The sequence below is a fragment of the Pholis gunnellus genome, assembly GCF_910591455.1.
Source record: "Pholis gunnellus genome assembly, chromosome: 2".
Classification (NCBI taxonomy): Eukaryota; Metazoa; Chordata; class Actinopteri; order Perciformes; family Pholidae; genus Pholis; species Pholis gunnellus.
The window spans coordinates 13,108,264-13,344,821 of record NC_136536.1 but is presented as its reverse complement, the minus strand read 5'-3'; the positions used below and the strand labels follow the sequence as shown (position 1 = coordinate 13,344,821).

The window sequence follows — 236,558 nt, the reverse complement described above, 5'->3', positions numbered from 1 at the left end:
TTGGCCGTTTAGCCTTTAAAAACTGTTTGCATTTTCATAAGATGAAAGACGTCTGCTGTGAAACAATTCAATGTACCCAAGATTGAGCATTTGTATCATTAGAAACGCACGTATGTGCAGCTTTTCCAATTCTGAGAAAATAGTCTGCTCGCAATCCCAGTGTGAGTTTTAGTTGTGAATTTATCGTTACAAAGAATTGCCTCCCTGACTTCAACAGGACACTTTCAGAAGGCACGGTAGTCTGACAGATACTTTCATTTGTTTGCTTTTATATGTTTTACCCAACTTACAACTCACTACTCACTAATTCACAATATCTGTTCTACAAGCATAAAGTTATTTGTTTTCAAAGCATTTATTCAGTTTTTAATGCAGCATCATCTGTTCATTTATGTCTGCTTGTTTGAGCATGTCAGTGTTGCTCTTCTATATCATTGTAAATACAATATATACTGTATATATATTGGGTTTTGGGTCGCTTGTCGAACAAAACAAGCATTTTGAAGTTGCACCATCGGCTCTAGGAAAGTATGGGCATGTTTCACAAATCAATTAATTGTTTAATAAAATAAATTATTTCTGGATGATACATTATGGAAATAATTGTTGATTGTAGCCCTAAAGGTGATGTCTCAGAATACTGTAATTTGAAACAAGTGGCTGCTCAAAAGGTACTTATTAAAGAAATATAAACCTATAATATGTTTTAGAAAAAAGGTTGGTAATAGTGTAAAAACTGTGTTTTGTAATTGTAGGTATACAGTATAGCCCTTTTATCTCTTAACCTCAGACAGGTAAGAATTTTAGTTTTTTTTAATCTTCATTTCTGATCCTCATTAATACACCATGAATAATAAGAGCCAACAGCAACATGTTTCTGTGTCATCTTGTTTGATGCACTGTCACTGTGTGACATCAAGTGGCCTTTCTGCGGTGATGTTCCACAACCAACACAAAGCAGAATGAATTAGACTCTACACACAGGTGGTCTGTCATCTACCTTCCACTGAGGTCTGCTGTAGAGTGACACGCAGCCTCAGTGATGTCACACGCGGTGGCAGCATCCGCCATGTCCCTCGTGACGAGCTGTTGATGATGGGTTTACGGGCACTAAACTCAGCTGAACATGACGCCCACCGCCCACCTCGTCCCATGGCTGTTCTCTCGGTTTTGTTGTTGTCGTGTAAGCTCGTTTTGGATCCATGAACTTACACTAAACACAGCTGCACATTGTCGGACCGTGAAACAAACTCATTACAGTTTTACATTGTGTAAAAAGGACTTAACGTTACTTATTCTCCGTCTCATCCGTCTTTCAACAAATCTTCTTGGTTAGGTTTCGGAAAAGATTGTGGTTTGGTTAAAATAGACCCTTACTGGCAGACAACCCTGTGGGCAAACTTCTCCCACGTCTCCAGGTTTGTTTTATTCGTCTGTTCTCTAATGGTTGACAAACAAAAACAAATATGACACCGCAGCCTCAACTAAGTGAGGCATCATATCCACCCCATCGAGTTTATTATGAAATATAGTACGATTTGTTTGGCAATGAGTGACTGTAATGAGCTTGAATCCGAAGACTTTATAAACAGTTTGTGTTATTCACCTGCTCAAATTCAGGATTGATCTATCCAGGATTTAACGTTATTAATGCTGTCTTTGTTTTAAAGTTGCCTCAAAGTGCTAACATTACCCGTTACCTTTAGCACAACTGCTGTATTCTGTATATCTACCAGTAGGACACGATTCGAGGCTTCAATTAACCGTTACTTTACCGTTATCAACTGCTCATTTAACAGCAGTTAACGTTAATGGATGCCAATAGCTAAGATCTTAGCAAACAGCTAGCTTACATGACGCCAGGACACTCAGGCAGCTAGCGTCAACAAACTCAAAACCCATTATTCCTGCCTTAAATGTAACATTAGTTATCTGTTAGCTAACTAACGTTATATCCATTAATTTGTTTACTTTGAATAAGCCTATTTAAGGTTTGTAATTCGTCGTTTATTCCACTAGATGGCGGCCGTTGACCGTATACAAGTCAGCACTTCTCCTCCACGCTGACTTGATCTGATGGCAGGCAGCACTGTGATGATGACAAGTAACTGCACGGTGGTACAACACACAACGACTCTCTCAAACGTGTTTAGCTTATACTTAGCGCAGGTTCTTGCTGCATGTTTCCTCACACTCCACATGAAGGTCAGTTGGGAGACTACTGTGGTTTGGGAAACTGAAATTCAGGCCGATATGTAGAATGTGTTGTAAATGTACTCATTTTGAAACAATGGACAACAACTCTCTTTGGTGTAAGGAAAAGGTATTAGTTAGCATTGTTGTCTCAAAGTTGTGGGTTACTGAGGTGTGTTTGTGAGGAGCGTCCTTTCCTCAGATATAACTCATTAACACAAATATCTCCTATCCTTATCGTTCCTCCTCCAGGGTCTCAGGGGAGCATTTCAGATGCTACCGTGAAGATGAAAACGAAGAAGACAGAAGTCCACCATGAACAAGGATGGAGACCTTAAAAAAATCCCCGGACCCCTGGAGTTATACCTGGACTAATGTGTGGACAAAACAGTGTGTAATTCACTTGACTTGCATCTGCTCCACTCCCCACAGTTCTCCATAAGCCACCTCATTCATCTATTTTCCAAAAAGCGAATCCAGGGATTTTCAGAGGAAATCTTCTGGCTGCTAGATAAATGTGTAGCTGGTAGCTTATCGAAATCACAACAATTATTCTATCAAGCTAATACGTCCATTTGTCTTTTAGATGATCCAGATGCCAGAAAAGTTGATGACTAGCAGCCGAGGAAAACAAATATGTCTCCCAACTTGTTTCCGTTTCAAAGAAGCTGCTCACTGCAGCTGTACCCCGAATGTGCTACAACATACATGTGATATTAATCAATCCATTTATTGTGCCATTTCAATTATAGAAAGAATGTGTTTATTTTTCAGCAGCTGAGTGTCAACCAAGGACACATTTAGGTAAACTCAGGGTGCAATTCATCTCGCAGTAATCTCCTCTGCAAGGCAACGTGGGTTAAGTGTCTTTTCAGTATTTGTTGACTGTAGTAGCATCCCAAATGACGACAGAGCAACTTTCACAATTTAACTCGCACTTTGGACATTGCACATGTCAACAAAATGCAACATTTAATGTCACAAAATGTACTACATTTGAACATCAAATCAGAACACTTCTGCAGCGTAGCTCACCCAGCTAATGTATTACACTCACATAATATTCATTTAGGGGCCAGAAGGAACTTTTTAGGGTGCAAAAATGTACTGAAAGCCTGCTGGCACAGTTTGTAGGACAGCTCTGGCTCTGGAAGCGATTAGCCCTCAAAGCTTGGGTGAGTATATTGCAGAGAGACATGGGCGGGTGGGAGTAGTATCGTGTGTGTGAGTGTGTGTGCGACATGGAGAAAGAACTTGTGTGTGTTTTGAGAGAGAGAGAGAGGGAAATTGGGGTGGTTCTGTTATGCAAGCAGTTCTCAGTATGCATGTAGATTGGAAGATGTGTGGCTCCTGTGGTTAGCTGTCCCCTGTGTCACTGCCTTTAAAAAAACTGTTGCCAAGAGAAACGTCTTCTTTACAGGCTTTGGCTGCCAGATGCTGGGGATAATGGATTGGACTGCAGAAGGAAAGATGGAGAGGTGTGTGCAGCAGACATGCAAGTGAGCACATACACAAATATCAGCACACATGCACGCTGGCACACTCTGGCCAGGCATCACCATAATGCTGAAGCAAGGTGTAAATAATTCATCCTCAAGTCACTGTTGTACAACTGCCGCACACGTTCACTGTGACACACAGGGGGAAGTATTAGGCCCAGTAAGTCATGTCAAATGAAGCATGCCCAAACCATGAATGAGCATATGGTTTGGGCATGCTTACAGATTCCAAAGATGCCACATTTTGTGGATGTGTGCAGGACGCGGAATAGTTGTGTGCAGCCATGAACCTACACACGGGGCGCCAGTGTGAATGCTGTAGTGTGTCTGCAGGATAGGCAGTGACACAGGAATGTGTCATAGTTCCTGCAAGCCACTCAGCTCCTAAACTGCAGCAAATAAACATTCCTCTACTGCTGTGTCAGTGCTGAGTCCTCGCCCACTGTCGCTGTAAAACACAGCTTGTAATTAAAACCAAAAACTGAGCATTTCTCCCTTTGTTTCCAGCAGTATTACTAGTTGAGAGATAATGGCCACATGCCTTCAGACATTTCTCAGCACTGTTTATTGACTCAAAGACGGCATGTTGTGGTCCAGATGATATCAAGGTGGGCCAACCGATAAAACAGTCCTCTTTATTGGTTAAGTGCAGAAACAGTAATTCTGACTTGCTGTGGTTAGTCATATTTCATTATCTCACATCGAGGCATGTAAAATAGTAAGATACCACTGTCGAAAAACATCGCACATTTTGACAGATTGAGATCCATTTGGATGAGTGTTGACATTCAATATAGCCGGACCCATATCGCTGTCATTTATCACTGACTGGTCTGCTTGATTTGAATATATGCAGGCTTCATCCGTGCTGACAGGTGAAATGATGTGCAGACTTATGTTGTGTCACATAGATTCCACCACAGTTTGTGCTTATATTTCATGTGGATCTCAGAGCTGGAACGTTGCCGTGCTGTACCCATACATTGTCAGATGTCTGTAAACATATTCTACAGTAGGTTGTCCTTTGCCCGACGTCTTTCCCTGTCATTACAGCTCTGTTTACAGGAGGAATAACAGTGTTTGCTAGCACATGATCTCCCCCAGAATATACAGCGGTCTGAAGTCGCACTCTGACGCACAGTTTTCCACCTAAATCACTTAATTCCTGTGGAACCGATTTTGACATGTCACTTTATCTGTTTGTTGTCTCTTGTCTGCTCTTGCCAGGTTAACCATGCACAGATGCGTGATTGGGGATTTTAACCTTTTTCACGTTGGATAACTACTGCCTTTTCATTCCAATGTTTTGGTCAAACGGTACTTAAAGCTGACAATTTAGTGTTTGCAATAGACTGAAGACCACTTTTAGGTATTTAGAGGTGATGTTTCATGGTGAAGAGGTGTTTATCTCAGCAGTCTTGAGGTTTAGAAAGTATTTAATATGAACAAAAAAGGCCATCAAGCCAAGACAACCAAAAGGTCATGCTTTGTATGTAACTCAACATATATTATCACCCAATGCCAATTCACTCACAGGAGGCTCCTATTCACGACATCTTAATACACGTGAAGAGTGCTGGCATATCACAAACGCACACACGCACAACCACCGCAAAGTCATATCCCTCCCACCTTAGCTGCAGGCCTCGCTCTCCATCTCGCTCCACAGGGGCACAGAGCCTGACCACAGACATCGTACTGATTGCTCACCATGGTCGAGCGGTCTGTCCACATTCCCACCCTGATTCACTGTGTGCAGAAAACCCAACAACGGAAAACAGTGGTTTGAGAGTGTCTGGAGGTCTGCGGACAGCAGTGAGTGTTCGCTGTGTCCCTCCTAAATCCATCCTCCTCTCATCCCCTTCCACTGGCCAGCTGCATACCCCGGGAACATGGGAACAGTTAAGGGCAGACCCAAACTGATGTGTGTGGAATGTTTTGGACTTGTAGGGAGAGGATAACAAAAAAAAAGAGAGGACACTTGAGTCAGTGTACGCATGCTGGGATGAATTTAAACTTCCCTCTCTCCCGTACGTGACAGGTTGTGGCAGGCCGGTAGATGATGAAGTGATGGAGATGTTAGGAGGCCACGGCCATTGTGATGCTGGGTGGCTGTTACTCTGGAACTGCCATCTGCCGAAAAGGTCAGTTGCTAGGGGACGATTCTCCTGGACCGTGTCTGCCTCCCAGCTGCCATCCACACACCCACACACACACTGGCTTGAGTACGCACACAAACTCACACAAACACTTGCACATTCGCACAATCACACTCTTTTTATTCTTTACTAGAAACCTGAATTGAATTTGAGTACATTTGACCCACTGTATTGACCGTTGTTAATCCACTCTGTAGCTTTCTGTAACTCTAGTTGAGGTTTAGTTGATTATAATCCTTTATGTGATATGTGTGTGATGAGGCTGTAAATGCATATCTTGGGGCATAATAGCCCTGTGGTCACTTAATGGCACCAAACAAATGAGGGTGTTCCCGTCATAACAATGCCTTAATTAATTGGAATTTGGCCACATTTGAATGCTGGGATTACAATGAAATGTTGAGGCAGCACGGAAATCAAATCAGGATTGAGTGCCAAATACAAGCCATGCCACATTGTCTATTACAACCACAGTGAGCAGCCTATCATTCAGTGCGGTGATCCAAACCCAAATCTGAATTCCTTATCATACGCCCTTCATATTAAAGGCAACTCCACCCAACGGGCAAACATTTTTCCACAATTTAGCAGGAATTTTAATAAGAAGCTGCTGTGTCGCCATTATGCCATATCATCTTCTCCGCATGTTCTGTGGTGACTGACCTGATTATTGTTAGGAGCACAATGAAGTGAAAACTTTTTTTCCTTTCTCAAGCTTAAATCATGAACGTTGTATTTTAAAGTGACACACTCAGGTCAAATCGAAGGAGGGTTGGCTGCATTTCTTAGCATCGAGTAACTTAACCCTGTACCCCTGTTATGTTGCTCCTGACGTTAAGGGTCCCATAAAGACAGCATCGGAAAGCTTTTTGCTAAAATTGACCGAGTAACAATTAGAAAGCCCCAGGAGCAAGCGACTGGATGTCAGTGCGTTGTTATCTAAAGATATTGGCGATACAGTAACTGACTGGATTTTGTGGCGTTGTTATCCTTCCTATCACACTTTACTGCTCTCCTTCCCTTTTTCCCCCCTCCTCACACCCTCACCTCCACCCTGCGCCTCTCCACCAGCCTTCCAGAGACAGTGACTTTTGTGTTGTTGAGCTGTTGTTTTTGTTTGTGCCCTTCTCACCATGGCTGCCTGCTCGCCGCCTGGCAGCCCCTTGTGTCAAAGGTGGCTGCAGCAGAACAGACTGTGGGAACAGCCGGTTAGCCTCCTCTGGTCCCCTGCTCCCTAACCAGAGGGGCAGCCATCAATCCAGCACTCCCCCTGCCCCTGAACACACAAAATGCCCAACCAAACACACACTCACACAAAAAGCCTACAACGCTCACACCCTCTCCCAATAATCCTCGGAAGCAATTTCATCTCGACTCGGGTGGCGGCCCATTGTCGCCAGCCCCTTCAATCTTTCCTTATTAACTCTCGCTTTGTCCCGCATCCGAGCTTCTGGACTCATCTCTCCTACATTCCGATCGGTGCTGCTCCCAGCACTCCCAGGCAACCTCCATTCGCTAATCCCACTGCCTCCCCCAACAGCTGCCCCACCCCAAGGAACTCTTACTGCTTTTTTTTCTCCCCAACCTGCCGATCACCTACTTACAGAGTAAGGTAGGGGCATTAACTCCATGGGTTTTCTGAAGGCAGAGCGTGAAGGCGGGGTGGGTGAAGGAGGAGGCGGCCACAAAGTGACTCCAGCCCAGACAATTAGAACAATGAGCTGGGCCTGTAGGGGGCTAACTCGCTGCGTCACGCCTGGACGGTGGGGTATTTTGTCAGTTTAATGAATTGTCCGTCAGGCCAGGGCCACATTGCAGGCTGCGCAGGGAGAGGCCAGCAGGGACCCAGACACTAAGTCGGTATTTATTACACTGCCTTTGTCACTAATTGAGCTAATTATCACTGACTCCTCAGCACTCCCACAGGCAGAACCCCCTCCACTCACTCTCTCCACCAACTCTCCCACCTCACTCTCACGCCTGGGATTTGAACTCTGCCTTCCCTCCTCTTTTCTTAAATCTGTCTGCCACTTTCTCTTTCTTTTGTTTCTCTCTGTGTGTCCATGATCGCCTATCAATTCTCTCTCAAGCCACGATTTTATCGTTTTCACATTTGTGAGCTTTTGCTTTCTCCTGACTTTTCCTCCATTTGTCACATACTTTAATCCAAATCATGTGTTCACCTGTTATCCAGTCATACAAGACGGAATATTTTGTTTTGGAGATGTGTTACCCTGTGATCAATATACATTTTAAGTTCTCATCTTTTTGTTTTGGTAGGCCTTATGTGACCCCATCATTTGCAGTATTTTGATTCAGTTTGCTCTGTTTTTGTTGTTGTTTTCTACACATTTAAACTTTCTACTTTCTTTGAGATGTGGACCAATCTCAATTTATTATTTATTACTTAACTTCTTCGCAGCGGGCAAAGGAGCCCTTTATGATGTCTAATTTTTACCCTCTAACATCAAGACTGTAATTCGGAAAGTTTCTCGTCCCTGTCGTACTATGTCACCCTGTCTGCTCTTACATCTACAACTTTGCTGCTCTGTTATTAGGACCTTTGGATCTTTGGGTGCGTGTTGGTGTCCTCACTGTGCTCTATCTGGATGACCGTGGCTGCTCCTGTGCTGTGGTGAGCTAAGTAGAAAGTGTTAAGCTTTCCAAACTCCCGTTAGTCAGTGGTTTGGGTCGTGGTTATTCAGGTTGCCAGGGGCTTGGGGAGACTCTAGGTTTTCATTATTTTTCAGTCTATTTCTCTATTTCTTTCCAACATTAAGCAAATAAAGCTAAACATGAAATGCAGTAAAATCCTATACTGTATAGAAGAAGGTATGTGGCTGGATAAGCAGGGGCCATCTCTTGTGGTTGGGAGCACAGATGCAGGGATGTTTTGTGAGCCAGAGAAAGAGGCTGCTTTGGTGGTGGTAATAGGATTAACCAAAGGACACCCAGGGACAGGCTTATATGTTCACTTGGTTGGTTGTCAAAACTATCTCAAACACAGACTACAACAGACATAATAGCATCTTTTGACACATTCAGGAGGGCAACTTAATTGAAAATATAGACTTTATTGTTCTATCATACAATACAAAACCAACTGGAGCCTAAATCTTTTGATTAAAATCTAAAAAAACAAAAGTCTTCTCTTACATCTCACTATAACAGTATAAAAATCCTTAGAAATAAATATTTTGTATTTACACGAATAAAAAAGGTAAATATTCAGTGCATGAACACAAGTGTTTTACAGGAAACAAGCAAAGACTTGATAATGTTTTCTTTCTCGTAAGAGTCGGTTTTGTGTGAGCTACATTACACCAAAATAGAAAAAGGCATACGATCTAAAACAACTCCTGACTTGACACTAATGATAGCATATTCTCCAGCCACTGACAGGTGCATAAATCATTCAGAAAACATACAAATTACGTCATTATAAATATATTCATATATTTTAATATTTACAGTATTTTGGTTCTCATAGCTGATATTCAGAATGATCTCTGACAGCAGAGGCTGTTTTCTTCAAAGAAAAATGTTATCTGCTTTTTACATCCTATCCTGAAGTAAAACACATGTATACGCCTACTTTAAACCTGGACCAGTTTAATGCAACACTCATGTATTAACAGGCATTTTGTGTTGTTTTTTTTTTAACTTCAATGCCATCTCAGAATGGCATTCGTTTTCATTTTGAGAGCATGGTGAGATTCTGCAGGTCACATTTCATTTATATTTTCAATATTGATCCCTCTGATCAAGTCATGTCATTATATTCAGTGTATTTATAATACATTCAAATTACATTGCCTCAGTAAGATTTGTTCAGTCCGTTTCTATTTTCCTTGTAACATCAGGACCATCCTGTGGCAAATCATAGTGGCAAATCAGGGCTGAGGTTTATTCAGCTCCCTTGAAATTTAAATAAAACGGGCAAATGTGATGAAGAAATTATAAGTGGTTGGGCTGCATCCAGGGCTTAAGTACACAAGTTGGGAAAAGACAGCCCATCCCTGGAGATAAACCTCACACAGTTTCATGTGAGAGAATCCAACATTCAGCAAAGAAAAAAAAAAAACAATGATTTAAAAAAACACAAAAAACTTCCCTCTTGTTAGAGGTCTTCACCAGTTTATGAGAGCCCATGTTTGTGGCTCTCTGGCCACAGAAACATCTGTGAAACATTGTGCCCAGTCTCTGCCCTCAGTGGAGGAGAAGAAGGCTCTAGTAGTACCTGGTTACAGCAATCGATTCATCACCACATCATTTCGACCCTTTACTTCTAATTTTATGTTTCCACAGTGTAAACACTTGAGGGATGTGGATGATTTCCATTCTACATTGATGGCTGGAGTGTTTAAATTCCCTCTTAATGCTGTTACGCATCAAAGGAAAGTTGCAAGCACATCTACTCCCTCCATACCCTGTTCATATATTTGTGCTTTTCTCCATCTCCCTCTTTCAAAAACTGATTTCTTTTTGGAGAGAATTCCCTGTATTAGTTTACCCGCCTTGAAGCTTTTCTAGCTTCTAACATCTCAAACCACCTGTGTTCTAGTGGCTTTCTCAGCCAATTGCTAATCAAATATGCATTAATATTCCATTGATGTCCACCTGTGATCACAAACACTGGTGTAACGTCCGTGTACTGGTGCAGTTCAAGCAGCTGACATGACAGCACCAGTGGAAGGTGCAGTTGCAACGTTCAGTCACAGTCTCAGTCCGGGTCTTAAACCCACGTCCACAGCAGAGCAGCTCACATCCGTCCAGGCCTGGAGAAGAGCTGTTGCATGTTCTCCCAGAAGTTCCCAAAGTGCCAGTTTTGCCGTTGTAGGAGCAGAAGTTTGGTGATTTCTCAAAATAGACCAGGTCCATGGCAGAGGGGGGTTTGTGAGCCGGGTTTTCAGGCTCCAAGTGTCGGGGGTCGGCTCGGTGAGAGGCACGGTTGCTTCCTTTGTTGGCATAAACAACTCTGGATGCACCATCAAACCGGTCCTTAAGAAAGTCTCCCACTGTGCGGAAGCTGGGCAGGCGCATCCAACAGGTGCGCACGGTGCAGGAGCCTGACATGCCATGGCACTTACACTCCTGACGCATCTCTGATGACACAGTCTGCAAATAGGAAGACCAATGAAATCATACAAAGGGGAAATCACAAATGCGTTTGAAGCTTTTGGGAATTCGGACAAAAACAGCCAATTGTGGCATGTTTGAATATCAAATCCTTACCATTCTGCCAGCCTCATTATTGTGTATGTTGGTGAGGTAGCGCAGATCTCTGCCCCTCTCGCTGGAGTCCACAAACTCACGGCTGAACATCCGGCCAAAGTCTACGTTGTCACTGCAGCCCCCCCAGTGCCAGTCTGGTCCTCCAGGACCTCTGCGGCGGTAATCGCATGTGCACGACTCGATGGACCCTTCTGAGCAGGAGCGAGCCACAGCGTGGGTCACCCCTGCACTGGTTATGGCAAATACAAATGCAGTCTCTCTGCAACCTGAAGAAACAACATCAAAACTCCCCATCAGAGCCAATTCCAGGCTTTTAGACTATGGCGTTGCACATTTTTTGCCTTACATCCTGGCCAAAATTGTCCAAATAATGCCTGGTATGAAAGACAAGAGAGACTCACCACGATTGACAATTTTCCCAAAAACTGCTGGGCTGTGGGTGGTCGGGCAGTTCCAGCGGCGGTTGCGGAACTGCCACTTGCACTCCTTTATGGCAGTGTGCAGACCAGCGGCGATGGCGTGCAAGATGCCAGGATTCTGCCGAATCAGCCGGCGCTGGCGACGACTCAGTAGGGCCAGGCTCGGGTCCAGGACCAACTGCACGTTCTTGGAATTGGTGAGGAGGTTGGATGAGGAGGCCACATTGACAATACCCCTGGCACAACAAAAGGACGAAGCCAATCAGAGTCAAGGAGCTGGCAGTTATTGCTCGTAGCTACTTCAGTGACCCTCTCAACTCTTAAACTGATGTGTCTTGGCATCTCATGTGTGTCAAAAAAAAATGTAATCACTGTTTTCATTATTTAAAACTGTGGAACACAGTGTTTCAAGACGATGAGGAGACAGTGAGTCTCTGAGTCTGAATGCAAGTTTGTTTGGCAAATAACATTAAATTATATGTTTACCTCTTCATAAATCATTTGGATCTGAACCAGATATGACGTATCAGTTTCAGTATTAGAACTTGTAATCATATTTTTCTGCTAAATATTCAGCATCTGTTATATTGTCAGTGGAAATCCTCCCTCACAGGTTTGCATCTATGTTGTCCTGTGAAAATGATTCTCTTGTGATAAACCAAAAGCTGAAGAGAAGTAGTTTACACTTTTAGATTAAAATGTCCAATCTCACCTGCAAATATGATCATCCTGTCAAAATGTCCCAAGTCACTAAACATTAGGCCTTTAGGTTTGTATGCTGTAAATGTAAAATGCTCTCCGCCAAAAAGCTAATTCATATTCTGTAGACTTTATGCCACTTAGTTTTTATAATATTAATTACTCAAAGTATGTTGTCTTTTTGCTACATGAAATCAGAAAATATTCTGGTGTTTGGTTTTATAACCATTTGTGTCCATATATAAGGCACCTGTGCTTCTCCAGTAATATACCAATTTCAGATTTTGGTGGTCAGGTTTCAGAATAATAGTGTTGGGAGTACACTGGTTGCTATATAATTTTTCACTTTGTCTGTTGGTAATATCTGTGAGATTTCTGTGTCAACTTTTTTTTTTATTCTCATGTAGCCTAATGGCTGTGTCTCCTGTTGAGCATTATCATTCGGAAAAAACGGGCGAGTCTTGGCCTGTTAGAGGGCTGACCCAGACAGTTGTGTGGGGAGGCCTGGGAACATTAACAATAATGTGGTCTTTTTGGATGTATTCTTCATTCCAGCTACTCCGCGGTGTCAGCTGACATTTTAAATATTTGAAATCGTCTGACGTTGTGCGCAAATCCATCTAATGGCACCGCACAAACGACAAAAAAAGAGCTTTCGTAAAATCATTACCAAAACAAACCCAGCCCACAGTTTATAGAGTTTTAAACAAAAGCGAGACAATATGCTGCACTGATGCAACACTATACCGATCTGTAACAAAATACAGTGGAATTGGCAGCTGTAGTTGATGTAGAATGTGTAAAGTAGAACGATGGAGAAGTTCTCGTATGGGATACATTTCAGCCAATAAAAAAATCCGTATTCAATTTATTGGACTGAGAAAGAGAGAGTAAATGTAATCTATACCGCAAATAAGGTAAACCTGTTGTTATAGGCCAATTACAAATATAATCATTTGATTGTTAAATAGATAGTCTACTGGCTAATTCCACTGAACCGACAACAAATTTGAAGAATAAAAAATCCCACAAGCTTTAATCCATGCGGTTTCTCTTTTTTTCAAAGGTTGAACAGAAGTTGTTAACGGTGCCAAAACTAACACATTTCGAGCATGCAGCATGGAATGTGCCCGCCCAATAAAACACCGCTCAAACCGGCGTGCAATATAACGTGTTCAATGGTAGGATGCTGATAACTGAATAAATGTACAGCATCTAGATATTTGTGAACTCACCACCACCGGCCGCTGTTGTTGACGGCCCCTGTGCCCGAGAGCGAAGACACCAGCAGGATGCAGGCGGCTTTCACCCCCAACAGCAGCGCCAGACTCCTCATCGTTTCTTCAGGTCAAATATGAGGAGGGAAATGTCAAATGGAGGTTGCTCGGGCAAAGTTATAGCCTAGTTCTACATATATTTGACAGTTATTCATCTGAACACCGGAACACAAATAACCACATTTTATAACAAATTAAAATACAATAAACCGTCAGCCTGAAAGCGAGAAAAATAAGACAGAAGTCTGGCAGTGATAATGTATTTTATCATTATGTTCTACTGAATTATGATAAACTTGCTGTAAGGTGTAAATACTCACCACGCCACAGTCCGGTGAGAGGACTTGAAAGGTGAGAGAAGCAGGCAGCCCTAATTGACTTAAATGGATCTTGAGTGGAGACAGGTTGCTAAATGATGTGAAGTGTCCAGACAGGATGCTACTGCTGCTGCAGTCCTCTTCACTCTGTCTCTCTCAGTGATGCTCTGCACGGCGCATTGAACGCGTGGGACAGTCCCGAAGACTTGATCCCCTCGGTGACTGATAGGCAACACATTCTTCTGTTATTGAGCGCTACGAGGGGAATAAAAAAGGGATTTGCTGCTCTCATCTCCCTCTGTTTTTTTCGGAGCCTTTTCAATAGGATTGGAGGGAGGGATAGTTAATGCTCTTCATAGGGCGCACAATGAATAAGGAAACACAACTGGGCAGAAAGGAGAAAGGAAGAGAAAAAAAAAATAGGACAATCCACAGAGTTGCGCACATTACTTGTGGAATCTCACGGTCATCACAGAATCGATTCCCTGTAAATGTGTGCGGCTGAGAGTATTTTCCCACTGGCCGTGCGCTTGCTTCCACATCCAGTCTTGCAGAAAGGAGAAGAGCCTCTGAAGCAGTGATGTGTTGGTACAGATGCTGTGGGTGCGCCCGATTTGGTGCTCCGTCGCTGCTCAAAGCTGGTGTCACGGTGAAATACAGTTACAGCGGAATATGAGCCATCTAAAACTGCCCTTTTTACCCGGTGGTTGGATTAGCCTACTCCCTAACCGCATCTCCTCCTCCTCTCTCCAAATGCGCTCTCAAAATGTGTAGTGACTGGACATTTCTGTTCAGTTCGTTTCCTTTTCACATCAGTCCAATACACATTAATGTTTTACGAGGGTATCTTAATATATTTAGATACTATTTGATATTACTCCCAATAAACATAACTATTATCCTCAGCCCAAGCGCGCACATTCAGAAACGAAACTTGCAATAATACGCTCTTGTCATATAACTCGCACTGCCTGGTTACTTCATTATTATTTTTTCGATCATGGGAGAGATGAAGTACAGTCTCCAATCAGAAGTTTGGTGTATGATGAACCAGGAAAAGAGGGGGACAAGTAAGAATAAAAGCCACTCCAAACATCTGGCCTGCAGACCTCCCTCGACGCACATGTAGCCCAGTGTGATCAGAGCTTGAGCCACTTTGTGGCATCTCCATCTAACCCCATAGGAGCAGGCTTCAATGTCTTCCATCTTCTCTATGTTGGTTCATGGGGGAATGTTTCATTATGTGACATTTATCTGCTAATTTGCATGTTCCACATTAGTCACTGCAGCGGTAGTTTGAATAATCTCTCTCTCTCTCTCTCTCTCTCTCTCTCTCTCTCTCTCTCTCTCTCTCTCTCTCTCTCTCTCGCACAGATGACAGTAAAAGGAAGTGGGCTTTTGTAAAAAGGATTTAATGACAGCCATCCTACGTTTATACTCCAGCCTTATATGAAGGTGCTCAAACGAGTTTCCTGGAGCAGTCATGCGACACCGAGCAGATTAGAGCTTCAATCCGGATAAAGGGGGCCTTTTATATACAAATCAACTTCAAATCACTTTTTAAGCCACTTAGATATACACGCCAAGGCAGAATGCTAATGCACTTTTCATTGCTGCAGCTTAGGGAATGGAAGGAGATTAGATGAATTGGTGTCACTATGCGAACCGTGTTCGAGGGGGGTTTTAACTTAATTTTATGAAAGTAGCCAATGCATTTTCTTGAGTCCAACAGCAGTGTTTATCATTCTTTATGGTTGGGTCTAGAAAACATATTTTATGAGACATAATGGCAGTCTCACTCTAAGAGTGATTGACCTGTTGATTCAGTATTATGCTAATCATCGATTCGATGCCGAGCTGCCACATCACTAACCAAGTCCCAACAGAAGGCCTGAGTATCTGGTTTCATTGGGCTGTCATTACTGAGCATGAAAAACGAATTTAAATAGATAATTGAGATGCTGTTTGGTAGTCTTAAATATGCATAAGATGTATTTAAAAGCCATTAATGCGCTACTTTCTATAAGCGTTACAAACCCATTTTAATGAATCAATGAAGTGTTATTTGCCACGTGAAATTTGCCGGAGCATGTGACGCCATAATGTGAATAATCACAAAAGCACACAAAATCTGACCTGTCACTATCGTAATTTATGTATATCATTTTATACTCTGAAATAAAGACTTTGGGGTGACAAAGTGAAGTTGTTTCAAACACAACAATGAGAAACAGGCGCTCTGATGGAGTGGAGGAAGGGGGACCACATGACTAAAAACAGTATTGTTGGAAGGTCTGTTAGCGGAGCCGCCTGCCTGCTGCTGCCTCCCTGTCGTACAGTGGAACCAGCAGCTCTCCCCTCCCCCCATTCATCATTTAACTCACCCCCTTATGAACAAAATCCATTTTGACTTTCCATATTTCATTTTAACGAGCGTTTCTTTGTTCTTTCTCTCCAAACGTGGAATTCAATACTACACAATGTACCGGCCCACCAATAAAAAGCTTAGTCTAAATACATTCATATCTTTATATCCTATCAATTATTTTTTAGAGGATCCAGGAGGATGTTTTAGATTATACCAAAACTTGAGACCATTGTGCGCACAGCTTGCAGCTGTGTTTGTGCGTAAATGTTTGGAGACGTAATTTTACGCTTGGACGAGTGATCACACTCTTAAATGATAAAACGATCAACTGGTGATCCAACTTTAATGTTGGCCAATATTTTGCAAACAGCCGCCTGTGGAGGCATCTCCTCCCCTCCCCTCTTTCTCTCCCCCTCCCGTTTACTCTCGCCCCCGAGCTCCTCTGTTCTCCGTCTTCACTCTTCGGTCGTTTGGCGGTGCATCGATAATACTCCACTCCTCTTCTTTTTGATATTCTTATCCAATACAGGACTTTATTACTAGTGTTTTAATGTCACGTCGCGTAAGACGCTTAACAAAATGGAGCTATCAAACAAACTCCGTTGGGACCAATTCCTGATTTTGGCAGCAGCACTTATGTCACCTGCAATAACGTGAGTGCACTTGAGAGCCCCAGGAGAGTTGATGTTACACGCGGGTTCTTGCTACATGGAATTCGACAAGAGTTGAGGGAAGTTACTGTGTATGACTGAATGATTGAAACGAATATTTTATATATTTAGTTAAAAAGTAGAGACATCTGCCTCTGATTTCACAGGCTGATTCTGTGTAATATTGAAACATTGGATTCAATGTTTACTAATTGTGTAGCCTTCTAAAAGTCTGAGCTATGCCATTAAGAATTTAATATAAATCCCAATATTGTTTCTCCATAAGATGTCGTAACTGCAATAACTCTCCACTTTTGGGACTTCGTTGGATGATCTGTTCAGAATTATGTTTTTCCCTGCTTAAAAAACATCTGTAGAAACTCTGTAGTAAATGCTTGTGCAATTGATTAACACATTTTATTGCTAAGTGTATTCAGCAAATGAGCAAAGAGATGTGATTCATTTTGTAGTATATCCATCTTAAATCTGGTTTTGTATTTTTCTGATTTTCTTAAGTATCGAAAGCATCTTTCCATTGTCACATACTTCTCTGGATTTGACAAATGAACCCCTGACCAGCCCTGATGACCCCCCCAACACCCACCAACTCTCTCTCTCTCTCTCTCTCTCTCCCTCTCTTTCTCTCTCTCTCGGCAGGGTGCTGTGTAATGATATACTCAGCCTGAGGGTGGCAGGAGATCCAGTGCTAACCCCTAACTCAGTGTGCCTGAGGCTGGCAGGCCTCAGCAAACGTCAGATGCGGATGTGTGTGCGAAGCCCCGATGTGACGGCCTCCGCTCTGCAGGGCATCCAGGTGGCCATCCACGAATGCCAGCACCAGCTCCGGGATCAGCGCTGGAACTGCTCGTCACTGGAGGGCCTCGGCAAGCTTCCCCACCACAACACCATCCTCAACAGGGGTGAGAGCCTGAGGCAAGCTAATGGTGTTCAAAATGTGACCTGGGTTTGTGGGGTGGGTAGGGTTAGGTATATGAGAGTTCTGTACACAAACGCAGGACTGTTTTACAGCTACACTGTTTGCCATTTTCATCTCTTTGAGTGTGTATCTCCTGCTCCCAGGTTTTCGCGAGAGTGCCTTCTCTCTGGCCTTGTTGGCAGCGGGTGTGGCTCACTCTGTGGCCTCGGCTTGCAGCATGGGCAAGCTGCGGGGGTGTGGCTGTGAGGCCAAGCGTCGCCAGGACGATGACAAGATCCGGCTGAAACTCACACAGCTGCAGCTGCAGACCCTGCAGAAGGGTGGAGTAGGCCTCGGCATGACACGATCATCACCCGCCGAGCTAAACGGTCATCACGGCGAGCTGCCCGCTAACCTGCGCTCCACCCACCCCTCCGCCCTTCTCAAGCCATTACCAGATGAGCTGAGCTCCATGCAGGAGACGTGGGAGTGGGGGGGCTGCAATCATGACGTCCGTTTTGGGGACCGTTTTTCCAGGGACTGGCTCGACTCCCGCGGGTCTCCAAGAGACATCCACGCTCGCATGAGGATACATAACAACCGAGTGGGACGACAGGTGAGTAATGTGCCTATCCACTGTGTTCTTCCTGTTGCTTGGAGAGCAGAGTTAAACCTCACTGGCACACATGACTATCAGGGTCATTGTTGCATTTCTGATTTGTTACATCATTTCCCTTTCTCTACACAGATAGTGACTGACAACATGAAGAGGAAGTGCAAATGTCATGGCACATCAGGGAGCTGTCAGTTTAAGACCTGCTGGCATGTGTCTCCAGAGTTCCGGCTTGTGGGTTCTCTACTCAAGGAAAAATTCCTGTCAGCCATCTTTGTCAACTCCCAGAACAAGAACAATGGGGTTTTCAACCCTCGGACAGGAAACGGCGCCAGCAGGAGCGCAGGGGGATTTAACGGAGGCCGCCGTCGAACCATGTCCAGGGAGCTGGTGTTCTTTGAGAAGTCTCCTGATTTCTGTGAGCGTGATGCGTCCGCAGACTCTCCAGGTACACAAGGACGCATCTGCAACAAAACCAGCTACAGCACAGACAGCTGCGGCTCGCTGTGCTGTGGCCGCGGGCACAACATCCTAAAGCAGACACGCAGCGAGCGCTGCAATTGCAGATTCCACTGGTGTTGCTACGTGCTGTGTGAGGAGTGTCGTCTCACAGAGTGGGTCAATGTGTGCAAGTAAATCCCAGTTCTTCCAGTCCCAGCTGCCTTTACCCATCCAGGACTCAAGATGGCGAGCCTGTCCCTTGGCCCACTCCTTTGTTTGAGCATTTGTTTTGCTCCTTGTGTAACTCTCCCAGAGAATCTGTTTATCCCCCCCGCTCCTTCTTTTTGGTCCATCATCTGGGATCTATTTTCTCTTTGTAGCCGCTGTTATTCTCAAAATGCCAAGTCAGAGATTGAAGAGGTGACTCATGTCATTTGTCTTGCCACGGTCTGTTTAGACGCTGCCCTCTCAACCATGAAAACAGCTTATAACCTATTCTATTCTGTCCCACAAAACAAAGACGAGCCGAGAACCCTTTCTATATCTACATGCTGACTCATCTCATTGTACAGTAGCTGTGTATTTTAATGTGTACATGTATATTTGTAAATGTATTATTATTAATATTATTATTGTGTTGGAGACTTTTTTGTTCTAGTTACTGACAGACTAGTGCTGGCCGAGTGGCTCCGGATGGTGAACCAGTGCTGTTAGACAACAAAGTCTCATTACAATGTATTACATTTAACTGGGCTCCTCTAATGATCTCCAAGATACTTACTCCATTTGTATATTTTGAACCTGAGACTCAGACAGAGCAACAATACTTATTTGGGGATCCGTCATAAAAATCTTTCTAGACAAGGGTTTTTACTAATAGAAGAATACAAGATAAAGGACAGTGTTTTTTGTGTTTTCTTTCAGGACTGATCTGGACAGAGAGCTCATGAGCTTATCAAAGCGGGTATAATTGTTTAACTCAAGATGGGAACATTTTGGAGACAAGTGTTGTCCTTTCAGCTGAAATACTTATCATTCTGATTTGTTTACACCATTGTAACAATAGTAAGTACTTTGTGAGAGTGGTCGCTAGTGGTCTTGTTTTTCATGAATATAACTGTGATGTGTCACTTTTCCTATGAAACCATGATTGAGCTCTTGTTATTCTGTGCTTGCCTTTGTCCATTTCATCAGTCCGAGCACTCCTTAGATTCTTCCCACATGTAGAACATGTCAAAGTGAGAGATGGACTTGCTTTAGTCTTGAACGGATGCTGAAAGGTCCGTGTATGTGTGCGTGCCTGTTGCTGTGTAAATGGAGGACAAGTCCTACACACTACAGATTTGGGAGGTGAGAGCCTTTTTTATGGCCACTTCATGCTGAGAGAAGGACTTTTTATGGCTGCAGGATATTGTTTCTTTAAAGTATGACTTTTATTACTGGAGAGAAGCATCAAGAGAGCAGAGAGTGGGGGTGATTATACCAGTCTTTGCTGTGTGAGCATCTGAGGGGATCATCTGTCCAGAGTTCATAACCAGGGAAGGGACTTGCTAAACCATGTGGGACATTGTGTCCCTGTTACCTAGGAGACATACTTCACAAATATAAACACATGCACCTAAACACGTGCATGCATTTTTGTAAAAAGACACTTACTTGTAGGAATACTGGCACCGACGCACAATCAAAATTATGAACTGTCAGACAGAACTCTGGGCGACCCGAATGATTTACACTCCCATTCTAGTAACGCTGCAGATTTAGCAAAACTCTCACGTCAACACCGACTGAATTTATGATTGCAGCATTCTTAGATATCTTAAATGATCCAAACTCCATGCTCTGTCTGCCATATAGGATTTAATGCCAATTAAGTGTTGTTTGTATGGTCTTGAGTAAATACCCCTTGACTCCTGAGGAATGGCAGTGCCAGTGGCTGAATCGACTGTTCTGTCTGTTTGGTATTTAGTGAGGGAATAAAAAGGAGACAGTGACTTGTATGGAATGATAAGGTAATGGATTTCTGGTTTGTATTTCTTCATTCCTTTATCATTTCACCCTGGAGCTGCTGCGAAGGGGAATTTCCTGTCACTGTTTCTCCCATGTGTGAGACAGAGGTTGTAGGACAGTCTGGGATTGGTTTCTCTCCCTCTCTGCTCTCTTTTTCTCTCTTCCCCGTTCTCCCCCTCATCGCTGCAGACATAGACACATGCATAGCAACACATTGACTGCCCCCCAGAGTAATGACAACCAGACTGGGCTGAAATTAAAGAGAGGGCGGCAGAGAGAGGAAGTTGGGAGATAAAAGTTACCCGTTTTGATTGACAGGATGATTATATGTATAAAGTAAGGCGATTTAGTGTGTTTAGTTGGATATAAAGATAGGGAGATATACTGTATGCTTGCTGTACGTATAGCGGAGATGCAGGAGCAAAGGACAAATGGGATATGGAGAAGGGGGTGAATAAAGTGTACTCTGTATAAATACAGGCCTCAAAACATCTGCTTCTCAACTCCCCTTTCGTTTTTGATGTGAGACAGGCAGAGAAGGAGAGCGGGAGAGAAAACACAAGGAGCCAGCTACCCAGAACATCAAAGCCCCTGCCCTCAACGCGCAGGCCCTCATTAGTTCAGCTAGCAGAACCAACGAGACTTGTGATTGTGTTTGCTGGGGTGCACGCTGGCAGACACTTCAGAGGAAAGGCTCCTTTAAGTCATAGTTCCCCACCCCACCTCTCCTGCCACCACCCGAGCCCGCTGTAACCCCCCTGTAACCCTCTCCTAACTCCCCGCGCACACAAACTCGGCAGTCTCCCCCATCATCCACTCCGCCCCATAATCTGGTCTGCAGCTGCAAACATCTGCTCCCCTCTTATTCCTATGCCTTCACCACTGAGTTGATAAACACATCTATCACTGGACCACTGACTGATACACAGCAGAGAGGAAGAGGGAGACAAATGTTGGATTCACCTGTGAGGCTGGTCTCATGCATGTCATTTAATCACACCGGGATGTTTTTATGGTGAATGGGTTAAACCCACACCAGGGAGGTTTGTTCTATTCCTACATGTAATGCCACTTGTAAAACCACATAAATGTACAATATCACCTTTGGAAATGCATGAAAAAATAACAAAATCAGTACTCAAGGTCGGTAACCTGCTATGATATTGATTCAGTCAATGTTGCCTTCTGTCATCTCATTGTCTGTGACACAAAGAGGGCTGCTGTCAGGAAGTATCACGTGGCATCCTATTACAGTCAGCCATTTACTTATTCATTGAGATGATTCCTGTTTTAATTATTCAAGCGTGTCTTCCTGCTCTGTTACATTTCATATAGGCTTAGTTGTTGGTCTCCTGCTGTAACGCCACACAAATAGCATTTAAACACATCGCAATGTCTTGTCAGAAAGGATATTGTGTGTGAATAAAAACACAATTTGACCTGTAAGAAAAAATAAATTAAAAAAGTTAAGTCTCAAAGCAGGTAGATGCTGATGCTAAAAACAATTATTAACATTTTATAAAAAGACAATTAAATTAAAGTTCTTCTCCAGCAGTGCTCCTGGCTTTTAACAAGTCATCCGGGATGGCAAACGTGAGAGGTGCTCTTCACCATCCAACTATCGCGAGAATACACATTGTCACAGCCGTTGCTCATCGCGAGACTATCATCCAGTCTCTCTGCCTGATTCCAGCTGGTAGCCTGCCCGCCGTTGACGGGTAAGTGAATGAGATGCAAACGGTGAAAAATGCTCGAAGATGTATCCAAGTAACACAAGTGACCGCAGCGTGCGGGTCGCTGTGTTCACGCCTTGCAGCTCTTCTCGGTGAATTAACCGTCGTTAATCGACGACATCAGGCCGACATGGTGCGCTTGTCGTGACTGTACGAGGGGGCATTGCTGCACACAATATGACCCGGAGAATGTTCTTTTTCAGTACTGAAGACGTTCGCTAATATTGTCACTTTCTTAACGCACGAGTAACTGTCCCTTTTTACGCCATAAATACGTTAGTCGGCTCATTCTCATCCATCGCCTGCTGGGGACTGCAGCAGCAGCCGTCTCCCCCTCGCGTTGTGACAAATGTGCATGGATGTGCGGCCACTGCAGCTGTTAACAGGCTATGCTAGCAGCTATAGCGTGTGCAGTTAATATAAATGAATGGATACGTAAGTTAGCTAATCAGTGATAGCATCAGTTACAAAAAAATGCATCATAAAAAATAAAGGCTTTCTGTCGTAAAAGGGGGATCCTCCTGCATGCCGTACAGTACAGGCTGTGGATGCATTTTTTTTTTAAATGTAATTTTGGATTATGAATAAGAAGAATGCCCCTCAGGTATAGATATGTTAGCATGAGTTGAGAGCAGTGTTGGCCTGTTTAAAGGGGACATAAGACAGGGAAGTACTCAAAGCCTTTCACCTTAAAGCTATAGGCTGTGTGCACACCATGCATTCTCACAACCTGAGGTTGGGTGTCATTTAATGTAATACAAATTGATTGTTACACTGGCATCCATTCGATTGCAGCAAACAGTTTAAGAGGTGGTTACTGTGCACCACATGAAAGCCGATACGCATAACAGAGATCCAGTATGGTTCAGGTCAGCCGCCTGGTTTGAAGTATACTTTTATTGGCTTTCCTCTGAGGTGGCTTCTATCCTTAACGACGTGGTACTGTTCAGAGCTGCTTTTGAAGAGCGTGTTTTTTTTGTTGTGTGTGTGTGGTTTTTGACTTGCTATATATGTGGTTCACAGGCTTGTTTTGTTGCTATTTATGGAAAGCGCTCTCTTCACTTCCCTCCCTGTGTAACAGTTCTGTTGCAGTTGAGGTGAGAGCCGCCAGTCATCATGGGGAACATCTTTGGCAACCTGTTGAAGAGCCTGATAGGCAAGAAGGAGATGAGGATTCTCATGGTGGGGCTGGACGCTGCCGGGAAAACCACCATCCTCTACAAGCTGAAGCTGGGGGAGATTGTTACCACCATCCCCACAATCGGTGTGTGAGAAAATACAGAATTACTGATGGCGTTAGGCAACACACTTGTCACCAACTTCCTCCAGCTTGTGTAACTGATTTAGATTTTTCATTCAGGTTTTAACGTAGAGACGGTGGAGTACAAGAACATCAGCTTCACCGTGTGGGATGTGGGTGGCCAGGACAAGATCCGTCCCCTGTGGAGGCACTACTTCCAGAACACCCAGGGTGAGCCAGACCAGCAGCCCCGTCGATGATTCACCTGTCAGCCATGTTGGACTCTACAGTACTGTGGCAGATCCTGCAGCAAATGCTCGCCCCCGGCACCTGAGAGCAGATCTGACTAATGTTTTAGATGAGGTCATTTGCAAACAGCCTCCGACTGATTATTATCCTCTTAGTCATGTTGTTGAAAGCCTCTGCAATGAATAAACTTGGTTTAGCAACCAAACCATATTTAACAATATGATATCAGCACATTGTTTAACAGTCGGGTGAAGTTGACTCTGGGATAAGAGAAGTTTTGTGTGGCTTAACCCTTAAAAAGACATCTATCTCTCCTGGCAGGTTTGATCTTTGTGGTGGACAGCAACGATCGTGAGCGGGTGAACGAAGCTCGGGAGGAACTGATGAGGATGCTGGCTGAGGACGAGCTGCGGGACGCCGTTCTTCTCGTCTTTGCCAACAAACAGGTATATCCCATCTTGTGTCTCCTCCTTTTGTATTTCATTCTTTCTGCACTTTCCCACCATCCGACGCCTCCTGACTGACTGCCCGATGTGATTGTGTTCAGGACCTGCCCAATGCCATGAATGCTGCAGAGCTCACAGACAAGCTGGGCCTGCACTCCCTACGCCACCGCAACTGGTACATTCAGGCCACCTGCGCCACCAGTGGAGACGGCCTCTACGAGGGACTGGACTGGCTGGCCAATCAGCTGAAGAACAAAAAGTGAAGAGTCCGGTCAGTGGAGTGGGGAAGAGCCTGGGTACCAGCTCCAGGTAGTGGTTATAGTGGATCCATTGTGTTTACATGGAGAGGCAGTGCTGAAAAGCTCCCAGGGGGAGACTCTCAATCGCTTTCTCCCCGCCCTCCCCCCCCAAAATACTTCTTTCAATTTTTTCCTTTGTTTTGAATAATTTAATTTGTTTGGATCTGCGGTGAGCGTTTTTAAATATTTACAAACCAATGGTGTCGAAGTTAACCTAAATGACTTACATTCTCCATGCTGAATACATACATATTGGGGTGTAATAGTATAATGTTACTGTAAAGGCACATGTATTTCCCCGACTTTGCAGTCTCTTTAACCTTTGACCTACATCACCTTAAATTTTTTCAGAAATGTGATGACGTAGACTCACGATGGCTACTTTAAACTTAATGTAAATGTTAAAGAATGTCCTAATAGTATAGTGGGAGTACTACTACTATCTCAGAATAATATCACTTTGTTAAAAAAATGTATACTCATACAGGCTCAGATAAATGTGAAGTTGTCCTTTTCTGTTCATACCTCTGTTTTAACACCAAATCATGTGCTTCAGAGCTCAAATTGTGCTAAAAAAAACATTTAAATTTATTTTTGATTTAATGAAAATGTGAATTCTACTTATTTTATTTAACACAAAACCAGATGACATCCAGTCTTAAACAATTAATATTTTTGTCAACATGTATTTATTCATTTATTTATTCTTTGGTTCGTTTATTGGTTTTATTTTATTATTATTTATGTGTATGCGTCAAATGGTTCTTTTCCCTTTATTGCAATGTGCATTTACTGCTGAGGCAGCTGGTGAAAAAAGGTGCCCTGTTGTCAGTGTATATTACCTCTTCCCAATCTGCATGGAGACATCCCAGTCCTGGCTCATGGGCGTGTTAGAGCTGTGAACTACTGCAGGCCGCTGCTGTAAATAAAGATCTGTTCTTAGTCGACTCGCCTGGCTCAATAAGGGTTAAAACATTTTGTCTGGCGCCAGCGAGATGTAATAGCTGAACTGATACAGATGACAGAACAGGGACACCGTACCAGCTCCATGGCTTTGGAAAAAGAATGCTGCTATTGGCCTGTGGAGATCGATGCAGCAGAGCATGTGATTGGCAATATCAGAGAGCTGACATGATTTTCGAATGTTCATTTTTTTAAGTCAGTTTGTGCATCAAAAGAACTCACATTGCTTGTCATCCTGATTCATTCGTCCCTAATTGGCATAATGCTCCGTGTCTCTGTGCATTATGTTGCAAAAAAACATCCAGATGCATTATAGTTGTACAAAATGTAATGTCTGTTTTTTTCTTGTATTTTTGAATGGAGTATTTATTTATTGTGGACCAAAAGGCAAGTGTTGATTTCAGTGTTGTTTTTCTTAATTTGCTAACTAAGATCAGTTGTCTTTTTGAGTGTTCACACATATCACACAACAATGAAAAAATAGGAGAGTGGATGATAGTAATACTGCATCATAAGGCATGTTGATACTGTACAAGATCTGTAATAAAAGTGAATTATAATAGCCTGTTTTCTCAGACTATATTTGTTCGTCCAAATTACTGCTGCTGGTTGGAACAATGCTGTAATAATAAATGTTTACCGAAAAACCTTCTAATATGCAAAAGCATGCTTTTCTATGTGAGCGCAGCTGTATGTATGTTTATGGAACAAGAAAAGTGTACCATGTTATTCGCGATCAAATTGAAAGTGTTGTTGATACGCCTGTAGATATTGGGGTCAGTGTGGCAGATATGTACAACGGACAGCAGCTTGTGTGTGTGATGTGCCCTCTATTGCATTGTTTTTGTGGCCTTATATTGCCAGTGGTTTGTTTCTCTTTGATAACAGGTTTGTATGTCGGGATGTCCATCATTCAAGTATCTCACCGATGATCTGTAACACCGATGCACTCACAGTACTGTTGTGGCTAAACATCCTTCATTCCATGACTATTGGCTGATTAACTTGAAAAATGTAGAAAAGCGAGACTGCAGAACATTCCAACGGATAAAGTTTATTTAAAACAGAACCAATCTGAACGTAGATTTATTTAATTTAGTGGGATATTATCAAGAGGAGAAGAATAAAAACAACACAAACTGGTGCAAAAGTGTTGAATGATTTAATGATTCGTGGCACTTTGTCGAACGATCAATAAAAACACCAAAACAGAAATGTACTTTGCCATACTCATTTTTATCATGTTGTGTTATCATACATATTTGATTTAGCTCCTCAGTGGATACAAGATGGTGCTTATTTATCTGTTTGCCTTTCCCCTACTTTGATCTATATAGTTTGTGCCTGCACACAAAAATCCATTGTCTAGTTTAAGATTCTTACACACATTGAAAACCCCAGAATCTATTGATTCATAATGAATTGTTTGATTAACTTGCTCAAGATTCTGACGTCAGGATTCATTTTTAACTCAGCAATTGTTTATCGTACCAGTTCCCAACTAAGAAAAATGACAGATTACTTAACAGCACATATGACGAGCTTGATTATTGAAAATGAGCAGGTGAATTAGGTGGGAAGGACACAGATCTACGTCGTCTTTCTCTTTTGGCCTTTCCTAACTGCTGCCCTCAAGAGAAGTTTGGCACAATCAGGTAGTTTGGAATTGTAGCACTCCGCAGAGAGTCATTTTGTCTGGGCCAATCAGAGGTCCATGTAAGGGAGAGTGCCGCTGTGTCTCCAGGGGTGTGACAGCAGTATGTGGGTCAGAGCTGCTCCCGGGGCCACCAGCCCCCATGGCCCCCTGCAGGTCTGCCACAATAGTAGCCCCAGGGCGGATGCCATAGCTGGGATTCCCACCCGTAACCGGGACGCCTTCACCCAGGGCACAGACACACTGGCAGCAGCCCCACAATCAATTCATCAATCCCTGAAGGGTGTGGCAACTGCAAAAGGCCACAGCAGTCACCCCCACAGCTCGCCTTGGAAGGGACAGGGCCACCAAGGCTGACACCATGTTGGCGATGTGAAACTATCGGACTCTGCAGAAACCATTAGTCCTTTATTGAAGCCACTTTTCTTGACCTGACGGTAGAGAAACCCAACTGAGAATGTGAGAATACTCACCAGACATTTATTTGTTTGAATGCCACTGTGATATTTCCCCTTTATACTGTTTTACTAAACAAGATAGACAAAATCCACACTGATTGTTGTTTGTGTTAACTGACTCAGGTTGTAAAAAAAAAAACTTTCAACTTACTGAGTATTGTCGCTCTGTCAAGCTTTCTGTCATTCAACAGGCAAGTGGACAGATCTTAGCCGGTCATTTTATTAGAAGAGTTTGTTATAAAACTTTTGGGTCAAAGAATAATCATATAAAACAACCATGTAGGTGCAAACACTGGCTGAGAGTTGACCTCCCACAGGCCCTACAGAAGCTCTGGTATCTGAGCACCAATCCTTAGACTCTGTCTCCTCCTGCTGGACGGGGAGGACAGCTATGAGTTCAACTTAATAGTACAGGCTGATGCGAGGATAATTAATGTGTATTTGGACCATGCTATGATTGAGTAGTCTCACTATTATTCAAATTCTCACATGGGGATACTTCCAAACAAACAGCAACTATTCCGCTCTCTCTCATACAAAAAATGAGTAACAGGACATGTGTCAAGTCACTGATATTTATCTATTAAGTCGTTCCCTTTTCACTCGCAGTTTCATGTTTAGGAATCTTGCCTGCTCTGGGGCCATTTTCTCAAATTAAGCTTGTTCTTGTTTTGGGTTCAGAAGTCACTTGACCATCTGACAATGTGCCCCATTGTGACAGGCCGCTCCATACGCATCAAAGAGGTGATTAACCAGTTTAGGGCTGTGGGGACAATACTGCTCTTTACAGGGAAGACAGTGCAGCCACTCAGCACTGGGCTGCTGACTGGGAGCCACAGTACTGCTTCCTCATGCAGCAGCTGGCAACATGAAACCAAAATAACTGCACATGAAGGGACATATAGGGTACATGGTGTTAGCACTGGGGCACATGGAAAAGGTTTGGATAACAAACATTTGCTTATCAAAAAGTTACTTTTTTGAATCAATTCATACACAGTCATAGTCAACTTGACATACTAAAGGTAAAAGTACATTCATTTAAATGTTATTCAGCTTTATCTACATGGGCCTGATGTGTTTTTAAATAAAACATATCATCTATCAGGATTTTACCCGTTTGAATGTGCAGGGCAACAATTGAGGCAGCAGCTCGTAAAAAAAAAAAATGACGGACCAACCTCTGATTGGTGAATATATCGGGCTCCTGGCCAATCACATGTCTCTGTCTGGGAGGGGAAGCCCGGCGTCAAAATGAACTGCCACTTGTTCGTTGTTGTTGTTAGTTTTGCAATTGGCGCGATTTCTCTGCTCTTATTACTAATGTTTAGTGCAAAGTCTGATGGAAGGAGCTGCATTTCTCCTTCACTTTGACTATTTTTTTCTCTCGTCTATCAGAGACAGAGCGTGAGACCTAAAGATTCATTTTTATCCATACTGCATAACATTGGCTCCTCGTAGGACTACCTAAACCTGTGTGATATGATCATATCTCACTAAATAGATTCTACATCAACATGATCAAGTGGGGAGTCATATTACTGAGTGTGACTTTATCATGGTGGCTACAAACAGCATCATCCCAAACCCACGAAGGTAAGAGGATTTTATTATATATATATGAAACCTTGTCTTGCCTGTTTTAATTGACATTATTTCATCAATTTATTATTATTATTATTATTATATAGAATAATTGAATTCACTTGTTGGCAGTTACTCCTCAGCATTTGCTTGCCTTGAATTGTCACAGTTTCTAACATGGTATGCAACTATATATTGATGGAATAGAATATAATGTAATACAATGATAGAATACAATAGAGTAATTAACATGGATACCATATAGACTTGTCAGAGGTTAAAGGGCCACATTTTATAAACTATTAACCCTCATCTCTTCTTTCCTTTGTCCTCTCCTCCTTGAGAGCTTTTTTACTGTTGTTACTGGGCTTTAATCAAGGCCCTTAATGCAGCAATACATCGCCACTTTATATTCTGCTCGTGATGGCTGCCAGCAACATCAATGCCCGCGTGGAGACAAAATAGCTTGCATGGCAATGATCCCAGTTGTAAAAAGCTACTGAGGACAATTGGTCCTGTTCATGTTGATACATGCAATCTGCAGATGATTGTTTTGTTTTACTGAAAATCACTAATGTTCTTCTCAAAAGAAGATTTCGCTGTGTTGTGCATGTTTTGTGCATGATTGAGTTTCAATTGCTGTAATAGTAAGAATTATCATGCAACGCTCCGAGATAGGCTGAGCATTCCACTTTTATTCTATGTTTTCAAGAAGATATGGGATACGCTACATCTGTCAACATGCAATTTTCCGTAAAAACCCCATGCAACAAGCCTAAAAGGTTTGTTTATGGAAGGAATCAACTTCACTTTAGTGTAGCTGGAAGATTTTGGTTTGTACCTCTGTTCCGAATAAAGACAGGAAATGTGGGTTGTGTTGACAGCTGCAGGTGTTTTGTCTTTGCACATAAAGGGCCAGCTCCACAGTTTTTGTTGGTCAGTACGAAATAGTCTGCAATCCTCCTTACGTTCATGATATTTCCCTTCCCTCTGCCAGAAAGTCCTACTCACACAAGGCCCATTGTCTGTTGGTATGATCTCAGCAACGCAGACCCCTCAGACACTCACATACATACATGCACACACACAGGAGCACTGTCTGTCACTGCATCACTCTTCAGTCACTGGGACACACAGTCCACATTTATAGCTTTGTCACAATGAGGAACTTTGTCTGAGAAAAGTCCATCTCCCTCAACTTCCACTCGATCAGCCGCAGGCCTGGACTGCTCCATGTACCGGGGTTACAGCCCGTCTGTATTACTGTGCTTCACATCAAACTCTCCAGCCAAAACAGCAGCACACGCAGTATCAAGAAGACCAAGCCCATAAGTACTGCACAATATAACCCTCTCACTCAAATATGTTATTTGTTTTCAAGCATTCCAAGCTGCCATTGGTTTGCATACATTTCTGTATGGTATCAAAATAAATCAGCAGACAGCAACTCTTAAACTCTTGCTTGAATTGTGTAATGCATCACAGACTGCATTCATCTTTGTCAAAATCACATAATTGTTGGACTGTAATACAGCACATCATGTTGCAATGTTACAGACTTGATGTTCACTGTGGAGAGTTACACAACTTAAAAAAAGTTTCTGGAGTCTGCTAATTTATCTTCAAGAGTTACAGAAATGAACAGAAACCAGACAGAAAAATGCATTAAAAAAAAACACAAGGGCATAGTTTGCAAATGATTTAATCGTGATGTTAAGTGCATGTGATCCTTCAAAGCATTCTGCCTGGATGTGTAGTAAAGCTAAGCATACACAACCACTGACATGGTCTAAGATATATAGCAAGTAAAGTGATACATTGACCTAAGGTTCTCTTCACCAGTCCCTATATCACCCTTTAAACTAAGTAGAGTAATGTTTGTCTCTCTTCTCTGTCAGTGGTGTGTCCTGGTACGCAGAACGGACTGAGCTCCACAGGTTCTCAGGAGATTCAGTACAACCTGATTAAGGACCGGTATGATGGCTGTGAGATCATCATGGGAAACCTGGAGATCACTCAGATTGAGAGTTGCTGGGACTTCTCCTTTCTCAAGGTAAAAAAATCCCAAAATCCCAAATGCCTTGTCTTTCAACTGATTTCTATGTACAAGGTGTAGAAGTGTGGTCCTCTTCATTCCCTGCAGGCAATCCGCGAGGTGACTGGCTATGTCCTCATTGCCATGAACCACTTTCAGGAGATTCCTCTGGGGCAACTACGGGTCATCAGAGGAAACAGGCTTTATGAGCGACGCTTTGCTCTCTCGGTCTTATTCAACTACCCCAAAGACGGCTCCAACGGCCTGCGGCAGCTGGGCCTCGCAAATCTGACAGGTAAAGAGGGTTAACCGAGAAAACACAAGAATGGACAAAAGATTTCTTATACGCAAGGTGTGAATCGGGCTTTTAAGATTTGCTGTGCTGTTCTTCTGTGTACATTTCTTTAAGTTTTGTCCAAAGAAACATGAGATGTGTCATTTTATGTGCAGAGAAACATATATGTTGATATTATAGCTGACAATGACTCATACTTTGAAAGAATGGCAGGACAAAGTATTGGAACAATTAGGGAAAATCCCAATCTTCACTTATCTTCACTGTCAGCTAATCTTCTTGTCTTCTTAAGTGGTATAAAAAACATTAATGGCAAGGCGTGCAGGGACTCAGTTTTAGTCTCCCCTCTTTCCATTCCCCAAATCCTTGACATCCTGGTTTAGCACTTTGTCAAAGGTCTGTCTCAGAGGCCTTTCTCACAGCAGATATTCAGACTCTAGTCTCGGTCTTGCAGGAAAAGCACAGGTGTTGCTAATAGCTTTAACGATGGCTCTGTTCTAATCAGTAAATCCCAGTAAGCCAGGACAGTGTGACCGTGAGCCCACATGGACAATACCGACAACAGAAACAAATGTTGGAAAGAATTATGGTGGAGTTTTCATGATATAGCCTTTGTGAAAGGATATGCCATTCCTCTCCCTTTATGTTATGGGCACAGCAGCCCACTGCTACTAAAACATGCTTTGGATGGGTTAAAGGCAGAGGTCAAATATGTACCTGTATGTTTGTGACGATTGTGTTTGAGTCTGTACCTTCCAATTATGTGATATAAATCCTTATTGGAAAAAAAGTATTCATTGGGTCATTTAGTTTTAGGTCCTTTACTGCCTGTACGTCTATCCTTGTACCCGCTGGTATACTTTTTGTATATTTTACCCAGAATGTAAAAAGTATTTACATTTTAATTTGTGGGCTGCAGTCTAAAGTGTTGCTAAAGGACATCCAGCCTGCGCTCTCTCTGCATAATTTCTTATAATTTCTTCACAGAGATTCTAGAGGGAGGAGTGCAGATTATCAACAACAAGTACTTGAGTTACGGCCCCTGGATCTTCTGGCAAGATATCATCAGGGACAATAGTGCTCCAATTGACATCCAGTACAATGGAGAGAGAGGTTGGTGTTGGGTTAGTCCTATTTCACATGTCTTTAAATTATCTCTAGATACTCTCTCGTATAACTACTGCCTCTCTTTCCTTCTGTCAGGCCCATGCCACAAATCCTGTGGAGATTACTGCTGGGGGCCAAATGAGGACCAATGTCAGATCTGTGAGTGCCCAATTGTTCTGTTTCCGTGTTTTTCTCTCTGTTTTATTCTCTCCTCCTCCTCCTTCTTTCTCCTCATTGACTGTCACTCTTCATAGACTGAAATACACAGAGACAGAGAAAAAGACACATGTACATTGGTAACCTCTGTTTAACCCGTCTCTCCTGTGTGTCTCAGTGACTAAGACGGTGTGCGCTCCACAGTGTAATGGCCGCTGTTTTGGGACGAGCCCCAGGGACTGCTGTCACATAGAATGTGCAGCGGGATGTAAAGGCCCTCTGGATGTGGATTGTTTTGTAAGTACTTCGTCTTTGATATAATGAAGACAAAGGCAGTCTTTGCAAACATTATACCGTATAGGTTTTTTATTCTTCAGTAACAAAGGAAGCTAAAAATAAATCTTTTTTCAAACTGTTTTGCCTCCTTTATGTAAAAAATTACTTTGCTTCCTCATTTGCTCCCAGGATTGGTTCTATTGTAACAGATATACTTGAAAGTCAATGGTTTTAAGGACTTTACAGGTGGATGTTATGCAATTACAAACTATGCTCTCTCTTTTGATTCAATTCCTGTCTTCCAGGCAGCTATTTTGTTTTTGTTACAGTTATATAGTCTGGTCTGTGTCTCCTTGCAGACACTTGAAACCTGCTCACTAACATCCAAACCATTTTATTTTTTGCAGTGTTAATACAGTTGTGCACGTGACCTGTTTTTTAAACTCTTTTGATGGTTCATCTGATATTTGAGGCAGCTCCCAAACAGAAACAAATTCATATTATTATGTGTTTTCCGGGTTTGATTTTCTGTCAATATAGCTTGTGAGTTTAACCAGCCACGTTAGCAGCTGTGAGGCTCTACTCACAGCTGTGCCTCGAGCTAATTAATAACTTTTAGCATGCTTACAATTACAATGCTAACATGCTGATGTTTAGCCGGTATAACGCCAACCATGTTCTCTATCTTAGTTTAGCATGTCTGTAGCACTAAACACAATGTGCATCTGAGGCTGATGGGAAAATCATGAATGACAAATTCAAAATGTGATTAGATGAAAAGTCAGAGGATCTTTTCACTTACTACAATTCATCCGAGGGAGCATGAATCTGTGCACCAAATTTCACAGCTCCATCCAATAGTTGTTGAGACATTTCATTCGAAAGCCAAAAATGTCAACAGATCTGTAAGATTCATCCTCTGGGGCCATAAATATCCAACATTTATCCAACCATCTAAACAGTAGTTGTTTAGATATTTCAGTCTGGACCAGGTGAGGGACTAACAGACTTATACAACTGTGTATAGTGTTATGTTATGAAAGCAGTCAGAATTCATATTTAACAGAAATGATTTGTATTATTTGAGCCGAAATATGGTTATACTTTAAGATGATTTCTTTACTGAGCTACCCATCATTTGGGATTTAGGACCTAATTAGCATATGTTTGCTCAAATGTGTGTGTGTGTGTGTGTAGGCATGTCGTCATTTCAACGACTCTGGAGCCTGTGTGCCCCAGTGTCCCCAGACTTTGATCTATGACAAGCAGACGTTTCAAATGGAGACCAACCCTAATGCCAAATATCAGTACGGATCCATCTGTGTCTCCCAGTGTCCCAGTGAGTGACCTGTGTTTGTTTGTGTGTTTGCATCCTCAACATGTTGTCTTGTTACTTTTTGTGCAATGTGGAAAATACTTTAACTAGCCTTCCTGATATTGCAAACCTGTGTCATAAAATTCTTCTTTTTTTTTTGTCTTGCTCCCTGTAGCCCATTTCTTGGTGGACGATAGCTCTTGTGTAAGCGTTTGTCCACCAGACAAGATGGAGGTGGAGAGAGACGGCCAGAAGCAGTGTGAGATCTGCAGTGGACTCTGCCCAAAAGGTTGGAGATATATATATATATATATATACTTACATTGAGTATATTTGTCAGTCATCAAAGATTAAGATGGTGCTTGGTCATTCCTGTAGTGTGTGAAGGCACTGGAGCTGAGCATAGACAGACGGTGGACTCCAGCAACATCGACAGCTTCATCAACTGCACCAAGATCCAGGGCAGCCTTCACTTCCTGGTCACGGGGATTCTTGGGTAAATTGCCTGCCCTGCCTGAAGGATCACTCCGTGCAGCTATGTAGAGTTAGCCTGTTCATATTGTGTGTGTGTTTTATTCTTCATAGAGATGACTTTAAAAACATCCCGCCCCTGGATGCCAAAAAGCTGGAAGTGTTTCGCACCGTGAGAGAAATAACAGGTTTGTAGACATTTTGTTGCTAATAATGGATCACAATAAATGGTAATAGTTTTACATGTTGTAGCTGACTTCTGTTGCAATTAATATTTCAAAGCACACTGGTAGGTTTGAATCTAAATCCTGGTGACAATTGTTTTCAATTCATTTTAAGTATAATGTGATATTTTTTTATTTTCCGCTCTGTATTCTTGCCAAAGTTACATTCAGTCACTTGGTAATACAGCTGTTTAAAAATAGATACGGTAAAGAGAAATAAGTCTCGGATCCATGACAGCAGAGTGGGTTGCTGTTCTCGACACCTATTAGCAATTCATTATCCATCTCATAATCTGGAAAAATGTTATGCAATATGCTGTTAATGGCCTAAAACAATCTAAATACCTTTGCAGTCTTTATGTTTGAATGTTATCACTGCGTTTGATTGTCAGATATCCTAAACATCCAGTCGTGGCCCAAAGAACTGAATGATCTGTCTGTTTTTTCGAGTCTCACAACCATTCAAGGGAGGTCTCTCTACAAGTAAGACTTGTGTACACACACTGATGTTTGTTAATGTGTCAGTTGGAGCCCAGTAGAAATGTATGTAAATCAGTAAAAGACGATTAATTAACCCGATAAAACAAATAACATATCAACAACATTTTCTTCTATATAGAAAGATCAGATATTCAAATGGCACTAACGCTCTAATATTACTGACATAAAACATGCTGCATGCCTCAGGATGATTCTGATTCTTGTGTTCTTGCCTAAACTCGTATCTGTATTACATGTTAAGTGTGTTGTATAACCGTGTGTCATCACTGCTCTCTCACGCACTCTACACCCTCCTAACTGCTATGAGCTGCTAACAAACAAGTGTTGCAAATTTTAAGTAATTCTTTGACATAAACAGTATATATATATATATATATATATATATATATATATATATATATATATATATATATATATATATATATATATATATGTCATAAATATTTCTCCAGCCAACTTAAATGTTTTTTTTCCCTTTGTTTTCTTTTTGTCTGTGTCCCCTCTGTCCTCCAACCTTCCAACCAAAGGCGTTTTTCTCTGATGGTGATGCATATCCACACTCTTACCTCACTGGGCCTGCGCTCTCTCCGGGAGATCAGTGATGGCAGTGTGTACATCAGTCAGAATGCCAACCTCTGTTACCACCACACAGTAAACTGGCCCCAGCTGTTCAGGGGCCGCAGAGTTCGACTCAACAACTTCAACAACAACAGGGCGCTGGTAGAGTGTGGTGAGACGAGACAGAAAGAACCTCTCTATAATCCAAATTAAACTTGTTATCTTTTGTTGTTCTTTGAGCTGAACAGACTGTACTATACACTTTTAGCAATCTCTATATTGATAAATCTTCATCGGTTTCCTGATGTTTTTCTCACATTGTTGTGTGTGCAGTTGCAGAGGGCCACGTGTGTGACCCGCTGTGTTCAGACTCGGGTTGCTGGGGCCCGGGGCCCGACCACTGTCTCTCCTGTAGGAACTACAGCCGAGACGGCACATGTGTGGGTAGCTGTAGCTTCCACACTGGGTCAGTAGATACATATGTGTGTGTTGATATTCTTACTGGGGTTGTTTGTGTGTTGAATATATTGATTTTATCTGACCATATATTTATTGGAATATTGTTTCCCTAGAGCTCCAAGGGAATTTGCAGGACCTGATGGCGAGTGTGTTGCCTGTCATCCAGAGTGCAAGCCTCAGAGTGGGACGTCCAGCTGTACTGGACTGGTAATCACCTTCTTTGATAGTACACTGTGGCCCAATGTCTTTGTATGAATTTTCCATTACATTTAGCTAATTATCCAATAATAATGTTTTTTTTTTTACAGTCATACCTTTTACTACATTACACGGTCATAAATAAATCCCTCTGGGAATAGACTCATCTCCCTCAGAATCATATTTTTGTCCCCCATTTTTTATAGTTTTACTGTCTCACACATCTCTGAATCCAAACCCAACAACCTTTGTACAGTAATATTAATACTGTCTAGACATGAGTTAATATTTGCCCTGCATTAGAAGCAAACAGCAATGATGACTATCTAAATTATTGAAAGGAATTTGATTTGCTCCTTTCAAACAACTTTATTCCGCTGATGCTCTTGTGACACCTTCTGTCCAATGTGTAAAATCTGCAACAAATCTCAACAAAATGCTGACGAAGTCGCTGCTCTCTTCCATTATGACATTTTGTATCGACTCTCCGCCACTTCCTGCCCATTATATTTTAAATCATGTGTAGTAGCCAATGGTCTAAATCATGTATTCTGTGCCTTGGTTAATTGCAGGTTTCAATGCCTCCCCATAGAGTTATACATACAGTAAATATGATGTGTCTCAGCTTCTCATATACGTGTCTTCCTCCATCCCTTTCTTTGTTAGGGTGCAGACAAGTGTATGGCATGTGCCAACCTTCGAGATGGTCCTTACTGCATGTCCTCTTGTCCCACTGGGGTAAATGATGGACAGAGGGGACTGATCTTCAAATACCCCAACAGAGAAGGTCACTGTGAACCATGTCACCATAACTGCACACAGGGGTGAGACTGGATCCAAATGGTGTGTGTGTGTGTGTGTGTGTGTGTGTGTGTGTGTGTGTGTGTGTGTGTGTGTGTGTGTGTGTGTGTGTGTGTGTGTGTGTGTGTGTGTGTGTGTGTGTGGACGTGTAACAATTATCAAATCAATGATGTGTTTATCCATTACAGCTGCTCAGGCCCAGGATTAAATGATTGTTTAGAGGCAGCTAGACTGGCAGTTAGCAGGTGAGTGTTTCCCCCTGCTGGTAAATATAATACACTGCAATGTGTGTGATCCATCCACAACCTAATGCATATGACACCGGGTCAGTGTTGCAAATTGAGACACCAACTAACTTCACAAACTGCACACCTGAACCACTCATTTTCTTTTGAGACATTGACTTTATTCAGACATGCATATGTGCAAATTTGACAAATAAACTGTTCCCCAATTGGACTTTTTTTTGTTTTGTGCAATATTTCTTTCCAATCACTTCTGCACTTTTGTTAGTTGGAATCTGCACGTTAGCATCTCTCTCTGCTTCCCTCTGCAGTGGTCAGATCACAGGCATAGCTTTAGGTTTACCGGCTGCCTTCATATTATGCCTGGTGTTGTTTTTCCTGGGCGTGCTGTACCACCGAGGCTTGGCCATCCGCCGCAAGAGAGCCATGAGGAGGTACCTGGAGAGCGGAGAGGTGAGACTTTACAGACCATCCAACCACATCAGCTGCTTTTGCTTTGACTGCTACATGCATTTGTTTTTGGAGAGGAATGTAATTATGGGAATTTTTGGCAGAGTTTTGAGCCACTTGGTCCCGGAGAGAAAGGCACCAAGGTTCATGCCCGCATCCTGAGGCCCTCAGAGCTGAAAAAAATCAAAGCCCTCGGCTTTGGGGTTTTTGGCACAGTGCACAAGGTATTCACTAACCTCTTTGTGCACATCCACTGATAATCCACTGATTGATGTTCCATTAGAATTTTAGAAGACTGATACAAGTTCCACAGATTCATGTGAACTGATGTGAATGCTGCTGTGCATTTATTTGTGTTTAAGGGTGTTTGGACTCCGGAGGGAGAGACTGTGAAGATCCCTGTGGCCATTAAAACCATTCAGGATAGCTCAGGCCGACAGACCTTCACTGAGATCACTGATGTGAGTCATAGCATTACAGAAAGAGCAATTCATGTCACATACGTACAACATTTCATGCAAAATGCAACGCATCATATCATAGTCCGAAAAGTAAACAGTGTTTTTGCTCTTTGTGTAGCATATGCTGTCCATGGGCAGCCTGGACCACCCCTACATCGTTAGGCTGCTGGGTATCTGTCCAGGTCCCAGTCTGCAACTGGTGACCCAGCTTAGTTCACAGGGGTCCTTACTGGAGCACATCAGGCATCACAAGAACAGCCTGGACCCCCAGCGCCTGCTCAACTGGTGCGTGCAGATTGCTAAAGTAAGTGCGACATGCGCTACAGACTTTTTTTGGAGCAACCACATGTTTTGAATAATATATAAGGTATATACTGTATGGATGTTTGTGTCTCAGGGTATGTACTACCTGGAGGAGCACTGCATGGTCCACAGGAACCTGGCTGCCCGAAACATCCTGTTGAAGAACGACTACCAGGTCCAGATTTCTGACTACAGTGTAGCAGACCTCCTTTATCCCGACGACAAGAAATACATTTACACTGACACCAAGGTTGTTATGACTCATTTAATAAGTCACAGTTGAGAGGTTTTCACTGTCTCCTCGATTTATGGCACGTCTGCAATTTGTCACTTAATCCAGACACCCATAAAATGGATGGCACTGGAGAGCATCCTGTTTCGAAGATACACTCATCAAAGTGACGTTTGGAGTTATGGTAAGAGGCTGGGAGTTTCTTTGTGTGAGTGCGTCACGTTATACTGTACTAATAAAATAAATCTACCTCTTGAAAGCTGGCAGGCAGCATTCAAATGTGGCGTCTCTCTTCCCGGACAGGGGTGACAGTGTGGGAGATGATGTCATTCGGGGCGGAGCCGTATGCATCCGTACAGCCTCAGGAGGTGCCGAGTCTGCTGGAGAAGGGCGAACGACTGTCACAGCCCCACATCTGTACCATAGACGTATACATGGTCATGGTTAAATGTGAGTATAATAAGTCATCACGACCAGTATGCAGAAACACAAAGATATGATCTGACATGTTTTGCTTCTGCTCTTTAGGCTGGATGATTGATGAAAATATAAGGCCGACCTTCAAAGAGCTGGCCAGTGACTTTACTCGCATGGCAAGAGACCCACCAAGATATCTTGTCATCAAGGTGAGGCTATCATCGTCATTTATTCTAAAGTTAAGTCCACTGGCTGTTCACTTAGATGTTAAACCCTTTATGCTGCTATGTATTTCTGTAGATGGAAGGAGGAGAAGCTGCCTCAGTCGAGATCCATCGAAGAGAATCAGAGCGAGGGCTTCTGCAGGAAGATTTGGAAGACCAACACGAGGAAGGACTGGAGGATGGTTTCACTACTCCTCCTCTCCAACACTCTCCATCTTGGAGTCTGTCTCGTTCACGGATTAATTCTTACCGGGTAATGAAACGCGCCTAGATTTTAGACTCTTTTGGGACCATTGTGATTAGATCAGAGGCAAAGGAAACGAGAACATAACACTTTTTTCTTCCCTGATTTGTAGAGCGGTACCTCTCAGGCTGGACCCATTGGATACCTGCCAATGAACCCCAGCCCTGTGGACAGTATCCGCCAGGTGATACAGACTCACAAAATCACACGCATGCATGCAAAAAAACACAATACTACAATTGCACAGGTGATACAGTTTGAAACTCTGAACTAGACTTTTCCAATAGCCATATTAGAATCAATATTACGACCCCACAGTGCCAGTGGGTCATTAGCAGAGGAAGTGAGACACATTAAAGCGCATTAGAGCTGCTGCATCAGTACATGTCTTCCGTTTTTCTGTCTCAGCTGTGGCTTCAGAGGTCTCGACTGAGCTCTGTGCGGACGCTGCCCGAGAGGTCAGAGTTCAGGGGGAGTGGCAGAGAGGCAGAGCTGCATGAGGAGGGTTCACGGACTGGGAGTCTTCACAGGGCCCGGTTTGGCTCTGAGAGGGGTACTCCCCGTATATCCATTAGCCGGCACAGGAAGCTCTCAACAGCATCAAGTCCATCCTCGTATAAAGTGTGGACTGCAGAAGAAGAAGAAGAAGAAGAGGAGGTGGACCACTATGGCTATGTCCTGGCTGGGTCACGTGTTACTCCACAGAGAGGTAAACTACCAGCACTCTGATGGGAGCATGCTGATTTATTCTATTAGTTACTTGACTGTTTTGTAAGTGATAGTGTAAACAATACATAATCGTGGCTTTTCCCTCCTTTTCCCTCCTTCCTTCTACACATTCTCTCTTGGCACACAGTCTGCAGCGCCTCTCATTCTGGGCGAATAAACTCAAGACTCAAGAATAATCTGTCTCTTGTGGTGATGAATCCCTCCCAGGAGTATGAAATCATGAGCAAAGAGTCTGGTGCTCCTCTTTGCTCGACCAGCGGCGTCCTATCACAGGCAGAGGCCAACTCATTGGCAGTTTGTTGTAAAACCTCACCATTACCCTCACCAACCCTCATGGCTCGCGTACCTGTAGAGGAAACAACGGATGTGGAAACTCTGACACCAATCTCAGCTGTAAGGATGAAGCAAGAAGATGGGGATAGTGAAGGAGGTGTTGCAAAGCAAAGAGATTCCACAGAGAAACATCAGCTCACTGGAGACTCTGATAGTGGGATCAGAGCTGTGGATGACCAAGAAGAGGCAGCTCAAGGGATAGGCAGGTATGAATATATGGATATCAGGCGTTTCAACTCTATAGAGGGAGATGATCCAGCATGGGAGAGATGTGGGAGTCAAACATCTTCAAAGAGTGCAGCAAAGACAGAGGAAACAGACCAAATAGTGGAGGTGTTGAAAAAAGAGCTTGCAGAGGAAGAGGAGGAGGAGAAGTACCACAACACAAATAAACAACCTGCACTTCAGGGGAATGTGAGCATTATGGTCATGCCAAGGCCAGATGTGCTCACAGCAGGGGGTGAAATGGTGGAGGAGTATGAGGAGATGACCAGATTTGGAGTGGTGCCCAGTGGGTGGGAGCAGGCAGACTACCAGAACCTCCCATTGAAGGGGAGGGCTGTTTCTGAGGAGATGGGCAGGGACATATGTGCAGGGATTGGGGGATACATCAAGGTGTTGGCTGGCATTGGGGAGCCTGGCAGCAACACATCATTTGACAACCCAGACTACTGGCACAGCAGACTGTTCCTCAAGCCAGATGCTGTTCGCACCTAATAATGTGGATTGGGACGGAGACATAGCACCGGTTATGTTCGTACTTGTCATAAATGTGGGTTGTTTTTTGTAAAGTTTTCCAGCTTTTATTCGTTGAGCTGCAGCACCCAACAAACTTTGAAAGATAAGAGATCCTAAAAAATACATCAGTCTATGATTGCTTCATTGTTACATTACAGTAAGATGAGGTAACCATGTTCCATTTCAGTAGAACAGTCTTTTTGTACAATTTATTATAATATGAATTATTATATGAATGAATAAAATTCGAATATTTTGCAAATATCAATTCACCTGTGTCATTGATTTGTTTTTTTTATATCGGGGTTGCAATTTGTATATACTACATCACCTGTAGTATGAACCATAGACTGTAGATGGTTTGAACAGCAGGAAATGCGATGGAGGCACATAAACCATACGAACCATGAGAACAGATGAACCGGTGACGCACTTGCGCGCGATTTGGTGAGAGGCCGATCAAAGATGATCAGAGAAGTGACAGATTAACTTCTGCTTGTTTCCGTTTTTGTTCAAATTCAGTTTTGGCATGGGCTAATGGCTTTACCACAATTATTGTGTATTAGTGAGAAGGATTTAACAAGCCCTTTTGAAATGTCCTGACATGAAAGATGCACTAATGCACTTATCACAACACAGTAATGTGAACTCTATGAACTTTACGAACAGTTGGTTTGTAGGCTACATGTAATATATGTTTCCATAAATTTCCAATCTTTCCCATTTTTATTATTTCTAATTTGTCCTTAACAGCGTCGCTGAAACATCCACTTCCGGTCCCCTTTATTTAACCGACCAGTTATGTTGGTTTCTGCAAGCCTTGATATAAATTGTTCACCCATAAATATAGCCTAACGGCTGTATATCAGCGTCAGCTATTTTGTTGACTGTTAATACACGTTCATGGTCTAATTTTAAAAGCCGATGATATGATGTATGATATTAACCGAGCCTTTTTCGGATGTGATATTCAAAGCACCAAGCTAGGCCGTGAACTATCTTGACTGCAGAGCGTGTCTTTGGCAGCAGGGCGGGATCTAGAGATCGTACTAGGCTGCTTACTGAAAGTCGGGCGGGCCGATGCGGAGAGCAGCGTGGTCCATCCTGTGACTGACTGTGACACCCGCCGGGGGGAAAAAAAGTTACTCTTGAGTTCGCGGACACACTGCCAACATGTCGGGAGATGACGATACGCAGGAGCAGACCATCGCTGATGACTTGGTGGTCACCAAGTATAAGATGGGGGCCGAGATTGCAAATCGTAAGTGAAATGCAGCGTGAACCGTTTTGACTCAACGGTTCCACAAGTATGAGGATCCGTGTGAGGCTAGCTAACCCTGTCAGCTAGCTAGTCGTACCCAGGCAGCAGCTGTGCCATGTGCTGCAGCAGTGCCAACGATACATCGTGGTAGAAAGCGGGGCTTTGTGGAAAATAAATGAAACGTAACGCTCGCTATATATTTAGTTCGAGCTTTTCTTAACAGTAGCACATATTTGCCTGACGAGCCGTTTGCTGTCACATTAGCCCGGGGAGCTAGCTAAGCAGCTATGTGGCAGAGCTAGCTACCTCACTAGCTAGCGTTAGCTAGCTGCTAACGTAACAGATAACAATGACAAGTACAAAACCGAATGGCGATACGGAGTTGTTCCAAACAGCCCTGCGTAATCGAGTGTCCTATATTTAAATATGAACTTGCAGGTTATTAAGTCGAGACCACTCAAATAGTTATGCAAGATACTACAGATCTGGTTGATTTAAATAGTGTCGTTTTACGTTAACGTTACTGTAGTAAGCTGCTGGTGAGAAACCCAATACTTGTCAAGTCAAACTTAATGTTTATTTAACTTTTAACAGTCACAACACTCAATGTTTAAGTCACCAACATGAAATCGTGAACTTTACGTGCTGTTTGTTGTTGAAGCAGGTCTATAATGTAATAACGTTGTATTATTTTCAAGGCCACGTGCACACAACGTCGTTAATATGATGTCATAATTGGTAGTTGTTTTAATGTGAATCCACTGTAAATTTAACTAACTTAAAAGTTAATAATCAACAGAGTCATTGATAATAAAACCTAGTTGTTAGTTGCAGCCCTGCACTATAAACACTGTTATTAACCACATCATGGCTCATTGTATTTCTTGTCTTGCAGAGGCTCTGAAGACGGTGGTTGGGGCAGCTATGCCTGGAGTTGCCGTGCTCAGCCTGTGTGAAAAGGGAGATGCCTTCATCATGGCAGAAACTGGGAAAATCTTCAAGAAGGAAAAGGACATGAAGAAAGGTACGTCTTTTGTTGCGTCTCGTCAATCACCATCACCGCCTCTGACTCGGCAGTCCCTCATTGTCTCTCTTTTCTTTCGCAGGTATTGCTTTTCCTACTTGTGTGTCGGTTAACAACTGTGTGTGCCATCACTCCCCTCTGAAGAGTGATGCTGATGTCATGCTGAAGGATGGGGACCTTGTCAAAATGTAAGCTGCCGAATGTATACATGTCCATCTTGTGTACACGTTTTGTATAATTATATATTAAATGATAGCTACTATTTTATTTGCAGTTCATTCTTTGTTTTTTTCCCTGTTCTATGTGTTCACAGTGATCTGGGTGTGCACGTTGATGGCTTCATCTCAAATGTGGCTCACAGCTTAGTTGTTGGAGTGACCAAGGTATGTCATCACTTGAATTATATCTGCACTGTAGCGCTCATTGGTTTCTTCACAAGAGCCATGAGTTGTAATATAATTTACTTGATTACTACAGCTAGTAGTAGTAGTAGTTTGGTATTTCAGGTCTCGTAACTCTCTATCCGTCCTCTTGTGTCTCTTCAGGACAACCCGCTGACCGGACGGAAGGCTGACGTTATCAAAGCAGCTCACCTCTGTGCTGAGGCTGCTCTGCGTCTGGTTAAGCCAGGAAATCAGGTGAAACTCTCCCACCATGACAAAGTGAAATGAGCAATGTCGTCACTGTACACACCTCGTCTAATAAACATCATTCGGTCTCTTCCATCAGAACTCGCAGGTCACAGAAGCCTGGAACAAGATTGCAAAGTCATTCAAGTGCTCCCCTATTGAAGGTTTGTGAACACTCGGCCCCTTCAAGATTGAGGGTTTACAATGGGATACATTTACTAGATATGATTTGACACGCATTGACTCTGTTTATGCTTTCAATGTGTGCAGGCATGCTCTCCCATCAGCTCAAACAACACGTGATCGATGGCGAGAAAACTATCATCCAAAACCCAACGGACCAGCAAAAGTGAGTTCACTCAGCCAGTGCTTCCTGTCACTGACCCGATGACTGTTTAAACTAGTGGATGACGATGTCGCTTTGTTTTTGTAGGAAGGACCATGAGAAGGCTGAGTTTGAGGTGCATGAAGTATATGCAGTGGATGTGCTTATCAGCACTGGAGAGGGCAAGGTGAGAGAAACTTTGGTTCTAAGTTGATTGTTCCGCTTAAAATGTATTAACGGCGAGGTATTTATAACAATGTTTTGCATTTCAGGCAAAGGATGGAGGTCAGAGGACCACCGTTTACAAACGAGACCCCAACAAGGTGTACGGCTTAAAGATGAAGACATCTCGCACATTCTTCAGTGAGATGGAGAGGCGCTTCGATACAATGCCTTTTACTCTCAGGTAGCATCTTTAAACTTCAGATCAAACTTTAGTGAAATATTTTTCCAGTTTCACCGTCTCATTTTTCTTTTGTCTGTTTATGTCCTCAGAGCGTTTGAGGATGAAGGCAAGGCCAGGTTAGGCGTGGTCGAGTGTGCCAAACATGAGCTGCTGCAGCCATTCAATGTGCTGCATGAGAAAGAGAGTGAGTGGAGCAATGAGGGACGTAATTAAGGGCTTTATTGACCTTGTAGGTTTGTTTGAGCGAGGTCAAACAGTTTCTGAGTCGTTGGAAGACTTGTAAAAAATGTAGGTAGTACTGGTCAAATTACTTGTTTTTAGGCCTCTGGGATTTACGTGCCGCTAAGCCTTCTGCCTGTCCCGGCTTCTAATGGACCATAGGAGACATGCCATGGTTGTCAATCCACGAGAAAAAGATGCTGGCCTTGCAGGAACTGTGTTATTGTGTAGTGCAGTTTTTTTTTAGAGCTTTATAAAGAGAAAGCAAAATAATTGACTTATGCCTCTTCTACTGTGCAGTTCTAAGGGAAGTCTGAATAATTAGTTTCTACCATGTATTTTAATCGGTCGATTAACAGCGTTCTAGTGTCCACTCTTCGTTTTGCTCTGTGAACTGAACCATTTAATGTCCACGTCATGTGTGTCACTGTTTAATGCAACTTTCAACCTCCTCTGTGTCCAGGTGAAGTTGTTGCCCAGTTTAAGTTCACCGTGTTGCTCATGGCCAACGGACCACTGCGAATCACAAACAGCCTCTTTGAGCCAGAACTCTACAAGTCTGAGCTTGAAGTGGAGGACGAAGAGCTGAAGGTAAAGTGTGTTTGATGGATGGGGGGGGTGTTGCAGTCTCTCCTTGAAAAGAGAGCTTTAGACTAATGGGGTCACTGTAGCATTCTGTTAGCAAAGTATGTATTTTCAAAGCCATTATGTGTTGATGTGTTGTGAGGTTATAAAAGTCATGTTTGTCTTCTTTTTTTTTTTTTTCATTAAAAGGCTTTGCTTCTAAGCTCAGCCAGCCGTAAGACTCAGAAGAAGAAGAAAAAGAAGGTGAGTTAGAGGGCAGTGTGCTTTTTTTCTTTTCTTTTTTTAAATGTTTCTAAATAGATTTTCTCTAAATGTAATCATTTCTGTTTTTGAAAGGCCTCAAAGACTGTTGAGACTGCAACCGGACAGGCATTGGAGACTGAAGCTGCAGAATAAATTCCTCTGACTGACATCTGACGACCCAAAGAACAGACGCCACAAATCCTTCTGTCCCAGCTGTCTGAGGCTCTTGCGGACATAGCCGCTGTGAATACCTCTGAATCTAACTGATGTTATTCTGGGATGATGCTGCTCCTAAATTGTGTCACTCCACCTATAATATACACACGTACATCTCTAGTAAATCTCATTGCCCTTGAGACAGTCGTCTTCTCTTAACAGTGGACAACAATTCTGCTGCAAAAGAGGAAATTAAAACCATTTGTTTGACCGTGAGCCTTCGTCCCTGAAGGATATGGAAAATATGAGTTTGACAGAGCAGCCCAGGATGATGAATGCACAATACTGTGTCAGCGTAATTGTGTGGCATAAAGGTAACTTTCTTAACGTCATAAACCTGAAGCCATGCCTTTTTGAAATGAGTTTTAACATGTCATGGTCAGAAATGTGTAACACCCGTCTTGAACCCTGAAGATACGAGCATGACGTTGGTCATTATTACTGTTGAATTCAGCATATTTACCGCATTTATACAGTTCTCGCTTAGGTCGGTCTGCTAGTACATTGTGTACACTTTTAGGAATCTACTGTATTTTACTCAGCCAACAATTTCTAAAACTGACAATTTAAGACCTAGTTGAGTAATTTAAATAGCAAAAAAATAATAATTTCTCAGTTGTGGATGGCCTCACTCCTGCCACGGGTTCAGCATTCAGTCTTCTGGTGCCACCATCAAGTCTGACAGTCTGTGTTTACATAAGAGTTCCATACCTGTGAGATATATGGATGCTTTTGTAAAACAAATCCCAGTTTCAGAGACTATTTTTGGAAACATTAAAAAGCCACCTGACATCATTTGTGTGTGTTTTATGAACTGTGGTTTAAATTGAATGTTCTGAGTTTAAGTGTTTTCATAGTTTTCAACAGTAATGAATCACCCTTCCAAGTAAAATGGCATGCGTTGATTTATATTTGACTAATGATACATCTTTGAAAACGATTTAGACTCTTAAAATGTATAATTTACAAGCTAAATCAGGAACTTGTGAGAGAACACCAGCCACCAACAGTTGAACAACAAGCGTTAATGAATTGCTGACTTCTTTTTAACAAACAATTGTTCAATAAATATATGATTTTAAAAATACTGAGGTAATTTTTAGATATGTATTCACATTCTATCTAACTTTGTTTACTTCTGTAAATTGTATTTCCCAACATGAAAGTCTAAATGCAGTTTCAAAACCTTTACTGCTGCCAGGAATATCATTTTGGGGGCAAAATTCAGAAGAACAATCACTTGACCCACAAGGACCCACGGTGACGCAGGTGTCACAGACACTTTAAATATCCTGGAAAGTTACTTATACAGTTTTATCCCTAAAGTGACACATATGGAACATCCTGGTGAGGTCATTTGACAGTGAGTTAATCTGTGTACCAATGACATCACTTCCAAAATGGCTGCCTGGCTGGTCAGCACATTTGGCAGAACTAGCTAGTTTCAGGTAAGTTTCAACACATTTAACAATTCTAATAATTTGATAACATGTCCTACATTACATCTAAACGGTTCTGACCATGTTTATCAAACTAATTTATGTCTAAAAATATCGTGACAGATATGTGACATCAGGCTTTTAAAACCAATGTGACATATTTGCCACAATAATGAAAATAGTAATGAGCTGCTCAATTGATTTAGCTGATTCAATTATTTTTAGTTAAAATATGTTCTTTTGTTGAATTCAAAAGACATTTAAACAAAAAAAATGATAATTCGTTTTTTAATTATTAGTCAAATGAATTATGAATTATCTCTACGCTAACAACCACTATGACATATATGTCACATTTCAGATCTTTGGCACTAGGTGGTAGTATTTAGAAAATATTAGCAAAAATGTTTTCCATGTGGTCCCTTTAGTCTGCTTTATATCCCGTATCATTTTAAAATGTGGGTTCTTATGGGTTAAGTTAGTCTATACAATACTGGAACGGGCTTGTTAAATATCAACCACTCATATGTTCTTACAGTTCCCCCAGGTCAAAAACATGCACACTATATACATATACAAATACTAAGGGCATACTGTATCAATCTTTACTGCGTCACCAATCACATACAAAGTATGCTTTTAATTCTCTTCTTGAATATTATGTTTATTTAAAGGACATGCTGTATGTGTGCACAGCAAAACGTACTGTAGAAATAATATTTAACTGGAATAATGCACCTTAAAAGCACATACAAAGTACGTATTTCCTATTATACGCTTTACATTCTAGAAAACTGCATTTCCCATATTTTACTACGGTCCAGTAAAAGTGACGTATGAAATCCCTATAAAAGTGTCGTCGCCACGTTATGACGTTCTTCACGGAGACGATTCTTTGACAGTCGGTAAGTCACAACTATCGGTGTAAGAATCCAAGTTAATCGTCTTCTTTTTGAGTCAATCGAACTAATCTTTAACATTTTCCTTTCAGTTTTCAGCCTCCTCTTCTCGACATGAGAGCTAAGGTTTGTGTTTTATGTTTGTATGATCAAGTAATCGTTGTTCCTAGTGGCGCTAACGTTTGCCAGCTAGCTAGCTAGCTTGAGCATGACTACGGGCCAACAAAGCACGTGGTGAATTAGATTTCATTTTCACAATTTGTTTGTATGCCATTTATTTGCCGATTTGGGAACAGTTTAGTGCATTTGTGCTTTTAGATATGCAGGAATCAAACGATGAGAAAATTAACGTTGTACTTCTCTTTTGCAGTGGAGAAAGAAGCGCATGCGCAGGTAAGAATGCATGCCTCGTGTTTTTCACGCATGTGTATCAAGTTTGTTTTGAGAGATTTCCGGCTGATTGCCTCATTGTTTTGTCTTGTTATAGGCTGAAGCGTAAAAGGAGGAAGATGAGGCAGAGGTCCAAGTAGACTGTCCTCTCCGCCATGGCTGTGACAGCACATGTTGCCTACAACCAGACCGGTGAGGCCAGCTCAAGATCCAGGACTCTCCCGGTGTCAAGTCTGTCAGTGGAGCCCATATCAACGTGAGGCAGCGGAGCTGCAGCGGCTGATTTATGTTGGAGAGCTGATTCAAGGCCTGCTGGATGACAGGCTTTTCCTCGGACATTCTGGACTCTGTTGTTCATTCCTCAACTTTTGCCCTTTTTTGTTTAAACTGTGATTAAAGGTTATGGTTTCTAAATAGTTTGCAGAACTTGTGTGTTTTTAAATAAAACATTAACCTGCTTAGGTTTTAGGCTTCTGGTATTGTGCATGCAGGTCCTTCCATGATTATGGATGACAATGCAACTTTACTTCAACAGAGCAATGACTAATGTTATTAGGTGCACTTCTGCTTTTCTATCATGGTTCATGTTTGCTGTAAAAGACGTGCTGGTACGGTTACCTGATTAAGTGACTGTTTTACCTTTTTTAGAGAAACTGACCGGTGGTGGCAAATATTCAGAACCTATAAAGTAATTCTACAACAGTGTAAAATAAGTCCATTATGTCAAAAAAATAGACTATCAATTCCACACTGATGTAATGTGTGACATCTGTATTATGGTGTTATGAACTTATGCTGGCTGAGTGCAGAGATCCTGTGTCTAAGTACCGACCTTGACTAAGTGGAGTTTGTAGGATCCCAAATAAATGTAATTTAAGAGGCACCAACCAAAACAGGAGACAGTATTCTAGGCATGGTGGAAAACCTGGTTACTTTCAGACTTAAGTAATTTAATATAACAAAGCAGACCCAACATAAGACAAAACTGTCCAGTTAACCCCGTACATATCTTTAATCTGGCAAAGTCTTTGTCTTGCTTTTCAAAGCCTACTTTCTACATGCACGTCAAAAGTAATGAAATAATCTTACTTTCATAAAGCTTCTGCTGAGTTTGCAATTGCAGGTTTAGCAGATGATGTAGTTTACACTCAAAATACAGAAATGCCCAGAAAACATGTTGAATTACCCCCATAAACGGGCTTAAACGACTCACTAAATCCCACCTTCTTGCGCAACACATTTAGTAAACTGTGGCACAGTTTTTGAAACTGTCTTTAAAAAAAACTACAAGCGTATTTGTCGCAACCGTTTCATGAGACATCACAACTCTATTGCATTTCTGCAAAAGGTTTTTACTCCCCCAAAACATTGAATTCATCCTTCAAAACCTAGTTATTGTGCCATTAAATTGGTTGAAGGGCATGGGCCCCTGCTGAGCTGAGGGAGGGGTAGCTGGTGGTCTTGAGCTGGTGGATGGGGTCATGAGGGATGGGGTCAGGACTGTCCCATTGTCTTTCAAAGCGACAGTACAAACTTATAAGAAATGTAATAATGAAGCATAAAAAGTATTGCTTACAGGACTGCTGAATATTACGTGAAAAGTCAAGCAAACAATTACACATTTATACATTATAACACAAAAACAAGTGTCAAGTTGGAACTTGTCCATTCAATTTAACAGCTTTTCTTGCTGTCCTATATTTGCATTGACTGAATCCATGTAAACAATTGTTGGCAACGCCAAAGTGACAGCTGACATCAGGAGGTCCGGTTTAAACTTTGACCTGTATGAAATGACTTGGTAGAGATCATGTGAACATCACAAATAAGATCCTGTGACTACTTCTGCTTCTGCACAACAAAAGAGTCAGTCATGTTTCATTACTGGGATGCAATGATGAGGTTGTTTATTGAAATGAACTTGTAATTGGTGAACATGTGCACAAATGGTGGTTACATTTGCATTGTTTGGGCTTTAAGGCATCTTTGGTGATTGGTACAGATAGGTACCAGTGAAGCATGACGTTACAGAAATTAATAATCTGTAAACATTAGACCATATTATCCAACAAATAAGATATTTAATAGATGGCACAAAAGATCAACAATGGCTGGGTTGCCATCATTATATATCTTGAAAAGATATACAGTATCTCAGTTGTAAACAATGCTCCTGTTAGATTTGGGAGGAAAATAAAACTCCTCTTGTGCCAGAAAGAAGGTGCTATTTACTTTCTTGCAAGAAAACATCAATATTTTTTTATGGACACAGCAAATCACATGTAAACCAGAGAGACAAAACAGTAATTAGTTTGATGAGGTTTATAAAGCAACAAACCCGGCATGTGACAAGCCACCACAATCTGTGGCCAACATGTTGCACTGAACTTGTATGACTTCTTTACAACGCCTTTATAAATCCTTTATGTAGCCTATATCATTATTGTATTGCACATCCCATGAATATATTGTACTTAAGCTCTAAATCTCATTGAAACTCTTATTGATTTGAATTTTGAAATATATCTATGGTCTATTTCTGTTGCTTTTTGGCCATTTCCTGAGATTAGCCAATATGAAACATGGTTATTGTTGCTTGACTGACTGCACGAATGTGTCTTCATGCATCTGTTGACAAAACAGATCAGCAGACCTCCACCCTCTCAGCAAACAGCTGTAATTGGCTGTATCCAGGCAACCAGGGAGCCTGGTCTGTTTTAGTTGCCAAGCATAGATGAGGCTATTAGAGAGAAACGAGTAAAACCACCACCCAAACTCACCCGAATGACACAGAAGAAGGGCTAACGTGAATTAATCTGCCTTTAGCTGGTGAGTAAACATTGCGTTAACATGTGGCGCACATCCTCGCGGTGTCACGACTCTGTCGCTTGGATTCTCTCCTGTAGAAATGGATAATAACGGGAGCTATAATCTACTCCAACACGATAAAAGCCGCAGAGCTACTAGGCCTACACCTTTCTGTCAATGAACCTGTTGGCGCTGTCACGCTCGGCTGTAAAAGCTGCTGCAGTGGAGATGAGCGCTTGCGCATGCAGCACGATTTCATCCGGTTATGTAAAGAAGATAACGGGTTGAGCAGCCTGTGCATTAGAGCAGTATTTTGGGCGTACTTGTTACTTTAGTCTATGCTGTGATGGTACTGTTACTCTGAATAAAACGTGCCCTTGGGTGTCTTCAAATAAACATTCGTTCACGTTGGTCCTAATACCCTCCGCCCGCACGAGTCGCTGCATGACGCTACGAGTTAATTCTAGGGTTTAGGTTTCTACTGGATTTCACGTGAAGGGACGGCTTGAAGAAGAGCCCGCCCTCACGGGGTCTTGGTCGCAGCTCGCCCTGCTCTGTGAGAGAAGCTCCACACGTACATCAATTTCGGAACAGTCAGTTTAGCGCCCTGCGGAACTGAGGGGGAGCGCAGCGGAGAGAAGCTGCGATCATGATTTAACCGATCGAAGCCCGCAGTTCATCGTCGATTCCTCCACGGTTGCTATGTTCAAACGGTGGTAGGTCTTCAGTGGCGCTTGCCACTCAGTCGTAGAAGCATCGAAGCTGAAGGCCGGGTCGAGTCGGAGAAGTCAAACTGATCTTGCGATGCCACCCGCGGACGCAGAGCCGGGCATGAGCGGAGGCACAACGATCGCAGCCCCGGCCTTACCGAGCCAGCCCCCAGGTGAACGCGCATTGAGCGTGCTGTGGTCGTTTGCAAAATGCCTGGGTGCTCTTCTACCTGTGTACCTGGCCGGGTATTATGGCTTCAGCATCAGTGTGGTCCTCTTCGCTCTGATGATCTACATGGGCTGGAAACACAGTCGACTGGAGAAAGTGGCGAGGCTCAAGTTTTCCATGTACCTCCTGGAGAACGAGAGAGCTTTCACCACCGAGAAGGCTTTCAAAACCAAAACGGATTTACCTCCCTGGGTAAGCACCGAATCACCGCCTGCCATGGTCATTCTCTGCTGTTTGTATCACCTGCCACATCTGACAGACTGACTTGACTACTTTGCATCACTGTGATAGGCTCTTACATGTATGTTACTCATAGGTACCTGCTGTTTATTCAGATGCTCCAGACTTATTTACATATTGCTGCCTTACAACCCATACGTCAAAGACTGTCCTTTTTGTTCACAGTATTTTCCTCCAGGCTACATATTTAAGCATTCCTACTGTGCAGTGGCTGGGTAATTAGTCTGAACTGCTGCCACCCAGGAATGTGGATTTTAAATGTCAGATGTGGACTTCTAGGGAAGTTGGAAAGAATGACACTAGCATTGAGTAGACCTTGCACTTTGTAGATGGGGAAATGCATGTATATACTGAAAAAAATATGTGTAGGAGAGATTCTCTGTGTGTTTCCTCTTCCTGCTTCACCACAGTAGACCTTATCTGGCTCCAAAAACACGATGACTCATAAACATACTTCAGGGCAGAGCAGAGGCAGTGACCAAGACCACCATATCTGGATAGAGAGCAAAGAGAATAAACTGTGTGTGTGTGTGTGTGTGTGTGTGTGTGTGTGTGTGTGTGTGTGTGTGTGTGTGTGTGTTTAGGGACGGATAGGCCTAATCTTGAGATCACATATCTCTGTGGTTTATTTCCTGAAATTGTGTCTAATTATTCTAAATTGTGTTGGCCTGTTCTCTCTCTATTTTTAAGTTAAATAAGTAAACAGATACAGTACATATTTTATAGATAGAAGATAGATTATAGGTAGAAAGCTGGAGGATTTGTATAATCAAGTAGAAATACTGCTTTGTAAATAAACTCATCTTCTGTAAAAGTAACATTTCAAGTATTTAAACTACTCTGCTCAGAGCTAGGTCATGTTACACTGCCGTGTTGTGTTTGAGTTCATGCCTGACCAATATTGCTTGTCCACAGGTCAACTTTCCAGATGTGGAAAAAGTGGAGTGGCTAAATAAGGTATGCTTTACATCAGATGTTGCATTATGCTGTGTATTTGAGACATTAGGAGCTTATTAAGAATCATCTGTTTCAACATGCTTGTATGACGACTGCTCTGCTTCATTCAGCTCTTCAACAACAATGATTTCAAGATAAAGGGTTTGCGTTTCACTTGAGTAACTCCCACAGTAGAGGTACAATGCATACAATTTAATATGAAGATAAAGAACACTTGCGTGGACTTTAAGTGACCCGGCTCCACGTTGCAGCCTCTCCATTGGAGCAGATCATCTCCCGCTGTAATTAAGAGGCAGAGAGAGTGGCTCAGATCTTATCATGGAACTCTCTGTCTCTGTCAGTACAGTAACCTCGCATCAGCACAGGGCAAGTGTGGATGTGAATACTAATAATACAAACCTCTCTGCGGGGAAAAATGTAATGAACACAGTGACAGAAGCCCAGATTGTAGGATGGCTATTTGCTGAGCTCATCTTTCAACAACCCACGTCTTTCCTCCAGGCTTCCTGTCATGTGTTCCAGCTGCTCACACATACCCTCTTTACTTGCAGCCGTAAACAAACATACATCAAAATGTTACCACCTTTTATTCTATTTTACAACTTGTAGGAGCTAGTGTCAGGTAATAGATAGATAGATAGATAGATAGATAGATAGATAGATAGATAGATCGATAGATAGATACTTTATTCATCCCCAGGGGGAAATTTGTTTGTAGAAGCAGCAAACAAAGTAACAGAGTAAACATAGAAATATGAATCTCTAATGCATCTGAATTGCTCTTTAATAGAATGCATCATTGCTAAGTGAATGTCTACAGCTGTTTCATAAACAATATAGGATACTCTACTGTAGGCGTGGCCTGGTAGCATCACCGGTCTCGCGGGGGCTTTGGAGGTCAGAACATCAGTAAACAGTAGCTGACGGGACTTTGCACCAAGCACTTACACCTCACACTGAAATGCTGCAGCTAACACCAGTGTGAGGCTGCAGAGTGCCCACACGGACACACTGAGTCAATTCATCACACAGAATTACATGTTTGCTCTTTCAGGAAATGATGGACTTCAGTATTATGTTCTCCAAAATAACTGGGGTGCTCTTGATTGATTTATTTCATAACCCTCATGCTTATGGATGAGCTCCGTCCTCTGTCAGATGTTTTTTTTAATTTGCTTCTCTGAAAAGCATTTTAACTACAAGTCAAACAGTCTGTGGTCACGGCTTTGTGAACGGTGTGTGTGTCTACATGTGTTCATGGTTCTTTGTTATTTGCTCATTATTATTTGCTTATTCACAGGATACCACTTTGCTATGACTGAGCATTTGCACACAAGATAAATGACTTGTTATTGACAGAATTACATTAAAATGGACGCAAACATGAACTTGTATTTATCATTGCTTTATACTATTCTATGTATCTTATATAACATAACTGTAGGGCCAGCTTGTTAAAGACCTTTGCCACTTCTTGCAGGGTGTAAAGGGTTCTTTACGTTATTGTTATTGAACAATAATGAATGTTCTCTTATGTAGATCCTGCAGCAGGCTTGGCCCTTTATAGGCCAGTATCTGGAGAAGTTGCTGTTGGAAACCATTGCTCCTGCCATCCGTGCCTCCAGCATTCATCTGCAGACTCTCAGCTTCACCAAGGTCAACATAGGAGACAAGGTATCTGAATGATCTGTCATAACAGCAGCAATTTATTGTGTCAAATGTGCTATTACCAAGCAAAGACAGTTGAACACAGAATGTTAATGTGGGCAATATGTAAATCTGGTAATGCAGTGCTGGTGTTACTACTGATGATTTCATCACAGAAAATGATAATTTTCATGTGCATCTTTGCTAATGTTAAGTCTATACCCGTCTTATTTGCTTTGTGTAATGCCGGCTGTTGTGTTCACAGGCTTTAAAGGTGGTTGGTGTAAAAGCTCACACAGAACATGATAAGCGACAAGTTATGTTGGATTTGTACCTGAGGTAATCTTTCACAACTTCTGTTTTTGCTTGTGTGTAAGCACCTCGTCAATCAAGTCACACACTGAAATATTCCTGAGGAACTATGAAGTGTCCTACACCAGGGAAGGGCTGGTCTTGTAAACACGTATGCTTTTCTACATGCAGCTACGCCGGTGATGTTGAGATCAACGTAGAAATTAAGAAGTACTTTTGCAAAGCCGGAGTGAAAGGAGTCCAGGTATAAGAATTAATATTAAGATATTCTTTCAGAATTAGCGATAGTTAAGTGTCCTGAAAAACACCCAGTCAGTATTATATCTTCTCTTTGTAGCTCCATGGGAAGCTGCGCGTAATCCTCGAGCCTCTGATCGGAGACATCCCATTGGTTGGAGCCATCACAATGTTCTTCATCCGCAGGCCTGTGAGTTTATCACCAGTGAACCACGTCTAATTTCACACACGTCTGTATTTATATGTCTTTACTGTTATCTGTGTCGTAGAAACTGGACATCAACTGGACCGGGCTGACCAATCTGTTAGATATCCCAGGGCTCAAGTGAGTGTCTATGATAGAGCTCTGTGTCAATGTCTTTTAGGGTGCGGCTACTGTTGTGTCTGTTTGGTGTTTGTTTTTAATTTTTTTTTGAAAGAGGAGTGCCTGTTTGTTGAGTAGGGCTGATGAAGTTTTGACATGCAGGAAAGGGGGCTGCACTTTTTGGAATTGATGGGATTCATTTCAGAGAATTTATGATTTGTTTAGCTACAAGAATCAATAAGGGTTTTCCTGGAATTAAAAGGAGTACCAAAACAATCTGAGAAATATTATTTCTGTCTGTTCGATGATGGATCTGAGTGTTCACATCCTTAAAGAGTAAGTGTGGCGATATGCTAAATTATTTCTTGTCAACAAATCATGGGAAAGGACTAAAAACAACAAATAATTGATCCTACTGAGGAGTCACAGCCTGACATAGTTTACTCCTGTGCACCACAGAGCAAATTTGTTGAGCTACTTTTGAAAACACATAAAAGAGTCACGCTGTTTAGTCGCGCTGGGTAACATGTTCCTTCATGAACAGGGGCACTGTAGTGAATTTTGTAGTTCAACGTTACCCGAAGGCCATCGTAGTTCTCTACATACTTGGAAGGGGAGGGGTGAGCATTCAGTTGGTCGCAATCTGCAACCTCACAGATGCCAATAAATGCTACACGCTGGACCTTTAAATACTTAATAGAACATCAAATACATATTAATCCGCAGCAGAATATAGTCCCCAACAAATCCAATAGTCTTGTTTAAGTAACGTTTGCTAAAAACTACATTGCCCAGCTGTTTTAGAGAATTACTTGGACTTAATTCTTAAAACAAAGTATATATTTGTGATCTCTTTGTAAGAAATGTCCGTCTTTAGTAGAAGTGAATGGTCTCTGGGCTGAGTACCACAGACAAGGCAGAGAAGTTGAAAGACAGACAGATTAACACATTGTTGGTTTTGTTCTTTTCATGGTGTTTGTTGATAATAAGAAACATATTGATCCATGTCAGCCTTATCCTTTAAGTTGTTCAACTTATGCCATATTTGCCAATTTACTCCATGCATTCATATGGAGGTAGTTATTGGGACCCATTATGTAAGGTCAGCGAACAATGTAGAATCAGCTACAGTAAAATTAACTATACTATTAAAATATAATCTGATGGTCTGATAAATGGGAACGATCTATTTAACATTCTTATTCAGTGCAATTGTCTGGTGGCTTATTCTACACTGTGTGTGTGTTACGATCTTATATAATGTACTAAAATTAAAGCATTATCAGATGTGTAAATTTGTTGCTGACACATCAGTTCCCTCTGGCGATGCTTTCAATGACAGTTTGTCATCATTGTTTTTATAGTATTAGACGACATTAGCCAACATGTTCACAGAAAACTGTCCTCATCTTTAGCCACTGGGAGTGTCCTGTTTGGTTCTGTTGCTGAGAACATGGATATCATGGTATTTATGCATGTTCGTATTGTCAGCAGTAGTTCATAGCCTCTGTCTGTTTGTCTGTGTGTCCCTCCCCTTTGTCCCCAACATCATTTGCATTCATTTACAGTGCCATGTCGGACACTATGATAATGGATGCAATAGCCTCCCATCTGGTGCTCCCCAACCGTCTAACTATTCCCCTGGTGGCCGACCTGCACGTTGCGCAGCTCCGCTCCCCTCTCCCACGGGTAACTGTCTCAATTATGGATGACCTGGAGAAACATTGACCCACACAGACTGACACTGCCTCAGCATATAAGCTGCAAGCAAACACATGAAAGTCATAAAGTCATACAGCAAATTCACATTGTGAAGAAAAAAAATATGGACCAATGTTTTGTGCGGAAGCGAGTTGACTAACACTTTCTTTGTGCGTGTGTTTTCCTGCATGTGTATGTACATGCTAGGGAGTTGTGCGTATCCACCTGCTGGAGGCTGAGGACCTGACTGCCAAGGACACAGTCATTAAGGGCTTAATCGACGGGAAGTCCGACCCGTATGCCGTTCTGCGTGTGGGCACCCAGATCTTTACCTCCCATCACGTGGACAGCAACCTGAACCCACAGTGGAGGGAGATGTATGAGGTGAGAGCGAAGAAAATGTTTCCAAAATTGAGCCAAAAGAAACACAAGCTATATGGCTTTGCCTTGATATTCAAGTGCTGCAATCCCCACCAGTTTGTGTTCTGAAAAATAGAGCTTGCTGTTGGTGTTCTTGAGTCATAGGAATGGCATAGAGAAATGGTAAAGTACCCGTAGTAAATATGTCAGAGATAAACAGTTTTGCAGATATTTTATCTGTTTCTTTGGTAGCAGGAAGTTCCTGTGTGTCTGAGATAAGCTGCTCTTGCAAAAACTGCTTGCCCAGGGACACATTTATCTGTTTTTCGTGTTTTTTGAAATTTGAGCAACTGAATTATATGTTAAATTAAAACGTCTACGTAGTACAAAACTGAAATGTTCTTGGCATTGTGATTCTGTTTGCATGTCCTTGTGTTATTGTGCCATGTGTGGCTGTATCTATATTTGTATATTTGTTGTGTGTTTTGTGTATTTGTCCATTTATGTGTGTGTGTGTGTGTGTGTGTCAGGTGATTGTCCATGAAGTACCTGGTCAGGAGTTGGAAGTGGAAGTTTTTGACAAAGACCCAGACCAGGATGACTTCCTGGGGAGGTAGCTTACTCATTCTCATTCATTTACTCTGTCTCGATGTGCTTCTCATGTCATTGTCATCTCTGCTATAGCCACGTTGGGCCATGATTCTGTCGAAATTTAAACGCCTTAGTCTTTTTGATTCATGGCTTCATTGATCCTCTCTCTATCTCTCTTTATCTGTCTCTTTCTCAGAGTCAAGGTGGATCTTGATATTGTAAAGAAGGCCAGAGTTGTGGATGATGTAAGTAGTAATTACTAATGTTAGATAAGATGCAGTGTTTCACCATTACATTTATTAAATGCTTCTCCCTCAGATCATGTAATAATTAGCAAGCACAAGAATGCAGTTATTATAAAGTCTCACTCTGGAAAACATCTTTGTGACATTGCAGTAATCCTGTTAGCATGTGATATTGCAGACACCATGTGCCTCCTCGTGATCTGCTCTGATCTCACCATCTTCTATCCTGCCATCCAGGCTCAAAGAAGCGCCAGAAGAGAAAAAATGTGTGTTTAATGAGCCCTCTGTTTTTGTAAACAGTGGTTTAATCTGAAAGACGTCCCATCTGGCAGCGTTCACCTCCGGCTGGAGTGGCTCTCTCTGCTGTCCTCTGCTGACAGACTGAGCGAGGTGAGTCTTCACTACAGCACAGCTTACTAAATCTTTTTTTGGCCAATCAAGGGCAGGCCTTCGGGTGGTGACGTGGACGAAATTCATACATATATATGTATCAGAGATATATTTTTATTCTAGTCATGGGCTTAACAATAGCAGATGTGTAGATCTCAACCGGTTCCACTGCAGGAAAATCAGTGTTTCTATACCAGAAAACCCCAAGTATGAAGTATGGCAATGGTTCTAACATTATACCTCTTTCATCACCACAACAGATTCCTTGCAAATTCAGCATTTGCAACACATTTCCCCTTAACTTCTCTAAAAAAGTAGTAATTTTCCTAACTGAAATTTGTTTGCCATGTGCATACACTGCATTTAATAGAAGTATGCACAAGCCATGTTTTAGCTTAGTCATTTAAAAACGGGCAGCAGTTGACTTGCGAGCATAGTTTGGCCAAAGAGAGACAGGAAACATAAAGTTATCTGGCTAGATTTGAACCGGGAAGATTACAGTTAAATACTACACATCTTAAACCACTCCACCACCAGGACACCCTGTAACCTAATATATAACTAAGTGACAAAAAAACTCAAACACATATTTTCCGGATTGAGTCAACTGTTATTTTAGAATTGAACTTGAAAAACTGGAAAAGATTCCTTGTCAAGCCATTACATTACATTACAGTCATTTAGCAGACGCTTTTATCCAAAGCGACTTACAATAAGTGTATTCAACATCGGTATTCAAGAGAACTACTAGTCACCAGAAGTCAGAAGTGCATATCCTTTGCTAAAAGTATCTAAGAGCATAAACCAGAGCAAACGTACAGTGCAGAAACAAACATACAATAAGTGCAACGAACTAATACGATTACAATAAGTGCAATAAGCTAATACTAATAAAATAAGTGCAATAAGCTAATATGAATAAAATAAGTGCTAAGTGGAAGGCTCAGGGTAGTACTTCTTGAAGAGGTGAGTTTTCAGCCTGCGCCGAAAGATGGGCAGTGACTCCGCTGTCCTGACGTCAGTGGGGAGTTCATTCCACCGCTGTGGAGCCAGGACAGAAAACAGCCGTGACCGGGTCGATCGGCCGCAGGGACCTTTCATGAAAGCCATTCATGAAAAAGAGCAATAACAATGAGTTACGGATTGAAAACATAAAACAGGTAACACAAAATATATCAAAGGTCAGAGTTAAAATATATCAACGGTCAGAGTTGTAAAATCCCTCATATAGAATCCCATAAACGAGTACATCCCATAAACAATCTTAAGTGGAACCTTTGGGTGGGATGCCGATGGCTGGAAGTACTCCAGGTTTTATGTTGCTGTCACCTTATGTACATTATGCCTTATGTTTTATGTGAGCATGCAGGGTTGGGTTTACATACTTTTATCATATGTTTTATGTATTTGAATATGCTTTCTGTATTTTTACCTCAGGGACAATAAACACTTAGAAATTTAAATATATCTTTTAAGATAAATAAGATGTCAAACAGTCAATCAATAACACAATCTTCATCATCAACTTCTTACTGATAGTATGAAAATAGTAAAATTGTCGGTGGCCTCTGGTTGGGTGTTGGGCTTTTAGGGTCTCAGATCACTTTCCTCACATGCTCTTTGCTTCTGTTCATTGTTCTTCTACCAGGTGATCCAGAAGAACCAGAACTTGTCCACTAAGACGGCTGACCCTCCATCTGCCGCCATCCTAGCCATCTATCTTGATCAAGCTCACGCGCTGCCCGTAAGATTATCATTATTCAGGACCCTCTCATGTCGTGTGATTTCCATTTTCATCTGTTACCCACGTTGATGTATTTCATATGTTGTAGATGAGAAAAGGCAATAAGGACCCAAGCCCAATGGCACAGATTTCCATTCAGGATGCAACTAAAGAGAGCAAGGTAAGGATACAATTTTAACCTTTTCTTAGTACATTGATCCAAATGCAAAATTAATGTTTTCCGCTCTCTTCTGCAGACTTGCTACGGAACCAACAGCCCTGTGTGGGAGGATGCTTTCACCTTCTTTATTCAGGATCCTTGCAAACAAGATATTGACATTCAAGTAAGTCATTATAGTAAGTAGTAGTAAGTGGTATAGTATTGATTGAACACACTAATCAAGCTAGCTGCAAAGATTTTACATAAATTACTCCAAAGATGCCAAGGTAATTAGGACACATAGTACTTTATTGATTTCTTCTCTGGTTTTAATACTTTTTTTCTCTTATATTCTGTTATTTCTGCAAATAGAAATGTTTAACCTATTAATTGCCCTTTTCTCTTCATGATGTTTGCCTTTGTCCTAACTCCACATCTTCTCTTTCTGTGTTTTTGTCTCAGGTGAAAGATGATGACCGTGCTCTGTCCCTGGGCAGTCTGAGCATCCCTCTGGCCCGTCTTCTGGCAACCCCTGAACTCACCATGGACCAGTGGTTCCAGCTGGAGAATTCTGGCTCTGCAAGCCGCATTTACGTCAAAGTTGTGCTTCGGGTTGGTGTTTCACACATAGACTTAAACTCTTTTTTTCTGCTCACTTACACGTGTCGGTAAAGTTAATAAGTAAGATGGGATTCAAGCGGTTTTGGCTAGAATCAACCCAGCTGAATTGTCTGTGTGGGAAGACTTTGAAATCCCACCAGCTCCCAAAGGACGGCTTTGGTCTCAGGAAGCTAACATCAAACACAAGCTTCAGTATTTACACCCACAACCCTTCAAACTGAGATCTCAAAATGTAAACCAAATGTTACCATAGCTGTGTGTGTGTGTGTCTTATCTGTTGAAATCAGATCCTGTTTATACATTACACCCTGAGATCAAAAAACGTGAGATACTGGAGAGGTTATAAAGTCCTCTAACAACTCTTAATTCCTCTCCTTTAAGTGTATACTGAACTTAACCCTATTACACACAAAAAACGAAAGTAAACAATCTACATGTCTTCTTTCTGCCTCATATTTCTATCCTTGTGGGAACACTCTGCCCTTGTAAATAAAAAAACAGAGAAAGAGAAACATTTTAATGTTCTGCTTGGCAGTTGCTCACCAAGATCTGTTATTTGTTTCCTGCTAGGTTTTGTGGCTAAATGACGATGCCACTCCTACGACTCCGTCCCCTCGGCCTTCGGCCCCTGGGCCTGGGATGGGTCAGGGGGGACTCACATCAGAACTGAACCCCATGGGGCCCGGCGGGTTAGCTAAACCTCAATCAGCACGACCACAGCAGACCACGCCTGACCCAGAGTTTGCAACTGAGGTAAAAACAGTTACCTAGAGTCAAACAGCAGCAGGGACCATGCAGCCTCACACACGCACTACAGTAGCTTGTCCTGCCCTTGTCCTGCTCACAGGGAGTGCTGCGTATCCAGCTGGTGGAGGCCCAAAACCTGATAGCGAAGGACAACTTCATGGGGGGCATGGTGAAGGGGAAGAGCGACCCCTACGTCAAGATCCGTGTAGCTGGTATCACCTTCCGCAGCCACACCATCAAAGAGAACCTCAATCCCACCTGGAATGAACTCTATGAGGTATTACCTTTGGTTAATACTCCTCTGCTCATCTGATTCAATGTTTAGGTTTCAGCTTCGATTTCATTGTAATCTTCTATGGTTTAGGTGATTTTGACCCAGCTTCCTGGTCAGGAGATCCAGTTTGAGTTGTTTGACAAGGACATCGATCAGGATGACTTCCTCGGAAGGTGCGCCCTGACATTACAAATAAAACGTTGACAGCATTTCTTTCTACAGAGCTCTTATGACTGACGGAAAATATTTAAATGAAAAGGAGGACAAAGTATTGATTGAGTCTTGTCTTTGCAGGTTCAAACTTAACCTGCGAGAAATCATCAGCGCGCAATTCTTCGACACGGTGTGTGACACATATTAGTGAACAGATCATTTAACAAATAATATTTGTATTTATAGCCAAACCTGGACATTTGTGTGTCACTCTTGTTACAGTGGTACACTCTAAATGATGTGAAGTCAGGCCGAGTTCACCTGGTGCTGGAGTGGCTGCCCAGAGTCGCTGACCTTCCCAGGCTGGAGCAGGTAACATATTTGCTCTTTTTATTTTATTTCATATTCTTTTTATTTTGGTATACAGTACCTTGGCAAAATCAAAAATGATGTAGTAGTGTGCATACCTTTTTTGAAACAACTACAAAAAAGTATAATAATGCATTGAGTAATAATACATAATCCAAAATTAAATATGTGCATATAATTTAATAAAATAAGATAAAGATACAGGTATATAAAAAATAAAAATAAAGTGCATAAATAAAGCTACATTTTCAAGGTAGAACCAGAACCTTGGCTGTGCACTTTGGTTAAACAAAATTGACATTAGACACATTTTTTAGACAATCTTTTCTGAAGGCAGCAAACAAATGACTTTAAAACATATATTCAGATTCTTTTCTATTTTAATGCAAACTGTGAAAGAGTTGTTTGTTGCTCTAATAGTTCCCCATGTCCCGTTGATCTCTTCGTAGTGCATATGCAATATCAGAGATAAGGGAAACATTTTGTGGTTTCTGTGAGAAACTGTGGAGGACTGTGGATTTCATCCCCCATCGTGCTTGGAAGAAAAAAAAAAACAACGATCTATTAAATGATGCCTCTTGTACTCTGGGAGCCCGGTGCCCTTGTTTTCTAGCAGTGTTATTTGGTTGTTATGGCAGATACAAACCAAAGAGCTTTTAATCAATAGGTAAGAGAACGAGTGGGGGACTTGAGTCTCATGTGTATAAGCAGTGGGTTAAGTGGTGGATAACGGACACTTTGCAGATGCTCTGTGTACATTTGTTTATTTATGATCATATCTTTGTCTGTAGTGTTGCCAAGGGAATATTAACCACAACCTGGGTATTGCACCATAAGTCTCACTAAAATGCAAAGTCTCTGTGTGACCTCATTTCCCACTTCCTACAGATCTTGCAGTACCAGTCACAGCAGTCGTACCACAACAAGGTTGTGCCATCATCCGCTGTGCTGTTTGTGTATGTGGAGCGTGCCCATGGCCTTCCGGTGAGATCATATATCTATGAGTCCTTGGGGCTCTATGTGTTGTTTATTGGGGCTGTGTTTTTACTCGCCCTAAAGACTGCAGAAGTACTAGTAGAAGTAGTTGCTTAAAACACTGTAGTGTCCCAATACAGCTGCATTCTCATTTATACATTAAATAGCTTGTGATGTAATGTGTGTTTTAAATGCTGTAGATGCTGTTGATTACACTTTTTGCATTACAATGTTCTTTGAGTGTAATTTCAGTTGAAGAAGAGTGGGAAGGAGCCGAAAGTCGGGGCTGAGATTATTCTCAAAAGCGTTTCGCACAAAACCAAGGTAGGATCGTGACGTTTGAGATGCGCTTCTGAATGCAACAGACGAGAAGTGCTGTTTGAAAAGTCTGAACATTCTGCTGTGCCTCCTTTCCTTAGATTTGTGAGCGTTCCACGTCCCCTCGATGGGACGAAGCCTTTCACTTTCTGGTTCGGGACCCCAGAGATGAAACACTCACAGTGAAGGTGACAGTCATAAACAGCAGCTGTATTTACACCTTTTTGTCTGAACTAGTAAAATCATTTCATACCAATGTTATAAAAGGCGGTCTGAAAAGTGTTTGGGTCCGTTTGTATCTAGCTCTCCCACTGCTGGGGCCAGGCCCTCGGGTCCTTCACACTTCCTCTCAGAGAGGTGCTGTTTGAGCCGGGCCTGGTGCTCGACCGCTGGCTCAATCTGGATGGAGCACTGCCAGAAAGCCAGATACTACTGAGGGCCACGCTCAAGGTACTAACAATATATCCTTCTTATTCTCTCTACACTACCAATATAATGCCCTGATTGTTATTATTTCTGTACTGTATCACTTACATTTCCCTGTATAGAACAAATATTGTTGTATGTTAAAGGGATTGTAATAAATGCAAATACAGATCCCACTGTTCTGATTGCATAAAAAAAGCCCAGCGAGGTCAAACCAAACACTAGCTCTAGATCGGGACGTTCGCGTTTTGCGTCTTTGTGTTTTTGCGTCGGCCACCATAGTTCTCCTACAGAGACACACGGGAGAAGTTTCAGTTGGTTGTTGTCTGCATCCTCACCACTAGATGCTTCTGAATCCTACTCTCCTACTTCGAACACCAAAAAGACACAACCACCATACATATACAGATACTGACGAGGTGTCCATCAGTCACAGGGAAAGAGAAAGTCATCCTGGGAAATGTAGGAGATCACAGCCATATATATCCCTGTACCAGTATCTGATTCTTCCTCCATAGCTAGTCTGTAAAATGTGGTCCTTAGTCAGACATGAGTTAAATGATTTCTTATGCAACAGCAATGTCTTGCTGAGCTGTGATCCGTATTTCCTGCAGGTCTTGGACACTCAGCTAGCGGTGTGTCGTAAGGCTGCAGGGGACGCAGGTAATGACGGCGGAGGAGAGGAAGCCATTCCCAGATGGGTGCCTTCCCATCTAGACCTCAGACAGAGAAGTGGATTCATGTGAGTCACACATACCAGCATCAATGCCACATTGTAGTCACTGCCTCCGCTGTGAACATTGCAGTTATCAGGGTTGCCTCGGAGTCTTCCATTTTATTTGTATTTTGTCCTAAATATTCAAAGACATCATTATGTAAACAATCACATTTTCTACTCTCTGTGTCTTTAGGGCTGATAACCCAAACTCAGCAGGCCAGGTGAAGCTTACCGTCGGCTACTCCATCGAGGAGAGCAGGCTGTTCATCACCATTCACTCTTGCAGGTCTCTATATATGACACATGTCACCTCTTTAGCGTCGCCTTTTTGACCTGGAGCACTCTGTACCGTCACATGTTGTGAATGTGATCACTATTGACCCACAGAGCGCTGGCAGCCTGCTCCAAGGACGGTGCAGACCCTTATGTTTCCTTCATCCTGCTGCCTGACAAGAAGGCTACCACCAAGAGGAGGACTGCCACCAAGAAGAGAGACCTCAACCCAGAGTTCAACGAGAGGTAAGATAAACAAATGAAACACTTTGTGATGGTGAAGAAGTGAAAATTGCTAATTGACTTCTCTCTCTTTCTGTAGGTTTGACTTTGACTTCTCTCTGGAGGAGTCCACGCAGAGAAGACTGGACCTGTCTGTGAAGAACAGCGTCTCCTTCATGAGCAGAGAGAGGGAGCTTATTGGCAAGGTATATATCATCTTCTGAAATGAAGTTAGTCATCATCACGTACATTCCCTGGTGTTGACGTAGTTATTATGTGAGACTTGTAAATGTGAGGCATCATCTTTTGCTTCTCCTTGTTGCCCTCAGTTGCAGCTGGACCTGGACCAAATTGACCTCAAGACTGGTATCACACAATGGTAATCATTTAAACAGCTAATGAACAGTATTATATATAATAGAGCTGTATCAGCAATTCTATGTTCGTATATTACTTTCTTCAAGATTATTCACACGAATTGTGTCCTTTCTGTTTTTCCAGGTACGATTTGGTAGCAGAGACCAACTAGAAGACTCAACGGTTGGTCTTACGTCCTATTCCATGTTAGGTGTCGCTTCTGTGATCTGTGAATTCTGTGTTTGTATATTCAGCTTAAATCAACATTTCCACCATCACTGAAGAAAAAAATGAAGACATGTCTGCTCCACAAAAACACAGTTCATCAGTATTTATGAAACTTTACATGTTGCTTATCATCCGTAAAGTGTTAACTGTGGTGAATTCATGCTGTCTTGGACAGATTCTTCAGTAGAATATTTTGGCTGAATAGATATTTGATAATAATGCAACTATGTTGCACAACTTACTGAGTTTATATGTGTTCAAAAGCATGTCTTAAGTCCTCTTTGAATTTTATTCACAAAAGGGCTTCTGCTGTGGTCAATATCTTAATATACGATATGTTTATGGATTTACAGCATCAACACAACTGAGAGAAATTCCTTAGAATTTTATTTTTTACGACTTTCAAATAATTCCCGATATTGCTTTGTTTGTATATGTTTGTATTATTGCCTTAAGTATTACAAAACTGTGCACAATTTGTCAGTTTATGAATTACGTTCCAAATGAAGTTGTATATGTTTTAGCCAGAGCTCTATTAACGTTGCTTTTATAAATCAAAGTATTATGAACCTATACCCTCATATTTACCACTGCAAACAGAGGTATGATACTGTAAGCAGAGTCTAAATCACTGTGCTTTTATTATAAGAAAACTTTGTAGATACTGAAAACACATCGCTGGTGTTCTTACACCCCTGCTTTTTTGTGTTTGTACTAGTTGGTAGCGCTAAATGCAACAGGCTGAAGCTGTCAGCCATGTTTAGACTTCAAGCAAAACAGTTAGGACCTTATGAGACGCAAGCTAATATTGTACCAGCAGTGGGACAAAGGCTTGGGAACTGATTTGTGGCGATGGAAAGAAAATAGTGTTTAATAAGAACTGAAGAAGAAAACTGCTGAGCTTCGACATTATTTGAACATATCATCCTGTATCTGCTGAAGTTGTTGATTAAAATTTGCACTATCATGAATCAAATCAGGTTTGTGACCTTATTTGTGTGTTTCTTTTTAATCTAAATTCTAAAACATCATATTTTTTGTGTGTTGATGAAATATCACATGTGGCCAGCAGGTGGCGACATAGTGCTGACAAACCCTCACCTTTCCGTCCAGTTGTATTTAGGCTCACTGCCTACAGATGTGAGGGTGGGGGGGGGAACAGAAATTAAGCGATTGACAGGTCTTTTGACCAACAGCAGCGCCGCCTCCTCCAGCTTGGGGCGGGACGAGAGAGAAAACCTTCCCTCTGAGTGGAGGCAACAGCAAAGAGTTTAATCAGGATCACACAACAATAATGAATGGAAACACGTCGTAGCCAAGAAAGTTGAGCAGCAACTTAAAGTAACTGTTGCTCGGCATTTGAAAGTTGTCTGTCGCGAGGGGAAATCCGTTTTAAGTAATGGATTGGCCAGGCAAATTAGAAAATACTTTCTGGAAGAGAAAGCATCTGCACTTTGATTGTTACTTTTGAAAGTATACGTTTTTTTAAGGGACGCTACTGTGGAGCACACTGTAAACCTTAAACGCGTGAGTTAAGTGTAAATGGCATTTTGGGACAGTGACACGAGACTACTGCACTGTCAGCGGGTTATCTCGTTTTTGGAGAAGCGGTTTTATGGATTAATCCGTGATTGAAGTTGTTGGAATATTTGGGAGATTTTTTGATCTTTGTTTTGCTTGGATTATCACCACTGGAAGAAATTTTAAGGATTCAAGTCGACCCGGAGGATACAGCACATCTGGGTGGAAAATGGGTAATATAGAAAGCGTGGATGGCCAGTCGGAGATGAAGCATCACATCATGCCCATGAAGGTTCCCATGCCCGAACCCACCGAGCTGGAGGAGAAATTTGCCATTGTTTTGGTGAGTTGTGATCGTCTCAGTTTGTGGTCAAAGAGATATATCTACCACCTTTAAAAGATGGTGCATTTTAACTTCTGTTCTGTCTCCATCTGCCTCATAAATTAATCATTTACAGAATTCAAATTCAAAATACTGCCAGCATAAACATCCCTAATAATGGATGGTGTTTCTGTAACAAAAGAGTGTATTTGTGCGCTCTTTTTTTTTTGTGTGTGTGTGACTTGGGCCTGGATGATAGTGTGTATTTACATTTCTGTATGGTCCATTAAGAGCTGCAGATATTCATTTAGATGAACCGACCTGTGCTGTTCCGCCCCTCATCCCCCCCCCCCCTCTCTCTCCTGCGGTTCTTTTGTCTCCCCGAAAGTCCGACAACTCAGCGTTTGGCTGAAGTAAGCATGGTGTGAGTTGGCAGGGGTTTGGCATTATACTGTATATCCTTGACAGAGCACATCTCGGCATTCTTCGCCTGGGTTTCTTTTTTTAAAGTGTTCTCGCGCTGCACGCGAAACCATCTGAAAACAGCATTTTCTGAATTCCCCCAAAACTCCCACGCACAGTCTCTCTCCTCCCTTCACACTCCTCATCGGGCTGGAGTTGAGCTGTCGGGAGCGCTTTGTATTAATGAGCACACAGTCAACACCCACTTTTACCGACTATCAACACAGTCACACGGTCACCCTGTCACACTGGGGACTTTACAAGTTTTCTCTTTTTTTTTCAGGAGCAATCATGTGGACTTAGAATAGCTTGAATGTCAGGCTGCAGTCAGTCATCTCCAGCGGTGGAAAATATCTAATCTGTAACAGTTACAGATTAGATAGTAACAGTTTCACGGACTAGAGTAGAGTTACAGTGTAACTCTACTTTAGTCCATTGACACACAGTTAACCAGCAACTATTTTGATCTACAGTTCATCATTTAGGTCATATTTTAAGCGAAAAACACCAAACATTCACTGGTCACAGCTCCTGCAATGTGAGGATTTGCTGCTTTTCTTCGTCTTATGTGATAGTAAACAGAATATTTTGGGGGTTTTGCACTGTTGAGAAAATAAAGTAAATAGGTCAATCATGAAAATAATCTTTGCAGTTGACACTCTTTCGCCCAAGTAGATTGTTGATCTACTTCCCTATTACAGAGTAGCCGGCAACAGTGGTTCCCAATCAGGGATTGAGGATTTGCAGGGGCGCAGGGGGTTACAAGATCATTCTGAGGGGTCACCAGATAAAAGGGATAATTAGAAAAAATCACTTTCTTTTATCAAAATGTAGTGTTTTTTTTCTTGACGTTAACAATTTGCAATAAAGTTCTTTTACACCAGGAAGTCATGCAGGCAGGTGCATTGAATCAGAAACCCTTACTCGCTCACGTTGTTCACAATGTTTTGATACTCAGCCTGTAAATGCATGTTTAATTTTGCCTGATAAAGGGATTGTAAGTACTCACTATGTGCCCTTTTCCTGTGACGTAGTGAACTATTTTCGCCTCTACTGGGCCTCTAAAAATCCTTTAACGGAACAGTTCAACATTTTGGAAGTACTTTTCTTACTTTCCTGCCGTGAGTTAGATGAGAAGAAAGATACCACTTAAAATCGGAAGCTTAACTTTGCATAAAGATTGAAAACAGGTGGAAACAGCTAGCCTGTGTGTTTTTTGGTTTAATTCATACTAAAACCTGTGATGCTGGGTGGACATTGCCTCATTTTAAGGAGTCACACAATCCAAAATTCAGGGAACCGCAGGCCTACAGTAAAGCATTAATGGCACAGTTAAGGAAATACAACATTGCAGTTTGCTTTGGACAGAAATGGAGCTTTTGTCTTAACAATATCTGAGACATTTTTGCCACTTTGAAGAGAACTGGCCTGACCTGGAAAGCTAAACTGTTTGCTTCATAAAATAGTTCAGGACGCCGCATTGGCCTTTTCACAGTCCCACAGTGGTGGAATATCTTTCAAAAGAGCCACTCTTTGTTATATTTAGTTGAGCAACATTTAAGTCATGCGGTGTTATTCACAGAACCTGTGTTTGAGTACTCGTTCCACACTTTCACCATCCAAAAAGAGAACAGAAACCTCAATAACATCCCTCCAACGTGTTGCTAAATAAAGCTTTTATCACCATATTACCTGTTTATTTTTTTGTTAAACAGTTGCGTGGAGGTTTCACACAGGTACTTATTTAAACATAACCACGCCCGGCCTTGCTTTTCTTCTGTTTAAGAGCTTGATTACAGCTTGAAGCAGCTACGAGCTGCTCAGATAGTCTCATTCTGGAACACTTTGTGGATCCTCCATGTTTCTGGAATAACGTCAGATCTATCAGCAGCTCCAGAGTGAAGCCCTCATATGAAGAGACTAGCACAGCAAGAAGCCATTCATGGCCTGCTTGTTGACTGCTGTGCTAATCCTCACTTATTACCACAATTATGCACCGTACTCCACTGTGAGCGCCATTGTGACAGCTCAAGTCGTGTCTCTTTCGCGCAGATGGCTCCTTGCTTGGGACATTTTATATCAGCTTTTTCCATAGGATTTGTAGGCGTCACATTTCCCATAAAGAAAAAAAAAGACCAACTGCCTGGAGACTGGAACAATTTTCTGTTGTTTGACTGCCCTGCAACACAAAGTCAATCCCTGTTATTATGTTCAGCCGTGCAGAGCAGATGATTTCTATGCAAGAGGCAGTAGACTCAACATTTCAGTTGTGTTTTTGACTGGGAACGTGTTTCAAGCTCTCCAACCCCACCCCATCCCATAGTAGCCCCAGATTTCCTTTACTTTGTGGGAAAGAACAACATGCTTGTATATTTTAGTGTTCTTATCAGACAATGGACGTCTCTCTGCCCTGCTGGCCCCTTGTTTCGAGATAAAGGCACGTCCAAAGCTTCTGTCTTAGTGGTTGGAGCTCTTCAGGAAGACGAGGCCATGGATCTGTTCTCTGACAGTGGCTGTAAAGTATCATATGCTCCAAAAATAGTCTGAGGGATTCACTCTGCCCTTTCTAAATTGAGCAGGTTTCTTGGTTCAGTATTTGTTAAGCGGGGGACACAACCGGCTTCGTCGCAGCCTCACAAATAACACGCGTTTCATAAATGGATATTTTGAAAGGTGTAAATTCCCCTTCTCTGGACCACTGTGTCTCCTGCTGCACGGTGGCATGCCGGCGTGAATGGATGTGTCTGCATCTGCGTGGCGGGGACTGCCCTCTCCTCTCAGACACAGCTCACAGACGTCCCACTGGACTTGACAGCAGCCCATAATGATGTCATGGGTGCAGCAGCCTTCGCCAGTGTAGTAATATCCCAGGGCTAATGACTTTAACAGGACTGCTCTACTGTAGACGGTGGAGGGGAGCGGAGGAGGGGCGAGACCCCTTGGGTTAGCTTCAACTTCTTCATGCGGTCTGCTAATAAAATGCCTGGGTCCATTCTAACCGGCAGCATGTGCTAAAGGCATCGTCTCCTTCTCGTCTCTTTTGTCCGGCGTCCTCAGCAACAGCCCGAGCTCTGTCTTTTGTGGCTGGAAACAGCTGCCTGGCATTTTCCTTTCTTCCTTTTACAGGGGAAATTGCATTGCTTCCAATGGTCGCTGTGGTTGGTTCGCTTTACAATAAGAACTGTGTTCCTTGAGGCTGCTACTGGTGCATAACATGCCATTAGTTCAGCTAGTGATACAGATATACCGAGACCTCACAGATGCACAACATAGAAGCCATATCTTTAAGATTATACCTTCGTCATTGGTAGCATCCTCTTGATAGTTTTGGCCCTTTTTCCCCCTTTCTTTGCTACTTATCCTTGCTATTCCAAATGAAAGTGGAACCTCTCATTCACTCACCCACGCAGTGTTTCCTACCCTCCCATTCCTGTCCTACAAAATACCCTTCTCCATATGACTCTGTCCTTGTGAAGATGATGTGAGATCAGTGAGTGGCATTTTCAAAGGTGCACGCCTGGCCTGGCCTTGGATCCTCTTTCAAAGTGCCCGAGCACCAGTCCACCGCTGGATTCCTGCGGTCTAGTCCCGGCTGAGGCCACAAGAGAACTCCGAAAGGGAAAATTCTCTTTTGAACTGGCGGTCTGCCACTGTTCTGGGTTTGTAATGACTTAACCAACGTTATTAAACAGCGCACACATATTTAAAAGCTGTTATGGGTGCAGCTTTTGATTATTTACACCACTTGAACGCGTTGGAAACCATTCTAACCGATTTGTCTGACTCACAGTCTTTTACGCTGTTACATCAAGTTGCGTCACTCGCAAATGTGCCGTCGCAGCTTTTCTTTTGAGATTTGATATTATCAACACTTGAGTAGCAGCAAATGTTGGGAAAACTACAAATGAAAAAGTGGTAGAGAAATCCGACGTGCTGACGATGTGACTCCAGCTGTCTGTCTGACATCACTGTGTCTTGATGGCTGAAGTCTAAAGAAAGCTGCAGTGTCTGATAGATGCCACTCTAGTGGAACTAATGGACTCAAGCTGTGCGATGTGTTTATTGGACATAAAACCTAAATCATTTTCTTTTGTTGAATGGCGGTCGCAGTTTCTTTACGTGCGTACTATGTCTACCACTCCCTTTCTCTCACGCACCATCTTTTCTAAAATAAGAAAATGTGTTTGTTGCGTCACCTAAGTTTGAAGTGTGTGTGCATCTGGCTCAGCCACCCACCACTATATCCCAGGAAGAGGGGGATCATGGGAGTTGAGAGCACACAGTTAAATTGGTTTTAGATCAGCGGAGCAGGCAGAGGAGGTTCAGCACAAGGCTGTCCACCTGGCTCTCGCCACCCTCGGGCTACAATTACCCAATCTGGACCAGGCTTTATGGGGAGTTTTAGTGCTTCTCCACTTCTCTCCATGTCGTTATTTTGGAAAGCAAAGGTCACGTTAAAGACCACGACTGAGCAGATATAACACATCCCCATATAGCGACATTTGGGGAAATTTACTTGCTGCTTATTTGCTTTCTTGACAAGAGTTAGATGAGACGGTCAATAACACCATCATGTCTTTATGGAAGATATGAAGCTACGGTTATCAGCCAATCAGCTTAAAATACAAAAAACAAAGTGTAAAAGCGACAAGTTTTGTTTGGACATATATAGCCATGTTTACTATTTCCCCCTGTTTCCAGTATTTGTGCTAAGCTAGTTGTATTGGTTGTATTGATTTGCTATACGTGTATTTCCAAAAAATGCCGTCTATTACATTTAAAGCCAGACAGACCAACAGAGCTACAGCAATAGAAGTATTTGTTGTTTACTATTTCAGATTCTTTTCGGAAAAAGATTGTTCTTTTTCAACTTTCAAGCGTATAAGAAACAGCAACTCAGCAACTTGCACAAGTTGTTTGTGCACATCATTGAAATGTGTATATATATATCTGGATGTATTTATATATGCAAAGGATCTGCATGTGTTTTCCATTTCTATGCATATGTAAGTTGTTTTTTTTGGTGCGTGCATTTGTTGCGTGGGGGTTTGCATGCTTCTCTAATGCAGCTGCACCACGGCTGTAGGTTGGAGAAGTGGTTTCCTCCTCAATACAATGGGGACTCTGTCAGTCAGTGTTGTTTTAGAAAGGGGGCCTCATCCCCTGGTGCCCTTTGTGCCGCTGCACTCTTTTTACAGGGACGCTCAGAAGAACTGCCGTAAACCCATTTTAAAGAGCCAGTGGATTATAGCAGCTCCCTCTCCTACACACTGGTGACGTGATGTAATTATTTCCCAGGCCTTCCTCAAATGACATACAGTAGCTTTGCTATATCTTCTCCTTTTTCCAGACTTCTGCTTCTACAGTACCACTTAAGGTGAATGATGTCATATTGAGAAACAAAGGGGAACTTTTGAAGACGTGACGGGTAACGTGATTCAGTCGTTCTACGTGTCTTGACTGTCATTTGGTTCCTCTTTATATTATTATCACCGTTTCCCCCTCAATGCAAACTACAACCAAGAAGACGGATCCAGTTTGATTCAGAAACCTGTTATTCGTACACAGCCCAGGGTCAGATTTGTCGCCCTTTCTCTTTGGCCGACCTTCAACTTTTTAACTGGGCAGTGTGTCAAAAGGCCGGGCCAACATGAGTTATTGAGGCATTCATGTACCTGCATTCCTGACATTCCCTGTGTATATCATCTGTTGGCTGGGGCTTCCCTGGTCGCTGCTCGGACGCACGGAGGAGAACAAACAGGATGTTAGCCAAGCAGGAATGTACGAGTACCTCCGATTCATCACCGATTGTAGTATTTATTTATAACTCAGTCCTAACCTCCCTTATATCTTTGTTTGTGTTCACATTTCCTAGTTACAATGCTTAAAAACAAACAAATAAATAAGACAAAGTAGTTGTCAGCTGGGATTGCTGGGTTAGTTTTATCCCTCTGTTGTTTTGGAACACAAAAACTTTCTAGATAAGCTCGTTCGCTCGCGTTTGAAGCTTGAGGACCATCTGGCTTCAGAAGGACATTTTCGTCTTTATCTCAGGCTGTGGCCATTTGTTCGACTTGAAGAACCTTGTGATGATAACGGCCTCTCGCTATCACCGCCGTCGATGACACTGCCATGTCACCGGGAAAATATATGGATTAGCAAATGGGTTCTGAGTGGTAGTTCTTGATTTATCAACCCAAAACCAACTTCCTGTTGCTTTGACTGGCTGTGGAATGACCATTTGGTCCTGAGTTGTAAAGAAGGGACTGCAGGAAAAGTTATTTCTCTCAACAGAGTGACTCAAGAGGAGAGGTCGCATCGTAGAAGACGTGAGTTCATGAGGGAAGAGTCTTCAGAGTGCATTCAGGCAGGGGAAGGGAAGGTTTGTGGACTAGCAGGAGGGCAGAGAAGAAGGTGGGAAAACCTCACACCACAGCTGTAAACGGTGTTGCCTTTAAGCTCCTGATTTAATGGGGATTTAACACTCCATAATATGGGCTTCAGCCATTAGAGGAGCTTTGAGTTTTGACCATTTGTGCACTATTGCTGAAACAAACAGTGAAGTTATCAGATATGCGAGTGAAAATTTGGATCCATGATGAATCATTTCAAGTCATTTCAAGGCAGGCAAAAAAAAACCCCAAAATCCACTAGTGTCAGTCTCTCAAATGTGGCTTCTTTTGTCTGTTTTTATTTCATAAAACATTTGGTCATCGACTCACGTTTGCATGTAAATGAGAATAAACAAATAAACAAGCTCTTGATTAAGTATGTTTGCTTTATAAACGAGGACAAACATTCGGGGACAGGGAAGAGCTCCGAGCTCCATGAAAACTTTTCTTCTCCGCCTGTTAGAAAAACAACTTGTCCTCTCTGATGTCTGTCCCTCCCACCTTCACTCTCTGTCTTTGGGAGAGAGCTGGTAGCATCTGCTTTGTTGGGCTCCCAGTCCTCCAGTGTCTCTGTGCAGGACTCGGATGCTTTGTTGTGGTTGCCTGGTTCGTGTTACCTCGCCAAAGAGCGATAGGGCGATCGGATGTCTGCTCGCAGAAAGGGCGAGCAGTGTTTTCTCACACTCTGCTCTGTCGCTTTTCAATTCCACGAGGCTTACCTGGAAAAGACACCTACAGTTCATTCATACAAACATAAACACATTGTTAGAGTGGCTGTGCAAAAAAAAAAAACACACGCTCGCATTACACGTAACAGAAGGTACGAACCTGACATTACTCCGAGTTAAGGAAGTCCCTGCAGCCCAGTGACGACAACCTCTCATCCTGTCTCCTCTCATTGTGTTTCAACAGCAAGGAGAAGGAGGAATCCAAACAACAGCGTTCATTAATGAAAAGCTGGTGTGATTCACACTTTACCATGAATGATGTCATTAAATAAGGCCACCGTGCCTCGTTAAGCCCCACCTGATGCAGTCACCAGGGTATGAGTACAGTGTGACAGACAGGCGCTCAGATGTTGGTTTTCTATTTTCCCGTCCTGTTCTTCTTAGCGTTTGTGAGGGTGCAGTTTTTCCTGTGGGGACACATTTATCTTCAACTATATCCATCCGTCTCTGGCAAAAGAACTGGACCATCACTTTCTTTTCTCATTGTGAGGGCCTGAAATATGCTTAAATAAAACACAGTCATGCCAAGTCCCGTATTCATTCTGTTGTCTTTGCCTCCTTGTTGGCTCTGCCTCCTGACAGGGATCAGTGGCCGGCCTTTTTCCAACCTCTTCAGACAGTAACCCTCATTTCAGCTTACTGGTCTTATCTCTCCCCTCATTGGCTGGTTCAGTATTGTCCTTTTGTTACCGGATCATTGAAATACGTTCAGAAAAAAGTGTTCCTATTCCATACATATAGCTGAGGTGCTTTGAAACACTATATACCAATGCTTTTCTTATGGAGAAAAAAGAGCCAGACACCATTTTTATCTCTTAACATTTTAACATTAACAATCTATTGACCAATTTGATGTTCTTGAAAAGTAAAAAACAGACCAGATATCAGAGTCCTGGCAGCCGACTGAAATATCTTACAATGTCAGCTTTTTATTCTCTGAAAAGTGTCACAGGATTAACATCCACACAGGATCTGAAAAAGCTGATCCATGCTTTTATTCCTTGTAGGTTCGTAACTGTTTCTTTTCAAAGCTAAAGCTGAAGCTGTAACCCAATTGAAAAGAATATATTACATTAACGTTGAAGTCTAAAAGGTCAGAGTATTGATTTTAAAATTAAGTTATGTGTCTATAAATCAATTGATGGGTTAGGACCACCATTTATTGACACTGGTGTAATTATTTTCAAGGGACAGTCTGACATTTTGGATTTACGTTTTCTTGCTGAGAGTTACTCTCACATCTATCTATAAGCTACAACCAGTGTAGCTCTATCACACGTAATGTACAGGAAAGACACAAGAGGGGTTTTGATCTCCTCATTTAACTCTGATATATATTTCACAAATGTTGAACTATTCCTTCAATATTCAGATTTTAAACTTGTACTGTTATTTTCTAGTATTTGTCTTGTACTGGTTCTCTAAAAGACCATCTGTGAAGCGTCTTGAGTTGTCATTGCATAAGAAATGTGCCAGACATTAGTGAATCAATTAACCCGCCTTTCCTCGAATGTTTGATTCTCGCTCCGTGCATTGTGGTGTGCAGCGGTGACCCTTTGATTACGTTGGCTCACAGTTTAGTTGTACCGTAAGTCCCTTCTTCCTGCACCCCGCCCTGATGAGCAGACTCTCCGACTTGTTGGAGGTAAAGGAGGCAGTCTGGGCCTCAAATGTCTAATGTCTGATCGGCCACAGACTCTGTCCAGCAAAGTGAGCTCTTTAGCCGCCCACTTCTTTCCCTCTGATAGGTTTACACAGGCCAGACTTAGTTGTCATCAGCTCAAAGTAGATAAAAACACAGACTGTGGGTTTCCAGCCCACCAAGAGCTCACATCTAATTGAATGCATCTGCTTAGTTGGCCACTTGTAGGGTCTGAAAATTGGATTTACATGGAATAAGATCGAGCACAAAACCATATTATTGTGAATTGTTATTATTATTGGCTACAGCTATGTCCGCTTCACATGGGCTCACAAGCCACCACAAAGTCATAGAAGCTAGATTCAGAATGCTGCACGTGCATTTTCAAACGATGCGACAAAAAAGACAATAAATTCAAATCAAAATTCAAAAGTTTTACTGTAAATATTTGTAATTTTGCCTTCTCTTCCAAGCGTTTGAGACAAATTTAAATAAACTTGTTTGTTCTCTACAATAACAAACAGGTCTTCTGCAGGCCCGGTCAGTTTAGTTTGGTGTATGGCGGTGTTACATCTTATCCTGCCTGAAAGTGTGAAGCTGTGAAAGAGATCAGGGGGGAAACATCTTGTCACACTTTTCCATTTGTCTATCTGGAGTCTTCTAGTCATAAACTCAACTCAAGGCTGATTGTAAATCAGCTCGGATTAGGAAGCTGTCCCGTTTAGCTGTTGACTCTTCATGTCTGAGGTGACCGTGGACTCTGCAGCATCCCCCCTCAGTTGTGGGGGGATATGCGTGACTTGACTGCTCTGCTGAGTCCCCGATGGCTCTCCTGGACTCTCCATGCCTCCTTAACCCGAAACCTGACCCCCTCAACTACTTTAACTGTTGAGTCTTGAAAACCTCTGTCTTCCTTTGTCGACGGCTCAAATGTCTCTCTGTTTTAGAGTTTATGCCCTCTCTGTTGGCTGGTGTTACTCCTGTGCTTAATTCTCCTCCACAACTTCCTTTTACCTCTAACCAGGTGTCTCACTTTATATACTTCCCTTGGTTTGTGCATAATATTTTGACTTTTTTAGGTTATTTACCTTTTAAATATCCAATAAATGCCAACACCATGTTCCATTTAAACGGTAAACCATTTTTTCCAAGAGAAAAGCTAAATAATCTCACATTTAAGAGGCTGCAACCAACCAATGTTTTGCATTTTTTAACAATTAATCACTGAATCAAAATGTATGTTGATCGATTTTCTGTCAGTAGATCCTTTTCCTCCATTATATCGTTTTCCCCCACATTTATTTATTATTTTTCTGAACTAATTTGTGTGAAGAGATCTCTACATAAAAAGCAAAAAAGATTGTTAGTGTAATGGTATTTTAACAAGTCAGACTATATCACCGTTTAATACAGTGGAGCTTTCATTCTCTGTTTGGAAACTCGGCCTCCTGTCCTGCCTCAAAATGGGGGCCTAATGTTAGGAGCGATAGTGGTGATAATAAACCAGTTAATCTGGTTCTGCAGTGTACTGGTGTTGTGTTTTAGCCATATTTTGCTCTACACAGCACCAGAGGGCATACACTGACCCTGCCCACCAGCCATTGTTAGCCATTTTCTAAGAGGAAAAAAATAGCTCAAATGTCAAAGTATGGGAATGGCTCAGCACCAAATCAAAACAAAGCGCCACATTGAATTCTTTGTGAAGCCAGTCTCAGGTCAAACAAGAAAGGCCTTGCTGGAGGAGAGAGTATGTGGGCAACATAACAAGCTCCAAACATTTTTGGCATTTCTGTAGTATTTTACTCCTAAAATGGGCCGATGAATACAGAACTGTGCCACTGCCCCCTCTCTCCCGCATAAAACTACTTATTTCTAGCTTCTTATAAACACAGGAAGGGCAAGATTGTATCACTGTGGGAGAAAGTGAAATGAAATTAGCTAAATTGGGTTACTTGGCTCAAATTACCCAAATCTAGTCAGAAAGGAAACATCCTCTCTGCCTTTTGCCTTGACGCAGGAGAAAACGCTTCATAGCCTCTTCTGTCATCGGAGAAATACTTTTTTTTTTACACCCGTAACATTTGTAGCTTCACACATCTGCTCACGATCCCACCTGCATGTGTTTACATTACCTGAGGCTCTAACTGACAAAGAGCAGAACCGTATTAAACATCAAAGTCTCGTGTGTGTCCTCGTGGCTCGTAATGGCAGGGAACGTATTGCATTTACTCATCGTTTACTGAAATTGCACACTTTCTTCACTACTAATTCATGTTTGTATTACTGAAATCTTTTTCAAATCCAATAACAGTGGGCAGGTTTTTACTTAAAACTTTTGTTCCTTTTGTCTAAATAGATACACATCTGTGTGTGTGTGTGTGTGTGTGTGTGTGTGTGTGTGTGTCTGTTTTCCAGTAACTCAGAATAAAATGACTACAAAAGGGGACCTTGCTCTTTGCCTTTTTGCCCTACAGTTCTACTTCAGTATGCATGACTGACTAAGAAAGAAACAACAACCAAGCTTTGGGTCTGAAAAGATGCTAGAGTATATCGTGGCTTATTTTTTCATCAACGCTTTCATTCACTGTTTGCATCACAATTCAAGCCTATGAAACAATATCTAGAGTGTATTAAAGAGATCCTCTTAGTCGTTACTTCATTATGAACAAGGGTCAGTCCACTGGAGCTCAGGTGAACTGCAACAAATGATTATTTTCATTATCGATTAGATTAGATTAGAAAGCTTTTATTCCCCAGTGGGGATTCAACAATAGACATAGTTTCCACAGTGCACAACAGACAGAAGACACACTACAACGAATACATAACACCATGAAATGTCATATGAGACATGAATAACATCAGAAAGATGGTAAATCTAAAAACCACATCTAACGGTGTTCATTAAAATATCTGACTGCTTGAACAAAGGACCTTCTGAGTCATTCAGTCATTCAGCCAATTATTTTATCACTTAACAGATTAGTTTTTTTTTTCCTATAAAATGTCCAAAAATAATGACAAATGTCCGTCATGGTTCCCCAGAGCCCAAGGAGACATCTCCAAATGTCTTGTTTTGTCCGACCTACAGTCCAAAACCTAAAAATATTCAATTTACAGTGATATACAGTACGACAATGAATGACATTTGAGAAGCTGGAACCAGCAAATATGACATTGTTACTGTAAACGACAGCTGAAAACAATAATCGTCATAGTAAAGTAAAGTCATTTTCTTGCTATCGACTAATTGATTAGTCAAATAATAGTTTCAGCTCTACAGTAAATCGTTTTTTTTTTCATGGATTTCATTAATTTAGGTAATAAGAATTCAAATAATTCAAATAACTGTATGAAAGCTCTTTGAATAAGTGAATGTTTAATATGTCTGTTTTCTTTTGATAATCAGCTGGAGGTTATTATTTACTGTACTATAAGTTATCAGTAACCAGTGCCCATTAAAGTAGTGTCCATTCTATGTTAGAAATGCTCAGAGAGAGATACAGATACAGATGTGTTTTATTACGCTTCACTTCCGAGTACGAATGTCCTAAAGACTGTATCAGAGGTGAAGTTTCTCCCAGGAGAGACAGAGGAGGAGAAAGCAGCTCGAGGGTCAGACAAGAGAGGAAATTTACTGCTATAAACTACTACTATAAACAGGACACATTCCTCCTGTAATTCTGGACATCTGGTATGCATGTTGCTTCTTTCCTCCGTCCTGCCATGTATTCATAGAGCCGGTTATGTCAAAGGCCCCACATGCAACATCTCTGCACTGTTTCCCACTACGATTATAACTTGGTCAGGCATTGCAATTTGACATTTTTTTAAGGGTTTTTCTTTGTTATCTATCGGCAGTTTAAGGTTGCTGCACATGCTTTTGAGTCTGTATAATTTATGATTTCAGAAATAGACTTTTTAATGTGAAATTATTAGTCAACCGTCAAGAAAAGCAGAAGCACATTTTTTTTTAGACAACGTGATTCATGATGTGCTGGTAGAGTGAACGATACCGATGTGGAAAACTTATTTTAAAAACACTCACATGTGATGTTCCACCCTTAATTGTCAATGGAACAAGTATATTTCATTTATTTTTCCATGCATCAAACATTCCACCAGTGGAGCAATGCTCGTGTGAACATCACGTCTGGCCTGGGATGGGTTAACAGGGTGCTGCACTTTTAGAGGGTGCTGCACTTTTAGAGTTACAGCTGAAGGTTAGAAGTCAAGCTGACGGGCCGTTTGTGGCCGGGCTGCCGGGGTTCTGTTGATACGGGTGTAAATGAAGGTTCCCAGTGCAAACAATTCCTCATGTCTCTTCAAAGACAAAAAACGCTGAGGTGATCAGTTTCAGGGGCTGGCAGGCTCCCTCATATTGTTGTGTCAACCCCTGTTGACAAGCTCTTGGCTCAGTCAAGAACGTTATTAGTCAAAAGCTTGTGTCGTTGAGTTATTTTTTTTAAATGTTGTCATGAGGTCATAAAACGCTGAAGTGTGTTGGTCTCCAAACACAAATTAGAGCATTTAGGGTTTAATTTGAGCCACAGTAAACTGGCTGCCTGAGGACTTCTCGTGTGGCGTTCAAGTGTTTTTTATGGCTGGATTAGATGAGGTCTGGTAATAGGCCCGTACTTTGGTACCGGTTTGTTGTGGTTCAAATCGAGGTGTTGCCTGAACGATACTGAAACTTAAAAGTGCCGAGGAGATGCGGACCATCTCCTGCGACAGGATGCTGAGTGTCAGCACAGGAAGTGAGGTCAGGGTCTAAGTCTCCCACATTTTCGGCTCTACTGTTGAGGCCTGTAAAGTGCCAGTCAATGACACACACACTCAGTCAGAGCTGCTTGAAATAGTCAAATAAACAGAAAAGAAAAGGAAATGTGTGGTCATAAATGAAACTAATGCTTCCATCTTCTATTTTCAGAGTTCTATGAATCTGCCTCCCGACAAAGCTCGGCTCCTCAGGCAGTATGACAATGAGAAGAAGTGGGACCTGATCTGCGACCAGGTGCATTCAAAAACTCTTATTCGCAAACAACAAAAGCAGCACTCACAATGCACACTAACCTGCTGTCATTACTTTACTCATTCTGTACCAACACAGTAACGTGAGCAAACTGCACATTACAATGCTTACTCTTGTTGTGTATTTTCAGGAGAGATTTCAGGTGAAGAATCCGCCTCACACCTACATCCAGAAGCTACGAGGATACTTAGACCCCGGAGTCACTCGAAAGGTGGGAGAGTACCAATGTCCTTTTCAAATAAAGTGTCCACTTAAAGGGGAACTCCACCGAATTTACACATCGCAGTCTGTTTTCAGGTGTTGGGGAGTACTTCCGCATTTGTGAAAAAAAGTTTGATAAATCCTTTTGTGGCTGATAAACACTAAGAAAGTTGGTTTGGGCTAAAGACTACAAGTCTGTATAAAGAAGTGGGTTACCAGACCTCTGTAGCCCGCTCCTCATCTCTGCTTGAGGGTGGCGTCTTGAGGTTATATGTTAGCCAGTGCTAGCACAGCACACCCGAATCTTAAAAATGAACTATCACTGGTTGAGTTGCATTCTGGGTCCTGTAGGCACCAATGAAGTATGGACAAGAAAGAAGAATGCGTTGATTTTAATACATTTTTATTAAACTGTCTATCGGGAATCCATCATGGTGACAAAAGTGTGATGCTAAATCGGTACCCTTTCAAAAGGAACCTGTAAACTTGCACAATGCTATTTCTACAGCTAAACTCTGTGCTTTCATTGTGTTCCAGAAGTTTCGCAGACGGGTGCAGGAATCTACAAAAGTCTTGAGGGAGCTGGAGATCTCACTGAGGACAAACCACATAGGGTAATCAATACTTATCTCTGAAATGTTCCACAGATCTCTTTAATGCGTTCACAAACCTGAAGGAAGCCACATTATTGTTTTCCCGGGTAAAGAATAGTCCTTTCTGTGCTCCTGCTGCTGCAGGGACCCAGAGCTCTTTCTGGTGCCCAGATATCCCCCATTGTTCTAACTTGCCAAGCTCTGCAGCTCCACTTCATAGAGCTGGTCCTCATAATGCCCAGATGGTAGCTATTGTGCTGCCCCGTCCACTCCCCCATAGTGTTGAGCAGGAAGCTTTGTTGTGTGTGCCAGAGAGACAGGAAGCCTGGTTGACCAATGCTGAGCCCAGTGAAAAGCACAACAACACACACACACACACACACACACAAGGATACTTTTATGTTTACTCATTTCTCACAGCAAACAGTCATTTTATATTGTTCTGTCATACTTTGTCATGGACATTTGATACTGTACAGTTCACTGCACAGCTGTGTATGCGGATGTTATGTGAAGCCTTTCTAGTCTTTATCTTCACTGTCGCAGCCGTGATCCTTGTCTTTATAATCTGATGTCACACAGATACTTTCACATAAAGAATGTGCTGCAGTGACTTGCCACTGAATTCCCAAACTAAAAGAAGCCTGTTAAAAGACTTTGGTTTTCCATAGCATTCGTTGAGCTCCAAGAATAACTGGTATTGTAATAGGCCTCGTCAATAAAGGTCCGTTTCAATGCGTTTCCCAGAAAGACTCGCAGGCAAAGAAAAAAGAAAGCTATTTTCAGAAGACGTTTGTGGATTAAGTGTAATCGAGGCCGGTTTTGTGCGTGTCTGTTTCCTGGGCCCGTTCCGATGTGTTATTCCAGAAATTGCCAAGAAAATCTGAAATAGCAACTGGTTGGAGAGGAGTAGAGGGAGGGAGCGAGAGAGGAAGGAGTGAGGGGTCAGAGGCAAGGAAGGAGAAAGAGGAGGGAGAGGGAGGGTGATGTTAGACAGGAAACTGATGATCAAGCCAGCCTCCTTGTCCACCCCTCCTCTCCTTTCCTCCTGCACCCAATCTTCATACTGCTTTGTTTGCTTTCCTCAGTTCTTCTCCTCACCTCTCTTCCCTTTCCCTCCCTCCCTCCGCTACTTTGAGGCTCTGATTGCTTTCCTGCCGGACTCGCTATTGGCTGACTTTCATCATAACCAGCACCCCAAGACTATTTTAAGAACCTTTTACCCCAATCCTGCCCCCCCCCTGGAGTTCTCTGAAGACGTGGGGAGGAGGTGAAGGGGGTCTGTGGGGGAGGCAGACTAAATACTGTTGACTGTCAGAGGTTGACTTGAGCTCAACTCCTTCAGCCATATGCCCTCCACATTCTTTCACCCATCGTAATGGGAATTCCTTTGTTTGGATTTGTTTCTCTCTCCAAAAAACTGGAGTTAAATGTGGAGTCTGAAGCCTCGCTCTGGTTTACTTTCCATGACATTCCTGCCAAGTTCCTTTCTTCAGGGGAGGGAAGACCCCCCCCCAGAGCTGCCTTAAAGGATCATTTTGTTTTAATACAACATGGGTTTTATTTTTTGTTGTTATCTCTATCAAGTATGATAACATCTTTCCTGCAATATTGAAGCAAGGTGATATTGCTACAACAATAAGTCAGACGGGGGGAAAAGACACAAGCTGTCGTACAATCAGACCGGTTGTAAGCAGGTTTAAAGTTTACCCAGATTACAGAAACTATATCATTTTAACAATTAACTTGGTCAGAAGGTAAAAAAAAGGCCTCAATCGCATATTCTAGAGCACAATGTATTGGCATTTAATGTCTTTTTTTGTCCAACCAACCATTCAAAATCTGTGTGAACACGCATATCTAAACATATGATAATATGAATACTCATCACTCATCTATCTATACATCTGCCTATACTTGGGCTTCCATTTTGCTATAAATTCCTTGTAATTACTTTTAAAGAACTTTCAATAGATGTTTGGTTGAATCCAATATTTCAAGTCATTACACCTAATAAGAGAAATCAATATTTTAGTTATTATTAATGATAGGGAGGATGACCAAAACAAGACTTTTATTGATACAACTTTATACAGATCAATTCTTAAACTACAAAATGTCATTTTAGAAGGCTTTTTTCCATTTCCTCTTTGTTTTCCTGCATAAACAGGTAAAATGTAATCCTAAAGGGTAAAAGGATAAGGGTGTGTTCTTGATTCGGTGCCCTGCTAACCCCTCTGTGTTCCCATGCGTCACAGGTGGGTCAGGGAGTTCCTCAATGATGAGAACAGAGGACTTGACGTCCTGGTGGAGTACCTCTCCTTTGCCCAGTGTGCTGTCATGTAAGTACTTTTATTCAAATATGCTTTATACACACACACACACACACACATCATGACTGTGGACAAAAACCTTTCCTAAGGAACTAGGTTGGGCAGTGGATTCAGCTGCTGGGTTAACGCATAATGTCCTGTGGAGCCTGTAATAAACTGCTTGTGCATCTAAAAATTGCTCTTGGCAAATCGCACTCTTTGAACTGTTTGTTTGCCTTGTTGCATACTTGGCAAACTAAATGTGTCTCTGTGTATGCTACGTGGTGTAGTGCTGAGCTATACCTTGCCTGAATGGGGCGGAATCTCTGTGCTGAGCTTTATCATGCAGCTCGACGACGGTTCTTGTGATAACCCCTGGCTCTCTACCAAGCTGCCTTGCTGACCTAACCTCCCCCGTTCCTCTCCTCTACACCCCCTGTGCCTCTGTGTCGGCTTGTGTGTCTGTCTGTATGTGGCCCAGGTTGGATTTTGAGGGGCTGGAGAATGGGGAGGATGGCTTCTTGGATAAAGCTAAGTCTTGGAGCAGGTCCATAGAGGATCTGCACCATTCCAGCACCCAACCCTTCTGCAACACACTGGTGCGCTCTGCCCGCCAGTCTGTCCTCCGGTACGTATTGCTAAGCTAGCTTCGCCGCTGTTATTGCCGCGCTGTGCTACCTTTTAATGCTTCAATCGTGTATTAGCATGTAAGCCAGTTGTTTCGGTGCTGTTTTATTTTAGGACGATGCCTGAATGGTTGATTAGTTATGTTTTGGCTGACCTCTCTCTTGACCTCAAGGCTCTGCACAAACTCAATAAGATATAGTATCAGAGATAGATACTAAAATCTTTGACCTTTTGCGTTATGAGTCTCTCTTTGTTAATGGTCCTCCCTCATCTGTCCAGATGTGCGTGTGTCTGCACTGTCTTCAGATGAAAGCCAGCTGTGAGCTGCAGCATGTGTTGGACTGTTGTCTTCTTCATCACTGAGCCACACACAGACAAGAGATGAAGAGACAGAAGACGTAAAGTCTGAAAAGAGAAATTTAAAAAGACAAATATTTCAAAAGAAGATTAAGATAACTGCTGAACATGTATAATGTATTATGACATTTGTATGTATATGATTCATAAATGCTGGATCACAAGACACTGTAAAAGCCTTTTACAAACTGCACAAGAAAAGTAATACTATGTGCACATGATGACTGGGCAATCCAGTTACATAATAGCAGTCTGTGTGCAGAGACCTCAGTCTGTTGACAGCAGCAAGGAAACCAGTTATCTCCCATGATGCATCTGTAACCTCAAAAGCCATCTAAGTTTTTTCTGTCAGACCTCGTTCTCTGTAATTTTCTCTCTCTGCCTCTCTCTATATGACACACTTAAAACAAGAGTCACATGACTACCAGAAAAAAATCAAACAAGCTATTGTTAAACACTAAATCTGTAGTAAAACACTGTGTTTGATTATTAAATCTCTATCTGATATTAACTTCTGCCATCCGTTGCAGCTATGGCACGGTTTCCAACACCAAAACCATCAAGAACTCCCGCCTTGTGAGCCAAAAAGATGATGTGCATGTATGCATCATGTGCTTGAGAGCTATCATGAATTATCAGGTAACACCAACACTCCACCACACACAATCTGACACAATCTAAACGTGAGGATTATATGTTTCCTGTGCAGTCAAATGCTCTATATATTCAAAGGTTTATCTCACCACATCCTGTTATCTCTCTCTCTCTCTCTCTCGCTCTCTCTCTCTCTCTCTCTCTGTGTCTTCTTCATGCAGTATGGCTTCAATATGGTCATGTCTCACGCACACGCAGTCAATGAAATTGCTCTCAGCTTGAACAATAAGAACTCACGGTAAGAACGGAGGGCCCCCGTCTCCATAGACGCAGGGCTGGGTCAAACAATTGGGGAAACCCTGCAGCCAGTTCATATGATATGCCTCTCATTCTCCATGGGGCTCAGCTTCTCTCTGAAGTCAGGGATCAGAGCCGTATATACAGGCCGTTAAGGAATGTTTACTGAAGGAAGATTAGTGGTAAACCGCTAGCGCTGATCACTTCATAATGAAGGCTAGGAGGGTGCACACTTAAAACACTATAAAGACCTGCCCTGCTTCACACTTCAGCATGGATTAAAGATTTCAACTCCTGTATATTTATTAGTATAGTTTTCCTTCATTTTGAGGACGTTCATTCTGGTAGCATATATTTAATCCCCCTTTAATCTGAGAGTAAGTGTTTGCAGTTGAACTTCATCCAGGTGATGTATTTTGTGTTTCCTATACTTCCAGGACGAAAGCTTTGGTCCTCGAGCTGCTGGCTGCCGTCTGTCTAGTCCGAGGAGGTCACGAGATCATCCTTTCAGCATTTGACAACTTCAAAGAGGTGCCTAAAGCAATGTCTTCATGAAACTTGAACTGTTATCATCTAAAGTTGTGCTGCTAATATTTGGTGGTAATTCAAGGCTAACCCTGTGAGACGACACTGTGCTAAAAATAATCTAACATTAATTAAATTGCCACCATTTCCCAAATCCCTGGTATGCATGAGGGCATAAAGAACCAGTGTAGATGAGTGAAAGTGGAGGAGCTCTCATCTCTTCTCAGATTTCATGTCTGCTGAGGTTGTAAGCAAAGCTCTACGGTGGCCTGTCTGAGGTCATTAGTCTCATTAAGACACCAGATGTGAGCCAACCTTGAACAATGATAAGGATCAACTCCCTGGTGGGAGCAAGTAGACCACAAAGGTTTGCTTAGCCTCTCGGTTTCTGCCTACTCAGTCATCTAAACACCGGAACAAGACAATTACCTCGCAGTCAAAAAGCCCCAGAGAGACGCAAGAGCGAATCAACCCACTAGTCAAAACAATATGGTGTTTCTGTAGTACTATTTTTTTTTTTTTATATCATACATTAATACAAGTGTATTTTTGTGCAGGAATTGGGCTAAACAAAGTCGGTCCCATGTCTCTATCTTCCCCTGGCTTTCTTCCCATGAATTATGATAATAAGAAGGGGATGTTTTTACAAATAGAGGAAGCTGTCCTCTGTACATACAGCTAAACTCTTGTTTTATCCAGGAATGTGTTTCATCATAACAAAATACTGTATTATGTTATGATTTGTCACATTAATTAATATAATGTAGTTGATTCATAGAGGACTTCAGAGGACCTCTGATGTTTGTTTTGATATATATATATATATATCTTTTATTTTGTATTTATTTTATTCTTATTGCATCAACTCAAGACACAACAGAACAACCCACAAACATAAAGGGAATATGATCTTCTTGACAAGTAGAAATAGATAATAAAATAAGTAGAAATTTTAAGGCAAAAAAAACCAATGGTGCCCATTTCTTCATAAAAACCTCTGTTTTTAATTAGAGCTTTGCTTTTCTTCTCCATGGTGCAAAGCAACTTAATGTCTTTTGTCAACTGTCAATATGTGGAGGTTGCCCCTTTTAGCAGGAGACTGTGATTATTTCTTAATCATTCATTAATCATTATCTTTTAAAATTAGACAAGGAGTTTTAAAATAACTCATTTTGACCTTCCATTCAGATTCTCTTCATGTCTTTTTGTTGTTCTGTGTTAAGTTTTGAATCTTTCCTCCATTTCAACTGAAATGAAAATATCATGAAATAATTTCATTCCTCTGTTTTGCTGCATCTTTTGCCTTTTAGGTGTGTAAGGAGAAGCATCGCTTTGAGAGACTGATGGATTACTTCCGCTGTGAGGAGGGAAACATCGACTACATGGTAAGATAAGCTTTGCATTAAGGATGGATGCTTTTATTTTGGTGTGAATGTGGGTCCATCTTATTATCTATCCAATTGAATATATTTGGTCTAAAATTGATCTAAATCTGTCTGTGTCTGTGGTCCAGGTTGCCTGCATGCAGTTCATCAACATTGTGGTGCACTCGGTGGAGGACATGAACTTCAGAGTCCATCTGCAGTATGAATTCACCAAGCTTGGACTGGATGATTACCTGGAGGTAAGATGACGATGCTGTTGTTAAAATGGGCGTTCCAAACAAACATCCTCAGGCTGACACTATTTGTCCAGTGGGTGTAGAGCATCTCTAATACTGATTCCTTCTCCCTCACGTCAGAAATGTAAACATACAGAGAGTGACAAGCTGTCGGTGCAGATCCAGGCCTACCTGGATAACGTGTTTGACGTGGGTGGTCTGCTGGAAGATGCGGAGACGAAGAATGCTGCTCTGGAGAAGGTGGATGAACTGGAGGAGCACCTGTCCCATGTAAGTGCACCACCTAGTCTGGGCCACCAACACAGCTCTCTGGGCCCGTTTATGAGATTATTGTGGTTCACCAGCCGTGTACTTAACTTGGCTGTTTCTACATGGTGATTAAAAAATCTACTCTGTGTTTGCATTTCACAAGTGCTTCAGAATAATGACGGGGTGGAGAACACTGGAAAATACTGTGCGTGAGACAAGCGTAATATTGTTCTTGTGTTGGCTCATTCATTTTGGGCAGTTGCCTTCGTATCCCACACTGCTTTGCAAAGACATTCTTCTCATAGAAAGGTCGTGGGCAGCCCTGACATCACTCTAAGAATTTCATAACAAACTCAGCTCTCAGGAGTCAGGAATGATGGGGGAGGATGAGGGTGGAGAATCCCTGTGAATTCCTATGCAACATGTGTAATCTGTAAATCAAAACTAAAAGCTGTGTCATGCTCTTGCCGCGTCATGCTGCTGGGTATACCTTATTTCTTATTGATGATGCACAGTGTATAGGGGAGAGAGTGGGAGGGAGTGGAACTGGGAAAGATGCCCGTGCTGTGGATCAATTCTTGAATTCACCTCCTCTCATCCCTCTGTTGTTTTATCTCTCCGTCTTCTTTCCCAGGTGACGGAGAAGCTGCTGGAGGTTGAGAATGACACAATGATGAAAGTAGCCGATCTGGAGAAGGTGCTCCTTCAGAAAGATAAGGACCTGCATGCAATAAGGGTAAGCCGTGAGTCGTAATGATGTCATATCGCTTTGCCTGCCTCGCATCAGAAAGGCTTCACCTCGCTTCACTCTGTTAGCAAAGATCAGTTTCAGATGCATGTTGCTAAATTGCTGTGATAGCAAATTAGGTCAGCAGGAAACAGGATGTTTCTTTTTCATGTATAGTCATTGTGTTGTTCTCTTTATCGCCCCCTGGTGACTCTCCAGGAGACGTACGAGTCGACCAACACCCAGGTCACCACACTGAGGAGGGTAATCAAGGAGAAGGATGCCGCCTTCCAGAGACACTTCAACATCGAGAGGAGGCTGCTGGAGCTCGAACAACAAGGCACCATCCGTTTGCACAAGAAGGCTGATGGAGATATTGCCATCGAGCCGCTGGGTATCGGGGGTGGTGTTGGGAGTAGTGGCCTTGGGATCCCACAGGGAGACATTAGGCAGCTCTCTTTGGGTTCAACAGCTGGATTTACCGAACCAGGAGGACCAGACACCAGTTTACCACCAGCCAGTGAAGCCCCTCCACCTCCTCCTCCTCCTCCACCACCTCCTCCTCCTCTTCCCTCAGCCTTAGGTGATGAACCATAACTCACAGTGATTTTTGTCTGGTGACACATATCTGTAAAAGTTGAGCTTATTTGACGATACACCGTCAGAGGAGATCTATTTTCGTTTCCCCTTCTTGTTCATCCGTGCCAAGCCAGGTGATGAGTCACAGCAGTGGGTTTCTGCCCCAGACAGGAAAGGGAAATGCAAGTTGTTTCCTTTGTGTGTGAGTGTGCAGACAGACTATAGCACAAGAGAAATAGTACCAACTGTTGGAGCAGTTTTCAGCTCTTTTGGCAATTTTTGTTAAAGGAGCAGTGTGTAGAATGGGTGTTCGCAGGCATGGAATATAGTATTCATAACTATGTTTTTAGTAGTATATAATCACCTGAAACTAAGAATCTTTGTGTCTTCCTTACCTAAGAATGAGCCGTTTATGTGTGAGATGGGTGCTATGAGCGGGTCCTCCTCACTGAGTCTGCCATGTTGCACCGCCATGTTTCTACATTGGCCCAAAACGGATAAACTAAACACTGTTTTTTCGTGGCCTAAAGGCCACAGTCATTTTCCGACACGTTTGGAAAGGGATTGGTTAGCAGAGGGGTTTTCACTTAGTTGCAATTTGCAACCTCCCCTCTAGGTGCCACTAAATCCTACAAACTGCTCCCTAACCAAGAAAGAGCTTCACTAAGATTGAAAATCACCTTTGCTTGAGTGTAGATAACAACACAGAGGTTACAAATCATATAATACAGGTTCATAGTGAATTAGATTAACTATATAGAGAATAATAAAGCTTCGCAAAACACAATAGATCAAAGTGATGGTATAGGATTGATAAGAAGAGTTTTTGGAAAAGATCACTTTTGTTCAAGTGTTCTAGTAAAATGCATTTAACATTTTCTTGTACATTGATTGAAGGCCACTGTGTCCCACCACCGCCACCTCCTCTCGCTCCGCCTCTGCCGGGTGCTTCTCCATCAGTTATCCTGAGCGTGGGTCTCTCAGGTGAGAGCCGATATAAAATTACATTATTGTTATGCATCTTCGTACAATTTAGCTTTCTGTTCCACTGCAGGTAATAGAGCTAAAGATAACACACATTATAATGCATGTATAAGGCTTTATAAAACTCTTTATGAATGTTTAGAATCATGCAAAACCGATTTTTACGAATAACACTTTAATTCTCGACTACAGCTATCCGAATCAAGAAGCCCATCAAGACCAAGTTCCGCCTGCCAGTGTTTAACTGGACGGCCTTGAAGCCCAATCAGATCAACGGCACAGTCTTCAACGAGATTGATGATGAACGTGTGCTAGAGGTAAATCAAGCAGATAAAACTGCTAAAATGTCCCTGAACACATCATTAATATTAAATACCCATGTTAAGATTTCGGGGGGGAAAGAACATCCTAATTTGTACTAATTATTTACACTCAAAAGCTCAGGTTAATGGCTAAATCCTGATTGGTGCAAGGAAAAACATGACATCACCCTTTTCCAACTGTGCCCCACCCACATCAAACCAGTCAGAAAAGAGACAAATAACAGATATCTCTCATGTGAAATGACCAAAACTGTTCTAACTCGGTCAGAAAATAGTAGAAGTCCATCCCTCACAGTAAAAGGCTGATTGAGAAAATGTGTTTCCATGACCTCTTTAATATTAGTTCAGAACAAATAAGTAAACTTTCACTCATGTGCAGGAGCTGGATCTGGAAAAGTTTGAGGAGCTGTTTAAGACCAGAGCCCAGGGTCCCATTGTGGATATTTCCTGCACAAAGAGCAAAGTAGCCCAGAAGGCGGTAAACAAAGTCACCCTTCTGGACTCCAATCGCTCCAAGAACTTAGCCATCACACTGCGAAAGGCTCACAAGACCACAGAGGAGATCTGCAAAGCAATAGAGAAGTAGGCACTTTTCCTGGATTTCAAATACTTTCTGAACCATAGACAAGATGGTAACTAACACATGTCGTGTTTACTCAGGTTTGATCTCAAGGCCTTACCCGTCGACTTCGTGGAGTGTCTGATGCGTTTCCTGCCCACGGAGAATGAGGTGAAGGTGTTTCGCCAGTACGAGCGTGAGCGGCGTCCACTGGACCAGCTGGCGGAGGAAGATCGGTTCATGATGTTCTTCAGCAAGATTGAGAGGCTCACGCAGAGAATGAACATCATCACCTTTGTTGGGAACTTTTCTGACAACATCAATATGCTCACACCCCAGCTCAATGCAGTCATTGCTGCTTCTGCCTCAGTGAAGTCTGCACCAAAGTTGAAAAAAGTGCTTGAGGTAGGAAGTGTTTATTTGACCGGTGTTTCTATATCAGCAGTGTTTGTATTGATCATGCATATTCATTCATTCCTTTGGTGTACTTCTAGATCATCTTAGCCTTGGGGAACTACATGAACAGCAGCAAGCGAGGCTGCGTTTATGGCTTCAAATTACAAAGTCTTGATCTGGTGAGTATTAATTACATAGTCGATTTTGGAGACATTTTTCAACTGCTCAGATAACCAATCAGCAAAATAATATGCTCCACAGTTCATTTGTGCAGTGCTTTTGCTGATATTCCCATTCATTCCTATTGTTACACAGCTGCTGGACACCAAGTCTACAGACAGGAAGATGACGTTGCTCCACTACATAGCTCTCACTTTGAAAGAGAAGTACCCTGAACTGGCCAACTTCTACAATGAACTGCACTTTGTGGATAAAGCTGCAGCAGGTGAGTTCAGCATTATGAGGCTATATTAATAGAAATATTCAGTGAAATAAGAACACTATGCTCATATACTTTTGTATTGCTGTAAATAAAACATATTCCTTGTTGGCTGTACAAAAGTATCTCTGGAAAATGTGCTGCTGGATGTTCGAGAGCTGGGGAAAGGCATGGACCTGATCAGGAGAGAGTGCACTCTCCATGACCATTCAGTCCTGAAAGGCTTCGTCCATGCCAGCGACACACAGCTAGACAAGCTGCAGAAGGACGCCAAGACAGCAGAGGTATCAAACACTGTCCTCACCTCTTAACCTCAAAGGGGAAACAAATGAAAATAGACATGAGACATACCTCTGCCCCAGATTCAGCTCACTGACCTCTTACACACAACCAATCATGACTGAACGGTGTTTACGTACTGTCCTTCCCGTTTCTAGGAAGCCTTCAACAATGTGGTGAACTACTTTGGAGAGAGTGCCAAGACAACTCCGCCCTCGGTGTTCTTCCCCGTGTTTGTGCGCTTTATCAGGGCCTACAAGGTGAGGACACGAAGCAGCATCTTTCCTCACTTCTGCACTGACAGGGTGCAGCTTTCTCTCCTGGTCGGATGGGAAGTTCCCTGGTTTCAGACTTGGATGTTGTCAGTTTCAGCGAGAGCAGAACAGGGCAGAGCTTTGGCTGCCTCTGTGCCACAGGACGTGGCGTATAGTCCGAGGCCAAATAACAGGAAAAGCCAGCTGGGTCTGACTCCAGAGCTGCAGCTGTGGTGTTTAGACTGGTTCTTCCCCCTCCCTCTCCCTCCTGTCCCTCATCTCCTTTACCCCCGGACAGCCTCGCCCTGCCCCACCACACAGCACATTTCCTGAGATTGTTCTCAGTCTGGATTTATGGGATCTGCTTAAGGAAATGTGCAACAGAAGGATTTCTGTGTCCGTACGTGTGTCTGTATGAGTGACTTAAAGATATAGTTTGACATTTGGACTCCAAGTTGGTCCAGGGGAGAGAGAGGAGTAACCCTGGTGAAGAATATGAGGAGTTGAATTGAACCAGAAACATAAAATATTGAACTGATTGAATTCAATTTGACTGCAAAATCACTACCGTTCTGACAACAACATACTAAAAATAATAACTTGCGTCCTTTCGATGAAAAGGACGCAAGTTAGTTGAGAAAAGTTGAGAGTTCGATGAAAAGATCCATACCACTCATATCTGTCCCTCACATATATATTTGTTTAGGTTTTCAGCCAGCAGCCGCTTAGCTTAGCACAACAACTGAAAGCAGAGGGAACCAGCTAGCATGGCTTTGATTGCGAAAGAGCTTTAGCAAATGTTGTTAACTTTGGACAGTCAGTCTAGCTGTTTCCAACCTGTATGCTAAGCTAAGCTAATTGGCTGCTGTATCAATATCAGCTGTATCAATCTTTTCATCAAACTGTGTTAATCCCAAGATGTCGAACTATTGCTTTAAAGCACATGTGTTGTATGTATAAGTAGTTGTGTGTGTCCTGTTTGAATTCCACTTTTGACCTGTTTTCTTTATCTGTAAGAGGCCACACAAGTGTGTTGTCTTTGATTTATTTGAGCTTCTGTCTTATGTTGCAGACTGGTCACGTTTTTCTCTTCTCAACAGGATGCAGTGGAACAAAACGAACAAAGGAAAAAGCAGGAGGAAGCAATGAGAGAAAAGTTACTGGCTCAGGAGGCTAAACAGCATGACCCCAAGGTACAGTCAAAGTGCATGCAACTGAGCTGAATGAAGTCTATCAGATGTTTACTCAGTGCTAAATAAAGCTTTGTGGCGTGCCAAAAAGCACAGTGAACAGTACAAATATCCTGTCCACTGGTTTACAGGTCCAGGCCCAGGCCCAAAAGAAGAAACAGCAGCAGCATGAGCTGATCACAGAGCTGCGCAAGCGGCAAGCCAAAGACCACCGGCCTGTGTACGAGGGCAAAGATGGCACTATCGAGGACATCATCACAGGTGGGCCAGACAACTCCCTAGAAAGACCCCATGTGGGCGCCTGTAGCCCTGGTCCTCCCAGGTCGAGGATGACTGTGGTCATTCACTGCTCAGCTCCTTTGAAGTGCACCTTGTGCTACGTAGTCCAGACACAACCACATCTGGAGCACAGCACATAGCAGCACAGCAGCCTCCAGTTATTCCATGAAGTGATGTTTAGTTAGAAATGTACTGCACTAAAGCTGTTTGGCTTCAATATGAAGACTCTCAGACAGGCAGTTTGACTCCAAATGTACATTAAATGTAGTGTACATAATCTTTATTTACAGGGTCCTTCTTCAAAGCCACTCTGTGTAGATTCTTTGATGAGATTATAGTTTATTATGACTGCTTTTGTTTGTAGAAAAATGTTTGGGGACTATGCAAGTGTCTCTTCTGAATATCTACCACAATGTGTCGCCAAAGTCAAGACATTTTGAAATTACACATAAAGGGGCTTTAATTTGATGGAAAAAAAATCTGTATCTACAGCCTCAGGATAGCACCAAGCTAACGGATGTTTTTGTCATGATAATTAATATAAATAATATATATGTTGTATTGATTTTTTAGTAATTAATAATGCTTCTATGCCACTACAGCTTATTATGCAACTGATGTTTTTCCGAGATATAACCAGTGTGTTGTAATCCGATAACGCTTTACTTTAAGTCACCTTATTTAGCATTCATAAGCAGTATACAAACATTTAATACATTGTTTATAACACACTAAAATGTAGATGTATGTAGCTATAAGGACATTTTATAACAATACAGGTTTTTTTTTTAGCTATTTGTTTATACATCAGCCTCCATTTATAGGTTAGTTATAGTCTTGGACAAATACATTAATTAACACTTATATCAGGTTCCAACTACATCAAAGTGTGTTATAAACCTTCTATTAAACGTTTTTGTAGTGCTTATAAATGCAAAATAGGGTAAAATGTTGCTGCTAATTCAGTTGAAAACCTTTCCACATAAAAGGTTTGCTTCCATAGATCTGTGCTACATACGGTACAGAAATAGCACCGTTTTCTTTACGGTCTCCTGAAAGAAGTTTGAAGGTGGTCCAGTGTTTTTTTTTTCTCCCCCAGAAAGGGCAGTGTCTCAGGTGTGACATGTTTTCTCTCCCTTACCCTCCTCCCCCAGTACTGAAGAGTGTGCCCTTCACAGCCCGCACTGCTAAACGCGGCTCACGGTTCTTCTGTGAAGCCAACCTCTGTGACGACGCCAACTGCTAGCCCCTCCCCCCTAATGCCAAGGTTATCCAGGTGTCTCTCATACGCCTCCTGACCCCTCTGTGCATGCAGCATGATCCCTGTCACCCACCCAAACCCCCACCAACCACTGTGAACTAACTTGGGCCGTCATTTGGTTGTTTGTGTTCTACTTCAGAGGATTCCTCTTCGGTGATAGGAGTCAGCCAAACCTCTTTGCCTGGCGAAAAAGTTTTACAGTGTGTCAACATATTTCTTCCGTGTGAAAAATATGTTGATACTCTCACAGTACAATCAGCCATTACTGTGATTACGTTATCACCATGCATGACACATGTGAAAGGCTGTGCATTATTACAACATATTTATTTCACAAAGCTGAATTTAACAATCATAACATGAAGAGGTTTGGCTAATTTACTGTTTTTTTTTTTTTATCATCGATGCCTTGTTCCATTAAACTAACCTGTTTGGTGTTTGGTTTCCTGCTAACATGTGACTCTTCTTTCCTCAACCACCACTGTTCATTCTATCCCCTCCAGCTGAAAAGAAGATTAATGACAGTATTTCCCACTCCTAAGAGAGGGTAAGGAAGGTAGCCTGGCTGAAACCTGGCCTGCTTGGCCCTCCAGCTCCTGTGTGCTGCTACAGTGATGTCAGCTGCTTCAGCTGCTTCAGCTGCTTCAGCTAGTGCTTTGGAGGCAAAAAAACAAACAAAAAAAGGCTTCACAGCACTGAGATTTTGCTTTTACAACACAATAGTTAGAAGACGAGATTACTGAAGATTAATTAAGAAGCGACTTACACAAATACAGTATCACTTGCCTCAACCGCTAGCAATGAAAACATGAATTCACTTATTTCATTTTCCACCAAGTCTTTGCATCAGAGACGAAGTCTTTGTGGTATTTGAAGAACATTATTGTTCAGTTTAAATGCATAGCTATACCATTGAGATCATCATCATCATCCTCCTCCTCACCCCCTCCAATTATGTGTTGCATGTTGTCCAATGTTCATTTACTCTCACCTGTCAACCACGTCCGTCATGTTTTGTCTTTGCTAACTGTCATTCGCAGTGTGCTGAACAGCTGTTTGGTCAACAGGCTCTAGAAAAAACTGTCAGTCAGATATAAATTACATTTTTTTACAGAGCTGAGAGGTTTTCTGTTACTTTTGTCACAACCAGCTTGATTGTACACAGCAGTTTGTAGAGCTTGTTAACCATTTTACTGTAACTGTAATAATTATGGCTATTACCAAAACCTTGAATTTCACTGTTTTGTGTATCACTACTACCAGTTGAAATTCAAGGTTATGGCAATGTGTCTGTCAGTGTTAAGTCTGTACTGTTTATGTCCCTATTTGCCATTTTGATATTTCTTATATACAGTAAACAAAGTAACTGCAGAAGTTATTGCAGATATTTTATGATTATTTGACTGAAATGTAGACATGTAAACTCAATTGCCGGTTTATAAGGTACACTTAGCTAATGCAGCCGTCCTACAGTTATTCCTCTCTTCATGATGGTTATAATTTTCAGTTTTTGTTGATTCAACTTCATGATCATTTTGTATGATGTTGTTTGTGGCGCTGTTAAACTGTATTGCATGATACAGAAAGGTGTATTCTCCGACTTTTATAAGACATATTATCTTTGAATTTTTATGACGCTCTCCTATGACTGTTTTAAGACTTGTTTATTCCATACTATACTATGACTTTTTATGAATTTATATGAGATTCTATACTTTGACTTCTTAATTACTCTTTCCCTAGCATACAAAGTTATGACGTTTTGTGATATATTTCATGACTCACTATATTATCACTTTTTAAAATATGTTTTTCCTGCCATATTGAACTATATTATGACTTTCTTTAAAACATCAGGTAAATTCTTATAGCTCCACCATCTGGGCAAAGTGCACCACATTCAACACCCCACATCCTTTGGTCCCCAGCAATACACCTGCCTAGTATGAAGGATACAAGATTCTTAAAATATGCTAAGGACATACCCACAGACAGACATAGTGTCTTTGCTTTATAGTTTCATTGGGTGAATGTGGCGATTAGATAATTAGGTGTACCTGATAAACCGGTAATTGAGTGCATGTCCTCTACATAATGGCTTAACACACTCTTAGCACTGTCTAAGAAAGAATAAGTTAAAGTTAAGTCAAGTTGTAGCAAGTTTGCTTATTGACCTCTGGGTCCTCTAACATGTGTGTCCCCCGTCCCCGTCTCTGACCCCTCTCTCCATACCTACTCACAGATCTCCGAAACCAGCCTTTCCTGCGAGCTGATGCGTTGATCCGGAGCGGTTGGAAAAGACCCTAAACCACTTATTGGTCACTTATACTCCCCTCCCCACTATAACCTCCCTCCCTGTGTCCCGATGGTCTATCTCAACCCTGAGGCTGCAGATCACAAAGACTGAAAGGAGGGACAGGACAGAGCCCTTGTTATAGCTGGGTAATTTATTTATTTATGGAGGACCTTTACAGCCACTTTAAGTGAGCAGGCATCATTACAGAAGCACAATGGGTTACTCCTGTCTCACTGCAAAACACAAGACTTTCCCTGCCCTGTTGCCACGGAGAACCAGGGGGATAACTACAAAACAGGTGAGGTGAGTTGAGGACTGGCGGACCACAGAGCAGGAGGAACTTTGCTTTCACAAACAAAGCGGCTGCCAACATGTGGATCTTATTCCCAAGACCGTTAATTTCCTCAGATTATGCAGTCGTAGCAGGACTTAGACTGGAAGTCAGCCAAGGGAAGATGCCAACTCTGCTGCTGGGATGATTGCCCTGAAGAGACATGCGAAACCTTCCTCCAAATAACAGAAGCTTCAATATAATGAGACATTTGGGGACTGTTTTCAAACTTTAAGCAAAGTCAACACATTCAATCAAGACTAAATATTGACTAATTACATTTCAATCACATTTTTCGGTAGGAAAAAAACATCAATTCTGCTGATTCTTTTGGACAAGCTAGCCAAACCAAAATGTCTCCAATGCCTCATGTTTTGCTTAAGAAGTGCCTTTTTTGTATAAACAGTGTTATTTCTCTTGAAGCAGCCATACTTTGTTCATTCTACAGCTTTCACTTGTTTTTTTAAAAGATTGTATTTTGTAATGCCTTGTTCTATAACAGTAGTCTTATAATACTGACAACAATATCCAGAAGTTTAAATTTCCAGCTTTAAAGTCTTACAACTAGAAGGTAAGGGGAATAATGATTTTACGATTACTTTTATTTACCTCTGGTGCATCAGTGTCTTTAAGCTCATAACGATTTATATTTCTTTGTGCCTTGTCCAAGAAGTTCTTAAAAACTGAATGTTGAAAGCCATGACAACACTTTCTGTCACGCTTTAAGTGGCATTAGGGAAGTGACAAATGTATGAAGAAGATTCCACACGGACTGCTGATTAGGGGCCAGATGACGTTAACCTGCTATAGACATGGTTCTGGATGAAGGATGTATCCATTTCTATGAGGTCTTATGTTTTAAAATTTTATTTAATCTCCGTTTTAATAGAGATTAATCTATTTCTCCGAACAGCTGTTGAAACTTACATAACATTGGCATAAAGGGAGCGATACATCTTTACACTACTTCATTTGGCTCAACATTGTATGAGACACTATTCTTTAAGTATTCATTTATGTACATTCAAATCAAGAAACTTACTTTTTCGAAGAAATTATCCATATTGTCTATTGACTGAAAGATGACACTTCTTGTTTAATAAATAAGATGAATAATGTAACTGCAAGACCAAAGACTGTCATTACACCTCAGGAGTATGAAAACAAAGGCTTTCTTTGATGACGCAACATTCAAAACAAATGATTCCTACATGTTCATGTTTTATTTCAAAGGAAACTTGATGTTCACTTGAGACGTACTCCGTCAGAAATAATGAGCGATTGCTTTTCCCCTCCATCTCTCCAAATGACGGACAGAGCCACTGTACATTTCTACTATAAAAATCCATTTAATTTCTTATATCAAAAAGAAATGGAATCATAACAAAACAATCATAACCACAAATATCCATGTGGGTTTTTGCCACCAAAAGAAATTCTCCAACTGAAAAATGATTGTTCTAATTTACATGGTCAGGTGAAAATCTAACAGAGCAGGATGTAAAAAAAAGACGAAGTGATGAATACCGTTAACAAGTGAGGGGCTAAAACAAGAGTTTCTTCTAGGTTGGGTGTGTGAGGGCACTATGCAGAGTGATATAGCAGGTGAGCTCAGTTAAAAGCAGCGTGGTGAGCAGTGAGACACGGAGAGCAACACTTTTAAGACTAAAAACCAGTTTGACTGACAGACAGATGGTTAGCGTTAACAGCATGGCAAAGGAATTAAAGGAATGCTTATCAGGGAGCTGATTAGTCCCCTTCTTGGGAATGCACTTAACAATGAGCATTAACCTAAATTACACATCCATGTAATTGCATACAATTAAACAAAACAAAAATAAACCAAACAATCTCGCACAGAAGTACGTACCATTAAACGGTCTCCCCGGCCTTTCCTGAAAACACATTTACAATCAAAAGACAAAGGAACAAAAGCCAGATGCAGATTGTTTTTCAGTGATGACCGGATATTCACAGAAGCTTGCCGTCCCTCAGTAAAAGAACTTTCTCGAACAGTTTCAAAGCAAAATCCGACTTCTGTCCAGAGTGTCCAGCAGGAGACTAAACCAAGGCCACAGATATCCGTCCCAGACTTCTCATCCTGGAATGTGGACTTTGTTACAATCATCTTCATCCAGCACACTCGCACACTGCCATTGACTCATTCATTGCTGACACAAAGAATGTCAATTATACAAAGACTTAAAAAAAACTTAAGTACAGACTGCTATTTGTTACTGATGTTTGTATTCCTGGGTATATTTTCAAGACACTTTGTTAATAGGTTTATATATATGCAAATATATATATATAACTTTAGTCTGTGCAAGGAGTTAAAAGACAATCACTTGAATGTAGTTCTTTGAGACAACAGAACAAACACCGTCTGATGCAGAGTCCTCCATGTGTACGCTTCCCAGCCTCGGCCTCCCTTTAGACCTCCAGCAGCAAACGTACATGTACACATGAGAAAGACTGAGCCGAACCAGCGTCCAGGAAGCATTCATAGTGAGCACTGGCACGTCTCTCTTTCATGAACAACAAAGACTTGGCAACGTTTTCTAAGGTGGAACAATAATATTTTTTTCCTCCCCGATACCCTATAATTCATACAAAAATAAAAAATTCAAATTGTTCCACTGCCATTTGTATGTCTCTATCTTTTACATTTGCACAGAGGTAGTGGCTATATGCGTGAGAGGGGAGGGAGAGTTGTGAGGAGGAGGTGAGCAAAATTAAAAAGAACTGAATAAATGTCTATAAAATGGTTCCTTTCCGTCACCAGAGAATTTTTTTTTTTGTCAAAGAACAAAATATAATACTGCAATCACTTAAAAAAAGTAGTCCTTCATTTTATACATTTTATACAATGTTCTCCTTTTTTTTTGTTGCTTTTCTTTTCACTTGTTAAAAGGCATAAGATGAGAGATCTCATTGGCTCAGCACAGGGTTGGGCAGGGCAATGTTGGCAGAGTTCAATCCATGCCAAGCTCTACGCCAGCGGGTCACTCATGTCCTCGTCGCCCTGGGAGAGAAGCTCCTTCTTTTCATCTGTGCTGGCCAGAGAGTTGCGGCTGTTGTGGGCGCCCATGTACAGGGTGGCATACACTGGGTTGGTGAAGTTGGTCGGCTGCGGAGCAAAGAAAATTACATGGTGACTCAAAGGGCAAGAGAAAGGCTGAGATTCGTTAAATGTGGAACCGGTATTTACTGCATGTTGTGCTTAAAAAAAGGTCAGGTCATTAAAATATAATAAAAAAAACATGTTGTCACTTACAATGGTCAGCTCATCCAAATAATTCCAACCAATCATTTCCCTTACCACTAGAACCCATGGGGTAGTTTGGGTTTGGAATTTAGGTTGATATGTCCTATGGTGTTTATAATGTAGTATCGTGTATTGGCCTGCTCTGGGACATTGTTTTAGGCGGCAGAAGTTTTCAAATATAAGTGGATGAAACTTAAACTATCTGTATGGCTATTTAACACTAGGAGTAAGTGAGAAGAGATGTTTTCTGTGAACTCATTGTTTATACAAAAACGCTTTAATCTGCGTTACCTTGTCTGGGTCCAAAGCATAGTCTGAATCCAGGAGCTCCCCGGCGTCATCGTCAGGGTCTCCTTCATAGATCTTATAGGCAGGGTTCCCAATCTCAACATTCATGGCTCCATTTGTCATTCGGTGATGCTGGAAGCCCTTTGCACTGCAGACAGATAAAGATAAATAAACTCATAAACCATCAAAGCAATTAACTAGAAGATCATGACCTATATTTTGAGAGAAACCTTAAATAAAAAAAAAGGCTTGAAAAATATCACAACGTGGCATAAACCAGGTACTGACTCATCAGCAACGTACAATTCACACAAGACAACATATATTAAAAGGTTGTCAAATAAGCTTTCGACAAAAGCTCATTTGATCAAACCCAGAGAATATATACGCCAGCATGTCTAGAGTGGAGAATGCTGAATTTTCACATTGCAAATATTCGGTTGTTTGCAAGCACATAACCATTTTTCATAGATGCACAGTTGTATATTTTAGTATTCAAGCACATAGAGTAAGCCTAACATTTACACATGGAAAAAGGGAAGGTACGGAGATGCAACACGGACATAAACAGTTTGATTGTTTGTGCATTACCAGCAAAACTACTGTGGCTAAGAGTCAATATGTCCCTGTGTTTGCCGGTTGGGAAACCCAGTGGTAGGCAAACGGGAGATGGCAGGCAATTACAAACAGATTTCTACATTGACCAACAGATTGGACAAATGGATTGACAAACAGATTGGCCAATCTGACTGGATATTAGGGAAGGGGGTGGGTCAACAGATGAATTATGTAACCCTATGAAGTTACCGCGAGCACTGAGAACGAGATTTGCCTGGCCATAGAGACCTGGGAAACAGGAAATAGATGGTTATCAAAAGGTAAGAGAGAAAGAGAAGCGAGATTTCTAATAGTGTGAGGAAAAGATGAAAAAAATTTAGGAGTTAGGATCGAAACGCTGTGAAACCAGGACTCACCCACGCATTCTCCTCTTGTACCACAAGATGGCACCAACCACCAGAAGTGCCAGTAACAGCAGGAGAAGCACTGGGATGATGATGGAGGCAGTACCTGCAAGTGAGCATATAATGTGAGCAAATAGGACCAAAGTGCATGTTTTACAAACAAGATTCTCTGAACTGTGTGACTTACTTCCACTGGAAGTAGAAGCATCCATAGAAGTTGCTGCAATTTCACATCTGTATCCCCTCCATCCCACAGGACACCTGGACACACACAATGGAACAGAGTTAGAAAGTGTGCAAGTTTTTTGATGGTTCCTCTATTGCCCCAGTAATCAATAGTATATATTCTGTATCATAGTTAATCTCAGGGAGAGGAAGAGAGTGTGATGTCTCTTTAGTAATAAAGTCATCTGATAATATTTTGTTATTTCCATTCATTCAGTCACAAGAGGCTATAATAGCAATAGCATATGTATTCTTGAGTTACGGCCAAACAAGTGTTTTGTGAGGTCACGGACCTTGATCTTTGACCAACACTAATCAGTTCATCCTTGAATCAAAGTGGACGAGTGTGCCAAATTTGAGTACAGACAAAACGTAAACATAATGCGTCCGGCAAAAGCTTTCACCAGCAAAGAGGTCTGAAAATATCAGTGTATGATTTAAAAATCTCAGGATAGAATGACATTAAAAATTAAATTTCAAAAATTTCAAAAAGTCATAGTATAGCATGTCGAATAGAAAAGGTTCATGTGCATTCTGTGTCTGAGCAGTGAAGTCCATACTGTGGTTACCATGATCTGTTAGGAAAAATAGGAATTGGCATGTGTATTTGAGTTTGAAATAAGTGTATTGATGTGTGGGGTTGAGATGGGTGTGGGTGTCATATCTTACTTGCACTGAGGCAGCAGGGTGCGAGTGTCAACTGAACATTGTCCATTTGAGCAGTAGTCCAAACAGGAATAGCAGCTGGGTTGGGTCTGACCGTTGGGGCAGCTACACACACACACACACACAAACAATAAAATATTTATGTTGCTTTATATTATCCCCTCAGAGTCCCGATAAAGCAGCCTTAAAGCTAATGGTTTCAGAATCAAATATGGGACATTAATTCATGTGTGGCCTTGACTGGTGAGCAGTCCAAAATAAAAATGTACACATATTTCAAATTTCAAGTCAAATTTATTTTGTGCATGTTGTCCACAGTGTACCCACCTGCATGAAACCTCGCCTGAGGATGACGTCAAACACTTGCCCGTTCCACAGAATAGACATTTGTCCAACTCGCATTGGTATCCAATGTACTGAGTGGTGCACAGGCAGATTTTAGTGCCGTTGGATGTTTGTAAGCAGGTTCCAGCGTTGTGACAGAACCCTTCACAATTAGCTGAGGACGGGAAGGAAGACGTGTGATAAGTGCAAAGAACTCAACCGTCATAGATTCAAATGTTGTTCCATAGGATTGTATTAGTAGTGGGGCTTTTTTTCTTCCCTAGAACAATTAAAGATAACATTGTAAAAGTTGATAATCATTTTGTGACAAAATGCGCCATTGTAGACTTGTCATTTTTTTGTAAAGTAAAAGGCAAAGCAATGAAATATCTCTTTTTACACTACAGAAGAATAAATATTTAAGAAGCTGAGAATCCATACAGATCCAGACAATGCAACAACATCTGACAGTGCTGCCACTTACTGTACTGGCACTGGTCTCCCTTGTACTCTGGCAGACAGCTGCAGGTTGGCTGGTTGCCCATGTTGACCGAGCAGTTGCCTTCATTCAGGCAGTAGTCCTGACAAGTGTGGCGGCTACAGTTGGGCCCTGTGAAGCCTTTTGGGCATCTACAGGTTGGGGCACCTGCAACACAGGACATGAATTTGAAGTTAAAAAAACAAAATTGTGAGACAAATATTAATGAATACAACCACAATACACAAAGCTATGTATCTCAAGTCCCTTACTTTATGTCCTCTCTTCTGCAACATTTTGGCATGGGATCGCTGTTACTAAACTCCACAGAGCTTTTCACAGACATCAAAGGGATGGGTGGAAATTGTAATAATGATTTTTAGACCAACTAAAATATCAGTGGAATAAAATACTTGCTAGAAAGAAATTATAATTTCACATCAAAGTTGTCATAACATGTTTGTTTCACTTAATAATTTGCTAGTTAGAAACATTTTCCCAAAAGGAAAAGTTCCGATTTAATAACATCCAGACGGATTACAGTATTCCCACTCACGTTTGTGTAACAAAGTCATTACAAAGGCCATTCAACTTTTTGAATTCGACATAAATATACACACCTGAGACTGATGTTCTTATAAAAAGGGAAAAAAACTTTCCTTACTTTGCTTTACTGCAAAGTAAGGAAAAGAGATCACATGTGTCGTGCTCTTACCTGTATGAGAAGCAGTGCATGTGCCTCCATTTTTGCAGTAGTCCCTGCACTGGTTGATCTCACATCTCTCTCCGGTGTAGCTGGGCTGGCAGCGACACTTGGCCACCTGACGGGCGTTGAGGAAGCAGCTCCCACCGTTCTGACACTGAATATCGCAGGGTCCTGAGGGGGGAGCTGTAGAGGGAGGGGGGGGGGGGGGGGGGGGGATTCCATGATAAACCAACAACTGCTGTATCTGATTGTAAAGCCACCCAGGAGTTTGATCATGTGAAAGTAGGGCTGTTGCTCGACTGCTCAGCTATTTGTATGTGTACATCAGTGAACTGCATCTGCAGACTTACAGAATGGTGACTGGGTGGGGCTCGGCCTCTCTACACAGGTGCCGTTGTCTGCCACGTAGTTGTTGGGGCAGGTGCACACCGGTCCACTGGGGCTGAGCAGACACAGCCACTCACACTTCTTCCTGTCACATGGGTTAGCCACTGGTGCAGAGACAAACAAGACATATTAATTTATACAACTTCAAATATATTATGTATCTTATGACTTTGAGGACGCAAGTAAACTTATACATAGAAAAACAAACTTACTCTCTGGCTGCTTGTAACGGTGGTAGAGGACTATATCAGTAGCATGGTTGATGCCTGTGGTGAGATTCTCCATGGGGCCTTTGCCAAACTTGTTGACCCGGAAGACAAAGTTATTGATATAGGTGACCCCATATATGTAGTCCTCAAAGATATCTATGCTGTATGGATGGAGCAGGTCTGTGAAATAAGGGGGGGAAAAGATAATGGATTAAAAAAGGAAAAAACGACAAGCAACTAATGCCAGATTTCTGATTTCTCACAGTTTTCTTTTAAGTGAAGAAACAACTCAACTGTTTTTGATGCCAGAGACAGAAATTACAGGATCAGAGCCATCCAGACGAACACTGCCAATTACTGAGAGTTTAGCATCTGCCCAGTAAAGACGCTCGTTGAAGTAGTCGACAGCCAAACCTGTAGAGACAGAACGGAAGAGCAAATTAAGACACGGCAACCTACATAGAATAAGAGGCTGCAATGCTGCTGGACAGCCGTCTAAATGTGAATGTGGAGAAGGAAGTTGCTGAGAAATAGCATGCATGCTTTCGTTTCCTTGGACAAATCAGGGTTAAGATAAATCATATAATGTTAATGTCGTACTGACCGGTGGGCCACTGGATGTTCTCATGAACTAGAGTTTGTCTCAGAGTGCCGTCCATGGCAGCGGTCTCAATTTTAGGGTGGTTCCCCCAGTCTGCCCAATACATGGTTCTGAAGGGAAACACAGAGTTGGAGCACACTCATTGAAATCACATATTTTATATGAGCGTTTCCCTGAAGCCACCGTCAAAAAGTTCACCCTTTCTTACCCTCTCTGTGGATCCACTACGATGGCATTAGGCTCGTCTATCATGCCAGAGACAAGGGTCTTGCAATGCTGGCCTGACATCTGAGCCACTTCGATCACATCTCGACCAGAGTCCGTCCAGTACAGGTTACCAGCCACCCAGTCCACTGCTATACCACGAGGCATCTTCAGCTCTTTGATCTGGATACAGGCAGAGAGGCAGTCATTGCATGCCCATATGATTGTGTGCGATGTGTTTGTGATAGTATGATGGAGAGTTTGTGCATCTGCACAAATTTTACCGGCATTACCTGCAAGTTGGTGATCCTGCCCTCAGTCGAGGAGGATGATGATGTGGACGGTCCTGGAAGTTCGTAAGAGGAGATGCGGCCCGTGTGCCAGTTGGTCCAGAAGATGAGGTTGGTCTTGACATGCAGGTCCATCGCATCAATACGCACGCTGGCATCGCCTTGGAAGGTCTGCTCATAGCGCCCGTTGGGCATGCCGGGGTCCAGACTGCGGATTTCATTGTCGTCGGCTATGTAGAGAATTTGTCGACTGCTGTTAATGCCTGGAAGAAAAAGAGAAAGAGTCAAAAGGATGGCCTTTGAAACTAAAATGAACCATTATGAGTATTTTAAAAAGAAGCCTAAAAGGATAAGCAGCGTATAAAACGGATGAAGTTCTGGTTCTCACTGTCAGCCTTGCAGGTGTCACTGATCCTGGTGAAGTACTTGTGGCAGCTGCATTTGTAGGTTCCTTTGGTGTTGTTGCAGACATGGGAACACATGCCGAACTGCAGACACTCATTCTTATCTGAAAAACGGAGAGTCAAATAGAAAGATTTATTAAATAGGAATATACCACACCCCAGCTCCTTACCTCCAAAGCATTTATATATTTGAGGTGAGTTATTATTGGTCAGGTGCAGTGTTTTGTGCATCTGTACCTCCACAGGTGTGGTGTCCTAACTTCTGGAAGCCTGGTTTGCAGGAGCAGAAAGAGTCTGTGCTGTTGGTGACACAGTGGGCCTCGTCTCCATCACCACACTGAGTCCTGTTACTCCTGCAGTCATTTAGTTTGGTGTCTGAAAACAAACACAAGTCAGACATGAGTCAGTGGATTTTAAAATCTAAGTGATTCTGCTGATGCTTAACATTTGAAACATCAAGCTATAATATAGAAATCCGTTTTGACATGAAGCACCTGTTTTGCAGTCGATCTCATCAGAGCCATAATCCTCACAATCGTTAAAGAAGTTACAGCGCAGAGTGGAGCTGATACATCTGCCGTTGGCACACAGGAACTCATCCTTCTCACATGTGGGAACAGCTGGAGAGGCCTCTGTAGACATAAACACCGTGCACAGACACACACACACACACACACAACATACACACACACACACACACACGTCAGGAATCTCCTTCATGAAAGTAGGAGGCGATTTCACAACAATTTGAATGACTCCACAACTTACCGCAGCTCAGTTCATCCGAGTTGTCGCCGCAATTATTGACTTCATTACACCTCTTTGACTCTTGCAGACATACACGGTCGTTTTGGCAGCGGAAAGGTCTGGTGGGAGGACATTGGAACTTCCCTAAAAGCCAAACAGAAAGGAGGACATGAGACAAACTATAGAGGATAAAAAAAATTGTCAGGGCAAACGATGACAAAAGACAGACATTGCACATGTGCGTCATTCACAAGGCTTCACTCACTGCACTCTTCGGGGTTCTCGTCAGAGTTGTCCCCACAGTCGTCCGACCCATCACACTTCCAGGCGAGGGGTTTACACAAAGTGTTGTTACACTGGAAGTCATCCAGAGGGCAGTGACGCCCAGCTGAGTAAAACAAATAGAGATTTTTACTAGTTTAAGGCAACAATTAGAATAGCAGTACAAATTAATGAAAAATAATAGAATTCAAAACAGCATATATAGACACAAACATGCACTTACCAGCACTGCCACAATTCTCTTCATCGCTGCCGTCCATGCAGTCGGGGTCAGCGTCACACCGCCAGCGGATGGGGATACAGTGTCCGCTCTTACACTGGAACTGGTCGTTGTCACACTTAAGGTCACAGCCATTCTGAAGAAACATCATAGCCCGAAGGATCAGCTTTTATACTTACAAATGAACACTAAACACAGGCAATTCAATTATTTTTCCAGATCAACACAAGATATTATGTAAAGGACGTTCAAACATTAACTTTCTGCACCTCATCAGATCCATCAGCACAGTCATGGTCTCCATCGCACTTCCACCTCCCAGCAATACAGCGGCCATTGGTGCAGGCAAACTCACTTTCAGAACATTGTCGAGGCACTACAGAAGAAGGCGGGGTGACAAGGTCAGTGACATAACACATGAACACCCTTAACAGTGAGCTGTGGCTGTTTTAGTCTTCACCACAAAACACAGGACAAGGGTTGAAAATACCACAGAGGAAGACTGTAGATGCAGAGCAGGAGGTAATGTGAGAGAATGAAAGGAGCTCAATAAGTCTAAATGCTATTTTTATATAACGCATTTAATTTGAGTGCTATATTTATGTTGTTGTGGTAATAATAAAATTAGCATTAAACAACGTTTTAAGCAGTAGCATCTAGTGACAAATGGGGAAACAGAACAGCAATATAGCAAAAATAATCTACAGTATTTAGAGCTCAGGTTGCAGACTCTCACAGGTGGGTGGGGATCACAGCTGGACAGGAGCATGAGAGTGGAGACAGCATGGAGTAGGAGACACAGCAGAGAGGTGACATATGAAGGTGGACTAACTTACCTCTGGCTCATGCCAACAGGACAGTATGAAATGAAACAAATATCAGATGAGGTGAGATGCATCCCAAATGACAGAGAATGGATGTTATCGCAAACAAGTGACATAGTATGCAGAGTTAACAGGTTAAAGGTCTAGAGTGAGTATGCTTCCAGTGGACCAGGCATGAGTGTAAGTGACACTGGACAAGGTGAGATCACAGATGCTGATAGTACACAGTATAAAAGGCGTTGTCCCAAAGCGTAAAGTGACACCTACTGCACTTGTCTTCATCAGAGTTGTCCCCACAGTCGTTGTCGTAGTCACACTGCCAGCGGCCTGGTACGCAGCGGTTGTTCTTACATCTGAACTGGTACGGCTCACATGTCCTCTCAGCTGTACAAAACACAGAAAGTGTTAGAATCAATAAAACAAAAATAGAAAGGGACAAAATCCGGTTTGAAAACATCAGTGGCAGAAATGTCGCTTCAGTGCATCTTCATTTTAAAAAGAAGTTGATTTTCTTACCACACTCCTCTTTTGGTTCATCCGACGCATCGCCGCAGTCGTCCTCGCCGTCACACTTCCAGCGAGCAGGGATGCAGCGTCCAGAGTCTTTGCATCGGAACTCGTCTACACCACAAGTCATCTGGGCTGGAGAGAGAAACATTTGGAGGCGGTTACAATTGAGAACTGATCCGGATGACTCCGCTTAAACAAAATGCTAAATAAAATGGGAGTCTTACTGCAGTTGGCGGGCTCATCAGATCCATCCACACAGTCGTTGTCGCGGTCACACACCCAAACGCGAGGTATGCAGCGTTTGGTGATGGCACACTGGAACTGGGTGGGCGCACACGTGACCTCAGCTGCGGGAAGGAAAGACAGATTTATAGTTACTGTGTGAAATTAAGCATCAAAAGTGAAAGAATAGCATATCAAGGCTGGCACTGATATGATGTAATTGAAAAAAAAAAAAAAAGGTTGTACTCACGGCAGTCCTTCTCATCCTCTCCTTCTCCACAGTTGTCCTGGCCGTTACAGCGGAAGATGCCTGGGATGCAGCGGCTTGGGTGGGAACATTTGAACTGACTGGGCAGGCAAACGTGAATATCTGCGGTGCAGTTGCACAAGCAGACAAACAAAGACACAAGCAAGAGATTTGAGCAATAAAATGGTGATGGTAGTATCCAACAAAAAATAGACAGGGCAGGATGCAGATTATTAAATGTGTAAGATAATCATTTGGAGACATACCACAGTTGGCCTCATCCGAGTTGTCCTGGCAGTCATTGTCTCCATCACAGATGTAGGCAGGGTTGGTGCAAATGCCGGTGCCACACTGAAACTGCCCCGGTCTGCATTTGAACTCAGCTGTCGTGAAAACATAATTTCTTTTGGTCAGCATTTTGATCACATTTTTCATCACTTCATTTTTCAACTCCTCTCTGCAAAATTATCCCTTTTATTTAAAATTGAATTACACACCGACATGTTTCAGGAATGTGTCACACTATAGTCTCCTAATTATCTTTCTCAAACACTTACGGCAGTCTGCTGGCTCATCCGACCGGTCGCCGCAATCATCCTCCGTGTCACATTTCCACCAGAATGGAATGCACTTGTCGTTCTTGCATACAAACTACAGAAGGAAGAGGGAAATTAATCATAGCGTTGAAAGGACATAAGACCAGAGCTCCTCCTGCGTCAACAGGGCTGAAGCAGGAGGAGCTAGCTAGTGTAGCACTGGGCAGCCAGCCAGCTGTCGATAGACAATCACAAGGCATAGCAGTTCATCAAACAAGACACAGCGATACATGGAGATATGAAAATCCACTTATCAACCGTAGTCATTCAGTCATGTTCACATTGATATTTATGTTTACACAGCCTCCTTACCTGGCTGGCTGTACAGTTGGACATGCAAGTGCGCTGGTCATTTGCCAGGTAGAAGTTGGTGGGACAGGCACACTTGTAGCCTGCTCCAGGAGAGAGGAGGCAGAGGTTACTGCAGCCGCCGTTGTTTGTCTGGCACGGGTGGTTGAGCACTGGGAAAAAGATGGGAAATGTATTAAACTTTGACTGCAACGATATGTATTTCAGCACAAGACTGAGGTTTTATGATATTTAGGGAAGTGGAAAAAAAAAATAGGATCAAAAAAGCAGCTTTACCCTCGGGCTGGCGGTAGGGATGGTAAATGTGGATGTCCATGGGCCGATGCAAGGTGCTTATCAGGGTGGTCTTGTTGGTACCCAGAGACTTATGAGCCCTGTTGATGGACTTTGTCTCCCAGTCGGTCCAGTAGATGTGCTCCTCAAACAAAGTCATTGCAAAGATGTGGGGGATGTCTTGGCTGAGAACTGAGAAGCAACAGACAAACATTGAATCACATTTTTAATGAGTTGTTAGGTATAGTAAATCTATCATACTGAAGGTTTCCCACTGTTATCCCGAGTGATTCATTACTGCAGTGCTGTGACCAAAAATCAATCTTCTCCCGATTTGTTCATATGTTTCTGCCTAATAATGCTCATCAATAGTAAAAAATTGAAACTTTGAAAAACTATGCTTTCCCAAAAAGAGGAACATGTCATGTGCATACAACTACACTATACTAGTGTCTAATCAAGTAAATATGAGAAACTGGCAAATACATGAATTTCCCATTCATCACACATGTCTCAAATTTCCATTTTATTCTAGAAATTCAATGACTAACGGAAAAGAAAAGAAGAAGAGGAAGATAATGTTGTGATTTCAGCAATCAAACGTTTCTTATTCTTGCTGCTGTATCCTAAAGAGAAACTGTCTTGTACTGTTAATGTAACACAGAGGCAGGGTGGGGTGCACAGCTACAGTGACTCTACTCTATCTGTGCGTTAGGTAATGGTTTCTACGCCTCATTAGCCTTTACACTCTAATTGCACCTTTTCTGTTTCCACATCGTGTCATTTCATGTGTTTGCTCTCAGTATTTGAGGCTTGTGCGTTATGGAAACACACTATTAGTTTCTGCTGTAAAACTCAGCAACCCAGATACATCACACATGCATGGATTAACAAACACAAGAAGACACAAATGAAGCACAAATGGCAGTTTAAAACACCTTGTCATTAGGTGACCATGGTTTCAGTATTGATTATAACAAGTGAAGTACTTTAAAGAACTAAAATGTTGTTAATGTGATGGACGTATCAGTTGGAACTGTGATATTAGTCGGATTAGCATGAAAGTCCCTTTGATCAATCCTTATCTGCACTGAATCAAACAGGCCAAGTCTTGTTCTACAAACACGCACAAGGCCAGTTCGGTGTTTGTATATCAAAGGACGGGTGAATGACTCTCTGGACAAACTGCTGGGGGACTAACACCACAAGCTAATACAAGACTGTCGGATGTTCCATCATGAATTAAAATTTTGTATAAACAGTAGTTTTCCCTCCAAAATGGTTCAATCTGTGAAGTTTTTCTGTTGGAACATTGCAATGAAAGACATTTGCAGCATACCCTGAATTTGAAGAGCACTCCTATTACAATATTCTAAATTTGACATGTATGTACATTCTTCATTCGAGGATTGAATGTGTTGAGCAGAGCTTAGCGAATGAAACAATACAGACGCCCGGCTGGGCTCCAGAATTCTTCTGCACGCCTGGTTGGCTGACAATATCAACTATTGTAGTGAGGGTGTTAAGCAACTGAACGTCATACATGCTAGAGGCCTCACTGGTCAAAACAAAAAGGGCTTCTGTCCCCTGGGTCTGTGCTGCATGACTCCAGCCCAGCAGGGAACCATCTGAAGTGCCTGCTTGTGCTTGGTGGCTCCCAAACAAGTATGTGAATGTACGCATGACTATTTGACAAGAGGAAACTCGTTCAGACAGATCACAAGCCCATAAGCCTGGCACCCTACAAATTGTAGCCATAACAAAACCTGATGGACTGAATATTCAGTTTCGACACTTCCTTATTTTACTACCAGTGAGTTTTTGTCAAATTGTTTCTCCTATTAAGTGGACTAGATAAAAAAACTAATTAAAGCTTCACAGTTGCCCACCAGCTTTTATTAAAAGACAAAATCAATAAATGCATCAACAATGGTGCCTTGAATGTATCTTCTGTATATTTCAAGTTGAAGATGCAACTATTCAACAGTTTCCTCCCTCCAATACCTTTTATTTTAACATTATGTTTTACTTACTAAAAAATACTCATACATATCTTAATTTTCAGACCAATACATGAAACTGGAGTCCCACGCTGTTGAAAATCGGTTAGAAAAGCGTGACCCATCAGTCAAGTTGCTCTAAGCATGTCTGAAAGTGAACTGGTCCATTACCTGTGTGTCTGTTGGTGCCATCAAGGCTGGCAAACTCAATGTAGTCCTCTCTGGCATCGGCCCAGTATATACGGTCATTGATGAAGTCCAGGGTTAGCCCATTGGGCCACGTGATCTTATCCTCGACGATGACACTTCTGTTGGTGCCGTCCATCCCGATTCTCCCAATGTGAGGGCTGTCCCCCCAGTCAGACCAATACAGGTACCTAAGGGGGATACAGATATTGTTAGAGTTACAGTACGGTGACTCTAAAGGAACTCTACCTTAAATTTCAAAAAAAGCTCAGCAGTCACCATGACCGGATGAGAATGTTTTGATGGCCTGTGAAACTTAAGCTGTGCTCCTCACCCATAGCGGACATCCACAGCCACAGCACGAGGTTCCCTCAGGCCTTGGTTGACCAGCACAGTCCGGTAGGCCCCATTGAGTTTTGACACCTCGATGGTGTCTCTGCCTTTGTCACACCAGTACAAGTTCCCACCAACCCAATCCACCGCCAAGCCATCTGGGTTACTCAGGGAGGTCCGGTGCAAAACCTGCCACGTCAGTTGGTCACAGGGTTAGACAGACATTTTCCAGTCACGAGATTCAAACAACTTTCATGAAAAAGGAGTAAATACAGTGGTTAATGTGTTGAGCTGGCTAAAAGGGGGTCTGATTTCCTCACTGACCTCTATGTTGCTGCCGTTCATAAGCATGCGTCGGATCATGCTGCCCTGAGTGGTCACGTCTGTCCAATAGATCATCTGCTCTGCATAGTGGAAGTCCAGTGCCACTGCATTATTCAGACCCTGAAACAGATGTAGGGACAGTTTTAACAGGTTAATGGAGTGCAAACAATGACAGCTTCACCTTGTTGTGTATCAGCAGGTCAAACTGAGATAAAGTGTGTCTCACCTGTTTTATAAGAGTGTAGTTGGACCCGTCCAGATTGAGTTTTCTCAGGTAGTATCGGTTAGCAAAGATCAAGTAGGGCTCCTCTTCTACACACAAATACCAGACAGAAACATTTGAGTCAGGGTTGACTTGGCTATGAGCAACCAGCAAAATGCAAAACACACACAAGCATGCCTTACCCGACGTGGACTTGCAGATGGTTGGGTCATTGGGGCTCAGTTCAAAGCCATCCACGCAGAGACAATGGAAGCTGCCGTGTGTGTTGATGCAGCGCTGAGAACAGGGGTAGGTGGTTGTGCACTCGTCTATATCCACACACGTCTTCCCATCACGCTTAAGCTGGAAACCAGGATGACACCTGCACTGAAGGGGCCAAGAGCACAGGAGATGTGTCAAAATCTCATCGCCTGCGGATTCTGGCACTTCTCACTTTTAGTCTGGACCAATTAGAAGGGCATGCCACTGCCTGCCACAAAACCTCTGTCAGTCAACCTGATACATGTGTTGTTCCTTTCACCAAAAGCCAACTCCTATGTAGAGTGGTACTAATATCTCAATACTGTCATGAAATCCAGTTGCTGCTGTCAGATAAGCTGCATAAATAGCTACGAATCTCATTTGCAAAATACTCTTGCAACAGAGAGCGCGGGTAAAAAAATAAGCTGACATTCAATGTGTTTGTCAAACAAGTGGCATGAACATCATCTTACCACAAGGCATGGCAAAAACATGTATTCATTACTAGTCAAAATCAGCTTAAACTGTCACTACTCGTAAGCAAATCTGTGCTTTAAAAGAACTCAAAAACTCACTGTCACACTTCCAAATTCTACTCATTATGGGGGAATTTGCAGTCACACATGCAGGCAAATCTTTGATGGTGAAGTTATTTTCAATTAAATGTGCGAACATTGAATATTGACACCTTGAAAAGCATACCAACCTTTGGGTTTACAAATCATTCCTTATCACTTTGAAATGAAGCTCTGACCACTACCTCAACACCAGGGACATGAGAGTTCACACAGAGTTCAAGCTGTTCTAATAATGGCCTCCTACTTCTAGGAAGGGAGCCAAAACAGTTTTTTTACATAACTGCATGCCTGAACTGAGTAGTTTCCAACCTTTTTACTTTGGATCCTCTCTAACACACCATTAATAGTATAAACCCAATTTGTGAGGTAACTGTGTGCCTATTAGACGTATAATGTATTAGGCAATCAAAGTCAGTGAGTTCCCAAAGTAATTTGATTCGCTTTATTTGCTCTTGAAAAAATGGGGAGGAAAAAAATAAAACAAACAATTAGACGACTTACCTTGTAGCCAATCTTGAGGTCATCGCAGAGCTGCGAGCAGCCACTCAGCTTACTGTTGAGACACTCGTTGATGAAGCAGTTGAGTTCATCAGAGCCGTCACCGCAGTCATCATTTCGGTCACACAGCAGAGTCTCATTCAAACACTTCCCGTTACGGCACATGAAGGCTGACTCATTACACGTCCTCTCTGAAATCATAGACAAATAGCAGGTTGCATTAGTGTAACTTTGAAACAGGATGCGGCTTTGGCATTTCTGAACAAGACGTTTCTCATATGATTCATAGTTTATCATTTTTATCTCTCTACCAATGTAATAAACAAATAACATTTATTGATTATAAATTTCTACCAGAGTCAGTGCAGCGAGGGTTCTTGGGAGCTTCATCAGAGCCATCCTGACAGTCAAACTCTCCATCACACTCCCATTTCTTCTGGTTGAGGCAGCGGCCGTTGGCACAGCGGAACTCATCTGGACCACATGTTGGGTATTCTACACCACAACAAGAGTACAATTATTATTAACCTATCACCCAAAAACTTTCCTTTCTGCATTTTCTCTTCCAGGATCACAATCACACACACACACACACTCACCACATTCTGGGGATTCATCTGAGCCATCGGGGCAATCGATGTCATGATCGCACACAAAGTGCTTGGGGATACACTGTCTGTTCTGGCACACAAACTCATTCTCATCACAGGTGTTGTTGGTGTACACTGGAAGTGGAAAAGAACACACTTTGGTTAATGGCCAATAATTAGTTCATGTTTTTTTTTTCAATCACAACACAAAGAGGACATATTTTTCCATGAAGTCATTTAGCAACTGTCCCACTCACTGCAGCCAGCCTTGACACTCTCATCGGCTCCATCAGGACAGTCTTTGTCTCCATCACACTTCCAGCGTTGAGGCACACACATGTGAGAGCCGGGACACTGGAAAGCCTCAGGACTGCATGTCTTGGATTCTGTGACGATAATTATAGGAAAGTTATATGAAGATATATAACGTCAGGAAATCTTACGCAGACAGGCAAATGCCTCCACTGGGCATGGGAAAAGTACTTTTACATTTGAGAGTTAGTAATATGTCACTTACTGCATTTCTGGTCCTCATCAGAACCATCTCCACAGTCATCAGAGCCGTCACACACCCAGTGGCTGGAAATGCAGCGATGGTTCCCACATTCAAACTGGGTGGATGAACAAAATTTGTCTGCGAAAGAGGAGAAATTATCTAATTTACACGGCACACGTTTTTCCATGGGCAGTAAGAAGCCAAAAGAAAAAACAGGCTGTTTTTCCTAGTATGTTTTGTGTTTTCCCGAAAAAACATATGGGTACTAGAGGACAACTTTGTTGACTGACCACAGTGTGTCTCATCAGCGCCGTTCTCACAGTCATTCTCCTTATCACAGGTCCAGCTCATAGGAATGCAGCGACCACTGGGACAAGCAAAGAAGTTGACTGGACATTTAAGCTTCCTTTTATCTGCAAGACAACAGAAAAAAAACAATCTAAATTCTCTGTTTCCCTTCAAAATGCTTTCTGCCTTTCCAAAATTGTCAAAGCATCCAACCTGGGCAATTTCTCTCATCTGAAAAGTCTCCACAGTCATTGTTGCCGTCACACACCCATGAGGACAGATAACACAGAGTAGTTTTCTCACAGCTCTGGAAGGACACTCCTTTCACTCCCAGGCGGAAGAAACGGGAGCAATCGGTGGTTTCTGAAGATAATGGAAAAAACTTTTAAAAATTAACTTTAAAGATAACGTAACTAATCAATTAATTAAAGCTTAGCTTTCCCCTTTAATAATCGTTTTAAAATCATCATGGTAGATTACTTACGGCAGTTAATTTCATCACTAGCATCCTCACAGTTGACCACCTGGTCACAGCGGCTGAAGTTGGAAATACAGCTTCCATCTTTACACTGGAACTCTCCTACTTTGCACAGGGTCACTGCAGGATGCAGGAGGCAATTTGATCAAGTAAGCAAAAAAACATTGCGGGATTGTGTGGACATAACAATTAAACATGTAGCAATCTATCAAAACCTGACATCTATCAAAACCTTAAGGATTTTTCAATCAGCTGCCGTTATAAAAGTGGATATAAATTGCTTACTGTTGCAGGGCAGTTCATCCGAGTGGTCACCACAGTCATCCGTTCCATCACACCAGAACTGGTGGCCAATACAGCGGCCGTTCATACAGCGCCTGTAGCCTTTCTTACAAATTCGATTGGCTGCAGAGGAACAGCAGTTGATTAGAGTTAGCTCAATCTCAGAGTCCTTTTTCACATATTATAAAGACAATTATAAAAACAATTCACTATTTTATAAATGAAACCAATAAGCTGTGCTACATACTCTGTATCAAACAAAACTACATTTCCCCCTTCCTCTCCCTTTAGCTCAAAATGTACATTTCTTACCCAAGTAGTAATTTTCTCTCTTACCCTTGCTCTCCTCTAACCAAATGATCTACTAATAATTTATTGTATTTTTGCACTCATTCTAAATTGCTTTGATTATAACCATCAGCTAATTATCTGAAAATGATCAAACATAAATGATGAGCTGTGACAGCTCACTGTTCATCAACTAATAGTCCCATAAAAAAAAACTCACCACAATAGGACTGCTTCTCATCAGACTTGTCCTTGCAGTGAGCCATGCCATCACAGGTCAGGCTGTAGTTGATACAGTCGCCGTTTCCACACTCAAAGTCATCCACACTTCCACATGACACATTCACTGCTGGTGAGGTAGAAACATTTGAATTCAGCAACATTTTAAATCAGGAGGTGGAAAATTGTATCCTAAAATGAGTGAAGACTTTCTCTTACAAGAGCAGGTGTTGTCGTCCAGGAGTTGTCGGTCTCCGCGGCAGCTGCAGTTAACCCGTCCATCAGATGTGGGCAGACACAGGTCTTGGCAACCTCCGTTATTTGAACGACAAGGAGAAAACTCACCTGAGGAAGGTACGACAGAGGAGGGTTAATGAGAGTGTTCGTTCCTTGTGGAGAAAATATTAGCAGGAAGCCAAACACAATTGAATCTACTGTATATATAATGAAATGCAGTTACTATACTCTGGTAACTTTTTAGCTTGGCCATAGTTGTAGTCTGTGAAAGTTGGTTGTATACGATAACAAGACTACTCTACAGTCATGCTAGTGGCTCGATGAGGCTAAATGCTAACACCAACATGGCAACATGCTGGTGTTTTGTATGTATAAAGTCTACTGTAACATGTTTACATGTATAACTATAATGTTCACCGTCTTACTTTAGCTTGTTAGCATGCTAGAATTTGCGAAGTAAAAAAGTACAGCCGAGGCTGATGGGAATATCATTAGTTTTGCAGGTATTTGGTGTGGAATCAAAGTTTTGGACAAATTAGAAAGATTTATTTGATGATAACCAAAGTGATGACAGATTCCTGAGTGGGATATCGATATCTGTGCCAAATTTCATGGCAATCTATTCGTGGTTAAGTATTTCAGTCTGAACCAAAGTGGGGGACTGACAGACTAACATGCACATCCCTAAAGCCTCGCCACTGGCATGGATAAAAAGAGGAGCAACCTATACAAACTTCACAGTAACTTCAGTGAATAATACTTACAGCTGTTGGTGTTATTAGCCACAGCCACAATGCCCATTGGCTGCTGAGGGATGTCAGCACGCAGCACTTTCATGTCTCCTCCTGTGTATTTGTCCGCCCTAAGGACGGCCCTCCTCACCCAGTCGGTCCAGAAGATGTAGTCTCCATACACAGCCAGGCCGAACGGATGCACAGGCTCATTTTTCAACAAGACCTGAAGCAGAAACATTGAGGCATCATTTCACAGAACTCTGAGGTGTAAGTCAACGCCTAGATGTAGCCAAAGAGAAAGTTAAAGGGCCATCTTACATAACGGCTGCTTCCATCATATTCGCAGCGTTCAATCTTGTCCAGTGTGGCGTCAGAGAAGTAGAGTTTCTCAGCACGGTGATCTATGGCCAGACCGTTGGGAGTTTTAATGTCACTGCCGATGATCGCGAGCACATTTGCTCCATTCAGAGAGGCCCTCATGATGCTTGGAGCCTGCTCATTCCAGTTGGTCCAGAACATAATACTGTAGTGGGAGCAAACACAGGATAAGCACAATAAAATGTCTTGGAATAAACATCACGGTTGACTGAACTAAGAATAAATCTAGTGTTCAAAAGAAAGTCAGTTTTGATATGAAGGACTCACTCCTGACACTCGTCCAGCACAAAAGCTCTGGGATGGTCCTCTCCGGACATAGTGACCACAGTGTTGCGGTTATAGGCCACAGAGCGGCTCTGGTCCACAGTGTGGCGAGTGATGGTTGAGGTTGTGTAACTGGTCCAGTAGAGTGTATCCCAACCACGGTGGTATGCCAGGCCCTCAACTGAGCCTACATCTGTGGGAGCAGAGAAGGAAGAAGTTGGCCCTCTGTAAATATTTTGAACTCATGACTATAGTTCTTCAGACAATAGTTCTTTTATTTTCATCCAGCCAAAGCTGCAAGAGGCAAAAAGCTTGAGGGGAACGAAGTTCCTTCATTTCACTATAAATATAATCGACTCTCAGGGGTTTTATTGGGAGCTTTAATGAGGACCATCAACAACTCATTAAATACTGTCAGTTTAACAAGTTGCCCCCATGGTTACCTCTGAGACTTTATTAAAGAGGCAGTGGTTAAGTGCTTTTAAGATTATCTCCATCTTCCCACATCAGTTTATGAACAGTGAAACACTGTGAGGAAGAAAAGAAAAGTGAAAAAGAAAGAGTGTAATGGTAGTGGTACCACACAGAGCAGAGTCTGTGACACACCTGCTGTTTCTGGAGAGAGTTTAAAGAGTCTGTATCATCCTGTCATTTCATGGCTGGCTGCCTGCACACATACAAATACAGCTCCCTGTGGACACTCTCATTCATGGTGACTTCTTGTTCTGGGAAGAAAACTGCCATTGAACAGCTTGAGTCACTTAAGGGACATAGGCCAGGGTGAAAAAAAGAAATCAATAAAAGGGATGAAGCTGCTCTCGATAGCCATTGTCCTTTTGTCCTACTACCTTCCACTCATAGTACATACAGTAGTAGTAATATTGTTTTAACTGTGCTTACATGACGCAGTACGTCATGGAAAAGGACACTACTGCGGCCTTTACGGGATTCAAGATGTACATCCATCTGTTCTTGGTCACACCAGCAACCACATTTATGACCACTTACCGCCCACAATAAAAACCTGAACATTCAACTGTTTGCTCTTCGTGGAAAATCCTTTAATAGATCTTTCAAATGAATGACAAAGTGCCATAATCAACCTTAATGCAGGGCAATTTTAAGGCTGAACGCCTTGTTAACCAAACTAAATGCAACTAAACAACCATCTATGGGTCGAATACAAAGTCATGCAAACAAAGTCACACTTGTGTGTTTTTTTTTTTATCCTCAACTATCAGGCTGAGCAAAACGGAAAGAAGACAAAGCTATACCTGGGCAACTAATTGCTTTGGTTGAGGAAATATCACATACTAAACAGGGATAAATAAAGTAGGTCCAAGGCAGTATTATGTAATGAGAAAAAACATAGTCTCCCCTCCCCTTTCCTAGATCAGCTCAGCCCCTGCTTACTGTGCAAACAGTGGTGAAAACCTGTTGGAAAGACCACTGTCGCTCAGAACAGAGTCTCTTTGACGATCACAGGAGAAGTGCAGTAATCAAAGTGACACCAGAGAACTACTTATCTTTTGTTACTGTTCATTTTAAGATGGTTCATTACTTATTTATTCCTTCAACGATTGAAATCTGGCGAATCGTACAGCAAGTCTTCTGCTGGTGACGTCTACAAGGTTGCAAGTCTCTCAAGAGCTTCTAAATGGACAAGATGCCTCCTGCCGCAGTGACCACTTAGCATCAAGTAGCATTGACTGCTTTTAAAGTGGCATGTCAGTGAGCAACCACTGGGATGAATTTGTCCAGCAGTTGCCTGGTTTCAAGAAATCAATACAGGCGTAGAGTAATTGCTGCACTGACATCTCTCCGGTTTCCCTTTCCTTCTTCCTTGGATTATGAAGGACATGCTGATGCAGCCAAGGAAAAGCCAGTGAGCAAGGACTGCTTTTTAAGGTCATGTATATTTATTTTTTCTGAGTCAAACTGGTTTACAATGGGTAGTTATAATTCCTTCTAATATGTTGAAAAGCAGTGTAGGGGACACAATTGGAGCGACACATTTTAGACACATTTAGGACAGAGCAGGAGGACATTATGACGCGACTCTCTCTGGGCACTTGAAAATTAATTCCAACTGCATATGGATCCCATTTACAATCCCACACACACAAACTAAAAATAAACTGGAATATACTCTTTCTATTCTCTTACTGCAAGTGCAAGGATTGTAAACTTCAATGGAGACGAAGTCAACTGACCATTGCAATTTTCACTGCTTAGCTAATCACTGCCATTATGAGAGTACTAGCTGACTTAATGGAGTGTGGTCATACCTGTGATTAATACAATTTATGACATGGACTGGAGCCAACAGATGCATCACCCAGACGCCACGGGAACATGCTGCTCTGATGCTCAACATTAACGGGCCTTTAGATTAATTACTCAATAGACTTTTATTGTGAATGCATGGAGAGTTTGGGGCAGCAAGTAAACAGCAGCAGCCTCGAGCCAATCAATAGGGCAGATGAGGCTTTGATCAAGGCCTTGGTTCCCATCCTGGATGGACTAATTCTGGTGACTGGCTTGGTGGGTCAAACCCTGGTCATCATCATTCTTACTGGCAGGAGGAGGAAAAGAAGTCAACCCCCGCATGGTACAGACACCCTGCTGCTGGCTCTGAGTGCTGCAGACCTGCTGCTGCTGCTCTGCCTGCCTTTCCACACCTCTGCCATCACCCTGGGCTTCTGGCCTTTCGGCAGCTTTCTGTGCAAGGCCATCAGCTTCCTGGGTGTGGCCTGCTCAGCTGCGTCAGTCTTCACCCTGGCAGCTTTGGCTGTGACACGTTACCTTACAGTGGTGCATCCCACATGGGCGTACCGTTCAAGATTGCACCGACGCATTAAGCTGACCGTAGCTCTACTCTGGGTCCCTGCCTCGGCCTTGGCTGCGCCGCAGTTTGCCTTCCGCACAGTTACCGCCGCCTCCAGCGCAGTGTACTGCTTTGCCTTCCTGTCTGGCTTCAGCCAGCTGGTCTACAGCATTGCCCTCTTCCTGTTCGGCTTCGCTCTACCACTGGGTATCATTGTACTGATGTATGCCAAGATCTACTGTTTTCTTCGACATGCACGGCTGCTGGGAAACGCTCCCCAGCTGGAGCGCTATCAGAGCCAGGTCACTCACACTTCAGCTCTCCTGGTCCTGGTGTTCACTCTCCTCTGGCTGCCCTCCTATGCCCTCATGTTCTCCTTCATTGGAGGAACCGTAATGGGCTCACCTGGATGCAAAACCATTTCAATCCTGGCCAGACTGTTGGCATCATCAGTAGCGGTGGTAAACCCTGTACTCTATGGGTTTATGTCTAAGAAATTTAGACAAGAATTACTAGATCTAGGGAGGAAACTCTGGGCATGGTGCAAAAGCTGTCCGATTGGTTGCCCTGATGTGATGGGCAGGGACATGGTACAGCCCTTTGAGCTGGACACAACTTCAGAAAGAGGCCAAAACTGACTCTTTGGCCAGATAACACTGCTACGTCATTGCTCACTTGATGCTTTACTATATCTACATATACAGTATTTACGTACTCATTTTTCACTGTATGGAATTTTACCACTGTATGTAAAGATAACACATGCAATGCTCAAAGTGATGTTAAATGCAATGCACTTCATTCCATTGTTATGTATTAAATCAGGTAAAAACTCTTCATGTGTGAAATAAAATCATGTTTTTACTTACAATTTGCTTGGATCTCTTACCTCGAGAATTAGAAAAAATATGAACATATCATCATATTATGATTCTACATCTTATCTGGAACTAATACACCCCTCTGACCTCAGCTGTGTTAAATTCTCGTAAAATTTGAATAAATTCTGTACTTGGTGGTTAAAAATATGCAAAAAGCTAACTCTTTTTCTCAAACTGTTCAAAACAACCTCAATAAACACGTTAACCCCATGTGCTTTATTTATTTTCCTTACTTTCCTTGTCAGAATTCATGTTTTGAATAGTGCTTGCTAACAGCTTTGGGCCCAGGGCTTTTAAATGTACTGCTTCTGGATGGAGTTCCAACAACCTTGAATCATTTAAAGAGAGTGGGATTTAAAAGACACTTCAGTGTTTAAACGGGCAAAAAGCAAAGGGAGTGTGCATTTGTGTGTGAAAGTGTGTCTTCTTTAAGTGGCAGCCCTAAGTGATGTCAATCTCCTCTAGTGGAGAAGCTGCAGCTGTGTGTACATGCGGTGGAACCTCTTGGGTGCTTGTGTTGTCAAAATGAGTGATGATGGCTATTTATAGTGGTGAGGGGATGAGGGACAACATTCAATTATCAATGGGCAGGAAAAAAAAGCAATGGTACCAACGCAGCTGAAATATGTGCAGACAGACGGAGTGGAGGGAAAAGTTTGGGTGAAGTGATGAGTGATGCAGAATTGTTTTGTTTAGTTTTCTTGTTAATTAAAAAGAATGACATGTTATTGATGACTTAGATACTCACTGTCCACCACAATCTTGCGGTCTGTGCCATCATCGTTGATCTGCTGGATGTTGCCAAAGTGGATATCGCTGAAGAAGATGCGGTTGGCTCCTTTCCCTCCACCGCCATGATAGTCATAGCTGAGGGCAATGACGTTCTTCATGTGGTCAGGGTCCTCAAACGGCTTGATTGGCGCGTTGAGGTTCGTCTCATCAGACAGGTGGATGCTCTTCAGAATGGTACGCTCCGAGTACAGCAGGTATCCGTCATAGTCGCGGCAACCGCGGTTGTCCTCTGCCAGCATGCCGTGAGCACAGGCGCAGGTGCGCTGCCCGTTGCCACGGAAAAGACACAGCTGTTCACAGCCGCCGTTGTCTTTGCAGACGTTGGTGCCTGAGGAGTAGTGACAGTGTTAAATCAAATAATGAGCCTTGTTAAACACAATTTTAATTTCATTCCCTCCTAGGGGATTGAGTTGGGTGGTTAAGGTTTTTATAATTGTGTTTGTGAGGGCATGTTTTTGCATACATGTGAGGACTAACTCAAGAATGGCCATTATCCTTGAGGACATATTTGCCAGACTTATCAGCTAAAAAGCTTCTTTTTTTTCGGGTTTGTGGTTCAGTTCATGGTGCTTAGTGTTTTGGGTGTGTTCCTACCTTGCTGCCTGGCCCTGTTGAAAACCTTGATGTCTTTCAGCTGTACACCAATGCCAGTCCTCAGCTGCACAGCATCTGTAGCGTTGTCTTTGCTGCCTCTCTTAATGGAGCCATTGGCATGAGTCCTAAACAAGCAGCAACAAAGCTTATTCAATTAACAGTATGATGCAATATTAAATCTTCCACATAATTCAAAAGCAGTCATGCATTAACAGGTATGGACAGATAGTAGAGCAATGGAAAGATAGTTTTTTTTTTAATGGTTGGTTTAACCAATTAATTAACCTCTGAACTGACCTGTCACTCCAATAGATGAATTCCTCAAAAACAGACACAGCAAACATGTCCATGTTGTTGTTAGCCAGCACTAGCTCCCTGTTCTCTCCCGTCTCCAGGTTGATCCGCTCAATCTTGTCTGTCCTGGCATCGCACCAATACAGCATACCCCCCTGCAAAGACCAAGCAGAAACAAAATAGTGTTTCTTATTTAGGGACGCTCGCATTTAAAAAAAAAAAAAAAAAAAAGGTATTAAGGAAACTAGCATGCTGGTACACTGTTAATTCATAAACACAATAAATGTCATAGAAATGATTCTAATGCCTCTTTAGCTTGTTTGCTACAGGACATAATGCTTTAAAATATGATGCTGAAGCAGAAAGAAATGTAAAATGTTCATGATGTATAGCATGTGGAGCCCCCAATTTTGTCCATCTTTTTGTAAAAGAAATTATTAAAGAAATTCAACTTGTGTTTTTCATTTTTATGGCATCAAAACTGTGTTGTACTGCACAAAAGATATTTTTGTGTTCTCTCTACTTCTAGCCATGATTGTGCTGTTTTCATAGAGGTGCAGGACTTGTATATTGCAGTGAAAAATGTTGCCACAGATGGTAAAATGTGGCAGGAGCAAAAAAACGTCCTGAAACTGCTTGGGGCTCAGAGTGTTAATAATGACAACTGAGTTTAGGGGATGTCTTGAATGATGTCAGCCGTGGTCCATACCTCGTAGTCGACGGAGATTCCGTTGGGCCAACTGATGCTCACATTGACTAGGACCAACCTCTCGGAACCATCCAATCTAGAGCGCTCGATACGAGGGTACTGACCCCACTCTGTCCAGAACAGATACCTGCAAACAAACGTTCATTTTAGGGGGATTTAGATACACATTATCACTATCACTCCATGCAAGTAACTGAAGGCAACAGCTTTACAGAAGGCCGAATGAAACTGTTGCCAGGGACGCTTACCCTTTGACTGGGTGAACAGTGATGGCTCTGGGTTTGTCCAGGCCCTGGGAAATGACTACATAGCGGAAGGAGCCATTCAGCCTGGCCACCTCGATCACGTCAAAGCCCTGGTCAGTCCAGTAAATATTTCCTATAAAATAACAGAGATATAAATCAGCTATGTAGTCCTGGACAATAATCATTAAAATAGGATTTCAAATCTATTATGACTAGACCTGCGATCCAGTCGACTGTGATGCCCTCCACCCTGCCAATGCCGTTGGTGACCACATCTTCCCTCCATGTCTGGTCTCTCTTTGCCCTACTGATGGTGCTCAGGCCCATGTCCACCCAGTAGATGGTGTCATTCTCTGAAAACGAAGAGGCCTTTTGTGTCAACCTATAAATACTCACTTCACTGAGATAATGACAGCTTGAAAATGTCACTCAAGCGAGGTCCTCCAGTTACTGATTTCCAGCAGTGTCACTCACCAGCGTGGAAGTCTATGCCGACTGCCAGAGAGGTGCCAGACACTGGCACCAAGGCGTCAGATTTGTCTGCCGGGTCGAGTGGAATTCCTCTAATTCCCTCATGAACGGAGTAAAGCAGGAAAGAGCCCATGCCTGCTCAGAGACAGTACAACATATTATGTTTTTATGGCTCACAGAATTTCCTACAGTTGTGTGGGACTGTAGCTGTGAAGTTATGTCTTACCTTCACAGGACTGCTGTCCTGTCTTGAGGCTGTATCCAGCAGTGCACATGCAGGCCCTGGTTGTTTGTGAGGTAGGCAGACACAGCTGGGAGCAGTCTCCATTGTTGTTACTGCACAAGTTGATACCCGCTAAAGGAAGAAGAGAGGATCAGTGAGGCACAAAAAGAAAGACAAATATTTTTCTTTTCTAGTTTTATGCTGAATAGAGCATTGATATGGTGAAGTTTAGATCCACTTCAAAACATGAGTCTCGAGATAATTTAATCTAAATTGGCTTTCCAACTCTTCCAAACTATGTAGGATTAACATTTCTTACCTTTCTGCACATCCTCATCGTAAATCCTCATGTGCATCATAGGGGAGGTGTTGTTTCGCAAAATCTTCCAGTTTCCTCCGTCCTTCTTGTCACATGTTCCAATCTGGTCAGTTCCCTGGTCTGCCCACCACATCTTGTCTCCTACAGTGTTGGAAATTGGTTAGTATATTTGTATGTTATTCCTTTAACATGGGCCAGTGATTTCTAAGCATGTAAGCAGTAGGCTAATATGTAACTACCAACTTTCAGATCAGACAGATTAGAAAACAGAGAGGATACATTTAAAGTATCATCTTTTTCAACGTACCCATAATAGCCAGTGCAGTAGCCTTGGTAAGTTTGTCTTTAACACCTTCCAGGATTTCCAGTTTCGTCCCATCCAGATAACAGCGGCTAATGGTGCTGTTTCCTGAGCTGATCCAGTACAGCTGCTCTTTTTCATAGTCTATGGAGAGGCCTGAGTGGAACACATAATGATGCTATTATACATATACATCCCCTAATAGGCTTAATCTGTTCTTTTACACCATAGAGTTTAATAGAGATCTAATATTATTTTGCTGACAGTTTTTTTTCTCGTTTGTGCTCACCCACAGGTCCTTTTTGATCGGTGAAAAGTATGGAGCTGTTGCTACCATCCATGTTAGCCATGCTTATGTTGTCACCATCAGTCCAGTACAGCTTCCTGAGGACAGATATTAATGCTATGAGACAAGAAGAGCAGCTGAGATCTATTTTCTGGAGAAGAGCTATGCTCTACCCAAGAAACACTGCAATAGGAGACACGAAATGAGACATCAAATGAGGAAAAACTAGTAGGCTAAGAAGTGGCAGTCAGGGTAGTAAAGTAAATTACAAAAAAATGGATTCACATCTTGATCTGAATGCAGTCCTAACTAACCGGAAACAGAACTCACCCCAGTAGAGGATGCACCACCAGACAGTGGGGCTTGTCCAAGCCCTGGATGACAGCATTCTTGAAAGATCCATCCAGTCTGGCTACATTGATCTGCTTCTTATTGGCATCATAGCTGGTCCAGAAGAGGTTTCTGGACACCCAGTCTACTGCCAGCCCGTGAGCATTAGGAAGGTCTGGGAAATGTTGGAATTACAATGGAAAATGTTAGGGTTTCATCAAATTTTCAGACAGATACAGAAAGTTTTAGCTCTCAATTGAAATCACAACAAAGAATTAAGACAAAATTAGAATGAAAAATATTCCTGAAATTGTTCTCACCAGCAGACACAACAGTCTCCACCCCAGTGCCATTAATGAAAGCTCTCTTGATTGTCTGCGTTCGAACATCTGACCAGTAGATGCGATGCTCCACAGCGTCGTAGTCCACCACTGTCACGTTGTCTATGTCCGGCACGGTGAAGGAGATGATGTAATTGTAGTAGGGGTTGTCAATGTCTACACCCCGGATCTCGATCTGACGAGCATATAGAAGGAACTTGCGGGATTCTGGGAGGAAAAAAGAAAAAACAAGTACTCAGAACAAGAACGATTTTAATCATTTCTGGTGCATTTTCATGAATTATAACACAAATGATGGGAAGGAGAGAAAATACGTTTTTCAAATAAGCCAATGTATAAAGTATATAAAAGTCCAATGTCAGCAACAGAGACTCTGTATAGAATCCTCCTGTTATTGTGCTCAAGTCTGTCCCATCTATATGTACTTATATGTCCATTGGTGATTGAAAGTTAAGTTTAGTTTAGTTTAGTTCTCACTGGACTTGCCACAGAATTAAAGGGTGGAGCAAGCTGGATCCCAGGGTCAAACTGACCAGTCAGTGACATGTTGCCCTTGTCAGGGCTTGATTACCTCCTGAGAAATGGGAGGTGGAGATAACAAATTACTCCTTCTCAGTCAAAAATTCCTCCAGCTTAAACTTAGATTAAGTGTTGAATGTGAAGTTCAGAGAAAAACTTCAGTTTGGCTGAGATTCTGCTCAGCTCCAAGAAAATTCCTGTGTTAATGCATCGGACGCCCTCTAATCCAATTATCCTTAAATATACACTGCTGAGATGAGGATTGTTCTGTAGAATTCGCTACCTTTAGACAGACACACATGCAAACCATCCTGAACCCACTCATGAAACCACACAGCAATAAATGAAGAGCTCAGGCACATCACTTGTGACAGTCTTATATGAAATGAAATGGAAATGAGAGTGAAGACGGCCGCGTGGCACAAAAAGAAGATAAGTAATTAGACCTTCTGTCATAAGGGATGACAGTTAATGACGTTGATGTCGCGTTCAGGAGCTGAGCGCACTGTAACAGTCATGACAGTTGTGAGAAAACATTCCAGGCAAAAAATAAAGAGCCTGTTCCTTGCTCCTTCATGACACTGATTGTATATGGCAGCGCTGCATAAACACACTCTGTCTGAGTGTTTACTTTAAGGTAAGAGAAAAGGTCTGTAGGCGTTTGTGAGTAACAGTACGTGTCCTTACCTTTGCAGGTGCGTTTGTCAGGCTGAAGCTTCATGAGGTGAGGGCAGGCACAGGAGAAGGTCTGGTTGAAGTTGATGAGACAGAGGTGGGAGCAAGGGCTAGTGGCACACGGGTTAGGAGCTGAAAGAAAGAATCAGAGGTAATGTGGTGAAAGAGACAAAGACACAAAAAGACTGGGGGGGGATGCATTCCCTTTAAGGCTCACACTATGTGTATATTCTTTCAAAAAGCATCTCCCAAAATTCATAAAATTAGGCCATACATTCTAGTATCAGACTAGGCCAACAGTTTAATGTGAGAAGCTATTTTCATAATATTAAAGTCAAGATTATTATTATTATTATTACTATTCAACACAGCCCACATTTGCCAGACATGTCAACCCAGCTTGTTGCGTCGTCACTGTCATGGGCATCAGTTGCAGCTGTCAATCAACGATTCTGTGAGATCTCTCTTTTCCTGCCTTCAATCACAGGGCCCAGTGCCTTTCTGCTGCCCACGCACCCTTAGCCATTGGCAACTAGACATCAAGGCGACAGTTCAATTTGACAGAATAACTGCAGATCTTTTTGTCATCTTGTCAATCATGTGAACCTCCAAGATCAACACGTGACATTTTGGTCGCATGAGGAGGGTTATATTTCCTACCCAGCCGGTGGGAAATGTCAAACAGTGAGGTGAATTATTTGATCAACGAGGCTAAGAGGTGTCCAAATTGCTGCCGGTGTGAGGACACCACATATCTCACAGCTCTGAAAGGTCAGCTTTCTTTGGAGAGTAAGAGTCGTGAATCAACACGGTCAGCAAAGAACTGTGAGCTCGTCACCGTTCTCCTTTGAGTTAAAGCCCAACTCAGTCAGCCACACTGACAGGCAGGGGTTGAATATGAGAGCGCTCTCTCTCTCTCTCTCTCTCTCTGTGTGTTTATTCATATGTATCTGGTGTGCAACCTACCCTGAGGTTGTCTGGATGGGTGATAGACCTGCAAGTCAAAGGGCTGTGTGTTGGTGCGCTGGACTACGGTGACATTGTTTCCTGTCCATTTGTTGGCTTTGGCCAGAGTGTTAGTCCTCCAGTCAGTCCAGTAGACCTCGCCTCCATACATGGTGACAGCAAAGGGGTGGGACAAATACTCATGACCCCGCAACACTTCAATCAGCCCAGAACCGTCGTACATAGCCGAGTAGATAGCATCTGACCTGGAGGAAGATTAGGGCAGAGATGTATACTTTACATAATATGTACATCAGCTTAAGTGAATGCATGATGCGCATGTTACTAGATGAGTCTGTACTTTGTATGTCATTTTACATAAGCAAAGGACATCTGCATGTTTATCAAAAAAATGAATAACGGCAATCAAAAGAAAAATACTGAGCACGTGGGTGGATGCAGTGCAATGAGAGCACTCCATATATATTCAGATTAGTGGCCAGTGCTACCTTGCATCAATCCAGACAATGCGTCTTTCCATGTAGTCCACAGTGAGACCGTTGGGCCAGCCACCACTGCCTGTTTCCCTGTGGATGGTGCGTCTGCCTTCACCACTCATAGATGCTGCCTCAATCCTGGGCAAACTGGCATCCCAGTCTGTCCAAAATAGAATACTGCAAACAGAAAATAAATCAATGTGAGGAAGAATTTTCACAGATGTTCACAGTATCACATGAGAACATGTTAGTTTAATAGAAAATACAGCAGGAATATAGCCTAAGCTAAAAAGGTAATTCCAGTGGAAATTCTAGTAACAGCTTCAGAGTCCCTAGATCTGTGCTTCTTACCCATCACGAGGGTCTAGAGCGATGGCCCTTGGGTGCTCCACCTCCCCAGCCAGCAGGGTAGTTCTCATGGTCCCATCCAGTTTGGCGACCTCGATCTGGTCCAGATTGCTCTCAACCCAGTAGATGTTTCCTGCTATCCAGTCCACGGCCAGGCCCTCTGGGGTGGCCAGTCCATACTGGATCACTACTTCAAAACTGGTCAGGGCTGAATGGGAAACACAGAGGAAAAAGGGACTTAAAACTAGTATGGTGTTTAGCTATGTGTCATGCATGTGATAACTAAATAGCAAGCTGAAAAGGGGACCTTTCTGTAACCTTTTATAGCATTTTAATGTTTGTATTGATTTTAAGCAGAAAAATAGCGGTTGTAATTCAGCTAATTTACTTTCAACAAGGGGAGCACATTTCCAGTCAGCACATATGATTCATTGCAAAAGAAAAGAAAAACTCTGTCAGTGAACAGCACGCACTGCTGCTGTGTCTGTCAGTGTGGCTCCGACCAGCACTATCTTCCCAACCCCACCTCTAAGAAAACAAACATCCAACACAAGATCTCCCACTCTTTTTAATCTTTCCCAGAAACAACGGGAACATGCAGCCTAAAGTGCAAACCAGAATGTGTGATCATCTTCCAGTAGTAATTAGAGGGAGACTGATAGGTCGTCACAGTTTGCTTAAAGGAATACTAGAGTTACGGCTGCCTTTCTGTGCGAGTAGGGGTGTCTTGGTTAAGCTGTGTGAACTACACCTTGTATGCCAACAACTTTAGAGATTCTGAAATGGCTTCAATAACAAGGAGCAGGAGCTGATCTATGTTGATCACAATGTCTCTACTTGGGAGTCCTGTTTAAATGGTGAAGTTGGAGGGCTGGGAACTGGAACTGCAGTGTATTGTTCCTCCTACGCTACATCAGTGTTCTGGCTGCAGTCACGCACATCGAGTACTGAGACAAATGGGAAGAGACAAAGCCTTCCGTGTGCCCCCTAAGTGCTGTGCTGGGAACACAACCTTGATTGGCAAGAAGACCTGGGGTTTTGGAGCAGGACCATGACCTGGCTATTTATTCAGGGTCACAGACCGCTGCTGCTGACCACAGACTCTTTTTATAAACATTTGGCTCTGAGAAATGACAGCGTGCTCAGAGGAAGTTAATTTAAGAGAAATGCTCACTCAAAAGGAACAAATAGAGTTTGCTATCTCAGAAGGAACGATCCACTTTCCTACTTTTATTTACAAAAATTAAAAAAGATATTATGTTAATTAGACTGTTCTGAGTGGCTAATCATTAAAAACTGCCGAAATCAAACTAGCAGCCTCACCACCATTGTCAGACAATTTCCCACGGTAGATCTTGTCTTCTACAACATCAGTCCAGTACAGGGTGCTCTGGTTGAGGTGGAAGTCCAAGGCAATGGTGTTCCTCAGGCCTGGAACCAGCACACTAAACTCCCCCTTGTGAAGCTCAATCCTTCTGATCTCATGGCGGTTGGAAAAGATGATGAAAGGCTTGAACGGATCTGAAGGCAAAGATGTTGAAACCCGGAAAAGTGTTAGTGTCTCAACACAGTAAATCTTAACCTGCCACAGCCGTCTTTGCAATGTCTTTCACTCCATCGTTCCCTTTAAATTACAGTACATACATATAGCAGAATCAGTATTGTGGAGCCTCTTCATCACAAAAAAAAATACTTTTGCTCTCATTTTGAAGCCAAAAAAAGAAATTCTTCAGTTTGTAGGAGTAAATAAACTGTTAGTGCCAAAAATGCCCTGTTTTACCTTACCAGTGCTTTTGCAGCTCTCCATGTCAGCCTCAAGCTCCCAGCCCTCGTAGCAGGAGCACTTGACACTAGATTTCTCCTGCTCACACTTCTGGCTACACTTGAGATGTTTGGCGCAGAAGCTCTGGATCTGGCAGGTCTTGTTGTCGGCTCCCAGCTCCATGCCCAGGGGACATGAGCACATGAAGCCCTCCCCAGGAATGATGCTGCAGTTGTGGCTGCAGCCACCATTGTCCAATGAGCACAGATCTGCAGGCAAGAAACAGATTTCGAAGGAGTTGGAATATATCTGAGACAGAGGAGGTGTATGTTCCGTTTAAAGGGTTTTTAACATCAATATGGAATGTACAGGACAAATGAACCAGGTTGTGAAGACATTTTCATGTTGTGGTTTATGTCAAAAGTTTTACCACAGAGTTTCTCGTCAGAGCCATCCGGACAATCGTCAGTGCCATCACACAGCTTCTCAGCAGGCAGACAGATGGAGTCGTTGGTAGCACACATGTGGTGAGACAACTTGCACACCAACGCCTCGCAGTTGTCCTCATCAGAGTTGTCCTCACAGTCACTGTCGCCATCACAAACCCAAGCTTTGCTGATGCAACGAGCTGTCAAGACCACAAAGTGAAGATTATCAGCTTGTGTTGTTTTAAGAGTTTAATATATTCATAGCAAATGGTTTTAAACATTTGTTTGCCAGAAATTTAATTAGCCACAAATTAGCCACATGAGGGGTGCGCAAATTAATTTTCCACAGCTAGTTTCTGGGTTGACCAGGCAATTACTCTTTCATCTATTTGTCAGAGAGAAAAAAAAACATATCTGTACGAACACGACAGCATTGTTAAACGGTTCATCGACCGTAACATCTGGTACTTAAGCCAGCTGAAAGCATCCTCACCAGAGTCCCTGCAGCTAAACTTGACTGCCGGGTCACACATGTGGGTCACACCCTCGCAGTTGTTCTCATCACTCAGGTCCATACAGTCTGTGTCCCCATCACAGCGCCAGCGCATGGGAATGCACAGGCCGTCCATCCGACACTGGAACTCATCCACATGGCAGCCGCCTGGAGGACGGGTAGCTGGAGAGAAAACGGCAAGACAAAGTGTGATAGTAAGCCAACCACAAAGATGGAGTGTGCAGTTTAGCAAATGTCAAAGAAGCAGTAAAACACCAGCAGAAGTCAGCAACTGAAAAATAACTAGACTGGAATCTCCAGCAGCACACAACAATCGCATAGACCACACACACATTCGGCAAAAACGGAGAGAACAAAGAAAAGGAAATTCTAGTCATTAATTAATGTTGAGGTATGCTGGGACGCTGGGTTAACAACCTGAAACTGAGCCAAGTCACACAACAATGACACACACAGCTCACTGACTGATTTAAAGACACCAGTGGGGAGGCGGCACAATGACATCCCCACATGGCAAAGGTCAGCTCTTGGCACGGGTAAGGAAGGAAATGGACCGGGGACCTTTCAGCACAGAACTACAATATACAGGAGGGGAAAGCGATAGCATTGCATTTCATTTAATGACTTCCAGACGGCAGGCCAATAGATCCCATAAACACACACACAGCCAGAAACACACACACACACACACACACACACAGAGCACAGATTGCTCATTAGACCAACAGGTCACGCTGGGCCCCGTTATTGCATGCTGGGACTTACACAGTGAACAGCAGCGTGTGTTTCTAGGCAGCCTGAAGAATAAGCACGATGCCGCACTACGACGCTGCCTCAGTGATTGTTACAAGACTGGTTAACCAGCAAAACTCAATGTTCCAAATCAGCCAAGCATGGCCCCCAGCTATTTTAAACTCTAAACATGTAAATCCATATCACTGCAGCAGAGTCAAAACATCTGTGCCATTTGTATAAGACCATAAGAGAGTTTAATTGTTATCTAACCCCAAAACATAATCACATCCTGAACAGAGCATCAGAGAGGATTTGCTGTAAATGATAAGTAGAAGCCAGCGGGCAGGCACGGGCATGCAGAGCAGAGGAAATGAAGCAGGGAGGAGGACAATCCCGTTTTCATTGCGACCACCTCTTTACAACTGTAAACGGCAACATGTAAACACAGTGAAATACAATACATGATGTGATGAGCGCTAGATACAGTATAAACAATGCCGTAACGGTTTGGTTCACAGTAATGGCTCCTTACCCTGGTTGGTACAGTTGGCATGAGTCTCGTCACTGTAGTCTCCACAGTCATTGTCGCCGTCACAGGTCCAGTATTCTGGGATGCAGCGGCCACTGTTGCATTTAAACTGGACACTGGAGCAGGAATGGCTGCAGCCTGCTTCATCACTGTTATCTCCACAGTCATTGTCTGTACATGAGCACACACAATATTTCAATTTGGGTTATTGGGTTGTTTTTGCAGCTTCCCGGAAGGTGAAGGAAGTCTAAGAAGAAGATTACCGTTGTCACAGCGCCAGTTGATGTTGATGCAGCGGCCATTGGCGCAAGTGAACTGAGTCAGAGGGAAGCAGGTTGGATAGGCTGAAGAGGGGTCAAGAGAGAATATGTAAATAAAAAAAAACATAAGATCTGTCGTCTCGGAGGAAAACACGTGCTAAAAGCAGCACTATAACGGTTTCAAATTTAAGACTCACCACAGGAGTCTGGTTCATCAGAGCGGTCTCCACAGTCGTCATCCAGGTCACATGTCCAGGAGATGGGGATGCAGCGCCCACTGGCACAAGGGTACTGGTTCGGTGGGCATGTACGAGCTGACAGGGGAATAAGGTGCAAAACAGGTAATGGATATAAGAAGTATGCAATATCCCTGACTCAACATTTAAGCTCGCAATGACTAAACTAATCAATGTTAAATAACCTATTTTCCAATATTGCATTGCTACAAAAAGTACTTAAAATAGTTGTGACAACAAAGCAACATACTCACTTTATCGTAATTAAATTAAAGACAGTTTGTAATCTCAGACCACAGAGACGGCTTTTTTTTAAAGTAACAAAACGCTGTTAGCCAAGGTCCATCGCTGTTTTCCAGCGCACTATGATCGATGCTGCAGATAAATAGTCCTGGACTGTAAATTCATGCTGGCATCCACCGCACAAATCGTAACTGAATTAACTCAAAACTAACAGATCCCAATATGTCTGCTTTAGTTGCAACTTGTCTGCCCAATGTTCCCTCTTCTCACTGACACCATTGTAACTAACTATCGATAACTGTCTCATCATCTAACAGCAATAACCCTAGTTTCAGATCAAATATATTTTTGTCAAATCAAATCTCGTATCTTACAAACCAAAAGTTGAGGAAAAACTGTAATGCTCTCTAAACTACAAAGACCTTCAGCTTTGTATATACCAGAGCAGGTGGTGTTGGATTCATCTTCATCATTGCCGCAGTCATTGTCGCCATCACACAGCCATCGCAGAGGGATACAGCGATTGTTCTGGCATTTGAATCGGTCAGCTGGGCAGGTGTGCTGGTCTGGTGGAAGAAAACAGAAAAGTAAACATTATGGTTGAGTGTCCATATATGGTTTTGTTATGAACACCAGCTTCTCTGTCAATCATTACCAATGAGGAGTTTATGCCTAGAGAAAAAGCACTGCACACAGCACCTTTTTTCTGAGCTCTCAGACTTCCTTGTGTGGCCTCTCAGAGCACTTCTAGTTGAAAATATCTGCACCTTTTTGAAAGGCACTTGTGTCGTCAGTGTGGATGAAGTGCTCCCCAGCCCTTTACCAACATTATTCTGATATTAAAAAAAAGCTATATGGACACCTAACACGTGTTCATTTTCAAAACTTTAATTTCTGTTTCTTGAACACCAAGCTTTCTGGTTTATCAAAGCTTTCTGTTTGATGTACTATATAACCTGCTAAATAATCCTCTCAACCTTTAAATGTCACTTTAAATGAAGTATAAAGAAGAGAAGGTCATCCAAGGCAAATATGAGTCTCTAGTTCTCACAATCGCCTGATGAGGAGAAAGCTGGTCAGTGAAATTTCAGTCACATTACGCTGCATGGAAAACGACAATGTTGGAAACTGTAGTTCACGTCGTTTTACGTTAGCCAAGACTCTTAAACTGAATTTTTGTTTATGTGTAACAATGACAATGACGTGGGACACTTACGGCAGAGCTCAGGGGCCTCATCACTGTTGTCCAGACAATCGTTGTCCCCGTCACACTTCCAGCGCTCTTGGATGCAGCGGTTGTTCTTGCAGGCAAACTCCCCCGGCTGGCACTGCGGCGGGGGCACGTAGGAGGGGTTGGCTGGAGATGAGATCAGGGGTAAGAGGAGAGACAGATGGGCCATTGAGACAAGGGCTAAGCACTAAACAAAACAAAGCCTTTTGGATCCTAGGTCAGCTTTCATCAGCTTTTTAAAGTTGCAAAAATATTGGTGGAGGTTCTTTTATAACTTCTCGCTAGATTTGGCAAAGATCGTGTATAGTATAGCTTGCAAATGGAAAGTACAGTCTAGATTCTTTCACAGTCTCAACTCCTGCTGAGTAATGACTTTTCCTTAACCTTCCACATTGATATTTGGTGAAACCTTTCTACTGGTTGGGCTGCTAAGTACCTTTGCAGGTGACATTATCGACATCTAGGATTTGATCGTTAGCACAGCCACAGGACCTGCCGTCAGGAATAGCAAGGCACAGACTGCTACAGCCACCATTGTTAACTCGACACGCATTGGAGCCTACAAGAAAATACAAACCAAGCAGAAAGTAAGAATGTTATCATTTGATCTATTTATAAGCAAGTCGGGAAGTGAGAAGGAATGAGTAGTGGACATATACCTTGCTGCTGGTGTGCGTCATACACTCTGATCTCAAAGATGGGTGGCCTCTCGTTGCGAAGTAGGGTGACAGTCTTAGTGGCCTGGTCCAGTTTGTAAATGCTGCCGCCCCGGTACTCATTCCAAAAAAGAAATTGTTTGTAATGACATAAGCCGAAGGCGTGGTTAAGCTCCTGCCCCTCATACACCACCTGTTAAATCAGGAAGGAGATAGGGGTTGGATCTTCAAACATTACCTGCGTTCCAACAAACTGATTACTTTGATTTTCTGACCAAAATGTTGTTGTCTTTTTAATACTTTGGAGTAATATCTATTTTATTGTCAGTAAATACACAAATATCTAGTCTAAATATATTCTCTGAGCATTACCAACCTTTCGCTCAGTATTGTTGAGGTAAACCAACTCAATGCGGTCGTAGTAAGCATCCACCCAGTACAGGATGCCCTGGGGAATGTCCAGACTCAAGCCATTAGGCCACAGCACGGTCTTGCTGGTCAGGAACACTTGGTGATGGGAACCATCCATCCACGCTTTCTTGATCTTCCCTCTGTTGCTCTCTGTCGGGTCCTCCTCCCAGTCAGTCCAGTACATCCATCTGGGAGCCGAGAAGAAGTATCATCACGTTCAAAAGCCGTGTGAGATAAGACATTTCCGTGACAGCTGCAGCCGTCACAATGTTTTACACTTTTTTGTTTTGAGAGATCCTTTGAAAGACCATTCCACGAAGAAACAACAAAACAGGAAGTATCCAAAAATGCCTTGAAAAATCACACACACACACACACACACACACACACACACACACACACACACACACACACACACACACACACACACACACACACACACACACACACACACACACACACACACACACACACACACACACACACACACACACACACACACACAAATAACTTCAACATAGCATTTATGAGCAATAAAAAACCATTAAAATAACAATCCCCTCTCCTCCGGTGTCTCACCCATTCTGTGGGTCCACCACAATTGCACGAGGGTGGCTCATCTTGCCCTCAATGAGAGTCTTGCGGGTCTGAGAAGCCTTCTCCAGCCTGGCGACGCTAATAGTCTTCTTAGGCCCATCATCTGTCCAGTAGAGATTACCTCCCATCCAGTCTACGGCTATCCCCTCTACCGTGTGAATTCCTGAGATAAGCAAAAGAAGTTGGTGTGAAAAAGACATTAGTGGCTGGCCAATTCAGGATGAATATGAAGAGAATATAGTGAAAATCATATGGAATAACTTGATGGAATTATTTTACTCCTTAAGTTCCTGGATTTTGAGAGAGCAAAACTATATCCCAGAATCCTGTGCAAAGCAATCATTTTATTCTTACCTTCCTTTAGTATGGTGTCTCTCTCTGTGCCGTCTATTTTCTGTCGGCCAATAATGTAGTTGGTGGCATCAGCAAAGTAGATGAATTCACTGGCGGCGTGGAAATCCAGAGCTCGTGGGTTCATTAGGTTCTCAATGGGAATCATGTATTCATCAGGCACCTTAGCGTTCATGTCCATGCCCCTGATGATTCCAGGACGACCCTTACCGTACACCAAGAACAACTCATGGTCTGGTTCTGCAGGGGAAGAAAAAATTAATATTCCCAATGAATAACAGTAATGACATTGATTTTGTAACCACCATTACTTCATTGCCATCATCATTCATCACTGGTGAAACTAATGGGACGGGTTTCATTTTTGTCAAAATACATTTTTCCCCTCAGTCTTGATACTCACTCTTGCAGGACTTTCCATCGCTGCCGAGGCTGAATCCAGAGCGACAACGACATGTACGGGTTTTGTGGCTGTTGCTCAGCAGACATATGTCAGAGCAACTTCCAGCCTTGCCAAACTGATCCAGGGCACATGCATGGCTGCGCACTAAGCCAGGAGAGAAGGGCACAAAACCAACAGTCATGCAATGGTAACTGCCATCAATGGACATGGATCAGTTAGCAGTCAAGCAAAGTGCCTTCTTGAATGAGTACCTTGAGGTTGGCGCCTTTGGTGGTACACGTGCAGCGCAGCTCCCCTGTCTACTCGCGTCACCACCTGGAAGTCGGAGCTGTTGAAGCGGTTCACTCGGATCACACTGGTCTTGGGGTTGAGGTTGCCTTCGTCTGAGTTGGTGGCATACAGGTAGTTCTCAAATACAGTCAGCCCGTACAGGTGCTCAATCTGAAATGCAGTGAGACGATAAAGCAGCAAAATCAAAAAAAGTTGTTTTGAGCTTGCAACTGAAAATGCTGATGTTCACAGTAAAACAGCTCATGGTGCATGACTAATGGCTTTTGTGAGAATGTTTGTGTACACATTTCTATCTTGAACGCTGTAACTTATGCATAGTTAAAGTTTCCTAACAAATTATTCATCAGTATAAAACAAATGTTGACAGGTTCTAGATATGTGAAGAAATCTGTGACAGACAAAGACATGTCAAGAGAGAGTTAGTGTGGACTTGGCACAGGGTAGCACAATGGCTCCACTTTCCATCGGCTGTTAAACAGAGATAGGTTTTACTTTTATACGGGTTTATTCTGTGCAGCTCTCCTCTACTGTCAGAAAGATGTATGTTGTCGGGATCATATTACCTCCCCCATACACTCCAGCCCTGATTTCATTAAGATCATTACTCTACTTAAAGTTTGAGCCAAGCTTTGCTCGGGCCAGACTAATATGTTTAGAGAGGCACTAGCCAGGAAAATTACACACTTTAAAGTAATATCAATCAAGGAGATACAAAAAAGGTCTTATTCCCAGGAGAGGAGGGCTCTCTTTGCCTTGACAAACTTTAGAGACAACTGGGAACCAGTACTGCCTCTAAAAGATGATGATATTAAATCAATGATGTTACAGATTTGGAAAACAGATGTTTTGTTTCATTGAAGGGAAGTCTGAAAAGTAAGTAGGGACTCTGGGCTATTGCCGCTTGATTCAACCTTTAAGAAGAAGGCGGAACAATCTGAAATCTATTTTCTTGAGTGCATTTCTATACACGTTTGGGTGTAGTTGGTATTTTTTTGTGTGCACGTCTATCCAACCATCCTCCAAACCTCACCAGCAGGCCCTGGATAATGGTGTGTCGGTTTTTGCCCTCGTAGTCGACCACTTCGATGTAGTCCAGGTAGGCGTCAGCCCAGTACACCAACCGGTTGACCAGGTCCAGTGTGATACCATGGGGGAAGACGATTTTGCTGTCCACCAGCTTAGTGCGGTTCTGGCCGTCCATGTCACAGCGCTCCACCCTCGGCGTGGACCCATAGTCTGTGAAGAACACTTTGCTGTAGCAGAAGAAGAGGAGCATGGCAAGGTGACAGAAAAGGGAATTTCATTAGAAGAGGAAGTTATAACTTTGGATGACTGCTCTTTGACTTAATTTATCAATTTGGCTTAACAATACACCATTAACCACAACTGAGCTCTCTGTATTAGTCACTATAATGGAACAAAAATGATTTCCAGTAGAATAAAATTAGAGAAGTGATACTTAAGAAAGGGGAACTTTGGCAGTATCAGGAAAAAGAAACAGCGAACATGCAAAGTGTTTCCATCTGGAGGAAGTGCTTTGATTTTTGACCCCCTGCCTGGTCAGCATGTCGTCTGATCATAAGACATCATTTTCCTCTCAAGTGCTGCTAAAATGGTACTGAGGGTATTGTTAAGTCAAGAAGAGCCGGGGGGGAGTACAGACCCCATGGCCGGGTCCAAGGCGATGCCTTTAGGGTTGTACAGCTCTTGGTCCAGAAGGGTCACGCATGTCTGGCCATTCTTGTTGCAGACAAACACCCGGTCGTCCACGTCATCCACAAAGTAGAAGTTTCCGGTCAGCCAGTCGATAGCCATCTGTTCCACATCTGAGGGATGCAGCGAAGAGAAGAAGAGTCATAACCATTACAAAAGCAGAGCCTCGTGGGAGCACAGTCATGTAATTCTTGGTCATATACCAGCCTCATTGCAAAACCTCTCACTTTATGATGCCATGACCCTCTCAAAAAACTAAATAACAGTGCTGAATTAATGAGCCTCCGTCATCTTCCTGCAATGCTGGGTCCAAGAGGTTGTCCATTACCAGCACTCCACTTGTCTTTGATTAAGACAAACAGGGCATGGGGGAAGGAAAGAAACACAAAAAGTGACAGATAAGAGTGAGAGGTCGCGTGCACTTTCAGTGGACAAGAGCAATAACACAGAACCTCTGTAAGGACCTCAGGACTTTACTTTTGGGTGAATTTGAGGATATACCGTATAAAATGTATAAGTATGCATGGCTCACTTATTATAAATACTAAAGAAGACTGTTTTACTTGCCCAGTGTGCCTGCATAGGAGCCACATAAGCTAACCAACATCACAACACACTGGAGGAATTAGTTAGGATAAAGCCTTGCAGAAAAAGAACAACTAAAGCCCCATTTCGACTGGAATGAAAGAACCCCTACACCCACTAACATCTGGCTTTTGTTTTTAGTGGGAAAGGTAACAATCGACATTCATTCAACAAATGACTCTGCAGTAATCAGAAGTATTTATCGGCTCCAGCTCCGATTGGCAGTGATGGAAAAACGACTCTCGGGTGGACGCGTTAATTTATGCCCCCTTCTGGCACTTTCTTCGTCATCTCAGCAACAAATTCTGTCCATCTCTGTCCAAGCAGCGCCTGAACATTGTCCCAAATGAGTTGGCACCGAGTTTGAAGAGAGACTGAATAAGTAACAGCTATGAAAGTGAAGTAACCATCGTAATATTTTCACTGGCCTGCCTGCTGCTTTCTACTGATTACTAACCCTGTTTTCCGGCGTGTTGAACATGACACACCAGAAACAAACAGAAAGGCATACACCCTGCTGGCAATGGGAAAGGAGTCTATCTGATGTTTTAGAAGGTTTTCCCACATTTAAAAAACTTGCGCATATATATATATATATATATATATATATATATATATATATATATATAGTGCACATTTTTGTGGAAATAAAAGGTGTAAGAGATTACAAGTAACATACTTGTAATGTGTGACCAATTAGAGGAGGAAAACACGTGTCTTGGTAAAGTGAGAATAGCGTTACTACTCCTTGGCATGAATTTTGCATGATGAACACATCTTCTTCTAAGGATATTCATTTGCATGGTGTGAAGTTCATCACACACACACACACACACACACCTTTTGCCATGGCAGCACAGAAACAAGACACATGAAGCTCTGTCAATTTAGAGATAAACTTGAAGACAAGTCAAAGTGACCCAAAATACTGTTGCAACACAGGACAAAGGAACTTGACATTTTGTAACTCTAACCTAGAAAGAGGAAGCTTTGCAGATGGGGACCTTTACTTCAGACAGTCACCCCCAGCATTAGGGAGGGTTGGCGTTGAAGTGTTGAGTAAGCACTGGAAACATTTTTCACTCTCTGAGATCCTCTGTCCTGTATGTGACTGGGTGCAGAAATCCCAGACCACAGGGAGACCCAGCTGTGTGTGTGTGTGGGGGGGCTTGAAGATACATTCAGCCTTATGTTTTAACAGCTGCCACCACTTTCTTCCAAAGCAGAACACTGTATACACACATACACATCACACAGGCTCGCTACTCACATGTAGTATCAAAGTGACCACACGTGTCTCAAGTTATTTCAAGCAACAACTTTGATGTTGGGGTACACAAATGGGGTCTTACACCATTGACTATGAGCCCTCAGTCAGCCCGTCCCAGAGCTTTGACAATTCAAAGAGAAAACATCTGCACTGGAGCCCCCCCCCCCCAACAATGACAAGCATGTTGCTCAAAGACAGAGCCAATGCAAGCTCCACAATAGAGCATGCACACATCTGGGCCTAATGTAGAACCCCCCACCATACCTACCAAACATACACAGAGCTTCAAAAGGCCTGCCCCACATGGGACTTACAGTATGCCTGTTGCTATAATATAAGCAGAGTTGAGGAAAAAATGGGAAATTGGAAGGATGGGGTCATGGCAGTGGTCGGGAAAGACAGAAAGATAGAAATAGATCTATATCAAAAAAAAAATCATGGTCAAAAGAACAGAGGGAGGGAGTTAAAACTGGTCCAAGATGTTTCATAAACATCAGAACCAAGATTCTGGCAACGGGGAAAAGTTTATCATGGAGTTGAGAAGGATAGTGATACTCCCATTGGTATCAAATCTAAAACCACACTTCTTTAAAGAAATCCAGCTGGAAGCCTGGCGGCACAAGGCATTGATTAGACTCATATACCGAGTAGAGGAGCCAGTTGTGCAACACAGTGACTACTGTGTTGTGTAAGTAGCCTACATCTAGTGGACCCCCTTAGCTAGAGAGCCAGCCAGTCTGTTGACGTTCTTACTCATTCAGATTTCGGTGGAAAGTGGAAAGTTTGATGGGAAACTGCATGAACCCACCCTTTTCTCCTCATCCAATCACCCTGCCCTCACAACCCCATTTCACCTCCTGCCCTTAACACCTACCAGCACACACTACTCTGAGGAAACGTTTCACAAACTGAGGGGGTCTTACTGGGAACAACATACATGCTTTCTGTCCAAAAAGCAAAAGGTATTTACTTACAGGGCCAAAGCCTATTTAGTTCTTCAAACTAGTCATTCAGAAATAGCACAACACACTTTATACACGACTGTTGTTTTTTCTATTCCTATATGTACATGGGCATAGCAGAGGGAATCGTCATCGTGCTGCTTCCATAATACTTCCCGTTCCAAGAGTATCCCATTCATCTGTGCAAAAACCCCTTTTGACCTCTCAAGAGCACAGTTTCGGAGTTCAGCAATTATGATTTAACCTCCAGTTAAGATGCTAGAATTCTCAACAATTATGGTATTGGCAAATCCCCATCTGCTACAGGTGAAAAAGAGAAGTTATTGGCTTGAAAGGAAGACCCGATGACAAAAACATGACAAAAAAATTAGGACAAGAATTGGTGTGTAAAGATGAAGTCCTTTAGTTAGAATAGACATGTGCTCTTTGGATGCAGATAACAGCTGAGAGAATAATGCAGTATATTGGAAGCCTTTGTGTAAACAAGATGCACATTAATATAGGGGACCTTTAGAAACTTGTAATAATGGCGGAGGTTCTTTGTGAGCTTAATCCTGTACGAATCTGCCATGTCTGTATTTTGACAAGTAAAAATTTCACTGCAAATTACCAACCATGCTTTAAGAAATAGAGGTCATGTGATAATATTAGTGCTGTGCAAATCAGCATCTCTGTGATTTTGGATTGAATTTCCTTTTTGCAAGTTTTTTTGTATTCTCCGCTCCCGTTTTCTACCTCGAACCCAGTCGAGAATTATGCTAATAGAGATTTAGATGATTTTTACCACAATACTATATACTTTTATAATCACATTTTGACACAAATGTATAAAGATCTTCTGTGAACTGACTTATTCTGGGGGGGAAAAAAACGTAAGAACAAAGGCTAGAAAGAAGGCGGAAGGAGGTCGATAGGCAAAGGGACATGGGTAGAAAGGCTGGTCCCTGCTGTGGAGTTCTGCTCGGAGGGTGGAGAGGATGGGACCGGTAGGCTCTGCTCCCCTTTTATCTCCCCAGTCAGACACTCACACATGTAGACAGAGCAGGCCACATCTGGAACCCTCGTCTACTTATCTGCCCTGCTCGCTCAGGCTCCCAGAGGCTATAAATCACCCTGTTTGTGTGAACCCTGCAACCTCCCCCCTGAACCCCCCCCCTGCCTTCATCCATATCCATTCAAGGCCAATCCCCTGGTCTGTCCACCATACTTTTAAGAGTGCACCTGAGCCCTGCTCATTATAAAACACTGAATAGAGCTAACAAAGAGTTCCCGTTGGCATCATTTATATGATCAGAATTAGGTTTGAAAGGCAAATGGTTCAACCAAGAAGGACACACAGGTTAAGCTTAGCTAACATTTAAAGCAAAAGACCACAAGGTAAACTATACAGTACATGCCACAAATTACTTTTTGACTCAGCTGAGATCCATAAAATGAACAGAGGGGGTTTTTGCTCCCTTATCTCAGCTGAAAGCCCAGACTGATGCAACATAAAATGGGGAGTCAGCCAAAGTGCAAAGAGAGCCTCTTGCCTGTTTGTCTTTTTTGCTCCCCGAGTGACCGAGGACAGTCAAAATCGACCAACAGACATGACTGGACACACACTGTCAGGATTTTCCACAGTGTGTTATAGTTATGGTGGGCCACCTAACCTAAAATGAAGACTGCCTCCACTAACATCTTAATACATTTTAATGAAATAAAACAAAACAAAAATAGAAATACATTTGATGGGTGTGGCTATTCTTTAGTCACAAGTCAAGATGCTCAAGATCTGGGAGGTTTACTGCTAAACAATTTCCTTGGAGAAACCCTTCCTGTAGTATATCACAGCACAGAGTCAGATCCACAGATAATATGTCGAAGGTTACATCCACACTTATCTGTTTTATTTTTAAAATGCCGTTTTAAAACAAAAACAATCTCCGTCCACACGAGCATTTCAGCAACGTTTTAGAAACAAACAGACAATTTTTGTGGAAGAAAAAATGTTTTATGAAGTTTATTTTGTAATTTTTTTAAACTAGTTACAAGGCTGCAGGTCGTGCCATGTCTCTCTCTCACACACATCAAATTTACTTGAAAAATGAACTAGATTATGGGTCAAGAAATTTGATTAACACATGTCTCTCACTCGTTTCGTCCAGTAGTTAAGACACAGTTCACTTCGGCTTTCTCATTGTGTGAGCACTGCAGAGCAATTTCCTAAAGTGAATAGAAAATCATTCTCATGATTGTCTTTTTTTCGAAAGAGTCTTTCTGACTCCCAGATTAGATATGATGAAATTGAAATGCTAGTTTTAATGAACAAAAGTTAGTGCAGCATCAAAGGAAGACAATAAAGGATCAACAATTAAATGGAATACAATAAGCAACTGCGCATCCAAGTTAAATTTAGATGCTGTCTTTTATTTATAGATTGACTTAAGGGGTTAAATAGAAGCTTTGCATATTCTACAGAAGTGGGACAGCACATAGACAGATAGAGTATGTGCACAGCAACAGACAAAATCTCAAATCATAAAAAGGTAATATGTCACCAATTAATGGGTGCATGAGTCAAAGGTATTTGGGTCGATGAATCTGTGTGTGTGTGTGTGTGTGTGTGTGTGTGTGTGTGTGTGTGTGCGCCTCTGAGCGACAACTATGAATATGTTGACCTGACTGGACAGACTGGAATGTAGGGGCTGTTCAGGCTGACATAACCCAAAGGAGGAATGTAAATACCATCTGCATGACCACTCGCAGATACACACACACACACACACACACACACACACACACACACACACACACACACACACACACACACACACCTCCAAGGTACAGCAAATCACTACCTTCTCTCTCTCCCTCTCATTTTATCATTCCCTTGTCTCTTTTGCTTCAACCTTTCTCTCTGGGTCCCTGTACAATTCCACCTTTCGCCCCCATTTACCTCTCAGACCACTTAACGGAGCAGTGGATAAAATAAAAAGGAGGCAACACAATGAGGGCGAGTTGGGATACGGGCAACTGATGAGAGTGCAGCGAATCAACTGGAAAAACCCCATTGTAGGATGCCGGGGTTCGCTGAGCCTCTGAGCCTCGGCTCTGCCCCAGCTGTCAGCAGTGACGGCAGTTGCACAAGCTTCATTTGAAGTGGATAGGAGCCAAGGCACTTCTAACCATGTAGCAGGTTTGGGTCTACACACCCGCCTTTCTCCACGTGTTTTCTTCGTGTCTGCCGTTAGATGCCTGAGGCCAATTCTCAGGGGAACGCTTCCCACACGCACAAACATATGCACACACGCACAGACCCACACCCTAGCTTTCATGTTTTGTCTACATTTCTGCCCCCATTCTTACAGAGCAACGGCTCCGTCAGCCAGGCGAATAAAAACAAACCTTGTCAGGCTCGTAATCAGAGATAAATCATGTCAGCATTATATGAGCAAGCCTGTCAGAGGGAAGCGTTCACATGCTACTCATGTCTGGGTAATGGCCAAGAGATGAGAGCCCGGGAGTAATGACGATGCCTATGGCTTTGAGACCATTAACTCCACAGGCAAGACATTTCCCTTCATTGTTTACCGGTTAAGGTCAAAATAATATCCCGCTTCACACACACAAACATGTGCTATATATCTACAACACCTTCCAGGACAAAATGTACAGTAATCGGGACGACTTGTGAAAGCAGAAAGGACTTCTATGGGAAAACCTAATGCCAAATGTCATAGTAACAAAAATCAATGACCCGCTTTGCGATACAACCGACCACATTAAAATGCATTAAACAAGAGCAGGAATATAATTCCAGGCTTCGGAATAGCCATGCACAGGCTACACAGTAGGTTACAGTATGCTTGTCAAGAAATGTGCAAATGAATACCTGAAGGCATGCTGCCAGCCTTATATGTATCATGTCATCATAAATGAGCTACATATACATGTTGCCTCTACAGGATGATTTAGTGGTGTGTCAGGATGCCCCTGTTCTTCAAAGACAAACCTTTTGAAAAATAATGCTGGACTCAGCATTTCTACTTTAATGCTGGTATGAGCGGCTTTCAGAGACAAGGCTGTATTGCTTCACATTTTACATTTCTCTGAGCTAGCAGATGTAAAGTTGACCATTTGATTCCTGAGGCAAAGAACGGAAATTTCACACGGGGTGCGCTGACAACTTATGCGAGGAATTCAATTCTCTTTCACTGGCTGTTTACAACTAAACTGTCATGCCCTCAAAGTACCCCACAGCATTTTTCTGTGTCAGCGGAAAATACAGTTTCTAGAACCAAAAGCTTTCTGTTACAGTCATATTCGTCAGTTAAACTACTACTCACGGTGCAGGCTGAGGGAGATGTTGATGGTGCGGATGTTAGTGACAGTCTTGAGGTCAGGGATATTGGCGCACTTCAGCTGGGTGGCAGCGGGGGTGTCACCCACATCTATCCAGCAGACGGTCTCCTCAGCGTAGATGAAGTCCATAGCCATTGTCTGCTTGGTGGCGATGGAGGGCAGCCGGGACGTAGAGCCGCTCAGGGAGGTGCAGCGGATGTCATGGAGGTTAGCAATCAACAGCATAGGCAGACGATCCACTGGCTCTGGGGAGGGTGATCGGGACAGGGGAATAGACAGGGAGGGCAAGCAGAGGATACAGTGGGGAAGAGGGGGCATAAAGGGAAGAGATATGAGGAGAAGATGAAGAGCAGTCAAAAGGTCAATACATCTCTTTTTATGGTTTAAAATTAACTGCATTCTTCTTCTTCTATGTTTCGCATTTTTTTGTGTTTTCTCACCATTTTTGGCTTTGCAGGAGCGGTTGTCAGGCTGCAGCAGGTAGCCCTCCACACAGCTGCAGGTGTAGGAGCCCTCGGCGTTTGTGCACGTCTGACTGCACGTCCCGTACACATTGCACTCATTGAAATCTACAGGAAAATAACAATGCATTAACAGACACGGTCAGTGATGAAATATATACAGATTGTACAGCACTTATTCACAACTTGCTGCAGATCTTAGCACCAGGTAACAAAAAGCAAAGGTTACTACCAAACTCTGGACCTTGCGTTTGTGTACTACCTTGAGGCAAGTGGTTGGATAACAATGTTTAATCTTCTCTGCATTCTGCCCCACGCACATTTCAGTCAGCAAGCAGAAAGTCAGAGTAATCAGATGATTTTATGAATTTTACTTTGGCCAAGCTAGAACAAATCTGCCAAATCACCCACTCACCTTTACACGTCTTTCCATCTGCAGCAACCTCATAGCCGTTGCTACAGTAGCAGAGAGGCCCATCATGAGTCACAGCACAGTGAAACTGGCACCCATGGGAGGCACAGCCTGGTGCTCCCTCTGAAGCAGAGAAAAACAGAGAGATAAATAAATATGAATACGGTAGATTAGGAAAGCGGGGCCAGCATACATATCAAAAGTATGTAGAGGGCAAATCAATTCTGGACAACAATGGAGGCTAATTGAAGCCTGTTTAAGTAATTTCATCCTTGATCACGTTTATGTGCAGATCTGCTCTCTAATGTTAATCTTAATCCCAGCACAATCTTCACAGAACCACACTGTCTTATCCTATCACATCTCCACTGGGAGATCAGATAGGATTGTGTGTGTGAGAGTGAGAGTGAGAGTGAGAGAGGGGGTCACACACACACACACGTGTATGAATGTGTATTCGTCCGGGCATGTGACAGACGAGCTGATGTGAATGCGCACACGTTAGGGGGGCCTCTTTTTTTCCCGCCCCCAGAGGGAACTCAAGGACGCATCCTTTTGGCAGGAAATGAAAGGGGGGCATCCACACATCCCCTCATCGTGATAGCTATAAGGATGTGTGTGTGCAAGCACATGTGTGCGTTTGTCTAGGCTTGGAGATAAATGGGGTAGGGTAGTAATGGTGGAACGCATCTGATATTACAAAACAAATGATATTTCAGACAGCTTCTATTAGCTTTAAAACATCCAATAAAGATTGTTGTGACACTCTTGAACTCAGGCTGATAAAATATTTTATTATTTAGATCATGTGTCCACCAAGAACAGGTCTCTGACCCACATTGAGTTTGTTCTGCCAGAATTAAATGAACATTTTACAGATTTTATAGTATCTCAGCGCATAGGGGCATATATTGTTCTGTTAATGATCAACTCTCATTCCTTCATCAATATTCCCTTTGTCTATTCACATCTGTGTCATTCTGACAATGTCACAATTCACTCAAAGCTTAATGAACCTGTTGAGAAATATCTCCATTTAATCATTTGCCAAGTGTAAAGACCAATATAACAAAACTAAATAAAAGAGGCTTCCACTTGCATAAAGACATTTACCGAGGCCTCCAACGAAAAAACGGTAAATGGTTATGGACACACTATGCATACAGTAGCTAGTGATAGTATGGCTGTGAAGAGCGGAGATTGGACCAGTAAAGGGCCCATGTTATATAAAGCCTGTGGCACTCTGGGCCACAATGAGCCTTTTGTTGTGGCCCCGCTGAAAGGAAGAGTCCCTTAGCAAACAATGCGGCCCACATCGAATCCATTCACTGAGCCTCACACTGTGAGAGGCCACAGGCAACTAGAGTGCTAAAATACCCCCAAAATGCACTTCTGTCCAGGGTCATTTTGTGCCTATCTAGCTATGAGTGGGCCATATAGACAAAATTAGTATTGCTTTAATTTTTATCATCATTATCTCAGTATCAACCTGTGATGATACAAATTACTCAAATCACAAAGTCTACTCACATCCATCTATTTATAATGCGTTTTATAAAAACAAAATCCGATCATAATCTTATGATTCAAAGGAAATTGTTGTCAAAAGCAAGAACTATTATTTTGACAGATATTGGTTAGATCTAATTAGTCATTCCTTTAGAAATTAGAACTCTAAAGTATGATATGGTGAGACTCTTGCGACGATAGAATAGTATGTTGAGATGATAAATGTTAATACTTATCGCCCAGCTACTCCAAAAATGCATTCAAAAATATCGCCTACTTTAATTCACTTTTTTGGGCCTATTCCAAAAAAAGAAAAGAAATGTTCCTTTGAGAGAGTCTGGGGAAAAAATGTTTCTGGAATGTGAATCTGCAAATCCTTTTGCTTGTTCTTACATCTGAGAGCATTTGTAGTTGTACGATAGCAGGAAGAGCAGAGGGACGGGAGAGAAGTGAGGACAGAAACTGTGATGAGAAGAACAGAAAACAGAAGAATGAAGAGGAATGGAGAAAGAGGGGGGAGAAGAGGAAGGCAGGGCAAACCAGAGGTGGAAACGAGTGCAGAAAGGACTTCAGGATATGGAGTGGTTAGCAGGTTCCCGCTCCAAGCAAACAGGCAACAGCAGCACGTCGGACATTTGACCAGAGGTTAATGAACGAAGCAAACAAATCACACTGTGACACACTGGAGGCCTTCAGTCCTAAACAAGCATGCCAAAGCCATTGATCCCGTTACTGCATGGATGGCAAAACCTCAGTTTCACTCATCTGTAGCTCTTTAAAGGGAAGCAAGGAGTGAGAGTAGAAGGCTGTTTGCCAAAAAGGCCCACTAGACCGAGTTTTATCAGAAGATATCTCACATTTGTTTGCACAAGACAGGCGTCAATGACTTGCTGATGAAAATATAATACATGTTTCAATACAATGACAGCACAAGTTCCAGATGCAATCCATTGAGGTTGTGTCCTCCTTGCAGATTATATGATATGCATATTCTGAAAATATGTCTGGAACTATTCCTATAAGGGTGTTACCAATACACACAAATAAAGGTGAAAGAGATGAGTAGCATGAACAGCAACACACAAAATTAGAGAGAAAAATGAACTTTAGGAGAGACCACAGAGACATGAAGAAGAGAAGAAGAACTGGTGTTGGCCAGCAAATATATGAAAGTTGACATTTTCCTCTAAAATACACTCATGGGGCGGACAGGCCGGGTGCAACAGGGTGACGCAGGTTGAGTGAAAAAGAGGCCGGGTGGTGTGTGGGTCATGTCCGTAGTTGCGCAACAAAAAACAAGTCTTTAAAAAGATCAGCTCATCTATCCATCAACTGGCTTGAAAACTAATCCCTTACTTTATGAAAAATCCCAAATAAAATAAATGAAGCCTCCCTGCATTTCGACATCCACACGCCGTAATTGAAAGCACAAATTGAATCACACACACTAACAAAAACAGGTTATTCCAATGTGTGAGACTTTAAAGAGAGGTAATTCCCAGGACATTCCTTCCTTTGTGCTCTCACAGTCTGGAAACAAGTCTACACATGCCCCTGCCCTCTACCTGCAGCTGACAGGAGCCTACCGTTTTACTACACAGTTCCATCAAATTACCTGCTTCCTACTTCTTAAACTGAATGGTTTGTACATATTTCTATGTGTTTGTATGAATATGCATACTTTTACATAATCAGTTTGCATTCTAGCATTGCACATAATATTATGAAGAATTCGGACAAACTTATTATCGACCAGAACTTTGAGAACACTAATCTCATTTAAGTTTAGCAGAAGGCCATGCTCATTTAAAACACACTATCAGGCACTCGCTGAGACAATTTCATACTGTGAAACTACTTTGTGATTATTTGGTGCATTCCATGTGCTGCACAGTACACTGTACTGAACAGAAATAACTTTTGAGAAGGGTAGATCATACTTAATAGGAGAAGAATATGTGCATACCCAGGTATTAAGGTGTGCATAGGCTCAGCAATTGTGAAAATAAAAGGGGCATTTATTGGCAATTGTGTGGGGCTACAGAGTCAAAGGGGACAGAATAACCATGTGCAAACACGAGCAGGGCAGTGGCTTGAGTAATGAGCAAACAGTAGCTATCATGGTTACAAACAGTGGCAGCCTGCTGACCCAGACACTTAAACTAACACAAATACTCAAACACAAATGTACACACACACACACACACACACACACACACAACAGTTTAACTTGCCTTCACATCACGAGCCTAGAAATACATGACAGTTTCGTAACACTCCGTCTCTAAATACAGTGACGGGCAAAGACTGGCAATAAAAACAGGTCTTGTCATGCGAGAAAACTCTAACTGCAGCCAATAAACTCATTTAGGTCAAGACCCACTCATGAATAAAGATGAAAATGTGGTCTAACTACAGGCAGATTCAAGTAGCCTATGACCGATTCTCATTCCCCAGTTAGTGAGACATGAAGGACAATGAAAAACCACTGCATGCATAAACAATAGCATCAGGCCACTACAATAATCAAGGAGCCCTTTGAGACGGCGAGAGCTCTCAAGAGCACTGCCATGACCCCATTTTCTTTTCCCTATCAATCAGTCCCTTCTGAGGGAGGCAGGTCTAAGGACTTGCCCCCCAGCAGAGGCCCCATCACCCACAAGATGACAGAGAAAGGACAAATGCAGGCCTTCAGATCAATGAAAAGACTCAACTTTCACCCATATGACAGAAAAACAACATAACTGCCAATTGACCAAGAAGGCTACATTTAGTTAAAAGGGGCCTTTTAAACATAGGCCTGGCCATATAGTTTGTGTTTTGACTAAAGGATGACAAAGAAACTCAAGACCCTGGTTTGGATCATGTAATAACATTGGAAAGCAGTCTCAACATATGCCTTTTACATGCTCTTAAACAAGGCGCCAAGGACTGCTCCCTTGAACAAGTCAGATCCTACTATATACTCCCTTCTTTTGCTATCAGAGACGGTTCTTAAGGGGTCGAGGTATCAGGCTTACTAGTACTACCTGCAGCTACAGTAAGTGTATGAAACAAACTAGGGCTACTCTACGGCCAGCCAATGCTGATATTTAAACGTGGTGCGGCAGCTGACATACGTAATAGTCTTGACTATTTTCTCACTCATAGTAAGAAAAAAAAGAGTTTGAGGACCTCAAACAAAAACATTTTCATTTCCAATGACTTTGCTTTTGCTAAGAGTCAAAAAACACAAATCGAGTGCTGTATCTGAAACTTGGAACCATATCGCCCGTATCAAATTCACCACCCATCGCAGCACCATTGAGTCCGAGTGGTTACTCCCTTGCTATCATTTCTTAACACAAACCACGGCAACTAATCCCTTGCCCTGCCACACACACTTTCAAAATGCTGAGAAAATGTATTTCAGTGAGATAAAATTCCTGCCTAACCTTGCTACACTCCCCCTTTCTAACCACCTCTTGTCAACAACTTTGGCAGAATTACCTGGACACACCGACTGACAAAGTGTGCTTTCAGGTTTACTTGCACAACCTGGCGTACAAGCAAACACGTACATGCTTGTGAAAGGCCAGGGCTTTCACTGAAAAGAGGGGAGCTCACAAACGGCATAGCCAACCCTTCTTGACACACTGCTGGCGTGTTTGTGTGTGGCGTAATGGGTGTATATTTGCAAGAATGTGACTGTGAGTGTCCGTTTGTGTGCACGTGTGAGTATATGCATGCATTACAAGCCCATGAAAGTGTAGGTGTGTGACTAATGCTTTACTGAGGACAGCTGGACTTGTGTCTTCAGGCGGGTGCATGTTGTGATTAGATGACATCATCACTATGTTGTGTAAAGGCTTGTCTCGCAGTGATGACCAGTGTGTGGGATACCAACACGCTCACCCACTCCAAAACAAGTGTCCACTTCATCAGCCCAACAGGATAAACCGTATCGCACTTAAATGCTCTGACTAATGCACTACAGCTTTTTAATCTAGTAATTTAACTCTATGTATTCACTCAGTCTTTATCTATACAGGGTTCAATAAGAAACATGTGTACAGAGGAGAATAAGATGGAGAGACATTACATTGCAAAAAAATAACACAAATAGAATACACAGGGCTTACTTTAAAACACGAAAAGTTACAACTGAAAAAGTAAATGCACATCATGCTCACAACAAATTAACCTAAAATATTTTAAATTACTCAAATTTACAGTTGTAGATACTGAAGCTTTGGTTAATACTTAGCAGAAGAGATAAGATGATCTGAGATTACAGACATGTTTTGGGAACCTGGCAGACCAACTCATGTTCCAGGACTTTGGTCCACAAAGACTTGATTGTAAATATTTGATTAAATAAGTGATTTTGGATTCCAGGAAAGGGCGTTTGATACTGACTAGCACAGGGCGCTACTACTACTACAAGCAAAATGGAGAGAACGACACTTGGGTGTGCACAACTGAAATAAAAATTATGTAACTCAACATGAGTTATAGCAACTATAAACAGACAAGAGCTTCTTACCGCTATATCAGAGGACTGCCTTGCTGAATTCTGAGGCAATACTCTGTAGGCGGCCAGTGTTTGCTTCTTTGTCTACTGCAACAAAGACCGACTCTATGGACCCAATATGTTCCATCGCTCCTTCTTCTATCAACTCTAATTAATAGTGGAGGATTTGATGAGATTCTTTTCCAGCTGCATCTGGGCTCAATGCTCATCATTTCCACAGGGATTTGGGAAACCGTGACATAGCTAGGCTGATTGACAAATTAATGACTTTTTTTTTTCCAACAGAAAGAGAAATTCCATTGTAATTGCACAAACCTGAGCAGGCCAGCTCATTAAATGGCCTAATACTGTAGAGGAGATGCTGGCTGGTCATTTTTGACCCGCAACAAAGGCCGTCACTCTTGTCTCTCTGCGACAGCGGAGATAGAGAAAATGATGATACTATCTCTTCTCACTTTTTTTTTTGCAGAAAATGGGAGTTAGCAGATGTGTTTGCATGCTTCTATGTGTATATTACCTCTGCAGTGAGGGCCCTCATCCCAGCCATCGGTGCAGTCGGGGACTCCATCACACACTTTGCTCATATGGATACACACATCCAGGTCCAGGCAACCGTGTTCATTGACAGGACACTGGTTCACCCTGTTGTTTGAGCCTGGAAAACAAGCAAAACACATGTTAGGGAAAAACAGCAGTACAAAGCAAAAATATAGAAAGACCAAAAGAAACTTTCTTAACAGCCCGACATTTAGAAAATGTTAGCTTTTTCATTAAAATCTTATTATTATAATGAGGAAGTCTCTTTGAGATCAAGATCCCTTTTAAAAGATTGACTTGAGAGCAGAAGAATAAATAGAACAGAGATAAGACACAACAAAACACAGAGGGTCATTCATTCACTCATTTATATCTGAGAGATCTTTGAGGGCAGGCCCTCATTCGCAATGTCTTGTCACACAAAAGCACTTACATACAGCATCAGAAACACACTCCCGCTCTAGTTCAATGCACAACCTGCGATGATAGGTTAACACATAACAAACTGAAAGTTCGCTCCATGCCTCAAAGAGAGTCAAATATTGTTCACATGTGACATATTTGCATACATGCATTTACTCTGAATGTGTACAGTATGGCAAAGAGATGAAATATGGTCTGCAAATGTAAGATATCAAAAGGAAAGTTATTATAAATACTGATGATATAGAATCTGAAGAGGAGTGGTGGGCAAAAGACAGAACGGGATCTCCTCTGATCCCGAAAAAGCACAGAATTTTTCATTGGCAGCATCACAGTAGAACATAAGAGTAGATACAGTCTCTACCCTTAATTCTCTCCCACTCTTCACTTGATCTCTCCTCTCAGCCCACACTGCAGAGCAAACAGTTTGCTTTGGCTGTTTTTCTTCCTCCTCTTCCTCTTCTTCTTCTTCTTCCTCCTCCTCCTCCTCCTCCTCCTCCTCTCTTTCCCTTTTTCTGTCTCTAACATCTGCTGACCCATTTTAGAAAACCACTAGAAGCAGAGGAAATAAAGTTCACCGCCTTCACAGGAAACGATCTGTAGAGTTCTGCGGGTTATGTACGGTGCTGGGAGGCTTTGAGATGTTGTTAAGTGAATTTGTGAACCCTGAGCTGCAACCTGTTTCAGATGCATCCTTCAGAATCTGACTTACACAAAGTCCAAAATCCAGTTCAATTGACCCTCATACATATTTTCCTTATCTAAACTGAGACTCTGAGGATATTGGTTGTTGTACTGTAAAAAAAACTGTTTTGGCTTGACATTCAGTATGTTAGGTATTTGTGTCCTGCACTTCCAGTTGAGATGGTGGAGATTATAAGGTCTTCGAGGAAAATAAAAATACACCTCTCTCGTACTCCTACAAGACATGCCATCAAATTAATCAAAGTGTGGATGTGCATAAAGACTTATGAAGGGAGACATTCGCCTGCATGTCGACATTCCCTGAAGAAAACCACACGCTTTCTCTCCAAGTCCTCTCTATCCATCTAAGAGATTAGTAACCACACACATCATAACATGTAACTCAGTTCAAACAAGTACCTTAAAGTGACAAGTGGTTCCATAATGATCCCACCACAACAGCCTGAGTGGAAAATGTGCCACATTCAAACAGATTATTAGCTTCTAATACATCTGGCTTAGGGAGAGGGAGAGCTCTCCCATCTGGGGGATGCTAGCATATTAGCAGCCCTCCTACAGCCTCGGCCTCTAAGCCAGTCTGCTTTACATTCAATAAACTACCAACCAGGGGATTTCAACAGAAACTGCAGTACAGAGAATAAACTGCCCACAGGAAAAAAAAAAGAAGAAAAAGGATTTAACATTTGTCAACCGTTTTCTGAGTAAGTCATAGTGAAAGTCATCTGAATGACGCACACTGCCCGAACTGTGTATTTGCAACTATGCATACATGTAACAGAAAGTGATGTGTTAGGGATTGAGCAGATAGACAAATAAACTGATACAGTGTCTGTGCTACACTATCCCAGGAATTGCAGCCACCAAAAGCCTGAAGAGAACAATTCCCCCACACACACACACACACACACACACACACACACACACACACACACACACACACACACACACACACACACACACACACACACACACACACACACACACACACACACACTTTTGGAAACACACTCACAACTGCCAGCGACACACAACAGCCGTAAAGAATTGTTTGAGTTCCACAACACAGTAATACCTTGGCAGAAGCTGAATAGGGGCCAGCAGCAGAAAAATAAATAGGATGGACAATATGGAGGCTTAAATAACTTTGCAGGAGGGACAATGGAGATGAACCCTGTACTCCCTGCTCCAGTTTGGGAAGTTGTTGGCAGTGTATTACAATAAGCTCCCCTCATACTGGCAGTAGCCATTTCCTGCGTCATCCGTCAGTGGAAGCAGAGGATTGCTGTGCAAATCAGATGGTAAAGAATACAGCAGAACTTCTTTTCATGTTTTTCAAACTACTGGTTCGTTCTCAAATTTCAGTTTTTGTCCAAGGTTTGAGAGAGAGAGATCAAATCATTTATTTTGAGCCAAAGTAAGATTCATTAGATACTTCATAGCATCAACTAATCTTTGTGACACAGTTACCAGATTCCTTATTTTAGCAACCAATTGCATGTTTTGTTCCTTTTGAAATGTCTTGGATCTTAAATGTAGTTTCCCCCAGATAAACTAAAGTGGCTTTTTAATCCAGATTGAGTGAAACAGTTCTCTTAAACATGGCCCTTTGCCTGATTTAACATTCTTATTAGACTATTTCTATGAAAACTAACATAAACCACCATCCAGATAATCCCTTCAAGACAGGAGCAAATAAACTGCAGACGAGCTCATTCTACTGTTGGAGATTAGAATCGCACTGTCGTCAAACATGAAGGCCTAGACTTCTATCCAAGTGCTGATCACGATAAGGTTTTTGGCACCTTTTACTGTCAAACGGGAGATTTAAGTGTCAGTGAAGCAACAGTAAAGTAATTCATCAAGGCTGCAGTGCTTTTTCTCAACTGAAAGACCATTACGTCAAGATCCCTGATGCTGCAGGCAAAGCCAACAAGTTACAGTTCCATGAATTTGGAAACTTACATGAAGCATTTGGCTGTGCAGACAGTGTAGCTGTCATATTCCCATCCAAAGGCTGAGGAGAACAAGAATTGAAATAACTAGGTTTCTATTCATGTTTCGGGAGTGTAAACTGCATATTTACAGTCCTCAAACACTGTTGCTCAGTGGAAAGACGTAACTCATGATTAAAAGACTCAACTCTTCTATTTTCTCTTCTATTCTTTATATGCTCGGCTTGAAAAGGGAGTCAATAATGAGAACGAGTGCACAAAGTGGGCCGGTACGCAACACTGGCACTACATTTCACTTCTTTGGTATACTGTGACTTTCTCTTGTGCACCGCCACTTCTCACAAGCTCCATATCGGGTTCTCTAGGCAAGAAAATGTATCAAAACCTGCTCTGGAAATATCAAATGCTCAATGTCAAACTTTCTAACAGACTAAACTTTCTGCCTTCATTTAGGTCCGTCATTGCAAAGCCTATATCAAGGGGCTGGCGTTTTTTCATGTTTAAACAGGCTAGCAGATCTTCTATCACCATCACTATTTCCAAAATGAAATATATCTTATAATTTACTGATCTGGACGAAGTAATTCATACTTTTGCTATCACACTTAATCCAGTAAATGATTATGCTCTTGCCTCGCCTTGAGTCAAAAGTGCCTTATCACTCTCAACTTAAATGTAACTACTAGGATTTGTATAAGACCAAAAGATACGATCTATCACCCTGCGGCATACATTTCCAACCACTCTCGTAATACTTTTGCCGTTATTTTTAGTCTGTGGGAAATGCTTTGCAACTCTCTTTAAAAGTTCCATAACAGATGGATAACTTTATAAAATCATAATCATCTCCATCTGTTAAGGGGCCACAACATAGAAATGTGAAACCACTTCTATTTTTTTTGCAGGTACCTTTCTGAAACCATTTTCTCTGTTCATCCAGAGCAGAAAAAAACACAAATAAGGTACTACAAAAACTGAAGAAGTGAAATTAATAATTTCAAAATATGGAGACTTAACACAAAATCTGGACTAATCCTTCGATTAAAATAGCTATCATGTGCCCTTTAAAAGGTCATTAGCAGGTCCTATAGAATTTGCTATAGGAGTGAAGGAATATAATTACTGCAGAACAACATTTTACAATAACTTAACTTGTCCTTCACTGGGATAGCACAGATTCTTCAGTGTGTGTGGAAGCCTTGGAGACAAAGCACTGCGAGTGAGAACAATGTAAGAATCTGGGCAGTGCAGTGGATGAGAGACAAAGAAATGGAGGGAAAATTACAACCCTCACACCTATTAGAGGGGAGAGTGAGGATAATTACATTATTGCACTAAACTGTGTGATCAGCTAACAGTGATATCAGCATATCCTCACTGTGTCCTCAGGGATCTTATTGTTAAAATCTTTCTCCTATCTGCTGCATGAACTTTCTCTCACTGAGTCTCTTATTAGAATCACATATTAAAGAAATGAGCAGCGAGAGTCATCATGATTAAAACATTATACACTATGAATCATAATGCAGAACTTGTGTTCAGCTTTATTAAAACTCTTATTGCAGCATGCGCTCTATGGAGTGAAATATGACTTTGTGCAAAGACAATATTACACTTTCCCCTGTGTAGATTCGGGTAATGCATCACTCCCTGTGTCACCTTCAAGTAATTCCCCAATACAGAGAGCACTCATCCATCGCTTGTGGCTCTATAGGTTCCACTAACTTTTCTGACCGGCACTAGGCAATAGGGTTGTGACGTGAAAGAAGATCTCTCCCAATTTGTGCTTCCCTCAAACACCTCAACCTCTGTACCTCACCATCCCCCATCCCTCCGTTCCCGTAGTTATGCAATGACCTTAAATTTGGATCCCCTGTCGCTCTTTTGTCCTTAGCATAAAAGCCTGCTTTTCTTCCTGCTCTTCGGGTTCCATGCCAGCCCCTGACTGACTCCCATAAAGTCTGCTGTCAGCTCGAATGAATATGTTGTGCAGGGCGACAGGCAGGTCTGCCCATTGACTAACTCTCCGCTCTCTGGAATGACACGTTGCAGCAGAATGCACAACAAGCACATGGCTATGCCAAACCCTGCCGAGGCAGCCGCAGCACACAGGACTTACAGTATAGCACATGGTGCTCTCACTGGAGGAAGACCTGATGCGATACTTATTCCTCCAACACGCTTACCATAATCTTAAAAGGATGAATATGAATCACAATAACTTAAGAAAACATAACATGGTGACTAAAAATGTAAACTGCATTATACTGCGAGTTACATGTTGTGCTTTACTGCATCTAGTTTCTTGACTATAGAAATGAACGACTATGGAGATCCTGACAAGAATAATTGGCTAAATCTATCTTTTGTGTACGTACTGAGCATATGGATGAATATCAGAGATAAGTGAATTATAATATATAACACATTTGGATAAAAAAAACATGGAAATCAACTGACATTAATTTGATCTCACTAGATCCACTATTTGGTTTTTTTTACTAACAACAAACGTTTTAGAGAAACCATTCAAGACTACACTGAGAAGACAGCGCTTGGGTAAAGTATCACTTAAACTGGTATACTTCCAGTAAGACAACACAAATCTATTAAACATGTGCACCTGCTTGTTCAAGCTTGTTACACTGGTCTGTTAAATGTGTTGCCACAGAGCAAACTGTCCCTGTGTAACAAGCACCGCAGCACATTTCCCTAAAGTACCATACAAAGAGACGGCTGGCAAAAAACAAACCAACAAACCATCTGCAGCCAGGGGGGGAAACTGTGAGGCAATTAAACCAGAGGAAAGACTTGAGATGAGATATGAGGAACAGGGAACAGAGATGACTTGAGTCTAGCTTCTTTGCCTGCTTTGACAGGCAGAGAGGAAGACGGTGGGAGACAGGAAAGAAAGAAAGAGGCAGAGAAGCAGACAGGGCGTGGAGGAGACAGCAGAGAAAGCGAAGTGGTGCCTGTGTGGCGTGAGAAAGCCCCGTGTTCTCTGTCTGTTGATAGGCTGGTGAAGCTGAGGAGGGCTCAGGGCCACAGACCAGAGGGATTTACAGGGCTTTGCTCCTTCCTCTGTGGAAGCAGTGTGTCAACCACTACAGACCCTCCTGCCCCATGCATGGTGCCCCCTGCAAGTGCAGCTACATGACTGATTTTAGGCTATGAAAAGACTCCCCCCCCCCCCCCCCCCACACCTCAAATTTACAGTAAAGGCCTGCTTTTACAGAAAATGGATCAAAGCTTTACAAAGTCATTTGCATTTTCCTCCTCAGCCTAAATGCTAATCTGCCCCTTTTCTCCAATACAAAGGCTTTTCCTGTAGGATCATCCCTTCTCCCCATCGCTCCATGTCCTCAGCAGTTGGCTGTTCCTGGTCGTCTTGGAGAGGCTGCTGAGGCATGACAGTCAGATGGTCCGGACAAAGGACCAGGCTGGCGGGCGTTCAGAGGGGGCTCGTGGGCAAGCGATGGACAGATAACTTTATTGTGTGGCCACTTCAGGCAGCTGCGCGGATATGATAACTCAATCGTCCCATCAGACAACCCTACCAGGCCATGGCATCCACTGGCATGGGCCAGAGTGTGTGTGTGTGTGTGTGTGTGTGCCAAGGGCCATGATATGGTTGAGTGTTACTTTCAACAGTCGTACCGCTATTTTGATATCAGACAAACTCTTTGAAAGAATTTACAGTGTGTTAGCGCAAAGTGTCCTGTTGTAAAGCAAAGACATGAAATCACATGCTTACAGGAAGCTTAACATGACAGTGTGTGTCTGAATATGAGGGTCCACATTCGTCCATTGTTACATTAAAGCCTCTTCAGCCTCAGTTTCATTATGAAACTGCATTCCATTGTATATCCCCTCAAAATTACTTTCAAGCATCAACAAGGTCTATATGTGTGTACTACTCCTACTCCCCTATTGAGACGACTTAAATGACAGCCTGACAGTACAAATACAGGGAGTGGCTTGAGATTTGCAGGTGTTAACTACTAACAGCTAATTTTCTCACCCTCGAATGAAAGTGGATAGTACTGTGTGGGAAAAGAGGGGTTTGTGTATTTACATGATTGAGATGCATTCCACCCCCTGCTTGGAAGCCCTCCTGTGGACATTTTCATGCTAAATCTGGGGCTAAAAAGTCTAACAGAGAATTAGGCGCAAGACAATTGTTGCATAAGGGTTTTTTGACAATGAAAGGGATTCCTTCATGGCAAGCACTTCTCATGATAGAGAAAGTGCTTACATGCTAGGGCTTACTCAAAACATCTGTTCCCATTCACTTGCTCATCCACAGTGAATGCGGTTCACGCAAGAATCCTAATTGCATACAGACTCGGGTTACAGACGGGGAGTCCGTGTTTCGTACAGCGACTATTCCAACAGGGCTGCGAAATGAAATTACAGTTGTCACAAAGCACTTTTAATTCTAGCATCATGAAAAAAAAAAAAATTTCACTATAAGTGTAAGAAAATTAAAGGGATAGTGTGGTTGTATCATGTACTTATCCATAGCCATTGTATTACCTGCAGTAGATGGCAGTCGACACGCCCCAAGTGTGGAGAAACAGAGAGGAGTACCAGAGCGGGAGCAAAGCAGTGTACAGCTGTAGACGGGGTCCTGCATTATCTATACTCTCTTCAAAGCCACAAGATTACATTGACAAAAACGTCAGTCTTACTTCGCAAAACATGGAAGTTGCTGGTCTACCGCTGCCTTGATCTGTTAGTGTATTTGTATTCTTGTGGGACTTTGGTGAATCTGGATTAACCCTTTAAATCACCAAAGTCACACACCTGGCCGGGTGCTCCTGTCTGATTCTACAATCTCACGTCGACTGCAATCTACTGTCGCCAATACATTGACTCTGGATAATTACTTCATACAACCTCACTTAAAAGAAAATACAAACTTTTTTTAAATTCTATATTTGTTCAAATGATAATGCCGAAAAGCTTTAATTTTGATACTTTGAGATGGAAGATTTCACCGGTCAGTAAAAAATGACCCTTATGGAAAACAGTGCACACAAACCCAACATAGAAAATGCAACCAAGAAACCTCAATCCACATATCTTTGTCTTACTGATTGTGGACTTCTGTAGACTGTCTGCTCGACCTCTGTGAGGGAAGCCATGCACTGACATCATGAAGAGCCCTCACCACTTCTTCTCTGCTAGACAGATGCAAGATAACCCTTTAACAACATACCATAACTACCTATCAGAGCATGAAAAAGCAGCACTCCTGCACAGAGCACCGTCGCTGAGACACACAGAGTATATACTCCTGCCCTAAGGGCACGTGTCAACCACTTCCCGAGCCCTAAGCCTGTATAATTGAGGTGAAATGGCTTGTCCGAAACCAACTGAAGCCATGCAGTGAGAGGAGTCAGTGCAGTCCCTGGGAGAGGATGACAGGGTCACACCTGCAGACAGGGGACTGTACACACAGATTGCTGATGGCTATCTGAGTGGGAACTATAAGGGCTATAAGAGGGAGGTGCACACTGGGGGTCTGAGGGCTATGACGGCCCAACAGCTGGCAACCTGCCCAGACCTCCACCGACCCATTTATGAGTCATGCAGATACATGTGCAAAAACATGCATCCATACATGCATTATCCCATCACTCCGACTCAGTACCCCTCTAATAAACTAGCCCACAACATAAAGGATGCGAACATCCAACATTGGCGTCAACTGCCACCTCAACCACAGCATGTCAACGCCTCATGTGATGCAACATTACAACCCCACTACTGTGGCAGAAGTCTGTCTTTAGCTCCTCGACATAATTACAGCTCAGATAAATGGTTTGGGAACGACAGGCAATTAGACCTCCAGACAGTATGATACTCAGGAGTGCACTTTCTTCCAGCATGGGTACCAGGGGTGCAGATCAAAGATCCACAGCGGACAAAAGCACACGTTTACAACTCCCACCTGTCTGACAGCAAGTGAATTCATGATCATCGTAAACAAGACAGGTGGCATTTACCAGAAACAACACTGGTGCTTCAGCCAAATTAGCTACAGTCATTGTGTGGACTTGAATGGAATAATACAGGCAGACTCATATTTTCATAAATTCCCTTTTCAAATGATGTAGTATTTAAGAAACAAAGATCCACAATGGCCGCATGCACCGTGTGCTTTGTCTCTGATTAACACAACGTCTTATCTTGATCTCGCACCAAGATCAGAGTACAGCAAAGCTGCCACAGAAGGGAGAGGGGAAGAAAAGAAAGAGAAAGAAAGTAGGAGGAAAAAGTTCTTGCCTTGTGAAATCTCTGTGACTACTCTCTGTAAACCAAGCCTGTAGTTAGTAATTAACTTGAACTGGAGATAATGTCGTAATTATAGTACCACGCACCACTCTAATTCCCATCAACATTAATGCACAGAAGTAGACTGTGGTCAGATTGCACTCAGAATGTTCTTGGAATTCTCTTACCTTCATAAACTAAGCTTGAAAGAGAAAGTTTGACTGCTTTTGTAAACTTTGCGGCTGAGGAAAGAGAGCCAGACGATGAACAGATGACACCTTGAACTTTCAAAATGAAAAAGATAAAACACAAAACTTCCGCAGCTGTTCCAGATTGCAGTCCCCCTCTCAGAGGGCTCAATGTTTGGCTTGCCTTTATATCTACTACTTCCTTAACAGCTCAGTTGAGAGCAGCCTTGTTTACAGCAAGCCGGCCTTTTATGATGCTTCCCGGGAAAGGAGGAAACCAGGCTGATGACCTGCAAACCGTTTCACCCAGTGAATGGAAAAGCCAAAATAACAAGTAAAAGACATTAGCATTCCGCTGAATCAGAGCAGGATTTTAAATAACCTCCTCCTCCAGTCATACTCCTACTAACTCTCCCATCTCCATCTATGCTGGCTCAGGCCCATTCACTCTGTAGCTTTATCTGCAGCACTCTTTTCCAAACACGACTCACATTTAATGGCTGGATCAACTCAACGACTGGATATAATCACAGTCTGGCTGCTTTTCATTGTGATACTTAAAAGGCGCCTTGACTTTTGACTGTGCTTGTTAGGCTGCCAACACATAGCACTGTACAAAGAAAAAGTGCATTAATTGCAGTAACAGATATTTGTTATGACTGCCTACGAAACGCACACAAATAGAGAAGCGCCTTAACGAAAGGTAAAGTGACAGGCAGAGTAGAGCCCATGGGAAGCGGGTAATTGAGCAGAACATATCTTGATGTTCTAGTGAAACACCGCTCTCCATCTTTTCATGCAGAAGATAAATCCCACCATTGCCTGTGTCACCAAATTACATAAGTGCTGTGGAAAATTCACTCAGTTCTTAGTAGAAAAGGGGCAGAAACTGGATGGCCATAGCTTCGTCGAGTGAATTATGAGGGTCACACTTACATACAATTGCTCATGTTCTGTGATTGCCGTTATTGACCAAACGACAATTGATCATTTTCTTCCCCTCTGAAAAATTCTTCAGCAATTTATTTTTGCTAAATTTACTGTACACTATAAATAAAGCTGTTAGCAGTGAATTCTGTGTTAATCAACGAATACAGGAGAGCGACGGATAGTAGTTGACAGATTTCTTTCCTGTTCAGCTTCACCTTTGTATTGCTCTGAATCTGGAAACGATACATCTTGTAACCCCCTCAGCTTTTTCAAACGTTGTTTGAATCCCTAATGCTATGTGTTAAGACTTACTTGCGGTTTTCTCCCACAATTGACACGTCCCTTAATGCTGGGTGTTAGTTGCTTGTCTCCGCGTGCCAGACAATAGTGAGAATGCTTGTGGCATGACAGATGTACGGTGTGGCACATGTAGACAGTAAAATCTCCATTAGTGCCGGCATATAAACAGAGGGGAGGCTTTTACCAGAGAGTTTATGGATGGAATGAGAGGATGGAGAAGCTGACAGATGTGAGTGGCTGGGGCACGACTCTTTGTGAATGCACAGATCCCGCAAGAGTCCAGACAAGAGCAGACACAACCCTAAACATTCAGACTAAACACGGCCGCATAATTAGAGCTATAATTCAGCAGAGCAGCCGGAGCACACAGTGTGAGCCTGTGTCCTTCGTAGAAAGGACATAACCCACCCTCTTATTCAGCCCCAAATTAAACTGTCTGAACATTGTGCTGTTGTCTCTTCAAAGTCATTTAGAAGTAATGACTTTGATGTTCTAGAACAAACTTCGACATGAGGTATAGAAAATGTTTTAAAACATTCATTTGCAAACTAGCAATCTCGAGAAAACAAAGCTGAGTAAAAACAGCGATCGTGCTCGTTGCTCTGAACCAGCAGCTTGGAGAGAACAGGAGAGCCGAGGACACGAGCCCGCTGCGAGAGAGTTTCAGAAGCTGCTTCCATGGAGGCATACTTACAGATATCTGGTGATTCGTCAGAGCCATCTGGACAGTCCTTCTCCCCATCGCAGCGCCAGCCTTTAGAGATACAGGTCACCTGGTCCTTACATACAAACTGCTTAGTGCTGCAGGTCTTGGGCTGGTCATCAGCTTTGGGGGCTGGGGGAAAAACAAGGAGAAAGTTGATGGGTCATCACAAAAAGCAACTTTTCAAATCACATATACTTTTACTAAATGCAATTCTACAGCACCCAGAAATTCCTATTAATGGGTTTGTAATGTTTTAAGCAAGAATCTACAAAGGAAATTTCCAGCTTTTAGCAGCATAGATCTTAACTGAGCAGGGCAAAACAACATGCAAGGGTCAACTCAAGTTTACAATGATGTTTTTGTATCAAAAGACCCACAGGCACACTCTATTCAGGAAAAAAAAACTAAAAACATACAAATTTACAACCAACAGTGGTGCCTTTTAGTTCTGGGGTTTGTTTGCTGTTTCCTCTCTTCTTACGGACATCTCATTTCTTTCCTTTCCTTTTTTTTTTTTATTACTCTTAAGGTGTTTTTCAACTTTTACCACAGAGGCTCTTTCATGTGTCACAGCAAAGACATAACTGGGCATTCAATCACCGCCTGACCCATGGGAAAGTGCAGAGCGCGGTAGTTCTGGGCAGTAAGTCAGCTCAGATTGTTGAGGTGCACCACAAGCTAGCAGCACCACAGCAACGCTCATGACCGATCAGCACACGCTTTAACTCAGCCACACTCAGAAAAACCCTCCACAAATGGAGCTCTACCTACATGGTGTTGCATCAGTCTGTCAACACTGAATTAGTCACCTATTTAAAAAATTATCTTAAAAGGGGCCAGTCCGATAGAGATTTGGTTTCATTTTGTCAGGTTTATACTTATCCATTTATGAGATTTCTGTGTGTCCCCCCCCCCCCCAATACAATTGCTGATATTCTACGGTAACATTTACTGTCAGTATAAGTTAAATAATAATAATAATGAAAATACACTACCGTTCAAAAGTTTGGGGTCACTTAGAAATGTCCTTATTTCTCAAAGAAAAGCACTGTTTCTTTCAATGAAGATAACATTAAATTAATCAGAAATACACTCTATACATTGTTAATGTGGTTAATGACTATTCTAGGTGGAAACGTCTGGTTTTAATGAAATATCTACGTAGGTGTATCTGGAGCATCACATTTGTGGGTTCGATTATACTCAACATGGCCAGAAAAAGAGAACTTTCATGTGAAACTCGCCAGTCTATTGTTGTTCTTAGAAATGAAGCTATTCCATGCGAGAAATTGCGAAGAAACTGAAAATTGACCCGGAATTGTCTGGGTGACCCCAAACTTTTGAACGGTAGTGTAGGTTGCCAAGTATATAAAAGTAAAATTCTTCCTGTTATGAGAGTGGACAAAAATGTCACACACACAATGAAAAGAGACCGCAAAGGCCACTTCAGGCAGGAGGTTGCTGTAACTGTACTGTTGCGCAGTAAGGCTCTGGGAAGGACGGCAACGAATGTCTCATTGTGATTCTCTGCAGGGACGGAGCCCTCTCTTGCCCTGGATGACTTGTCTCCCTACATACTTGGCAGGCAGAGAGGTGTTTGGGGTGGGCGGTGGGGGAGCACCGCAAGGGGGCTGGGATGTGACTGAAATCACAAGAGAGCATGAGGCTAGTGTATCATTGCAATCACGTTCCTTTTGACTCTCAGACTAAAGGGTTTAGACCCTGGTCTTCTTTCATGCGACAGTGCAGTGCATGTGTAAGCACTAAACGCCAAGACTTTTGAGTGTCATGTTTTAGTAAATACAATTAGAAGCTGAAGGGTTGCAGGGATCAGATCACAGCTTTCCTTATGTGAACAACACCTTGATATTTGAGGAGATTAAGAGACGGAGAGAGCGCTGGGTTTTAAAATGCAGAGCGTTCGCTCCGTTCTTCTCTTCACACAATGGCAGGGGCAAGGCTCACCAAACTGAATTCAAGTGATGCAAGAGAACGAGATTTAAATTCAGCCATGAGACACCACAATACAGAGTCTGTGTCAAATGTCATAAGAATGTGACAGGATATAAAACTCACTACGAGAGTGAGACAGAGTGCTAGAATGGATAAAGACCAGTGACTGAATCAGTTTAGACCACATGCGCACACCCAACTCTTCAGTGAAGGAATGAGAGAGAGGCTATAGCCATGGCATGGGGCCAACTAATTACACTGGATTTGCCTGTGCTTATATGTTGCTATTTAATCTGCCCAAACAACCAAACAACCAGGCACACTGATTTGGCCCTGAGCAGAAGTGGGTAAAAGCACTGAAACCTCTGGCAGGCTGCTATATGACGGCATTACGTCGATCTCTCTGGTCCCCCGTGTGAAGCAGCTGGGCTGAGCCAGTTGTTCCCTCTGAGTGGACATAAAAATGGAAATAAAACATTGTGGGTTCTAATTTTATCATCGCTTTAGACACCAGCGTGAAATGGCCGCAGAGGGGAGAACCTCTAAGCCTAATTGGAGGTTGTGGTAGAGGAGGGGTAAGAGACCGGGGGAAAGACTGGCAGCCTTCCCCCTCAGCAGTCCTATTTCAAAGCCCACTGAAATATCTCAAACAGAGATGGGAATTGTTAATTCAGCCTGCAAAGTCGCCTTTTTCTCCAAAGTTCCTGCCAAAATGCTGACAATTTTTAGAGGGTCCAAATCAGGCTAGAATGTTAAACCATTTGAGTCCACTTTTACCTACAAAAAGGAATGAAGAAGGCCTTTATTTAGTCTCCTGGGATTGGCCCAACAGCAAACACCAATCCCATTGAATCAAGGTACATACTCGACTTACAAAAACTCCTACAAGCCCAGTGTGTTCGCCTCCAACAGTGTCCCCTCCTGATAATGCCATTCCAACTAAAGCATTTCTTGCCACAGCTGAAAGCAACTCGATCACACTGCTGTGACTAAATGGTAAGAAATCCCACGATGTTCAACTCTTCCATCCACAAAAAAGAAGAAATGAAAACTCACAATCTGTTGCTTATGATAAACTTCTAAAAGTTCTGGTCTACACTTGAAACACGGCTCCTTCCATACTAAGAACCTGGAAAAACAACCATCCTCTGGGTATCTATTAGAGCAAATACACATTTAATTAGAAAAGAAAATGAGAAAACTAACTTTCACAGATTTAGCTGAAACCCTCAAGAGTTTTGAATTTCACACCATTACACAGTAAAGACAACTTTGGAAGCGCTACAGGAAACAGAGTTTCTATTTCTGAAGAGAAATTACACGATGTACGAAAATCTTTCTTTGGCTGGTTAAAAAAACAGCTGTCTTCCAAAAAAAAACTGAATGCACATCTTCGTCACTGATGTAGTTACAATATGTTACATGGACAGTGGTGTCATTTAAAATATATTTACAGGAGATAAAGTCCTTGAGGTGACTGTAAGTCCAAGAATGCCTGAAGTACTAAAAGTAAAGCAGTAAAAATGTCTTGTGAATTTGTCCATTAGACGCGGTTGTTTCTATTTAACTAAACATCCTATTCATGTTTTTTCAATGGCTTGAATTCTCTTATTTGGAAAAGGAGAAATTCAAGAACACTAAATCGGGATGTGTGGGGTGAAAATTAAAAATCAAACTATATTTCTTTTTTCCTCATTATACCATAAAAATCAAGAAATCGTAATGAACTGACTGCAGACCAAAAAACATCTATCAGAGGTTTTCCCTTGGTTATCAAGTGCTGAAGCCAATGCACTTGTTAGGTGCTCTGAGGGGGGAATAGAGGTTCTACGCATGAATGTGTAAGATAAGCTAAACTGACGTACAAGCTGTATTCACTAAAAGATACATTGGACAAATGTTTTAATCCTGAGTTGACATCCACACTACACCATATATCACTGAGTGGCTTCCTACTATGTAGATGCCCAGGCTCCAGTTGTCTGACTTGGTTTGATTTTGAGCATACTGCCAGTTGTGTGGAGCACACACTGTATTTCCTTATGCAGGGCCACTGGAGCTCTGCGCTGTCTAAACAGTGAACACTGAATTGCCCCTCAGCACTGTGCATGGCAAAAAGCATTAATAACAAGCGAATGAGCAAATGCATAAATGTACACAGAGCCCAACTCTTATAGAAACAGCCCTCCTGTGTGCCTCCTAAAAAGAATGAAATACTTTCAAGGCTATCTTTTCATTTGCAATAGTACATTTAAGGTGTTATTTTGCTATTATGTAATACGATAACTTTTTTCTTAAACAATGGCAAAAGGCCCAAAGCAACTCTGTGAGATGGAACAGGATGGGATGGTGAGTAAATGGTGTTGTGGCACTAATTCAGCAGCCAAGTGATGGAGGCCTCCAGACACCGTCACCAGCTGGGACACGACGCTGACCCACTTCCTCCCCCCCCGCTCCGATCTGTCTCTCTCAATATGGCCATCCCTGCTCTACAAATCAACTCCAGATCCATGGAGCACATTCCAGCACCTTCTAATTGATTTCATGTGTGTACATTTGCCTTCCAAAAGAAGTTGTGTTACAGATGAGCAGCTAGATTCAAAGAAACCAAACGGCTTTACTTTTGAATTCAAGGGAAACTTACTTGTTACTGGTTTATTCTTTGCTGCATGACCAACTTAAGATTCTACACTACACCACACATCCACGCCACGTTTCCATTTTAAAACGCATATCTTTGGCTACATTCATGTCTAGCGTCCACACTACTCTGGAGTTTTAGAACCCAAAAAACAGAGGGGTTTGAAAACGCTACGACGCCGGGTTGGTTTGAAAAAAAGAATCTGCATTTTATCATGCTACTACTGCCCACATGCGGAGAAAGTAAGCCGTTATTGGAGCTATTTGCGAGCGGCGCAACCAGCGGCATTATCGGCTTACGAAGCGGACATTTGAAGTCAAGGTTTGTGTGTGAGGAGGGCCATGGATATAAAACAGAGGTATTTTCTTTTTTATCAATGCTCTTTTTGTTCTGCACAACTATTGTGAAGTTCCCCAAAAAGATTGTAAACGAACAAAAGCATAAATGCTCCCCAGTGCGACAGGGACTTCCAGCCACCGAGCAGAGTGTGACAATGGACAACAACGAAACCGAGGGGAAACGTGTAAGAGATGTGTGTTGTACAAATTTCTTGACCCATAATCTAATAAAACTTTGATTTTAAAGTGTTCGTTTGGAAGTAAATTTGATGAGTGAGTGAGTGAGTGAGTGAGAGAGAGAGAGAGCAGTTTGGAAATTAAAAATATGTCCATTTGAGTATTATAGAGGAATATCTTAAGTATCAAGCACAACCTTTTATTACTAAAGTGTACAGTAAATATGTTGTATTTTCTGTAAATCTACTTCCTGTTTACAACGGCACGTACATGCCCAGTGTACGTGAATAGTCATGTGATATTTGTTTTTTTAGGTGTGTTAGTACGGAAAAAAATCATTTTGAAAACGGTGACGGAACGCCTTTGTAGACGTAGATCGTTTTTGTTTTAAAACCCCGTTTTAAAAAGGGAAACGTATTAGTGTTGATGTGCGTATACAAAGTGTAACAGAGGCCTGACTTCATGCTACACATTTCGTAAAAAGTACTATATGTCTGTAATATTTATTGTTTGCCACACACCACAGGGATAAAGACCATTATCCAAATGCACACAGACTCAGCAAAAAATAAATACAAAATTGATATACAATACTTACTTTTGTTTCTAAGCATGCCTCCAACACATCCTAGTATTCAACCAACCCAATCCCCTTGTGGATAATTTCTAGGCTGAGCAATAGAGCATGGATTCTATTAAATCCTGTTAAAAGACAGCAGTACCAATGGCAATGTTGAATGAATTAGCAAATAAATGGGACTCTGTCTGGGTACAATGGCAACTACAGGAGAAAGTGGAAATAAATCCAGAACTGTTTCTCATCACCCATCACTTCTCCCCTTCATGGTCCTCCATTGTGGAACTCAGGTCTTCCAGAATGTTTCAGGGAGTGAAAAAAAGAAAACAGACTACAGTATGTAATTAGACCCCTGAGGTCAAGTTTGAAGTGATTTCTCTGCTTTCAGTTTAGCTAGGATTTCAAAGCAAGAATCCATGCCTTATAAATAACAATTAAAACAAAACAAGGACCAAAGGGAAGAGAATGAGGGCAGAGGGAATTCGTTATTTTGAATGTTGTGCTGTATTAATTATTCACATGGAAAACAGACTATTTTTTAGTCTTTTAGATGAAAAAATGTGGGAAAAGATGTTATAAGGGGGTAGAAAGTGTGATAAAAAAACGATCTAATGTAAAGCCCTGCTTGGGCCACTACTGGGGCCACTCAATGAACTTCTTTAATGCCCACACTGTGCAGTGCCCATCCAGTGGAAACAACCACTTAGCTTTGTATCAAACCAAGCCACAGCCAAGCACTGGAGCACTTTAACCAGCTACCAGTGCACAGTCAATGTCCACAGGCTATTCAAGTTCTGATCCACAACTGCTATTTTCAAAGAGGTTGAACATGCATAAACAGCAGAAGACTGAGTTGGAGTTAGTACCTACTCTTGTGCCTGAAAGCCTTGTTTTTGTGTCACTGCACAACAAACGGGTACAGCTTTGACCTCGGAGGTAACCCGATGAGGCTCTGCAGGACGTCACAGGCCAGAGCAGTAAAAAGCAACACAGTAAAAGACGTACCCCGAGTGAGTGTGATTGATGGACATAAAGATAATTGTAAATAGGTCTTGTTGTGCCTTCTACAGAGCTCTTCCACACCCGCCCTGGAGTATCTGCATAGCACAGCTCTGTGCACCCATAGAGGAAAAGTCAAACCAGAGTCAGCTGTTATGAAAACAGAATATGTGAGCCACAAAATGAAGGCTGGGCCACATAAATTGAGGCATTCACTGCAACTGGGATGACTGTAAAAGCTGCTTTGCCTCTGTCCTCTCAAGCTAACAGGAAAAAACTACCAAAGCTACAGAAATAAGGAGCGAATACAGCATGTTATTAAACAAGGATTTGCCTCAGCTGAAGGATGAAATGTTCCTGTGATTTAATGAGAGTCGATCTCTATGAATCCCTCATTAGATTCAATCTAAAGGAGGCAGGAGGGAGGAATGTTCCTTGGCTTGATAATTGCTAGGACTGACTCAAACAATACACAAATGAGTTGTCATCCACTTCAGATCTCAACACATGACCTCTTTGTTCAGCGCTGAGATCCTAAAACTTGTTTGTGCGATACATAAAAAAAGATTTCAACTTCACATGAATGTTCCTTAGACCTTCGGAAAATCCAGCATGCACTACGAGGGATTTAACTCTCACAAAGTATAATTGTAATACAAATAACTGTCACAATGTCACATATGGACTGGAAACTTAACTTTCAGGAGTTACTTCACTTTTACATAGAAGCTGTAAAGTCAGAGACTACACACACCCTTCAATCTTGATAGTATTGTTAAGAACCACAGAGTACATCCAACTAGTTCACGGTCACACGCAGTAGAGTGTTGCACCAACACGGCTTCCTCCTGGTCTTAAGCCAAGTCGGTCGTAACTTGGCATTCGAGTCTAACCTAATATCAACACTGCTAGCCAACAGGCGTAGTCAGATGGGTAAACGAATGAACGTGCAGCGCTAACACCGGGCTTTGTTAAGAGGCTTAAGCTTGGTTAGAGCAACCGACGTAAGTTCCAGTCTAAATACTGAGCAGTTTGGACGAGGCTACAGTTCAAGATCATGGCAGAAGATGCACACGCACATCCCTGGCCAATAATCCAGACCTCGTTTGCTTTAGCAAGGAACAGCAGTCATATTAAGCGCTGCCTACTTTGTCAGCCCAAAACAATGGACACCTGAACAACTCAACCCTGATGTCGTCAATTGACCACTTGAGAAGATGTTAATGCATTAAATAACCACACAGGTCCGTCTGTTTTGGGGCTGAAAATGGTTGGTGATTATCTATTAGAATATATAGATTCTTGATTTTAGTACTATATGCTTTAGCTGTTTTTTATTGTGCTATATCTGAGATCTCAATAGGTTTACACTGTATTTGTATATAAATGAAATTTGAACTATTCCATCAAACATAATAAAAAAAATATATATTTGTGTCCATATTTTTGCAACACAGAAAGCATTAATGTACAAAAACAAGCCAATGACCGAGAGCCTTTTCTGTGAAATCCATACAATTGTAATCTTATCTCCAGAGGTCATAGTATCCCCTCTGACCAGGTGTGGTACCAACTAAGGGTCCCTGTGAATAAATGAGTTGAAAAATGACTCATGAGTCTGAAATAAAAGTTGAATTAAATAAATTCTCCAGTTGCGCTCAAAGTCAGCAATATCGGCAACATCTGAGGTGTACATGAGGATGACCCGGTAAATCCAACAGGACCAACACACAAAGAGCAGCAGCTAAAATTGTACAAAAACTGACAATCGGAAGGGTCAGCATGAGGCATCAGGTGAGGGGTTCACCATTAATGATGTTGAAGGAAAACGGGAGTCACAAAGCCAGTATTCTCATAGCTGTAACAGGTATCATGCAAACGTTGCAACCCTCTGCAACATTTGAACAACTGTGTGTACCCTCTGTACGAAGTGCTATGTGTTCCTATCTAAAGACATGCCTTAATGTGCCATGTTAAAAAAAAAACAACACTCATTTCTAAGAGGTATCATCATATTAATGACAGAAAAGGAAAACAGCAATGCATAGCCAGCCTGGTTATATCACCAACAATAACCCCATGAATCTTACAGTGCTGCATTGACACACACACACCCACCCACACTCCCTATTTTGTTCAGGAAGCCGATCCGTTCCTTTTTTGGGTCTTAGGAGCTAAACAGCGATGTAGCGTGCAGAAAACACCATATACAGTACACCCCTGCTATTCACAACCAACAAACACTCTTTCATCTGCGGTCTCACGCCTTCAATATGTGGTAACAACACTGAGGACATTTATGTTAATCTGGTGTTACCTTCTGGTCACAGTTGATTGCAATGCAGCGCAGGAAGTAGAGGGATAAAAAGGGTGTCTTTCCTGCTGCAACAGTCTAGAATCCAAGCGTCTGCTATTATCATTTCACAAATATTTTCACAAGGTCAAGACCAAAATGCAAAACACCTGCACACACGCTTTACATTAAATCTCACTGAGAAGCCAAAGAATGTGCTCAAAACTCGAAACTTCGGCTGAATTTCCATCCACATATGTTATGCCTTTTTTATCCTATGCGACTCTGTGAGAAGACTCTGAATGGCAGAAGATCATTATGGGGATCATCTGTTACCTGATAAGAGTGCATGAATAGACAGCCTCAGGTGTACATAGTTATAATAACCGGTCCCCAGTGACCTCCACTTGGAGAAGCTGAAGAGGGCAGTCCAAGCTCTATTAGTTGTTGAATTTGTATGAGGGATGGTGAATTCTTCCAGCAGATGTTTTCAGTGACAGTTCTGAGGAAAAGGTAAAGCCAAGTCCTATTAAAAGGTCAGGCAAACAGAGTGTAGGCTCCTCAGGAATTCAACCTCTTTAGCCTCTGACCCACATTTACACTTTTCACCAGCGGGATTGTTCTGCCTCTAAATGTTGTTGATATCCTTTATGTAAGTGCAGTAGTCATAACGTTATCCAACGGGGACGTCTTAATGGTATAATTCCAAACAATAAGTAAATGTGGACGACATGCAATGCAAAATGCAATTTAAAAATATGAACTCAATACTGAAATGCTATTTTCTCAGCTAAATCATAAAATGACATCTAAAATAATGATGCATTGTTAACTAGAACTGAAATAATTAGTTAATTGATTGTGAAGTCTAGTATTTCGAAAACAAAGTTATTTTCACAATTCAGAAAATAGTGAACGTCCCAGATCCTGTGTCATTTTAAAATTACTTTCCACTTTACCACAAAAATCAAAGACAAAAGCAGCAAATTGTCACAATTGCTAAGCTGCAACTTTGAGATCTTTTGGCATTTATGCTAAAGATGACTTAAAATGTATAAATTATCGAAATAGTCGGCAATTACGATTGACTCTGTAACTGATTAATCGATATTCAAGCAAAATGCCAACTATTTTGATGGTTCCAGCTTCTCAAATGTTAGAATTTAATGATTTACTTTGTCTTATTATTATGGGAAACTGAATATCTTTGGGTTTTAGACTGTTAGCTGGACAAAACAAGAAAGTTATTTTATGTCCCTTTGGGCTCTAGAACATTTTGGGGGGCATTTCTACAATTGTATTACATTTTGTAGAACAAACTATTAATTAGTGAACTGCTGAAAGGATCTGCAGATTAATCGATGACAAAAAATAGTTGTTAGTTGCGTCCCAAATTTTTAACAATCTTAAATTAAGAGCAAACATAAATTCCAATTCCATTCATGTTTGGTTACATTCCCTATTATAATCATGGCTCATCAGCACTGAACTGGATTTTGTCAGTAGGAAAGGGGTGACACCTTTAAGTGCCTCAATAATACTCTAGTCAATGCCAAAGATCAATAACAAACAAAAGAGGTCTGTCCAATGTTAAACTTTTCACTAGCGCCCTTCTGAACTTCCTCTCACTAATACTTTCCCATTCATAAAGTCAGGCTGTGGCCCAGCGGTGATCCAGACAAATCCAGTCCAAGTGGCTGGCCTTAGGGCTTCCAATGCATGACGTGACCCTTTCTACCATTTCGGACCAGAACTGCTACTAATAATGTAACACACATCTATTATTTACATCACGGACTCATTGTGATGTAACTATGTTGACTATGCATGCAACTACGTCAGCTACAGAGTATCAAATATTGACTCTAGAAGTTTATTCTGTTCACCCGCTCTCACCCCCAGCTCTTCCACTGGTCCCTCCCCCCACTTGCAGTCACATCTAAGTTGGATTAATGGTCTCCCTGTGTCCAGATGTTACATACTGATGGAGGAGGTGGGAGGAGCTTGCCCACTCCTGTAACCTCAGCTATGGCTTTCACTGTAAACAGCCTCCATCAATATCTAATGAAACTTACATAAGACCTCCCAACACAGAGAAGGAAAGGGGCTATTTTGTATTAATACATTAACATTAGCCAGCTGGCTTCAGTGGCAAAATTAAGGTTTTAATGTGTTACTTTTCTTTGGACATAGAAGTAAACATGGGCTAAAAGAGTGAAAGGAACTGTCAGATTGATATTACAAATATGTATTCAGGGACAAGGCTGTCAGGTCTGAGCTGGACAGAACAGAGGACATGCTTGACTTTTTCCACTGTTTTACATCCACAATATAATATGATTGACTAACAATAGAGTCCAGAATATGACCATATATAGGCTGAATAGCATGTGCTTTCTGGTTAAACCTAATTTAGAATACTATTTATGTAAGTGCAACGTTCAATATTGAATGTGGCAAAATATACATGCAGTAAAAAAAGAAATATTTTGTACATTGAGGTTTCCCTTGAAGTGTTCAAGAAAGAAAAGGCAAGCTGTTCGTTCAACAGGTCTGCAATGCATTGTCACAAGAGCAATGGTGCATTTGATATCTCATTATTACTATCAGGGAATCGGGAGTATAAAGGAACTCCTGGGACGTAACAGGATAAGTAGGCTACTCATTTCACTATCACACAGTACCTGGCTGTCACTAATAAGTTGTAGTTCCCAGCCAGCTACCGACGCTACACGTCGGGACACGCCGCGCCGTTGAGATTACACCTTTACGAGCAGACACAACTGTTGTTTTCATGTGCGAGGAGCAACAGAAAACAAACATGAAAGCTGACCTGACCGAAGACTCCCATAGGTTTGATATGGAAGTCAAGCCGGCTGCTTCTTCTTTTTTCTTTTTTTTTTAAATAACAACAGCACGTTTGGTTTGAATGGTAGCCATCAGCTGTAGTACATACATACAATATACATGAGGAATTAATGGATATACATGGGGGGGAATGGAGAGGGGATATAGCCATTTTGTCGCAGTCAATCACAAATGGTGTCGTTTTGTGGAAACGGGTCGTTCGTGCAAGTGTTGCCTTCTACCTGCTGGATATTCCAACAGTGAATAACCTTACTGTCTGCCATCCTTGCAGGCAGGCCCATACTGTCTGCTCAGACAGGAGCCCTGCTAAAAAAAAAATAAAATAAAATAATCGCAGACTGATTTTACGCCAAAATAATCAACGCGCTGCTTATTTGTGCGGTTCTTTCTCTGATTAAAGATGTTCCTAAATATCGACTTCTTCCTCTGAGGAGACTGCTGTGTGTGTTATTGTGAAGGCAAACGATCTGCGGTGTTGGCTCCAACTCTGGTGAACACAGGCCTGTGCACGGATGCTTTGCAGGGAAAAACAAAAAAAAAAGTGGTCATGCTTTCGCAGGCTTCTTACCTACGGTTGCACCGTTAGGAGATATGATCTCCAAGCAGAGTATAAATCCCAAGTAGAACAACCTCATCGCCGTCTCCTGAGCAATGCTCGGTGGCACTGCTGTTAGAAAGGAATAGAGGAAAAGTTGGCAGGATTTCTAAAACCTAACAACCCGATCGACCACCTCATCCGAACCCCTTCAATGGTCCGGGTGCGATTGTCCGTTCAGTTGCACCCTCAGCCCCTCAGCACGGTGGCCGCTTCAGACGGGCTTCAGCAATGAAAGGAGACTTGCTTAAAGCCCGGCGAGGCTGTAGGCGATGCAGCAGCACAGTCATGTATAATTCTAATTGATTATAGGCATTCAAACATGATGCACTGTGTAACCTCTGTCTCTCAGTGCTTGCTGGGGTCTCTTGTTTCACCACACCATGCCACCACAATCGTCCACAATCGTCCTCAACAACCGTAGCCGCCGGCTCCGTTCAGCTCATTCCGTGCCAAACTAAAAAGAAAAATTAAAAAGTAAAGGCGTTTTTTTTTTTCTTCTCCCCCTCGGAAATCCGATGCCTCACTGTGCTTGTGGTTGCATGAGTGGATGGTGAATCTCAAGCTCCAGCACTGTGAACGAGCCCGTGACGTAAGCTCGGCTCCTCAACAAAAAAAAAAGGGGATAACTAAGCGGCGAGCACCGTCTGCGCATGCCCTAACACACCTCCTTTTATCCTATTTCATGCGCTTTCTCGTCAACCCGTGGAGGTGGGAGAGAGAGGCGGCTCTCTCTGCAACTGCAGCTCTAGGATCAGCCATGTTGGCTCTAAATTTCAACAGGATCCTGATTTTTATTTCCCGTTACAAAATGAAATGCTGATGAGTAATGATAATACTGCAGAGTCAATTCAACACCTGCACTGACATGCTGCTTACTGAGTTGTTGAATATAATGTATGCTTTTAAGGGGGTTTTCCCCCTTCCATCCATTATTTCATATAAACTCTAGGCTACATAAGCAGATTAAGTCAGAAAAAATAAACAAATAGTTTCAAATAAGCAGACATGTTACAGCCTGTAATTGTATCTAGTCCAACTTATTTAGTTATTGCTCTCAATTGGAATCCAACATATCACTTTCAAATTGTGATACCTGTAAATACATTTTCTTCCCATTTTCTGACAGAGGCCGAACAAACATGTTAGCCATTAAACGTAAATGTTGCAATCTCATTGGCTTTGTCTTCTCTCATGCTCACATGTTAAGAGTTGCACCTAGTACATAAATCAAGATAGAAAAGCACAAAAAGCGTGGAGTGCATTCTTCACTAAATCCTGCCCCCTAGTGGTAAATGGAAATAGGAAATGGGTATGATTGCTATGCAATGGATATGGCTACATGTTTTTGGATGAGCATGTACAATAGTATTATTGCTATATATTAGCTTGGTTGCCAAAAGCTAAGGTGAAAAAACAACAACAACTAAATAATTCTGGAGATTTCAGATAAAGGCCCAATATACGTATATAGATACAGTATATCCTCAACTCTATTTAACAAATAGTTAGCAATACGGCAAACTATATTCCAATAATAGACACTGTAAGGGTTCACCTTATTCATTCATTTTGATGATTTTGAGTATGAAAACAAATGAACCACATGGATCTGCCTCTAAAAAAATGAAATCACATCAAATATGAAGAGGTTACCAAAGAAAATTGGCCCTTACAGGCAACTATAGGTGGAAGCTAAAGCGCAAACTTAATAGTGGAACTGTTTTGAGCTTTGAACACACAGTGTGTAATCATTGTGAAATTCTTATTTATTTAGTATACTCATAAACCATCCAAACCTGCAGGGGGCGCTGAATACTTACATATCAGGGAGACATGTAGACTATAACTCATTTCATTAACACAATTAAAAGAATCCAATCATATAATGTAATATTTAGTCAATTTTACAAGGCACATCCTCTATATAAAGTAATTGGGTTGTATAGAAAACATGAGAGGATCTTTGCCTCCACCGCAGCCGTTCTGAAACTGAAATGCTCGTAATTTACTCTTTCTATGACATTATGCAGTGTGTGTCTCCTTTTCCCACTGGCATTTAATCAAGGGTACTAAAATTTCCCATAACTGAGAGTAACCTCGCTGCCACTGGTGTTAAGAATAAGTGTGCCTTTCAGGGATTTTTAGTTACCAGATGTTTACCCAGAGCCTGAATCACAGGAGAGAATGTGAAGTATGTTGAGAATCTGTGAAAAACATGCCTGAGGTGTCTGGATATCTGTTGAATCCACACATATTTTCACTCTGAGCATCAAAACAGAATAAAAACATGAAGAGAGTTAAGAGGAATAATAGTATGTTGAAAAGTGTGTGTGTGTGTGTGGGGGGGGGGGGGGTGCATTCATTATTACATGTATTTTATCAATGCTCCTATTCAAGTTTGCTTGAAAACACAATTTTCTTATGTTGGCAATTTTTTTTAACCGCTGTATTTACATTGCTGGCTCTCCTGTTTGTCAACACAGTAAATCAACATGATCCCTGGTGTCACCTCTTCCTCAGAATGCCCCCGTTGTGAGAGGAGGGTTGCGCATTGTCATCCAGGAGAGACAGACGCCAGCACGCTGTGTGGGAGACGGCTTGAAAGAGTGCCAGCGTAAACACTCCCAGACCACATGTTCTCCCAGGGCAGAGGGGCTGGCCTCTTTCCAGGCACATCTGCACACAATCCCTCAGCTTTTAGCAAGCCAGCCAAGGAGACAGAGAGGAGGCAAAGGAGGGAGAGAGAAGAGTCCCCAGACAGGGAGAACCTGCTTCCTCTGTTACAGTGGTGTCAATGATGAAAGTGATGATATCGGCGTGAAACAATAAAAAGCAGGATCACGAGGTTCTTCTCCCTATATGCACAGTTAATAAAAACAATTCTGTGTGTGTGAGGGCTGAGCACCACCTTTGGAACCGTATACGTCTATATCACGCCACTATAGACTCACATGCCACGGTCTGAGAGAAGATGTATTGCTCCATAAATCAAGCCCTTGACTCTCACACAGCCTCTCGCTCTGCATCTGCACTGCATGCATGAAATACGCCGCGGCTGTGATTGTTCAACAGATTTAATTCTGGCATGCTCGTTCTCTTGAAAATAAAGAATCATTCCAGCTCATACTATGCCTAAATGGGAATATAAATGTACTCCCATCTGTCTGACATCTCCCCTAACAGCTTCCCTTGGTGGCTGCCTTTCAGTTTGCTAGTAAAGTGAGGCTTTGTGCATGTTTTCACAGAGAGGTAATTACTGAGCAAGCTATGCTGACAACACCTGAGGAATGTGGAGCATGCACCAGCAGCCTGTGTTCTCCTAACCCCCCTCATCACTCACCCCAACTTACTTCTTCCCCCATCTGTAGCCATCCCCCACACAACCCACTAGCCAGAGCCCCGGTCCAACATAAAGTTTAGCATGACATTTTTACAGGCGTCTTAGATTTGTAGATAATGCAGTTATGCAGTGTTGTTTTCTGTGATATTTTGGTTGTTCTGCCAGAAAGCATACCTCAGGTCTAGATTAATCAGATTAAACTGCTCGATCAACAGTTTTCTACTGTAGTGTACAGTTGCAATCACATCAGATACCTTTTTTTTATCCGTTAGTGGAGGAAACACCATCCAAAAACCCACAGCTCCCAACGGGCCCCACTGTGCCCGTTACTGGTGAATTCACAGCGTGTGTTGGCTGAGTCACTCCCCAAACTGTCCTTGAGCTCTGTGGAACTCACAGCCCATCTGGCTTAACACACACACACACACATATCAAAACGTTGCATAGATTGAAACGGGGGAGTGTACAACTCTGAGTGACCTAATTGTGGGCTGAAAATGGACCGCTAGAAGAAAAAAAACGTCAATATCCAGCCGGAGAGAATGATGGCCATGCAGAATAATGTTGTGTTGATGCAAATGGAACCGATGCATCAAGTTTTGACATTGTGTGAATGTATGTGAGTGGATGACATAGAGATAGAGGGAGAGAGACAGATAGAGGTTATGAATTCAGCTGAAGCTCTCCAGTCTGTCTGACAAGACCGGGACGGAATCCCATGTGCATCTAGATGAACATAAGCACAGTGTATAGCATGCCCTCTGTCTTTCTATGCTGCTGAATTGTGCAGTTGTGTCTGTAATAAAGCTACTTCTGATTATGCAAATGCCATGGCGAGAAAAAAACACACTGTATGGCTGAATGAACAATTGCATATGTTTTCTACACACTTGGGGTTAATCAGTCAGGGTACGCAAGACGAGACAAAGGGGTCAAGGGATTTAGTTGCCAAGCAACTTCTGTTGATAATAACTCTCTTTTTATTCATATGATGAGACGCTTCAACATCTAATTGACGACAACTGACGAGAAAGCCGAGGGATGCAAGATCATTTCTGACTTGGTAATACAGTTGTCGGGGGTGGTGTTTTCGGTTCAGTTTGTTTGTCTGTTTGTCAGCAAGGCTTACGGAAAAGACGACTGTCCCAATTTTCATGAAACTTTCTAGAAGGATGAGGCATGGGCCAAGGAAAATCCCATTACATTTTGGATCCGAATCACAGTGCAGAAACGCAAATTACGGTTCCCTTTCGCTCTGTGCCCTTCTAGTTTACATCAGGAGTTCATTGTAAATTTGGGTCTGACCAAGAAACATAGAAATGTGGAAATTAGTAGAGGTGCAGTCATCCCCTAACATTAGCATTATGTAAGAAGTGTCGAAGAAGTAAATTAAAAGCCGAGTGTCACAGGCCAGTATCAGTATCAGTATCACAGGCAAATAAAATACCATCAGGTATATGTTCAGGAAAGCAGCTTTTCACCGACATAAACATGTCTGGTGTATACAACTAGTTTTCACCAAAAGTAGCGTAATACAACACACTTAGGACATTTAATTCTACTTTTGTTTCTTATCAAGTTAGATGTTACTACAGCAAAGAGAGAATGAATTAAAACTACACTACTGTTCTGATATGTTGAGGGATTCATCAATAATCACAGCGACATTATCTGTTTATGCTGAACATTTAAACCTCATTGCCTATTTTCTCCACGTCTTTCGTTTTTTTAAATGTATTCTTTATTTAAAGGCAGTAATCTGTCTCATAGAGCTCCCCTGTTACTCACTGGATAATGGATAGCCAGGCGAAAAGAGCTGCTAACTATGGGAAAATGTGTTAAGTGCACCATAATGGTCTACATGCTGTTTCAAAGCTTTTCCACCTCTAGGAGATACAGCTGCTTTGTTTGTTTAAAAGGACCAAAATAGAAGAGAATGCCAATGTTAGCTTCAACCAGATATTCAGATTTAGCTTTGTTTTACCTTTAAAATTGTATTTATAGTTAAAAGTGCTTTGATGCTAAACATATTAACTGGACCACAATTGACAAAGATTGTCCAGACAAAGTAATAAGGATGTGACATTAAATATGTTAAATAACATGGTTGGTGACCGGGCCTTTGTAGAGCCAGATTTGCTTCGGTGCCTTCCTCCACACCTTGACTGAAAGGAACAGTGTAAACTAGATAAACAACATTTAGGGGGATCTACACACAACAATAAAATATAATATTGCAAATATTTATATAATGTTTTCTTTAGTGTATTATCACCTGAAAATAAGAATCGTTGTCATTTTGTTACCTAAGGAGGAGCCTTTTATATCTACATATATGGAGTGGGTCCTCTTCACGGAGCCAGCCACCATGTTTCTACAGTAGCCCAGAATGGACAAACCAAACACTGGCTCTACATAGGGCCATTCGTCTCGTCTAGGGCCACTGTAGTTCTACACACTTGGCACATAGGAGAAGTTTCAGTTGGTTGCAATCTGCAACCTCACCACTAGATGCCAACAAATCCTACACTGCACCTTCAACAAATTTATAGTGTCCCCCAGATAAGCTCAAACTGGAATGGTTTTAATAATTTTCTGGAGCTGAACCTGTGTCTATGCATTGGATATCATAGCTCCTAAAGACTTGGAGCAACATAAAGCTCACACTCCACTAAGAAATTAAACTTGGGTGGAAATGTAATTATAACAAAAACAGATAGTTTAGTTGTTCTGTTAACCTGACTTTAACTACAGCTTGGAGACAGTTTCTATGCTTTTCCAATACAAATACATAAATTAAAGGAATTAGGGAAGATTTGCCACTTGAGGATATAGAGTCGCAGTGAGTCATGTCTGTTTCCTTTTCACTTGTGCTATATTGCCTCTTGACTTGAAGCTCACCTGACTCAAACACCAGCAGCTCAAATATGGACCGATCGGGGCAACATGCATGATTTTACCCAAAGTCTTAAAACCCCAATTTCCATGCCTGACTGGAACAAACATTCTGTAATTCTTCACCAAATCTTAAACTCAATGGGTTACATGGATGAGCACTTTTATATTTATTGCAAACATATCTTGGTATTTATCTCCTTATTATGCTTTAATGGTTGTACGGGGGGGCTTGTGGACATGGCACCCTGAGATAAAGTGAGCTATCATATAGCCAGAGTGCAGTGAGTGGAGCACATCAGAGCGCCGGGAGGACCGACTCCAATCACCACCGCTGCTCTCTGGCTGAATCTCCCTGGCTGACGTCAGCTGACTGCCTCGGCTCTCCGCTCCTCCGGACACAGCGACGCGCAAAAATGCTGCTCTCTATGCCGCCAAGGACAGGATTCAACCCGTACAACGGCTACACCGGCAAACACATCAAGAAGGTAAATAACAACACCGCATCCCACTTCTACCCTCTCTATTGCCGTAAACAGTGAGTGATTTCTCGATGCGGTGTTGCTCCGAGTCCTTCAGTTAAAAGCTGCTCGGCTGTTTAAGCTGCAGTGTCCTTGAAAGTGGATCACAGGCGACGCTTAAACTCTCTTACTTGCTGTTGCAACCTTTCGCTATCGGCTTGTTGATGTTGTTGCTGAATTGTTACAAACTCGCACGGGGCCCGTTACATTGTTTGCCTGTAGATTACTACAACAGTTTGCTTTGGCTTTTTGTTTTCCCCTGATACGGTCGCTGTTCCCTTCCTACACCTAGCCTGCACGTAGAGAGCAGCTTATAAATGCGCTGTAGATGTTCGTTCGGCTGCGAACAAGATCACAAAAGATCATTTTATTCGACTTTATTGTAAATTCGTGGGGGTTGTATCAACTGTGTAATGTTTCGGGGATGTTTTCATTGAATTAACCACAAGTTAGCAAAGTTTTTTTCCCCTCTTTTACGCGTACCGATATGCCCCACCCCTTCAGTCCTACGAATGATGACTGAGAGGGTTTTTGCATGGCACTGTGGAAAAGATGAAAGTTACAGAGGCCATGTAATGTTACTAATGAAGATGGATGTGTTTGAATGGGATGTGCAGATTAGTTCTAAAGCAAGGGCAACAGAGCTGGAACAATGTATAAGGTCTCGTATTGATTAACTTGTCTTTTCATATGAATAATTCATGTGGTGACATTGTTCAACCTCCCTTTCTCTGCAGACTGTATAGATTGATTTTATTTTGTTCTGAGACATGGAAATTAAAGGATTACATAGAACTGTTTTAAGCAACAGTGTAAATAGTCAGGTCTAGGATTTGAAGCATTTTGTGTGCTGATTCCTCATTTTTAAACTATTAGGATTTCTGCCCAAAATGTGTCCCAAGTGAAGTTGATGCCTGACTCTCTGCATTTCTTGAGTAACGTTTGAACAAAGCTGAAACAGAATACCTCCCTCCTTCCCCGAGTTATTCCCTTCCCTGCCTCGCGGCTGGCAGGAATTCAGTTTGCTCATTTTAATGACCTGGAATTCATGGAATCCTGGATTCAGACAATGTGCTCATTTCAGGGGGGGGGGGGGGGGGGGGGGGGGCTCTGCAAACTCGAACATTTTCCTTGACAGGAGATATGCTTTTTTCCCGATACATTTGGCATTGTTAGAGCGTCAAAGTCACACAGAGGGACGATTTGTAAATCCAACGTCAAATGGTAACCCCTGTTCAGTGTCTTTAACAATGGGAAAAAGGGCGGAGAAAAGAAAAGGATTAAGAGATCCCCCCCCCCCCCCCCCTTTTCCTCTGCTTTCGATTAACTCCCCCTGTCTTTTTTTCTTCCTCCCCTGTGTGTTTCACATACCTTGATTCCTTGTCTGTCAGTGGTTCAGTTCACATGGAAAAGAGAGCCTGACCATTCTTCCTGCTTTCTTCAGGGTACATGATACCTGTTGAAAACAGACTATTTTAACCATCTGTTCACTTTTCTGGTGTTTTTTAATGAAACTGGACTGAGGCAGGAGGAGAGCAGGGAGAAGTCTCACCTTTTAGGCCACAAGACGCCACGGATTTTCATCACTTTTCTTAGTTGGTTCTTCCCACCTTGCACTGCTGCAAACATATAATATGAGATTTTGTCTGTTCCACTATGATCTTTTCCACGGTGCCTTTTAAAGTTTCTTTAGCCAAGCAGGTAGGACTCCACAGTTCATTTGATTCAAGATTTGTAAACATACTTGTTGCATAACATGACTAATGAATAGAGGTTATGACTTTGACAGTTCATTTGTGCATTATTGAAATGATACTGTATTGTAATGAAAAGTACCAATATGTTGATAATTATAAGCAAAATGCATTTTATTTTGGAACTTATTCAAATAATGAATATGTTTGACACTTTTAATAAGGAATATAGTTATGTTTCTGAGGGCTTTGGAGGCAACTATATGCTTCTCTTGGGACACAGATGAATGACTTAACGAAATGTCAAGATTTGTTAGATTTCCCAACATTATCAGTTTTACAAAAGGTTTGTGTTGCCAGAATGATGTAGCAGAATGACTCACATCTCTGCCATTACTACAGAATTAAAGGCATACATCCAGCCTCACTTGGCACTCATTGTTCTCTCTCGGATGAAAAAGTCCTTGAGTCACCTGGACTCCCTACGGGCATCACCTCTGCTTCCTCTATCTGTAATTATCTCATCAGTCTTCAGCTGCTGCCTTGAGCACGCTGCTTTCTCTGCATCATCCTGTTGGCAATGTACTGTAGTTCTGCTTCTTGCAAAACTATAATAATAATAATACATTGAGGCAATTTACCTTACTGCAACTGCATACTCTGTGATAATAACGGGGGTGCGAGGACTGTATATATGTCCAGCTTCTCTGTACAAAAAGTAGCAGTAGTATGAGTGTCTGTAAGCAACTGAGCATACGTTTCTTTCATTGGCAGGCTAGGATTAAATTGTTATTATATCCTATCAAAATAAATGCCTTCTGTTTTTGTATTACCTATTCATCATGTAGGTTGTAAATGTGTGTATGTTGTATGTACACAGAAGGATTTCCTTTATTTATCAGTTCCCACAGAGCTGTGATGCCCCAGGAATGTAGTTCAATTTAACAATGACCGCTTGGACTCTAATCTTAAACTAAAACGTGTCCCCCACAACCCCTGTCCACTTCAAGGAGACAAACACAAACATGTGTGTATTTCAGAGGAATGTAAAGAATGCTCCCAAAATGACGCTGATGCAATAGGGAACAGTGTAACAAGATTATGTGGGCGGCTGTGGACTGAAGAGTAACAAGTAGGAAGGAAATCAGTAACATGTCAGGAGGTCAGGTTTGGGGCACAGCCTAGCTGAGCACATAGGCAACCTTACAAGTTAAAAAAAAAAAATGAGAATAGTAATCCCACATCGTGTTTATTTTCACTTCTTGTCATACTTTCCAAGCTTCCCTTTCTTGCTGTATGCATGTTGTTCTGAATGCATATTTGTTTGGCATTACCTTACATTGGTGTCAAAACACCTGGTGCTGGTGCTGGAGCAGATGTGGAGTAGGTGTGGATCTGACTCACTGCCATCTTTTTCTCAGGAGGAGCCTAGTAGAGCAGTCTTAATGAGACACTACCTTCTGACTTGAGAGCACATGAGAGGGATTAGTGTTTTCCGCTAACAAGCTCAGATCCTAATTAGACAGGCCCCACTAGCCAGGCTTGGGGCAGGACTCGGTCTCCTGTCAGATCCTATCTCCCCTGGCCTCTGCAGGTGCATCCCTCCTGATAGTCTGTGCGGGCGGCCTACAGTGAAGGCAAGGGAAAGCACAGGAAGAGGCTGTGATTTTGGAAAAACAAACAGTGTACTATTGATGCTTAAGAAGAGAGGGAGATTAGAGAGGAGGGCCGAGATGAATGGGCTCTGTGAGTCACTGTGATTTTCTCAGCTTGACTAAAAAGACGGAGTAAGTTCTGAGGGCTGATTCCAGACAGTTTGGAAAACTTGAGGCAGATGGGTTGCGTGCATGCAATAAAGCTTGCAAAGGAATCATTGGTGTTGCTACTCATGTCAGTAGCGTATGAAAATGTGTTGCTATATTACGCAGGTTTACAACTTATACGTTAGAAGAGCTATTAGAGTGCACATTTGTCCTGTATTGAGGGTTTGGCTAGAAATGGCTTTGTACTAACAAGGGTATATTACATTTATGTTTCAAGCATACATCATCATATATGCTTTAGTATGCATTTTTAAAAATATGTCCTACCTGTAGATCAGACATTATATATATATAACATCTGCTGTTATTAGAAACACAGCTAATGTATGTTTCAGAAACCGAAAACATGATAATAAATATCTTGTTATTTCGATGTTATTTCTGGCGTTGTTGATCTTCTGTATTAACTGACGTGACGTGTGACCAATTGAAACGCGTTTAGTAAGAGTCCTGTTAGTTGATTGGTTTGTTGGTCTGCTCGTGATTGGTTGTTTTTTCTTTCTTCCCGCCCAGGACTGTTTTGAGCTTCGTCTTTTAACCCAGATTTGAAAATCTTTCATGTTCATGATGCAACACCCAGACGAGATCTGAATCTGTGAATTTAGTTTTGTAATGATACAGACATTACATTGAAAACATTGTTTGTATGAAATAAATAATCATAATTTAAAAAAATTAAAAACTCACTTTAAACATTCAAATATTAGTTTTAGTTTTGTGAAATGTCATGTTCCCTCATATTTTTGGCTTTCTGGAATTACACTTGTAGCTGGTTATAGAGCTATAGAGGTCATAATTGGCTTGATTCGAGCGGTCTTTTGACACCTCTCGCTCTGTTAATAAGCTGGTGGTCCATTGCTGACCTTGTGGTGTCCAGCAAGCCATCCCATTGTTCCCTGAGGCCGAGCCTGCTGACCCTAACTAATCAAACAGTTCCTCCTCTGCTAGCAGTGGTAGCAACACCAAAGTCAAACTAAGCTGACATTATACTTCCATACCAATTTGATTCATTGCATGGTGCTACTCGTACCGATAGATTTTTCAAAATGCAATAATTGAAAACAGCTGTTTGATAAAATAATGTTTATGAGCACATCTACATTCAAGGTCCCTTATCACTGCCTTATATGTGAGTACATTTATGCTGATGAACATCGTGGCACAGCCAATAACGTGCTCATCGCATGCATGCATTGATGTGAGCGTAGCCTCTGCATACTGCTCCTCTCACGCTTACACATCCTTGAGCAGTGTACAGTTGCACTGAACTAGCAGGTCATGAAATACCAGATGTGACGTTTAGGTCCAAGTGCATAAATCAGGGAATATTCAATTACATAGTTGATATATGCAGTCATCTGAGAGATTGTGGCAAAGATATATGACCTTAAAAGCATCTTCCCTTAATAAGTCAGTTTATACAAATCTAAAAAAACAAAACAATATGTGCCGCTATGCCATTCAGATAGTTACGGCTTTGAGATTATTTGCCATCACCCCGAGACAATACTGGTGAATGGAATTTGTTTTTTGCTGCTCAAAGCACTGCAAAACAATATTAGAAAAAGTTTCTGTCCTAAACAATGTTGTGGTAACCATCCAACCACCAAAGATCTCCCTGTGAACAGTTTTGATTGGAACTGTTTCAAATGCTCCCAGTAAAAACTGCAACATAAAAGCCTCTCATGCAGCAGCTTGAAGCTCAGCCACTTAAATCTAACCAGATTTAATGTTATACGCTTGGGTTTTACATTTAAATGGGCTCACTTGCCTTCACAAGATCACAAGATCGCAAGATATGTAATGTTGAGGGTAAGATCTCAACATTTACAGTTAAACCAACAGGTATACTGTGTTTTGTAGACAACTTGTAATAGATCTCCATGATAACCAGTGTACCGTAGGCTCGTTCTTGCAAACCAGGATATATTGTCTAAAGTCCATGATGACATTAAAAAAGGGTGTTTAATTGTCTTAAGGAATTAAATAACAGCTAGTCTTTGAAGATAATACATTTTAGAACATTGACTATAGGGCCACCATTAATTTATCTCCTGTCCAAGCAGGCAGGGTGTAGGGACTAAATTGTTGCTGGCTGCTTGTAGATGAGAGTGATTGATTTTAACAGTAAAGGTTTGAAGTATCTGTATAACCTTGTAGCTGGTGATTTCTTAGGATTCCCATCTCTGCTAAACCAGCCACTAAGAGCCTGCAGTACATTGTCTACACATCCCACCCTCTCTGTATAAATTACCTTTTAATGAATATGTGCATTTTTTCTGCACATTCTGCTACAGTAGACTACATTTTGTAATCTCACGTATTGTTCTTTGTCATATTTCTCTTTGGTTGTACGAATTACATAATAGTCATGTATTATATTACTTACTTGTTCTGTGCATATTAAAAATGTTGGTATATTTTCCTTCATATCCATCTCAGTCAGCCACTGTTTCTGAAGTTCTGACTAATTGTGTCTTTTAATTGATTTTCTCATCAAACGCCCGTAGTTTGAGCAAGTCACTTAGTCGACCATTAACAAAGCTGTTCTTCTTATCCAATTAGCTAATGCATCAGTGTATACATTTAATTTCATGCATCTAAAGAAGTATCTGCTTTGTGTGTGGCTGTACCATCCCCAAAGTACAAGCACAAATCTAACCATTCTCTTTTTTTGTGGAGCAGACGTATGTGTCCCCCTCCAGCCATCAGATGGCTCCTCCAAGCCCCAACAACATCAACAATAGCAACACCACCACCACCTCCATCAGCAATGGCAGCAGCAGCAGCAGTGGGGGAGAGCCGCTGAGCAAAACCAACTTGTACATCCGTGGCCTCCACCCAGGAACCACAGACCAGGATCTGGTCAAACTCTGTCAGCCGTAAGTTACCACAAAATCCCATCGCTCCCAACTTCTACATATATGCTCAATAAATCTCTCTTTGGCTGCTCACTGTGCAAATGAACCAGGTTGCAGTTGCAGAGTAGATTTAGATAGAACAGAGTGTTGGGTTCATGGATGGACAGGCGATGACTGGCTGTCTGAATTCATTAAGGATTGCATGACTACTTATACTTGCATGACTTCCTGACACTTGAAATGGACATTAATGCTGAAGCACACCGTAGCAGGTATTTCTGGAGCAGAGAAGAGTCCTACATTTTGATCCACATGTTTTTTAAGGCCCATCATTTAGTGGAAAAACACTAAATTTGCTGCCAAAAACAATTTTGGCAGCAAACTAAGACCTTTCACTTTGGCACAGCTAAGCACAGACTTTCCAACAACTAGGTACAGAATGTTTAGTCTCCCTCTCTCACTTCTTCTTTCTGCGTCTTGTAGATTATCATCAAACATGTGATGACAATGCTATCCTTATTCAAAGTCATATTCTGCACTGTAAATAATACTCTATGTTGCTCATCAGTGTGAGTGTGAGTCTTTGAAAACTCTGTTGTGGGCAGCATGCAGTCAGACATCAAACAACAGCATCATCTAATCCATCTGATAAGTTTGTTAGGCCTGCAGTAGAAGACATCAAAACGAGTAGGGCTGAGATGAATGGTCTGCGTTCACTTAATTGAATTGTGGAGCCTGGTGATGAGGACCAGAAGAGAGGAGTGAGAGAAAACGAGGGAAAACGAGAGCGATTGAATAAGGGAGAGAGGGAGGGAGGGGCCTGCTTTTTTACAGCTGTCTGGAAGATATGGCTCACATGAGGCTGCCCAACCCTACAGGAAACGGCGAGCCCAGGGGAAAGGGAAAGACAAACAAGGGCAATGGCATGAAGGGGGGGGGGGGGGAGAGAAAATTAGGGGGGTGAATGGAGTTCAGGGTGTGTGTGTGTGTGTGTGTGTGTGTTAGGTGGTGTTCTGTGGGGGTAGTTCTCATATTTCTGCTTTCACAGAGCAGATAAAATCACTGCATGAAATTTGCCTTTTAGCAGAACACATTAAGGCCAATGTAATTCTCAGTTAAACTGGACTGAGAGAAGATACTGTATCCGATGATAGTTAATAGGGGACATGCTTGTAGAGGACTATGTAAAACAGTAGGAAGACAAGTCAGGTAGGGAATTTGACTTAACTCAAGTTTGAACAGCAAATGTGTGCATGGCATCAGGACACCCCACTCCCAAAGCTCCCCTCCCCCACAGTTGTGTGCACGCTCTGAAGTGCACTGTGTAGGGAGCGAGTGATGAGAGGACGGGATGGGGGTTGGTTCTCCATCTCCGGCCCCTGCAGTTGTCTCTCTGGGTGCTTCGTTGCTGCTCTGGTTCTCGCCCTGGTCCGTTTCTGGTGGTTGACCATGGATGGACATCAGGCTGGGCTATGCTGTGCTCTCTCACACATGGCTGAGTCTCTAGCCCCTCTTTTCGCTCTGCATCACGTAGTCCAAGACCTCTGAGGCGCAAATCAGTAAACGGGTATCTCAAGTGTGTAAGCAGGGGAGTGCAGCAAGTAGAACTCACAGCTTAAATGTGAAGTCATAATGTGAAGTCATAGACTGGTGGGATTGCTGTGTGCCCACAGTAATAATGGAAATATAGGAGGAAAGTGTTTTATCTAGTGGCATCTGATGGCATCTTATTGCTTAGAATCAGAAATGCGCTGTATTACAATTGGATAGACATAACTCAAGTAAAACCTGTGTATTCAATACAACATGTGTCAATAACTTATAATTGGTGTATATTCTCATAAAAACGTAATCATTTTCACGGGTGACCTATGGCCACTTTGGTAGAATAATAAAGATTGTTTTTCTAAAGGGAAACTATTTATTTCCAATTTGGATTCAGATTACAATTTTAGCAGGTCATCACATAATCCTTACGAGTATTTTTTGAAAGCAACTCTTCTAGCCTGGATGAAATGTGGCAGTGGTGCAGTGTAACACTGCCTAGAGAGAAGCTGGTTAGTAGAATGAGAGTATGGCTGGGAGCCAGCATTGGACAGGCCAGCCAAGGAGAGGCATATCAGATTACACTGCATGCACATGCCTGGAGAGATGGGAACCGATTGACACTCTGCCGCACACCAGCATTTGCCTGAGCCAGGCAACATTCTATGCATATGCAGTGTCTATAGCTGGCCAGCTGGATAGATTTTGTATTGATAGTACATTGTGAATTCATCTGAAAATGCAGCAGAGACATTTATGTTTACCATGTTGGATTCCGCTCTGAGTTACGTTCCCTATTGACATCTGTGTAAAAGCAGCAATGGGTAAGATATGGGAAATCTATAGTTCTTTCCACGATGCACAAACCCACTGGACATTGCGCTTATAATTAGGGGCCAGCCAGCAGTTTTGTGACCGGTTATATTATTAATATCATTATTATTATTATTATTATTTCTAGGAAATCTGCCTTGCATGAAACCATGAATGAAAATAAACCAAACTTTGCACATAGGTAACTTCGTCAACTGGCTTTGTTGGCTATTGTCATAATAGTGGGGCTACAGCAACTGTCTACAGTTTAAAACATTACAAATTCATAATATACACATTCTAGCACTTTGCAACTTTCACCAAAATGTAGGCCCAAGTGGGCAGAAATGCCCAGATGCTTCCAGCATGACAGGAATTAAGAAGTCCATCAATGTTTTTCTCAAAAACTGTTAAACAAATGTAACCTATCTCCTCCCAAATTTGCCAGCCTGCATCTTCAGACTTGAATCGATCAATTAAACATCAAAATGTTTAAGTGTAAATAGAAATGTACGTAGCTACTGCGAATTTGATGAATCTCCAATGTTCATGAAAATGATTTACAAAATGTTGATGTCACGGCAGATGTAGTGCAGTAAGTCTCACAATTTCATCTCAAAAACTGCATTTTCTTTACACTATTTTGAATTTTATCCTGGTGTAAACCACTGCAGTCAATGGAAATAGAGCAGCTTTCAACATCAGATAAGGAGCAATCAATCTTTGTCATAACAGATTGCAGCCACCTCAGTGGATGAAATATGCAAATTCTCAGCATTCTGTCTTGATAACTGAATTTTGGGCATTAGTTTAAAATATGCAACCTTTGGCGATTTCCTAAGTCGTAGTGTAAAGTAGATATTTGAGACCCGGTTTAGGCAAAATGAACGTACTAATGCCTACTCAAGTATTATAACAAAGAACATGTGACTTAAAGGTTTTATGATAATGGCTCCTCCGGTATTTCTCATTTGTCTTCCTCCTTTTAGTTTTTCATCTTCCTCCTTCTTCTTTCTTAGTGCTGTGCAGCAGCTCTAATTTAATTTATGCCTCGCCCCCTCTCTAAAGATTTCCCTACACACCATTTATTATCAGATGGCGTAATTGTATTCAGTGACATTGCAGTGAATCTATCAGGTGAATTATAATTCAGTCATCATGGAGCACAATCCACAAGGGTGTGTTAAGCTTAGAGAGAAACCACGTTGCCTCAGCGATGTCACAATGCTAATATTGAATGTAAACAAGTCATTACAAACACATTACAAAGTGCAGGAAAACGATGATCCTCAAGTGTAAACCTCACTGTTTTTCAGGTATGGGAAAATTGTATCCACCAAGGCCATCCTGGACAAGACCACCAACAAGTGCAAAGGTGAGGCGTCTGGTTGAAAGTAACTGTTGAGCAGAAGTTAAAAGATCAGTTCATAGAGATATGACTCAAAAGTCTCAAAAGTATTATGAGTCTTTGACCTTCATGTTAACTTGTAACATGGTAAAAACTCATATTGTACAATTGTAACTAAAATCACAGTTAGGCTATTTGTAACTTCAGGCAGAGTATCACCCAAATTGTAGCAGTCACAAAGCTCTGTGTCCTCATTGGATAATGTATCTACTAACATCTTGTCAGTTGATAATATCTTCACTGCATTTCAACAACAAAGAGTTGAAATAACGTCAGCATGACACTACATAATTAATCTTCTCTGCTGCAGTTTGAATGCTTAGAACGTTACAGATTTCAGTTGCAGCACGTTGCTGATAAGTTCTTCTCAATAAAGCTGTTTGCATTCGGTTGGCAAGTGTTTACTGTGAATTAAGCGACACACTACCTAACAGGTAGGTATTGTGTGATAGTATGGGCAGTGTCGTATAACTCTACATCTGTCCTTCATGGAAAAGCACAGTCCAAACCCAACTGTCTGTCTCCTCACATTCAAACACTACTACGACTACGAGAGCTTCATGAGATCAAATTACATGCCTGTGTCCATATATCTCATTGTCATAACGTGTAGCCTATGTCATGCTGGATGTCTCCGTCCCTGCAGGCTATGGCTTTGTTGACTTTGACAGTCCGTCCTCCGCTCAGAAGGCAGTGACAGCGCTGAAGGCGGGTGGAGTGCAGGCTCAGATGGCCAAGGTAAGAAATCAATATTCACTGGTTTTATTTCTGGTGACTTGGTGTCAGAGTTCGTCAAATTGTTTATCAGAGTTAAATTCTCAGCTCATGGGGGAAAAAACGTAAGACATTTTAACAGTGACTCAGCAAAAAGTTCAATGATGAATTATTAATTACAAATGAAATGTTGAATTATTAACCTTGCAGCCGAAAGGTGCTATGCCTTATCTACTTCTTATACATTTATTTTTTAAAGCAAGCTTTTTCTCTGTCCTGCTTTCTCCCCATGTTTTTTTGTCCCCATGTTTTCATGTTGTTATATGAGCCATGGTTCAGGAATATAAGCCAATTAAGACTCAGCTTGTGTGTGCGTGCGTATAGGCGGTGCTCTGGGTGTATGCTTAAATCAGTGTATTTATGGGTATTAATGCACTGTAGAATATGTGTGTGCACAAACAAGAGTGCAGAGAAGCATGCAGGTACATGTGTGTACATGCGTGCATGATGTGTGTGTGTGTGTGTGTGTGTTGTGCTTCATAGTGGTGTCGGTGTTGAGGGAGTGTGTCCCAGGACCTTCTCCCTGAGCTCCCCGTACAAAGGCCCTGTCTGTTCTCCCTGGTGGCATCTGACTCAGTGTCTGAGCAGCTCCCCAGTCAGCGGGGCCCTGTGCCCAGCCACCCGCCCTGTCAACACACACACACACAGTATCACACATGCACTTCACCAACGTTGCCCCTACCAGGTTATGACACACTCACAAGCCACGCACACCACCAACACCCTGGGACAGCTGATCTCTCGTAAACTGGATCAGTAACACTCACACAGCTCCTTGCTCACAGAATAACTTGATTTCACTCCGGGTTTACTACTCTGTGTTTGCATCAGATTTCTCTCTGACTCATTCTGACTCATTCGCGGTTTAAATCCGCAGCAGTTCCTCCTCTGCTCGCTCTCATGGGTCCGAGCTTCATCTCTAGTTCGCACTGCTGTGGAGGAGAAGGGAGGTGAAGGAGAAATCACCTTCACCACAGGTCACAGCGATTGGACATGCATTATTCATGGGATAGAAATTAATTCACACTGCATTTACAGGTTTTTAATCGCATCTACTCTCTGAGATAATGAATATGCATAATGGTTAGAGGGTGATACAGATTGGTTATCTTGCAAGATGCTGTTGGTCGAATTAAATTTGTTTGACGGGAGGCCGAAAAAAAGAATATAAGACGCCTACAAAATAGTTGGAAAGCATAACATGAAACTGTGGCACTTTAAGCGTTTCTGTCAGGTTGGTTACTAACAATTTCAAATTCAGATTGCGAAAAACCGCATAATTTGTCTGATTTATGCAAGCCAGCAGAGCCGGCCTCTGTACCTGCATTCAAGGTCGGGATTACCACATGAATATTACTGCTTGAATGCAAGTGACATGTTATTACAATGACCTAGGAAAAAGGATGATAATGTTTGCATGGGGACAATGATAGCACAATGCTTTAGATGTTCCTCAGATCATTTCCAAAGGTCTTTGTCCAAATTGTCTCTGGCGTGATTCTGCACAGAGCTAGAGCACATAATCATTTCAGATCATCCATGAATGGAGAGCCATTTAAAATGTAATTAGGCTTTGATATCCCCTTACCTGGATCCTGCGCTTTCATTCTCCTAAGAGGCTAGTCTCACACAATGGGCCTGTCTTCTACCCTTCTGGTAATAAGGTATGGGTGATGGAGGATGAGAGAGGAGCGAGAAGAAAAAAAGGAACGAGTTGGATGAATAAAAGTGGAAGAGACAGAAATAGGGAGTCAGAATGAGAGAGAAATTCAGTTGAAGTCCAGCCAGAATACTATCTCATCATCTCTGAATATCTCTTTTCTCCTTTGCCCTCATCCATGCAGCTCACGCCAAAATGAAATCCACCCTTTACTTCAAACCCGATTCCCTCTCTGTCAGACTGTTTTTTAACTGTCTAATGTCCTGCAACTGCCACCCTTCCAAACATCAGGCACCTTCAACACCTTGTATGATCCTCTCGTACTTTTGCTGGCAGCTTTTGAGTGTCTCTGGATTTTTGGAGGGCTCCTGACATCATAAGGCAGTTTTCCTTAAAGAAAACAAAGTGCTTCGTCTGCCCCACATACTCGTTCATTAATCCTCTTGCGGCTTCTCACCTTTCAGCAACAGGAGCAGGACCCCACCAACCTATATATCTCCAATCTGCCGATGTCCATGGACGAGCAGGAGCTGGAGAACATGCTGAAGCCCTTCAGCCAGGCCATTTCCACTCGCATCCTCCGTGACGCCAACGGAACCAGCCGAGGCGTGGGCTTTGCCAGGTACAAGCTTTGATTATTTAGTTACTCGTATTAGGACAAAGGGCCAAAAGTGATTAGTGATGGCCTCATGTGCTTTAAAGAAAATATCCAGTTGCACAAATTTCAGTATTAATCTTGGTGAGAGAGCCCTCTGGTGGCCAGCGCAGGTAGAAAATCCTCAACTGTAAATATGAACACACAGCATGATTCCTTGTAACCTGCTACAGTGATTGCTTTTAATAAACATTTAGTGTGACATTTTCCTATAGGATGGAGTCAACCGAGAAATGTGAAGCCATCATCCAACATTTTAATGGAAAATATATCAAGACTCCACCTGGAGTTCCAGGTGAGGTTTTTGAGATGGCATCTTGCTTGATTATCTGTTGAGGAAAAGAACATTTTAAATTGATAATACTGACTATATATCTTCATATAAAGTAATATTTTCTTACTGGTCCAGTGCCACCAGAGCCCCTGTTGTGTAAATTTGCTGATGGAGGCCAGAAAAAGCGTCAGAGCCAAGGAAAATATCTGCAGAACGGCCGGCCCTGGACGAGAGATGGGGAGAGTGTGAGTTTATTTGTGTCCAATTGACTTCTTTGAAAATGCTCTGTTATGCAACATTGCTTGTGATCAGCCTCCTCTTGACACAGTCCTTTGTCTCTTTTCTCCAGGGAGGAATGACCCTTACCTATGACCCCACCACAGCCTTACAGAATGGGTGAGTACTACCACTCTGACAAATCCCTTGTACAGCCAGAGAGAGTGTGATCATGTTGTGGTCTGGTGACTAATAACTTTGTGTCTCTTTCTGTAGGTTCTACTCCTCCCCATACAGCATTGGCCCAAACCGGATGATGGGGCCGACCTCCCTCTCCCCGTACATGCATTCCCCTATGTCCACCTACCAGGTAGTTCAGACCCTCAAAGCTTAGGTGTTATGTAGTTAAGACGCTAAACTCGCACACCTATAATTTGTTTTAAATCTGAAAAATAAAACTAACTTGATGTCTCATCTATTTATGGTATGGTATGTTATGAAATATGTGTGTCTTTCTTGATCATGCAGGTACACAACCCATCCTGGTTACATCATCAGTCATACATCATGCCGCCCACAGTGAGTAACGCTCTCCTTTCTCTTTCTACTCTGCTGCCTTCACAATCCGTCTGACTGACTAACAGTCTCTTTATTTTAATGGCCGCTGCTTTATGTTTTTTTTATTATTATTATTATTATTATTTTAATAGGGAGCAGTCCTGACGCCAGGAATGGACCACACCATGTCCATCCAGCCGACCTCCATGATGGGGCCCCTGACGCAGCAGCTCGGCCACCTCTCCATGGGCAGCAGTGGCACAGTCAGTAGAAAGCAGAACATTTAGCATTCAGCTGTGATTGATGTCTCGCAGTTCATTTGACCAGTCTATGATTGGGTAATGCAAGAAGATACAAAGGGAGGGAGAGTTTATTCACGGCTTTTAAGCATATGCCGAATCCTTTTTGTGGAGATAACTAGACTTTTATTTGGACAAGTTGGGTAAATCAACAGAGTAAGAAGAATCGAATGGGATGTTCTTCTTCAGTTGCAGGTCCCCTTTGTAATTTAGGCTGATAAAGACAGGTGTAATTTCACAAATACATCTTGTCAAGTGCAGCTTTATGTAACAGTGTATTGTTAATGTAGCTGTCATGTCTTAATGAACTTATCATCTCCACTCTCCTGCAGTACATGCCTGCAAACACATCTATGCAGGGGACCTACATCCCCCAGTACACCCAAGTGCCTGCCACCAACATGTCAGTTGAGGTAAAGACCTCTGTTTTCTCTCACTAGAGCAGTTTAAATCAACGTTATGTGAAGCAATAACTCATGGATTCAATCGTTGCTGCCTCCCTCTCAGGAAAGTGCCGTCCAACCACCTGTTGCCATAGAGACGCCCACAGAACACACGACCTACACCTACCAGCATAACAAGTGAAGAGGTGGGTTGTGGTTATTGTTTTGTGTCTCTTATCGTGCAAACCTCTGCTACTACAAACACATCATCATCCTCATCATACATCACCTTATTGAAGGAGACAGCTTAGTGCAGGAGCAGCTCTTGTTTCTAATTGGCTGGTCTTGTCGCCTTGTGTCAGATCTTCCTCTGGAGCCGGAGTGACTCTCAAAGAGCTGAAACTCGGCACGGCGACTGTGCTCGTAAAGGCACCGGACACTCGGGAGGAACACAGACTGTTACACAGAAAGGACAAAAAAAAGATATTTTCTACAAACTCATGTTTTAAAATAAACTCTTTTACTCCAACAACCAAGGCTGGAGGATGGCAGGCAAATGGAAAAATGGAAGAACAGAACGAGGAGCATCTATTTTGATAACAGTCAAGTCACACACAGACACACACTACATATGTTGATTATTACGTTATTCATATTCTTTTCTAATACTGTTCTGGGGAGCTAGAATGAAACCAGGAAAAAACACTTCAACACCATGTTTCATTTTGAGTCATGTTTTTTCACCTTTTTGTAAGAGACACTGATTTTGCGTCACTTTTTTGTCTGATACTTTCAGGCTCTGAACCTGCCTTTCTGTACATAGTGTTTGTGTGTTTCTAGCTTCATGTGTCCTAGTTTGATTGATTGGTGCAAATATTTAAATACAGGACTCAAAAGGCTCGAAGAAAAACAGACAGATAGTTTATCAGGTATGAAACCTACCTGAAGCGGCAACGCTTCTTTTTTGGCACTTGACTCTCAAATAATTTATGGTTCCAACAATCTCGACAAAGCTTGAGACAATCAGAAGATAACAAAGAAGAGAACATTTGGAGATGGTTAAAGAGAAGACTTCGTTAAAAGAGCTAAATAGATTTAAAGCATTCCAGAGATTATGATCAGAAAGTTCTAAATATTTGTTCACGTTGAGCTGCTCCACTTGATGAAATCTAAAGTTGCTTAACGGGGATCACATCTCACACAGAGCTGCCTGTAAATAAGAGATTTAAATGTATTCAGGCTTTCTTTTGATTTCCTTTTATCAGTGTAGTAATGCTTCAGTTATTTTAATAACAATATTTTACCTAATTGTCTGAACATAGCAATGTATGTATTGCTGGGTTTTCTGGTTTTCCCTCATGAACTTTTTCATAACAGGGGAAGCTGGATCTCCACAGCATCCCAAAATACACTTCTGAAGCGAGAATTAGATGTTGTTGTTAGAGTATGAAGTTGTTATTACATAGACATTGAGATCAACTGGTAAAGCTCGGCTCTGTCCTGTTCAGAAAACACTATCAAGGTTTATTATGGCCAGTACACAGATGCTTTAATTCTGACCATTTTTGTGTTCGCATCTACTTCTGTATTTCTGTTTTTCACCCTCATGTTGTTGTGTTTTTACATTTCTTATTTAAAGGTTTTTTTTAAGTTGTTTGTTTTTGTTGATTCAGTTTTAATACTTTTTAAGATTGATCCTATTTTTCAAAGATGTTTTGTTTTTATTTTTGATAGTGTGTTGTGTGCCTCAAATAGTGAGAAATAGATGTTTGCAACTGTTTTTGAAATAGTGATTTGTTTGTATGTTTGCTTAGTTCTCTAGTTCTGGTTCCAGTGTTGATGTCAAAGAGGCTTTAATGTTTGTTTGTTTTTTGCTTTTGCTTTTACAGACATTTCAGTTCTGTCTGTGTCACAAATGTTGGCAATTTGGGAACATGACTCCTGATCATGGATTCATTCTGTATGCTAGGTTCAGATGCATTGTTACAGAGTTGTACCCCAAGCAGTTGGGAACAACGTAAGATAAAGTATATGTTCAAACCTTGACTTACCTCATCCTGCCAGAGAAATGTAGATTCAGTTTGTGTGCAAGGTTCACAGGCAATAACCAACTTCAGTAGGTCCCACGGCCGTTCACAGCTGGTACTGTGTCCACATCCTTTAACTCTTCCGTCCAATGCTCGGAAAACCCGCCCACGGTCTGACGATCTATGCAATTAATTTATTATCCTTATAAATGCAATACTACAGATATCAAAGAGACACCTCACAACATTACTTAACATTCTGGCTTTATCTTTCATTATACATATACGGTGAGATATTTTTCTCTCTGACTGACACATTCATCTATGGTTCATTCATTGTTCGTAAAATTGCTGCATTAAAAGGGAACTATTTCATACCAAAATGTAGTTGTTAATATGACTGTAAAAATTTGGCAGGTTTGCTTTATGTGAACGAAGGCGGGTATGACCCAGCTGTTATTTTACATGGGCACCATAGGTTTGTATTAGATGTAATTCACCATTCCATCCAGTTCCAGTTTGTATGTGCTGTGCCCTGTCCGGTCCTGTTTGTTGCTTTCTTGCTGAGTAATTCACACGGTTTTATTTCCAGGACCAAATTAAACTTCACAGAAATGCCTTAGATTTCACTGAAAGGGATAATGAAGTGCTACTCCGATTTGTTTGGCTTGTTTTGTTTTTTGGTTCATGCACTGCTAATGTTGAAGATTTTATTGTCATCTCAAATTACTCTGAGCATAGATCTATCAAGCAAAGAAATCTCTACAGGACTATCTTGTGTTCCATTGTTTCTGTCCAAAACAATGAAGAAAAAGTGAATGGTGGCTTCTTGAGTCAAACAAACTATTGCTGCTAATGTTGGATAGAGTATTTAGAAATCTTTTAGCTGAAGGTCATTGAATATATCAAGTCACATATTGGGTCACTTCTTATCTCATGTTCAGAGATGTCTGTGCAGTCTGTTGGTAGTAAATGTCTGTCTGTGCCATGATGCAGGTCTTTGTCAATTTCATAAGAAAAACCCCCTACAGCTATTAAACGTTTGACTTGGTTTGATTTGGAACTTGTCATTTTTCACACTGTGGTGCGTTTGCTTTTTGTTACACAAGGGACCATTTGCAGGTTTATATTTAGTAAAATAGATAATGCACTTCAAATAAGCCAACACACATCCAGGTTCTCTCATGTTTATCAAACCCAATTGATTTTGAGGTAATACACAAATAACAGTCACAATACATGAGAATGTATTTCTAAAACAGACTTAAATCTAGATTTAAAAAAAACCCATAAGAATTCCATAAAGAAAAAAGTATTTTACACTGTTCAAGAGGCTGTATATGTTTTAAGTATGTACAAAGTAAAAAATATATTGAATATGCCCAAAAGTTGCTGCAAAACAAAAGACTCTGAAATACATAAAATAGACTTTGAACCTTAATTTACAATCTTTTATCAAGACTAACATATGTTGGTTTTTTTACCCTGCTGTTTTAGAATGTAACTAAGACCGTTTTATCACACTTGCAAGTATGTGTGGCAGGTAAAACTTCCTATTTCCGTTATAAACCATACTCTGAGACAATGCTTGAAGAAGCTTCAGGCCTTTTAATCAAACAAATTACAAAAATAGTCATTTTAGGTGACATGTTCGTACTATGGGAAAAAAATAAATAAATAAAGTTCTGTGCCCAAATACTAAGACAGATTGTTAAGACTAGAAGCCATTCATACTTCAGTTTTCATGGTGAGGTTTATTTTCCTTTTAACGTACCAAGAGTATCAAAAAAGGACAGCGACACTGAAAAGTATTACTGTCGTTATAAAAATGAAGCAGCAGAAAGCGCTCGTCTCCCTGCAAGACAAGAACATGTAAACTTGGCGTGTCTGCATCAAACAGAACATCGCAGCTCAGAGTATGGTTTCTAAGTACAAGTGTGATTTAGAAAACAGTTCTGGCTAGGCAATACAAAACATGCAGTGTTCCAGCTGCTACACTGATGTTCCACGGGTGCCCCAAAAAACACCAACGTGGAGTAGAGGACTGGGAGGCAGTGCTTGGTGCTCGGGCGACATCCTCTGAGATCAGCTGAGGGCTTGATTGACGGTAGAGGATGCAGAGTAGCAGAGCTGGTTCCTGATCTGATGAGCTGGTGTGCAAGTCTTTCCCAAAACAGGACTACTGTCAGTAGATCCTTCTGTCGAGCGTAGCTCAGCCGCCGTCGTCACGACTCGTATCCCCAACATCGCGAGCCGACTACACAAACTTACAACAGCTTATGGTTCAGAATCTCCCAAACCATCCGTCTCCTGAAGTAGGGCATGTGGTTCTGTGGAGTAAAGAGAAGTCATGCAAGACATTTTCAGGCCACTATTATGATGATATGCAGATTAATCTGTGTTTGTGATTACCTGTGTGAATGTGATTGGCTTGTCTTTGGTAATGTAATCTGCATATTTGCATGTGAACATTCCACAGTCGCTACCATTCATCTGCTGTGGGATTTCCTGAAAGCAAAGGGGGGGGGAGACGACGACCAAGATGTTATTGGACATTCCATCACTATAATTATGTGTACACGTCTGACAGGATATCTTATTAATAACAATGATTATCTCATTACTTTACCAACTTTTGAATCACATTTTAGAGTGTTTTTTCCCCTACATAAGCATACAGCATCATGAGAAATGTTATTGAGAATGCAATAGCATTATTAATAGATTGTACACAGTATATAGTATCGTTTCTCTTAGTTTGATATTTCAGATGTAACCCTGCTCCAATGACCTAGCTCACTTGTGAAAGTGTAAAAAATAAAAATCATAGTAACACAAAGCAACATTGTAAATTATACTGCTCTGTTCATGAAGACCAACCTACAGGCTGGGCTGCTGCTTAAACACAACCAGTGAACTAAGACGTGTTCCTCAGGTGCATCGTTTGGAAGCTAGGGGATGCCCTGCTTCCCAAAATTGGTCACTTGACAGATGTGCCAGTGAAAGACTTTATGTCACAGATGATTTATAGCCCCCCCCCCCCTTTAGAAGCCCCACTATTTGTCAAACTAAATACTAGCTACCAAGAACATGGTAAGGGCTTAACACAAAACTTGGATGGCTTTACAAGTAGCTGATGCAACATACTTCTGTGTATGCTGTATAACTACAACGTTGGTGCAAATGAAATACCTGTAAAATGTAAACAAAACTATATGAATATCAAAGCTAGTCCACAGGTTAAGAATGCTGCAGTGCAGCACGGACGTGGACAAGATGAAGGTACTACTTGCTCCTACAACTTTCTGCTGATAATGGCAACCCATCCAAAAATTAAAAAAACATGCAGTTTCATGACAACAATGACAACAGACTACTTTATGCTAACCGCCCTCCAGTGTTTAGGACTTACATTGCGCTTTTTGCTGTGCAGAGTCCAGCCTACGGTATCCAGTTCTTTGCCCTTCTTGTCCTTACTTTCCTGTTGCAGGTATTTACTAGGGGAAAAACTCAATTACTTTCTATACACTTTGATGGCTCATATCAATTATTTAGCAGGAGTTACATTTACCTCTCTGAATATACATCCCATTTAACAAACAAACATATCGGATACTGAAACTCACAACAACATTCTGCATGCTTCATCGTTGTTTCCTCCCATAGAATCAAAGTAAATGACAGCCTTTTTGCGGAAATCCACCACCTAAGAGAAAGAGTTGCACAATAAAAAAAAAACTGCAACATAAATTCCAAAGATTGCTACTTCCAAGTATGGTCATTAAGACTTACAGAGAGGCACCAGTGCACCCCCAGGTGGACAGGAACCAGCAGGATGTCTTTAGAGAAGATGTCCATCTTTTTGGTCCAGCGGCGGACAGCAGGGTAGCCACTGCTGCGCAGCTTTGGATAGAAAAAAGTGTTGAACGTATTGACCGATGGCAGGCGGGGGTCCTTGCTGCGCTCCACCAGCAGGTTCATGTAAAAGTTGATCACCTTCGAGATTAAGGAGGGAGAGTTTCAATTAACTGTAGGACTCAGTTGTGTGACAATTATTACATGCACAATAGAACCACAGTCAAGTATTTCTTTGAACATTGTGATGAATACAGAATCAAAACAGGGGTGTGTGAGTCTGGTGCTAAATGAATGCCTGCTGATCATTCACACAGATCTGACCGTGAGGATCATTTACACCCACCTCATCATTGAGCCAGTTCAGGTTGCTGAGGGTCTGCAGGTCTTTGCGTGTAAGGCTGAGACCAAAACCTTCACTTAAAACTTCATGGTTCCCTCCTCTCAGCCCCATGTTCACCTCATCCTCCATTTCCTGATCAGAAAGAGACGGCACACAAATATTAACTTCACCTTTATTTTCATTAGATATACATTTGTTCCAAATATGGGACAACCATTTAGTGACTCTTTACTTCACTTTAAAAAAAAGGAAGAAATAGGAAAGTCAGAAATACTTGGGAAAGCCAGTCTTTTGTCTCATCTAAATAAATGATATAGACAGTAAACACTGCATACTCATTATGAAACAATGACCACACCTCTGTAAATTCAGGGAATTCGGGTTTCTCTTCTAAAGGCTTCTGTTCTTCTATCACAAGAGTCAAAGGAACCTCCTTCTCCAAAGGAACTCTGACATGGACCTCCACATCTGGGCTGCGTTGCGACTCGTCAGACAGGCGCTGGGAACCAGCAACAACATGACACAGTTTAGTGGGATCAGAAGGGATCGAGATACAACCGATTGGATAACACTGAATCTGAAAGAGAGCTTCAGTGGTGCACCCTCACCTGTCGCAGCAACATGGCAGCCAAGGCCTCCTGCTCTTCAATCTGTCTCCGCCTTTCTCTCGCCCGAGAGTCATACATACTCGTCCTACAGCGACAAAAGACACACGTTTTTCTCTGTTCAAACATAATTATCAGTCATTTATATAATCTAATACATGGGAGTGTACTTACAATTCTTTGATCCATAACTCTGCTTGGAAACATGGCACACTGTAAAAATACAGAACTCAATTAACGTGTATACAACGTGTATGACATAAGTCATTGTTTTTACTGCACCAAGAATCACAGGCCTAACATGGTGTGTCTGGGTCTATGCAAATTGAATTTAAATTTAGAAGTAAAGTAACATCATCCAACGTGAAATGTGAAGACATCTACATCTTGGACATTTTTTTTATGTTTAATTATGTTACACATTAACTACAGTGAAATGTAGCTTGTCAAGTAAAGACGTAAGTAACAAAATAGCAACACTGAGTGAAGAACACTACTAACCTTGAGCGGTCTTGCTTTTTACCCTTTTGCTCATTTATAATAATTACAGAATCACCATCATGAGCTGCAAGAAAAGACAAGGACATTACAACCAAAGAAAGAGTACAGAACCAAGCAAATATTCAATTCACGATTCCTATATTTCCATTAAGTCCACACACACACACACACACACACACACACACACACACACACACACACACACACACACACACACACACACACACACACACACACACACACACACACACACACACACACACACACACACACACACACAAAAATGACCTGATGATTGTGTGTCCTGAGAAGAGTTATCCATAAGAGCAGATGGAGAGGGAGCTGCTGTGAGAGTAGCTGCTCTGCTGGAGCTGGGGTCCGTGTCCAGAGACCACGGCTGGGTCCCCGGCCTATTGGAATTCCACAACGGGCTGGGCATGTTGCTGGAGCTCTGGCTGGACATCCCTGTGGTGCTGGGGGTGCTGCTGGGTCCCTCTGAAGTTCCTCCTACTGCTGACCTAGTAGGGGACGCGTACTGTAGCAGTCTGCGGCTCGTAGTCAGGAAGCTGGTACTGATGAGAAAGTGAAGGGTAAGCAGGTGAGGGAGATTATCTAGATACAGTCCAGAACAGTCTAAGTGATAAAGGATAGACATGGAACTATTCAAATGTATTTATCATTCTTATTCACCCCCCCACCAGGGTTTGCCATTGCTAAAAATCGACTGCATTTGTATGAATACGTACAAATCTCTGTGTGACCTCACAATGGCATGTGAGCTGCCGTTGTGATGGGGAGATGACTGACCACCAGAGACCATGGTCAGAAGCTGCCTGTAGACCTCCTTCTCCTCTTCACAAACAGACTGGACAAACACAGAGGAAAACCAGTAAATAAATGAAGAAATGCAACAACTGAGTGAGCAGGAATTACATTTGTCCTGGTGTCTGACCTGCTGTGCTGTGCAGTGGGGCCTGGCATTGTGCAAGCGCCCAGATGAGGAGCTGTGTGTTGGGCTCTGCACCACTTTGATGGGAAATGTCTTCTCATACATACTAGTGCAGGAGCTGCTTGCCACTCCACTAAAACTGCAGACAGAAAAATGACAGTGTTATGGTAATCACACAGTATAATGACACGTCATATAACAAAAAGCAACTTTTGAAATGGGAGAGGTAAAAACAAAGACACAACGATACCTTGGTGTTGCATAGGGTCTGAGGTTCAGGGGCCTGCCTAGCCGTGGAGATGGGTGCAATTTTGGGGTGATGGGGGGCGACATGTTGACTGAATGCCCATTTATTTTTGGCACTTCACGATGTGTAGGACTCATGCACACTTGTCGCCTACAGACTTTTGATCCCATAATGTTCTTGTCATTGCGCATCCATTCTAGAGTTGATAAACAAACAGTAGAACAATTAATCTCTTTCCGAGAGCTTAAAGCCTGCACAAACTTTAGCTACCGTGATGCAAAAGCTTAAGTGACAATTTTACCCGATTTGGATGTTTTCCACTCCAATGTTGTCGACGGAGCAACGAACGTCTCATCCAGACAGTTCCTTTCAACAATCTTAAAGCAAAAAACACACATGACTTCTTTAAATCAAGACAAAACATGTTTTGTCATCTCTACAGTCAGGCCCCAAACATTTATTCCTTACCGGCATCCCGGCCCAGACTGATGCTGAGGCTGATGTGGAGGGCTGTGGTTCTCCAGGTGGTGGACCAGGAAACGCAGGCAGTATGTTGCTCAAAGTAGGGCTCACGTTGTTTCTCATCCATGTAGCCACACTGGAGCTGTGACTCTTAACCCCTTCAGCTGCAACCTTGACTGTGTCAATAAGATCTCCTCAAGGAATTTAAAACAAGACGACATGATTGTAAGTAGGATAATACCGATTATATCGCTACATACACTCACACCATAATATGTAACAAAGTTAATTATTAATTACCCATTCGAGATTTCTTTACGATTAAGCCATCTTGGTCGATGTTTTGTCCATCTTCCAAACTTAAGGGGAAAAAAACAGACGCTTTACAGTTAATAAACACATTCCATCCATTTCCACAAACTGAAAATAACCAATTTCTTCACGTAACAAAAAAACGGTTGAAACGCAAAATGACCAGCGAGGAGATAAATGGCTGTTCTACAGAAACGTTACACGGACTCATAAATAACTTTAAAACAAATTGGAGTCGGTCTTTTTAAACACACTTGACTTGAGGTTACACACGGGAGTAATGCTGTTACAGCTCATACCATTCAAGTGGTCTTTTCCTCCTTAACGGATCATCGCCCGGTCTCCGGTGTCCGTCAGAGTCCTCCACAGCTGGTTCACCATTGCGAAGATTGGCAAAGCTTGTTTCTATCCATTCGTAGATTTGATTCAACATGGCTCAAAAGTTTTAGAAATAACGCCGCTGGTTTAAAGATAAATCGCTATGGCTACTTTAAGTCTACCTGTCAATATAGTCAAACCTAATGAAACCAGTGCGCTTCATTCGACTGAGGTAAGTTAGCTGAGGCTGTTTCAAAAGCTAACAGTCCTCACCATTATCATTTTACAAATGAAACCTAACCGTTAGCTGGTCAGTTGTGAATTAGCTAGTTGCCTAGCTAGCACACTATGCTAACTACCTCGCTAGCTGATGTTGCTACGACGCGGCTAATTTATGGAAGTATGTTTAAATTCCAGCAGGAATGCGACAAGTCGCAACCAACGCGTTCGGAAAAACGGTTATCATTTTGAGTCCCACGCTAACTCATTTATATATCCCTAACGTGACTTTAAAAAGCATATAAACTCGTTGAAGAATATTATCTCCCGCTTCTTCCTCATTCAAAACCACAACATGGCTGAATAGGACGCTCAACCATCGCACATTGTGATTGGATGACTGGATGCTGTAAATCTGAGTGTACCCGTCTTCTACTGGTTGATTGCAGACTGGAGGAGACCATTTAATATTACGTCACACGCCGGCTTTGGCTTCTGAACACATGTAGACCACACACACGCAATTATTTAGCTTTACCACTTTCATATCCTGTGTGTCTGTCGCACTCACGCACGAACACAATTGTGTGTGGAGGAATAGTCGATCTGGTTTTCTCAGATTTCTTTCTAATTATAATTTCAATGAATTAATCTGATTTGTATGTCAAACACATACAGCCACAAAGTGTGTTTGTTCTCAGATGCCTTAATCATTCATAACTGGAGACGAACAGGTTTTGAGTATTTCTCTAATTCAATTGACAGACAAAATAAATGCAAGCCAGGAAGATACCCTGTTCAGGATTAAGACCAGCTATTACCTGCCAAAGCAGCAATACATGACCTTTACCTAGCAGTGGTCCTATAGGCCTACCATTATCCACCCCGAGGGAAACCTGAACAGACACACAGACATACACAATTTAGACAAACATATATTATGATAAATACATTTACAATTTGTGCTATTATACGTTCACAAATCAATAGACGCCTACTGAGTTACACATTAAAATTACCACTTGCCAGGGAAATACTTCAAAAATAGAACTATGGCTCAAAAATAAACATAGTGGGAGAAGCAACATTATACACAGCTGAAATAATGTGAAAAGTAATTTATCTGAGGACCAGAGTGCTGGTAATGAACGCGTAGAAACTGCATCACATTTTAAAGGAGGAAGTGTGTAAGTAGGTGATTACAGGAGAATATTCATAATATGTTGAAAGACACCTCCATAATACTGAGGTGTTTAGGCTGAAAATATAAAAATGAAGTTAGGCTCCCTTTGTCCTATGAAAAGTGGCATAATAATATTTTTCTTAGATGGTGTTTCATGATTAACACAGGCTAAAGGTACTGCTACTAAAGGTAATGTGGAAGTGTTAGGGCATTTTATTACTTATTAAAAGAGATAGAGAGATATACTCGGTGAGACCATTCAGACACATTCACCCTTTAATAAATCAATACAATAACACTAATGTGTTGGTCAAATACAGGGTGCTCTAAAAAACAATATACTGCATCAATATCATTACATAAAGGTAGTCCAAGGCCACTTTAGACGACTTATGAATTCATATCAAGCTTCAAAGTCACCATTTTATATCACAGACTATCTGAAATATATCATTCTGTCATAAAAAAATAAACTTCAAATGTCATGAAATATAGCTTTCAAGCCCTTCCACAAAAACAGGCCTTATCAAAAGTTACAGTAAATTCATGCATGTATGGCACTTTCATCTTTATATTTGATTATCATGTGAAACCACTTCAGACCAAATAAAGAAGTTTAAATAATATCAAGACCGAAAACTATAATGTGAACAATCAATCTTTGCCCAAACTAAATGGGTTTCATGAAGAAAGAAATATATATCTACACAATCTTCATTCAAAACATTTCAGGTTCAAACACACATATTAAGCAAATGACATACTACTAGTAAACAGCACAACAATCGGAGTGCAATGAATGAAAGAGTGAGTTAAATGGAGTAAATCCAACATATATACAGCGTACAGTAAATATGAGGAACAAATCAAGGCAGAGATGAGTAACAATATCCCAAATTCAATGAATCGTATTTCTAAGTTGTCATTAAAAAGCTAAATAAAAACAACATGTCACCTATCCCCCCAAAACAGCATTCAGTTTCTTGTAATTCACAGTATTGAGACAACATTGGATATGCTTGAAAACACAGGAAAAGTATATTTTTATCATCACATTTGTGCTTTAAGTCCTTAAATCACCACTACCAACAATAGCCCAATGACGTGATGACTAGGCATAGTTAGAGCTTTTTAAGAGTCATGCATAATGTGTTATAGATCACATACCTCTCAAAGAGCACTGACATCTATTTTTTGCAGGACATTTGTGATATCTAAGCAGGTATGGACATAAAGACACCCACACAACTTCATATGAACTCTGTTTGTTTTATCTACGGTAAATGGAGTAAGATCACTGATTGTTTTTTGCTGGTTAAGCTAGTAAGCTAACCATAATGTGGTGTGGGTTTACAACATGCTAGAGGGGAGGGAAAGGTTGTAGACATTTTGGATGTGATCACTGACATACTGTACATCTATGTACATGTATATCTGTACGATAGATTCACAAAGTATTTGTGGCCTTATCAGTATCAGGCAAAAAATAAAGCGGTTACAATTGGAAGCATTGTCATCAAAATCATGTCTGCCTAGATTCCCATCCCTTACAGGTTTACTCTTGTTTTGTTCCGAAGATTTGGAGGAAGAAGGAGAAGATGTAGATGATATCTAGATAGATGTTGAGAGAGGCAAAGACGTACTCTTCTGGACTCATGGCGTAGCGCTTGTTCCCCATGAGGAGCTGGGTGTCAAATGCCAAAAACTGCAACAGACAATAAAACAGCAAGTAAGACATCTTTCGGTTTATTTCTGATTCTGATAGAAATGGTCATACATTGTTGACTATCAGTAATGGCTTGACACCCTTACCATTGTAAACAGTATGGCTCCAAGGACAGCATAGGTGGCATCCAACCAGGGTACCTAAATGGCAAAAAGTTACTTTATTAGATGCGATGCCAGTGTTTTAAATGTTTGTCAGACTTCACATCTGCATTTGATAGAACTATGCCCTGATTGCGTGAAAATCCTCCACATTCCAGTCTCACATCACACAACTGATGTGACTGCCTAATTTGACCGTCACACTTACATATTGAAAGGGAAGGACGAGTGCCAGCACCAGTCCAGACATGAACAGGACCATGCAGAAGACAAAGAGCACGCCTTGGTATGATGTCACATCAAACTAGATGGAGAAAGCACATGAAATCAAATGTTAATACAACAGCGTGAAAAGCTGACGTAAATGATTTTTTTCTCTCAATCATGCATACAGTATATCAAATAATATATGAAGTACAGTAAAGAAACATTGTTTTTTTCCTCACCTTAGTTTGGAAGCTGAAGACTGTGACCAGGAGACAGACTGCTGCTGTGATGCCCAAACACATCACCACTGACTTGGTGTTATAGAAGCTATTCAAACAAGAAACACAACTTACTGAAAATGTTTCACACAACACAGTTTTATAAAGGCCTACATGACTGGCTACACGTACAACCTCACATACTGTAAAGGAAATACATGGCTGCCTTATTAACTGGATGCACATGGGATCATGCTCGCTAAGGAGAGAGTCTAAAGCAGAAAGAGACAATGCAAAGTAACACAAGACATTGACATAAAAGTGTACCTGGACAACATCCCTGTCATGTAGGACAGCGAGAGGGTCTGCAACAGAACATATAACAGCCATGTAAAAATGCAGGTATTTTTTAAAATCTCTTTTGACAAGTCATAACCGGAGAGCATTACATTTTATAAAATGTATCAATGAAATAGTTATAGATCATTTAAGCTGTACTTACAAAGATGGCGAGCAGAATCAGATTCCATGGAAACTGTCTCCTGTAGGAGTGAGTAGAGTAAGGTTTAACATCACAACACTGTTTTGTTACGTTGATGATGTGCATTTCATTTTGAGAAGTTTGAACTTACCTTGGTGCAGAGCAGCAAGATAGGGTCAGATATGTGACAAAGAACACAGCACTGTTGAACAACAGAAACATAGTTAGATAGAAGTGACATGAACCAAAAAACGTACAGAGTGACTGTGTATTACTGAGTTGAGTCTCACTCTACTTACTACGAGGCCCAGTACCAGCCAGGGTTGGATTGAATGTAGTCTTTCACTGGGTCACTAAAAGGAGCAGAGTCTTAAGTAAGATCACTACCCACAAATACTTGTTCAATATTGTAACACATGAGAGACAATTGAAAAAGATCGGTCTTACACTCACCAGAATGTGAAAATAGCCACAATCGCGAGAGTCACCAAAAGCTGGATCATCAAGATGGCGTACACCTAAAAGAAAGCAATGAAAAAACATTGCATAGTCGTACATGTAGTGGCATGTGCTGAGCAGGAGAAGTTTAACAATATTAATTTGAGGTCAATTATAAGTGATACAACAGAGCTAATACTATAATCAAAGCTCTCTGATACCTTACGGATGAAGACCCTCCTGATGTTGCGATCATCCCAGGTGAACTCTGTGAGCGTCTCAACATCATTGTAGCAAGGAGCACTGGTGCCTGGACAACACGTGTATTTAGGACTTTTTGGTGGTGAAGATGTATATGCATAACATCAACATATACTTCTGTAATCCTACATTAATGACACACTAACATTATGATCAAATACAGAAGGATAATGTGTTGCCATACCTGCAGTGGCTTCCTCATAGCTGGGAGGAGTTGGTGACACCAAAGCTTCTACACTGGAGGAGCCATTGGTGGCCTTGTTTGCAAGTGACAGCTGACACAGTAGCACACAAAGATGAACAAGTTGTTACCTTTTTAGATTATAGTCTTTTACACATTTATGGTGAGGGTGAATCAAAAGTTTCAGAAACTATCAGTGTTGCATATGCTTTAGGCACTGTTCCCTAGAGTGTCAGCAAAGCAACATGATAATTAGAGTGACATAACACATACTAAAATCTGTGGTGCAAAGAATCAGCACTGTATAATGCACACTATTCAGGATGATTACAAGTCAGTCATATTGCAGGAGCTTCACTATATTAGAAAATGAAAAAAAGTAGGCTATCAAGATTAATGATCATGACGGATTTGCAGATGCCGTTGTACAGTGTTGTATTATAATCACCTAAACTTGGATTGATGTGTATTGCCATCACATTTTATGAACACTTCAGCTGAAGAGTTTTCCTTGCCTACAGTTACTCACACGCCTAATGCTTTCACTCGTCAACTGACAGTTCAGCTTCTTTTAGTACTTACACTTTAACTGATATTTAAATAGTTTCAGAGTCTATACAACTTCAACTGAACCTTAAGCTGATAGCAGTTACCAATACCAACAAATGAGTTGAATAGTGTATTACAAATGATTGATATGCTGACACAGATGCTATTGTCATGCAGTAGCAGCACGCAGTTGATTAAACCCTGGTTCATGACTCTCAGGTAACGTGAGGCTATTAGCATGCGGGGCACCAGAGCATCGGTTTCTCGTTATTAATTAATTAATTAATGAACTATTGAACGACGATGTTTAAAAAAAAAAAACTCAGAATTTTCAACACTGTTCTTACCCTTTGGTTGACATAATATGGGGCACAAACTGACTCGGAGACAGTTTAGCTTTACGTTAGTTAACTAGAGCTACAGAGAGAAAAAGGTTGTCATGGTGACGCATCATGGTAAAACAGTCTGTGACGCATTTCATTCATATAAATTCAGGAAACTCAACTGCTGAGCATTGAACACAACAGCACAACAGATATCAAAAATACAACACTTTATGTAACAGCTATTATTTTGTGGCTAAAAATGCTAATATACTGCGGGACACAAACGCATGTTATTAAAATCCGCTACCCAAATTGTAGTTATTCATTAAAATTACTCAATAATCTGCAATCTGGTGGTAATTACTATTGAAAAGCTGTCATTACCATTAAGCACACTCCTCAGACTACAGGGCTGGAGTAGAGACACGCAGATCAACTCACTGTTATGTAATAATCTAGATCTCATACAGAAAATCCTAATCTGTCAGACGTAAACATTAACTGAATCACATTAAAGAAAACTCATACCTTGCCCTTTGTCATGATGGCTGTCTGTCGCGTCCTGTTCTGTATGCCAACTAGTCAATGGGGCTCAGGTGTCTCCTTCTTTATTAATGTCGTTCTTGCAGAGTCTAGCTGAAGGACTGAAAGCTGTGTGAAAGGACCTCAGATTGATAGTGCTGTTCTTGCCTGCTCAGACTGGACACCAGATGACGATTTAGTGACGTAATTCCAAAACAACGCAGTTAGGACTCGTGCAGATACCCCTCCCTCACCCACAGAGTGATGTTCTAGCAGCATCTAGGTGAAGCTGCATCATAGAGAAAAGATGGGACTGTACCACAGCAGCAGGCGAAATGGGGAGGATGGATGCCTGCATATAGGTCGTTAGAGAAGTCCAGAGAAATCCAGAAATATGGTCTGCAGCAAAACCTAAGAGAGCGTGATATACAACTTGGCTCAAAAACGCTTTCTGTGGATATAAATAGGACTCTTGCATTTCTATTACCTAAAACACAAGTGGCTTTTTTCAGTAATTGTGAATAATTTACAGCTTTAACTTCTAAATGAATGTGCATTATTATCTATACAGTATTTTTTAAATGATTGGTGCGGAACACATTAACGCTAAAAGCTTTTGTTAATTTTGAATAAAATAAAAAAGTAGCTTAAACCTGCTTGAGCAGCATTAACTGGGAATACATTTTCCCTTTAAAGAAAAGATACATTAAAATATTCAATATTGCACTATTTTGGATTATTTGGAAACCCAAACTGATGAATACATATTACAAAACATCAATATAATCACAAAATTAAATTCCAGTTATATCCAACAAATATGAATTATGTAACATATGTACGCTTTTATTTAAAAGTGTAAAGATCACAGATAATATGAGAAAATATCCCAAAGATGATGCAAAAGAAGTATTCAAAGTAAAACCAACAAACTGTACATTTCTCTTTTCAATAAAACTACACATATTGTGTCAAACACATCACCCCATCTCCCTATTGGTGCACATAATGAGGCAATACCGTGTTATCTGGAATAGTTTGATATACAGGAGTTTTGGACATTGCAGCACATTACTTGACAAATGAAGGTCGATATGGCTATGTTCCCAAAGAAGCCCTACCCAGACAGGATTAGTAAAAGTACCTCCCAAAAAAAACACAACTAAGAAGCAACACGGTAACAAGTACAAATGAAATTAAATATAACTGCATTTTTTAACCCCCCCCCCCTTTGGACTTTGATTTCCTTCAGTCCTGCATTTGGCAAACTATAGACTTATGATCATTGGAACACATGGGGTCTCTACTTTTAGTCGCACAAAACAGGCACGTTACATTCAAAACCAGTCAAGCATAAATAAATATGTGGTCCCTCTCCTCAGTCCATGTCCCCCTCGTCTCTGGTTCCTTCCAGTCTCAGGTCTGTGTCATTTCTGCCCAGAGTAAACAGACTGACTACAGCCATCAAAGCTGCCAGCATCATAACAGCACAGCCTCCAAACATGTGTCTGGTGCCGCTACCTTCCTCCCCGCCACCTGTTCCTGATATCTCCCCATGAAGCGCCAGCAGCCCTATGCAGGCCAGCAGATGCAGAGGCAGTCTGAACCAGGCCAGCACACTGGCCCTCTTCTCCTCTGGGATCACCCTGCCCTGGAGAAAACTGACGGCAGGGAAATAGAGCCCACAGGCCAGCTCCAGCAGCAGGAAGGCCAGAAAGGATTCATGAGGTCTAGGTTGGCCTGGGGCAGTGGAGAAGGTCAGCATGAAGAGGGAGAAGAAGGCCATCAGCACAGCCAGACAGAGAACATGGCCAGGCTGTAGACGATAGCGTGTGGAGGTGGCTACTCGGTACAGCAAGGAGCCGGCCATGCTGGCAGCCATCAGGCAAGAGAACACTATTCCCAAAGGAGGCCCATGTGGGTCCAGTACCGGGGTCCACAGGAAAACAAAAATGTAAAGGACACTTTCAAACAGAGCCTGCACTCCACCTAAGAGCATGACTCTCCTGTCAGACAGCAGGCAGCGCAACCCGTCATGGCAGCTGCGCGAGAAACGGGCCCTCGCAGACAAACGGGTCACGCCTGCATTTGGAGTACCAAGAGGCAGTTTTTGTTCGTCCCCTCCAGGACCGTCTTCAGCCTCTTCCTTGCCCCAGTCGGTTAGCACCACCCAGCCACAGCACGCCAAGCAGGGCACAGCCAGGAGAAAGGGAGCCACCGGCCCCAGGTGGAGCCATTCAGCCAGCAAGTTAGCCACCAGCCCTGCTCCCACAGCGAGCCCGTGATTCCAGGTAGCAGCTTTGGTGAAGGTACCGGGGATCCACTCCCTGGGGAAATCGTGGACGACTACATGCCGGTGCACGTACCAGGCTTCAAATGTGGTGGTGAGCAGGGATGTGGACAGACCCCCCAGGATCCGACCCAAAATCAAAACAAAGTAGTCTGTGGACAGCTTGGTGAGACAACAGGCAGAGTAGGACAGGCAGAAGAGAAGACATGTCTGTCTGCGACCCAAGACTTGAGGGAGCCAGCCTGAAAAGGGAGCAAACAGAACACAGGAGGCCAGGCCACACACGTATAAGATGGCTATTTGGGATTCCAGGAAGCTGTAGTGACGGTAGAGTTTGTAGAGGTAAGGACCCTGGAGCCAGTCTGCCCACAAAGCCAAAAGGTATGCCCGAAGGAATACGCTCTGGAAGCGACGGAAAACTGGGTTGGCTACAGCAGGAGTAGACTGAGGGGGGACGAGGCGGCGTGCTGTGAGCTCGAGGCCAACACACAGGGCAAGCAGGAAGATGATGGCAAGATATGCTGTCACCAACATGGTGTGATAGTCGGCACCCACTTGCGGTCAAACCTGAGGTCCTGGTCCGTTTTCGAATGTCTTCCTTCTGTTTCTCAGCACCTGTGGAGATACAAGGCGAACAACAAGTACAGAAAGAAGAGAGTTACCAGTGATCAAGTTAGCTATAGTAATTAGCCATGTTAAATCCGCAGCTAACTTGGCTAATACGCTTTTACTTTTAGGAATCCAAGTTAGTTCACTAACGCTACTCAATAAAATTGAGTTTACCAAGCCAGTTACGGCAGTAAAGTGTGGGTTACCTTCATCAATGGCGGAAAGCCTGACTTACGTCAATTCAGTTTTGTTTACTTAAAACACGTATAAAGCTGAGAGTGCCTAACGTTACATGCTAACGCTAACCTACAAGCTAACCTGCTGCCGACGTCAAGATAAAATAGTTCTTTGCATCACTATCGTACCATACGTTTTCCACTTCTGTAACATGATATCTTACCGTGTCATTTGACAGCAGTCCCATATTAGTTACACGACATACAAAACATAACACAACAAAGTGATGGTGTTTGATGAGCTATGGTAGCAAACACACCAGCCACTTCCTGGATGCTGGATCCATTATTTCACCACAAGGTGGCGTCACTACTTCGCTTTCTGATTTCCAGCGGTAGGAGAAAGTTGTGTCACGTGTCCACACATCCTGTGTTGCAACTTTTTCAGAGTGCCAGTCCACTCTTAAGGTTGTATTTGATTCATTTACATTACTTATAGTCCGTTATTTGAAGTGTGTACAACATGCTATAATGACAATGAACTATGTTGTTTTGCTCTATCTGACCTAGATTTTTAAGCTATGAAGGCAATCACCACTCTTAAAGTGAACGCAACCTGATAATAAAATGCCTCTAACTTTATTTAGATGTGCCAGTGCACACTTTGATTTGCAGTATAGGTTCATCATTATTATACAGCCTACTGTATGTCATTATTAGCTGCCACTACTGATGTAAGAGGGCCACAAGATTAAGAACCAGTGGTTTAATCTTAAATCTTAACAATGTATTCTATTTTATTTGTATTTTTTCATGTCAAATCTTAATCTGCAAAGTAACATTTCCCTCTAAAATGTAGTGGAGAAGTACATAGCATGCATAAAAGCAGCAAGTACCTCAATATTGTACCAATGGTACAATACTTGAGTATATGTACTTAGTTACTTTCCACCACTGGTCCTGACTACATCTTCATTACTGCATTTTGCCCGAATGGACACAAAAGAGTGACGCACAAGCGGAGTAATACATAATTCAAACTTTATATAATTTTATCATTTCTATTTTAGGAATAAAGATTTACAAAATGTACAAGATGTGCTCAATCAGCCACAATCAAACAAGCAAACAGTGAGAAGACCAATCAAATAAGATCTCTCACCCAGAAATATCTCTTGTGTTTGTATGACAAACATTGGGGGCAGAGGAACGGTGCATGTGGAGTGAGTGCTGGTGATTTCAGGGATTATGCTGGTTGGTTTCATCGTCGGATAGCAGGAATTGCGTCCGTCTGAGAATCCCGACTACATATTCTCCTGTGCAAAGCCCCCTTGGCATGGCCAAAGCCCCACCAATTGCAGGAAGGACAGTACATCCGTCTTTACACCAAAGTCATCTGTCCGATCCATCACATCAATTCAGTCATTGATACATAAACATTAGGGTAACATAATATTTACAGCAATAAAAATAAACCAAGGAACTACAAAACCCAACATGCATGAGGCGTCTCAATCAGTCCAGCTGTCATACAATATAATGACGCAGACACAATGTTTTTTTGAGATAAAATAAAAATGCCGTTGACTTATGAAGTTGGCATATTTAAAACCAAGGTGTGCCATTTCTTTCTGGAAGATCAGTCAAAAATAGTAAGAAACAGAATGCATCCTATTGTGTACAAGTGACACATTAAAATAGTGGTCTCATTCCAGTACTAATACAGATGGTATGTTTGTGAAACATTGACACATAATTACCTTAACATTTCTTATTTTGCTATGTATTATATACAGGTTCCCTTTCTCTTAAACACAGGCTGACATTGTCAATCATCTCTAATGGTCCCTAAATAATAACTGTCTTTCAGCTGCTGCCTGTCGATACTGTACGGCTTAAGGAATAAACACAAGTGAACTGGCTTTTATTCTTAAGTACACTGGATATAATGAGCAAGTGCACAATAGGGTAATACTAAATCTACATGACCATTATTTTTTTTTTACTGGAAAAATGTCTCTCAAGAGGTGTTGAGGTTGTGTGTTTATTTGTCCCAAAACAAGCATGAAGATCAATAGTGAATCAAAAAATATGTTCACTAATGCCCTCATTTATCTTTTTGAGAACTACTCCCCAGATTGCACAATTCCTTTTTTCCTCAATTTTCAAGGAAGTCCTGTCCTTGGAAGATAATATGTGTGTGTGTCTGTGTGTGTCTCTGTGGTGTCATATATTTCTCTGTAAAACAGTTCGTGGCTGTGTGCTCCATGAACAAGCGTCTGTTCATGGGTCGATGCGAAAGGCCAACAGTTTGTCAGAGTGCAGATTGTTGAGGGTGCGCAGGTCGGGCAGGCACAGGAGGAGTTTGGGGAAGAGAGTGGTGTCATCTGGGCGGCGGCGAGTGATCAGTGACCGCAGGGCACGGATCAGACCTTCCTGTAGCTGCTCCACGGCCCGCATGCCTGTGATGCCAGAACGATCTGTGGAGCACAGAGGGATGCCAGTGTGAGTGGTTAACAGACACAGTTACTACATTATTGGTCCATTAACAAATGTCACTGCTCTGCAGCTTTTGTCACTGTTTTCCGACACATTAGGTAAATAGTGCACCTCTCACCTGCAGAGACCAGCACCACAGCCATAAAGAGGGCCATTTCATCAGGTTCTAGCCTCAAGGAGCCCAGCTTCTCACTGAAGTCAAACATTGCGTCCAGCAGAGAGCCCATGCCCAAGGCCCGCAGGGTGGACAGGGGGTACGTTTGGCCATTCAAGAAAGTCACTGTACGCTCCTCAGCATTGAACAAGGTGCAGAACCTAACCATCAGAACCTAAACACACACGAAACAGTCGAAAGAAACGGGAGCAAAAAGATCAGTTTGAGACAAATACGAAAACCAACATTTGGAATCACAAAGAAGGAGCCACATATTTTTAACAACTCATCTGAAATGTATGTCATTACCTGGAAGGTGCCTGATTTGAGCAGCATGACTTGGTCTTGTTGGCTAAGCTCCTGAAATCCTGGGATGCCCTTGGCAAACTCTACCACCTCCTTGACAGCAGGAGTGAAACACTGCGAGAAGGATTCCCATATCCCCTGACTCGTGCGCTCTGCCCCTGATACAGGCCACGCATTGAGAGGACAGGCCTTAGAGAAAGACAAAGGACATCGAAAGAATCATAAGCTGTTTGTCAGACAAGATATATTACAAAGTCTTGATCTGCTTTAGTATGCTTCCTGCACTTACCAGCACTTTAGCACCTGAAGCTAATTTCCATGGGCAGGTGGGCTGATTTTGGGTACTTCCTGCATTGCAAAAACTGTTATGATTGGCAGAGCTTCCCTTTTGAGAGGTTGCACTGTTAGACTGATCATGATTCTGATTTGCTGACACTAAGTAGGTGTAGCGATTGTTGTCCACATTGAGGAATGTAGGTTGGTTGCCATTAGGGACAACTGGGCATAGAGTGGCAGACGCAACAGGGCACGACTGATAACTCAGGGCGGAGGTGGGCTGAGCGGAGACTTGGGTAAAACTGGCACCCTGAGAAAAGGGAGATGTGTTATTGTTGGTGGTCATGTTTGCAGCCTTGGCTGCTCTCTCGTGGCTGTTGCTGCTGGTGAAGATATCACGGTAGGCTCTGGAGATGGCCCCAATGGCCTCTTTTGAGTGGCCATCTTCTGGGCTGCTGGAAGTCTCCCTCATTGACGGTGAGTCCATGTCCATGGCCGCCGACTCATTGAGGCTGTTCATGTAGCTTTGCATCTCATCCAGAAGTCGCTGCTTCTCTCTCTTGGGGATGCGGCCAAAACGCACAGCTAGAGAAGACATAAGCAGGGAGGACAGATCAGCTTTGAGTCAGTGTGACAACATGGACAATTACACTGGATATGTTTTGTTCTATATGTTTTCAGAGTTTTTTTGTTTTTTTTAATGATTTAAGATTATAAAGATGCAAGCACTAAAATGACCCCCAAGACAAATTATTTTCTTAAAGATCAAAAGGCAGGTGCATCCTAACAATACAGTGTTGCCATTTAGGAAAGACAGGACTGCTACTGTTAATTATGCTGGCTAGAAGCTGAGCATATTGAAACATGACCTATTACACCTTTTTATACACATGCATACATCAAAAGCATAAAATCCCCTTAAGTGGTGAGTGATTTCAAGGAGAATCATTTAAGTTTTGATATGAAACTTCCCTCTCTTCGCCCATCGCCTCATCCCTCTTTCCACAGTAACTATCAGCTGGAGAGGCTATTTATAGACCTCCTGCTACCATCTGCCTCACCCTCTCCTCTATCCACTCGTCTCCTTCCTCTCCCGCTCCCTCCCTCCATTTGTAAGTAGGGCAGTGGGGCAACGTGAGCGTGATGTCACTGGCACCAAGTATGTGAGAGGGAGAAGGACTCGAGAGGTGGGCTTGAAATGTGGACTGACATGAGAGACGGTGATGCATAGAAAGGGAGAGTATGTGTCTGTGTGTGCGTGCAATGTGTAGTTAGATAAGGCAGACAAGTTGCGCTGGTACAGCTTCAAAGACCTTTGCATGAATAGCATGTTTGAAACTTTTTTCTGGATGTATAGCAAAAAATGTGTATAGCAGCAATACCTTTTTAGGCAATATACTGTTATTCTCATATGTTAAACATAAGCAATTTACATAAAAACACAAAGCTGCAGTGTTGGGTAAAGTGAGGTGATCTACTTGACCCAGTAATATGGACAGTATATTGCTATGTTTATCAAAGATACGGTAATCTGTTCATTGCCAGCAGGATCCTTTGATGAGGATGTGGCCAATAATGTGGCAGGAGATGAATCCCTTTCATCATGGTTTTCAGAAAAGTGTGCCATCATGCCAATGGACTTATTAATGTCAATATATTGCAGAGCCAAAGTCACACAGCTGCTTGGTGTGAAATGAGGGTGTACTATTTATTGTGGTCTGTAGGCAGTTGCCTGCGGTTTTCCTGTTTTCGTAATGACTGAAGCAAAGCAAAAACGGGTTTCTAGGTTGTGGTCCTTATTGCTTTCGAAAATCGCCTCTAAAAGGGTCGACCTGACTTATTGAGTCGCATATCGCCACCCTATATTCTCTGTGCACCAGAAGTGTCAAGCACGTGCAGAAATAACACAAACCTGTTTACTAGATTAGGCAATGCAGGGTACTGAAGGGTGGAGATGAGCAGAAACCATACTGAGAAGAAGAAAGCAGGCACACTACACCAAGTAGGTCATGATGTACGAGTACACTATAGGCCAAATTCTGTATTGTTTTTCTAGGTCAGCCCAGCTGTTTTCTTAATCTGTGACGATAGGCGATCAATCAGTGTTCAGTTTTCAGAACTTAAACTAGGTGATGTGAGCATCACACCTGATAAAGCCTGTCACAACGACTGACTCTTTTCTGCATCCCTTGCTTAATTGTTGTCCTATCCCTCATTAATTGCAGTAAGATGTTCTATGGGCATACACAAGGTAATCAAGTTGACCCTGTTCCAATTTCCTAAAATAATTCCTGTGTTTGCCGCAGTTTTCCAAATGATAGATAGCTTCGGGGACTTCAAGGCTCCTCTTCTCATAAATCACTGTCTGAGAGGGAGACGCAAGAGAGCTGAGGGAACACGGTGGGTATACGTGGAGGAGGATGGGCTGTACTGAACAAGAACGTACAGGAAAGAGTATTGTGGGAGGATGCTGCAAAGGGCATGAGAAAGACACCTCGAAACTTAAGAGAGTGAGACAAGGCCAGATGGTAATCTTTGGCAGCGCAGTGAGTGACACAGAAGAGCAAGACAGGTGCAGGTCTGATGATAAAGTGAGAGGCTGAGCTACTGGCACGATGACCTCAAAAGACTTTCCGCAATAGATGTTTCACACAGACCTATATCAGCACTGTGCCTCTCTCAGGCAGCCTATTTCCCTGCTGCTTTGGTTAATCAGAGCACTGTGGCACTCTGGCAGAACTGCATGAGGGCCTTTCTAGTAAAAAAAAAAAGAAGAAATGTGTCATGATGTCTCACCATCTCTTGACATGCCAACAGAGAGGCATTTCTTGAAGCGGCAGTGCTGGCACCGGTTGCGGTTCATGCGCATGATCAGACAGTTCTCATTCTTGACACACATCTTGTAGTTGATGTTCTGCTGGATGCTGCGGCGGAAAAAACCCTGAGACAAAAAGAGCAACAGAAAAAGCACATGAAACTGGTGCACTGAAGCCAACACATTATTGAACAACACATGATTTTTTCAGTGGCTTACCTTGCAACCCTCACATGCATGCACTCCATAGTGGAAACCAGATGCAATGTCCCCACAGACTTTGCAAAGCAGAACCATTCCACCCGTCTCTGAGGAAGGGTAAACAGACAGTTAGATAAACTCGAAAAGCGCCAATCAAACGTCTATCTTCATGCATATCGACAACGAGGAAACACTTACTTGTGAAAGTTCCCGTGAATCCGCAAGGCCTCTTTCCTGCGATGGGGTGCGCATAGGTGTGCTGTGGAATGGCTGCTGCTGGGGGGGAACTGTAGACTTCTGGGAACTGGAATATCAGTTTGGAGGAAGGGGTGGTGCACCCAGCTGCCCTATGTTTAAACGTCCCAATCTCTGTGAAGGTGACCTCCTCTGGAGATGAGGGCTGGGAGTGTAAAGAAGGGGACTGTGTCTGGTACCCACTGGAGGGGCTGCCAGGGCTGGGGCTCGAACTGCCAGAGGAGCCTGCGTACAGGATGACTCCTGCAGACAAGGGAAAGAGTGGAGAACATCAGACCTCTGAGCCGAGAGTTCAAGCTCCTCCTTAAAGCACACAATGTCATTTAGATATTGATAACAAGTGGCATTGTTACTAAAGTATTATTATTAAATGATTATTATGTATGCCATGCCTGCAATTGTTGGCTTAATTAACCTAATTAAGTTGCATCATAAATTAAAGTTGGCCATCCATACTCCCTTTAAACCGTTACGCTACGCTTTGGATGTGATGGGGTGTAATGTTGCATAAGTTCTGGGCAGCAGTGAACGGCTCTGAGAATTTGATGCGTCGTTGCCTCATCCATCCTTCACGCTCACGCGGATAAAGTGGGCGCTAAAAATACTGCTGGGAGCCCAGCAACAAAGCAAGCAGGCTTCCAGTAGAAGCACCATCGAAGCGCCACGTTGTTGTAAAGGAGTCCTGCGTCATGCTAATGCAGCATTTATACAGGCACCATGTAGTTGTCGTTCCAATGTGGTTGTTTCTGAAGTGTTTTCTTCCACCCCCCCCCCCCCCCCCAGTCATGCGTTGTGGATGAGCTGGGACACGGCCTCACGTGTCTGCTGGATCTGCTGCTGCTGCCGCCTCCTCCGCTCCAATAATAGCCTCGCTCGCTCCCTTGGCACCGTGCCCAGCGCCAGCTAACAGCACGACACCTGACCGGCGCCTCACATGCATGGACTCCTGACACGGTTGCTGCCCAAAGCAAATCCGCAGTCTCGTGTGGAAATACATAACGATCTGAAGTCAGATCGGTGTTTACAAACACACGCTGACTGGGAAGCTCCCCGGGCGTGCGGTGGCACCGAGTCTCTAAGCCACTGCTGTTCATGCGCCACCGACGGTCGGAGAACATGAGTCACGTTTTTGCAAAGGAAAAGCCTCAACTGTATGGACTCGCTGGTGTAATGATATAACAACTCGTGTACTCGCCTACAGTTGAGTCCAGCAGAGAGACGGTCAAAATGACAAAGTGAAATATATAAAAAAAGGAGGAATTCCCAACATTGGTGATAGAGGGATATGCAAACCTGCAAGTGTCATCGTCGAAAGGTCAATACACGTTATATCATGTTGATAAACACATTATTTGTTTTATTGTGATCATAGCATAATTGCCACCTGCAAAGAAGATATTAGTTGTCATCTGCCCTCAGTCCGCATCGTGTTTGAGGGAAAATATGATATTGTCATTTTATATTCTTTAATGCAAACATTGCAAGACATTTAAGTAAAGCTGTTTTTATTCTTAGTTTTGGCAGCTTGTGATATCAAACAACTAGCTGTTTTACATGTATTAAACTGCATTAAATCCTTCCTCAATGCCCATGTTAAGCTACCCATGCCAACACTAATCTGCCAGGAACTTGAAGGCAGGCAAAGAAACGTGAGCAGTGAGCACTGCAGGCACAGCAGCTCCTCTCCTCTCCTCTCCTCCCCGTTTCTCTTTAGTTCTTTATCTCCTACTTTCACTCGTTCACCTTGCAGGACATGTAGAGACTTCCATGTAGTTGACAGTTAAGGTGATAGTGTTTGTTTGCCCTTGTGGTGTAAACTCCATGAACATATGGTTTGCTTCCTTAGAGCAATGCAGTGTTTACTGTGCTACTAAGCATGGCCAATCTGTGAACACTTGGGTGTTTGCAGTATACTTCATTAACTCAGGCTTATCTAAGGTCAATAGAACTTAGAATGATGTGCATGCACCTCGAGCATATCTCTGATACTGCATCACGCACTCTCATGCAGTTGAGGAGTTGTAGTTACAGTTATAATTTATAAATACCACGATATGATTTGAAATCTTAAGTCTAAATAGCCTGGTGTATGGTTTGATGTTGCTAAAGTTGCACTGGCACGATGTGCTCAGTCAAACATGATTTGAAAAACATCCTTTTCCGGATTGTATGATTTTATCTGCAGGAGAGACGCAGCTTCTATGTTTCTATATCTGTTTAGGCATTGTTTAGAGAGAGCAAGCAAACGGCGCATGAGGCGACAAAACGTGACGAGAGTGGATAAAAAAAAGTGAACGCAATGAATCGCTGACCCACTGACCAAGCTCACTATCACCGCAGGCGGCATCAGCACAGAAGCGTCCGTGCGAGCGGGGAAGCGGCGTGAGGCGGGAGGAGGGCGCGGGCATCTCACGCGTCGCACGCGGCTCTGTGAGGAGAGCCACGTGAGGAGACTTTTGACAGAGCGTTCACTGGAAAGACATGAATCCGCGCTCCAGCCAGAAGCCAGAGCACCTACAGTCCGCCAGGGGCTTATAATTAAACAGACGAATCTACTGTAATAAAGCAGCGTGCTACGCAGCGGGGTGGTCTGATTGTGCACTACCAGCAGCACCACCTGCACCGTCAGCCAGGTGCTGCATCTAGTTTACCAACAATATGTGAAATACCGCTGTAAGGTCTTCTATTGCTTTTCAGAAAGCCTCCACCAGGGGAGTGTGAGGGGACGTACTGTATTTGTGAGTGAGAACATACAGTGTACAAAGTAATGCAGTGGACAGTGGAGGAAGTCAGTCGGTTTGCTGAGCATTTGACAGATAATCTAAGACCTAGTGCAACTGAGCAACCCGGTTTCATTACATTCCCATACACTGTACTTTTAATTACATGTAATTACATTCCTCCCGGACTAGAAGACTGGGCTGAACTGAGCAAATTGGTATTTGTGTTAGGCAAGAACTTGTTACAACTGACTCCCACGCCAAAGTACGGTTGACCCTTCACATGAGGACAAGTATCTACAGATCATGAAAATATTGATTTTGGCAAACACATATTCCAATATGCATAATGAAGATGTAGACCTACAGGTTTTTTGTTTTTCTAAAATGTTGGACTGTAAAATGTTACAGCCGATCACAAACTCCCCTACCAACTGTTATGTTACAACTAATGACAGTTATGACAGTGTATTTCTGCATATGATCTGTTTGGGTCTATATTGTACGGTATGGAATATAGGAAATGCAATTGTATGAATGAATCATTACAATAATCTTTTGGGGGAATAATGCATTTGCATGAAACCCCTCCAACCCAACCCAATCATCTCTGCAGGAGGAATTGGGGCTCTGTGTCAACACACACACACTCTCTGTCTGTCTGTCTGTCTGTCTCTCTCTCTCTCTCTCTCTCTCTCTCTCTCTCTCTCTCTCTCTCTCTCTCTCTCTCTCTCTCTCTCTCTCTCTCTCTCGCTCTCTCTCTCTCTCTCGCTCTCTCTCTCTCATTTGATCTCGACTTTATGAGCCTTACAGCCCACCGGTGCAGCTATATTTTTGCCAAGTTATTATGTTTATGAGCTTTGTTTCTATCACTAGACCGACCTCTGAAAAAACTAAACTGAAGTCATGTGCATTCCAATTACTAATTGAAACAAAAGGTCAGGGAAACCACTTCAAGGTGGTCATTTGGATTTAGATCGGTGAGAGGAAGAACAAATTACAGACCCATGGAAAGTTAAAAGATGCACTGCCATTTAACTTGAAAATAAACAATTATATTACAAAAATATATAAACAGACAATCATTTAAAAGCTTGAAATTGCCAACTGTCCCCACCACAACACCGAGCATCCTCCGAACATCAAACACCACCAGAAAAGCCCATCATGCAGTCTTCATCTTTATCGGCTGACTAATACTGCACCTATTATCTGTGGTTGATCATTTAACTTCCTTGCTTGTTCCGTGACAACACTGGCCTACTTTGTCAACATTAATAGAAAGTCATAACTCGGTGAGAGGGTTTAGTGATGCCCACAGATTCGAGTAACAACAACGGTGCCTAGGGTGCGCCCATCACCTGTGCTGGAACGTGACTGCGCTTTGTAAATGATTCACCGTCAGTTAGGAGAGGAAAGCATGTCCACCTTTGGCTGACCTCGAGAAAGTGCTGTCTAAATACCACTTATCGGATGAAAGTCCTGCGGTTATCAACTCTTATGCTGCAGGCACTAAAGCGATGGCTTTGATAATGGAAACAAACACACCCTGTACGCCAAAGTTTCATTGTTTCCCCCCCGTGAGATGATAAAGGGTCAGTGCAGAGTTGAAGTTCTGGCTCGGACAGATAATGATTACAGTGACAGCCAGTGTAGGTCTACTGTAGGTCCACGTGAGTCTGTTTTCATGGAGAGAGAGAGACAGGAAGTGGCCAGCCTCCCTATAACCATATGGCACAGTTCTCTGTCAGCAGAGCTGCAGTCCTGGCGATGCCTTTCGACATTTAAACGCAGTTTATAGCAACTGTTTTCATAAGTTTGCGTAAAGTCGTAATTGTGTTTTTATTGAATTTAGAAACAAGTTGACGTCATTAAATGCCGAATTTTCATAAACCAATAAGATGACCAACATCAGTCAAACACTTGCATGAAAAATATATTTCGTGCATGACAACTCACATAGGTTACATAATTGTCAAGTATGCACATATGGAGCTTTAAGTGTTTTGCACAATGTTTGATTAAGTATTTCTCACTTTTTAAATAATTTTTCTTTTTTTTTAAGGTTTGAGTCAGACAAAGCTAAATACTTATCCCTATTGACTGATGGCAACAACATGAATGAAAACACCAACCAATGATCATATGTCTAAATCAGCATGGTATAAAGGAGCAGTTAACATAATGTTAAAATTAATCTTACCACCACCAGAGCTGTTATCCATTTCTCTTGTTGATGTCGATCACTTTAAGCAGACTTGAAGTTAAACGTCCGTAAATGTCACTAGACTGGCGCAAAAGTCTTTTGAAGACCGGTGAGAAAGTTAAAAAAAACAGCTTTGCATAAAACACCTGCGCCGTTGAGCGCAAAAATGGGAAGAAGTGATGGAAATGTCTCCAGTGCGCGTAAAGTTGTCTCCCAGTTAATTGTAGAGAGGTGTCCCTCTTGTGTGCTCAGTTCTGATCTAACAGAGGTGAGTTGTAAAGGCTGGTCTTCTCAAAGATACCTGGATGCCTTCTGTGCTCAGGATATTGCGCCTCGGCTCGAGCGCGTGTGATGTTGCACGAGCAGAGATTAAAAGATTTTCATGAATTCCAAGAGAGTAGAGTCAAAATATCCGCGAACAGCGTCAGGCATGACATACACGCCCACTG

At 42.2% G+C, this 236,558-nt stretch overlaps 14 protein-coding genes and 1 long non-coding RNA gene across 23 annotated transcripts; 9 read left to right on the top strand and 6 right to left on the bottom strand.

The window, feature by feature from the left end:
* Positions 1-9,932: 9,932 nt before the first annotated feature.
* wnt1 (wingless-type MMTV integration site family, member 1) lies at positions 9,933-13,540 on the bottom strand (the record flags this gene model as incomplete). The annotated part of the gene is made up of 4 exons (XM_079167193.1): positions 9,933-10,969; positions 11,087-11,352; positions 11,488-11,741; positions 13,440-13,540. The coding sequence occupies 4 exons, from the start codon at positions 13,538-13,540 to the stop codon at positions 10,478-10,480; spliced, it is 1,113 nt and encodes a 370-aa protein (XP_079023319.1). The 3' UTR covers positions 9,933-10,477.
* Positions 13,541-16,694: 3,154 nt separating this feature from the next.
* wnt10b (wingless-type MMTV integration site family, member 10b) lies at positions 16,695-19,919 on the top strand. The gene is made up of 4 exons (XM_079167183.1): positions 16,695-16,819; positions 17,474-17,736; positions 17,897-18,348; positions 18,481-19,919. Exons 1-4 carry the CDS (start codon positions 16,746-16,748, stop codon positions 18,979-18,981), a joined length of 1,290 nt encoding a protein of 429 aa, XP_079023309.1. The 5' UTR covers positions 16,695-16,745; the 3' UTR covers positions 18,982-19,919.
* Positions 19,920-23,630: 3,711 nt separating this feature from the next.
* On the top strand, positions 23,631-24,808 carry arf3a (ADP-ribosylation factor 3a; the record flags this gene model as incomplete). Of its 2 annotated transcripts, XM_079182318.1 has the most annotated exons (4): positions 23,631-23,793; positions 23,890-24,000; positions 24,340-24,464; positions 24,566-24,808. In XM_079182318.1, 4 exons carry the CDS (start codon positions 23,646-23,648, stop codon positions 24,725-24,727), a joined length of 546 nt encoding a protein of 181 aa, XP_079038444.1. In that variant the 3' UTR covers positions 24,728-24,808. The 2 variants fall into 2 exon arrangements, with proteins under 2 accessions (XP_079038444.1, XP_079038443.1); XM_079182317.1 differs by lacking the exon at positions 23,890-24,000 and having other exon boundaries at positions 23,646-23,793.
* A 4,388-nt stretch (positions 24,809-29,196) lies between these two features.
* On the top strand, positions 29,197-42,456 carry erbb3b (erb-b2 receptor tyrosine kinase 3b). Its single transcript, XM_079182299.1, has 28 exons — positions 29,197-29,434; positions 31,321-31,475; positions 31,566-31,752; positions 32,740-32,865; positions 32,956-33,018; positions 33,194-33,312; positions 34,489-34,630; positions 34,782-34,895; positions 34,985-35,102; positions 35,192-35,265; positions 35,694-35,784; positions 36,330-36,532; positions 36,694-36,826; positions 36,933-37,026; positions 37,684-37,841; positions 38,007-38,063; positions 38,375-38,516; positions 38,618-38,737; positions 38,876-38,974; positions 39,093-39,278; positions 39,372-39,527; positions 39,618-39,693; positions 39,813-39,959; positions 40,038-40,135; positions 40,227-40,403; positions 40,507-40,578; positions 40,803-41,103; positions 41,251-42,456. The coding sequence occupies exons 1-28, from the start codon at positions 29,356-29,358 to the stop codon at positions 42,171-42,173; spliced, it is 4,410 nt and encodes a 1,469-aa protein (XP_079038425.1). The 5' UTR covers positions 29,197-29,355; the 3' UTR covers positions 42,174-42,456.
* An 811-nt stretch (positions 42,457-43,267) lies between these two features.
* Positions 43,268-47,897, top strand: pa2g4b (proliferation-associated 2G4, b). Its single transcript, XM_079179283.1, has 13 exons — positions 43,268-43,455; positions 44,351-44,479; positions 44,562-44,667; positions 44,793-44,862; positions 45,025-45,117; positions 45,209-45,272; positions 45,379-45,457; positions 45,542-45,620; positions 45,706-45,839; positions 45,929-46,023; positions 46,522-46,649; positions 46,833-46,886; positions 46,980-47,897. The coding sequence occupies exons 1-13, from the start codon at positions 43,368-43,370 to the stop codon at positions 47,037-47,039; spliced, it is 1,179 nt and encodes a 392-aa protein (XP_079035409.1). The 5' UTR covers positions 43,268-43,367; the 3' UTR covers positions 47,040-47,897.
* Positions 47,898-49,364: 1,467 nt separating this feature from the next.
* On the top strand, positions 49,365-50,246 carry LOC306703275. Its single transcript, XR_013767287.1, has 4 exons — positions 49,365-49,446; positions 49,533-49,566; positions 49,811-49,833; positions 49,928-50,246. It is a non-coding gene; the product is annotated as an uncharacterized lncRNA (long non-coding RNA).
* A 2,980-nt stretch (positions 50,247-53,226) lies between these two features.
* esyt1a (extended synaptotagmin-like protein 1a) lies at positions 53,227-69,095 on the top strand. The gene is made up of 31 exons (XM_079171967.1): positions 53,227-53,769; positions 54,733-54,774; positions 56,314-56,448; positions 56,687-56,760; positions 56,905-56,977; positions 57,071-57,160; positions 57,240-57,295; positions 58,843-58,963; positions 59,183-59,359; positions 59,866-59,948; positions 60,123-60,171; positions 60,472-60,561; positions 62,210-62,305; positions 62,394-62,465; positions 62,542-62,628; positions 62,907-63,056; positions 63,636-63,818; positions 63,913-64,089; positions 64,177-64,259; positions 64,381-64,429; positions 64,522-64,611; positions 65,497-65,592; positions 65,836-65,907; positions 66,003-66,089; positions 66,205-66,351; positions 66,942-67,069; positions 67,239-67,331; positions 67,433-67,564; positions 67,641-67,746; positions 67,870-67,919; positions 68,042-69,095. The coding sequence occupies exons 1-31, from the start codon at positions 53,443-53,445 to the stop codon at positions 68,067-68,069; spliced, it is 3,243 nt and encodes a 1,080-aa protein (XP_079028093.1). The 5' UTR covers positions 53,227-53,442; the 3' UTR covers positions 68,070-69,095.
* Positions 69,096-69,432: 337 nt separating this feature from the next.
* Positions 69,433-102,612, top strand: fmnl3 (formin-like 3). 4 transcript variants are annotated; one of them, XM_079176305.1, is made up of 25 exons: positions 69,433-69,989; positions 84,123-84,206; positions 84,355-84,435; positions 84,963-85,039; positions 87,277-87,360; positions 88,845-88,953; positions 89,130-89,206; positions 89,643-89,736; positions 91,041-91,115; positions 91,244-91,354; positions 91,472-91,621; positions 92,235-92,336; positions 92,547-92,910; positions 93,804-93,890; positions 94,083-94,207; positions 94,593-94,795; positions 94,874-95,177; positions 95,267-95,347; positions 95,484-95,613; positions 95,731-95,891; positions 96,045-96,146; positions 97,241-97,333; positions 97,462-97,591; positions 99,374-99,417; positions 101,113-102,612. In XM_079176305.1, the coding sequence occupies exons 1-24, from the start codon at positions 69,876-69,878 to the stop codon at positions 99,409-99,411; spliced, it is 2,976 nt and encodes a 991-aa protein (XP_079032431.1). In that variant the 5' UTR covers positions 69,433-69,875; the 3' UTR covers positions 99,412-99,417; positions 101,113-102,612. The 4 variants fall into 4 exon arrangements, with proteins under 4 accessions (XP_079032431.1, XP_079032428.1, XP_079032429.1 ...); XM_079176302.1 differs by lacking the exon at positions 99,374-99,417 and adding an exon at positions 98,764-98,885 and having other exon boundaries at positions 101,113-101,193; XM_079176303.1 differs by lacking the exon at positions 99,374-99,417 and adding an exon at positions 98,764-98,876 and having other exon boundaries at positions 101,113-101,150.
* Positions 102,613-102,826: 214 nt separating this feature from the next.
* LOC306708445 (low-density lipoprotein receptor-related protein 1-like) lies at positions 102,827-184,380 on the bottom strand. 2 transcript variants are annotated; one of them, XM_079176283.1, is made up of 89 exons: positions 183,823-184,380; positions 171,397-171,537; positions 159,906-160,043; positions 153,370-153,489; positions 152,934-153,062; positions 152,478-152,738; positions 145,283-145,445; positions 144,650-144,872; positions 143,580-143,769; positions 143,329-143,472; positions 142,929-143,165; positions 142,557-142,737; positions 141,943-142,165; positions 141,570-141,759; positions 141,347-141,469; positions 140,896-141,036; positions 140,120-140,245; positions 139,398-139,514; positions 139,204-139,284; positions 138,944-139,111; positions 137,656-137,838; positions 137,165-137,362; positions 136,758-137,003; positions 136,296-136,493; positions 134,976-135,180; positions 134,637-134,801; positions 134,149-134,393; positions 133,195-133,314; positions 131,968-132,195; positions 131,648-131,822; positions 131,321-131,415; positions 131,038-131,187; positions 130,731-130,871; positions 130,415-130,543; positions 130,192-130,323; positions 129,936-130,070; positions 129,721-129,850; positions 129,473-129,599; positions 128,767-128,918; positions 128,470-128,594; positions 127,832-128,203; positions 123,379-123,568; positions 123,052-123,256; positions 122,764-122,956; positions 121,982-122,107; positions 121,764-121,892; positions 121,259-121,378; positions 120,980-121,093; positions 120,709-120,858; positions 120,498-120,620; positions 120,229-120,345; positions 119,969-120,097; positions 119,721-119,846; positions 119,476-119,616; positions 119,125-119,312; positions 117,988-118,171; positions 117,809-117,894; positions 117,583-117,702; positions 117,260-117,447; positions 116,911-117,116; positions 114,743-114,931; positions 114,470-114,618; positions 114,119-114,212; positions 113,828-113,944; positions 113,565-113,684; positions 113,317-113,439; positions 113,099-113,224; positions 112,850-112,966; positions 112,028-112,134; positions 111,762-111,894; positions 111,522-111,644; positions 111,278-111,400; positions 111,004-111,141; positions 110,747-110,884; positions 110,494-110,613; positions 110,109-110,368; positions 109,820-109,998; positions 109,615-109,721; positions 109,305-109,424; positions 109,014-109,190; positions 108,765-108,905; positions 108,424-108,597; positions 107,715-107,876; positions 107,234-107,405; positions 106,910-107,011; positions 106,203-106,276; positions 106,028-106,121; positions 105,057-105,201; positions 102,827-104,627 (listed from the first exon to the last, which is right to left on the bottom strand). In XM_079176283.1, the coding sequence occupies exons 1-89, from the start codon at positions 183,887-183,889 to the stop codon at positions 104,490-104,492; spliced, it is 13,611 nt and encodes a 4,536-aa protein (XP_079032409.1). In that variant the 5' UTR covers positions 183,890-184,380; the 3' UTR covers positions 102,827-104,489. The 2 variants fall into 2 exon arrangements, with proteins under 2 accessions (XP_079032409.1, XP_079032410.1); XM_079176284.1 differs by having other exon boundaries at positions 121,764-121,889.
* Positions 125,800-126,840, top strand: LOC306708492 (galanin receptor type 1; the record flags this gene model as incomplete). Its single annotated transcript, XM_079176334.1, has 1 exon — positions 125,800-126,840. The coding sequence occupies one exon, from the start codon at positions 125,800-125,802 to the stop codon at positions 126,838-126,840; it is 1,041 nt and encodes a 346-aa protein (XP_079032460.1).
* A 6,086-nt stretch (positions 184,381-190,466) lies between the features above and the next one.
* LOC306705176 (RNA-binding motif, single-stranded-interacting protein 2-like) lies at positions 190,467-206,049 on the top strand. Its single transcript, XM_079171878.1, has 14 exons — positions 190,467-190,575; positions 196,811-197,007; positions 200,661-200,719; positions 201,399-201,490; positions 203,651-203,808; positions 204,057-204,136; positions 204,251-204,360; positions 204,465-204,511; positions 204,608-204,701; positions 204,860-204,910; positions 205,042-205,152; positions 205,521-205,601; positions 205,696-205,777; positions 205,934-206,049. Exons 1-13 carry the CDS (start codon positions 190,504-190,506, stop codon positions 205,771-205,773), a joined length of 1,230 nt encoding a protein of 409 aa, XP_079028004.1. The 5' UTR covers positions 190,467-190,503; the 3' UTR covers positions 205,774-205,777; positions 205,934-206,049.
* Positions 206,050-208,777: 2,728 nt separating this feature from the next.
* Positions 208,778-215,743, bottom strand: senp1 (SUMO specific peptidase 1). 3 transcript variants are annotated; one of them, XM_079172010.1, is made up of 18 exons: positions 215,172-215,743; positions 214,861-214,919; positions 214,567-214,754; positions 214,400-214,475; positions 214,102-214,294; positions 213,855-213,990; positions 213,649-213,767; positions 213,191-213,474; positions 212,903-212,966; positions 212,576-212,614; positions 212,405-212,489; positions 212,155-212,295; positions 211,800-211,928; positions 211,391-211,594; positions 211,225-211,304; positions 211,011-211,095; positions 210,011-210,106; positions 208,778-209,928 (listed from the first exon to the last, which is right to left on the bottom strand). In XM_079172010.1, exons 1-18 carry the CDS (start codon positions 215,303-215,305, stop codon positions 209,866-209,868), a joined length of 2,175 nt encoding a protein of 724 aa, XP_079028136.1. In that variant the 5' UTR covers positions 215,306-215,743; the 3' UTR covers positions 208,778-209,865. The 3 variants fall into 3 exon arrangements, with proteins under 3 accessions (XP_079028136.1, XP_079028137.1, XP_079028138.1); XM_079172011.1 differs by having other exon boundaries at positions 214,567-214,751; XM_079172012.1 differs by having other exon boundaries at positions 214,567-214,724.
* Positions 215,744-218,147: 2,404 nt separating this feature from the next.
* LOC306710400 (protein lifeguard 2-like) lies at positions 218,148-221,623 on the bottom strand (the record flags this gene model as incomplete). The annotated part of the gene is made up of 12 exons (XM_079178919.1): positions 218,148-218,297; positions 218,405-218,458; positions 218,628-218,723; positions 218,866-218,953; positions 219,172-219,209; positions 219,347-219,386; positions 219,477-219,527; positions 219,625-219,678; positions 219,779-219,843; positions 219,985-220,073; positions 220,209-220,299; positions 221,609-221,623. The coding sequence occupies 12 exons, from the start codon at positions 221,621-221,623 to the stop codon at positions 218,148-218,150; spliced, it is 831 nt and encodes a 276-aa protein (XP_079035045.1).
* An 804-nt stretch (positions 221,624-222,427) lies between these two features.
* mfsd5 (major facilitator superfamily domain containing 5) lies at positions 222,428-225,016 on the bottom strand. Of its 2 annotated transcripts, none has more exons than XM_079169077.1 (2): positions 224,902-225,016; positions 222,428-224,507 (listed from the first exon to the last, which is right to left on the bottom strand). In XM_079169077.1, the coding sequence occupies exon 2, from the start codon at positions 224,424-224,426 to the stop codon at positions 222,981-222,983; it is 1,446 nt and encodes a 481-aa protein (XP_079025203.1). In that variant the 5' UTR covers positions 224,427-224,507; positions 224,902-225,016; the 3' UTR covers positions 222,428-222,980. The 2 variants fall into 2 exon arrangements, with proteins under 2 accessions (XP_079025203.1, XP_079025204.1); XM_079169078.1 differs by lacking the exon at positions 224,902-225,016 and adding an exon at positions 224,708-224,826.
* A 733-nt stretch (positions 225,017-225,749) lies between these two features.
* On the bottom strand, positions 225,750-236,128 carry nr1d4a (nuclear receptor subfamily 1, group D, member 4a; the record flags this gene model as incomplete). The annotated part of the gene is made up of 8 exons (XM_079179316.1): positions 225,750-227,157; positions 227,295-227,505; positions 227,640-227,825; positions 227,926-228,497; positions 230,709-230,853; positions 230,947-231,035; positions 231,127-231,426; positions 236,107-236,128. The coding sequence occupies 8 exons, from the start codon at positions 236,126-236,128 to the stop codon at positions 226,961-226,963; spliced, it is 1,722 nt and encodes a 573-aa protein (XP_079035442.1). The 3' UTR covers positions 225,750-226,960.
* Between the last annotated feature and the right edge of the window lie 430 nt (positions 236,129-236,558).

What these genes read in the sequence shown, in the direction of transcription:
- pa2g4b (XM_079179283.1), top strand. Translation starts at nt 43,368, where the DNA reads ATGTCGGGAGATGACGATACGCAGGAGCAGACCATCGCTGATGACTTG. An exon ending in AACCCAACGGACCAGCAAAA is followed by an intron (nt 45,458 to 45,541) that starts GTGAGTTCACTC and finishes TTGTTTTTGTAG; the next exon opens with GAAGGACCATGAGAAGGCTG. An exon ending in TCAGCACTGGAGAGGGCAAG is followed by an intron (nt 45,621 to 45,705) that starts GTGAGAGAAACT and finishes TTTGCATTTCAG; the next exon opens with GCAAAGGATGGAGGTCAGAG.
- erbb3b (XM_079182299.1), top strand. Translation starts at nt 29,356, where the DNA reads ATGATCAAGTGGGGAGTCATATTACTGAGTGTGACTTTATCATGGTGG. An exon ending in CAGTGGACTCTGCCCAAAAG is followed by an intron (nt 34,896 to 34,984) that starts GTTGGAGATATA and finishes TCATTCCTGTAG; the next exon opens with TGTGTGAAGGCACTGGAGCT. An exon ending in CACCATAACTGCACACAGGG is followed by an intron (nt 37,842 to 38,006) that starts GTGAGACTGGAT and finishes TATCCATTACAG; the next exon opens with CTGCTCAGGCCCAGGATTAA.
- LOC306705176 (XM_079171878.1), top strand. Translation starts at nt 190,504, where the DNA reads ATGCTGCTCTCTATGCCGCCAAGGACAGGATTCAACCCGTACAACGGC. An exon ending in GGACGAGAGATGGGGAGAGT is followed by an intron (nt 204,361 to 204,464) that starts GTGAGTTTATTT and finishes TCTTTTCTCCAG; the next exon opens with GGAGGAATGACCCTTACCTA. An exon ending in CATACATCATGCCGCCCACA is followed by an intron (nt 204,911 to 205,041) that starts GTGAGTAACGCT and finishes TTATTTTAATAG; the next exon opens with GGAGCAGTCCTGACGCCAGG.
- wnt10b (XM_079167183.1), top strand. Translation starts at nt 16,746, where the DNA reads ATGGAGCTATCAAACAAACTCCGTTGGGACCAATTCCTGATTTTGGCA. An exon ending in CTTATGTCACCTGCAATAAC is followed by an intron (nt 16,820 to 17,473) that starts GTGAGTGCACTT and finishes CTCTCTCGGCAG; the next exon opens with GGTGCTGTGTAATGATATAC. An exon ending in CAACACCATCCTCAACAGGG is followed by an intron (nt 17,737 to 17,896) that starts GTGAGAGCCTGA and finishes TCCTGCTCCCAG; the next exon opens with GTTTTCGCGAGAGTGCCTTC.
- esyt1a (XM_079171967.1), top strand. Translation starts at nt 53,443, where the DNA reads ATGCCACCCGCGGACGCAGAGCCGGGCATGAGCGGAGGCACAACGATC. An exon ending in AAGTGGAGTGGCTAAATAAG is followed by an intron (nt 54,775 to 56,313) that starts GTATGCTTTACA and finishes TCTCTTATGTAG; the next exon opens with ATCCTGCAGCAGGCTTGGCC. An exon ending in ATCACCATTCACTCTTGCAG is followed by an intron (nt 67,332 to 67,432) that starts GTCTCTATATAT and finishes ATTGACCCACAG; the next exon opens with AGCGCTGGCAGCCTGCTCCA.
- LOC306708445 (XM_079176283.1), bottom strand. Translation starts at nt 183,889, where the DNA reads ATGAGGTTGTTCTACTTGGGATTTATACTCTGCTTGGAGATCATATCT. An exon ending in GAAATTGTCTGACAATGGTG is followed by an intron (nt 135,181 to 136,295) that starts GTGAGGCTGCTA and finishes TTTCCCATTCAG; the next exon opens with CCCTGACCAGTTTTGAAGTA. An exon ending in CCCTCGCTGCACTGACTCTG is followed by an intron (nt 119,313 to 119,475) that starts GTAGAAATTTAT and finishes CTATGATTTCAG; the next exon opens with AGAGGACGTGTAATGAGTCA.
- senp1 (XM_079172010.1), bottom strand. Translation starts at nt 215,305, where the DNA reads ATGTTGAATCAAATCTACGAATGGATAGAAACAAGCTTTGCCAATCTT. An exon ending in CAGTCTGGGCCGGGATGCCG is followed by an intron (nt 214,476 to 214,566) that starts GTAAGGAATAAA and finishes TTTTGCTTTAAG; the next exon opens with ATTGTTGAAAGGAACTGTCT. An exon ending in GGGTGCACTGGTGCCTCTCT is followed by an intron (nt 211,305 to 211,390) that starts GTAAGTCTTAAT and finishes TCTTTCTCTTAG; the next exon opens with GTGGTGGATTTCCGCAAAAA.
- mfsd5 (XM_079169077.1), bottom strand. Translation starts at nt 224,426, where the DNA reads ATGTTGGTGACAGCATATCTTGCCATCATCTTCCTGCTTGCCCTGTGT.
- fmnl3 (XM_079176302.1), top strand. Translation starts at nt 69,876, where the DNA reads ATGGGTAATATAGAAAGCGTGGATGGCCAGTCGGAGATGAAGCATCAC. An exon ending in AGAAATTTGCCATTGTTTTG is followed by an intron (nt 69,990 to 84,122) that starts GTGAGTTGTGAT and finishes TTCTATTTTCAG; the next exon opens with AGTTCTATGAATCTGCCTCC. An exon ending in AGGGAAACATCGACTACATG is followed by an intron (nt 91,116 to 91,243) that starts GTAAGATAAGCT and finishes TCTGTGGTCCAG; the next exon opens with GTTGCCTGCATGCAGTTCAT.